The 268186-nt window shown below is 47.8% G+C and overlaps 7 protein-coding genes and 6 long non-coding RNA genes across 22 annotated transcripts in view; 4 read left to right on the forward strand and 9 right to left on the reverse strand.

Annotated features, from left to right (window-relative positions):
* LOC118177984 overlaps positions 1-543 on the reverse strand; it is a 2753-nt gene extending 2210 nt beyond the window's left edge. The window contains exon 1 of the long non-coding RNA XR_004756004.1: positions 507-543. This is a non-coding gene — a long non-coding RNA (uncharacterized LOC118177984). The remainder of the gene's footprint in view (positions 1-506) is intronic.
* Positions 544-16201: 15658 nt separating this feature from the next.
* On the forward strand, positions 16202-49465 carry JAM3 (junctional adhesion molecule 3). Its single transcript, XM_035346004.1, has 9 exons — positions 16202-16304; positions 41236-41301; positions 42218-42331; positions 42795-42947; positions 43175-43377; positions 43804-43903; positions 44833-44962; positions 46216-46270; positions 46893-49465. Exons 1-9 carry the CDS (start codon positions 16253-16255, stop codon positions 46926-46928), a joined length of 909 nt encoding a protein of 302 aa, XP_035201895.1. The 5' UTR covers positions 16202-16252; the 3' UTR covers positions 46929-49465.
* Positions 19078-21002, reverse strand: LOC118177928. Its single transcript, XR_004755976.1, has 3 exons — positions 20880-21002; positions 19608-19734; positions 19078-19247 (listed from the first exon to the last, which is right to left on the reverse strand). It is a non-coding gene; the product is annotated as an uncharacterized LOC118177928 (long non-coding RNA).
* Positions 26454-27947, reverse strand: LOC118177930. The gene is made up of 2 exons (XR_004755978.1): positions 27597-27947; positions 26454-26683 (listed from the first exon to the last, which is right to left on the reverse strand). It is a non-coding gene; the product is annotated as an uncharacterized LOC118177930 (long non-coding RNA).
* LOC118177929 lies at positions 29438-38860 on the reverse strand. Its single transcript, XR_004755977.1, has 4 exons — positions 38717-38860; positions 34521-34655; positions 30275-30400; positions 29438-29562 (listed from the first exon to the last, which is right to left on the reverse strand). It is a non-coding gene; the product is annotated as an uncharacterized LOC118177929 (long non-coding RNA).
* Positions 49466-50511: 1046 nt separating the features above from the next.
* NCAPD3 (non-SMC condensin II complex subunit D3) lies at positions 50512-79106 on the reverse strand. 2 transcript variants are annotated; one of them, XM_035346002.1, is made up of 35 exons: positions 78962-79106; positions 78034-78188; positions 77454-77616; positions 76973-77157; positions 75967-76140; positions 75486-75547; positions 75131-75218; positions 73642-73775; positions 72849-72921; positions 72131-72256; positions 71698-71950; positions 71113-71175; positions 70854-70937; positions 68029-68102; positions 67016-67150; positions 66015-66235; positions 64334-64525; positions 63898-63995; positions 63650-63765; positions 62115-62222; positions 61515-61620; positions 61313-61420; positions 60057-60295; positions 59208-59287; positions 57944-58081; positions 57474-57607; positions 57124-57323; positions 56443-56553; positions 55850-56005; positions 54960-55123; positions 54587-54726; positions 54400-54477; positions 51497-51571; positions 51337-51397; positions 50512-51246 (listed from the first exon to the last, which is right to left on the reverse strand). In XM_035346002.1, the coding sequence occupies exons 1-35, from the start codon at positions 79029-79031 to the stop codon at positions 51135-51137; spliced, it is 4476 nt and encodes a 1491-aa protein (XP_035201893.1). In that variant the 5' UTR covers positions 79032-79106; the 3' UTR covers positions 50512-51134. The 2 variants fall into 2 exon arrangements, with proteins under 2 accessions (XP_035201893.1, XP_035201894.1); XM_035346003.1 differs by lacking the exons at positions 76973-77157; positions 77454-77616; positions 78034-78188; positions 78962-79106 and adding an exon at positions 76896-76912.
* A 760-nt stretch (positions 79107-79866) lies between these two features.
* On the forward strand, positions 79867-90103 carry VPS26B (VPS26, retromer complex component B). Its single transcript, XM_035346363.1, has 6 exons — positions 79867-80165; positions 83522-83678; positions 84356-84520; positions 85281-85456; positions 86165-86307; positions 86895-90103. Exons 1-6 carry the CDS (start codon positions 79943-79945, stop codon positions 87039-87041), a joined length of 1011 nt encoding a protein of 336 aa, XP_035202254.1. The 5' UTR covers positions 79867-79942; the 3' UTR covers positions 87042-90103.
* A 441-nt stretch (positions 90104-90544) lies between these two features.
* THYN1 (thymocyte nuclear protein 1) lies at positions 90545-95794 on the reverse strand. Of its 2 annotated transcripts, none has more exons than XM_035346364.1 (8): positions 95663-95794; positions 94991-95077; positions 93792-94021; positions 93253-93321; positions 92464-92556; positions 91681-91776; positions 90884-91034; positions 90545-90769 (listed from the first exon to the last, which is right to left on the reverse strand). In XM_035346364.1, the coding sequence occupies exons 2-8, from the start codon at positions 95031-95033 to the stop codon at positions 90723-90725; spliced, it is 729 nt and encodes a 242-aa protein (XP_035202255.1). In that variant the 5' UTR covers positions 95034-95077; positions 95663-95794; the 3' UTR covers positions 90545-90722. The 2 variants fall into 2 exon arrangements, with proteins under 2 accessions (XP_035202255.1, XP_035202257.1); XM_035346366.1 differs by having other exon boundaries at positions 94991-95074; positions 95663-95786.
* Positions 95795-95862: 68 nt separating this feature from the next.
* Positions 95863-102976, forward strand: ACAD8 (acyl-CoA dehydrogenase family member 8). The gene is made up of 11 exons (XM_035346354.1): positions 95863-96014; positions 97023-97123; positions 97505-97674; positions 98481-98590; positions 98839-98915; positions 99174-99311; positions 99708-99843; positions 99946-100043; positions 100244-100396; positions 101361-101463; positions 102289-102976. Exons 1-11 carry the CDS (start codon positions 95933-95935, stop codon positions 102339-102341), a joined length of 1221 nt encoding a protein of 406 aa, XP_035202245.1. The 5' UTR covers positions 95863-95932; the 3' UTR covers positions 102342-102976.
* A 715-nt stretch (positions 102977-103691) lies between these two features.
* Positions 103692-131446, forward strand: LOC118178108 (beta-galactosidase-1-like protein 2). 2 transcript variants are annotated; one of them, XM_035346352.1, is made up of 19 exons: positions 103692-103850; positions 108146-108343; positions 109083-109151; positions 109460-109555; positions 111516-111624; positions 111934-112026; positions 114845-114926; positions 118110-118174; positions 121013-121097; positions 122152-122289; positions 122920-123000; positions 123497-123603; positions 124002-124148; positions 124520-124591; positions 125429-125507; positions 126662-126749; positions 129101-129215; positions 130146-130262; positions 130740-131446. In XM_035346352.1, the coding sequence occupies exons 1-19, from the start codon at positions 103768-103770 to the stop codon at positions 130824-130826; spliced, it is 1911 nt and encodes a 636-aa protein (XP_035202243.1). In that variant the 5' UTR covers positions 103692-103767; the 3' UTR covers positions 130827-131446. The 2 variants fall into 2 exon arrangements, with proteins under 2 accessions (XP_035202243.1, XP_035202244.1); XM_035346353.1 differs by lacking the exons at positions 122920-123000; positions 123497-123603; positions 124002-124148; ... (4 more) ...; positions 130146-130262; positions 130740-131446 and having other exon boundaries at positions 122047-122159.
* Positions 131447-131935: 489 nt separating this feature from the next.
* B3GAT1 (beta-1,3-glucuronyltransferase 1) lies at positions 131936-169680 on the reverse strand. 7 transcript variants are annotated; one of them, XM_035346358.1, is made up of 7 exons: positions 169139-169680; positions 149059-149177; positions 148757-148903; positions 145553-146025; positions 142443-142739; positions 135551-135668; positions 131936-134309 (listed from the first exon to the last, which is right to left on the reverse strand). In XM_035346358.1, exons 2-6 carry the CDS (start codon positions 149060-149062, stop codon positions 135582-135584), a joined length of 1008 nt encoding a protein of 335 aa, XP_035202249.1. In that variant the 5' UTR covers positions 149063-149177; positions 169139-169680; the 3' UTR covers positions 131936-134309; positions 135551-135581. The 7 variants fall into 7 exon arrangements, with proteins under 7 accessions (XP_035202249.1, XP_035202247.1, XP_035202250.1 ...); XM_035346356.1 differs by having other exon boundaries at positions 145553-146061; positions 169139-169677; XM_035346359.1 differs by having other exon boundaries at positions 145553-146061; positions 149042-149177; positions 169139-169676.
* A 19930-nt stretch (positions 169681-189610) lies between these two features.
* Positions 189611-190315, reverse strand: LOC118178061. Its single transcript, XR_004756042.1, has 2 exons — positions 190003-190315; positions 189611-189898 (listed from the first exon to the last, which is right to left on the reverse strand). It is a non-coding gene; the product is annotated as an uncharacterized LOC118178061 (long non-coding RNA).
* Positions 190316-238034: 47719 nt separating this feature from the next.
* Positions 238035-253630, reverse strand: LOC118177978. Its single transcript, XR_004756002.1, has 2 exons — positions 253058-253630; positions 238035-239195 (listed from the first exon to the last, which is right to left on the reverse strand). It is a non-coding gene; the product is annotated as an uncharacterized LOC118177978 (long non-coding RNA).
* Between the last annotated feature and the right edge of the window lie 14556 nt (positions 253631-268186).

Consider the following 268186-nt stretch of genomic DNA (forward strand, 5'->3'; position numbering starts at 1 on the left):
GAGGTTGGAGCCAATTTGCTTTGCTTCTGAAATCCTAACTGGCTTTCCACCGAATCTCCTACGGACACAGCTCTCTGCTCGGGCACCTTGTCTCAGGAGCAGCACGCGAGGGGATGGGATCAGCAGCACACAGGGATGCCAGCAGATCCTTAGAACAGCTGCTAGATAAATAGCAAGGTGATGCGGGTGACCCTCAGCCCCCGACAGCTCTCTCCCCATCACTGCAGCACTGAGAGCATGCTAATGGCTCCGACAGCTCCTGCGATGGATGCTGCAGGGAGCGACAGTCGCTCGGGCAACCACCCACAGGGTATCCAGCCTCCACATGGACGGGGGCTTCCCCCAGCCGGGTCTGGTGGGGACAAACGTGCTGAGAGCAGGAAAAGAAGGAGGGAGAAACAGATTTTCTGCATGCAGAGCAAAGGCAGCAAGTTTCCCAAAGCCGTGGCACTGTCCAAACCCAGCGAGCACCCCCTCATCGCACAGCCCCGCAGTGCCCCCGGTACCTGGCCAGGAGAGCCGGGGGTGGTGGAGGTGGTGCAGAGCAGCTGAGGGGCTGAGAGGGTCCCCGCTCCTCTATTTAGGGGCTCACCACCCGCAGCTGTGACCCCATGGGGTTTGTGACCTCCAGGTGCTCCTCATTGTGGCCATTCATCAATGCTGCATTCCAACCCATCCTGAGCCGTCCCCATCGTCCTGCCTCCCCATGCCCCCAAATTAAAGCAGAGGTGCTCTCCCCCGTGTAAGATCCCCTTCCCAGCCCACACCCACATTGATGATTGTGATTTTGCTCCGTTAAGAAGTGCACAGCTGCAAATCCACCGCTGGCTCATCCCTCGCCCGTGACTCAGCTCCGAGTGCCGTACTATCAGTGCCTCGATCCATGTGCTGAGGACACACATAGGGCTGTAGGGCCAGCAGGAGCTCATGAGAAGTCCCTAACCCTCCCCCCCAGCATTAAGCTGCCACCCCCGTGGCTGAGATTTACCCCACTTCCACAACCACCTTCCCCCCCGTAAGAACCACAGCACCAGTCTGTGCTCGGACCATTGCCCCAGCTGTCCCTGGAGGGGGGCAGTGACCCACGACCGTGTCCCCTGGCCTCAGCGCCCCACAGGCAGGGGGGAAGAGGGGCTGTCACCGCTTGGGGGGATCCATCACCCCCCCGGCGCCCTCCTCCTCCTCCTCGTCGCTCCCCCAGGTTGATGGGTGAAGAATAAACCCGTCTGATGGAGGGGCTGAGTAATGCACTGCGTGCTCCTCCCCGGCAGTGAGTAATAGGGCTTTTGTCTCCCTCCCCGGCACGCCGAGGGTTGTGTTATACGGGGACACGGTGCTGCCGGCCCCGCACCCCGGTGGTGCTCAGCCCCAGCAAGGTGGGACCCAGGGGACACCTCGGGGAAGGGACACGCAGGGGCTCGAAGCCATGCAGGTGCCACCCCAAATGGATCGCGGTGAGCAGTGCCCTGCCTGCATCTGGGGACATCTGGGGACATGTGGGTGGCAGCTGTGCCACCAAATGGGACCCGCAGGCTACGGGTACCCACGGTGCTGGTGGCAGGGGGGGCTCCGGGGCTGCTCTGAGTGATGGACCCCACGAAGCGGCAGGGCCGTGGATAACACCTCCCTGCTGGGTGCCATGGAAACGCGGCTCCTGCAAAAAATCCCCGCTTCCACCTGGATTTCCTCCTCCCCGAGGTAACACCGGAGGTGCGAGGGGTCCGACCCCAGCAGGATGCGTTCCCAGCCCTGGCTACGAGCGGGTACCCAGGGGCTTTTTTCCCCCTTTTTGGGTCCCTTCGTTGGGCTGGGGGCATTTCTCGGGGTGCGCGGGGCCGAGGAATCCCAGCGCATCCCTCCCGGTGCTGAGTCACTTGGCGCCGGCTGTACCCAGGCAGCGCGGGGCTGGCGTGCGGCTCCTGCTCCGGCACCCACGCGGCAGATGGCAAGCCTCTCGCCTTGTGATAGGATTTTTTTTTATTGTTGTTGTTGTTTTTGTTTAATTTCTTGGCTGTTATTTCGGTCCACGGCTCCCCTCTGCTGCCCTTCCCCCTGCCGTGTCCTCTTGCCACCTTCCCCTGGGAGGAGAGGAGCGGGCAGCCGCGGCGAGCACCGAGTTTTTGCAGAGATGAACACCAGCCCCATCAGCACGGCACCAAGCAACACTCTGGAAGGATAAAAAAAAAAAAATGAAAAAAAAAAATGAAAAAAGAAATAAGAGAAAACCCCAGCTGGGCCACGGCTCTCTGCAGGAGGGGGCTGAGAGCAGCCAGCTCTGCCCAAGCACCATCAGCGGCATGGGTGTGCAGGGCCACAGCCCATCCCTGGCCACCCACAAAGGGTGATCAGCGCTAACGAAGAGCACGGTAACGAGGCTCCCAGAAGCTCCTGCAGGGACCTGGTTTCTTCTCCGCGTCCTTTGCAATGGCTGCACGAAGCCGATGGAGAAACATCTCCGCGACGTTACGAGTTCAGCGGCTCAGCTGTGCTGGGGAGAGGAGAAGAAAAAAGCAGCAAGAGCAAGACAGACTATAAATAAAAGCTGGAGAAGTGGGAGGCAGCAGCCACAAGGGCTTTTTGAAGCTGCAAGAAAAGCAGGTGCATTTTGGCTATGGCACTCGGTGCCTTTGTGTTTCCTGAAGAGGCCCGGGTATCCCTAATAGCCGATCTCCGGGTGGAAGTGCTGTGCCGACGGGGCTTCCCTCCCTCGCTGCTGAAAAGTCAAATAAATCTGAAAGGCAAATAGTGTGCAGAGCAGGGGGAGCACTGCAGCGAACAAAGGGAGAGGAGGAAGAGGGAGAAAGAGAAAGAAAATGGGCTCGGAGGCTGCTGCAATGCTTCACACACCCGTCAGGCTGGAGAAAAGAGGAGGAACAGGGAGCCTCCGCATTCCCTGTGTGCAGCGGGATGAGGACACAAAACCCAGTGGGAGCAGATTTGCAGGAGCTGGCTTGGGGCTGCTGCCCTCCTGGGAAACCCTGAGTGGGGCCAGGAGGGATGGAGCGAGGCTGCAGGGGCTTGGGCAGGGGCTGCACGAGTGGATAAGGCTTTGCTGGCTGAAACTTGGGGGCTGTGGGGATGGAGAGGCTTGGGCTGGGTGAGAAAAGCCGCACGCCCGCCCGCATTCCACCTGCAGAGGGATGGGGCTTCTCCAGCTGAAGTGAGCCTGGATTAAATCACGGATGGGGGAACCACCAGGGCTCAGCACATCTCAGCCTTGGGGGCACGTCCAAAGCAGGAGCCCCCCAAAAGTTCCACGAGGAGCAGGCAGCCGTGTGGGAGCAGGGGGAGGAGGCGACATGACGGCTGGTCCTGGAGATGCTGGGGACGGGGACCCCGCGCTGCACCGGTGTGCGGCGAGACGGGGGAAGAACGGAAGAGAAGGAGACAGATGGGCAGCGATGGAAACATAAGTTAACTCGAAGGAAGCGGATAAACAGCAGGCATGGAGCAGATCTGAGCACATATGCTGCTCCGCACACAGCCAAGCGCGGGGAGGCTCCGGCGGTCCCCATCGCCCCGTCCCCATGGGGGGGGCCCAGCTGCGCCAGGAGGGCAGCGGTGGGAGCTCGGGAAAGGTGTTGTGGAAGGAAAAAGCCAACACTGGACCAAACGCTGCCCCTGGTGCTGGGGAACCAGCTGCAGGTGACTGCTGAGGACTCGAGCAGCAGATGGGAGAGGGAAGAAAGTCAATCCGAAGCCAAAGCAGGGAGGCTGAGACCCTCAGAAGTCCTTGAGCCCTGCAGCGCAGCGTGTGTCCTGATAACCAGCACCCACCCCGGTCCCACACCGGTGCTGTGGCTCCAGACACGTCCCTGCAGGGAACAGGGACCCTGCCCACCCTGTGCCGCCCCACTGCCTGCGGTCCATGGGGATGCTCCCACCGCCGCAGCCCCTGGCTGGCCCAGAATACCAAGCAGGCGGCGGCACGGAGCCACCCAGGGCATCTCCAGCGACGTTCGGTCTGGTGCTAATGAGCCCCGGGCTCTCCAGCCTCGCTGAAAGTCATGACCCGGATTAATTGCTAAAAAAAAAAAAACAACCCAAAGGCTGCAAATAAAAGAAAGAAAGAAAAAAAAAAAAAAAAAAAAAAAAAAAAAAAAGCAAAAAACAAAACAAGCCCCACAGTGCATCCCAGCAGCCCGGAAAGCCCAGCCTGTGGCAGGAATGCGTGCCGGGGCCGCGGGCCAGCGCGGTGCTGGGCGCACACAGCCACCCTTGTTCCCCGCTCCCAGCGGAGGGTCAGAGCCGCCGGCCAGCCTCGCCGCACAAGGGGCCGCCTGTTCGGAGGCAGCAGTGGGCTGCTAGCGCCTTCCCAGCCCTTGGCAGCACGAGAGCCCTTGCTGCACGGAGCAGGCAGCCCGGTGATGCTGAGGGACCCCCCCGGCACCCAGCCCCTCCCCAGGGTTGCACCTTTCCCTTTTTGCATGGGGAAACTGAGGCATGGGGAGGCCAAGGGCTTGCCTTGCGCTAAGGACAAGGCTTTGGAAGCTTTCGGGGAATGGGATGAGGCAGGGGCAGGGATGGGGCACCCAAGGGTTGAGCAGAAAGGTCCTGGCCAGCACTGAGGCCACCAAGGCTCCTTCTTCTCCACAGCCCTGAGGAAGAGGAGGGCCAGGAGGGTCTCCTTGCCCTGCCAGCCAAAGAGGGAGGAGGACGAGGAGAAAGGAGAAAGCAGATGGGAGACGTCCGCCCGCCAGGCTGCAGCTCGCCAGGCCCCATGACCTAGTTACCAGGCGGGGAGGTGAAGCACAGAGCTGAGCTGGGCAGGTCCAGAGAAGCAGAAATAAAAGGGATACGGACAGGGAGCTCCAGGAAAGCTTGACGGAAGCTTTGCCGTGGGGAGGTGGCAGCCATAGGTCCCCAAAGCAGCTGAGCCCAGCACCTCGAGGGATGCTGAGCAGAGCCGGGGGGCGGCACAGGCAGCGGGGGCTCGGAGCGAGGCTCTCCGTGCAGGGAACTCCTCGCTGCAGGACGCGTGGGCTCAGAAGCCGTCAGACACCGTGGCACATCCCCGACAGTGACACAGAGCCAGCAAAGAGCCCCAGCACGGCTCCAGAAGCCGGGAGAAAGCCCGAGGCTGAGCAGAAACCCCTGCTCGACAAGGGGGCTGAGGTGCCCCCACTGCTGCCCGCTGAGCCGCGGGGAAGGCAGCACAAGAAGCAATGGCTGTGGGAGGAAAGCAGGCAAGCCCAAATTAGAATTAATAAGGCACAAATTGTCAGCGGCGAAAGCGATTAGTGCTGGGAAGAGGCCACTCAGGGGCAGAGGGAGCGGCAGCCTGGGTTTCTGTGTAGCTCCGAGCAGCCAGAAGGGATCCACAGGATGAAGCCCCACAGCATCCCTGGCCACGCAGGGGCACAGCCGGGAGGTGCAGAGACAGGATTTGCACTAACCCTGTGTGTTCAGCAATGCCAGCAGCCGGATCCTGACCTGTCAGGGGAGCAGCACATCCACAGCAGCCCTGCAAAGCAGCACCAGCGCCTGGGGACCTGTCCCCAGAGGGCAGCAGCAACAGCCGTGAGCCCCTGCAGCCATCTGGGCACCCGGCATTACACGGGGCTCCAGCTCCCTCCTGCCTCGGGGATGCTCTGCAGCGCTGCGCACCCGAGCAGGCACAACCTGAGAAACCCCCCCACGCCTTCCCCAAAACCCCAGGGGCTGCTTTTGGGAAGCAGGAGGGGTCCCTGCAGCCGCAGCCTGTCCGGCAGCTCCGCGGCCGCCCTGCTCTGCTCGGCTGCGTGAGGCTGCGGCGGAGGAGGGAGCAGCGGTGACTCAGGAGATGATGAAGCGGAGCTGAAGGAGGAGAGGAGAGGCGAGGAGCAGGCATGGTGGGGAGGCAGCTGTGGCCTCCTGGTCCTCACCCACTGCCCCAGCTGCTCTGATTCACCCGGGGGCACGGCAGCACCGGGGCAGGGGGAGCAGTCAGAGCAGGGAGCATTTAAATCCTCCCATCCCCAGTGCATCCATCCCTCCTCCTGCCAGGGATGGGGCTGCCGGGACCCCCAGAAAAGGGGGGCTTGGGGCTGGCTGCCCATGCTGGCTCCTGGTGGTGCCTCTCAGCCCCCCAGGCTCCTGCTGCTGCCAGCATTTTGGGCTGTGCCCTGGGGGCAGAGCATCCCTTCGAGGAGGGGGCACAGGGCTGCCAATGATCAGTGGGACCTGTGCTGTGGACCTGGGGGTGGCCCCTCATGCTACATGAATGGCACCGAACGCTGTCATTGCCTCAGTTTCCCCCATGCTGGAATTAAGGCTTGGCCTCACCCCTGGCCATTTTGCCATGTTCAGGGCTAGGGGAACACCCAGGTTCCCCCCAAGCCCCCCTCCCCCCCCCCCATGGCACCCCACAGCTGCGTCCCCTCCGGCTCCCAGGGCGCACCATCTACCCACGCCACCTCCAAACCTTCCGCGGGAGCCAAGCCTTGGCAAAGGGAAGGAGCTGTTTATACCGAACAAATGGAATCAATCAAAACAAAAGGCACCGGGCCTGCTTCTATTTATTACCCATCCGAGGGTTTAAAACGCGTCCCTCTGTGCCCACAGCTCCATGGAGAAGGGGAACCCCCAGGGCAGGGACAGATGGACACGCTGCTGGTGCCCAAATCGAGCTTGGATGCGATGTCCCCGAGCATGGTGAGCTCTCCCCATTCTGATTCCTTTGCAGCTTCTCATCCCCCTGCATGTCCCTGGTGCCTGCTGGCACAGCTCAGGCACCGGCTGCCCGTGAAGGGCAGCGGCAGCGCTGCCTGCGAGCGGCCAGGCACGTGGAGAGGGGGAGAGGCGAGGAGCCGGGCGCCTGCTCGAAACAGCCACCACCTCCATGGCCATCACACTCGCTCAGGATGCAGGGTGGAGGATCCAGCAGCAGGATCCAGCCCACGCTGCCGAGCTAATTGAATCTCTGCCTGCTTTCCCAGGGCTGCTGCTCCTGCTCCAGCAAATTCCCTACGCTCCAGGGAGCGTCTCCCCTTCTTCCTCGGCCTCTCAGCCCGTGGCAGAGGTGAGCCCTTCCAGCTGGGGCAGCGCTGTCACTCTGCCATCGATGCAGAATTGGGCAGCAGCGAGGAAGGCCGGCGAGAGATGTTTTTTTAATGAGCTGATGAGACAGCAGCCAGGCATCAGCGTGCCAAGGCGAGTACACTGGACAGACGAGCTGGCTCCCTTCTCACCAGAGACCTGCAGGGGGGAGCCCTGGAGCCCCCCAGACCTCGCCCTGCTCACACAGCAAAGGGTGAGGGGTGCTCCTGGCCATCCTCTGGGCAAACCACCCCAGTGCCCAGCCCCAGCACCGCTGCCACGGCCGAGGTCTCCCCCTGGTGGCCCCAGCCACGCGTGGGTGCCACCTGCTGTCCTGCGTGGCCACCAGGCTGGGAACACGTGGGGCTGTGCTCCTGCCTTGGCAGATGGGGAAACTGAGGCACGGTGCAGCCTCATGCAGAGGTCTCCACCTGGCATCCCTGCCTGGCACCGTGCTGCTCGGGGCTTGGCCCCAACCCCAGTGCCATCACCTCGGGAGCATCCTTTGTGGGTCCCCAGCAGCTCCCACTGCTCTGCCCCACGCTGCCAGGCACTTCGGAGCATCTCTGCGCTCCCTCCTCCAGCCCCTTCCTCCTGCCCAGCCTTGATCCGCCAGAGACTCCACTTAAATTCATTCAAATTAGCTTTCAAAGAGCTGCTTAATTAAGGCTTTGCACTTCGGAGCTTCCCAGCTTTGAAGGCCACACCAGCGGGAGGGCGCTTTGCCCCGCCACAGGGACGCCGGGGAGTCTTGCTGTAGGATTCACCCTGAGCCCCCCAAGGCTGGCGTGGCCAGCCCCACCTTGCAGGCTGGAGAAGGGCCTGATCCTGGCTCCCCAAACCACTTGGTGCGGAGTTGTGCCAGGCAGGCACGCAGGAGGATACAAGGGGCTGCCGCCAGTATCACGATGGGCCGGCTGCAGGTCGCCATCCCTGCGGGCTGAACCGGCGTCGCCTTTCAGATGAAGAGTGGATGAGTCTGCTCGCTCCCTTTTTATTTTTTTTCCCATTTGATCTTATTAAAACTTCGTTCCAAAATAAAAACCCAGACATCTCATCGCAAATCCCGTGCGCATTTTGTGGCCCTGCAGATGGCAGAGCTGGAAAACGCCCATCCGAGAGATGTTAACACCAGCACCTGGCCCTCAAGCCAGTCCTCCCTGGGGAGGGCTGCAGTGGCTGACAGCCATGGAGCACCCCCAGCATCCCCACAGCTGAGCGCTGGAAGGGCTGCCCCTCTCCTGTCCCCCTCCTGTAACCCCTTTGCTGGCATCTCACTCATCCCACATAAAACTGCAGCACTCCCACATCAACAAATCCCTCCTGATGAGCCAGAACTGGGCTGAAAACTGGCAGAGGCATTGCCCCGTAGCAGACCAGACGAGTCAGGCACTGTCCAGCCATCACCCCCTGCCACATCCCACCCCCGTGCCTCAGTTTCCCCTCTCTCGAGCAAGAATTGCCCTGCTGCCCGGCAGGAGCAGCAGCGCTCTAGGCAGCATCAGGAAAAAACAAACAAACAAACAAACAAAAAAATCCTCTGCAGCCTCCCCGAAACCTCTCACAGGACCTGGCTGTGAGTGTGACCAACGGTGCTGGTGCCTCGGGTGTCTCCTGAGGACAGCAGCGATCCTCCCACTCCGCGGCACGGGGGGGGAGGCTGCCGCTCGGGCTCCGTGGGTGCGGTGACTAAACGGCACCCCCAGCACAGCCATTAGTAAGCACCCATCCTGCCCGGGTGCTGCTCGCCTCCGCGCCCGGCGAGGTGCTGATTCATCTCGGCTCGCGGGCAGCAGCTCCTTCGCCTCCAGCCTCCCTCTGCCAAAAGAGAGAGGCCTCGGCGAGGCTGCGGGGTGCTTGGTTTGTACCTAAATGGGGGGCCCGATCCATGCCACAGCTCGCCCTGCGCGAGGTGGGGGTGCCCCGGTCTCCGCGGAGCCCTGCGGGGTGCAGCCTCCGCTCGTGGCCGTGGGGATGGGGGTGCCCACCCCAACCCGGCTCCCCGGAGATCCCGCGGGCGCCTGGGGACAAGAGGGCACAAAAAAAAGGGTGCTGGGCTGTGGGGAGCATCCGCAGGGATGCCGAGGCTGGCATCCTGCGAGGCGGGAGGAGAGCGGGGGGAAGCGAGGAGAGGAAAAAACGGGCTGGGGAGCGAGGAGCCTCTTGCCACAAGGGGGAACCCCTGGGCTGGAGAAAAGCCGGCCTGGAGCCGCTTCGTGGCTTTGCCCCAGCCCCCGGGGCTTGGCCGGGAGAGGCTGCTGTCCCCACTCTCAGCCCGTGGGGCTCCGGACACGCGTGGGTGCCTCCCGCACCCAGCACCGTGCCCAAAATCCACCCGTGGGGACAGGGCAGCAGCAGCGGCGCCACCCAGCAGCACAACGGGGGGGGCTTCTCCTGCCCTACACCCCCTGAGAACGCCTCCATCGCCCCGAAAATCCCCCGGCCCTATTCCACCTGCCCCGGGCCAGGTCTTGGATGACTGGGCTGGCTGCCCGTGACCTGCTGTCACCAGGGGATCAGCCCCAGGGGACGAGGACACGCGGGGCGCGCGGCTGGTGCTCAGGAAGCGGAGGCGAGCTTAGCCCAGCACGGCACGGCGAGCTCTCCCGGGCTGGTGGCACGATGAGAAACAAATCCACATATTCTGGGTGGGTGGATCAATCAGGCAAACAGGGACAGCTGGGACACTCGTACCATCGCGGGGATGGAAAGCCAAGAGGATTTCCAGGAAAATGTAGCCGCCCTGGCTCCGGTTGCCATCCCGCGGCACCCACGCAGATGTACTGGGAACGGGCGCCGTGTCCTGGCACAGGATGGGTGTTCTCAGTCCTTGCAGCACCCAGGAAGGAGTACGGGGGTCTTTGGTGGGACAGAGGGGCTCCCAGAGCTGAGCACCAGCCCCCTGTCCTGCCGGTACCGTGCAGATTTGCACCCCCGAGGCTCCTAGAAGCCAGCTCAGGCTTTGTGGCAGGGATGTGCACAGGAGCTGAGATAACACAAGTCCCACACGGGTGGCTTCCAGGATCACAAACTTATCCCCTTATCCCCTTTCAAAGCACTGGTGAAGCTCCCGGCAGAAAGCAGCCCCTCAAAAGGTGTTTAGCTGGGCTACGTGGCTCTCCAAACAGGGCGGCTCCAGGCTCAGTCTCCCCATGGTGCTGTTAGAAAGAAGCCCACAGCAGTGTCTGTTTAGGCAAAGCATTGAATAAACTCCACGCAGGCACGCTCCGGTGCTGAGCACAGCTGACCAGAACCCCGTGGGACTGAACATCTCTGGTACCACCACTGCGGGATGCTGGCCAAGCTCCCCAGGGCTATCTCTGGGACCCTGGCAGGGTGTCACTGTCACAGTGATGATGTGGTGGCATCTCCATCCCTGGGTGCGTGCAAAAACTCTGAGCAGCCTGGTCTAAGCTGGCTCTCCCTTGAGTGGGGTTGGACCAGAGATGTCCCTGCAACCTCAGTTCCAACCTAAATTACCCCTTGTCCATCGCTGGAGGCTGAGCAGTGCCAAACCTGGGCCAGGGCTCGAGGGAGCCCCGGTATCACACAGCCCAGCGAGGTGAGGCTCAGCTCTCTCGAGCCAGCTCTCCTGAGCCCACGGGGCACCAGGGCACCGCACACACCTGAACGTGCCCCAGGACCTGCTTCAGCTCCTGGAGGGGCAGCACCGAGGGAGAAAAGCAGAGAAAGGGGAAGAAAGGTGCCAGGAGGAGGATGGAAAACCAGGAGCAGGGACCTGCAGGATTAGCAAAGAAAAACTTGCAGCTAAACTGGGCTTATGTCAGCATGTATTACCCACGAGTGGCAGGAATGATGGGCTTGTTCGTCTGCCATTTGTAAGTGGCAAATTCCCCCTCCATCCTGTTTGTTATGAATTAACTGGCATATGTCTAATCGCCTTTGCGACTCGACTGGCAGAGATTAGAGCCCTGCTCCTCCACCGCCCCGCGCTCAGCACTTGGCTGCAAGGCCGGAGGGGAGGCTGCGGGGCTCTGCCCCTGCCTGCCCACAGGCACCAGGGGAGGGAAGGCTGGAGCAGAGCTGCCCGTTCCTCGCAGGCTTCAAGAACCATAACACCCCAACGCAGTGGGGCCTTGTCCCAAGAAATCCCCACTGCTACCAGTCACCGAGGCGGTCTCGATGCTGGTGTAGCTCACACCATGAGATAAGCCTCTGGTTGCTTCGCATCTCGAGGCAGATGTCTGTCACCTGGCTGACTTGTCACCTAGCTGGGGACACAGAAACATCACCGGCAGCTACCCGAGAAGTCAAGAAGAGCTGAATTCCTGTCTCCTTTCAAGCGTCCTACCATACTTGAGCACAGCAGCTGAGCCAGACCCCTCCAGTCCTCACTGCCAGGGGATCAGGAGCCATAAAAACCAGCTTCATCCGGGGCACCCGGCGCTGCTGCTAGCCAGACACATGGAGGGGAGCCAGGATGGCGAAACCCAAAGGCACCCATTAAAAATAAAGTTGTGCTGCGGGCGTGTGCATGCGTGGGGGGGATTTGCATGGCTAAATACTCGCCCCAGGGCGTGTGTTTTTTGGCGAGCAAGGTGCTGCTTGGGTGGTGGGAGACCCTTGGCTGACATGCCGGCTGCTAGTCACGCATGTCAAAACAATCTCGGGGAGTTTGGAAAGCTCGGCTCGCAGAAGAAGCTGCTCCACCACATCAGCATGAGCACTGGGAGCCAGAGAAAACAGCAGCTCAGGAAGGGAAGGAGCACAGGTGATTACAGGGGGGAGGTTTGCTGGGAGGCAGCGGGAGGTGCTGCAAAAGCATGCTGTCCTCACTGGCGCGGTACGGTGACAAGGATTTGGGGACCTGAATGTTCCCCTGCCACGATGCTGGGGAATCAGAGCAGCTCCTTCAGCACCAGGCCATCAGCAGTAAGACTCTGCGAGCCCCACTCTCTGCAGGATATCCATAAGGGAATGTTTCCCCTCTTTATGCCTTGGCTTCGTTCAAGAACAGAAATAAAATCAAGCCAAGCTACTCAGTGCCGCAGGCTGCTGAGATGAAGCAGGGGATTGCAAGATCCTGCACGAGTCGCGGCCCATGAGCTCCAAAGGGAGTTTGCCCAGGAATTGCTTCAAGGCACCAGAAACCCCTTTACCTCTGAGAGCTTTCAGTGTGTTGGAGAACTGCTCCTGGGGCTGGGACAGAGAGCAAGCACCCCCATCCCTTAGACACAAAGGCTGCCTTGCTCCCACCCCACGCAGAGAAAAGCCTTGGACCGAAATCCTCCGCCCAGCCCTGGGGGTGATGCAGAGCCACTGCCAGCTTCACTCGGGGTCGCATTAAAACCTTTGCTGGGTCACCACCCCGAGCGCCCAGCCTGCTGCTCTGCACTGGTGCCACCTCCCCGGCTCGCCTTGGCAAGGGCCGGGCGCAGTGTAACGTGCTAATGACCAGCTGGCCTCGTAATCCGCAGCTCGGGCGTGCTGGGGGACGGGGAAGGAGAGAGAGGACTTGGCTGCGAACAGGAAAGCCATGGCACGATGCAGCCAGCCCGAGGGGTGCTCGCTGCCTGATGGCCCAGCCAGATGTTGCTCATGCGTCCAGGAGAGAAAAGGGCCGCGCACACCAAGAGCGAGCAACAGCTCCGTCACCTCGCTGCACTGCACCGGGGCTGCGGCTCAGGGGTGACGCTGAGAGCCAGGCGGCTAAAGCACAGTGCTGGGAAGCCAAGGAATGAGTTTTCTACCTGGGAAACATGATTCAAGCCCGTGCCTGATTAGTATTGCTCTTTTCTCCAAGCCCTGGACCAGCACAGGGTAAGCAAGCTCAACTCGGGGCATCCCCAGGGCCACAGGCTCCGAGTGCTCTCTGCACCGCTCGGAGCTCGGAGCAGCAACAGCGAGGGGGCTGCAGGAGTAGGATTCAGCCATGTCCTCCCCTCTGGGGGCTCGCTGGCTCCTCGATATAGCTGTTGTCCCACCGTGCTGCTGCAGACAGAGCCCGAGGAGCGCAGCCCTTCCCCATCCTGCCCTCTGTGCGGGCGCACCGCCGGGAGGAGAAGGGCAGCGTTTTTATTTAGCAGGAAAGTTTCCATGCAGGGCCAGTCCCCGGTGCTCACCGCCTGCTGACCACAGACGTGAGATCCCTTGTGTGCAAAATACCCGGAGAAAAGTACCTCTAATTAGAGGGTGGAGTTAAAAATATCTGCAGTCCAGAAACAGAGGGAGGCAGACGGGGAAAAGGCGCGTGCCAGTACGACTGACGCCCTGGGAGGGAGACGAGATTAGGAGCGCCTCAGCCTCACACATAGGAACGATTCAAAATAGACAAGCATATGCCTGAGAAAGGAACCGGGGAGAAATGGCGGGGCTGGTGTGGGAGTGGGGTCACGGTCCGTGGCACTGGGGAATCAACAACTTGTCTAGACTACGGCAGCCAAAAAAAGCGATGCTGTCTTCAACTTGGAGCGCTGCAGCACGAGAGCATCCATCGGGAGCTGTCCTGGTGAGCGAGGCAGCACAAGGCATGGGGGAACAGAGGCCCCGCACCTGCCTTTACTCCCAGAGCTGCTGGGAATGATGCTGGGTAAGTGCCATATATACCAAGTGCTTTGAGGGCCTCAAATCAAAAATGATGCACACCAATAAATCAGCGTTTCTCTTATCCGCAGCGCCTAACGTCGTGCTAGAAACTCTCCAGGACTTTGCTTCCAAACTACAGGGGGGCTGCAAGCAACCATGGGCCCCCCGACCCTCCTGCTGCTCAGAAAGAAATTTTCTTTGGCAGTGAACCAAGCTCATCTGCAGGTCTGCTGGGGCAGCACAACCAGCCTCCTGGAGCAGCCCAAAGGGCAGCAGCTCTGGCAGGGACCTAATGGCAGGGAAAGGTGCAGGCCTTGGGGGCTTGGATGGGCACCGGTCACGCTTACCTGAAGTGTCACAGCTCCTTGGCAGCCCTCAGTGCCTCTGCCTTCTTCCCAGCAGGGCTCAAACCTCAGTTTGGCCTCCAGGCACTACAAGCACGGCAAGGACACCCATTTTCTCCGAGCTGCCTTCAGCCACTTGCAGATCCCAGCACTGGGTACAACGTGTCCCCACAACCCTTATAAATCCCAAAGAGGTTCCTTTCCCAGTCCCTCGGTCACCTTCCAAATTCATACAAACACCCCAGGAACCAGCCCCACCGCTGTACCCCGCAGCCCTTCGCCACTGCCATGGCTCGCCCTGGGGCCGTTGGGTCGCACAGTGCTTTCTCCTCCATTTCTCCTCATTTCAAGCCTCTGCTGGAGCTCAGGAGGGCTCCTCGGCAGCCACGTGCTCCCTCCCTCCCATCCTGCAGATCCCTCTGATTCTTCTGAGCAGGGATGAGGAGCTCGCCAGATGATGATGGGATCATAGGAGGCAGCTTTATGCAGCCCCTTGTCACGCCTGACTGCGCCTCAGCACTACACAGGGCTGCTCTTAGCGCATATTTTATTCTAGTTTCTTGTTTCGGCATTAAGGAACGGAAGGGGAGCTCCGTCTGTGCGTGAAAATCCATGTTTTACATCACGGCACTTTGCCGTCCTGCTCTGACGGGCACTACGGTTCTTGTACAATATTTATTGTGGCTCCTTTTGCTTGCTGGGTTTCACATTTCCGATGGCTCCTTGGCAGTGACAGCAGAGAAAAAGGCAGACCCTTGCTGTGATAAAGCCATGGAGGCAGCACGAAGAGAAGCCCTGGCTCTAATTGTATCTGCCTGAGAGGGGCAATTGCTACACATAGCTTGGGGAGCCCGCACACCACATCCCTGCCTGGTCCCTCTTCCTCGGCTCTGCTGCTCCCCGAGCAGGCTGCTGCTGGAGGGAGGTTAAAGAGGGACCCAACAGCTCGGTGGCACTTCATCACCGATGACAGGCTGTGCTGCCGTATTTCACAGCTCCTGTCTTTGCAGTCCGAGTGTCGCATGTTAAAATGACTTCTTGCTCCACGGGGACCCAGCCCGAGGATTGGTGGCGTCAGGTTTTCAGTCTCGGTAGGGGATTCCATCCCCTCCATCCCCGGCGCAGTGTCCCAGCTGGCCATTAGGACTGATGAGCATCTCTCTTAATTTCGCCAGGCTCACATCAGCCCTTCGAGTCTCCTCATTAGCACCTTGAGGCAGATCTACCACATTATCGAGTTAAATACCATTTTACATCCCTTCATTCCTACCAGCTCTGCCAGGCCGGTTCATGGAGCAGGGGAGAGCTGGGCTTTCACTCCAGGTGCTGCATCGTCACCAGCATCTCGATTACATCCCACCAGAGCACTGACAGCGACGTGTGAGCCGGCCTCAGCCCAGGCTGACTGCTGAAATTCGGGGCCAAGTCCAGTGCTGGTAATTTTCTCCTGTTAACCAAAAAGAAAGGTTCTGGGATGCTCCTGAGGACCACGCGGTGGCTTGAGATGGTCCCAGGGCACGGGTCAGGCCCTTGGCCGGGTCAGAGCAGCCTCGGCACAGCCCCAGGAGCAGCACGCCTGCCTGGCTCCTGCAGACCCAAGCTATTTGTGCTGCTTGCCTGCTTTAAATTGGCCAAAAATGTCCAGCGCAGCACATTGTCCAACATGGGACAGCATTTTAGGGAAAATTCTCACACCGTGTGCTTCTTAGGGGGGGTTCTCATTAAGCACAACAAAACCCAACCGAGAGCAAAACTTGGGATACATCCAAACCCGAACTCTGCCCCTGAGCTCATTTCAGGACCCCCCCCCCCCAGCCTTCACGGCTCCTTGCTCAGGGCCAGTTTTCTGCTGCAGACCTTCCCCTGGCCGAGGGTTTCCCCCCCCGGGGGTCTCCCTCTCCCCCTGGGGGCTCCCTCCCTCCTGGGGGACTCCCTCCTCCCTGGGGGTCTCCATCCTCCCTGGGGATCTCCCTCTCCCTCCTGGGGGTCTCTCTCCCTCCTGGGGAGGCTTCTTCCTCCCTGGGGGACTCCCTCCCCCCTGGGGGGTCTCCATCCTCCCTGGGGGGGGGGGGGGGGCCCCCCTCCCCGGGGGGGGCCCCCCCCCCCGGGGGGGGCCCCCCCCCCCCCCCCGAGGGGCTCCCTTCCCTCCCACCCCCTCCCCGCGGTGCCAGGCTCCGGGCTGGGCGCCCCCCCTCCCGCATCCCCCAGCGGACGGATCTCGGCCCCGCCGTCCCCGTCCCAGTCCCGGGGCCGCCCCCGGTCCCCCCCCCCGCCCCGGTTCTCTCTCCCCCCCCCCGGGCCGCCCGGGCATTGCGCAGGCTCGGCCGGGCTCCGCACACCCCATCATGGCGCTGCGGCGGCCGGCGCTCGTCCTGCTCCTGCTCCTGCCGCTGCTCGGTGAGTCCCCGGGAACCGAAGCCTGGACCGGGGGTTGGCTTGTCCCTGTCCCCCCCCCCCCCTCCACCGACCCCCCGGTCCGGAGGGAGCCGGCCCCGGCTGCGGAGTTGGGGAAGGAGTTGGGGGATCCGGGGTGCGGGGCTCCCGGAGCGATCGCGGAACGGGGAAAGGGGATGCGGTGGTCCCCGGGGGGAGGATGGGGAGAAGGGGAAATGGTGGCCTGGTCCCTGGGGGAAGTGGGGATGGGGTGTGCTGGTCCTGGGGAAAAAGGGGGATGTGGTGTCTTGGTCCTGGGGAAAAAGGGGGATGCGGTGCCCCGGTGGCGATTCCGGGGAAAAGTGGGGGATGCGGTGCCCCGGTCCCGGGGAAAAAGGGGATGGGGTGTGCTGGTCCTGGGGAGAAGGGGGATGTGGTGCCCCCATCACAATTCCAGAGAGAAGGGCGGGATGTGGTACCCCGATCCTGGGGAGAAGGGGGGATGCTGTGCCCTGGTCCCTGGGAAAAAGGGAGATGCAGTGTCCCAGTCCCTGGGAGAAGGGGTGAATGCAGTGCCCCAGTCCTGGGGAGAAGAGGGATGCTGTGCCCCGATCCCTGGGAGAAGGGGGGATGCTGTGCCCCAGTTCCTGGGAGAAGGGAGGATGCAGAGCCTGATCCCTGGGAAAAAGGGGGATGTGGTGCCCTGGTCACGATTCTGGGGAGAAGGGGGGAATGTGGTGCCCAGTCCCTGGGAAAAAGGGGGGATGCAGTACCCCAGTTGTGATCCCAGGGAAAAGGGGCAGGGGAATGCGCTGCCCTGACCCTGTTCCCATTCCCGACCCCAAGAAGCTGTGGTGCTGGAGGCAGCGGGGCTGGGCGAGGGGCAGGAGGCTGCAGGAGCCCAGCTCAGCGAGGAGCGGGTCGAGGGCTGAGGGTGCCAGGAATGTGCAGCCTCGGCAGGCAGGCAGGGCGGACACTGGTCCCTATTCAAGCCCAGGCACAGGCGCCTATTGTTCTGGGGGCCCCGCATGAATGTTTGCAGTTTTAATTGCAAAAACATTTGCTAATTCCGCTCAGGAATGAATTCGGGCTCATTTGTTGTCTGGCTATTAATAGTGGGGGGCTGAGGACGGGGGACAGCAGCCGGTGGGCTCGCGTCGCCCTCCCCCCTTCCAGGCAGGCGGCAGAAGGCAAAAAGGGATGGAGCAGGGTTAGGGTGACAATCAGCAACTGATTTGGAAAGTTCAGCTACTGAAATACACCGGGCTGCGCACGGGTGTGCACAGACACACAAATAACCATGTTGGGTCAGCTCAAGCTTGAAGTGTGTTGAAATATTTCAAACGTCTTATCTAAGGGCAAACCAAAATGCTTCTTTAACTCCAAATGATTTGTAGAGCCTTCATTCAGAAGTGAGATTTGGGAACTATTACCTCCAAAATGAAAGAAGTGACTTAGACACTGGGGTGGAGTACCCCCGGGGGATGAGGAGCTGGTCCTGCTCTGCATCCAGGGTCTGTTCACTTGATTTGCTGCACTTTGTAGCTGAGCAGTTTCAGCTGGAGGAATCGTGAGTACCTGATCCTGGAGCATCACACTCTTCCAGGTCCTAACTTTGGATTCAGATGCTCCATTTGAATGCGAAAAATGTCAGACTTCACACAACTTTCCTTACGGTTGGCCTGCAAGGTAGAAAGGTGCTTCATTTCCTTCCTCCCCTACATGAGCAGCGCTGAAGTGTCCTGTTGAATCTGGCCTAAAAGGCAGCGAGACTGGAAATGAACTACAGATACTTGTGTTTCTTTTGTCAGTCCAAAGTTGCTAAATACAGCCACACACCACTAGCTTCAGGCCTCTGCCTGAGAACATCTAGCAGTCGAGTAGCAGGCTTGCTCCCAGTTTTAACACAGGGGTTCTGTCTGCCTTGGCGTGCCTCCCCCTGCGATGGTTTCCATCTGTTTTCAAATCTGGGGTCATAAGCCCTGAGGAGTAGAAGGAACCAAGGCTGAGAATAAAAATGCTCATTCCACTACACTTGAGCTTCATAGCGGGGGCATCCCACTAAGTTAAGGTGAGGCTGTCAGCAGTGTGTAAGATTAAACCTGTGCTGAAGCTGGTGCTGGATAGTCCCAGAGGAGTGAGAACGTAAGGATGCATTTGATGCCAACTGACTAGTTTTTTTTTTTTTAAAAAAAAAAAAAAGGCAGAAAAGGAAGCTGACAAGGCTAACAAGAGGCTGTGATCCCAAACTGCAAAACTGCTTGAGAAATGTAAGGTGTTTCTTAGACTGCAAGCATTGCAGAGTGGGGATTGCCTTCTCTTGATCGTGGCCTTAAAACTTTGCCATGAAACTGAAGCCAGCGAAGCATGGAGCAGTCAGCGCGTACCCTGCTCTAGGCACTAAAAGCATCTAAAGATTCTGCGCATCAGGGAAATGCCATGGTCATAATTATACCAGCGGAAGTTATTGGCGTCAGTGATGGAAAGCAGGGCTTATAGCTGACATCAGCGTTAAGTCCTACCTCGATGGCTCTGGTGCAAGCTTTCCCCTGGAAATCAACATTTGGTGTTTAAGGGTTTCACGTGTTGGACTGAGGGCAGAACCACGGAGCCCTTCCCAAAATTCTCAAGTATTTCCTGATAAAAATAAAACATGTTGATGATTTATAGTCCTTGATGGGCAGATAGGACCAGTCCCCGGCACAATTCGCTTTTAAAGTTCAGTGTATTCAAATCTTACTTTGATTTAATTCTGATTTTTGCAAGAGACTTTTCCAAACTTACAAAGTAGAAGTCCTTTTTTTAAAAAAAATATATATGAAGTCCATCTGTCCCAGCCCCCAACAACTGTTCCGAGTCAGCTGTCAGTGCCAAAAATCACTTGGTGGAAATGTTGTTAGCTTTCTTGCAGTTATGATAAGTTGCTTGTTGTCGTTTTCTGATGGGAAGTATTTGCAGTATTGCTTTCTTTTCAACAGGCAGTAAAAAAAAAAAAGAAAAAATCAGGACAAGCAGCTCTGAGAGCCATGCCAAAACGAGATGCTTAATAACCTCTTCAAAAAAATTCTTAGGAAGGGCTTGGTGTTCCTATTCAGGCAAGCAATATCTGGCATCGCCACCAAAGAGAACTTGGATCGCATCAACTTTACAGCTGTTGACCAAGAACGTGACACCAGCACATTCCCTCTTGCTCTGAATATTTCAGAGAATTACTTGGTTACTGAAGCAGAAGCAGATTCAAAGAATAAAATGTGGGGGTTTTGTGAGGAGAAAGAGCTGCGGACAGAGATGTTTGCCCTCGTCATGAACTTCAGTTTTTTCACTGACCTGTTTATTTTCCTTGTGTGAGATGTATCCTGGGTCTCCTGGCGCGTGTGCTGGGGCTGATTTTCAGTTCTCTGTCCGCACACTAAGGATTTGCACCAGGAACACAGGTCAAATTGCCAAAACACACCTAAACAAATAAATAAAGCGGAATGAGCTGCATTCAGCCCCACAAACAAGGACAAAAGCTGCTCTGCATAATGGCAGTGGGTGGGCCTGCTTCTGGATCTCCTGCCAGTTTGCCCCCATCTTTTGCCAGCTCCAAAGGCTTACCCCCCACTTGCTCATGCTTTCCCTGAAGCTCACTTGGATTATTATTTAAGTTTCGCTTGCAGATCGCGCTCGCTGCTTTATCGCTCCGTGCGCTGAGTGGCTGGGTGTTGAAGCAGAGCTGGCCTCCCAGTTGTATATTTAGAGCTCATGCTTCACAGTTGATTGCATCAAGCCCTGATGATCCGGAGAAGGTTCGTGAACTCCTGAAAGTGGTGGGAGGGAGTTAGCAAGGGGAAAATTTCCACAGCAACAACAAGTATTTTTCAGGATCCTAAGTCCTCAGGAGTTCTTTTTGGAAAAAACAAGAGCATGAGTTGCAAACGTGTCCCTCAGCAGGAAAAAACAACTACTCTGTGCATAAAAGCTGGTGGCCTGCTTTGAAACTGATGTTTATATATTAAAAAAAGATGAATTCCTGATATGAAATTAATTAGGATAATTACATTCTCAATCTGGCTTCTCCATCAACTGGAATATGATCTACAGTATCTTTTTCCAATTGATAAGGGATGTTTGCCCTCTCTCTGAACCCCCAGGGAGTATCACATTTTAATAAACACAGGACCAAAACCAAAATTCAACCACTAAGTGTCAGTTCCATGCAGCGGAGGGTGTGTACCATGCAACAAAACCCACTCCTTGCTGAGTCAGGACATGGTTTAAGAACCATTTAATGCGTTTAATTACACTAATGAATGTTCTGGATTTAGTCTTAATTTTCCACCCAAAGGGGTTGGATTACTGTGTGGGTACAGTGCAGTCAATAGCTGGGCTTGGGGCAGAGGAAATACCTGCTGGGTTTCAGTTCTTATACTGCAAGTGAGAGTTTTCAGTAGTTAGAAGCAGAAGAAAATTTAAAAAAATAAGAAAAACCTTGAGTTCTTTTTGGATGGAAAGCTCAGGCCTGTGTTTCCTTACTCCCCTTCAGAGTGCTAATCCCCTTGGTATTAACTTGTGATTAGAGGTACTGTCTGGAGAGGCTAATTCTTGCTAGAGGCATACCAGCAAACGGGTCTGTCCATGGGGAGCAGGACAGCAGCACTCCGAGGACTTTGAATATTGGCCTCTAGGATAACCAGCTCCTCGCAAACTTCTGCTCTCATTTCGGATAAGTGGAGGTCAAGCAGGCTTTCCCTGGGGACAGATGTGGAGGGAGGTGTATATTAAAGATGTCTCCTGCACAAGACTGGCCAGCTTGAGGTGGTGTTATCACTTCTAACTCAGCAGTAGCTACCTTTGATTGCCTTGCTGTGTTTCATGCTGTAAGAACCCTTTGTGTGACTCCCCTGATGAAGTTCAGCTGTCTAAAGCACAGCTTGGAGGTGCAAAGCCAGTAAGACAGCTGCATAATTGAGCTGGTGCCCAGTTCTTATTAGAGCAGCATCCTAAGCTAGGCCTTCAAAATGCTTAGAGAAAAAACACCGATACGTAGGGAGCGAGGTCTAGAGAGGGTGTTCCCCTGCAGTGCTAAAGAGTCTTGTGAAAGCTGCAATGAGTACTCAAAGAAATGGTGTTAGGTGTTGAGAAGCAGCTGGGCATGTTCCAAACTATGCAGTTGGTGGGGAAAAATGCAGCAGATGCAGATTTTTCTTTTTTTCTTTAATAAATGGAACTTGCAAAAATAAATACATTTTAAAAACCACCTCGGCAATTTCCCCTGCCCCTGAGAGCCCAGTCGAGGTAGGATCCCCACAAACCGACCTGCAAACTGGTGACAGCCATCAAATGGGAGTCCAGCCAACATGGGGTTGACATTAACTAATTAAAAGCAGCTATGTACATGCTGTAACTTGACAGCCCACAGGTACTTGAGATAAGCTCGACATATTAATGGGAATTGTTCTGCCGTACAAGAATCACTTGTCGGTAAAAATAATATAAGGTATTGGGTTATGTCGTGCCCCGCGTGTGGGGTGGAGCACAGGGCTTAACAGAGTCCGTTACAAGGGGAAATGAAGGTTTCAGTGCAATAATAGATGAAGTAGATGAAATTAAATTCTGTTCAGATAATGCTTTAGGTTTTGTGATTTTTTTTTTAAAGTCATAAATCCCAGGGATTTCAGAGTTAAAGCCAGAATACATCCCAACCTTCCCCCATCAGCGTACCTGATTAGTACACCACAAATGTAAGATCAGCAGGTTTCTAAGAGTCCTCTTAATTCATTTGGAAACAGCTGCCTCATTTGAAGACAGTAAAACTTTAGAGCTGTGCCAGGGACTTGCCGTATCTTTGGCATCTAGCTAAAAGGTACCAGCTGACAACGTTCAGCAGGATTTCAAGATTTTTGAGCACACTATTAAAAATATATTTGGGTGGCCTAGGTAAGATTTTCTGCTGAGCTGCAGAAATCCACTGGAGTCTGAGGGGATTTGTTCCCATTACTTGGCTGTGCTTTTAACACCCTTGGCCGAAAATCCCCACCTTAATAACCTTCGGGGCAATTCTTTGTGTAGTGGCCAGCATTTTACACGTGGGATGTAACTTGGGGCACTCTGTTGTAGAATCTGTTTAGGAGGGAGGAAGTACAATATTTCTAAAAATTCAGGTCCATTGAAAGCACCTGGATTTTCTGCTTGCTCTACCTGAGACACCCAATCCACTTACCATTTTTGACAGTCTTATCCATTACATCTCAAGATGTATAACTGGTATAAGTCCTTCAGTGGCTGCTGAAGTAGCCCACAGTATTATTCTACATATCCAAAGAAAGTCAGAATTTTTGTTTCGTTAGTAATAACAAATAAGACTTGCAAACAGTGCCATAGAAGGGAGTTTGGTGAAACGAGGCTTACCTGTTAATATAGCCAAGAAGTGCCCTGCATGGCGGTCCTGCTTTTTGCTCCCAGCAGAAAGGTTCCTGGCACGTTACATCTCTCCCGGGGGCTCTATGCTGGCTGGCTCAGGGCTGCTCAAGTGGAGGTGGCCACACAGCTGAGAACTTGATGGTTTTGTCTGGACATGGAGGTACAAGGCTCTGCTGGATGTACAAGGTGTACATAGATGTAAAAGGTATACATAGATGTACAAGGCTTTGGCTCTTTGGGCCCAGATCAGACTTGGAGACAAGGTTTATGTTTTGCCAGGATGCTATCCTTGCAAGACAAAAGCCTTAATAATATGCTACTGCTTTTACCTGCATTCCAGTAGCACGTAAGGCTTCTGTTCATGTATCAGTGTGTCTTCGCCATGTGCTGTACAGAAAAAAAAAACCTCACTGTACCAATTGGTGTCCTCATTCAGTGAAAGCTACCAAAGGATGAATTCATTGTGCTACTGGGCTGCCATAAAGCTTAAGAGAATTCCTCAGAGTATTGCATGAGAACGGCTGCACGAACAGCCCTTGAATCACAGCAGTGGACAGCACTGAGTGTCCACAGGGAAGGCAGCTCTGCCACGTACCCGGAGGATCCATTAAGGAGGCTGCTGCCTGCTAATGGACTTCCTCCTGGGGCGCTTTGGCTGCTAACACTCTCTTGAATGATTTCCGGGAGCTTACACAGTTAACGGCAGGGAAGGTGTTGCAAAGCCCTGCAGTTCTTGCTGCTTCTGCAAAACAGCTTTTATCCCGAAAAGGATCTTATCAACAGCTATTTTTAATGCGTGCTTAAACCTTCGCTTTAATCTTTTTCTTCTGCATCGATCTCCACAAAAGCTTGAAGATAAACATTTCTTCGTACCCACCATGCTGTTTGGAGCGAGTTATTTTTAGAGCCTGGAAAACATCCGTCCCGTCGGGGCGAGGTTGTCTGCATCAGTAACATACCTTAGGAGAGGAAGTCCCAGCTCCATGCACAACAATGCCTCGTACCTCTGCGGCAGCCCTGCTCCGTGGGAGTCACCCATCCTCAGAGGAGTGGGTTGGTTCTGTCGGGGTGTTTAGAGACCAACAACCAAGGTAAAAGGAAAAAATACAGCCCCTTATCAGCATGGCTGATCTGTGTTTTGCTGAGAGGAATGGACACACATGCCATGAAGGCTCCTTGTTGGTCTAGGAGCTCCCGCAGCAGAGGAGGTGCTGCTCCGTGTCCTCTGCTCTTAGCTACTCTGCTGAGATTGCAGGTAATGCAGTGGTGGGGTTGGTCTGGTCTCTCAGGGAGCAAGGAGGCAATGGCATATCTCCTTTCTCATGCACCAGCAAACAGCTATTAGCTGGCTACAATTCGGTCAGCGCTGATGGAGTTGCCTTTGAACTGGAGATGAAAGCAGGGTGCCTCGTAATCGCCTCCTGCATCTCCTGGGTCCTCCCTCAAGCAGCCCTGGCTACTGAGCTGCTGAACGTCCTTACGTCTCTGGTGCTTTCCCTTTGCTTTGGCCAGTTCTCAACATCCCATAAATAACAGGGCAATGTTAACAGGGCAATGTGGAGCTCTGCCTGCCAGATCTGCCTTGCGCGTGCTGGAGGGGAGGTTAACCCAGGTACGAACTGCTCTCTTCTTCCCTCAAAAATTCTCTGCTGGGCCTGGCCAAACAGCTGTCCTTGCCCACAGGCGCTGCACGCTCTCCCACACAGGGCAAGATCAGCCCTTTGAAGTCAGCATTTTGGCTGGCAACAGCTTCTGAGGCGCTCCAGTGCCCCCCTCTCCCCGTTACCAACTGCAACTTGGGTTCTCCGTCCCAACAGCTGAGCCACGATCAGGGCTGGTGAGTCTGCTGGGGCATTGCCAGAGGGAATTCGAGATCCCAGTTCATTTGTGGTGGTCCGTGAGCACGGCAGGGACAGGGAGCTCCCTCCCGAGGCTGCAGCGAGGCGTGCTCGTCGCCCACCAGCAGCCTGCTGCCAGTCCACAAGAGCGATTGTTCTCCTCACCAGGAGGATCGTGGTGTTCTGCTGCAGGCTCCCCAAGCCTCCTCTTTTCACAAATATTTGGAACAGATTCTGTTTGGCAGCTCTGACACTTTGACTCAGCTGCTAAGCATAGACAAAGGCACGGACCCAGCTTCAATGTGATAACAAGTAGTTCTGGGAAGAGAGGAGACGAGGGTCAGGTCCGGAGGTGAGGCAGCAGATTTACCCCTTTTCTGTCATTAAGGGAGAGGCACAGAGGATTTGTTGGAGTTGGAGCTGGTTGCGTGCAGCAGTTCTGCCCGCAGCATGTAAGGGGATCCCTAACCTTCTTGGCTGTAGCACTGCACAGTCCTGAAGAGTGTGTTTTTGGAGCTTCTTGCGGTCTAGTGACAAACATGACAAGTCTGGCTGCCTAAATACTTCCCAAGAGCCTTTCAGTTCCTGGCTCATGCTCGGTCACTTCTGAGACACACATGCTTTAAGTCTCACATCTGTCACTCAGCTTCACGATCTTGACATGAGGCAAAGTTTTCTTTGCTACAAAGACTTCCCTCTTCTCCTCCCTCCCTGGTTTCCTTTCTGTATCCCTCATTGAGAAGCAATATCTCCTTCAAAGAAATGCCAGGGAACCCATTTGCAGAATTTACAGCTGCTTCCCAAGGCTTGAGTATCCTCCTCTTTAGCAGCAAGCTGCTAAGCATGTTCTTAAGTGGGAAGATAAGTGGTGTTATGATCCTTTCATCTTCTAGCTCAGAGCAGGCTGGAGATAACTGATAAAGGGATGACAGCGAGGAAGATGCATAGGCACCTTTGGATTTAATTCCTACTTTGCAAGGCAGTCTTTAAAGCACACTGCTGGTGCGAACACAGGCTGGTAAAATAAAGCTGGTCCTTCCTTTCACAGCATATGTCTTTTCCTCATGGCTCTGAGCAGATCCTCTGTCTGTGCCAGCAGAGCCCGAGCAGATAAGGTGCAGAGGCAGCTAGGTCTCTTCAGCGTCCTGCTTCTGGTGGGCTTGGTTTGAGGCATCAGGCTGGGCTCTGGCACCAGCAGCTGGAAAACAGCGATAAAAAACAACACGACCTGGGATCTGCTAAAGGAATCTAGGGCCTAGATAGTCCAAAGCGACTGGTGATCTCCGAGGCACTGCCTGACATGTTTTGAAAGGGAGCTGACCCACAGGGCAGCCATCTGACGTCTTTTGAAATCACACTACTTGAGGCATTTCAGACTGGCTTTTCAGAAACGAAGGCTCCCCAGATCATTACTTACTTTAAGACTGTCTCTAGATGTTATTTCGGCTGGTGATTTTATTTCCACTTCTTTTTTTTTTTTCCGCAGCCATCCGTTGTGGATTTGAGCTGTACTTTAAACAGGGATGCATCTGCAGTAAGGGAGTAGCAGTCTTGCACGTGATGGGCAAAGATGCATTCCTGTGCTCTGAGTCTGTACGGGAGCATACATCAGCGACAGCTTCACGGTGGGTGGGAGTCTTCAGACCCCTCTTTAACAGACTGTGCATTCAGTTCCAGAATTCCTGGTTGAGTCCCTCGTCTGCTGGCTGAAACAGGTGGCTAGCACATGCCTGCAAGGGTCTTTACTGGGGATGGTCTTCGAGGTCAGCTGCATCTAGCCCACATTCCAGCTGAGTCCCTGTACCTCAGCTTCTGGCCTGGCTGGCTCCGGGCCACCCAGCCCAGAGGATGCTAACCACGGCACGCACGCTGCTTGTCGAAAGCAAACCACTTGAAAGCAGCACGTCTGTGGTCCTGGCTTGTGCCAGCCTGCTGCATTTTCCTCCAAGGAAATAAGGAAAAGCGGTTGGGGCAGAATGTGTCAAAAGCTTACCACCACCTTCAGGGCGCACGCACGGCCTGCTGGAGCGGCCGCTGCTCGTCCCACATCCGAGCCACAGGAGACCAGCAGGCAGCAGGAGATGCAGTTCCCCAGGTAGCACATACCACAGCTCTCCTGGTAGCACTGCAGGTGAAGTTTGTGAGCTGCTGGGCACACAACGCCTGGGAACGTAGGTAAAATTGAGTTAATTGAGTCAGGGTCTTGGCGGGGGTTTTGGCACAGTTTGTAGGGAAGAATGATCCAGTGGAGACAAGCACTGAGAAGACCACATCCAGGTGCTGCCACTGAGGGCCTCCAGAGGTGCCCTAGCTGGAGCCACACTCTTTCTAAGCACCTAATCCTGTCTCCTCTATTATGTTAAGCAGAGACGTCCACTCCCAACGCTGTGTGCTCTGCATGGTGGCAAGTCTTCTACAGACTGGGCTACAAACCTTCCCACAGCAAGTCCCTGCTTATCTGTGTGCCCAGCCTCCCCTCTGCTTCATCTGGGGAGCTGCTGCATAGCTGAGCAGCGCTGACTTTCCTGCCCTAGAGCTCTTGCGTCACAGCCCAAAGTGTGAACAGAGGCCACAGCCTCCCTCCCAAATCAGCCCCCAGTGCCTCTGCACCTCAGTGTTACTCAGCACTTTTTCACTGACAGGGAATTAAGTAGGATTTCTAGGTCATTGTGGGCCTGTCAGGAGGAATCGTCTCCTTTAGACCTCATTAGCAAGGCTTTCTGCAACACCAGGCTTCAGAACAATTGCAGCCTGGTTCCCTAAACACTGCCTAATGAGACAGAGCTGTTAGCAGCAGTTTGCTAAATAAAGGCTGTTTCTGCCTCAGACAGAATAAAGCCAGACTGGATTTTCTTAGCTGTCTCTCACACAGAAGGTGTTTCAAAAGACCCTTATTATAATAATGAGCTAGATATTGCTGTTGTGGAGGCTGCACAGGGCCAGGGCTTGATGCTAGTGCCAGGTGCTTCCCCAAACGCGCCTTCAAGTAATTTGTGCTCAAGCGACCTAAAAGCTTCTCCACCTCATTTACTGCTGTTGTTGGCCCCTTTGGGTTCGAGGCATCTTGAGCATTTACCTGAGCTCCTGTGTCTTCATCCCACTCAGTGACTTGCTGCCTCGTGGTGGACAAGCTGCTTGTAGCTCTTGGTGAGCTCAGTTTCCCTGGGTAGCATAGGATCTTTGATCTCTGGTTCGTGGCATAGTTAGCTCAGCGTTCTCACAGACAGCTCTGGGGAGGTAAGGGGTCCGTGGAGCCAGGTTCAGGTCCCTTCAGAACGTGTCTGTGCGGCACCTGATGCGCTGCAGACCTCAGACCTGCCTGGCTCTTAGAACTGCTGCAAAGCCGCCTGCTCGGGATGATGAGCAGCCCTCACGTTGCAATCCCGTTTTCAAGCAGAGAACTGTGTCTGAAACAATTGATGGCAGCACAGCCACTGGCTTGCCCTTTAGTGGATTTTTGCAGCGCAGCACTCTGTCTCGTCCAATTTCAGACGAATGCAGCATGCTGGCAAGCTGTACGCCACGTGCTGCACAGCAGTGGGAGAGACCCTGTGCATCGCTGCCTGCTCCAGCCCCAGCAAAGGTCTGCAGAGAAGATTGCTTTCCTTTACATGGTTGCTTTTCAAAGGGTGTTTGCAGATTGCTGATAGGTGGCAGGTGAGATTTCTGCTCGTACCTGGATGCTGAGCAGAAAGAACGTGGGTCCTCCTTGAGTAGCACGAGGCCAGGTGACTTCTGATGATGGTCCTGTAATGAGATTTTTGATCCTCTCTCTCTTCCTGTTCTCAGAAGAGCTCGGATTAAAGATGAACTCTGAAGCACGATGGGACGGATCTGCCTGCCTCTGGCTGCAGCAGACACAGGAGAGCTGGGGATTATTACTTGGCCAGTTTGTAGGTTTGTTTGAAGTGGTGCTTTGATGTGGCAATGGGAGTTGATGGAAGGTAAATGGTGTCTAGACAGGTTTTTCCTTGCTCTGTTGTTGTTTCTGAAGCAGCAGCAGCAGTGCCAAACAGGCTGAACAGCTCCGGGATGCAAGAAGCAGAGCTATTTCTAGAAAGACAGAACAATGGCTCTTTAGGAAGATCCAAACCAGTTCTCACTGAACCCCTGTCAAGCCCGCTGCTCCTCCATGCCCTGCACACCGCCTGGGTCAGTTAATTGCAGCAAGATGCTGGTGGGAGTGAGCGAGGGGAAGCCCAGCACGTCTCCAGGTGAGCCGGAGCGGTGGAGAGGTACAGGAAAGGTCGATTAACCAGTGCCCTGGCCAGCAAGGTTGGGAACTCAGGAGGTGAGCTGGTTTTGGCAGCATTTGGAAAGGGATCAGGCTGATTGTAGTAGCAGTGTGCTGGGACTCCCTCAGTGTGCTTGGTGGGATGCTGCCAGGATTTAGTGCCCAGCAGAGCTGGCCTGGCTGCCCAGTAACAACTGCAGCCAGTGGTTCAGCTACACTGGGAGGGGAAGAAGAGGCAGGCCATGATCTAGACAGACTTGTCGCTGGCTGGCAAGCTGTGCTTTCAGTGCTGTCTTGGCTCCAATGTGCCTTCTCCCCCAGGCTGTTAGGGAGGGGAAGTGGAGACTGCATTCAAATGCCTATTGTCTGTCCTTCAGCTGGGAGCAGAGCCAGAAGAGAGAGAGGCTCTGGCAGCATCTGATACAGGGGGCAGATGTTAGGGGAAACATACTCATCCATAAAACGCTGTCGCTGGGATTTTCAAGGGAGCCACAAAGGTTAAGTGCCCGTGTTTTGGAACGTGTACATGAAGGTCGCAGAGAAATCCTGGGCTCCTGGGATCCTTGCTAGGCTTGGAGAAGCTTTTTGAAGGTTTTTTTTGAAGGGATGAGCCCTCACACAGCATCTGTGGGCTGTCCCAGGTGAACGCCATTCTCAGGCCCATTTGTTTAAGCATAGCCAGGGAGAAGGGCAAAGGTGCACAGAGCCAGATTTAATCTCCTGTGGGGGCCTTCAGAGGTGTGTAGCTCTTTGAGTTCAGCCTGGCTTCCTTCTCTTGTAGCCAGCTGCCAACTTCTTCAAGCACGAGCTGAAAGTAGAGTATTTCCTGACCCTGCCTGTCCTCTCCCTTCACCCCTGCCAAAGCAGGGCTCGGCCACAGGTTTCAAGCAGAGCTGGAAACTTGGCGCCGAGGCAAGGAGCAGAAAAGAGCCCAGCTTGCTCTCCTCTGTCTGGGCTGGCTTCTGTACTGCTGTGGGGAGTACAAATATGTTCCCAATCTGTTTGCTTCACTGACATGACTCCAAGACACACACGCAACAGATACACTGACCAAGAAGGGGCCATTGTTAGAGGAACCTCCTTGACTGTGGCTCTGCTGTAAGCAACTGACTGCTGCTGCTCCACAGCACTGGAATGCAGCCTCCCTGTGTCTCATCCACACCACTGAGAGCTCCCGGTCCCCCAGGGACCCCCTGAATGTTAGCAGGGGTTCAGTCCTGCGTTACTCGATTTGCCCACCTACGTGCCCCGATCTGCCTTTTTGATTTAAATGCCCATCTCTGGCAGGCTGGTATTAAATCAAGCCCCACATTAAAGAAGTTGCAGTCGTTGCTTCCCTGTGAAGCGTCCCTTTATGTGAACTGATGCTTTGCTAATTGCACACAGGCAGACATCCAGAGCAGGCAGAGAGCTTGCTCTGTGCTGGAAGCTGAGGAGCCAAGGAACTGATGGACAGGTTAGCATTTTGGCTAAGGAGGAATAAGGGCCCCAAGAGAACCAGAGAAGAGGAAGGGAGTTACCTCATCGGCTTCCAGCAGCCAAGGCAGGGTTGTCCTCCAAGAGGTATTTCCTTAAGCTTTATCCAGTCCGAATTTAGTTGTAACTTTTATGAACAATAAAGGCATCCACTGTTTCCCTTGGAGGACCTGGAAGGAATCCAAATAGATTTTAGTGCTGAGAAGCAGATCCTGTTATTAATGTCAGCCTAATAATTTCTTTGCATCTCCTTCCCACCTTTCTTGCCATTCATACTCTTAAAAAGCCTACAGACAGTTATCAAGTCCAGTCCACCCTCTACTTTAGCTCCTTCTGAAATTACAGAGAGAATTGTAACCCCGCGTCTGGCTTTTGGGTCTGTGAGAGCATTTAGTGTGCCTATACCAGACTGGTGCGCCTCAGGAGAGGCTTGGCAGCTCCACATGTAAACCCCAAAGCCAGTGGAACAGTGAAATGGGGCTAAGCTGACCTGGGGAACAGCTCGTGGCCAGGAAGGTGCTTCCCTGCAGAGCAGCAACCCTTCTGCTGCTGGGCCTGTGGCTCTGGGAAAAGGGCTGTGACCAGGGCTCAACTGGGAGCAGTCGGCTGAGAAAATTCTCTGCTAAAAATAGCTGCAAGATATGTTTAAGGAGAAAAACAAGTCAGGGTCTGGGAGAAGTTCTCAGATATGTGGCTCACTCAACTCCCCCAGGACAAGGAATCTTTGAACCTCTCTGGCCGAGGCTCGTTTCTGCTCTTTTAAACAAGCTTGCTGTGGTCAGGAATCCAGGTTGGGACAAGGCAGAATGGCTTTCCTCCCCCCTCCTTGCTCTGACATTGCCTTACTTTCCCCCTGCTTCTCCTGCTAATTTATGCCAGCATCTTCCTAGCAGTGCTCTCTCTGCTGCTAGCGTCTCATCTTTGTCAGTGACTTCATCTGGGCTACCTTTAATTCCTGATGCGCTTCCCAAGGAAATATCTCTTGAACAGCACAACTCCCTCTGCAGGTCTGAAGCCTGTGCTCAGGCTGATGTTAATGAGGTAAGGCTTTTCGGATCTGTTAGCGTGATTCAGGGCAGCCCCTGGAAGGATATTCCCCCAACTCACGTCTTCAGGCCTGCACGTGGCCTGCGCAGCGTTCTGCTGAATGCAGTTTTCCCCTGTAAATCTGCATCCTTTGTTCTGACAGATTCACTGCAAAGCTTCAAAGCGGCCGTGGAGCAGACAGCCCCACCTCTCCCGCGTGGAATGACGGCAGTAGGTTCACAGGCTCTGGGTAGCAAGCTCATAGGCAGATGTGAACGCTCCCTTGGTGCCGGCAGTCACTTGCTGGCAACGTTCATTTGTACATGTTTTGTGCAACACATTAGCTACACAATTGTGTTTTATACCCCAGGCTAGAATTATACACATGAAAAAGAGGCAAAATGATACTGTAAAATCTGTAAGGAAAAAAAAAAAGCTCTTAAAAGGAGAGCTGTTTTCAGTCTTGTCATAAATGCTTTCTGTGTGTGTGCTTGCTCACGCCCTCTCCCGTTCCCTTCTCTAGCCTGCTATCAGCTCCTGGCCCTGATGACTGCTACTTCTCCCCAACTCCCATTTTCCACAGGAAGATGACATGGTTGGTCTCTGATAAGCAGAACTTCAAATTTGTGCTTTGTTGGTCAAGCTATAGGCTGGAGGAGACCTAAGGATCAAGAGATTAGAGTCACAGACAGAGGAATAGAGGATTATAGGCTAAAACCCTGTGAGGCTCTGTATTGATGGTTGGGACACAGCCAGACACTAAAGAGCATTGCAAAGCCTGGTGCTGATAGCATATCCGCTTATTTCCTGTCTTTGCATTTCAGGCAGCTTTTGATACGTGTGTCCTCATCAAAAGGCAGGGTCAGGCAGGTATCGAGCACCCTAGCTCCCGTGGAAGTCAAATACCTGCTGAGACCCAATCTGTGCATCGGCTGGCACTCAGCCTGGAAAACGTCACTTTGGCTTATGAGATTCTCAACAATCCTTGAGTCAAATTCCCACACAAGGGGAAAAAAGAAAAAAAAAAAAAAAAAAAAAAAAAAAAAAAAAAAAAAAAAAAAAAACTTGTCCCACTTGCCCCTTTCCCATTACAGATCATTCTGTCTCCTTGATCCTGTCCACAGGTCCTTGCCATGCATCACTGGCCTGACTCTACCCTGGAGACTTCCTTTAACATCTGTCTGCTGCCACGAGAGCCTGTCGGGAGGAAGGGAGAGGACAGGAGGAAGACCATTGCCTCTGGCTCTTATCACAGTTATCAGCTGGTTCCCTCCCACTTGGCACTAATTTGGTATCAGCATCTGCCACTTTCAGGAGGAAAGGGACTTGCTGAAGTGAAAAATAATGTAGGATGTGCCAATATGGCAATTCTTGGGGCTGGCTTGGAAAAGAATGGAAGGCAAGTGGGAATAGGCAGGAAGGGCTGGTTTCAAATTTGCCCTGTGCAAATATTCCCACTTCTCTTTAATGCTCACCGCTTTTGGCCTTTACTTTTGCTGTTGTAAGGTCACAGAATCGTACATCCACTGCAGGCTGCTGTGGTGCATTCCTTACTCTCCTGGAACTTCCCAATCCTCAGTTTCTTCCTCCAGTGAACTTTCAGGGGCTGTACATCCTTACTGAATTGGCAGGGACACAGAATTTGAGGAGACCAAAGCTTAGCTGATGAACGTAAAGCCCTCTAACAGATGAAAGTGCTCACAGGGAAACACTGCACAAGAGTCTCAGCAGACATCCAGGGGCCCAGCCAGCTCTGTTCCTTGGGTTTTCACATCCTAAAGCAGAGGTGGGGATGAGCTGACCTCTTGACGTCTGCTCCTGCCCTGTTTTCAGTGAATGCACTAATTTTCATGGTCAGGTATTGGCTGTGAGCCTGCCCAGAGTGAAGATGTAATTAAGCTGTTCATTTGTTAATGAAAATGGCACAAACAATGCTCAGTACAATGTGACCGTTTTAATACATTCCTAGCCAAGTCATCTGTAATTATTTCCTTGTTGCCTTATTTCTCTTCTGGGTTTTGCCAAAAACTTGGTGCCGACATAATTAGCAGCTCTTCTGCCTAATGGTCTTCCCTCAGAGCCACACGGCAAGGCCACCTGCCCCTGTTTTTTTCCTTCTGGAGGCAGTGTAACATTGCAAGCTCAAAGCATCTGTGCAAGGGGCTTGACCTCAGAGGTCAGTAGCAAGGCAAAATAAATGATCTGGGCAAGACTTAATCCCTTGGTTAGTGGTATCTGATGCAATGCAGGAGCTGTGTGCCGTGCTCCCTGATGCTTACCCAAGGAAAATGAGACTTTCAGTTCAGCCTCACATTTCTTGGGAAGGGAGAAGCAACTCAGGGCTGCAAGGGCGAGTAATGTCAGTGTCTTCTATGCACAGCTTTCCTATATGTTTCCTTCCTGTTTCCTCTGGATTACTCCTTGTTCCAGATTTTGAGAGGCAAAGTCAGACTTCTTCCATCTTTCCTTTGGGTTGGACTCTATGATCTGAGTAGGTCCCTTCCAGCTGAGGATGTTCTATGATTCTATCAAACTCTCTAGCCCTTTCTACTTCTGTCTCTAGATTTTAGTTATCCAGCCAAGTATTGCTTCATTCCTACCTTGCACTATCTTGTGCTGTCCTTTCCCAGAAAGTCCTTTCCCAGAAACTGGGGTGTGAGTTGGGGAAAACAGGAGAGCTAGGTCGTGCACAGATTAAGGTGTTGGGCAAGGCACGTACAGCCACATCTACCAAGTATTAAATGCCTATCTCCCTCGTGATGTCAACAGCATTTAAATACCATTGTGGAGCTGGCTCTTGGTCTCTTGAACGATGTCTGTTCTGATGGGTGAAGAGCTATTTCATTAAGATGGGGTAAGCAGGTTAGGCCCATCGACCTAGGAGCTTACTCACTGGATTCCCAGCTGCTGGTTCAACTGTACCTCTTTCCTAAAGCATCCCTCTTCTCTTAGGAAGAACAGGGCACAACAACCTGCCAGTGGACTAGGTCCGAGCTCAACATGTCCAGTAAGAGCTCAGGCTTGTGCTAAGACATTGAGTAAGCGTGAACTCTCCCTGTTCAGACAGCTCTGGAGCATGGCTCGTGATGCCTCCTGATAGCACAGGCCTCAGGATTTGCAAAGCAGGTGGTGTGCAGATCTCATCATGAGAGTAGGCTGTCTTGTTTTTGTGAAAGTGCAGATATGCAGGGCCTTAATACCTCACCCCTAAACATGCTGTGGTACTATGAGCAAAGCTGCAATCAAAGATTGTGAAATTTTTACCTCCAGATGGCCTTGTCAGATGGATACTTGAAGCAATGTGTCTGCAGCTGCAACCCAACAGGACAAAAACAAATCTTGGGAAAGCATCAAAAAGCACTGTGCAGTCTTCACCAGGCAACACCTATGTTTCCTTCCCTGCATGGAAGAGAGGAGGAATGTTTGTCTGCTGAAAGAAGCTGCTTTGCAGAGAGGCTTTTGTCTTAACAGGGCTCTGTATCTGCTTGCTAGCAACTTGTTTCACGACTAAGTGGGGGTGTGTAGGCTGGATGTATACCAATGGCTTTGCTGTCTGATTAGGAGGTAGAGCAGCAAATCCTCCTGTCCAAGGGGGAGAAGCAAAAATTAAAAAGAAAAAGAAAAGAAGAAGAAAAAAGGACTGTGTGCATGGTTTGGATGCTAATGGGCTTTGTCTGCAGCAAATACAGGCAGGTCTTTAAGATGCTGGTTTAAATTAAGAGCTTTAAACAGGTTAAGATTTTATTCCATGACTCCGTTTACAGACAGACATTCCCTTGCCTTCTCTAGTGGTGAGCAGGAAGAGCAAATTATGAGCAAATCCTGAAATGCTCACATCTTCAGGTGAATGCAAATATTCAATCATCTTCCACACAGCTTTGTACTGCGGGGTCCCGGTCCTGCTGAGACTACCAGAGACTCCCTTATTACGGGTATTTAAGAAGAAATGAGTGCCATCACCTAGCTACTTAGGAGAGGAGAAAAGCACAAGGCAGTAGTACCACACGGAGCACCGAACACCGCTCTGTAATACTGCATTTGCCTTCTGTAGGTTAATTATGCTCCCCGTTCCCTGCCCAGGCAGGCACATCTCTGTTTGTAGGTGTCTATCAGAGATTTGGCAACCCTTTAAGTGAGCACTACAAGCCATGCATCTAAAATAAGCCATGCTGTTTTATGATAGCTGGTAAAAATAAAGCCTTACTAGCGCAGGCAGTTATAACAGCACACAGGATTTACAACCAAGTGGGTTTTTTCCAGGGTGGGCTGGCCGCAGTCTGGTGATGGCCTTTTTATAACCGTTATCAGCCCCCACACAGCCCAGGTCCATCTGTTACTTAATTTGAACGGAGACACTCCTAAGCTTTTGTTCGCTAATCTCTCGCTGCACATCTACATTGTTCGCTCACGGGGGCAGCCCACCCGTGAGTCAGGCTTGGCTTGCTGGTCTCAGGGAGGCGCCACGGAAAACTGGAATAAAAGAAAGGCATGCAGCTCCGTCTGGTCACTTGAGCAGAGCACTGGCCTTGTTTGTGTCAGCTTGTAGCGGCTTTTAACGGGGATCTTGGATGCGAGAGCAAGCACACCACCAGCTCCTTCCTCCTGGACTGGAGGCAAGGTGGAAAGTTAAGACGGAGTGCTGTAAAACAAAGACCTTTTGCATTTACAGATATAGGCTGGGTTTTTCAAATAGGCCTAAATGAACTGTCACGTAGAAAGTTACGGTGAGACACCTAGAAGTGTAGATGAGGATCAATAGCCAGCCTAATTAGCACTGGAACTCAGTGAGAACTAGGTATGCCATTCGTTCCCTGACTGCACGCTTACGTGCCCTCTATAAATCCAGTCTTTATATATACCTCAAGTACATTTAAGTCCCTTAAGCTATTACAAAACCCCAGCCAAGGGACAGGCAGACAAAAAATAAACAAAAAATAAAACAACTCAAAACTTAGAAGGGCCAGAGCACAGCAGGCATGTTTTGGTATCTTATTCCTATTCCAGAGCGTATTGCCTATCCCATGCCACCTTGTCTACACTGGCACAAGTTGCATTGTGGAGACAGAGTGGGGTACGCTGGTGACAGAGAGGAGGAAAAAGAGCCTGAGAGAAAAGGGATGGATATTTCACAGTGCAGAAGGTTAGATGTTTCTGCAGTACAGGGCTTATGGTGATTTTCTCAAAGCGAGCTGCATGCAGAAAGCTGGCTTCCCTCTTCCTTGTCTTATCCAGTCCAGCAGACAGCACTGTGCGGCTTCCTTTGCTGTCCCTCCGGAGGTTTCTCACAAATTTAACAGTTCTCTTCCTTCCTACTGTACACCCACCACGCTTGTAAAGCAGGGGCAGAGCCGGGGTCAGCTGGGCTGCCCCTAACAACGAGGCTCGTCTCATGCCTGCTGCTCTCATCACTTCTGCTCTGCCAGCCCTGGCTGTTTCCTTCACGCCAGCTCACGGTGCTGGGGATGGGTGCTGCAGGGGGCACCTCCAACCTGGCAGTCAAAAAAAGAAATGACACGCAGAGCACTTGGCTAACGCGCTTCCAACACCTCGCCGCGGATCGCGCTCCGCAGCACTCCTACTGCACGAAGGAACCACCCGGGAAGCGAAGATGCTTAACGAGGCGTGTGGTTTACAGCAGCTTTGCTGCGTGGCTTCGATGCTTTTTGAATTGCAAATCGAGCAACAGCTTATTGATGACGGACGCCTCAAGAAAGGCATATTTTTGTTACTTTAGTGGGTAGGTGCTTAAATACAGCTGCGTGGTTTTTGTACTGCTTGTGCCTGACAGTGCATTAACTAAAATTACTGTATCAGATAACTGCAAGATTGGCAAGGATGGGTTGGACTATACTGCAACATAGACTGTTGGCAGCAACTTGCTTCAGTTTTTTCCTGGTCATCCTTTTTACATTGCTTACAACACTTAAAAAAATAGTTTACCTCCTCTTCAAAATTCTGCCTAGAATTTTTACAGAGATTTAAGAGATTTGGATGGAAGGAGACAAAAGGTCAGGCTTTACATTAAATCCCGTACAGAGATAGGAGACTTAACGCAGTCTAGATGGCTATAAAGCTGCTAGTTTATTTCTTCTGTAGGTTCAGTGCAACATTTTAAAGTGATTCAGATACCATGAGTCACAGTAACAAGTATGGGCTGGATCTCTTTAGCTAAAAGAAGTGCCATAAGAATATGCTATAGGCTTCAGTGCCTTGTCCTGGATTCTATTTCGGAGAACTGATGGCATTTGGGATTCAACCATATGTCTGGCTGAGTCTGTAGTACATACAGATCTGGTAGGTATTCAGAGATTTAGTACATACAGATCTGGTAGGTGCGTCTGTTGTGGCATGCATGCTGCTCTGGAAAGGAATGCGCGTCTATGCACAGCTCTTCTACACATCCTTGGTGCCGAGGCCTTGGAAGAGAAATTTACATAACACAAAACCTTCGCCGATTATTTGTGCTGGGCTGAAAAAGGCCTAAAGGAACAGCTTTGGAAGAGACTTTCTGAAGGTGATGGTTGCCACCGATAAGGACAATTTAGCATGCAAAACCAAGCAATGCACAAGCGCGGTGACCAAAGGGAACACTTGCCAACAGCAGGGAAATGTGACATAGCACAGATGCCCACCCTGCGCCACCAGGGGAGTGCTAACAGCTGGGAAGCACCAGCTTTGTGCAGATTCCTCCAGCCCTGGAGAGACTTTGTAAGAGGGAGAGCACAAAGTAACGCTAAGAAGAGCTGCAGAGGTGCTTTGCAACTTCTTTACAATCTATGTGGTCACTTGGGATGTCTGTTTTGCTCCCTGCACAGCTGTAGCCTTGTCGTTACTCAGAGCATGCTACTTGCAGCTCTCTTGTGCCACACGCAGAAGAATAAATCTGGCTTAGCAGTGATTTAAGCAGCCACATTGATCTCTGCCCACAGTCAATACTTGTAATAATGTGAGAACCTCTTGCACGGTCTCCAAGGACTCAGCTTCTGTCTAAAATCTGTCGTCCTGCTTTGTGCCTGAGGGATTGACCTAAATCTCTTGTGTTTAATGGGTGGGAAAGATCATGCTGTGAATAATTTCTGAGAAATGATACGGGGCCAGAGCATGATGGAGCCCTACTGTCTTGGAACAAATACTTGCAGAGTCATAACTCCTTGAGGATAACACATCATCGTGGTAACGTGTCTCTCACCTTCAACCTGTGCTGTGGCTGTAGGAGAACAGAACAGTTCAGTTGGAAGGGGCCTTCAAGGATCAGAAGTTCCTCAGTCAGTTACCATGCTGTCTACTTGATGGGACACTTTATTGGGAAGGGGGGAAAAGGATCTCTTGTAAACAAGAACATGCAACAGAAAAAGAAATTGGAGCACCAAGTTGCCTTTAAGGAACAAGGAGTCTTTGCCAAGTCCCTCTCCCTCCCCATCCTTCCTTGCCAAAAGGAACATTCATAAGATAGTACAGACCAGATAGATGGTGCGCAAGCCATCTTCTACAGGTCTTCAGGTGCATCACAGCTCTCCATAGCCACATGCTACACCAGGTCCCAGGAGAAAGCTATCATTTGCAGAACTGCTCCTGTAATGCAGTTTCCTGATGAAGCAGAGTGCTCTCCCTGAAGATGGCACCCCCTACAACTTACCTCCTTTTGAAAACTGGGCCAAACGCGTGACCAGGGCCACCTGCCCCAAGCAGGCAGCAAAGCAGGAGCTCCACAATTAGGCTGAGTGCTCAGGGCTGGGTCCTCAAGGCAAGACCTGTTGGTTCCCGAAGCAGAAATCTCACTGCAGAAGGAATCAAAAGACTTGTTTGTATGAAGGGCCCTACAGCTGAAAATGTGTCCAAAGATTTCAAAAGGACCTTCCCAAGTCTGGAAGCAGAAGGCCTGATAGAAGTGGGCTGAGTCACTTAGCAGACCTCAGCAAATTACTTGTGGTTGCTTAGACCACTTCTGATAGAAACGAACCCAAAGTGGAGCATCTGCTCTGAGCTGCGACGAGTCAGCTCTGGAAGTGGCGTTCTCCTGACTCACCTAGGTAAAGGAGCAGCAGACTGCAAGCAAAATGCTCACTGCACCGCCCTGTTACTCATTTCAGCTCTGATGCATAAGACTTTTCCCAGGCAGCCACATTATAGTCATGAGCACTGTCATCTTGTTCGATATTGGATTTCTCCCAAAGGCGGCGTGAACGTCTCCAAATGCAGAAGGGGGAAGGGTGGAGAGGTCCTGCTAAGAGCAGCGCTGCTGGGCCAGCTATTACTTTGCATCACCCAGTGGTTTTTATATGAATAACCATTATTTTGGACACAAAGGCAGCTTCTAAACCTTGCCAAACTCTTGCTCTCCCCAGTGGAATTTGGGGTATAAGAGCTGAGAACCAAGGCACTGAGAAAAGCATCAGCAGCTAACAAGCAGTGGATGATAGGAATTGACAGGGAACATTTCAGAAACGCTGAAAGGATTTCAGGTGTTCAAGGCCCTTGAGCATTCAGTCGGAGCAACTCTGCAGCTCTTGGGCATTTCTCGGAGTGCTGCCTTGCTCTGTTTTGTCTGATCCATTCCACCAGAGGAGTTTTGCCCCCGCGTTGTCAGATATTCTCTCTGTCGAAAAGCTTTCCACCCTGGAGGCCAGCACGCAGGAATTCCAGCTGTCTGTCATGATGCTGAAGATCTTTTCTCTTCCTCTGCATCTTCTTTCAGCTGCCTTTTCTGCTTTCGATTCAGGTTTGTTATGACTTTTTTACTCCGAGAGACAGTCCTAACCTTTAGATACATCTGTTTTCATGTCGTTGAGGCACTGGCTTCCGTCATCTTTACTTTGCTGGTTGATTGAATGCCCAGTGAAGTCGGTGCGTATCCTCTCCCAGATTTCAGCAATCTTCTGATTGGGTTTGTAATAGCAAAGCTGCATGTGGGGTCATGGCATACAGCTAGAGCTGATTATCCAGTCCTGATTATAGCGTGTATCCTCCCGCCTGTAAGACAGGGCTTTGGAGCAGCGAATGTTCTGCAGAGTCTGAGAGGTGATGGGCTTTGCAAGAATCAGGACACCCAGTTCCAAAATATCCTCTGGGATGAAGGCATGGCTCGCCTCTGCTCTCTGGTTCCCTTTCTTCCTCCTGTGCCATGCCAGAAACTGCCCACTTGTGTCCCTCTGCCTCAGGAGGTCTGTTGGTGAGTGTGGGTATCCCATGGTACAGGAACGTTGTTGGAACCTGCTCTGGTGAAATGCGCAGCAGAAGACATGGAAGGCAGATTTTTCAAAAGAAAATAATATGCAAAAGGGGAAAAATGACTGTATAAATTGGAAACATGTTGGAGTTCAAAGCAAGGACAGTAAAGGGAAATAGCTTGTGGTAAAAGGATGCAACGTTGCGTGACTGAGCGTTTTTTCCCAACGTGAGTCTGGCTGGGACTCTACCCAAAGCACCAAACTCTGTTTTCTTCTGAATTGCCGTCCCTGCATGATTTACTACCTTGAATTTACATTACCACATTGAGCCTTAAAATACTTGAACATACAATCAGCGTGTGCTAGAGACCTGGCACATTTCATCTTGAAGGAACTGACCAAAAACCATTAAGACTGCCCTACTTCTGTCTCTTCCTCGTTATCAAATTAATTTGCAGAATGACACGTTCACTCTTGCATTACCAGAATGAGAATAACTACTGTCGAAATAAGCATAGGGGAGAGGAGTTCAGGCTCAAAGAGATGTCTTATGCTGTGACACTGGTTTTGTGCCATTTTGGTTATCTTCTTCTTTAAGCGCTGCTTCTAACAATCATAGTTCCCTGTATTTACTCCACGACTCCTAAATAAACGTAGGCCTTCAGGACTGGCATTGGTAGCCAGGAATAGCTTTTATGTAGAGAAGTTAGTCCTCCTAGCTGCCTGAGAAGTTGTCTCAGCAGGCAGCGTGTTTCTAGCTGGGTGACTTATGAGCTGTGCTATTTCTTATTACCTTCTGTTTGTTTTTCCAGGCTGCAGACTCTTGGCCGTGGAACTGACATCCAGCAACACCAAGCCCGTGGTGCAGGAATTCCAGAGTGAGTGCCATGGGGGCCCGCTGGCTGCCTGACACGACTGCTGCACTGCCCTCTGCCTGGAGCTTTGTATCAGTCCAAACAATTGAGAAAAAACTGTGCTTGGTGCTTGTGGTTATCTGGGTTTCTTGGGCAAGGCAGAACTGCTGAGAGCTTGAGATTCAGCAAAGGGCTTAAGAATATTTCTGTATCCCTCTCTGTTTTCAAAACGCTTGATTGGAAGGGTTTGTTGAAGTCCCCTGAAAGCCATTGGCATTGCAAAGTATCTGCCTAAGTGCTTTTTTGAACTGGATCCCAAATGGAGGAAAGGCAGTCGCTTTGCAATTAATACACTGAAAAGGGCTTCGGGAAATGTCTATTTTACCCTGGCCCTAATACAGCCTGCAACATGATCCTGGGTGAGCCACCACCAACCCTGCTGTGGTGCCTTCTTGTGTAGAGATGGAGATGACGATGCCTCCCTCCAAAGGGACTGGATATGCAGGATTTATCCACAGGCACCGTGGTCCCCAGGTCACTCGGGAGGACAGCATGTTGTCGGTACATCTCCAGACACCACCCAAGGAGATTCTGCAGTCCTGACTCACGCTGTATGCTCTGATTAACAGCAAGACAGCGCCATGGACTCACCCTGTCATAAGGTCTTGTTTGCCATACATCAGAGCCTGAAGAGAACAGTGTGTTCATTTCTCTCCATAGCTGATATCTGTACAGCTATTATTTTTGCTGGCCAAAATCCATCTTCCCCAATAGCTCCTGGAACCCAGCGGTGTTCCTGTTTGTGAGGCAGATGAAAGAGAAGGCTTTTGCTTTGTGGGCAGCATCTCCTAATAAAACAGAGTGTGAGGCTGCTTAAAGCAGAGCAAAAATACAGCTGCTTCCTATTAATCTGTATTATTTCCTTTATTTCTCTTTCTAGGTGTTGAGCTGTCCTGCATCATTAAATCCACCGTAACGCCAGATCCCAGAATCGAGTGGAAGAAAATCCGAGATGGCGAAACCTCTTACGTATTTTTTGACAATAAAATGCAGGGTATGACGACGCATTGTTCTCTTAGACTTCCAAACCAGCCCCAGTACAACTGAGAACAAACAACTCAGGAAAAGGCTGGCTTGCTGCTTTCTTCTGGAACTAGAGTTCAGCAGTAGAAGTACAAGGTGGAGAGAGAGAGCAGGATGTTATTTGCCCTCTGGCAGGTCATTATTGACAGTTCTCAGCACTGAGCCAGAAAGCTGGAGTGAGATCCTAGGTAGGAAATGATTAAGAGAGCAAATGCTGCAGCTTCCCTTCTCCAGCACCTGGTGGTCCTGGTCCTTGCATGTTTTCCTTTGTGGTCACTGCAGAGAGGAAGGCTCTTAACTTTAGAGCATCAAGTTCCTTTCAAGTGGTTCTCTGGACTCCAAAAAGAGTCCGAGATCAACCACTTCACTCAGATGCCTAAAGTTAGTTTGTGTGACTGTCTTGATTTTTTTTCTCTCTCTTTCCTCTGTATCAGGAGACTTTGCAACTCGTGCAGAAATTCTGAGCCGGACATCGCTGGTGATTAAAAACACCACCCGGATGGACACGGCCACGTACCGCTGTGAAGTGGCAGCACCTTCTGATACTAAAACCATAGATGAAATAAATATCCAGCTCACAGTCCAAGGTATTGCTTCATGTCCAGATACCTTTGCAAGTGCTGCTAGCTTACAGAAGCTTTGGGTCTTTCCAGAGATGAAACAGTGGCCTTCAAGACTCTGGAACTTGTTGCTTAAAACTGCCTGGAAATAGCTGAAAGTTTAGATGCCTCTGTAGCACAGCCATCTTAGAAAGTATGGCAGAAATGATTGTTTTATTCAGCAGTAACATTCACATGGTTTGTCTTTCCCACAGTGAAGCCTGTGACTCCCAGATGCGTAGTGCCTAAAGCCGTACCCGTTGGTAAGACAGCCTCCCTTCACTGCCATGAGAACGAAGGTTACCCAAAGTCTACTTACAGCTGGTATCGCAACAGCGAACCTTTATCACCGGACACGAAATCAAACGCCAAATTCCAGAATTCGTCCTACAGCTTGAACCCTACCACAGGCACTCTGGTAATGCCCTGATGGATATGATTGAGACTTGTGTTGCCGGACAGGTTCTTTTTAGGGTTGTTTTTGAAAGAAAAAACATTGTGTGGCCTTTAAGGAGGGTACAATTTGGAGGTTAACTGTTCTAGAAAGTGGGTGATTTGGGAAAAGGAAGATTAATGTGACAGAAGATATTACCCTAGCTGTTTGGTTTTGGTCACTGCTGATACCACTTGCCATTTTACAAGAGGGAGGAAAATGTCTCATGGCCCACCACGAAGCCTGGCAAATGGAGAATTGTGCAGTCAGAACTGCTCCTTCGTGCTCCTGTCAGGTCTCAGAATTCCCTACAATTACCTTTTGCTAGTGAATCCCTGAAGCAATTACGGTCCTGCTTTCCAACGTGTTAAAATAACCCTCACAGTGCCTTTCCCCTTTCCTCCTCACCAGGTTTTCCATGCTGTGCACAAAGGCGACACAGGCCGTTACTCCTGCATAGCAACAAACGACGCGGGTTTTGCCAAATGTGAGGAGCAGGAGATGGAAGTCTGTGAGTGGCTCTGCATATTTCTTGGCAATGTCAATTAATATATCACCATGCATAAACCATCATCGCCATGGGGAAAGAAGAGGGACATCCTAGAGCATTATTTCACCTTTCTCGTAGCCCCTACACAGTTACATTTTCCAGGAAGGAATCAGGTCGAGGTTTCTGCAGTGTTTTCAAAGCTGAGCAGCATTAAAAGAGGAAACTAGAGAGTAATAATGCAAAATCTCAGAAGGCAACATCTCTAAAAGCTGCTTATACTGAGTCAACAAGCACCCTTGCTGTGCTTTACGTAGGCCACACTGCTGATAACCCACTCTGTACAACACAGAGAGGTTCCAAAAGTATTGTAATATCTAGGTAACGGGTACAAGGATATCCAAACTATCAAAGGAAGAACACAGACAATCTTTAAGGATACTAAATAATTGTATAGAGGGGATTTTTAGTTACTTTTCTAAATTTGTAGAAGAACAAAGTTGGCATTACTTGTGTTAGGAATTTCAGTTTCCTAACAATGGTCCAGTCAGTCCCTCTTGCTGAAGTATCCCTTTTAAATGACCAAGATGCATCCAGAGATGAGAGGAAGAAAGAAAAAATCTACAAATTCGGGGAAACATTAAAACATTGTTCAGATTCATGAACAATTTTAGGTTCAGACAAGCAAACAGTGAATGGCACGTGACTGGCCCTGGTACACACAAGACAAGAAAAGAAAGATTTGTTGGTTTTTACTTGGCCAGAAGAGAAGCTGTCTGTGCTGTGGATGGGCTCTAAGGCCTTCCTGATTGGAGATGCATTAGGGGCTCACTAGATCCTTAGGAACTGTTGCAGTTTGCTTAGGATATTCAAGAGATGTTATTTTAGTGTATGTAAAGCTAGAACATTGCTACCACCTTAAAAAAAATAAATCATGGTTTCTCTCTTTTTAGATGACCTCAATATTGGTGGGATAATTGGTGGAGTCCTGGTGGTCCTAGCAGTTTTGGTGCTCATCACTCTTGGTATCTGCTGTGCCTATAGAAGGGGCTACTTCGCAAACAGTAAAGAGGCTGGGGAAAGGTAAGCTGGGATTCTTAAGCAAGTCCCTGCACCCACAGCTAGTATGAATTGGTCTGAAGGGGGCTAGAAATTGGTGACTAAAATATATTTCAGTGCCTGGCCTGGATGTATTTCTTCCTAGTTCCCCACCAAAGAATACAGGCCAGCCCAGCTCTCCAAGTATCCAGTTCCCCACCATAAACACTGCACCGTGCTGAAGGTTTATTTGCCAAAGGGAGAATTTTTGGTATAGCTCCTCTTATGCTTGCTCCCAAGACCAGACAGAGGAGTTAGAGCTGTGCTCTGATGTCTTCATACCTTGCATGAGGAGGGGGGAGCAGCACAATTAAATGCCTACAGGTGTTTGTCCAATAGGTTATGTGCTGTCAGCATACAGAGGTCTACAGCTTAACGAGCAGAGCTCGCTGCACAATTAGTTTAAAGCATCAGGACATGCATAGAAAATATATGCAGAAGAGTAGGCTGCCTGCAGGAAATCTCACTAGTTGTGACTTGGAACCTAAATTTGGGATTAAAAACAAGCACTTCAGAATGCACATTAGAACGTTAAAAACAACAGCATTAGCATTTAAGGTGACAATTTCTTCGTGGATCAGAAGCAAGCCTTGATATTCTTACAGAACTTGTAGAAGAGATAATATATGGAAAACCAAGATTTTCATCAGATAGATTTATTCCATGTTAAATGCTACTTTTCAGTAGAAATCCTGTAGAAGACAAAAAAAATCCCCAGAAAAAGCTCCAAATACTCCATTTAACTGCAGCTGAGGGTTGGCTTACACCGGGCCTCACAGTCCTATGTAATTTCTGGATTCCTAGGGGATTGCAAACAAGTAGTGCTGCCTTATAACTAAGCAAAATGCTGAAGGCATCTGGCAGTGAAGGCTTAAAATTGACTTTGTAATTGCCCCAAGAAACAATACAGGATGCACACAGAAAGGCAGTGCACAGGGACTCCAGTAGGGGAGACCAGAAAAGTATCAGTTAATCTTTGCAGTTTTTGCAGATACAGCTTGGTATTGTGGAAACATACAGCAATCTTTTTACCTGGTGCTGACGGGGAATTTTGAGAAAATCCCAGTGATGATAAATGATGGAATATGTACAGACCTGGCATTTGAGCAATGAGCTAGGTTTCTGTGTTTTCTTTTCACTGGACAACTTTTCCTCATTTTCTTCTTTCTCACTCCCTCCTCTTCAAACTTCTGCAGGCTCCTTGTCCCAGAAATAAGATTTTCTTTCCTTTATTTCAGCTACAAGACTCCAGCAAAACCTGATGGTGTTAACTATATCCGGACAGATGATGAGGTAACCAATGATTTGCATTTAACATCTCTGTTTAGGAGAGGAAGAGGGTGGGCAGAGGACTACAAGCTTTTTTAGGGCCTGTAGACTTTCTTAGAGCGATCACCGCTGAGAAGCAAGAATGTAGAACAGAGAGAAAACAGAAGGGTAAAGGCTGAGTCATTTCCTTAGAAATGTTGAACAGTTTAAGTTGCCTTAAGTGACTGATGCCAAGAGCAATCAAATGCAGCTCTGCTCTGTCTGTTATCTTATGGCTTGACCCCCTTAGGATGAGTTTCATTGGATTTAGTAGGCAGGCCACGATGCTTTTGCAAGATAATTTGCATTTTGGGATTTGAATAGATCACTAAGCTTAAGATGAGAAAAAGCCTCTCCCTCTTCGCAGAGATACTGAAGAGGGAATGAGAAAGTGCCCTGCCATGACTTGGTATTGGAGGAGGAGAGCAGGAGAGGGGCCAGCCTGCTATGACTGCTTTCCCCTCTCCTTATCAGCTGGGCAGAATGCTCCAAGTTATACAGAGGGGATCTGCGTTTCGGATGCATGTCACAGCTGGGGGCAGCAGGAACAAAGGGGTGCCTAGAAAGCCACTAGATCCATCCTACAACCAGAACTGTTTCATTGCAGGGTGACTTCAGACACAAATCTTCATTTGTCATATAAGATGCCAAAAGAATACTGCAAACCAGCAAAAGCAAGTGTGAAAATACCTCCTCCAGGAACTCGAAGTGAGAGCAAAAGATGAATTAAGTGCGCTTGGAAGAGTTTGGAACACACAAGAACTTGATAGCTAGCTATCTGTATATCTTTTTTTTCTTTGCCAAAGTTTAAAGTAACTCCTCACTGCCCAACTCGTCTCCCCTGCCTCTGGAGATATCAACGAGATCACCTAAACCTGTCCTTGGAGTAAGGAAGAGTTTTAATACTTCCCAAGAAACTGTGCTGTGGAAGTTTGTGGAATTGCCTTCTCTTTGTGCTGCAGGGACACAGCCACAACATGCGAACCACCCAGGGGAGTAGTGTTACGTAAACATGTAGTAGACATTACTAGTGCAAATTACTAGTAGGAAAAAAAAGGTGCTGACATGGCAATAGAAGGACTTCAAAGAATAAGATTTACCCATGCAAGGGGGAATCTTCCTCTCGGTAGTTTGTTGCCCAGGCCTGGCTGGTGACTTTTACGCATTTGTGATTGTCTTGTGCTTTTGACTCCCGACTGCTCAGGTGCAGAATAGGGATCTGACTAGTCAACAGGAACAGACTGCGATACAGCAAACGCAACTAATGTTCCCAGTCCTAGTGTCAACTTACCGAGTTCTCCTTACTCCATTTAACAAGAAACAGGCAGCATCAGGCCAGAAGGACTGCTTCTGTTCACTGCTTCATAGAAAGCTCATTGCACGCAGGTAACCCCTAATTCTAATCTGCACAAAGCAGGCTTGCCTCTTGCGTCTTCTGGTGTTCTAAAGAGGCTTACAGTGGAGGCAGAGAACCTAGTGCTGAGACATCCCTTTCAGGAAAATTAAAGCCAAATACTTTCATGGGCCAAGATTCCCAGAAAAGGTACTGAGATGTCTTCAAGCTTTTTTACCTTCTGCGTTTATTTTGTAAAATCCCACATTCTAAATTTTTTGCAAAGATATATTTTGATTACTTCAGAAAAGGTAACGTTTCTATTTAAAGTGTAAATACATGATGCCAGCAGTGTTTAAGTAACGTAGCTATTTTTTTACTTTTTAAGCTACAGAGAGGAGCTCAAACGTTGCTATAGTATGGCACTGTCAGAGCATATCAGTATCACGGCAGCGCGTAATACAAAACTGCAGGTGGAACAGCATCTCTTTCCTCTTAAACTAGCCTCTGCAATTTCCTTGTCACATGAGGTCTTACAAGACACAGGACAGAGTCACTCAGGGATAGTTTTTGTAAATTTATGGCAGGACCTATCAACTTTTTTATATATTAAACTTACTTTTCTTGCCAGTGACCAACACTTTGCTTTTGTTGTTGCAAGAAATATCCAGGGATGGCTTTTTGGATCCAGTTCCAATAAGGTGACAGAGTGACTTTAACGCGTGCTACCCTTCTGCAAGATCCCTAAAGCACTAACACGGTGTGACAGCTACGGCAACTCTACAGGTTTAGATTGCATAGCCAAGGCAACTGTTTCTGGAGTTAGGAAAGCAAAAGGTCAATACAAAAGCACTTTTGTAATGTCAGTTGCAACTTGTCTCTAGAGGGTTAAAAAAAAAAAAAAGAAAAGAAAACAACAAATCTAGTTCTCTTGGCTTTAAAGAGAATACATGGAAACACGTGTTTCCAAGAAACATATATGTTGATAATGTTGAAAAGCATTGGGTAATGTAAAACTGCGAGATGTGGATGCAACACTAGAACTGTGCTGTGGTTTAAGATTTTTTTTTTAATGTAGCATAATTTAGTGTTCTTGTATTTCCAATATGAATTGAGTTGTCTTAACTTTTCATGTATACAGTATTTTGAATACTTGACGATTTGGACTGTCAGTGTTATTTTTTAGTGTTCTGCATTAATCTGCTTTGTTTCCTAGGGGCCTCGCTGGACATGCCATTGCTGCATTTGTTTTGCAACAAAGCGTTATCACTTTCCTTTGGCTAGCGAAAGTACAAATAAGGATGGGCAGCAATACCCATATGTTCTTTACTTAACTGGGACATTACCACTGCTACTTTGCTACTACATTTTGGTTACCTTCTTAAGACATGCTCGTCAACCAAGCCACACAGTACTGTTCACAGGCTGCATGCTGCCTCTAATCATTATGACAATAGTGAGTGTAGCATTCCTTTGCACCTTCTGTATATCCACTACTCCTTTTCTGTGCTGCTTTTAGGATACCTATAGTAAGGGAGAGAAAGAAAAGGTTTGAACCACGTTATCTCTGGGCCCTATGGGAGCACAATCTACAGCCTCACCATGAGCCAAAGGCAGCCTTCACGTGAAAAGCCTGCAAGCTAAGAATCAAGACTTATTTTTTTCAGTTCTAAAATGTGACAGTGGCATCTCTAACGAGAGAAGGGGAGATGATCCCCCAGTACAGCTCATGAGATCTGACTGATGGAACTCATTGTATCATTGTGAATAATATTCAGGTTTGTACTAATGTATTACGTTTAACTTTGCCAAGAATGTTTTACATAAATACCAAGCTATAAAGCATTCTTGTGGGGTTTTTTGATTTTTTTTTCTTAAACAGTCATAATGTTGCAGGCATCTGTTTTCAATTCATTGAATGAAGGGAAAGTGTTTTCTGTCAGAGCACTCACTTTTATGGGGCTGTAGGCTATAGGAAGTCCAATAGCAAGTCCTGGTAACAGTAACAGCATGTTACTGTTTATATTTATTCTTGGACATTCATCTCTCCTTGGTTCTTCTCTATAGAAGACAGATTAAAGCTTGTGTGGCTTATCTGAATGTTGCTTGAGGACAGAACAAAAGCTGGAGAGCACAAAGTACAAAATAAGCCTACTTGAACTCCAGTTTACCTTGAGAAGTGGTCAAGTAATATTTTAGGGCAGGAGCGAAGGAACAAAATAAATAGATGTGGCCAATAACCGACCATTGTTTAAGCCAAAGCCATTCCATATGTCTCCTGTTCCTAGGTTTTGACTTTGATTTTGAGAATAAAGTTTAACCTAATTTGAAGGTTTCTCTGTTCTTCAAAGCAGAATAGGGAAAGTGAGGACAAATACTGAGAATCCAGTGCAGAAGGTAAGTATCTCTGGAAGGGCTGTGGCAAGAATATACTCACCCTGTTTCCACCTGTGCCAGAAAAGCCTAGTCCAGTTGTGCGGTCTGTGCCTGAGTAAGACAGATCAGCATGAATAAAACAGATTCCATTTTCAAGTTACAATGAAACCCAGGGCGAGAGCTCTGTAGTAACAGTTAACAACTGGAAAACTTCAGTTAGGTTCACATGGTATCAGAGACACAGAAATGGTCAGACACAGCACGTTTATAATAAGTTCTCTAGGCACAGCACAAAGCTATGTATATGAACTTAGCAACCTTGATTTTACTAAGTTACTCCTATCCTGCTTTCAGTCAAGTAAGTGTCTATATTTAAAAGCTGCTGGGTCCAACGTTAATTGAACAGAGAACCTAAGATACCAGTGATGTAGTGGAAGAGACTTTGAGGCTGTAGAATTATATAGAAAAAAATCATTTCTTTGTCAGATCAAGAAGAGGGGAGAAGTTGTGGGTGGAATTAATTCTGTAACCATTTATTTTCATAAAATTTTAATAATTGGAAATAGTACAGTTCAAGAATGGAAATATTCCATATAAAAGAACATTAAGGCTGTTCATACACACAGGAGTTTGCACAACAAATAAGAGGTGATGTAGCGTGCAATTACCAGATTCAGGGGTGTGGCAGTAACAAGCTGTTCTACCTTTGTTCAAATTAAAGCAATTCTAGTATATCACCAAGAGGGACAATGAGGGATCAAGTGAATAAGCTGAGCCACTCACTTCCCTGCAAGCTGTGATAAACGCATTTATTGCAAAGCTCATGGCAACATTACGCTCTTACTTTTCCAAATGGACAAATTATACATCCTGTGAGTGAATAGCAAGCCTTCCTTTATATTGGAGCTTTCTAGTACTTCAGCGAGCTTTGTCGAAAGCAGCAGCAGCAGCTTATAATGCATGTGTTAGTGCCAGCTTTGCTGCATGTCCATACTCTAGAGAGATTCACGTAAAAAAAAATAATAAAAAAAATAGACAAGGAAGGCAGGACACCTGTCCACAATGATTTATAATTACAGAGGAGAGGGACAGATTTCAGACAACATGATGAGGATTCTGTACAAAACTTCATTGAAAGGATCAGTTGTCTGGTTTCAGAGGAGTTCTCCGCTGGGACCGTCTCAGAGGCACACGCTGACTGCTTTTTCTCCTTGCTGGAGACTCTACTTTCCACTCCCGTGGCAGGGACGGTCTGAAAGGAAGCACAGTGACCATTTATTTTCAAGCACTTGTAACAGTCTTTCTCATTCTGGTTGCTGTTTCAGACCTGGGTTGAACTTACGGTTTCTCTGGTGATGTCAAACAGATAATCTCTCTCGGCTGGTCCTCGGCCTCTTTCTTCTCTGCAAATAACGCATACATTTTCATATTTTAAAAATGCCACGGCTTTGATCATTTGGGTTTCTTACCTCGTTCAAGTGAGAATCACAAAGATAACTTGCCTGGAGCCGAACCGGGTGTGTGCGTCAAACTGATGTAACTGACCCCAGCACCAAAAGTCAAGTCATTAATGGTCTCTGAAAGAAAAAACACATTAGCCATCAGCTTGTGACACAGCCAGAGGCCGAGACATGCTGTAGGATAACACTCAAGTGTTACAGAATAAGTATACCCAATTAATTGCAAGCATATATGCATCTTTTTTCCAATCCAGCAGATCTCAGTCTCTCGTCCAACCTCAAATCTATGTGCTAAATCTGATGGGCCATCTGTGCACGCTCTAGAATTACACCCTTCCAAGTTCATGGAGGAAATTAATTTAAATATGGGACCCCAGTCATGCACCTCCTTGTCCTGCCTTAGGTCAGAGCCTCACCTCCCATTGAAGACTGGCCATTTTCCATAACTATAGCATCTCCTGATCTGTCCTTAAAACCAGAGTCAGACCAGTCACTTTGCCTGATGAAGGCAGCACACAGGGCCCTTGAAGGCTGACAAAGGATGTGAGCAGCCCTTCCATGAGGAACTATCTGCAGCCAGACAAGAGGAATCACTTGACAAGGTACAATTTAGCTTGCCTGAATAGGCCATACTTGTCAGCTGTCTCTTTCCTGTCATTTATCTCAGGAGAGATGTCACAATATTCAGATTTCTCTTTTCTCAACTCTCTGTTTTATGCTCTTGTTTCCCAGAAGCCTTCACAAGGAATTACAGTAGAAAGTGCTTTATTGGATAGGAAATGGAAACTCTGCTAAAAGGAACTTTCTCTTCAGACTAACAAGGTCTGCTCTTGAACTACCTCCCTGTCCTGGAAGGGAATCGTTGAGGCTCTCAGTGGAAACCAGACTTGGTTAATCTACCTTAGCTGCCCTCTGAAGACTGCACTGCAAACTCCCAATTTTGTGCAGTGTGTGTCTGAACAAGTTACCTTGGTTAATGAAAAATGTACGTGAAAGGTAAGAAGGAAAGAAAGAACTGCCATCAAGTAAGGTTCTTCAGCAATCAAAGGTATTATCTTCACAAGTGTTTATGTACCACAGTGAAGAAACCTTGCCCAGACACAATCATTCTCCAAGTAATAAGCAGGAGAGGTAAGGAGGAGGCCCACAGACAGCAGGGACAGAATGACAGAGCAGTTGAGAGAAGAGAAGCAGTCAAGAGACAGACAGTTGTGCTTAACTTCTCAAGTTAACTGCATCTCCAATAGTTTTAGAATGATACATCAGGCAAGGAAAAATGTTTTCTTCTGCCTGTCTGTCAGCCTGCAAGACCCAGCACCACCATGCAGATGGCTCAACACACAGCAACTTAAGTGCTGCTGCTGCTCTGTACGGTTTGTCTCCCCAGTGGAGGACACATGCTGCCTTGAAACGAAGTAGGAATTCAGCCTTAGTACCGCTGCAGATTAACATTCTTCCTCGTTGTTCACCATATGGTGCTTAAGAGAAACAGCCATGCGAGCTTCCAGAAAGATTTGGCACTTAAAAGATTTCTGCTCTCTAAAAACACACCCCTAGTTTTTTGTACAAAGATCATTACTTGCTGCAAGGCAGCGGGGAGAAACACTGGGGCAGACAAATCTAGCCAAACAGTGGAGCATGCAGGGAAGAGAAGGGTCAGATTTTCCAGTGGATGCACATCACTGCCACTGGTTGGCTCCTGCTTGCTCATGGATGTCAGGTATTTGCAGACTGCCATACAGCTCACTGCCTTACTGGCTACATGCCGTCGGCTCTCCTGCGTGCATACAGGTCAGGTGTTTGCACAGACACAGGCAAACAGGGCGCTCAGATGCATCTCTTTCCGGAACATCAGCCCTGCCCCATTAAAATTCACGACTGCCTAATGAGAGCTGACCAGTCAGACACTCACCCAGACTCCTGACTTAACTGGAGCTCTCTCCTGAGTGGGGAGGGAGCTCATCACACCGAGAAACCACACTACAATGGAGATGACCTAAAGGAGTTCAGCAGTGAACTGACAAAGGAAGGGAATCTACTGCTGAAGCTCAGCTCCATTCGTGAGACTGTAACTGTCTCTTGCAGAAAGCAACGCTGCAGAACGCTCTGAGGCTGTCAGAAAACATTCCAATAAAACGTGACTTTTGAAGATCAGGCGTTGTGAGACAGCAACTCAGCTGCAGTGGATATAAGCAGAGCAGACTCACAATTTGTGTATGAGAGATTCCTTGCTGTGTGTATTTTCTGTAACATCCACAGAGGAGTAGAAAAACAAATGCTCAGTTCTACTCTTTCTTCGGGTAGAACACACACACGCATTCAGAAATTGCTGTGCAGGTTATTAATCCTTCTTGAGCAGCTCTCTGTGCTATCTCACAATGGACACAGCTCACCACCTGCTCTAGTGACAGAAGCAGGTCATAGCTCACCTGGGATCTTTTGTTTGGACAACAGGAATCCCTTGTCTTAGAGCTGGAAAGGACCGGAGCGTATTTCCCGCTGCAGCAGGGTTCTGTAGCTCAGTCTGAAAGTGCTAAGCTATGCTTCCAGGGTTAAGGAGAGCGAGTGTCTCAATGCAACAGAATCCTGCACATCTCTCACAAGCTGCTAAGGAGCTCTGACAACATGCCTTCTCAGCACCCCGTGGTTGATGAAAGAAGAAAGGGCAGTGGATTTGTTGTTTCAGCAGCCCAAAATAAATGCTCTCCTGCACCAACTCAATACTGTAACACCCTATGACATGTAAATGGAAACCATACTGGAATGCCCTTTCCCATGTACACTACTCATTTGAGACCTTCAATTTCTGAATAGCTCTTATTTACCACAGCCATTTACAAAATAAGTAGCTAATATTGACTTTCTCTGCTCTTTAGGGGAGCCACCCCTCTCTCAGAGAATGAGGACTTAGTTCAATTTGGAAAGAGTTCTGTTGGGTTACTTACGTTCTGGTGTGCTGATTGCACGGCCCACCACAGGAACACTTGCTCCAGTAGACTGTTGATTCACACTTTGAAAAGATACTAGGAATAACAGGAAAATCATTAGGAACAGAAATGCTCAGAGAACTCAAAGGTCTAACGATCAACTAGTCTAGTCCAATGGTGAATCATTTTGTAGCAAGCTTCCTACCTTGCTTGCTGCCAGTTGTGCTCGATGGAAACAACAGAGCTGATAAATTTCCCCCGACACTCTTGCTGCGTTGCTTGTTTCTGTCCTCCACTGCTTTCCGGGCAGAGTTCAGGATGGCAAGCGTGCTCAAAGATGTTGGCCTACGGGGCAAAAAGGCATTAAAGTAACGGTGATTTCTTTCTGCAAGCCCAGATGAGATGCTTCTAATAAGGGGAAGTTCTGTCCCTCCCAGTCCTTAACGATCTCAGACCCCTTTATTAACAAGGTTATGCTGCACCATTGGTGACTTTCATAACACTAAGCAAGGAGCGGATAAACAAAGCAACAGCCCTGTAGAACACTGTAACCAGAAATATAAAGAGAAAAACCATACCTGCGACCAAGTAATGGTTGTTTCAGAACATCAGCTCTAGGTGTAGTAAACTCAGACACAGAGGTAGGACATGATTGAGGGGATGAGGGCTGTCTCCCAACAGGGGACTGGGCGTTATTATTCCAGCCACCAGAAGGAACAGCTGTCTCCACAGATGGAGGTTGCTACAGAAAAGGAGGAAGGATCACATGTAACGACAGACACAAATGCAGAAAACCCTAGGCATGAGACACCTAAGACCTACTCGCTGTGTGATCGAATCCTTTGTGGGATGGACGTAAAGGGGTGCTAGGGAGAAAGAATTCAGGGGATAAAGTTTTAACAAGAAACAAATAGTAAATTTTGATGGAATATATATGTCCTAGTTTAGAGGTCTATATATAGGTGCTCTTTAAAGACAGGTTGCCAGGGTAAAAGTCACCTCATCTTAAGGTGGGTATCTAAAATAATTCAGGACAAATGAAATAAGAATATACTTATTTTTTACCATTGACTTTAAATGAGGATCTGCATGACTAGCGCAGATGTAAGTTTCCATTCTGTTTAAATCTAAAATCAGCCAAAATTAATCCTTTTCTGTTTGACCTGTTTATCATTACCACTCTGGAAACAGAGAGCAACACAGCATATAAGGACGGACAGTGGGAAATTAGACTTGTCCTTCCCTTTAAATTGATTTTTATGTTAATTGTTGCTCCTCTTTAACTAGTGTGTGTTGTTTGTTGTTGTTCTAAGCTTATTAGATGACTGAAGCCAAAGCTTCTTGTCAGCAAATGCACAGGGGGATGAAAATACTACCATGTCCACAGACATACAGAGTCTGGGTTCTATTTGTATGCAAACTTTTTCAGAAGAGACAGCATGCATACGGACTTAATGGTCCCAACAACCTCTGCCTGCAATGACGAGCCATGCTCTTGGTCCAACTCCTTCTCCCTCTCCAGCTGCTCTTCGTATTTCTTCATATCGTACTCCAGCTCGGCTGCCAGCTGCTTGTCCACAGCAAAGAAGTCTTTGATTTCATTTCGGTAATCTTGCATCATTTCCTGGAGCAATAAGGAATGTTTAAACTCTTTCAGAAATCTCTCCTGACTACTGATTCACGTCTCCATTCAGATCACAGCTGCTTAAGTGCAAAAGGAAATACCAGTTGGTACAGCAGAGGTGTTTTTAACAGACTAAGAGTTGAAATTCCAATTTGTACTTCAGAACATGAAAAAGCTTTCCAGCATTCAAGCTTTCTGCCCACGTTCCATGAGGAGGCTCACACGTAACACACTGTGAGATCCTTATCTAAAGTCCCTCCACCTCCTACCTTATTTAACACAGTGGCAGTGTCACAACATCATATGCCTTCCAAATTTCCTTCTAAGAAGACTGTTCGTTCCATCACTGATTGCACATCTAACACATTAAATTAAGAGAGGGAAAAGAAAAAAAAAACATCAACAAACCACAATAACAAGAAAGCACTTCCTCTTACCCGCAGGTAGTTCATAAGGTCCCTAAGAGCTGGGATCTTCTTCTGCTCCATCAAAGACTTCAGTGACGTGATTATCGGGATGATGTTTTCTACGAAGTTCTTCTTTTGAACCTTTTTCAAACAAGGCATGACATAAACATAGTTACGAGATGCCATAAAGGAGAAGTCACTCTGGTGTTAGATGAATGGCCTAACCGAGAGGAATTACCACAATTAACTCTGCTTTTATGCTGCATGCACGTACATAGGCTTTCAAGATCCACCACCAAGTCAGTTTGCACACTGAGGGCAAATTGCCAAAAAGTGCACCAAAACCCCACGTTATGTTCAGATGTTCTCTCAATAAGAGATCTGTGGAAGAAATTTAACCTAGCATAGCTTCACTGATTTCAGAGGAAATGCACTTCTGTTCATTTCAGCTGACCCCTCAAGTACTAGCATCCATTGCAAATCACAAATCTAACCATAACATTTTGTTTTCACAACACATGTTGCTTATAGAGGTGCCATCAGATCAAATCTACAGACAGAGCCTGATTAACACCATGCATGTGCAATATGTCCCTGGCATTGTTATGTTACATGGATAATTTTTGCTTAAGTCTCTCCATCACAGAAAAGTAAAAGTCCTCCTGGGATGGTGGACAGCCCTCTTCCCGCACCAGAGTAAGTGCCATTTACCTGTGAAATGAGTTTTTTTTGTGCTGCTTGCATGACAGCATTGGCCATTGCCAATTCATCGTCTTCAGGCTGAATGTCCTCATCAGGTTTTGATCTCATAGTTGATAGCTTGATTTCTTTGCAGCTAAGGATTGCAAACGTATCTGAGAGCAGCTCACTGGCTTCCATGTCCAGTGGAAGATCCCTATCCACAAAGCATGCTGCAACAGGCAGGGAAGAAGTAAAAAATATATTTTACTGGGAAAAGCAGTGCCAGGAAAGTCAGGAAGTCAGTGCTGGACTCACGGCTTTTACAGACACCAGTTGTTTGCCAGATTTGTTGTCATATTTTCGTAAAGACAGACCCCTACCTAGGACACTGTGGCTGATCTTTGTTGTAATGTTGAACCTCTGCTCATCTGTAAAATGGTCCAGGAGGAACCTGTAGATATGCATCCTTTTTTCTTTGTTATCTTTTCCTTTCAGAGAGAAGAGATTCTTCGCCCTGTAGTAGAGCAAGATATTTTACATGGGTCACGTCACATTATGCAATCTCACAAAAATAATAAGGCTTTAAATCAAAAAGAAACATTTGAATGTCACTTTTGAGACCCATAAGCCTGTTAGGATACCACAGGTTCCCACAAATTACATGCAGGAGTCCTCCCAGAAGTGTCACAGTGTTAAATTAAGTGTTCTGCCTTCCCTGTCTCCCTGAGCTGTTTCCCCCTTTTTGCATAAGTAATTACAAAGCACCAGGAATGCTTTGCTGTAACCAAAGACTGCATGGCCATACAATCCATCATTTAGCAGGACGACGATACAAATGTGCTCAACTGACCTCTCGCTCTGGGGGAACCTGTTGTACTTCTCGTGTTTCTCATAGCTATTGAAATGGAAGATGCATTCAATTAAGTGTTGGGAGAACATTACTGGATTCCTCTTCAGTAAGAGATGCACCAAGCAGAACTCTCCAAACCTGGAAAGGAGGAAAAGAAAGAATTTTACCAGACAGCTTCTAAAAGCCACCCCTGAAACACGGTGTAGGGTCACAAGCAGTAAAACAAGAAGATGAGTCTCCCAAATCCCCCTGAATACCACATTTAATTCTTGCTCAGCTACATCAGGGTTTGAACAAGGATACCGCCTTATTGACTTTAAGCTCTTTTTCATCCAGAAAAACACACTTTTTCAGCATCCACGATACTACTTCGCTTCTTGCCATTAAAGCAGAGACAGAAATAAATTTCAGCTTGAATCCAGGCACAGCATTTTCATTATTTATATGACTTAAGTTCCATTGTGGCTGGGACACAGTACTTTGCAAAAAGTTAATCACCAGAAGTCCTCCAAGAGCTGAAAGTCAATCTCAGACTTGAAGAAAGTATTTTTGTCTGGATGCAGCCACTGAATGCAGATGCAAGGAAAAAGGTCCCTGCTGAAATAGCAGCACGTTTCACTGCTAAAGCTCTAGGAACGACATGTTGCAATGCCACCATCTACTGGAAAGCCATTTTTACATGTTAAAAACCCGCTGGAGAGAAAAGAAGATGTGAATATGCACTAGTAAGCAACAATAGAGTGGTGGCCCTGGAAAGACCAATCTGCAATTTGAGCTAAATGTACACTTAAGGTCAGCGTGCATAACAGTTCTAATATGTCAAAATATTACAAAACATGGTACAAAGCTTAAAAAGACAAGGTACACATAAGGAAAACGGAATTTCTAACCCTATTCCTAAAACAAAACCAGCACACAATACAGAGCTATTAGAAAACCACAAGGAAGATTTCATAAAGGCTTGTTTCAAAAATTCCCTTTTCCTGGATATTTGAGGGTCAAAAATAGAGCAGAGCTGCATGCTTTGAAGACAAATTGCTACACTGGGACCTTCAATTGACTTGTAAAAAGGCTCACCACTCCTTTGCTACCATTCCAGACCCTGAAGTGTTAACAACCGTAGAAGTGAAGAGGTTAATGAGAGAATCCTTTGCTCTCTCACTGGAATTTTACTTCACGTGGTGAAGGTGCAAAACCAAAACTTTTTTTTTGCATACATCTCTGATCTTCAACTCCTACAGTATTTTACAGATGAGTATTTTACCTGGCAATATCTGGATTTGGATCCACCAAGACGCTGACAAAACGGAAGAAGAGACAGTCTTTCCATTTCACGAACTCTTCCTATAAGGATGGGACAAACAGTAAGTTATCAGCCTGAACCAGGAAAAATTTGGGTGTGAATCTTTAGACCGCAGCCAGGGCAATATCTGATGGAGCCTTACAGAATGCGCGTCAGGCAAATAAGCAAGCTATAGAACTTCACACATATGTACACAAAATAAACCTAAAAAAGATAATGTTCTGGGGAATGCTTTAAGCAGAATAAATGCCACAGCAGCAGTCCTCTAGGTTTACCACAGATACCAATAAAAAAGCAGAATCAAGAAAAATCCGCTCTCCAATGCCAAAGACACAGATGCTATTCAACACTGTTCTCAGAGCCAAATGCACTCCAAATCTGCCTTGTTTGGCTTCAGCTAAACACTGGGAGGGCAAACATTGTCAACCACTCAACATTCACAACCTTAAAACAATAAGCAGAGACAGCAGGAGAAAAAGGTGCTGTGATGTTTTTTATATTCATTCCTATAGGAGTGAAATGCAAGGGAGTTCAAAGAAATATAAAGCAGATGAGAGAGGAGATAACCGTTGAATAAAAATAATCTCGTTATCCAACTGTGCTAAGTGTCATTGAGGAGAGTTTTACCAACCTCACAAAAAAGAGCAGTACCAAAATACGTGTTTAAAGTTATTTTAAATTAGGATAGATCGCAGCAATGCTCCAGAATCAATTTATAAGCAATACATCCGCTGGCCAGGTTGCCAGCATTTAGCACAACTGAGGTAACTGAAGCAGGCTGTCAGACACATGCTTAGGACCTCTGTTTACCTGAAGAAGGTTGGTAAGCAGGATCAGCGTCTGCTTACGGATGAAGGGGTGGGGGTCTTTCAGACACATGGAAATGCTGGGAATGTATCTGTCCACCATGGTGGTGTAGCGGATGCACAGATCACACATAACGATGATGACGTTATTGCGAACAGCCACATCATGCGACACCTCCAGTTCTCGAGCTAGAGCTGCAATGCATTTCTTTGCCAGATCTTCATGCTGCAAACACAATTTACCTGTGAAACGGGGATGAGACTGTCAGTGCTGTGAATATATTCTTCTTCCTAACCAACACAGCCCAGCTTTCTGCCTCTGAGACCAGTATGAGCCAAGAGGAATCAGGAAGCAAACAGGGGAATAAACAAGAAACAAAAGATGAAACTTGATGAGCAATCTGCACAACCTCTCGAAGAGATTATACTTCAAGGAGTTCTTCCAAACTCTTCTTAGACCTATAGAGTGGGTCTCAATGCCAAATTCCCTCCTTCACAGAGAACTATTCCTGTGTACAGGGTATTATTCAAAGCAGCTAAAAAGAACAGCCCCAGCTGTCATAGGCATAGCAGGGAGACACCCACCTCTAAGAGCATCTCCAAACCAACTTAAAATAAAATAGCCTGCATTCTAACATCACTTCTTCCTAATTGTTTCTAAGCTCTGTATAAAAAGTATTCTCGACTGCTTTGGGAAGTTTAAAAGAATTCTATTTTCCATCTGCAAGAGATGAGATGTGTTCATGACCACAGAGATACTACAAAACCAGTTTCACTAAGCACTCTTCATCATACTGCAGATGCAGATTTGACCAGGCTTCTATCACATGGTCATTCGTACTAAGGAGAACGAGTAACTATGTACAGTCATTCTGCTCTGAACAGTACCAGGTTTTCTTCATCCCCTGTTGAGCACCTTACTAAAGGTAAGAGGATCCCTCAGCCAGCATCCAATTCTGAGTACAAGGCCAGAACAAGTCTGCATTGCTAACCAATTATCCTTGCACACCTACCTAGGAAAAATGCATTAACGGACTTGAAAAATAGTTGCATGCATGGTAGTATTTTTATGGTTTGTGCAACTTGTTACCATGGATATCTGCATTGCTAAAAGCTATGAACTGAGGCAATACAAACACTGAGCACTGTGCTTATCTGTTATAATAGACATGGCTTTGGAACAGAACTTCAACCAGGGAACAGACAGAAACAGTGGGAATTGGATGAACAAGGGCAGTTCTGCTGCAGGACAGTGCTTACCTAGAGTAATGAATGCATGAGCTCTGATCACTGGAGGCATAGCTGATCCTCTAAATTGGGACAGTGGCTGGGAAGCTGGAATTTCCTCACCATCTAGAGAAGTTGACACTACAAAAGAACATGCCAGGAATGAAAACACGCTTTTCAGGTAACAATGTTGTTCATAAAAGCAAAATTAAAGGCAGTAAGTAGAGTGCCTCACATTGGTTAGAAGAAGCCAGAATGGACTGAATCAAAAGAAAGATGCGTTTCTCCACTTTGGCTGGACACAGCTGTGCAGCCTCACCCAAGGTGAAGAGGTGTCTCACCTACAAAGAAAAAAGCAACATTGGAGTCAAAAGGCAAGTCAGCAGGAGTCAGTACAGTTACTTCTCCAAAGATAATTTAAAATTCCCTCAGTCCTTTCAAGAAGACAGCACTGAAACAGAAATTGGGCGTGTGTTTAATATACTACAAAACCTCCCTATATACTAACAATATTTAAGTAAACCTCAAAGCATTCTACACATTTTACAGACTTACTTCCAAACAGCCGATCTTAAAAAGTATGACTGGAAAATCAAAGAAAAAAACCCTGTCACTTTATTAAAAATACAATGGGCATCATATCCTTAAAGCAATTTCTAAGGTATAAAACGTTGTATGCTCTCAGGCTCACAAATACGAGATCCCATTACCATATACACCAAGGGTGTACATCAGTACTTTCCCATGCAATTGTTACCGGCACGAACTCTGTAGAATACCCATTTTGAGAATACCTACGTCATTTGACCAGTCCACAAAGGGAAAGCAAACTTACAAAGAGATCTTCTTGCAATTGCTCCGCTCCATCTTCTTTGAGGACTATATTCGAAATATAACTTTCACAGATGGTTACTAAGTCTCCATATACCTGGTCGAGCAGCTCCTGTTCCATAACAAAACAGAATTTGGCACTTAATTAATTAAACAAAATGTAGACATGATACATCTCCACAGACAAATCCTTAATTTGAAAACCCTTCTATACTTTTAATAATCTAGGTCCTGTCAAAATCCATCAGACTCCGTCTGACAGCCTTTTTCCTGCGCAAAGTGCCAAAACAGCTTGAAGAACTTGGCTTTCAGTGATCCACAGGCCTAAGTTTACTCCATTACAGAAATCCCATAGGTTTAAACAAAAAGAATTTAGGTGACTTTTCCACTTATATCCAGTGCATTTGAGGTTGTCTGTATGAATTTTAAAATGTTGTTTCAAAACTGTGGTTCCATTCAAATGAAAATATTATGCAAATTCCAAGCGGGAGGGAGAACCAAAAAAGCCAGTCATCTGCCAGATTGTGAATGAGAATAAAGCATCATTTGTCTTTTTTCTACCATCTAAAAATTGTAGCATAAGAAACTAAATACATATATGTATGGCAGTTATGTTGTTAAAGCTGCTGAAGTACCCAATGTAGAGGTACACCTGCACTCAGTTGCAAGTTAACATATTGTAATGACTGTATCTAACAGGGAGGATTTTCAGATTGTCAATTTAAAAAACAAAACAATGCAAAAAAAAAAAAAAGAAAACAACAACCAAAAAAGCAACAAACCAAGCCATCAATCCATCCTGGCCTCTGAAGAATGGCACATGCAGTTTCGCACACTATTTACTAAAATTCATTGGGATGCCTATAATAAAATAGCTGTCATCGATGTTAAAAGAGAATCACAACACATACATCATTAGCAAGAGAGGCTTGCACTAGTTCTAGCTTCTCTGTGACTGTGCTCAGGCTGACTTCACTATTTTACCAGCAAAATGTAGCTCACCTCACTACTAAACAAAGCTATGCCATAAAGCAAATGGGGAACTTGGCAGAAAAAAAAGTACAAATGATGTGTTACTAACCCCATGTTTGGGCTCATGAAAGAGGCCTAGAAAATGTATGTATCTACAGAAGCTCTGGTATAGAATAGTCAGAGCTTACAGGATAAACCTATGGCTTCTAACTGGACCAAGCCCAAGAAATAGCTGCTACTGTAGTAGCAGAGCAATAGTTCTCCTTTAGGAATGCCATAAACTTGGACAGAAATGCAAAGCATTTCAGCTGTAACAGAAACCCAAAAATTCTGAGGAAAGATTTCTACAAGGCTAGAGGATGCTCTCCTTAGCTAGAGGATGCTCTCCAGCAAATCTGCAGTGTACCAAGTAAGATAGCTAAGCAGAACAGACTTGAGTTGCTGCAGAAAGATCATCTTTGTTTAGTGAGCTGATCAACCAACAGACTGGAGACAGAAGTTGCCTTCAAGAGACAGCCCTCCCAGGTGTGAGACAAACTATTTTAAAAGGTATATTTTAAGTCACACCTGAGTCTTCTCTGGTACATCTGCATATGCATGGCAGAGCTTCTGCAGAGTTTCTACAGCTGGGCTAATCACCTCCAGGGGACATTGAAACTCTCTCAGCCAGCAATTGATGTTATCTGAAAAGGAGACCACACACATAAAACAAGTGTTTTTTAAGCTAATCCAGTGCTCGTGGAGAAGAAATAACTGTTAAGCTATGAGACAAAATTGAACTCTGCCTTCCACTCTGCAGCTTCTCAGTCACTCACCAATCAGCCTCTCGCAGGTGCTCCTAGGGAGGTGCTTTGCGACATGACTGATGACACACAGTATATGTCCTATAGTGTCAGTGCTCGTGTTCTGCTGCCTGAAAAACAGCAGCGTGGACAAACCAAAATTAATGCTGCGGAACACCACCAAACCACAGTAGAAAAATCCTTTCACCTTGGCTCTGTATTATCAAGGCAGACTTGTCAAACCAAATGAAAACACCAAAAGCTTAATGTAAGACTTCATTACTGCACAAACCTGTGGGCCATTACACCTGCTTCCTAGCTGCACAGACCAGTTGTCTGAATAAAGAATGGTGATCTAAGCAGCACTTTGCCAGTCGTAGGACAGAAAGTGCTCCCCTGCATTCCTCCTTATCTTTACTCCTGCCTCTTTCCTGCAGAATGGAGGGAAGAGTTCAAAGCACATGTATACCTGCTGACACTGTCCCAGGATTCAATGACCTTGGAATAATCCAGCTTGGGTGAAGAACCTGCCACCTTAGCAAGCAACATCCAAGCTGGCACGGCATGCTCCGTTTCCACATGAGACATCACGTTATTGATGAATGTGGAAGAGAATTTTTTCTGCTGGGACCAAATATAAAAAGCTTTGTTCATGTAACGGCTACAAGGAAGAAAAAAAAGAAACAAAAGTTAAACGAGGAGTGAACAAAACACTTGCTCCTAGACACTGCCAGTAAAACCCAGCATCTCTGTCCAGGATACACAGGGAAACACAAGAAAGCTGCTGTCACTTCACATTCCTACCTCCCAGGATATGTCAAGATTTCCACTACATGTTTTACTAACAGGACTTTGGTCTCTCTTTCAGTTACCTGCTCTGATGGTTACAGTTCAGATCAGTTACCAGTCCTAATACATTGCAGAGCTGCCACACAAGCACAAACGTAGTGCAGCATGTCAGCGAGACAGGAGAACTGGTATCACAACGAATCAAGAAAACATTTCAGCAACCTGTACCAAAGATTTTCTAGCAGTTTTTATTTGAACACCCATAATGGAATAGAATGCTATGATGTTGAGGCACCACAAACTGCCCATATTTCTGTTTAGCCGTAGCCCACTTCATATTGACAGAGTTCTAAGATTTATCAAGAAGCAAGGTAGTCTAAGGTCATGAAGTAGAAGATGCCACAACTCTGTCAACTCTGCAAACTATGTCATGAAATAGCCCAAATTAGATCACTGACAGTGGTACAGATTGGCAAGGCAGCGCAACCAGTATCTCATTTTCTATTTTGGAGCTATTATGCCCTGTTGACTAATAAACATACAGCTGTCTTTGATCAATGTTGTGTCCTTGCCATACTGTGTTATCCCATTTCTTCTCCTTCATCCCACAGCATTCTGCAAAAGGCAGAATAATTCTGTTTGTCATAAGACAAGTAACATATTGTACATCAGAATTAATAAAAGGAGATCTTCTCCTTGCTTTATATATCCTCTCTTACTTCTGTCATCAGAACACCTCCATTTAACATTCATGCTGCTACCAACACACCAAGAATAGCAAGTGACATTCCCATATATGAACGCTAGAGTTCAGCGAGACTGCACAGGTAACAAGAGCAAATAAAATTACTTGACACAAAGCAAAACTGCACTCTTCTCACCAGCTGCCAATGTGTCTGTTTGGCAGTTCCCCTGCCCTAAGAGCAGGCAGAGCAGCACAAGCAGCTCATGATGTGATAGCTTCCATCTCTAGCAGCAGTATGCACTTAGATTGACTGCTTCAAGCTGAAAATTCAGACAGCTTAAAAAAAAAAATCCCGCCAATAAATTTAGTTTCTTGCCCTTGTGTAATAGCCAGCTCATGCATTTAAATAATATGTAAACTACGATACATAATGGTCTGTGGTCACACGAGGAATAGGAGAGCTGAGAGTGTAAGCTCATGCTCCTATCCTAGTCCTCTGGTCAACAGGCAATTTCCTACTGTAAAGAAAAAGCTGCACGTTCCAATACAATCAAAAATTTAAAAAATCTGGATTTTGTCCATGAATGCTAATGTACTAAAGGCAATAAAGACATCCATGGCACTAGACAAAGGGCTGTTATGGCAACGCCAGCAATGTAGGGAGAGAGACACTTACCTCAGCTCCTGGCTCTCTGAAGTCAGGAGGGTAAGGAGATCCCACGCTAGAGCTTGTTTTTCATCTTCGCTCTGGAATTTCTTGTAATGCTTTATATGCTGCAACAAGACCTGATCAAGGCAATCCAAGGCCTTTTCTTGAACAGAACTTTCAGTGTCCATCACAACAGGCACAACTCCGTGTAACCAGGCCTTCTGCACCAGGACGTTATCCTGCTGAGACTGAGATAAACGCACTTCGTATTAGAAACATTTCTTAGTTATTATATGGTCCTATATGCACAGGTAAGATCGGGGTCCTGGTAATATCAGCAAAGGCCTAGAAACCTTAAGAGTCATCTATCAACTTTTAAAATACATTTCAGTAAGCCAGCATAGTGCTCAACTAGCTCTGTGATGTGGCAGCATATGGGACAAGGGAACAAATTTCTTTGACACCACACAAGGTACTGATTGTAACTATGATCAAGCTACCTGGGGTAAAGTGCTGTAATGCTTTTTTGGTTTGTGTTGAAACCCTATAAATAATTGCAATAGTATCACAATAAAACTGTACAGCAGATGATTTAACACTAAAACCAAAGAGTTTTGATTAACATCATCCTTGTGCTCCAACACGAAGTTACTAAACCTTGAAGAATAAATAGAAGAGGAAAAATATCACAGTGCTATCATCTGCATATTACATCTCAGTGAAGTGATTCATATCCCCCCCCCCCCAATTTGAGAAGGCCAGCAACATAAGCATTTTCTCCAAGACATACAAATCAACAGTCAGGAATATAAATGTTTTCAACAGCTGGAAGCATCCTACATAAATCACAACTATGTGTAAGTTATGACTTCAAGTCAAAAGATAATAAAAAAATAAAATGTAGTCATAAAATGAAATTTGGTGAATGAACAACTGATGTGTACCAGATTTGCCTGTGTCCTCCTCATTTCAACCTACACTTCATCCACCTCAGGTCTGGATAAGAGTTCATGGTATTTTTTTCTCACCACAAGGAGCTCTGTTATAGACTGCAAGGCCTGCTTCCGCACAGAAACAGCAGGGTCCCGGCAACGGTCCTGAAGAGTGGATAAATCTTCTGTAGTGCAAGGGATCACTTTGTGTTTCAGGATATTCATAAAAACCTGGAAGTCAAATACCATCACAGTTTTGCTGGGAATACAGGCCAAGAGCACTGGGTAACAAATCAAAAATACATTCTACTCCCCACCAACTTCAACTAGAGATTCAAGTATCTCACTGAGAGCAAAGAATAATATTAATAATTTCCAAGTACTGGGCAGAACTTAGTACAGAAAGCAACCTTTCAGTCATTCAGATTTTAAAACAGAATTCTGTATAGAATTAATGTCACAATTTCCCCTTGAAACTGACATTTCTCTTGCCTGACTTATGTCTCTTACCCAGGGATAAAGGGGGGGGAACTGAAAAGCCTCTCAACAAAACAATTATAAGTCCTACACTTGAGAAGCTCAAAACTGCCTGGGAACTGAAGGGGAAGAACCAGGGGAAAGAAGACTAATATAAAGTCAGTCAACAGCAGATGCATATTTAATAAAATGATGAAATTTTCATTGAAGAATCTCTTTTAAAGCTCATGACTTAATTAAAAAGAATTAAGCAACAAGCAAAGCAATGCATTCCTCAAAAGGAGGGTAGATATAACCTAAGGTCTCTGTTAACAAGGTTGAAACAAAATTAAGCACTCATGCCTGAGTTTATAAGGAAGTCACTCAAGTTGAATGGCTATTGACACTTGAAAAGAGGCTCTCTAAGTGATGGAGTAAGTGAATGCCGGCAAGAAGAATACTAGAAAAAAAAATTCATCATCATGCTTGCATTGTTTACTTAAACAAGACCTTTTTAAGGCTTATACACATTCGGTAGGAATAGCAAAAAACTACAGATGGGCAAACTTGCATACAGTTGGTTATTGCCTGATTATTTTAACTTCATTCTGGGTAATCTCGCAGAACAAGAACGCACACAGAAAATACTGTACCTGGAGAGCAGATTTCCTCACGTTGGTTTTCTCATCCCCAGCTCTCAGTCTGAGCATGGCCATGATTTTCTTTCCTATCCAAAACCATGATAAAAAGAAATTATAATACCCACCTAGACAGACTTCCCCCCACCATTTTGCAGTGCTAACATGCAGTACGCTGTGCAGAAACAAGGAGGGACACAGCTCTGAACATGGCTGAGCAATAATTTGTTCCCCAAGGCTTTCAGAGGAAAGAGATTGGGATGGAACAAAGCACAACAAGAAAACAAAAATTGGAAATAATCTTGGGTTCTTTGCAGCTGCCATTCTGCCAGAAGAAAAAAAATCAAGTTCTTTAACTTTAAAAATAAATCCTAGGACTTATTACAAAAGAAAGCAACGTACCAAATCATTCGACACACACAGCAAAAAGAAATGATTTGTAATTTCCGACACACTTATTTTCCTGTATGAGAGATGTTAGGCTACCTTCAAAGTTTGAAAGAGAAATCACACCAAGTTCTAATCAAAGTCTACAGCACAGGTAACTCTGCCACATGTGGGAAAACCACACAGAATAGCCCATAAATGGATCCACTGCAGACCCAAGATAGATCGAGCAACTTGTATGCAAAGAGCTCAGAATGCCTACAACCTTTTCTGAGTTATGCCTCACAGCTCCACACAGCAAAAAGCACTAATATATGAATTACTCTGTTTTACAGGGGGAAACCACTCCATTTTGGATCTGACTCAATTCCCTGAGGTTGCAGAATGGCAGATGCAAAGAACCCAAGAGTTTGCAAGGAAACCAGAACACATCCCCCTCACTGAATGGAAAGTTAAACCTTAAGTTTTACTTTTCACAGCCATGTTTATACATATTTCTGCACATTCTCAGGAAAAATACATTTTACTTTATAAAAATGAAGTATTTTATTAACTGACACACTATTGAATACATAAAGCAACAACTATTTCTCAGCTTTTGAATAATTTAAGTGGACTACTGACAAACAATACTGATTTCAACCATTTTACTCTTGCTTTTAAGGCTTCTATTTATTAATACTTATTAGAATTCTAGCAAAAGATTTCCTAAAAATATGCCAAGTCTGGTAACCTGTTACTGTGAGAGATTCATCTGGAGGTCTACTGCATTGCCATTAAGAAACAGGATTAGTCACAGGGAAATAACCAACAGTAGCTTGAAAGCAGGTTTTTACCAAAGGAGGCAAAGGGGTTTTGATCTGCTTGATTAGTACTTTCTTAATTGGCAGGTAACTACAATTGCATCTTCCTCCTGAGAATAGCTTAATGGAAAAAGCACAGAACCTTTTCACTGCAAGACTTTGCCAAATTTTATATATACATACATACATACACACATATATATATATATATAAAATCAAGCTCCTGTGAAGGTGACTAAATCTGCTAAATTAGTCACACTTTGACAATTGTCATTGATTTTTACTCACAGTGACATAGGAAAAACAAACAAAAACACCGAGTCCTAAATGGCTGAGAACTAGCAAGGGAACACACTGTTTATGCACTGTCGGGCACTGAATATTCTGTAGAGCACACTTCACCCTGCAGATTATCCCTACCCTTCTTATCTTTGCCCTTGTGCATATAGCGAGTTCTGAATATCCTCAGCTAAGATTTATTTTGCTTCTAAAATATGAGCTGTTTGGTCTTCATAGAAATGCAAAATGAGCACAGGCATAAGCCAAACAAGTGTGTGCCAGACAGCTTTGCTAATGCACCTTGACTGACTCTGAGAGCACTGTTTCTCAGCTATCCTCTTGAGCCACAGACAGCCTTTTTTCATCCAATCCTTTTCTTAATTTGTTTTGCCAAGTGCCAAGTGTATGCTCAGCTGGGTATCGGATACAAAACCAGGCATCCTCTGCCACACAGAGCCTGCAACTAAACAGGGAATGCACAATACCTTAAGTGGCCCGGAGGACGTTTCTATCGGAGAAAGCAGATTAATGAAATTTATCAGCAAAATGTTTTAAAAGAAAGCTTTCAATAGAGAAGATAGGAGCCTGGCTCCTGGAGATAGGGAGAGAGATCCCACATGAAGAGCAGCGTGAGAAATATAACAAAGACACAAATGCAGGATGCGAACTAAGCAGTAAATTGAATTGTCAGCAGTTCAAGAGAGGTGAACAGCAAGAACCGAAGAGCAAAGATACCAGCAGAGGCCTAAAGGTGAGGAAGAAGAGATTTTACGTTGAAGAGATTCAAAGAAACATCATGGCCACAAAAGCCAACTTCTATGATGATTTCATGCCATCAAGAAATTAGAACCATCGGGTTGACATTCTGCATAAGTCCATTTAACCTCACGCTTTCCTTTCAACTCCAGCCAACAGCTGATGCGGCAGAGAATTAAATTCTTCCCTGCATCACAGAGCTAGACAAAGGTGCTGTGTTTTATGCAGCGAAAATATATTAGTTCTTTGTGCACTGGAGCAAGAGATTTAATTACCCTTAAATTTATGGAGTTACAAGTATTATATCCCACATCAATTACCATCCTTTTTGGAAAGGATAAATTACCTGCTTTTCAACAAGTGTTGCTACCACATTAGTACAAATGAACATCAGTATTTCACGATTAAATGTATTTTCCAGACTTAAGTGGAAATAGTATTTCTTTATCGCTGGCACTTCCACCCCCTTCATCACCCGTAAGTGGTTTTTAACAGCTCTACAGAAAGATCTCTCCGCTTTCCTTGAAAAACGGACAATGAACACACTTCAGAAAATCTTATTTCAATTAAAGTTTTGAAAAGCTATCTGAAAAGGCCAGTATAATTTTGATGTACCATCAAGCACAGCAGTATCGTTGCCGTCTGTCAGCTCAATAGTTTTGAAAGTCGGTAGGGTCTTCTGTGGATTGTTGGATGTAGCTGAAAGAAAAGTTCAAAGTTTAAGAATAAAAATGGCTTACGTTCAACTCAGCAACATGGCTCATTGTTAGACAGAGAGCTTCGTGCATGCCCTACGTTTTATAGGTACACATATTTTTAGAAAATGGCATGCCAAGAAAAGTCTGAGGCTTATCATAAGAGAATGACTCTATACCTTCTGCACCAATGATCAAACTTGCACTGTTTGTGTTTGCTTCCAAGACTGCATGGTCATAGGCTGCCAAAAAGAAATAAAAAAAGAAATTAAATGAATCGTTTTCATTCAGGATATTCTGTCATTCCAATTTTTTTCAGGCAAGTGATCTAACCATTGGATGCTATATGCACACTTCTGAGTTGTGCCATCTGGCCTTTACCAAACCTGAGGGAGTTCAGAATGCCAATCACGAAAAACCAAATTTAGCAGAGGTAAAAGGCAACTCAAGTCTTAATCAACTGATAGACAAGAATTAATCTCTTTCTAAATGTACAATTTCATTTTTTGGTAAATATCTGCCAAAGATATCTCATGCACGAATCTATTTAGAGCAGATATATGACAAGGAATGCCTTCCAAATATAAGGCTTCACAAGTAACAAGACTCATCTATTACTTCTCTTTATGACACAACACACAAGGGCACTCAGTGCAAATTTCAAAGAGCCTGGCAACTAGTTCTACTGCCTCCCAATAATTACTCCCCAGAAAACTCCAGAAATATTTTAACTATTTACCCATAATTTTAAGTATTTTACTTACAGCCTTGTAATAAATCCTGTATACTATCCAAGGTGGCAGCACCTTTCATTTCCAGACATTGGGCAAAACTGCTTAAAGCTTTGCTACGGACCATGGGTGCTTTGTCCGAACACCGGCCAAACACCATGACCTGTACTAAAAACTGATGCTTTAGAAACTTCTGCTGATCCAGCGACAAGGAGAGGCCTGAGTTTCTCTCTGGCACATCCAACAGAGCTAAAGCTACATCAAGAGCAAACACTCTGTAGGAAATCTGAAAGAAAAAAATGTACAAGGTGCTCTGTCAATGTAAGCAAAGACACAGGTTTTACTACTCAGTTTGTCAAAGTCTAGGTTATCAGCAACAACTATGCTAGTCAGTACTGCGATTGAACTTTTCATCTTCACAGTACTGCTGTGGCTGAACTCTGGAACAGTAAGGAGATGGACTTACTTTACTGTTTTGTGAGTATTTATAAAGCCAAGCAATGAAGTCAGCAAACTCTACACAAGGCAGTTTATTCAGCAAATTCACCAAGGCCTGTGCAGCATATGTGCGATAATCAGCCTTATCTGGGACCTGAAAAACAGGAACAAGTGCACATTACAGTATTTCATCGCTCTGCTCTAGAAGCCAGAATGGCATTTTACAGCATAAGAGAATTATTTGTTTATTTAATGAGGCAATATGGCCACATTCAGGAAGCACAGGGATAACAATCACAACTTCCTCGGTCACTTCAGCACTCACACACGCAAAGCAAATTCCCCAAAGCAGAGGTGGAGCTTAGATTAAATCAAGAGGCAGTGTTGCTACATGGCAATTTTTGGATTGTTAGCTATGAAAGAACTCTCACAATCCTCATTTTCCTCTACTAAAACAGTGTTAAATGCAACTGCAAATTTGGAAAGGCCAGAAGCAGGGTACAATCTATGGTAGATGAGGGGAGGAAGTGTCAGCATTCTCCTAGGAAGTGACAAGATTTTTACAACATCTGAAAATTCCAATAAAGATTAACACACAACACGACTGGGCTGTAAAGAAATTTGCAAGCAATGAAAATATTTTAATTCCGTATAAAACATGATGAAAAATGGATCTAACTGTTACAAATACTGCAATATATCCACACGCAAGTTCTTCAGCCCACGATACACAAAGAGTGGCATACCTTGGTGCAGATATGTTGCAGTAATATCCGAAGAACAGGAAAGGCAACTTCTTTCAGCTCCTCTACTACAGAACTGCATAGAAGAAAAAAACAGCACATTTTCATAAGGCTGTTTATGTAACAGAGAAAAAACAAGTATAGGACATTCCTTTTGCAATGCATTCTGAAAGTCAGGAGAGGTGCACATTCTGCAATCACTTGGGCTAGTGTAAATGATACTGTCAGAGAGCAGAGCAGACCTACCTACTTTATACATTAACCTGACTTTGCAGGCAGAAAACATTTCTTCCAGTACTTTCCTACAAGTAGAAGGGCAATATGAAAAGCTTCTTTATTCTTAATCTACTTATTAAATGTTGCCTGTGGATCTCTGCACAAACTATACATTTGAAAAACACAGATCCCCATGAATAATCAACAAAGGCAAAACATCTTTAAGCAAGAGAAAGCAAAGAAATAGAGAAATGACCTCCTTATTAATATTTTATCTTATTCACAATAATAAACTACAAAATAATAAGTTACGAAACCTGAAGAACTGAAGACACAAAGCAACAGACAGAAAGTACCTCCTTTCAATCATTGTCACTTTTCTGTCAAACAGCTCCTCATTTTCCCTTCAACAGCAAGTTCAGTAAATTCCCATTACACAAATTTTAATTAAGCCCCAATTTCACTAACTTCAAAGTCAGTCCCACTTTGTCTCATCCCTTTATCAACCAAAGAGTAAAGCAAAAGCAGAAAGAAGAGCAGACATACCCAGGAAGGGTAGTGCCAGAGCTCTGTACTTCACCTGATGAATTTTACAGCCTGATTCCTGGCACTGATCACAGCTGATGTGATTGCAAGAACCGGGCGTCTGGAACCTGCACCACCTTCCACCATCAGAATGACATTGAGGATCCGTTGGAAGACACGACGAAGAACCTGGAAGGGAAAGATTATCTTCAGGTTCATCTTCAGTAGCAACTGGAGCAGACAGTAGCATTCTTAACTAGGTTTATGAAATAATTCTCAACCAAACAAGCTTCAACCCAAGTCATAATACCTGACAAAACATGACCTCTGGCAGAATAATTCAGAGAGGACCCAATAATACACAAAACAACTTCCCTAGCTGTAACGTTCTCATACAAGTCCAGTAAGGCCCAAGAGCATCCTGACAACATCTACAGACTCCCTCCAAAGCAGTGGAGTTCAATTTGCCTGATTTGTTCCATTTGGAATGTGATTTTTTTTTTTTAAAAAAAAACAAACAGAAGACATCTGAAAATAAATGCATGTTTTTACTGCCACGTGCACTAGAACTTTTGGAGTTTCCTCCCCGCCGCACTTTTGGGACCACAGCATGCCTCGTCACCTTGAGGCTCACTGAGCAGTCTAACAGGAGAGACAAGGAAGATGAGACCAAAAGGGAATGACTAGATCTGATACTGCAAATGCAAACCATTGTGAAAAGCATGTGCTGCATGGAGAAACCAAAGAGGTTGAAACACACGGGTCTAAGGCTGCCAAAGCTAGGCAGCTACTCAGGTTCGTATTGAGTTAGCGTGTACAAAGCTCCAGGTTTCCCTGACTAGACGGCTGCCAATACCCTGGCTTGCTAGCTCAAAGCTAGCTCAGGTGGTTTATGCAAATTCACCAAGCACAGCAGCACAGTCACACCCAGAGTTCAAAAGCCCCATCTATAGGAGGAGCGCACACACAGGTAAGCAGGAGATGACACATCATGCTGGAGAGTTTAACAAAATAAAAATGTAAAGCTGTAGACAGATTTCTGGTAGAACTGGATGTTCCATGATGACACAGTGTTCTCTGAATTAGCCTCAGCCCTGCTTTCCATTATCTGGGCATAACGCTTCCCCTGATCCCATCATGCTTCTCTGCTGCACAACCGAATGCCACAGCACACTACAGAAATAGTGCTGGAGCTCCACCTAGCAGGGGACAAGAAAATCCAGGCACAGGCGGTAACCTGGAGTTCTCTTTTTAAAGATTCAAAGATCTAATGTCACTGCAGCTCTCCTCTGTTTTTAATTCATTTGTCCAAAGAGTCAGTGAAGCCCAGGACGTAACGCACATGAAATGCATCATCCTCCCAGTCAAGGGAAATACGCACTGGGGCAGAAAAAAAGCATCTTGCCTCTGACATGGCAAACACACCTGCACACATGTATATATAAGTAAAAATACGCAACAACATGATGTGAAGAGAACGAAGCAAACAACTACTACTTTTCAATAGAGCACTGAGAATTCTAAAGACTTTGTCCAGCTTTTACCTTATTTTCTGTACCATGCAGAGGGGAGCACAGTAGCCACAGCCCATAATAGGCCAGCTCGGGGATATACTTGGCTTGATTAATGTTCCTAAGCAAAAGAAGGCAAAGAGATGTCTTAATCTCTCATCAGAGAAACATTTACTACAACCGTTACAATTAACTGTGCTCATTGACTGGAAAACAAGCAATAGTCACTAAATGTTGTTTACTTTTAGCTAGGTGGAACACGTCCTAATTATCTCTTGTGAAAGAAATCAATGCTTTCATTTTGGTATAATCAGGATAATAACAACACAAGCACTGAGGGCTTTACTTCTCCAAGGCACTGTATAAACATTCAGAATTAATTGCTCACATTGTTGCTGAAAACTCGAACTCGTGTTCCACCGGCTCAAAGTTTGTCATTTCAACAAAGATCTGCAAAGAAAGAAAGCTAAGCTTAGCTGATTCACACGAGGACACGATATGCAGGCCTGCTTAGGTGCCAGAACAGAGAACGTGAGCTCGGTAGCTCTGAAACCATGGTCCCTCGCATGATGCGGAACATAAGCAGACCCCAAAGTCCCCAGGCTCAATATTGTGTGTCTTTCCCCTGGGTACAGTGAGGGTTGACGCCATAAAATGGAACATGAATGGCCCAGCTGGCACCAGCCAGCAAGCACTAAGCATAAGATACAGACACGGAGCAGGTACCCTGCCTTGAGATTTATAGAGAACACTCTCTTCAGGGGACCAGTCTGTGAAAGGCAGGACTGCCAACACTCCCGTGTTCATATAGTGTTCTGCACCGAGTTTGTGGTGGAGGGCATAAGGTCCTGTGAGTAGAATCTAATTACCTGCAGGCAGTTCTGCAAACACTGAGGTTTTTCTTTTAAGGAGAACCTACGTAGAAGTCTTAGGAAGTTTTTCAAAAGAAGAAAGATTGATTTGCGAACTTGAAGAAGATCATCAGTTGAAAAGTAAACCTTGTCAGGGTCCTCTTCCTCCTCCTCTTCAAGTATCTCTTCCACCTGTATTGGTAGAAAAAAGAAACAGAACTGTCTTGTCACACAGCAGTGACTCATCTCTTCTGCACATTTTAGTGCTTCAGAGTTTCCAGGCTAGGTCCTACGGTATTTCATATCCAAAATTCTAAGTCTTTTCATTCAGATTAGTTAAATTCATTTAATAATAGAAAAAAAAAAAGGCAGAAGGATGAAAGCTGCATAAAATGCAAGAAAGCTCCAGCAGAACTCATCCTCATTCTGAAGGTTTCAAATGAGAAAGTCCATCAGAACTGAAGACAATTATATGAATTCTAATGTGACAACTGAAAATTCATCTTCTTCCCTTGCTTGTCATGACCCCCTGGCATCAACAGTTCTCTCAGGATTTCTGATGTGTGATCCTTGGTTCCATTTAAAAATCACATAAGCATCAGAATTGGCTGCTGAGTACAGCTAACCACAGCATTCAGCCCTTAACTTCCCCCATCAGTAAGGAAACTTGAATGCTATTTGCAAGCTTGTCACATACTAACTTGCAGATGTCCTGAAGAAGATTATATAAATTAGCTTCTCCCTTTGCTACAGAGCTTTCTAACAGTATGTCACAGACAAATAAGCTTTACTTTTCTATTAGTCAGCAGCCAAGGAACTGAATTGAATCATCAGACCTCGAGAATTCCTAACAATAGACAGAGGATCAAAAGTACAGACCAACTGCTGAAGAAAAGGTTAAGCAAAAGGAAAAGAAAAGGCTGAAAAAGGAGAAATATCACACTGACCTAGAACTTAAATAGCTTGCCAACAATTTGCTCATTAATAGAGACTTTTATCGAAAGAGACTACACAAACATCTTACATTGGAGTTCCTATTCCTGCTTGGCTTTCCTTTCTTTCTATTTCTTCTTGCATTGGTCTGCGGGCTTTGAGCATGTGTCTTCTTTCTTTTCCTCATCAGGTTTGGTTCTTGAGGCCAGCTTTTTCTCAGGGTTTGAAGACATTTATCAAACATCACCACGTGGAACACCTGGCTAGCTATGCTACCTGCCCAGAAAAGAAAACATGAGCCACCTTCTGGACAAAATACATAAAAAGCAGCAAATCACCTGGCCATCTCTCCCTTTGCTTTTACATGAAGGAGATGGCAAGGACGGAAGCATTGTCCTCGGAACCTAAGAAAGATCAGTAGGAGAAGAAAAAGAATTGTTTGAACAAAACCTGTTGGTATCAGGTCCTACAATCAGCAATGACATTCTCCAGTGGTATCGCTACCCGACTGCCCCCTTCCAACAAGGAATCACGTTTTATCCAACAATAAGGAGGCACATCCCTTCACTCACCTGGGATTTCGAGCAATAAGAAGTACAACCCAGCTGCATGAAGAGCATAAACCCTCTGCTGCGCGTTAGCTCTTTTATCCAGGCCCGCTTGGACAAAGTGGTACAACACAGCCACAAGAGCGTTATGCGAGAGGTTGTTTTCAGCAAACAAGGCCCAGATACTCTAAGGCAAAATACAAGAACAGCAGTAAGAAAGCCAGCAATAAAAACCCACTCAAGAAAGACCTTAGATAAAATGGTTATCAAGAGCTGCAAAACTGACTGCAAGACAAACATTTATTCACTAAACAGATTACTTAAAAAAATGGTTGACAAAATAAAACTCCCTGAAATAACCGAACTGCTCAGAGATTTCTTTCCATGTCAGAACGTACACATAGAATACAAGAAATTCAGATAAATCATGCACAAAGTGCTTTCTCATGCCATGCTCTAAAAATTCTTGTGAGCTATACTGTGCCTAGACATTTCCTTCACAGTTACCCTTAACATGTTAACAGTTGCTACTGCAACCAAACACACATACACACGTGTATTTTTCTCTGCTGGGCAGTACGCAGCCCGGTGTGATCAGCCTTACCTGTCTGTTCTCATTGTCCACGACGGTGAATGGAGAGAGAGCCCGGTAAAGCCAGGTGAAAGCGTTCAACCCATCTCCTGTGATCTCCCTTTCTATCTTGGGGTCCAGAGGTTCGGTCTCTGTGAAATCTAGGTCCCAGACCGTGTTCACCCAGACTACAAGAAATGAAAAAATGAAAACAGATGTGAAGTTTCTTAAACAAACGCACTGCATTCTAAATAAGACTTCAAAATAAATGCGGAATCCAACAATTAGAGCAGGAAGTCCTCAGAGAGGATCACTGAGGGTTTAGGACATAAGGAGACTGAAGCAGGTGCGTTTGTGCCCCAACCACCCCGATGCCCATACCTAAGGTGAAGGGGGTTAAGACATTTTGGGTGCATTTAGGCAGATGTCAGGAAGCAACTCTTTAAATTATTCTGTGGATTTGCCTAAACAAGGGGTTGCGTGTAGCGGGAATGCACATTAAAACAGAGATGGGGCAGACCCAAAGTACCCCAGATATGCATACAGGGGGCACACACATGTGGATGTACGTTAAAATAGAGATGAGGAAGACACCAGCTCGCCCAGACACACTTGCAGGGGGCACACAAAGCAGTTCTTTACGTTACTTTGTGGATTTCTCCAAAAAGGGGGTGTGTGAATATACGTTAAAGTAGGGATGGGGCAGACCCAAAGCACCCCAGCCACCCACACCAGGAGCATACACACTGAAATAGCGCCGGGGCAGCCCCACCCCCCCCCCCCCCGACACGCACACAGGGGACACACGAACCAATTCTTTTATTTTTTTGCCCGAATTTCTCTCAAAACGGGTTTGCAGGAACGGACAAACATGCGTTAAAACACAACCGGGGCGACCCCGGCCCGACGCAGACACACCCGGGGCGACTGCAGCGCCCGACGCCCCGCTCTCCGCCCTCACCGCCGGGCAGCTCCCTCAGCCGCCACGCCGTCAGGGCTCGCGCCGCCTCCTCCTCGGCCGCCGCCGCCATTTTTGTTGCCGCCGCCCGGCGCCTTCGAAGCGCCCAATCGCAAGCGGCCCCAGGGCCCGCAGCCAATCGGCGGGCGGCATCCCGGAAGGGAAAGCGGGGAGGGGCGGGGCGGAGGCTGCGCGGCGAGGAGGGGCGGGGCCGGAGGGCGGAGCATCGCTGGGACGGGCCCCGGGGCTCGGGGGCGCATGCGCGGTGCGGGGACCGGCCCGGGACAGCGGCAGCGGCGGCGGCGGCGTGTGGGCAGGGGGAGGGCGGAGAGGGAGAGCGGGCGGCTCCGGTCCGCGTCTGGATCCCGGTCCTGATCCGGATCCTCATCCCGGTCCTGCTCCTGATCCCGGCCCGGTCCTGATCCGGATCCCGGTCCTGATCCGGATCCCGGTCCTGATCCCGGTCCCGGTCCCGACCCGGTCTCGATCCCGATCCGGATCCGGATCCCGGTCCTGAACCGGTCCTGGTCCTGATCCGGTCCCGATCCCGATCCCGGTCCCGATCCGGGTCCCCGTCCCCATCCCGGCCCTGCTCCCGGTCCCGATCCTGCTCCCGGTCCTGATCCCCCCCGGAACCCCATCCCGGTCCCGATCCCCGTCCCATTCCCCATCCCGGTCCCGATCCCTGTCCCCCTCCCGCTCCCCATCTCCCTCCCGATCCCGGTCCCCAGGCCCCTTCCCCATCCCCATTGCGACCCCAGTCCCGATCCCAATCCCATCCCGGTCCCGGTCCCCGTCCCCTGCCGCATTGCGGCCGCCCCCGTCCCGTCGGTGCCCCCCGTCTCTCTGCTGCCCCTTTTCCCCCCGCTGTCCCCGCCGAGCCCCCGCTGACCCCAACAGGGCCCTGCCCGCGGTGCCTCCCGGAGCAACGATCGCGGCCCGGCCGCTGCCCCGGGGCCGGCCGCCCCCGGCGGGACCAGGACCATGAGCTTCTTCGGGTTCGGGCAGAGCGCCGAGCTGGAGCTGGTGCTGAGCGATGGCGAGAGCCGGCGGCGAGTGGAGCACAAGACAGAGGAGGGCAAGAAGGAGAAATATTTCCTCTTCTACGATGGGGAGACCGTGGCCGGGAGGGTCATCCTCACCCTCAAGCACCCCAACAAGCGGCTGGAGCACCAGGGCATCAAGGTGGAGTTCATCGGGCAGATCGGTGAGCAGGGTTTGGTTTTTTTCCAGGTCATGCTTCTCTTGTCCTATTTTCTTGCCTCTGCTCAGGCACTGCCTTATCTCTAAAACACACGTACTCTGAGGCAGCAGAAAACTTGGGCTCCATCCTGCGGGTTCACGTCTTAGCCTGGAGATCCTAGCAACGGCAGCAGTGAGGCGGCATTCAGCGGGGTGCCTGAATTCGCAGCTCCTTATCAATGCACTACGAGATGTCTCTTTGCCTTTATGCTGGGGCTATTGATCTTGTTAGGCCTGCATTCAGTAGCAGCAGGCCGGAGGAAGGCAAATCGGGCGTTTTTTGCACGTAGATTTCACATCAGCCGCCACACGGTTGCCCACAACGCGCCTTACTCATGTCGATGAGCTTTCTTGAAGCCTACGGGCTCTGCTCCGCTGGTTCCATCTTCTGCTCTGATTTTCTTTGCATGGCTGACCACCCATCCTGGCACATTCAGGTGAAACGTGTGGTTATCTGTGTGTGTAATTGACACAGATCGAAGTGCTTCCTGCCCTCTTAGAGGAAAGGTAGCTGCCACACCCACCCTTTGAGCAGAGTGGAGATGTCAGCATTTCATGGATGTGTCCGAGACCCACAGGCCAAAATAAGTTAAGGTGTTGCTCATGATGTGGCTGTTCTCTGCTTACGTGTTAAATGAGCTGAGTGTGTGCGATACTCTCATCTGGGGCCCTCTGGACTACACAAGCTGTACGCATGCAGCCTTTGACTTGTAAATCATGCAGCATAGGAAAGGGCACTAGACATCTTTCCCACCTAGCTCTGATATTTGTTTCATTTTTTTCCTGGCCCCACTTTTGCATAACATTCCCCGTTTGGAGAGAAAGGAGAGGACAGCCCCAGAGAGCCTGTAAATAGCGGAGCACAAGTGAGCCTGTTGATCAGGAGCCGGCTTGTGGCTTCCTGTTTGATTGTGATCCTCAGTGGAAATTAAGCACAGACTCCCTGCTCCACCGAGTCTTCTCTGTGCTGCCTTGCCTGCTGCTGGTTACCCCTTTCAGAAGACTTTTGAGCCCTATATATTTTGAACAACTGCTTTAATTCTTACGTGCTGTCCTACAGTGTGCGTGAGGAGCTGCTGTGTCCTTTGTATTTACCCATCATGCTGCTTTGCCACAGCACGGAAGTTTGGGTTGCTGATGGCACTTCCTTAACGCTTTCCATTCTCAAACCAGCTTGCTTTATGTTCCAACTTCCCACTGCCACAAGGTCAGTATGTATAGAAGACAATTTAACAGGCAAAGAGACCGAGACATAAACAGGCAATGTGTCACAGCGAAAGCAGCTCTTTGCTTCTGGGTGCCAGAGTCCAGAGTGTGAATACAGAGCCTTGTGCGGCCTCCTGGGAGCACAGAAACCGCTTACAATTTCCCTTCACCTGCAGTTTCCATGTCCTGAGCATGCCACCCAAGTGTTGGCAGGGTGCTTTTTAAATCTGGAAACCTTACAGCTCCGAAAAGCTGAAATTACAGCTTCTACCTGTTTGAATTGTTAATGCCTTCTAAAAGGTGGGAAACACCAATCTTTTTCCTCAAAGCTGAGAAGTGCCAATCTCTGCCCTTCCAAGGTAGCAGAGAACTCAGCGCACTGACATTTGCCTCCCCTTGCTTTAAATTTGATGGTTGCCTTCTGCATTGTGTGGGAAGATGATATATTCCTGCTATTATGTGGCATGTGTTCTCCCTGTCACATCAACAAGCGCTCTCCTCCCAGTGGACACATTCGGTGCAGGGAGCGTTGGCTTCCTTATGTCACCTGGCTGCCCAGCCTAAAGGGCTCGGTGGCTCATGCTCTGTGTGAGAGGTGGTCTCGTGCCAGTATTTCCATTATAGAGATAAGATGAGCAAGGGGCTACAAGAACCAGACATTACTTAAAAGCAGAAATCTCATTGTGCACCTCAAGGAGCAGAGAAATGAGTCTCACTGCCGCTCCTGAACTCTCGTAGTACCTCTCAAAAGCCTCCCCTGCGTGGTTCAGTGCTGACAGTGAACTTGTGCTTTTACAATTGTCTGACGACTTAGGTTTTTGCTTTCTCATCTAAACGTATCAGATTGGCTAAGGCTTTACCTTTCTGAAGGACTGTGTGGGTGTCTTGTAGTCACATAGCTCACGCACAGGGCTGGGAAGGGCAGATTTCATTGATGGTTATGTGTAGCACAGAGCTCTGACTGCAAATTGCAGAGTTTAAGTTTGTGCTGCTTTGGCATACGAGAGAAAACTTTGTGGAAGCGCAGAGAGAATCGCTTGCATTAAATGTGGAGCCTGTAAGTCGGTTCCTGCAGACGTGGGAAGGTTGTGGGGAAAACTGAAGCAGTGTGACCACATTAGTCACTTGAGCTGGTTTGAACAGTGCTTCCACAGGTGAACCCTCCTCCCTCATCGATGTTTGCATGGCTGTTCACGTGTTATCTAGGGGCTGATGGATACACACACTTGGGTGTCAGGCACGGAGCACTGCTTAGTGCAGAGGCAGTGAGGATCTCCACTGTTATTTTCCTCAGTATGAGTCAAGGCCGCTCAAATTCTTTGTTGTCAAAGAATTAGCAGGACAGCTGGAAGCCTCTTAGCCCTGCATTTTTGCTCTGTCACTGTTGGCTGTTCTAAACATGCAGTAGTGTTTTTTTCTTTTTTCTTATTATAGTGCCAATGGCTTTGGTCTGGAATATACAGCCATGTAGAAAATGGCTAGAGGGGGTTGTATGGCTCCTCAAACAGTCTGGACATTATTAATATCGATTATAGATGACCCACATCACCCTAATGAAAGCTGATGTCCTGATTTATTGTAGTAGGTGAGGCCATGTAGACCTCTTCCCTCCTGTTTAAGGGATCTTTCATCATTTCTGGAGCTGGGGAAGGGTTAGGAATAGATCAAGAAAATACAGCCGGAGCCTGGGCTATTACAAAATAACCCCTTTCTTGTACCAGACTTTGACATCAGCTTATGAAGAACTGCAGTCAGTTCAGGCATCCATTAATATGTGTAACTGCTGACTGCTAGAGTGAGCAAATAACTATTTATCCTTAACCAGCAGCTTGCTTTTCCTGGCTCTCTACTGGCCTTGGACCTGCCACAGGCTTGCTGTCCCAGCCACTGTGATGGCACGTGCCCAAGTTCTGGCCCACATCTGGCTTAGATGAAGAGCAGTGAACACGTGTGGTATGTGGCAGCCACAGGCTCCCCTGGCAGGTTCTCTGAATGGTGGTAAAGGAATTACTGATTTGGACAGGAGAGTTGCTTGTAGCTGTGAAATCTCTTGCATTTCCTCCGTGTCACATGTGATTGAGCATCACTGCTTAACGTGGGCTTGCCTCTTCCTAGAACTCTACTATGACCGAGGAAACCACCATGAGTTTGTGTCTCTGGTGAAGGACCTGGCCCGTCCTGGTGAATTCACTCAATCGCAGACATTCGACTTTGAATTCACACATGTGGAAAAACCTTACGAGTCCTACACGGGGCAGAACGTGAAGTTACGGTGAGTCTCCTCTTTGCTGACCCCAGTTCCTGGTTCTGTGCAGTGTGCAGCTACTGATGCTTACCGTGAGGATACTGGAGTGCAGCCTCTCTCCCCAAACATATTTGCAAGTATGTAATGCAACTCAAATGAAATTTGGTGGGCTGAATTGTAAAAGACTGTGTTTGAGGGCTGTGCTTTTATAAGCTTGCATCAGGCTCTAAGGAACTTGTTTTCTTGTTTTGCCCCATTTAAGTAAGAAATCATCCCCTTCTGAATCTACCAAATGCTTTTCAATTTACTTGATAATTCAAAAAAACAAAAGAAATTGTTTGCTTTAGTCCCCAACAGGGACATTTTCACCGTCTTGCAATCAGTCTTGTTGACTTTAATTGTGCTTTATATGCAAACAGATGCCTAGCTTGTATCTTGTTCATATGTTGCAAGCTGTATTTCACATCTCGGCACTCCAGTTGACTTGACATCCCCCAAATGATGCTTAGGTAACACAGGCTTACAAATGCATGAATATTTAGAGAAGTCTTAGAAGAATCTGTTTTTCTGTTTGAAAATTCCCTTCTGTCTTTGCCAACATGGGGTGTTGGCTGCTCAGAAGCCGGCTTGAATAGCCCAGTGCAATCCATTCAGCCCTGTGACCCTCCCTGTGCACCACTAATAGAGGGAGACTTCCCTTGCAGGTATTTCCTCCGGGCGACCGTCAGCCGCAGACTGAACGATGTGGTGAAGGAGATGGACATAGTCGTGCACACTCTGAGCACCTACCCGGAGCTCAATTCCTCAATTAAGATGGAGGTGGGGATTGAGGACTGCCTGCACATCGAGTTCGAGTACAACAAGTCCAAGTAAGTGGCTCAAGAGCAGCCAGTGGCTGTGGGGAATCATCTCCAAAGGACAGCTTCCTTTGGTGGCCTGAAGCACGTGCCCTGCTTGTGCTCCTCAAATGATTTTCTTCTTGCCTTCCAGCAGGGCTGGCAGATCACTGAAGCGCAGTAACTGGTCCTAGTGGAGGGTCTCTGGGTTCCTCTCCTTGCCTGTAGATGTGCTCTCTGCACCAAGGAGTGGGACACGATGGCTGTGGCACAGTGCATAGCATGAGACCATTGCAGTAACTTCCCATTTTCTGTATCCTTAGTGAGATCAGTATTTTCAAGTGTCTTCAAAGTATAACATTGCTTTTTGCCAGACAGTACAGCTGCAGTGGGACCATAATTCAGGCACAGAAGCAGGAACTGACACTTTTAAACTACTTTTAATGCATCCTTCCCAGCTGATGCTGGCAAATCTCCCTGCAATTTAACATTTGGGTTAGTTTTAATTGACCTAAAAGATTGCTTTTGGGGGGTTTGCTATCACAGACTGAAATTCTGTTTTTAGTTATCTGATCATGCTGAATGTTCTTGCCAATTTCCAAGGGCTGGGAGGATGAAAGCTGAGGTGCTGCTTAGAGCAGCCTAGTGCAGGTGGTAGATCCATCACCTGAGATTTACAGCTGGGGCTGAGCATAAGAGCAAAGTGCCTGACAAGTGAGCTCCTGCTCTTTGGTCTGTATCCTGGTCTGCTGCGCAATGTTTGACTGCGGTGCTTTCTTCCTTCACCTGCCAGGTATCATTTAAAAGATGTGATTGTCGGCAAGATCTACTTCCTGCTAGTGCGGATCAAGATCAAACACATGGAGATAGATATCATCAAGAGAGAAACAACAGGGACTGGACCCAACGTGTATCATGAGAATGACACAATAGCTAAATATGAGATCATGGACGGGGCACCTGTGAGAGGTGAGATGGCAAATGAACCCGTCAAAATTCCTCTCCTGAAATCCAGTGGGGTGGGAATCTGAATCCTACAGTATCTTCAGTTGAATCTATGTGGTCATTGATAACATGCATCCTATTTCACTGGTGAGCTCATGGTAGTTTATGTAGGTGATTAAATATGACCCCCTTCCTTCTCTGGTATGATGGGGAAATAGAGGCATGATAAGTTGCAGAGATTTTACTTCCTCCTTTTGATGAAGGAGTGGCAGAACCAGGAATGGATGTAAATTCACTGTTGGCTTGGGCCATCAGTTGGCATTGCTTTAACTCGGAGCAGAAAGAGAATGTTCTAGCTCTGTGCCAGCCTCCTGTGCCACTTGTTTTCCAGTTCCACTGCCTAGCAGAGTTACCTGCCAGAGAAAATGTCACTTTGTTGTTTTCTTTTTTTTCCTGCAATGCAGGTCACAAATGAGTCTCATGCTGTTAAAGTGGAGATGGGATAGCTATCAGCAAGGGCAGGATCTGGCTATGGACCATACATGCTGATGGCTTTTTGAAGGGACTTAAGGTCTTTTACTTTGTCTTGTTTTACTTTGTTTTACTTAGTCCGCTTGTGGAAACTGTCACAAATACAGATGTGCCCTAGTAAAATTGTTTTGCTGATGCTCTCCTAGTTTGTATCTCCAGGTTCACATTCTGCCTGTGCTGATGCTTTTCTGCTCTTTGCAGGGGAGTCCATTCCCATCCGACTCTTTCTGGCTGGCTATGAGCTGACTCCAACGATGAGGGACATCAATAAGAAGTTCTCAGTGCGTTATTACCTCAACCTGGTGCTGATCGATGAGGAGGAGAGGCGCTACTTTAAACAGCAGGTGAGAAACCGAGCTGTCAGGTCTTGGGCCTGTAGGCTGCCACTTGGAATACTGCGTGATAAGGGCCTGCTGGATTCCCCTGGGGGAGAATCACATTCTTTAAATGAATATCCTTTAATTGATTATCTTTAATGGAATACCCTTACTAGGCCTCTTAGAGTGTGCAAAGAGGGTCTAGAAGAGATGGTGTGAGCAGGTCAGATGGGAATGGTGCTGGGAGTGGTGCATGGAGTGGTACTTTCCCACTCTGTTGCCCTGCGTTGGAGCTTCTGTGGTTCACCTTATTGATTCTGACGTGGTTGCAAACAGCAATAGAACAGCTGCTGCAGGTATCAAGTGGGTTTGCCTGTGTGCTCACATCCTGGGGAGGAGTGCTCTACCCAAACTGTCGGGAAGGCTGCCTTGCAAGGCCTCTCCTTACCACGGCGAGTAGCCTGGTGTGCAGCTGAGGGTGAAACATGCCAGTGTGGGCAAGTTCTCTCTGGGTGCAAGCTGTGCTCGGCAGCTTGGTTCAGCGTTTGGGGCCGGGTGGGGCCGGGAGCAGACCTCACAAGCCCTGACGAGCCCTGCTGGATGTGTTGCTGCAGGAGGTGGTGCTGTGGCGGAAAGGAGACATAGTGAGGAAGAGCATGTCCCATCAAGCTGCCATCGCCTCCCAGCGGTTTGAGGGGACGTCCTCCCACACGGAGGCCAAGACCCCCAGCCAGCCTGCAGAGAACAACGGCCGGCAGTGAGAGGCCACACAGAGGAAGGCTGCTGTGGAGCCAGTGGGGACAGCAGCGTGGAGGAAGAAGAAACACTTCAGAGACTTCATGAAAAAAAATATCCGTTTTTGACTTAATTCCTTTCTTCAGAGGACTAGTAGGGTGCGAAGGGGATGGGAGGGCAAGGCAAGCTGGAGCACTGGTGGTGTGGAGTTGAAGGTACCTCGGTGCTTCCCAGTCATCTACATTCCTCTGGGGTCGGCTGCTTTGAGAAATGTGTCTGGAGGCTGCGGAGCTGCCTGATCTCCTCTTGGCCCCGAGACCCTTTCAGTGCGGCAGCGGGGAGGGAGAGAGCAAGTGAAGGCCAAATCTGCTGCTTCTTCTCAGTGGTATGGAGGTTGCTTGGGGGCTGTGTGGGATGGATGTTTTTCTTGCCTTTCTGAAATCTTCACGAGGGAAAATGACACGATGTTTAGCTGGAAGGTAGAGGAGGGAGTCAGAGGATGAGGTGCGGCCTGCTTGAAGCTGCTTCACGTTATCGCCTTGCTGCCTCCCCTTCCTCTTCGTGCTGCTGGTGGATTCTTTGTCACAAGCAATTATATAACGGAGTCGAGTCAGCCCTGGGCTGCTCTGCTACACAGTCGCCTTGCTGGTGGAGCACAGGCAGCATGAGAGCTTTTGTGTCCTTGCTGCAGGAGCTCCTGACTGCCAGGCTGTGTCAAGGGGGAGCTGTGGTGGTTGGTAGGAGGGAGTGAGGCATGCAAAGGCAGTAGGATGTGGCACAGGCTGGGTGAGGGTCAGGAGGGAGCAAGGAGTGCTGCTGGGCAGTCAAAAGTGGGGGCAGGAAGGCTCTTGGCTGAGAGCAGTACCTTCCAAGTGCTGTCCCTGCTTGAGTGTCCCTGAGATTCAGTCTCTGGTTGCTGCAGTCTTCCAGGTCCCAGTTGCTGCTGCAGAGCAGGGGCAGACCAGCCTCGAGAGGTCTGGAGAGCGGCATTGGAATGTGAGAAGTGAATGGGGGCTCTGTGGGAGTGGGTTTGCACTGCACATACTGCCCTGCTCATGTCTTGTGTCCTTGTGATGGAGCAGGCTTTGTAGTACGACAGAGAACAGTATAGAAATGTGTGTATTTTTTTTTATTTGCTCCCTCATGCCTGTAGGATGAGGATTAGTAATGTCAGAAAGTGGTTGCAGTTGTTTAAGGAGCTCGTGGCTGGTGCATGCTGATAGATGAAGCCAGGCAGCAACTGGAAGGATGGTAAGAGTTTTTCACTTCCAGAGAAATGTTCTAGAGGCCTGAGCTGAAGTCACCAGTGAGGTCTGAGGGTATGCCATGAACTGAGAACCTGAACCCATTTTTTTTTTTTTTTTAAATTCTAAAATAAGCTGCTTTTAGTCTTCAGCTAAGTCGAATCATGAGAACATTCCCAGGAGGGACTCACTCCTCCCTTAAAAATTAGATGTGGCTTTGTAGATTTGATTGACTGAGTTTGGAGAATATCCATCCTGGTTAGATGCCCTTCAAAGAAGCAGGTGGTTAGACCTCCTACCAGATGGAGATACAAGGCTGCACTAAATGCTGGGATATGAGCTCCATCAAGTGGGAATTGTCTGAATTTCCCTGCGAGTTTGTGGCTCACTATGGTTTTGTCCAGCTTCCTTTTGACTCTGGAATGAACCTCCTCTGCCTCTGTCCTACAGCTGCAGCTAGAAGTTTTCTTGCAGCTGGGAAATGCAAGCATCTTCTGCTTTGTTCAGTGGAAGGGTGCTGGTGGAGGGAATGGGGTCTGGGTGGGAAGGGGAGCTTTTTATGTAATAAGACAGCTACTGTATTTCAGTGATAAATGTGTGTTTCTGCTTGCCAAAGTAAGTTATCTTTTACTCACCACGTGTAAGGTTGTGGTTTTTAGTAGAGCTGGGCAGTCCTGCTCTGTTGTAGAGGACACTAATGATCTCATCTCTGCTGAGTGCTCGTGTCACACCATGTTTCTGCTCTGTAATCATGAAGATTTGGCTTGCACCTTACATGAGAAGTCTGTACTGTGGGCTGGAGCCGTGTCTTCCTAAGACTGAAGCAAAAGCTTACTTTAGACAACTATGTTATTTTGTCAGGGCAAGGGGTGGTAACCCACTGCAGGTCTCACTTGAAAAAGGAATCTGGATATTGCTTTGACACTCATTTATTCTACTCCTCCTCTATGAAGAGGGAAATCACCTGTGCTGTGGCAATACACAATCTTTTAGAGACAAATGAAGCTCCCACTGGGAGCCCCTGGGGATAGCAGACCACCTTTCTATGGCTAAGCTGAGCACAGCAGCACCCTAACCACCCTCTGCTTTCCCTCAACTCACATCCCACCTAGAATTTTCTTTCCTTACATATTCCTTTTGATTGTAGGCCATGTGGTATTAAAGAAACCCCATGGATGATGTCTCTGCATTCCAGGAGTGGTTTGTTTACTGGCCAGACAGCATCAGTACAGGATATAAAATAATTGTCTGACAAGAAGATGCGCTGTAAGGAGATTTCTGTTAGATATCTGTTCATTGTTTTGGGACAGATTACTTGGAAAAGGTGCACAAGCCTACATGGTTGACTGTGGGTTTTTTTGGTTTGTTTTTTTTTCCCTACTTTGTGCCCCTCTCTCAGGTCCCTAGCTGCAGAATCAGAATGTAGAAACAGTCCCCACTTTTACTTAAACCAAATGGACCGTTCAACCTGTAACCCACTAGGCCCTCTGTTTGGGGTGCTGAGCATCTTGAGCGAGAAGTTGAAGCATAATGTCACTCCAGGACAAGGTACTATAGAAAAGCATTTCATTAGCATGGTAAGGGGCAGACACTACCTGAGCTGCTGTGTCCCCCCCCCGAGCTGGATGGTTCTGCTCATTACTTGGGTCATTCCCTCTCTCCTACGCAGAGTCAGGCAGGGGGGAGTGTGCAAGTACTAAACCAAGCAGTGCAACTTGTAATTAAGCCTCTGCTGTGTTTACATGTTTCTTAATTCGTTGTCTTTTCAATGGCTGTAATTTTAAAACTTGGGTTTTTTGTCTCTCCAATTAAAATAGCCAGCCTTGGCTGTCAAATGCTGTGCATGAGTTTGTCTGGTATGTTTTATATTGCCTGGCTTGGGCCTGTGGTTTTGTTTTTTTTTTTTTAAGGATATTAAGAATTTTGGCTTTATGGTCTTTCTTTAAAACATATCACTGTTGGAAGCTGTACTGGACCCATGTAGCCTGAAAATTAACAGGCTAGCTTTATTTTCTACTCTTTACCTGATGTCAATGCTCAAGTAGCATGGGAAGTTTTGTACCTGCAGGAAGTTGACTGTGAGCTGCTTTGCAGCAATCAGGTTGGATGTGTATACACGTCAAGAATTTCTTCTAGCCAGAAGCTTTTCTTTCTGCAGAAAAATGCCCCTCTGCAGTACATGGAACTGCACTAGGTCCTGTAGTAAACATTCTCAAGGAGGACGTACCTGTTTCTTTCAAGAGAGAAGTAGACTTTTTCCACTGATAAACATTGAGTAGCTGTGATTGATTCTAAAAGGCTTTATTTAAAAATAAGCAAAAATAACAGTGTCAGAATAAGGGCCATAAAGCTTCAAATCATGTGCAGACTTGTTGCTGTGATTGAGCAAGTAAACTTGAGAATTATGCTGGTTTAGGAGGAGGCATCAGCGGGCTGGGTAGAAGCTGTGCTGCTGGCAGTTTCTTAATGTGGCTTTTCCTCTTCCAGGCTCAAGACAAAATCAAATTCCTCTGCATTGGAAAGGTAAGGAAAACAAAGGTCATAAGAGGAACTTCCTAGTTCTTTGGTGAGGGCTGCCTCTCGGAAGGAATGGCACTGAGTCCAGAAAAGGAGAATGCTCTTACCTTGTGTCAGTGGTTGGATGGAAAGACGTTGTCTTGTGAAGAGCATCATGTTCTTCAGGGGCCCTCCATCTGCTTTATGTGCCAGGTGGTGACTCTTGATTTCAGAAAGCGGGATGAAACGTTTTGTCATCCGCACAAACTGGACATCCACCTGAGAGGTGATGGGCAGCAAAGGAGCATGATTGGAGAAGGATATAGCATCCAGGTGTCACATTAAAACTTTGGGGGAATAAGGATTTTAAACGGAAGCAAATAACTGATGTGTAGTATCTAATAATGGTAATGGAAGCTCTTCCTTGCTCAAAGCAAAAAGAACACTCAGATATTTCTGGCAGGCCAGTTGTTTACATGAATCTTAGCACCGTGCACTAGAAACATAGATGCATGTAGTCACAGACAACACAGAAGGAAGATGCGGGTTACAGCCAGCCTGTGAACACTCACTGCCCTAAAATCAAAGTGTGCCTGAAAACCATAGCTTTCTTCGCTGTAGACTGAGAGTGGTGCTTAGAGACTTTTCTTTCCTAACCCAGAATTCTGTAATAGTTGGAGAACTGACCTCCATACAAGTAAGATATGAAAATTTAGGGAGAAACACTTTGTCAACCTTTTGGAAGAGATAGGGGAAAAGGTAGAGAAAGCAATCAGTATTGGGTTTTCTCTTGAGGGAGAAAAAGGTAGGGAGGGAGGCCTCAACAGAAGCTTCAGAAGGTATGCAGTAGGATAATAAGGGACTCCTAATGGCACTGGGATTGCACACAGAGCTTGAAACAAATGTATTTAGTCTACTACATTACCATGGACCATTTAGGGTTCTCTTTTCTGCTGGAGGAATCATAGTGAGGATCCTTCTGATCAAACTGTGTGTGATCAGGGTATGCTTCCTTTACAATCTGAAGCAGAACAGGAGAAGAATGTGAAACAAGTTCTGGACAGTTAAATACTGTTGTCAGCAAAGGGTAAAAAATACCCTTGAGGAAGCTGTGATTAGACAGAAGAGGAATAATACTGGTGCAAAAATCAACCTTGCTTTCCCTGAATTCCATTCTAACAGTGGGATACATTTCATTTATTTACATTCCTTGGCTAGAAGCACTGCAGAAAAGCATGGATGTCAATGAAACATCATCACTTCTTTTCAGAGTAAAGTGGAAGGAGCACATGGAACAGAGGAAAACTGGGTATGTGGGAACAGTATTTGTGACAAATCCTCCTCTTAAAGTTCTGCACCCAAGTTTTATACTACTGCCTTGCAGGCTCAGCTCAGTAGAATTTAGTGAATCAAATATTAATCAGATTCCCTGAGTGTGGAGCAATGCTTTACTTATCTGGAATTGCTCTGAAATTACAGCAGGATAACAGCCGTTTGGTTCCATTTCTCTGGGAAAGGTGCCTTGCTGAGTCAGCTGTGCTGTGAAAAGTACATGGAGCCCAGATGCCCTAGGCTCATCTGCTGCTTTGATTATTTTTCTCTTTTACCCCTCTGGATGTGAAACGGAAATCGGACTAATGAGCTGTTTGATAACCCACTGATTACCTTTCCCCGTTGCTGAAATAGAGAAGGAGAATGAGGCGCTCACCTTGACAATGGCAACAATACCGGGCTCTTTGCAGTTACTGTGATAGAAGAAGGCCTGTTGCCCAAGTTTCATGGCTCTCAGGAAATTCCTTGCCTGTCAGATTTAAACAAGATATGCTGAGTGATTTGTCTGAAGCCCTCAGGTTTTCATTATAAACAGTGAGAAACAAGACCTAACACCAGGACAGAGGAATGTGCTCCAGTGCTATTCAGATAAGCTTTGCTGCATGGGTTGTATGGATGTTTTACACTGCAGTGAAATGAAGTACAAACAAGGCTAAAGAGTAAGATCCTGTTGGTTAGAAAGTATGAGGGAATGTAACAGCTCAGCCACCCTCATTTGGGAATAGCCAGAGACTTAAGTTAGCTGTCAGCAAACAGGCAGCAGAGCAGATCGTATTAGGCAGGGGAAGAGCGCATGGATTTCCTTTGCACACGAGTCCTGGAACAGACAGCTGTACGCTGACAAGGCACAGTATTTGGTTGAGTACTGACTTGCTCAAAGGTGTCAAGGGAAATAAAAGCTGATCATCTGTTGAACTTGTTAGAGACTAAGCTAAAGGAAAACTGGTTTATTTGAGAGAATATTACCCAGCCTGAATCTACTTTTGACACAGAGGGAATTAAGCAGTTTTGACTCCTGACAGAATACAGCTGTCAAAGCAGGCAGACTACATAAAAAAAAAATATTTCAGCACTTCTAGCAAAAAGGGAACAAGTTATCTGTGAGGAGAGAGGACTTTTTTCCAGTGATATTTCAGTGACTCCATCTTTGACATCTGCTCCTTACCTGGTAGTTTCTTACTCCATCCCAGAAGGTTGTCTGGTTGGGCTGAGCTTTCAAGTCTTCAATGCTGAACTGCAAAACGGAATGAAAATACAGGTTAAGTTCGGGAGGCAGTCTGATCTTGGTTGCCTTATGGTCTATATTTTGCCTAAACGTTTGTTCCTAGTAGTGCTTTCAATTATACTTCAGGCATCACAAAAGCTTTTTGGTTCCCACAGGTGTTAAAGGAGGAGCACTGCACTAGTGGAAAGGCAGAGCCTGAAATAAATGCTGTCCCCGCTACCAAACCCAAGCATTCTGCAACCTGCTTTCTTCTTCTATTACAATATCAAACCCCAAGATTGCCACCCTTGAAGAGCATAGACATGTCCTCCTATTTCCAGGAAGACAGAAGTTTTTGGAGAAGACCCAATGGTGCTGATAGTGTAAACAGTCTGAATTGTTTCATCCTAAGGCTCTAATGCTGTGTTTAGTAGTGAAACTGCTTCTATACTTTGTTGACTTTGCTAAATCAGAATACCAGAATGGGTGTCAGTGCTTACTTTCACATCCACTCCCTTCTCGAGCCTGCTCTCCGGCTCCGATTTCAGAAGCCAGTGGCAATACGTTATCTTGCTTTCCTCCCCACCAGAATCAGATTCTTTCGCCTTTTTCCAGTTCTTCCATCCTGACTTGGAACCCCCAGCTGAAGGTTTTGTGGGCTTTTCTTCCTCCTCCTTATCCTCAGTCTCCTCCTCAGTCTTGGCTATTTTAGCATCAGGCTCCTTTTTATCTTAAAAGAAACAAGAGAAAAAAGACCATTCTGGTAAAACACATTTTGTTTCTGATAAGGACTGGTGCTGAAATAATTCTAGTCACCCAAGCTGCATTTACATACTGGTATTTGACTACAACTGAACTTTGGTGTACCCCAGGTGTTTACATGTAAGACAGTTGCATTACTCAGAGGGTTTCTGAGTATTTCTAGTCTGCATTTGAAATAAGGATTTATTTTTTGTGTGGTGTGCACAAACATAGCCTAAGTATGAAGTGTAATTGGAATTTTTATTAATTGCTGAGGAATCAACTGCAGACAACAAAGTTGAATTAGGTGAGTCTGAGGAATAACAAGAAAATTAAACAGCAAAGCAAGCTGTTTCATTTACTGCAGAAGCCTTACATAAAGCCTTTGCTGTGCTACCTGCTCAGAGTGGAGTCCATATGCCGGTGTGTCCAGAACCCAAACAGCAAAAATGTAAGTGATTAAAAGGCAAGAAAGTGGTTATTTGCTGGAGTCTATTCAGCATATGAGGCACAGATAAGTCAACTCTCTAATTTTCTCATCTTATGCCTTAAACATCAGATAGTGCTGCCTCAAGTGGAAGGTGTTTTTTTTTATTATTATTATTTTTTATTTATTTGGTTTGGTTTGGTTTTGCAAATGGTACCACATCATCTTCCTGCCAATACACTGGGTATACACTTTGACCATCTCTAACATGTAGGATCTGAAAGCTCTTAATAAACGGATGAGTCACGTTTCTTTACTGTCTTGTGCTGAGAATACACCATTGCCCCTATTTTATGTCTAGCAGACTTGTCTCAGTCACACATGGATGCTCAGTCCGTTTTTACAGAGGAAATGCTGTATCAAAGACATGTGGCTTTGAGAGACAGGCGGTTAAAATGACTGTGTCTACTTTCACTGTAGCCTAGATCCTCACGTAAGAGACGCTAAATTAGTTAGGACATCAGCACAGACCTGCTACTGCTCCTTTGTCTCTCTTTCTGCTCGGCCAAGGCATCTCTGGTCTCTTTGAATTATCTCCTCTTCACCGAGAAGCACCTGCTGAACAAGAGAAGAAGAATACGGAATTAATGCTTATTCAGGCAAGCTGAAAAAAGTAGAGGGAGCCGAGGCAGAGAATGCAAAAGCTGTACAGTAAGTGGAGAGTAAATACATCTCCTTTCTTGAGCTCAGCCATTTCCTGTATCAGTGCAAATCCTGGCACTGGTTGAGCACCACACCCTTGGTGTGTTGGAGGCAGGCAGGCCGGCCATAGCAGCGCCCTGATGGACGTTAGCAGGAGGGCTGCTGTTCCTTCTCACAGCGGGGCAGCTGCTGGAGGAAAATCCTGAAGGCGCCTGGCCTCAGCACGGCCGTTTTCAGCCCTGTAAAAGGAGCTGTGCTGAGAAAAGCTCCACCAGGCTCCATCCAGCCTCTCCCCAAGGGAGTCTGGCTCGGCGTGCCGAGATTACTGCGCGCAGAAGGCCCGTGGAGAAAGGCAGCCACTTGGCCGCTCTCGCCCCTGCCGCCTCCTGTCAGAAGTTCCTTGGCTCTGAGCTGGCCTCCTCCAGCCGGAGCGGGCGGCAGCAACTTTTCCTCCTTCTGTGCCAAGCTTCTCCCAGCCCTCCCGGCCCGTCTCCCTCTCACCAGCTCTGCGGCAGCCCCTTCGCCTCGCAGCGGGGCAGAGGATGCTCTCGCCTCTCCCCAGCTTCAGCTCGGGTGGAGGAAACACGCCGTCCCCCGCCCGACGGCAGTCGGAAGTCAGTGACCGTTATGCAAAAATAAATAAATAAATAAATAAAAAAGGCATCGCCTCGGAGGCTCGCCTCCTTCCCGCAGCCAATGTGCGAGCCGGGCGGCGAGACTACAGCTCCCAGCCCGCTCCGCGGCTCCCAAGGGTGCTGAGCAGGGGCTGCCATGGCATGGCGAGCGGCCTCCCCCCGCCTCGGGGCCCACCTGCTGCTGAGCCGCCGCCGGGGGATCGCCTCCTGCATTGACCGTGAGGCTCCTCGGCGGAGGCCGGAGGCCGGGGAGCGGGACGGCCTTCGGCCTCCCCACCGTGTGTCTGCGGGCGGTGGGGCCGGGGGGACCCCGAGGGAGGGAGAAAAGAAGGGAGGGGGAGGGAGGGAGGCTGGGGTAGGGGTCAGGGGAGGTAAAGAGGGAGGGAGGCTGGAGGAGAGGCCGGGGGGAGGGAGGGACGGCAGCTGGAGAGGCTGCTACAGGAGCCTGATGGGGACGAAGGGGGGGGGGACGTGGCAAGGGGAGGCCGTGCTCGCCCCCACGGAAGCCCCTCCCAGAGGATTTTCGGAGGGAGGCAAAGAATATCTCTGAAAGAGCCGGCGAGCAACAGCGGGAGGCTTGCAGGGAGGGATGGCAGGGCTGTGATACCCGCTGCCCAGTCTTGGTGCCCTGTGACAGGGGCCTCATCTGGTCCCCGAGTGTGGTCTCTACTAACCCGAGTCACGGCTGTGACCGAGCCTGACACCTCCAAGAGGATCCCGGAGTGCTTCGTGGAGGAATCACATCGACATTTAAACATATGTTTGGGATAGAAGCAGCAGTATTGCTTAGGGGTTCCCTAAAATTCATAGGAGGAACTAACAAAGCAGCATTGGATCTCTGTGCAAACAAGGCAGGATGCTGTCACATCGGCAGATGCTGTGTCCAGAGGGTTTCCTTATTTTTTGCTTTCTTTGTAGCATCACTTCTTTGAAGTCCCAGGGCTGTTTTCTTGTATTTTTGCTGCCCTGCCCCAGTCTCAGAACATAGCACTGAGTCACCAGAGATATCTGGGGCTTTGGGTTTGTTCTGTTGTAAGAAAAGCCCATTGCCCTTGCCCAGCACAGATCCAAAGGCTCCAGGGAATGGATAATTTATCTCTGTAGCACAGACTGTGAACTGTTTGTGTTAGTTAAGGGCCACATTTAACTGTTTGGGGCACACAAGAGGTGGTAGCACTTGCTGCCCCTGTTACAGTCACCTACTGGATCTTTTCCTGGGTTTCTAGCATCCGCTGGTCTGACTGAGGAGCAGAAGGAGTTCCAAAAAGTTGCCCTTGATTTTGCTACCAAGGAGATGGCTCCTCACATGGCTGAGTGGGACGAAAAGGTATGACAGCCTCTGACGGGTTGCACTGCCGACTTTCTCCTCCCTTAGCACATTATTGCTCTTGGGTCTCACCAGAGGGGTTCCTGCAATAGCTCCTCAGTGCTGTAATTATATTTATAGGGACTTTTGGTTCAAGATGCTGCTGTAGCTGGGGTGGGAAACCATGAGAAATTCCTTGAAGCCTTCCTAGCCAGGCTAGTCAATCATCTGAAAAGTGATTTACTCCTGAAGATGGCATATATCTGTCTAGGTAACTGCCTGTCCTTTAACCCTCTCAATTAACTTAAATTCTGCAGAAGTTTGGGGCTGGACTTGGTAACCTAGATACAGCAGAAGCTGATCACAGATATCCACTTGTGATGCCTCTGCCTGTCCCAATAGGAAATATTCCCTGTGGAAACAATGCGGAAGGCAGCCCAGCTAGGATTTGGTGGAATCTACGTGAGACCGGACGTGGGTGGCTCTGGATTGTCACGACTTGATACCTCTGTAATCTTCGAAGCTTTATCAACGGGATGTACCAGCACCACTGCTTACATGAGCATCCACAAGTGAGTGTGTCTGCACAGTGGTGGACGGTGGCTGCCTGCCTGAAAAATGCAGTTGTTCTGTGCGCTCTAAATCCAGCGTGAGACAGCTTTCCTCGTGCTGCTTATTTATAGTTGGGAGACCAAGCAGGCACGTCACCGCGAGGATCCCTTGACGGCAGTAAACAAACAGGCTACAAAACCCGAGATGCCACCAAGAAGTAATTATAGCTTTGTGGCACGCAAGATGGGATTAAGTTCTGGATTTTGTTCCCCACTTAAGCTGTCTATAGATAGCAACCTGCCTGGAAAAAAGCTTTTTTGCCTCGGTTGTGTTGTGAGAGCCCAGAGGCACCAGCTGATGCTTGGGCCCTATTCTGCTTCTACAGACACGTTCAGTGACGGGCTCATTTTGTACACCAAGATGGAGTGATGTTGCTTCCTTGTTCCACGGGTGGTTTTACAACGAGACAGTAGAGCTTGGTGCTGAGGGGAACACTGAGCCTGTTAAGTAGGAACGTGCTGTTCTACAAGGCAGCAAGCCTGTGGTGAAAGGAGGGCGATCTCCTTCCTCCCAGCCTCTGCAGCGTGTAAATTTGTTCCCTTTCAGCGTGTGTGGGGGCAGCTGGAAGGAGGGCTGCCTCCCGGGCTGCTGCTGATTAACAGCAGCAGAGGTGGAGCAATAAGCTTTCAAGCCTCAGTGGTTTTGTGGAGCCAGGTGGAGCTTTGTTCTTCTGTTGAGTCAGGGATGTTCTTGTATCACCCACCCTCCTTCCAGGGCCGTGTTCACGTACACTTACCGTACTGCTGCTCCTTCTCTCCCACTCCAGCATGTGCGCTTGGATGATTGACTCCTTTGGCAATGAGGAACAGAGGCACAAGTTCTGCCCTTCGCTCTGTAGCATGGAAAAATTTGCTTCTTACTGCCTGACAGAGCCAGGTGAGCATCCCCAACCAAAATATCTTCACTGTTCCTTCACTCCTAATGTGGTTTTATCGGACCTGAACGTTGCGTGGAGCTGGGGGCGAAATGTTTGTTTTCACGTTCTTCTGTGCAATCACCACAAGTTCAGAAGGGGTTGGTGAATACAAACCTGAGTGGGTTGGGGTGTGATTCCCAGGAGAGTGTGCAGGCTCCAGCTGCAAAGGCCTCTTCCTACATTGCCTGCTCCCTTACCTCCCGAGCAGGAAGTGGAAGTGATGCAGCCTCCCTGCTGACCTCTGCCAAGAGGAAAGGGGACACCTACGTCCTGAATGGCTCCAAGGTACCTCTCTGCTCCTCTAAAAGCTGCTGCATGGCACTGCATGCACAAGGGGTCCTGGGTCTCACCATCCTTTCCATTTCCTACTGTCTCTTCATCTCTATTCCCCGAGCTCTGCAGGGCATTCAGCAGGGCTTAGTACGGCTGGGTCACTAATCACCTCCTGGCAGTGGGCTCTTTGCCCCTCTGTCTCTGTACCCCACTGCTGCTGCTAGGGCTAACATTTGATAGTGGCCCCTTTCCTCTTGTGCCCGTCTGCAGGCATTCATCAGTGGTGGAGGTGACACCGATGTCTACGTGGTGATGTGTCGCACCGGAGGCCCAGGCCCCAAGGGCATCTCCTGCATGGTGCTGGAGAAGGGGACACCGGGTCTCAGCTTTGGCAAGAAGGAGAAAAAGGTGAGAGGCTTGCTCTTTGCTTCCTTGGGGGGAATGCAGGACAGAGATGCGCTTGTCTGCCAAGCACTAGGCATCTCTTGTTGGATGGGAATAGCTTACCAGCCTGGCATGTTCTTTTCCAAGCCACATCCAATTTTGGTGACGTTGCACCATAACTTCCGCTCTAGTAAGCAAAGGACTTCAGTCGGAGGAACACCAAGGTTCATTGGATCTGGGCGTCTTCTCAAAGACACTCCAATTTCTAGCTCAGCACACTGACACCACACCGCACAGATCACAGGCTCAGAGGTGCTCTTGCAGCAGCTTGGACGTGAACTCAAGGGTTGGGAGCAGGCTGGGCAGCTCTCTGCTGGGAGCTGGATGTGTGCAGCTCCTCAGTGCTCCGTTTCTTCCCAGGTGGGCTGGAATTCCCAGCCAACTCGGGCTGTGATCTTTGAGGACTGCGTTGTTCCTGTTGAAAACCGCCTGGGAGCTGAAGGTCAGGGCTTCAGCATTGCCATGAAGGGGCTGAATGGAGGCAGGATAAACATTGGTAAGAAAGACAGCAGAGAGCCAAGGGAGAAGGGCAGGGTCATATTGTCACCTCTCTGTATTAGCTCCATGCTCACTCTGTATTCTTGGCTTCTCCCAACAGCTTCATGTTCATTAGGAGCTGCTCATGCTTCTGTTCTTCTGGCGCAGGAACATCTCACTGTCCGCAAGCAGTTTGGGGAACCCCTTGCAAACAATCAGGTAACCTCTCCACCAGCTCTGCACACCCTGAGCTATGCTTTGTCTGAAGCTCACATGCTTCAAGTCAGGATTGTGCTTTTCCGGAGTAACAAAGTGTATCAGGCCTGAGATCTGTCTGCAGGAAGTGGGGATGTGGTTCGGGGCACAGCCCCCTCTGAAGACAATGACCTAATTTTTCCTCTCGTGCTGTCTGCTGGCAGTACCTGCAGTTCAGGCTGGCAGAGATGGCAACGCGCCTGGTGGCAGCACGGCTGATGGTACGCAATGCCGCGCGGGCGCTGCAGGAGGGACGGGAGGATGCAGCTGTGCTGTGCTCCATGGCCAAGCTCTTTGCTACTGATGAATGCTTTGCGGTAGGTTACTCAAACCTCAGTTGGCATCATAACTGGAAGCTTGGAGACTGCTCTTGGTGCTCAGAATGTCAGAAAGAAGTTTCACTGTCAAGCCCCAGCCCCAAGCATGTTCATTGAGCCAGAAGCCTCTATGTTAGGACTAGGATGTTTTATGGGACAGAATTCTGCACCCTGCAGAGACAGCAGTACCAGTGTCTCCAGAGTTCAGGACTCCTGGCTCCTAGTGCTTTCTGTGTTACTTTGTAGGGGACCAAGCAGGGAGCCAGGACAGGGAGTAGAGCATTTTTATTTTCAAGGGTTAATATGCATACTTACCTTGTAGGTAGCAAGTGGTCCCTTGACCACTGAGAAATAAAACATTATCACAAAATGTGCCTGAAAACATTATCACAAAATGTGCCTGAAAAGAAAAAGCAAGAAAGAACAAAAAGGAAGGAAAGCAGAATCTGCACTGTGACACTTCCTAGATTAGTGTCATTTAGAAGCTATCATATTTTCTCAGCACTCTGCTTTTCGCCACGTATTTATGATGTTTTCTGTCCAAGCTGATAGATAATGATAGATAGTGATTCATGTTTCAAAAGAAATCAAAGAACTGAATGGATTCCTCAGCTGACTGGCCACTAGATGGTGATCTGTTGTTTTGTTCTTTGTATTAGTAGCACCATGGAAATGCAGCAAAAAATGCCTTTGTTAAGTAGAGCATTTCCTGGTCATTTATACGCTTATAATGTTGGTATAAATGATATAAATGCACCATTAATGTCCAACAGCACTTAGGGAACACGATAGCACTGAGGGCAGCGCTGATGGGGACTGAAAGCTCCTTGCTGTCACACCAGCCTGTGAAAAGATGAGGTTAGGTGACTAGGAAAAAAAAATGAGCCCAGGTTCCTGGGTTCTTACCGAGCTTCTGTGCTGACTTGTCCTCAACACCACGTGAGTCTCAATGCTGTCTTCTTAGATCTGCAACCAGGCTCTGCAGATGCACGGGGGCTACGGCTACCTGAAGGATTATGCTGTGCAGCAGTTTGTGCGAGACATCAGAGTCCACCAGATCCTGGAAGGTAAAACACTCTCACTTGCAGTGCCTTGGCCATGTACCAGGGGAGGACGGGCTCTCCAGGGGCCCCTGCCTCCCACATGACTGACTCTAGAGTTTCAGAATCCACTTTTGTTCTGAGCATGAAGTGTTCCTGGATGTTATGTGTGTGAGTCCCCTGGCCAAGAGGTTATGGTTTGTTCTCCAGCTATCTGGAGAAGTCACTGTGTAGTTTAAGAGGCTTACAGCAGGGGGAGATCTCTGGCTGTCATCGTTAGCGGTGCCTCTGTCCAATTTTAACCGATTACTCCTCCAGACACCTGCTGACAGTCCCCAGCCATTCCTTCCCCAGTATTCCTGTTTACCTTCCAGTCTTTGACGTTCTGTCTCTGGCAGTGTCTGGGCACAACTGTGTGTGCAGTGGCCATTCCTAATCTGAGTTCAGCTTCCTAACCATTCTGTTTTCTCTCCTTTGAAATCCCTTCACCTTGTGGTACCTTGTAGGGATACAATCTTTCCTATACTGAATGGGCCTACAGTCTTTTATGGATCACATAGTAAAGTGGAGAACTGAGCTGTTGACATAGCTCTGGTTCTGCTCAGTGCCTGGTGCCCCCATCCTCTCAGTGCCCAGATAAAAAGAAGCACCAGCAGTTGTCTCTTTGAACCCTGTCCTGAGCACTGTGCTGGCACTCACCAGGTGTATTTTGGCCCAACACCTCCAAAAAACACCTCAATTGCTCCACCTGGAAAGAGCTTTTCTGTGCTGTAGACTGAGGATCAAGGAAGGATTTATTTTGCCCTTGCTGGGGGCAGAAACAGATCGTCTCTAAACTGTCTTTTGCTGCAGGTACCAACGAGGTGATGCGGATGATTGTGGCCAGGAATCTGTTACACGTGTGAAGCCAAGGAGCTAACCTCCAGCCTTCGTGTCCTTCCTCCATGCCAGCAGGGTCCGTTTCCCTCCCCTGCTCTCTCCTTGGGAGCAGAGAGGGGGATCGCGGGGTGCCAGCGGTCTGTCTGCCTCGTACAGCGGTCTGTCTGGCACCACATTAGGACACTGCCCACAGGCTGCCACAGCACCCAGGGTAGCCTGGGGACACAAATCGCGGCTCTGAGTACGAGCCTCTGTCTGCAAATCTTGATTTTTGGAAGAGAAGCACCACCTGCTGCTCCTTTCTGCTGAGCCAGGACAGAAACAAGTCCAGCAAAATCTTTATTTGAAGGAACCCATTGCTCTGCTTAGAAGCCCGTCCTCCTGGACGCTAAACCTCCTCTGGGGACAAGTTCGCTGCAAGCACCGCACCTCAAACCACTGCAGAAAGGGATCACCTATTAACTGAGGAGCTTGTTAATTGAGCCCCGTGTTTATTTAGAGGCACTCCTCTTCCCCCAGCACCCCTCTCCCGAGGTACGGGCGCTAACCCGGCCCTGCAGCGGTGTGGAGCAGGGAGCGGGGTCCCAGGGGAACCTTGCGCTCTGAGCAGCTCCGAGCAGCTCTCTGCGGTGTCTGTGGGAGTAAAACGTTGGTAATCCCCGCTGCTGGTTTTCCTTTTTTTTCCTCACAGTGTTTATTTTGGTTTCCTTTTTCTGCATATTTTACTTTCCTTTTCTTCCTTATGCAGTTTATTTTATTTTCCTTTTTATTCCTCAAAGTTCTTACTTTCCTTTTTTTCTCACATTTTATTTTCCTTTTTTCTCACACTTTTTCCTTTTATTCCTCACTTTATTTTGTTTTCCTCTTTTTTCTCCCATTTCATTTTCCTTTTTTTCCTCACAATTTATTTTATTTTCATTTTTTCCTCCCATTTTATTTTCCTTTGTTTCCTCACAGTATTTATTTTCCTCTTTTTCCTCACACTTTTTTTTCCTCACACTTTATTTTCCTCCCTTTCCTCACCCTTTTTCTTTTTTGTCACACATTATTTTCCTTTTCCCCTCACCCTTTATTTATTTCCCTTTTTCCCTCACCCTTTATTTATTTTCCCTTTCCCCACACTTTATTTATTTCCCTTTCCCCTCTCTCTTTCCTCTTTCCCCTCGCCCCTCACACCACCCCTATGACCCCCCCCCCCCCCACCCCCCCCCCCCCACCCACGGGGGGGGGGGGGCCCCCACCCCCCCCCTCCCCCCCCCCCCCCAACGCGATTGGCACCGTCCCCCAGCTCCTCCCCCCTCCCCTCCCCTCCTGGCGGCGCCCAATGGCAGAGCCCGCTGAGGGGCAGAGGGGCGGGACGAGACCGAGGGCGGGCGGAGCGGCCCAAAGCCGCGCTGGGGGCGGGGGGCGCGGCGGCAGTGCCGGGCCCGGGGCCGGCTGCGAGCGGCCGCCATGTGGCCGTGCGGCGGGCGGCGGCAGCGCCGCCTTGGGGGCGCCGCGCTGCTCCTCGGCGTGCTCTGGCTGCTGGCCCGCAGGTGGGAGCCCGCCGCCGGGTTTGGAGGGCCGGGAGGGGACGGGCTGCCTCGGGGAGGGGGGTGCTGGGAAAAGCGGGGCTGCAGCCCGCGGCGAGCCGGGTGCTGTCAGTAAATGTCAGTAAATGCCGGGGGGGGGGGGGGGTTGTGAGGTACGGGAAGGGCGAGGGACCCTCGGGCTCCGGGGGAGGGTGGGGGGGTCGTTGCCCGGCGGGTTTCACACAGGGCTTCCCAGCGCCTTAAGGCAGGCAGTGCTGCCGGACCCAGCCTGGAGCCCCCAGGGGTGCTGCTGGCACCCCGCTCGGCTGCCAGCCCCTGCGCCTCCTCGCTCCGCCTGCCCCTCAGCCCCTTCTCGGCCTGGTGCTGCCCGCTCGGGGTCCCCTCAGCATCACCACAGCGCCCGCCGACACCTGCAGCCAGCCCTGCCCGCCTTCCCTTCTGCCTTTTTCTGCCCCCCTCTGAGCAAGGAGAAGCTGTTCGTGGAGCAGTTCAGGTCCTTCCGATGGCCACAGTCCTGCTGCCAGAGGCACCGTGTCCCCGAGGGAGCTGCTCCGTGCATCGCCGACAGCACGGCACTGGAGATAACAGCAAGGCTGGTGGCGACGCACTGATTTAGCAGCACCCGGATCCTTTTTACACCTGGCATGTGCTCTAATGGAGGCTTCAATTCACAGGAGCAAGTTACCCGATTTTCAAAGCTACGGAAAACCCCTGAGAAGTCTTTGTTTGATTAGGAGCAAAATTCTGCTGTAGCTGGGCTTGGATTTGTGCCACGTGTGTTCTTAGCAGAGGATTATTGAAAACCGATGCATGGTAAAAGCACAGAAGTCTGTCTTCTCTCAGAGTGGCTCTGCTAAACACCGTATTCATCGGCACCTAGTGTTTTTTCTTTGCCTCAGGTCACCTGAGAATGAAGTGTGCTATGAAGAGCATGGGTCCAAGCCGTGTTGAACGGAGTCAGGACCTTGGTTGCCAAAAGGCAACGAGTAGTGAGTGAGGGCAACTTAAAGCTTTCACTTTTCTGAAGGCAAAGGATGCCCAAAATAAGCAGCCAATTCCTCAGAGGCAGCTCTAAGTAGAGCTTATAGATTATCTGCAAAGTCCTTTGTCCTCTGAAGCACGTCCTTTAGTCTTGCCAAGGAAAGCTAATAGCTTTGATGTTCCCTACCACCACCCCATTTTGACTTTCTTTTCCGTTAGCTTTTTCTCCCAACTGTTCTGGGTACATGGCAGACCAATACCAAAGCTAAATCTTGTCCCTGATGCAGAGAGAATTCAGCTAGGCTTTTGCTTCACAGGCATAGATGCCGTAGTGTTAGCTGTCTGGCTTAGGAGTCAACTGATGACTTTCTTATTCCCCTTGGGTTGTTTTCTGCTTCAACTTGCATCTTATAAAGATGGACCATTAAGGACCGTATCTTGCCCAACCCTGTTTCAAAGATTCTGCTCTGGCAAACTTGGTCATCTAAAGCTAAGTATTTTTGCAGTGCAGTCTCACTTGCACTGCGGTCCTGGCTTCAGAGTTTGAGTCCCAGGCTGCTTCGTGCTTTGCAAAATAGCCAAGAATTCTTTTCCGTGACCTCCGTGAGATGGCTGGCTGGAGGTATTTCTGTCCAGAGGTGGTGGCAATGATAACCCTTCCAAGTTCAGTGACAGTGAAGGAGAATTAGTTACAGCATGTGCAGTTTTGGCGCTTCCCCACTGAGGTCTCTCTCACAAATCATAACTGAGTTGCTTTTTGGGACAGAGGCAGGCTGGAGATTAATTTAAAAAAAAAAAAAAAAAAAAAGGAAAGAAAAAGACTTCTTGAGTCAGGGAGGGAATGGCTACAGAGGGATAAAGTAGACCAGTAAGCTTTAGCAAAAGGACAGAAAAAAGATTCTTTGAAATGTTCTGTTGTTACAGAAGTGAGAAGCAATCTACTGGGAGCTATGTGTTGCTCTCGAGAGCTGGTACAGGGCCCAGGGGGGCTCAGCTATGGAAATCCAGCTCATGGTAACAGGATGAAACTCTGCTGAGTCAAGGAAGTTTTTTTCTGGAGAAGCAACTTGAACAGATTGTAGCGAGAGATGCGGATTTCAGGATATCCAGGATAATCCGTAAAAAATCTGGGGGACTTGGAGGCTTCCTACCAGTCCTCTTTGGTGAGAGAAGGCACTGGAGGCAGGGAGGTTTCAGGTTGGGAACTTGATGAAAACTTGCCAACTAAGTTCTGCCCAGGATTAAGAAGATGAGCTTAAGTGATTTGTTTATTTTTATCTGGCCACATATGCTTCCTGAGTGCTGCGCTCCCTCTGCCGCTGGTGGCCCAGTTAGCATCAGTGCTGTGTGCAGGTAAAACTTAGGGCTTTACCTGGCTCAGAAATGGATTTGAAACTTATTTATTTCCAACCTAAACTTCTGTAAATGGAGCTTTGCATCTCCTGACCCCTCTGAGCTTTCTGCCTGGGGCTCGCCACCAAGCACCACAAGCAGATAGGTACAGCTGCCGTTTCAGGATCCAACGTGGGGAGTTTCCACCTGAGCAAGACTGCAAGTTGGAGCAGAGAGGCAGCCAGTTCTGCCTGTGGATTGAGAGCCACCTTCCCTGCTGGTGAAATTCACAGTAATTCCCTAGGGGCAATGCTGCTGTTCCCTAGCCTTAAGTCATCATTCTCTGACTGTACACACTATCTTGTGTAGATAAGCATTTTTGATCTTGTTCCTTCACCCTTTGAATATAGCAGCTACGTGTTTTATGCTCGTTTCCCCCAGTTGCAGCTGCACTATCCTCATAAAACCCAGCTTTGCTGTTAGTGCACCACTTTCTGACTGGGATATGTTACACTTTCCTTGCTCAGCACTACTTTTTGTAAGCGGTTCAATAAATGCACGAGTGCTCATTGACCGAAGGCAGTGAATTTCTAATCTGTACTTGCTTTTCCAGGTATTACCCATGCCTGCTGCCTGTTGTTTCAGAGGCCTGTGAGAATGCTGTGCTGCAGAGGTACTCTGTGCTTGTCAGCCAGCCCTTGCAACCCAGTCAAAGTCTTAGCTTTAGTTGGCTTGTAGTGCCCTTGTCTTGTGCTGGAGGACAGGTAAATCGCTGCAGGCTCCTGGTTAGTAATCCCTGCAAGATGTGAATTCTGAAAAGTCCTCCCCCTCTGCTAACAGCCGCTCTACAGATAGAATAGAAAGCAGCCAGAGGCTTAGGTATTGCCCTCTCCCAGTGTGACATTTCTCTGAGATGTGTGGGTCCCTCTTTTCTCGAGACTGGAATTCATTTCTTGCATCTGGCTGTGATGATGTCTCCGAGGAACAAGCTGCTATTGTCCAACTCTTTTGTGTATTCAGAGTTGTGGAACTGGGGTGGTCTGATGGAGGCAGTGTAACTGCTTTGGTTCTGGACTGGTTGATAAAAATATCCTCTTGATTCAGCCAAAAAGGAGCAGGGAGCCAGGCAAGGCAGTAGGGATAGTTTCTTGCATGCAGGAACCAACCTGAACAGAGCTGTGATAGCACGAGTGTTCAAGCTGGTAAGTGCTTTGGAGCCCAGTGTCTCATTTGGTCCAGTTCTTTTGCCAGACAAGTTAAGGAATTAAAACAGGCAGACATAAGTTTGTGCTGACAGCAGACTTATCTTTGCTGACTGATGAATTTGATCCAGGGGTTTTCTTTAAATTGAGGAAAAGGTTTGTTGTTCCTAGCGGACAGGTGAGGGTTCTTTATTTCTTCCAGGCCTTGAGTTGGAAGGCATCAGAGTGGTGCTCATTATCACAAATACCATGTCACTCCAACTCTAACGTTACACACACTTCATAAAAACACCCATTTTTCATAAGCACAAGGCATTCAGGGTAGCAACACCGAAATGCCATTGCTGTTGGAGTGGGGATCAGAAAGTCAGGCAGTGTTTGTCATCCGACAGCAAAGCAGGAGGCTTTAAATGTCGTCAGTCATAAAAGTTTCTGCTGGTGTTGTGAGCGAGAATTTCCCCATCTTGTGTTTGCAGCAAGTTAGTTTCACGATCTCTGCCTGAGCGTGTTACATTTCAGTTGCAGAGCGTGGCAGAGTGGCTTGAGGCAGTCAGGATGGAAGCTGTTAGTGAAATGAGAATTAAATACGCATCTTGAGCAGCTCTTTAACCTGTTTTACAGTTTTTTGAAAATCCTTTTTGCTCTGTGTGACAAAAAGCATCATTTGCCAAGGTTGGAAGGTGAGAGCTGATCCTGCCAGCTGGACTGAAATGAGCAGTCTCTCTTAGGGGAGCCGATTTCTTTACCAGAGGCCTGATGCTCATCTCTCTCTTTCTCTTCTAGGTTTAACTGGAGTGAGCTGATCCCTATGAGGTTATGGGGGAGGACACTCGGCTTGCAGACAGAAAACTCTCAGTTCCTGCTGGAAGGCATGCCTTTTCGCATCTTCGGAGGCTCGATGCACTATTTCCGAGTCCCCAGGGAGTACTGGGAAGATCGCATGCTTAAGATGAAAGCCTGTGGTTTAAACACCCTCACAACGTAAGTGTCCCCGCTCTCTTGTCTCTGTGACATGCACCTCACAGCCAGTTCCCTGCTCCGTGAGAGCTGGTGGGGCCATAGCGATGTCTTTTGGTACTTAGTATTGGGAAAGAGTCATTCCTTGTTCTGCCACAACCTTTAGCATCTGTTCTCTGCGTTTCCCTACTAGCCTGTTAGGTGCTTCCCTGAACCAGTTTCTCCAGCTGGTGGATGTCGGCTCTGGGCTTAGGTGTTCCTTGGTTCCCTTTTTTCCCTGTTCCTTTGTGGTGTGCCAGCAGCTTTACCACGAAGCAGCCTGTGGATCTGCTGTAGTGCCTGATGAGTGGGATTCCCAGCCGGGATGTTTAGGAACAGCTGAGGAAAAGATCCATGTAGACAAGGCCTGAATTGTAAGGTGACTGTAGCCTGTGTCTTCAGAATGTGGTTTACATAACTGCAATGTCTTTTAAGTTAGATTTTTCACTTAAATGTAGGTAGTAATTGCCATTTCTCTTTGCTGATCTCACCACATTTGGCAGTCTCGAGAAACTCAGGTACTGCAGAGAACAGGAAAAGAGCCTTAACAAGGAAATGGCTTATCAAAAAATGAAAGGCACAGATAATATTTAAGCAGAGACATGGTGATATGTACACACTGTAATTGCTTAATCTGTTACTAATGAAGGGATTGCACAGTTTTTTTTTCAGCACTTCACAAACACAATGCCATTTTCAGCACTTAATTTTCACTGCGTTTCAGGTATGTGCCGTGGAACCTTCATGAACAAACAAGAGGGAAGTTTGACTTCAGTCAGGACCTGGATCTAGAGTATGTGGTACAGACAACTCTATTATTAACTCCTCCGGGTTTCAGGGGAGGGTGTGCATGTTGGTTCTGGATGAGGATGGCATTTCCAGCAAAGCCTGTACCTTGATCTGGCAGTGGAGACTCTCATTTCTTCCCCTGCTTTCTGGAGTCCTGGGAACTTAGAGGTTTAGCATCAATCCAGTATAGTTGCTTCATTAGGCAATTATATTCTGGTTCTGGTACCTAAATTTCATGGTGATTGGCACATTAGGAGTGCATGGAGAAGGGATTCTTTAGTCAGACAGTAATTACCTTGTCTGGATCTCTAGGGCCTTCCTTTCGCTGGCAGCTAAAAATGGACTGTGGGTGATTCTGCGTCCGGGACCTTACATCTGCTCTGAATGGGACCTGGGTGGTCTGCCCAGGTAAGCGCATAAGTAGTTCAATTGATGCCAGGCCTTCGGGACTTGGGACAAAAAGAAAACACACACAAAAATAATCTGATCATACAGCTGAGCCTCCTTCAAAGATTTAGAACGGATGTCTGTTACATGGGAACTACTTGCTGTGTCCCCAGAGCAGGTGAACACTCATAATGTTACTGAGCTCTCCTGTGGAGCACAGATAGGAAGCCTGGAGCCATAATCTTTTCTTTGAGCAGTTATTTTTTTTAATAATAACTGTGTTATGGCTTAATGGTCACAGCAAGAAAATGGAATTGAGGAAACCCATCTTCTATTGCTGTTGCAACTTGATTGTCTTCATACAAATAGTAATATTTGCAGCTTCACGTAAGAAGCTTCATCTCGGGTCCAGTTTAAGAGTCCTGCTAGAGCATATGCATGACATGGCTGGCACTAATAAACTCCTGTAACTTTTCCCACTTCCTACTGTATTTTCTCTTAAAAACACAGCTTCTTGGTGCGAGGCTTTGAGAGCTGTGTTGAATACGTCAGCACTGAGGCCTGCCTAGTTACTAGATCCCAGTGGAACCAGTGCCAGGTTACGTAGCGCTTGTTTTCTTTACCTCTGAAGAGCGTAAACCTCAGTGGAGATACTTGACAAAATTAGGGGATTATTTTTTGAATCTTTTCATTGCTGTTTCAGTATGCCCTGCCTCTGGCATCCTGCGTAGTTCAGGTGCAGAACTGTGCCTGTTTGTCAGGGACTTACTCATGATAGCATGGCTTCTTGTGACCAGAGGTAGTAGCAAGTTCTGTATTTCATTATGAGAAGTGCACGTGTAGTCAGTTGGTGCCAGGTCACTGATATGTTCCTTTATCAGGCAAATTAAAAGATTCTGATAAAGAGCAACTGTCCTAGTCTCATTTTACACACAAGGAAACATGAAGAGGCTGTAATTTTTGTGAGCCCGCTGAGCTGAATGTAGTGTGCAGGAGCTGAGTCTTTCAAACCTCTAGAAGCTGTATTAGTTAATGCATTTTGCCGAGGCAAGGAAGGTGCAAGCTTACTCTGCTTAAATAGTTATAGCAGTACTGCACTTAAACAAATTGCCCATTTCTGTGTTAGCCCCAAAACAGCTAACTACATCTTGTAAATCAGCAGTCGAAACCATGGGAATAATTACGGGAACCTTTGCTTTGAATGGTGATTGGAGTTTTATGAGAGAGCACTTGGTTGTAGAGCGCCCTTGGGGATGCAGGGAATTCCAAGCAACCTTTAGATGGTAAGCTTACCTTCAAGTCTTACTGGGAAAGTTAATGAAATGAGCTTGCATGTCAGTGCTCAGGCCCAAAATGCAGAACAAAAAGAAGGGTGACAGCTTGGCAGTTGCAGTCTGGACTCCTCATTTAACATTGACTGGTGCCCCAGTGGTAGCCCCAGTTAGTCAGATTAGTTTTAAAATGATTCTGTAAAAATGTCCCTAGATACAAAGTCTCTTTCCTACTTGTTCATGTTCTCTTCCATAATCTCCCCTGAAGCCATCACTTAAGCGAAGGCTTTCTCTTGCTGTTGCAAACAGCACATGAAAAGCAAGCAGGACTGTTTTACCTTCTGCATTATCTCCATATAAATGTCTGCTGCAGTAACTTTGTTTCCACAGTTATGTTTTTGCAGTGGAAAGTATCTGGCATAACATTCCACTTCTTTTAGTTTCTGCTGAAGAGGAAAAAACTTTTGACCTACAGTCTGAATACGTTTTGGTTGGGCAGAGGGTTTAAGAGGGAACTGAATAAACCACAAATGGTGTTGTTCACTGACTCAGTGTGTTGGCCGTACCTGCACTGTGAGCTTAGCCAAGTGATGCAAAAGGATTGATGATTCCTGCCCAAATGTGATTTAATGTCAATGAATGGTGTTACCTCTTGCAGTCTTGACTGGACATGAGACTTTAATAGATTCTGTTTGCTGCTTTTCTTGCAGTTGGCTCCTGCAAGACCCAGAGATGCAACTGAGGACAACGTACAAGGGCTTCACCGAGGCTGTGGATGCCTATTTTGATCATCTGATGCCTATTGTAGTCCCTCTTCAGGCAAGTACAATCCATTACCCTCTCTGACCACAAGTGGGGATTATCTACACAGATGAATACTGGGCTGTAACAGCAGCATGTTGAAGCAACAGCAAATCTTGCAGCTTCACTTTAGGAACTGCTGTCAGCTGTAGTTGCCAGTGTCTGCAGTTTGAGCCATTTGATTAAGTTCCCTAACCTTTGGCAGGAGGTGAGGGTGGAGCTGACTTCATCTGAGACTCGTGCATCTTTCCTGCAAGCCAGCACCACCATGATTTTGGTCCTTCTGATTAGAAACCACAGTGAACCTCTCCTTTTCTTTTCCAACAGTACAAGAAAGGAGGTCCCATCATTGCAGTGCAAGTGGAGAATGAGTATGGTTCCTATGCCAAAGACCCAAACTACATGGCCTATGTTAAAATGGTAATGTTGGAACGCTTACTTATTTCTGTGATCAATCTCACTCTTAAACCACCTTCCTTACAGCACTTTCTTCTGAGTAACTTTTGAGCATGACTTCAGGAAGCTTTGAAAGCATCAGTGCCTAATCCAGATGGATTTCCCTTGGTATTTCTTTTGGTAGGGGACAAGACCCTGTATGTACCTCTCACTGCTGACAAACCTGAGTGCTTATGGCTTCCAGAGAAGAGGGAAATAGGGAAATGGAGTATCCATAATACATAGCTGGCCTTGAAGAAGCTGTCTCCTGCTGATTCTGTTCTGCTTCTCTTGGACATCAAAGAAGAGTGTTTCTCCATTCTTGTGTAATCTGAGGCTCAGTGTCAGGCAGGTTCATTTGCCTAATGCCTCCCTTATTCTTGTCAATCGGAGACTGATGATTCCCTGCCTCCAGGCTGAAGATCAAGTGCTGGCCAGTACCCAAAGAGGCGAGGTTCTCCAGGCAGGTCTGACTGACCTGTTTGTTTTTCCCCGGTACAATAGCAAGGCAGAGTTACCAAGATCTGCAGTATGTCTCACAAGGCTTGTTTTCTTTTAAATTTCTTTTAATTGAATGCCTAAAGTGTTAGAGCACCTAAGAGAAGTTACCCATCCAGCAGTGTATGGGTATGTACTATGAACTGTCTGTACCCTGCTCCTCTGCTACAGCATTATCAGATCCTTCTGAAACTTTTAGGGTACTCAAGTGTTACCCCGAGCGCCCTGAAGGTAGTTCTAGATCAGATCATCTTATTGCTCAAAATGTACAGAGGCTCTTTAACCAAAGAAATCACATGGCAAGAGTCCTAATCTGCTTAGAGCAGTGCTTGTTTCTGCACTAACTCCATCTTGTGGAGCGTTTTAATACTGCTTAGAAAGTTAACTATGGAGTACACATACAAACAAGTTAATTGCCAGCCTGAGCTGATGCTGTCAAAATTGTCTGTTTTATCTACATAGATTCCCTCATGATGTCCTAGACCCAGTGATAAGCATGTAAGTAAATGGCTTTCAGGGCCCTAGATGAATGGGGCATAGGGACTGTTGTGTCTGAACAGTGTGCCAACCCAGTTCGTGCTTTTCCATATCTCAGTGACGAAAGAGCTTAAGATGCTTCACAGACTTGTCAGAACAGATAACGTTTCCTTGCCAGGCCTGTGGGTGTAATTCTGCAGTGCTGTTTTGTTAGATTCTGGTATTGTGGGCAACATATATCTGTGGTTAAAGAAGAAAATGTGGGAAAGCTGGATTTGCAGGGGGGTTGGAACTGGGTCTGTTGAGGTTTGGGCCCTGAGCTGTGGATGTGGCAAGCTGGTTACTTCACATCTGTACCTAGCATGTATTACCACGTTGTCATCTTCCTGGAATTAATATAACCCATTTAAAATGAGCAAAAAACCCATCAAAACCAACTCACAAAATCTGAAAGCCCCATCTTTATATCGCTCTCTCGGGTGCAATGTCTTCACCTTCCAAAATGTTTAGGCCATCAAAGGGTGTGCTGCCACCTCGTCCACACAGTGTGATCTGGGATTAGCTGAGCACACACCTGTGTCTGCCTCAGACGCTGCTGCTATTCCTGGTTTCTCTGCTACACCCTGAGATCCTGTAGTGCATTTCAATGTGTTTCAGCTCTCTGCTGTTTCTCTGGTTTGTACTTCATGAATAAAAAAAAAGGAGGGCAAGAAGAAACTTAGCACTAAATGCAGCGCTCAAAGAGTCATCTTAATAAAACTTGTTAGAAATTCCAGTGTCTTCAGTAGCTGATTTTTATCAGGTAATAGTAGCTGTTCAGGTATTCGTTTAGCGATGACACGTTGATAAACTAACCAGGTTGTCTTAACTCAGAATTGGGTTTGTCTTCCCTAATGCAGGTAGTGCGTAAGGCTCAAGTCTGCGCTGTCTATACAGCGTGTATGGGCATGTGCAACGTGCAAAGCTTTGTTTAAACATACAGCAGACATTGACTAGTTGGTGCATGTGTCATGGGTGACCCCTGTGTGAGCTGGTGTACCTTTATCACCATTTTACAGTTAGTAATTTATTATCAAGAGTTTGAAGTCTTGTTTTCAAAGCTCCTTGAAGCTGATGGAGTCATTTTCGATGCAGGTTCAATGGAAAGCGGGGTTAATTTGCAACTAGGAGTTCCTAACCCCTCTTTCGAACATCAACCGCTGTTCTGTAAAAGGGCAAGCGTGAGAGAACACTCCTAATCAGAAGAACCTTGGGTGTGCATGCGTTGTAAAAAAGCTCAGAGTGCTATTGCAGATAGCCCTGTGATATCGAAGAACCCATAAATTCATTCAGGGAGGATTATTCAAGGGCAAAGGTACCTGAGCTGACCTGTGATGGCAAACAAAGGTACCTGAGCTGACCTGTGATGGCAAAGCTGACGTGCACTGGCAAACCAACATTTTTCTCCTGTTAGCATCTGTTTTTGGACTGTAAAGAAGGGTGAGCTGGTTTTCTTCTCTTGCTTAAAGCTTTCTTTTGGTGGAATGCAATGAAATTATTAAACCAATCTCAGTAGATAAAATCCTGATGTGTCAGTGAGAAGCTGATCCAACTTTTAAAAACAAAACAGGATTTTTTAGTTTTTTTGAGCTGGAAAAAGTAGGCAGGGAAGCTTCAGGAGGAACGAGGGGTGTCACAGGAATAATATTTCTTACTGGACTATTACTGATTTCAAGTTCCTGTCTTGCTTTCCCTGGAGGAGGTCATGATGTAGTTTAATGCTTTAATATCCTGACAAATACAAAACGCAGGCTGTTAACACAAAGGTTTTTCCCTCTTTTTAATATAGGCTCTGTTAAGCAGGGGGATTGTGGAGCTGCTGATGACCTCAGACAACAAGAACGGGTTATCGTTTGGCTTAGTGGAAGGAGGTATGTGCTTGTAGGAGAACCAGGTAAGGCTGTGTTCTTTGTTGGGGCAGCAGATGGAATCACAGAATGTTAGGGATTGGAAGGGACCTTGAAAGATCAACTAGTCCAATCCACCAGCCTCTGAAAGGAGAAATGCAGCCCCTGAAGGAGAGCAGATCTGCCGAGCTGCACCCCTCACTGCATGTCCTTTTTGTGGTAGGAGCTCCAGCCGTAGAGGAGGGACCCCTTCAGCTGTGTGGTACACACGCCAAACAAAACCAGCCCCTTCTCAGAAAGACTCGTACTGTTTTCATTATAGAGTGTAACAGTGATTGCAGGATTGCTCCACAGGGAGGCAGCCTCTCTGCTTTCAAGGATTTCAAATATGTGCAGGCTACATGTCTTATACAGGGTGTCAGTTACTTCCCAGTGAGGTTAGTCAAAAGATGGCAGTGCCTAGCATTTCTTTGTGTTGTTTCCAGCAGATTAAAGGGCTGCTTTTGAAACACTACTGCTTATTGCTTCACTTGAATCTGTGTTAAATAAGTATCCCAGGAATTACTACTGTTAATAAATTATTCTTAAGATACCTGCTGTGCAGTTAAGAGAAGAAAAAGGAGTCCATCAGAGCCTAGCTTCTGCAATCTAACTTTCCAGAAGCCTAGCAGTAGTTTGAGGTAGCCTTGGGTTCTCGGGGAGCATGCTCTGTACAGTGCTGCCCTAGGACAGTATCAGATGTGCACAATGCAAAAGGATTTCCATTTCCTCTTTCCCTTAAAAAGTGTAAATCCATTAAGTGTATAAAACACTGCTTAGCACCTTTCCTGGTTTTTCACTGTGGAAAAATGGAGGTACAGTTGTTTGAGCCTCCCTGTGCTCTAAATCAGACTCCTTGGGGCATAGCATGATGCTGGCTTTCAGATTTCCAAATGCAGCTCAGCTGGGATTTACTTAGCTACTTGACCTGTGGTCTCTCCAGTGTTCCTGCCAATTGCCTGCCTGAGCTGCCGTTGTTTCCCCAAATTAAGTGTTTGCAAGGTACAGTCCTGAGTGCTCCTGTTGTCACTCGGTCATAAATACTGTTAAATTTCTAATCTCAGGCATGGAGATGATTAAAAGGAAAGATTTTTTCCCTCCTTGTTTTCCTCCTCTTATTCTTATATGAAAGTTTGAGAGGGACAAATTCAATAGCTCTGAAATCCACGGGCCTTCACCAGAAGTACAGTGACCCTCTTAATTTTTGGAGCAGAGCAGTTTCCAGCCTTGACCACATTGTGTCACCCTCATCCTGCCAGCGAGCTGACGTTCAGAAGGGCTGGTGTGGAAATACCCTGCGAGCCCTCACCATCCTCTGTGGGAATGTTTACTGCCTCAGAGCTCCTTCGTGCTTGGAGTTGTCTTTTCCAGCGTGTTGCATGCTGAGAGCTCTTTGATACCAATTTGCCTCTTAGATGTCATAACAATCTGCTCATTAGAGTCAACATGTCAAGTAATCAGATGCATGGGATAAGTAGGGCTCGGAGTGGTACAGCAGCAAGATGGTTATGAAAATGCAAAGGGGGAGAGAACAGAATCCATTGTAGGAATGCTGAAGAAAATAGAGGAGACTCCTTATAGAAGGTGAAATCTGTTGTGGTTCTGTGAGTTTGTTCTGTTCCTCAGTGGTGTACCAATTTATTTTCAAGAAGCATTTGCAGATTGTTGTTATTGGCAGGAACAGTTGGTTTGGTGCTCTTCAGAGAAAACTGTGTGTTATAGAAGGACCTGAGAGTACGAAGCACTTAATCAGTGGTTGTAGCAGTGTTCTGGGGAATGAGAAGGAAAGCTGTGGTTGTTGTGGTCTCTTTCATGCTCACAGGTACAGTGGGACATCCCATGCTGTTGGGGAAAAATTCTCGGTCTGGGTACCTGTGCAGCTCCTACAGTTCTTCTCTCTTCATGGCACAGGCAGTGACAAGAATCCCAAGCTGGGTGGCTCTAAGCTGGCCTGGAACAGCCCTCCTGGGAGCTGATGGGTGACAAAATAAAAACTCTGCATTCCCTCCAGACCATAGCTGCTGCACCATGATGGAAAGCAATGTGTAGTTCCTACTGTGGGAAGGATGGATAAGGGTTTGAGGACTGGTTCTCCACACCTTTACATCATTTTCAATCGTGTGCTGTTAATCTGTGTGCAGAGCAGAATTAGGCATGTTTGCCTTCAAGATTGCAGGCTAATGCCTTCCATCGATGATAAATCCACGTTTTGTTTTGATTTCCCACTGTGTTTGCCTGTGCTAAATTCTTCAGCTCAGCACACTATGTAGATGAGCCTATTAAAATCAAGGTATAAATAGTGTGAAGCTTTTGCTTCTGTAAGTATTCTGTTTGAAGTGCTCCGTCTGACACAACTGGGGCTGGGATTGACACCAGCTCTCTTGTAAGGAGTCAGTGTTTGAAACAGGATCGCATTGTTCCTGCAATTTCAAAGTTTTTTGGGAGAAACATCATCAGAGTGACTGAGGGCTAGAAAAGCCGAAAAAATGAATCTAACATCTCTTAGGGGCTGGGATGCGGGTACCATTACTGCCTTGCGATGCATCCACTGCTGCAGACCGGGCTTCCCACGCTGGTGCTTGAAGCTCTTGCACTGACTTTCACTATACATACAGCACCCACCAGCTAGATGCTGGTTCCCACGTGCTGCGCAGGGCAGAAGCACGGATAAGTCTTCTTACAACTTCTGTCTGGTTCGCTTGTGCTGTGGTTCCTCTTGCCCACCCCCAAGGCGTGACAAGCTGGAAGATAATTGCCTAGGTAGAGATTCCTGCGGCTAAAGCCTGGGAGATCAGTGTGGCATCCAGATATGACTTTCTAATAATAAGTTTGCCTTCATGTGGTGCCTCTTATCTGAGGATCTCCGAGTGCTTTACAGCCTCTAATTAAAGCTTCTGACAGCCGGTGAGGTGCTCTGATGCTCTCTCTTTCTAATATCTCTGAATGTCAGAGCTAAAAAAGCTGCCCTGCAAATATTCCACTGTGTGTTGTGGTCCACTTAAATTTTGCATACTGAGTGAAGGCTTTGATGGGAAATCTCTGAGGAGATTGTATTGGTGGTTCAGATATGTTCCTGTTCCCCCTGGGCTGGTGCCTGGAGAGGTGCTCCCCTAGGTGAGAACACTTTGTATGTGTCTAAATTAATAAAGGTTTTTCTTCCCTTGATAGCACTGGCCACTGTTAACTTTCAGAAACTGGAACCTGGTGTACTGAAATATCTGGACACAGTACAGGTAAGATGCAAACATATTTTGTTCATGCAGATTTTCCAGGTCAGCGTTGTGAATGGTATTTGGGAACTGCCGTTCTTGTTCAGTTTCTCCTGGGCCATTTCCACTTTTATGGTGACTACGAAGCTAATCCCAGAGCCTGTCATTTGGGCAATACAGTTTCAAAGGCCTGTGCATTTAGCTTTATCTCAACAGAAAATCGGTGCTCCCCAATTGGAATTTTTGCTACTCTTTGAGTGAAGGCAGCAAACCCCTTATTACTCAGGCTTTATAAGGACTGGGTCTGCAAAAGGTTCCTACGTAATGGAATTAAAACATTTTGGAGGGGCATTAGTCCAGCTACTGTGCTAGAGCATGGCACAACCACACCAACTGCTGTAAAAGAACAGGACATTGACATCTGGTGATAGATGTGCTTTGTCACAAAGCCACGAGCTACACAAAATTAAATTATTCCTCTTTCCTTGGTTGAATTTGCAGGTTTGCTTGTGTATGTCCTCTTTAATGCCTAACAGATTTGAGTGGCTGGTAATTCTTTTCTGAATATTCAGTGATTGATTAAGTAATTAAAATGAACATGTTTTGGCAGGAGAAGGCACTCTCCAGAAGGCTTTCTGGCAAACATATTTTCTGTAGTGATGGTCCAATGTGTACCAGTGGGGAGGACAAAGGAGAATACAAAGCACAAAGCTGGTGGAGCTGTCTGGATCACTGAGCACGCGTCCTGTTTGAAGGCCTTGATCTGACTTGCCTTCCAGGGGTTCTGTGATTCTGTTACGTATGCAGCTACCGATCCCCAAGAAAAAGCCACAACTGTCAAACAGGCAGCACGAAGTTCAGCTGTTTGGCTTTCTAGGTTCTAATTCCCACCTTCATTGCTACCTCCGTGTTGAAGCGCTGATACCCAGTGCATCCTACTTCGCAGCGGTCAGCCCTCTCTCTAGGTCAGTGGTCTTTCTCCCTTAGCTCTGGTACCCTGATGCTGAGGAGGCCCCCAAGAAGAGGCATCTGGACTGACAGTACTCTTCAAATGCTGGGGGCTGACCTCCTGCAGTTCTTTCAGGGTACACTGTGAGGGGTATTTCAGTCTTTAATGCCTCGAATTCAGTGTAGGTAAACAGAGTGGTATTAATGGCATGCTGCACAGAAGAGAGTATTGGTTCCCCCAGGCATTTTGTCCTGTTTCTGCTAGGACCTGCAGCAGAGCTGATCAGAGGAACACTTGGATTTCAGATCCGCTTCCCCAGTAACTTCACAGCAGCACCTTCCACGCAGTGCAGTCCCAGGCTCTTCCTGCCTGCTGAGCAGCCCAACCCACCTGGCGTTAACAGTGCTCACTGCAGAAAAACATTCAAATTTCGTGTGTCACTTGAGCACCTCTAAGTCCCCGTGCTGTCAGAGATGCGAATCAGCATGAAAGGGGTAGGGAATTGCCTAATGAACATCTGATGCAGAAAGTACCTTGGGTGATGCTGGAGTAGTGAGGCAGGAACAAGTTTTGTTTTCTAGTGACTGGTTCTCTCTCTCCTTGCATCCTTTGTCTTCTTTCCCTAATGCTCTGCGTGCTCCAAGTGTCAGTCTGGAAAGTTGTGAACAACTGACGTGCTCCTGGCCACGATCGATTCTTTTCTGATCTCTTCCCTTGGCTTTTGCCTAGACCATGAAATGAAATCTGCTGTTGGCATGCTGAAAGCTGAATCCTGCCACTAACTTTTTTTTTGTACAGGCAGAAGAGGTTCTGCTGCATGTGCTTTTGCTTTCTTTAAGTCTTATAAAACTCCCCAGCCCCTGCAGATGAACAGAAGGCACCTTCCCCACAAACTGAATATGCAAATGCAGCACAGCCCAGTAAAAGCAGCTCCTCCTTTGCCACACTTACTAATGACAAGATAGGAAGCCTGTCACTTATATCTGTAAGGATTATGAAGCTGTTACCTCCTGTTATGGTCTCTTATTCCAGAGGACAATAAAAGTTCTTTGACTTGTTTACTAGGGATGGATTGATTAAACATATTACCAAGAGCTGCTCTGAACCTGGAACAATTAGATTATTACAGGCACCTGCAGTTGTTTTCTCCTAATGAAACATGAGTTTCTTTAATGCCACTTACCTTGGCCATTTCATGTGACATCAGATAAAGCCCCTAGCAAATAAATGCCAAAACTGCCTTGACTTGAAATAAATACCAGGAGCAGAGAGCGCCAGCCAGGCCGAGCACGTTGTTCTGTCCGGTGTGATGGGGCCGTGTGGAATTCTACACGAGCTAAGGTAGCTGGCAAGCAGTGAAAAATAGGAAGCAATAGCTCTGTGTGCAGAGCCTTTTTAATGAATACCTAATTCCTGCAAAGGCTAATTCTTTCCTGCCAGCACCATATGCAGCATTAAAAAGGCATTAAGCCGCTAAGGTCTGCTGTTCCTACCTTGGCAGGCATTGGCCGCAGTGCACCTGCAAACTCTCAGCTGGCAGTGGTGTAGCTGATAAGTAGACATTTATAAATGTCTTTTTCTCGCAGAAGCTAAACAGTGACAGTTGGTTTGTCTTTTTGCTACAGCTCTACCAAACAACAATAGCCAGAACTGTGTGGTAGCACCTGATTGTGTGCAGCAGTGGTTGTTTCATGCCTACAAGAGTATTTTTCTGCCCTTCCTGCCTTTTCTGGACATTACTGGCCCACATTGTATTGTTCCTCATTTGTTCAGAGCTCTTTAGCTGCTTTTTTCTTCCAACTTGAGAAGAAACCATGTCCTTAAACTTCATTTGAACAATGTTTCCCTAGAAAACAGGGATGAGCGCAAGGCTCCCTACGTCCATTTAACTCTTTGTTTTTGTTTTGGTGCAGAGAGATCAGCCAAAGATGGTAATGGAGTATTGGACTGGCTGGTTTGATAACTGGGGAGGCCCTCACTACGTCTTCGATGCAGACGGTGAGCACCATACAGTACTGTAGAGGGAGGAATTATTGCTCTGCGAACACTGATTTGAAGAAGTTGAGAGTCATTTTTTCCATACTCCCTCCATCTTGTAACTTTTGCTTTGCGTGAGTCTTTGTAAATGAAGAATCTCTCAGGTCACATTGCTGTGCCTTGGATTTTCTTTAGAAGTGTTGGTTAACAGCAGCTTTTTTTTTTTTAATGTTTTCAAACCATTTTTCTTTTCATTGCTTGAAGAAAGACACTATGGGCTTGTGCAGAAAACCAAACATCTTAAGATGTTAGTGTCAATATGTCCCAAGGCTTCATGCTGTTCTGTGTTGACGTTAGAAATGCAACCCAGTGCTTTAAATCATCCCTTCCACCTCCTGAGCTCATGTAAACACTGTGAAGACTTTATTCATATTTTGTAAAAAGGCCATCTTTGCAGAAGGTTTCTGAAATCCCCGCCATAATGACATTACTTGCCTAGTAAATAAACGTTCCTTATGAGGACAGAATTATTTTACCTTTTGTGGGAATATGGCAAATGTGCGCCTCCTGCAACTACGGCAGCTTCTGAAAGTATCAATTTTTACTCCAGTTTAGAAGCTCATTATGAAGGAAAGCTAGTGCTAAAAAAAAAATAACCCCACAACCTCCAGGACACCTAACGTACAGTGAAAACAGACCTATGTAGGACTACTTCATGACTGGTTCATCTTCCTGCTGTTGTCTTTGGAATTGGGTCATTGCTGTGTTGAATTTAGGAGTACAGTTGAGTAGTTCTTACAGCTCTTCTGCTTAAAAGCAAAACTCCTGCTCATGTCCATGAGTTTTACTCTTTGTCACCTCTATGGGAAGTATATTTGCATTTATTAATCTGTCCCAGTATGTCAGTGGACATGCTGCCCGTAATGAGGGCAAAACATGAATCACAATACAAATCACTGTAATTACACAGGCATGACTGACTGACAAGGACCAGAATCTTTGCTTTGAATTGCTGGAAGAATGTTAGCCTAGCTTCTTGGTCTGTGGTCTTCCTGGCACTGCCCTTCCTTTACAGAAATGGTGAATACTGTAGCAAGCATCCTCAAATTAGGAGCATCCATCAATCTCTACATGTTTCATGGAGGCACCAACTTTGGCTTCATGAACGGTGCTTTGGAGACTGACGAATACAAGTCAGACGTCACCAGTTACGGTGAGTTTTCTTTCACTGCCTTGCCCACGCACCTACTGTGAGAGTGCAGCTCAGGCTCCTCTCTGGGCTAGAGTTGGAAGAAGCATGGAGAAATGATCAGTACATCTCTCCATGATCTCCTTCGTCATGGTGAGATGAATTGGAATGTGGCTCAGAAGCAAATGCCTGTCTAAAAAGGGGGGTTTACATTAGGGTTTCCTATTTCCAGGCCCATTCCAGGGTGCGGAGGATCCCCTTGTTCTGGACTGGGAACAGAAGTCACAGATGATTGTGGTGCTTCATGTTATGTCCAGGCTGGCTGCTCTTTCTAGTGAAAGCTGGTGATCTTGTTATGTCTTTTGTTTTACCAAGTCACATTGTATTGTACAGCTCTTTTCATCCCAGCAGCCCTTGGTTGAAAATTGATCCTGGGTGAAATTATGGACACCTGTGCAAGTTAGATCTCTCAAAGGATGTTGCTCCCCAGTTAAGTGGGCCTTCTCCAAATTAGGAGGATTTGTATGCTTGTCTAGCCACATTCACGCTGATAGAAGACTGAGTTTCCATAACATAATGCTAATTGTCTTGGGCTTTTACTTCTTAGATGACAGTGTGTGTGAAGGCCATCCCAGATGTGTGCTTCTTTTTCAGATTACGATGCTGTGCTGACAGAGGCTGGAGACTACACATCCAAATTTTTCAAGCTCCGACAACTCTTCAGTGCAATCATTGGTAATTATAAATCCAAGAGCCAAAATGCTGTTCTAGCCTACGGCACTAAATCAGAGACTCGTTCAAACTGGCCCTTCTGCTGGGGCCCTGTGGCTCTGGTTGGCTGCCTGGGAGCATTTTCCAAAGCATGGGAGGGAGGACCAGAGACATCGGGTATTTTGCCTGCTATCAGCAGACAGGTAGCATTTAGCAGCTCCTGTCTGTGCCAGGAAGTGTATGTTGGCTAATTGGAAGTGCAAATCTGAAGGGAACACCACTGATTATATTATATCTTACCATACCTCAGTGTTTTCTGTTCCAGATAGGTGACCATTGTTGCAGAATAACTATAGTTCTCACCCAATGCTTAGACTTCTTTAATTTTTTATTTTTTTTGCAGCAGATAATAGGGCTTTATAATGGAAAGACTGATCAAATGAAGTCTGGAGGGACTTAAATCTGTGTTGACCTTATGCATCTGAAATAGTTGTTCCATCTTTCTCTTTTTGCATCATAGGCCAGCCTCTTCCTCTCCCTCCCATGATTGAAAGCAAGGCATCGTACGGTGCAATCCTGTTGCATCAATACATCTCTCTCTGGGATGTGTTGCCATCTCTTATACAGGTAGTACAAGCAATTTTAATGCATCTCAGCACTAAAAGGCATCACCTCTTAGGTGGAAAAGACAGTGCACTGGCATGTTATCCTATGAAGATAAGGCTGGGGAATGTTTTGTCAAGGATATGCAAAGGAGACACATCTTTTTATCTTAGACTTTTACTGCTACTTGTGTTCTCCTGGGATTCCAGTTTTGCAAGTCCTTGACTCCCTTTCCTGCTGCCTTGTCTGCATTGCTGTAGCTTTTATGGGGTTGTAAGGTAATTCAGGTTGGGACAGACCTCCGGAGGCTTACAGGTTGGATGTAATCTGTGGCAGAGGGGAACACCTATCTCAATTGCCACTAAGTGGCCTGTTGATGTTCAGAGGCCACTTCAGACATTAAACTTGTTTCTCCTTTGCAGCCCATTAAATCAGAGTTTCCAGTTAACATGGAGAACCTCCATCTGAATGATAGCAGTGGGCAGTCCTATGGATATGTACTCTACGAGACTGTCATATTTGGTGGTGGACACCTGCATTCGAAGGACCACGTCCGTGACCGAGCACAGGTAAGGATGGGGCAACTGTGAGTAACTTCACACAGATGTCAACGTTTTGATCTCGGCAGCTGGGCAGAAAGTGGGCCAACTATGAAGTGAAATAAATGTGAGGTTTTAAATTAGAAGTGTGACTTGTTCTCTCAGTTAAGTCCCAACCCTTTCAGCTTGAGGTCTACTAAAAATTAGAATGTCTTTAAATAACAGAATATTGAATGCTCTGGTAAATGTTGTTTGTGAATCTTTTTTTCCACTTAGACTGGATCAGTAACAGAGTTGTGGAACAGTTTTCTCCCCAAATGCAGCTCCAATAACCAATGCAACACATAATTATGGTATAATTGATTAGATGTTGTTCTCCTCCCTTGTGCTTTGTTCTGCAGGTGTTTGTTAACACCATGTATGTTGGTGAGCTGGATTACAACACTGTGGAGCTCTCCCTTCCTGAAGGACAGGTAACTAATTGAAGATTGCTCGTGGCAGTAGTATGTGGGTAACATAACCAAGACCTCTGAAGAGATGTAGCTCTCAAGAAGGCACCTCCCACCTACCCCACTTAACTAGCTAGGATGGTACTCTGGCACAGAACGGCTGTTATACCCTAACTAGACACAATTTCACTACTGACGATTTCACTACCAAGCTATTCTTTGCAATTAAGATATATTTTTTGAATACTCTGCCATGGAGCAGATCCAAGTCAGTGCAGTCCCTGCTGTGTAAAATTTGCCAGCCTTCCCGCCACACCCACAAACTGTAGGCATCAAGTGGAGGCACTCTGTGCTGCGGAAGACGAACACGGCCTTGCACAAAGTAGGTGCATTGGGGGCTCTTGCACCTGTTGGGTCTCCAATGAAACAAGGGGGAATGTCTCCCTCTAGCTCTGACAGTAACCTGAAGCTGGCAATAAAAATATTATATTGATTGGATGCATGACAACAGAGCTGTGCATGGCCTCTAGGACTGGGTGAGTGGGTGTACGTGCTAGATGTTGTTCTTATGACTCATGGCAAATCTACATGCCTGCACTGTGTCAAACTCCATTTCTGACTCTGTGTGTGAAATCAAAATGGTACTTAAAATTACAGTGGAAAAGGAAAAAAAGAAATGTTTTTGGAAAGACTGAATTCCTCAGCAAATAGATGAATTGCAACTGCCAAAGGTACTGTTGCTACCTCATCTCCATAACACCTCTACTGACCTTTGTTTATCAAGCATTACGGCTGATGCAGCACATGCTGTGCTCTGGTCTAGCTGATGCTCTTCCATTTCTTTTTTTTTTTTTCTTTCAGGGATTCAGGCAGTTAAGACTCCTGGTAGAGAACCGTGGTCGTGTCAATTATGGCCTGGCATTGAATGAACAGAGGAAAGGTGAGTTAGGTTCTTTGTTCTTGGAGCTTCAAACTGTCCTAGATAGTTCTGAGTTCAAGCACTGTAAGATTGTCTTTCTTGAGCACTTTACACAGAATCAAACTGAAGACCCAGTGCAGCTATCCTAGTTATAGTCAGGGCATCAGGGGGGCAGTAAGGCAAAGGGAACTTGTAAACAAATAAACACCACTGAAACAAAAAAACACACAAACAAACAAAACCCACAAAGCCATCAGTGAATCTTAACTCTACTCCAGTTTTGCCTGGTGATGTTAGGGTACCCATTTCTCTTGCTCTGTAAGCGTGATACTTCAGACAGAAAAGACCTTTTCTAATCTATGCTTTCCCCTGGGGTTTGATATTGAAGGATCATGGCATTTTAAAACTCACACAATATTCAACACATTCAGGAGGAATGAATTGCATCCTGTTGAGCAGAATTTGCTAAAATGTTCAAGTCCATTACATGCAATTGTGGAGCTGGAAGAGGTTGAAACCCCAGGATTCTATTTTAGTGGGGAAATGTATGCAAAAAGTATACAAAATAGACTAATGGAGTTAGGCATGTGACTGTACTAATTTTATTTTACTGCAGAGGAGGTGTACAAAGCCTCTGCTGCTTAGGCAGTCTCAACTGCAGTCCTGTAATTAGGGGGCTTAGACTAGGACCCAAGATTTGACCGCTACATGGAGACTACCTAACAAGAGAGGGCTAAAGGTAAATTACTTGTTAAAGTGTCTTAAGATCCTTGGATGAAAAGCAGTGGATAAGCACTGGACATTAGTGCTTCCACCTGTTAAGTGTTGCTGTTCCTATTAGAGAAGTAACTGATCTACTGCTTTAAAAAATCTATACATGGGCAGCTAACTAAAAAACTGCAACAACAAAACCCCATCTGCTGTGCGTGCCAGCAATGTTTTCTGCTTGGAGGGTGTTTAACGGCTTAGTGAGTTAAAGCAAAGGAGGGAGTGGAGAGGCCAAAGTATAGTAATGTTCTCCACTCAGTCTGGATGAGCAATGGGACCATATGGACTCCTAATTCCATTGCAGAATGTGGCTGCTTTCCATCTCCTGCTGTTCCTCGCATTCAAATAGGAAAATCTATCAGCTTTAGCTGCTTTTCAACTCTTCATTACCCCCATTGCTCTTGCAGGCTTAATTGGTGACGTCTTCTTGAATAAAACCCCCTTGAGGAACTTCAAGATTTACAGTTTGGAGATGAAACCTGGCTTCATGAAAAGGTTTGTGGGATTTTAAAGATTTTTCTTGCTCATTTGAAACTGTTTAGCAGCAGTACAAAATCTAATAAGTAGCAGTTAAATGTGTATCAGAAAGGCAACGCTACGTGCAAGTAGGTTAGTGAATTTGTGCGCTTTTGCCCAAAATAGCGCAGACAGTTGTACCACTTTCTCCATACCGAGGGGCAAAATGTATTCCCACTGTGGAGGGTTTAGACTTCCTCACAGCCTGTATTGCAGGGTTAGATCGGGTTGGTGAAAGTGTGGCTTACCCAAAGGGGTGGGTCCCAGCACACCCACATGTTGGAGAAGGTGGTGCCTTGCTTCAAATTAGCAGCCTGGCTGATATATTTAGTAATTCAAACTCACAAGGGAAGGATTAATTCTAGGAAGCTACTAATAGTACATTAACGAGTCCAGATGGCTTCCTCCCTTCCATGCTTTTAAAGTTATTTTGCTTTAATTCAAGGAAGACTGAGTAAGTCTTGCGGGGTAAGTCAAGGAGCCTCCGTTAGGTTTCTCTTAGAAAATCTTAGCAAATGTTGAAGGCAACAGATGCCCTGTGGACTCCGGCCAATGTTCCAAAAAGACTATTTTCAGTTATGTTGTTAATACAAGACGACAACACATGTGCATCCCCTAAGATATCACAGCTCCCACATTTTGTGTAGGAAGGAGAGGGAGGCGATGTTAAACTGAAATGGCTTTTAGAAGAAGAAGAAGAAAAGAAAAACAAACACATTTTGAAATTTCTGAGGACAAACTTAACAGGTGCTGGGGTACCACCTGAAGGACTCTTATTGATGGGGTAACCTGCATAACCTTTGTCTGCAGAGTTGTTCTGGAAGAGTATTTCCAGTGAGGGACGAGTAACCTGCCATGCCCAAACAAAAAGCAAGATTAGTCAACGCTACAGTCAGTTACTGGCAATTGACCAGTAGCAATGAAACACAATCAGCTTACAGTCGCTGCGTAGGAGGATGGAGCATGTGGTGTTGTGAAAGGAATTGTCGTAGGCTTTTAGCTGAATAATTCAGTAGCAGTCAAGCTGCACTGGATCAATAAATTCCCTGAATCCAAGAGATGCAGCTCATAAGGGTTGGAAGGAACGTGTTCTGACACAAGCTCAAGGCTTCTGTGGGACTTCTATGCTCCTTATTTGCTGTTGTGTTTGTCCTCTGCTCCCAAATTGTTGCCACAGGTAAGAAATAATGTCAGATCGCCCCCAGTTACCACAGACGTGCACAGACGTGTTCGTGTTCCGTGATACGATTGGTTTCTTCTAATTGCATACAAAATTAAAATGCCGTGTCTAGATTGGCAGGCTAAGCTTCCTTTGCTTTAAACAGGATCAAGACCCAGTTACTGGCTGCATGACACAACTTCAGCATAATCCCAAACAACTGATCTCAAACACAGTCAGCTGTCATTAGTCCTAGAGCTTGTTAGTCCTAGAGTCCACAGCTAGAGCTTTAGCACAATTTTAGGGGACAGTAGATCTATGGGGAGCACGCAAGAAAAATGCCTGGGATTGTCTGTATTGAAGGATTGGTAATGATTCCAGCCAGGTATTCAGATATTCCTGACTAGATCATTGTTTGATCATCAGCTCTATGCAGCAACGTGAGTGCTGCCTTAACGCTTGCTGAACACATTGCTGTAATATGTAAATGCAAAGAGCAGTTCAAATTCCAGTCACCTGTAAAAAATGTGTCAGGTTTGCTGAACTGCATTGAGCCTAACTTCACAGTCTGTGCCTTAACAAGCCTCGGTTTTGTAGTTATTATAAAAAAACAAACTAGCTTGCTGTATTCTATCAGGGGCAGGAAGGTCTGTTTTGAATCACACTACTTCTGCAGGTTTTAGTTTACACTGTGCAGGCCACGTGCATTTCAAGCCTGCACCAAGGTACTGTCCTGTTTGAAGCAGGATGGGGCACCTCAGCAGGCAGCATGAAGCAGGGATGGTCACTGCTGTACACTGCTAGAGGCAGCGAGAGCTCCATATATCCTTTTCTTGGACTGAGGACATGCATTTCAGTATTGTGGCGAGGATAATGGAGACTGAGACGTGTACCACCAGTACATTTACCTGAGATGGCAACTAGGTGCTTGCCTTGAATGTTTATGGTAGCATAATGGCTTTGTGCTTTTGCACGAAAGAGCTTTTTCAGGCTCTACCAGTAGGAAACAACTGCCTGGCGTATCAGGCATGGAAGGAGATAGCAACCTTGTTGTAAAAAGCTCCTCCACGTTGTGAGCAGGGGTTTGAAATGATCCTGAGGCTTCTGTTGGATCTCCCAGTGTTGCCTCGTGCTTCCCTGCTGTTAGCTGTGTTTGGTTGTTCTCTTACAGCTTGCAGCATGTTGCTGGATGGAGTGCGGTCCCAGATTACTTTGTGGGTCCTGCTTTTTTTCGTGGAAGGCTGTGGATAGAGCATCAGCCACAGGATACTTTCTTGAAGCTACAGGCAAGTCTTTGTCTTTCCCTACCATTTTTTTCCTTCAAGGTTTTCAAAAAGCTGATGAGAGAGGGCTTTGTGTAGTAGCTCTGAATGAGTCAAGGCCACTGTCTTGTAGTCTTCCTCTGATCTCTGAGAAAGCAAATTATTTTGAGGGTGCAGAAGCCTTCTAAAGCTGGCAGGTAATTCTGTTCAGTCTGTGGTGGCCCTGATGAGAAAACATGGGCAACACTGACCCTGCAGAACTGCTGATGAATGGTTATCTTGTTCCTTGATACACAAGTGCTGTTTCTTGTTGCAGAATAGTAATGGCCACAAAAAATAAATGGGGTGCTAGTTTTATCCCTATCTCTTCATGTGGTGTGGGAAGAATTGCTTCTTTGTAGACACAGCATGAGAGTTAGCGTTCACGTCTTGCATCTGGGGGAAGATTCCTCCTCTTGCACGGAACACAAGATGAGATATTAACTATTATTAAATTTCCTCCTCTGATTTCACTCCCTTACAGCCACCCCCTATGGTTCAAGCTAATCATTATCGTACCATTCATTTTTCCTTTTATGCTTTGTTGTAATTTACACTAGTCAAGAGCAATACAGTAGCCCTGTCGCTTGGGAAATAGGTGAGGGAAAATTCTCTGTGCTTGGGAAGAAATAAAGATACGCCTGTTTGAATCAAGTTTTCTGTATGACCATGAATCACAAATTGCTTGTTTTTGAAAGCTTTATCTTTTTAATTAATACTATGAGCGTTAAGGATAACTCCTGCTCTACAGGGCTTGCCTAAATGTTCCTGGCTTCAGGGAGTTGTACAGGGAAAGCCAATGGAAAACCTGCACAAAGTGGCTTGAAAGAATGCCAGTGTGGAAGTAGGCTGGCTTTCCTGGGGGGATGCTAGATACAGCTTCATCCGCCATTCTGTGTGGTGTCCTGATTCCAGGGCTGGGAAAAAGGAGTTGTGTTTGTCAACGGTCACAACCTTGGCCGCTACTGGAAAATTGGACCTCAGGAAACGCTCTACCTTCCTGGCCCCTGGTTATGGAAAGGGAACAATGAGGTGAGAGCCTTTGGTGTTTTTTTGTTTTGTTTTTTTTTTTTTTGTATTAGTACAGATCCTGCTCTGGGTCACATTCCAAAAACGCACAAAGTGCATTAAGCAGCTATCTGCAGCTGAGAACCAGCACAACAACAAAGGAAGGAGACTTATCTCCTAAGATCCGTGAAAATTAAGGAAGGTGCTACTCAAAAGCTGAGAACGTGGCTCTGACAACCATTAAGACATGACGAGGATGCCAGCTGAACTTCAAAGTGCAGCATCAAGTTCAAAATCAAGACAAATCTGATTTGGTGCTAGTTCATTTTCTGCATCATGTAGTGCTGAAGAAGAATCAGTTACTGCTCAGACTAATATTGATTGGTCTCTTTAACTGATGCTTCCTTCCCCTGCTGTGATTGTATGCCCTTTACCTCTCCACGTTTTTTAAGTAACTCGGTCTTTGTATGAAGGTACATCACGTGTCCCTCTCTTCTGCAGATTGTCATTTTCGAAGAACGCACTGCAGGACGGATAATACAGTCTGTTGACATACCTTATTTAGGAAGGACCCAGTATGTGGACTGATGGGAGCTTCTTTGTGTTTGGTTCATCTTGAATATTCCTGGTTGCATGTCTGGGGACACGATGGCCCGGGCACTTGGGCATCTTAATTTCCACTAGACCCAGGTAAAGGATTTGCTTGTTGGCAGGAAGCTCAGAAGAGAGAGTGGGCTCCGAAGGAACCAGAGTCCATTGTTGTGTTGATGGATGCAGAAGCTCATCAGCCTGCACTACCACTACTGCTCGGATGACTGTGCATGATGTTATGGACAGTCTGGTGAATGTGGGGAGTAAAAAGGCGCTGGAGGCAGGAGAGAGAGAGAGAGAACTGAAGCCATCTGAACCGAAACCTGAGCCCAGCTCTCCAGTGACTTTAAAAATGTGTTATTACTGGCCTCTTTGTTTTTATGATTAGACGGAGAAAATAGTCGGTGAACACGTGAGTAACCAGGTGTGGAAAACCATGTTGTCGTGCTTCCAGGCAGAATTTAGCAACTCAGCCTGCAAAGAAGCCATGACTTGTTCGCTTGTTGGAAGCCAAGTTGGTTGTCAAATAAGTTAACTTCAAGCTTTTTTTCCACTAAGTTTTAATATGGAGGTTATCTCTCTCTCAGAAAAGAAAAAAAAAATGTTTTAAAAAGTCAGATGTGTTTTTTCCTCAATCAAAAATCTAATTCTGTTTCAGGTCAGGCAGGAGTGAGAGCTTCCAATCATTCTTCCACTCTGCCCTCTAAAGCACCTGAAGATGAAATTCCCCCTTATAAAGGAGCAGCGATCAGATTTTGGCTCCACGAGAAGTAAAGGGATTACACACACAGCTGTAAATGGGAGAGCACATTCATACTTTCTAGTTACACCTGCTGTGAGATCATAGATTGTTGTTGTTGTGTCTCTCTAAAGAGAAACATGGAATTTAGGAAAACGTGCTATTTTTTTTAACCCCTCAGCTCCACAGTCACTGAGGAGCTGCCACCTTTTTAGTGAGTGATCAAGTTGAAGCTGTGAAGCTGTTCAGAGTCTCTGAGAAGCTGCTCAGCCCCTGCTTTCTGTTCCAGTAACCAGAGGCTTAAGGCTATGAGAGAAACACCAAACATGCGCGCTGGCTCTGATAATGGAGTTGCAGGTATTCTGGCTCTTAAAAACCATACTTGATTTTATTTAACAAATGTAAATACAGTTTATTTAAAACTGAGAACAGACTGCAGCTGTAACGCACTCCATCCTGGCCAGAGCTGGTCTTACTGAACATAAATCTCTGCTGCCAAGAACCACGGTAGCCTCTGTGCAAGCTGGAAGGGCCCGCCCAGAGTCGTGGGACCAACTTTGAGGAGAGTGGAACATAAAAGCAGGGTTGTGTTCAGGACCTGATCCCTTTTGCATTTCTCTGGAAGTTATTTCCTTCCCAAGAGGGAAGGTTGCAACTCAGCAGGGACTGGAACTAACATTAGTGAACAAAACATGCAGCCAGGAGAGGACATCACGTGGAAGCTACTTGAATAGCATGAGAGCTTCGTATGCCTTTCAAAATGCCTCGTTCCACTCTAGGGTGTGCAGACTGAGCTGAGCTTGGGCTGCTAGTACAAGAACAATAAACCTGCCGGAATGCAAAGAGCTACCGCTTCAATGCACGGTAACAAGCCCGTTCCCACAGAGCAGCTAGTGGCCAGTAGGATCAGATGCTTTCTATCCAAGTAACACTTGAGCCAATGCATCTAAAGGAACACTTTTGTGAAGGCTACATAGCAGGGCTTCTGTGACTGGGAGCTCAGGAATGCAGCTTTTCCCCAGTCATTTTGAAATACAGTGGGAGAAAATAATTTGCAAAAAAAAATTAAAAATATATATATATTAGGAAATACACAGTCATTAGTTCAACGGGAGGCTCCTGCACTGTGAAGCTAACAAATCTAGAATGCTTTAATAATTCTATGTGTTGGGGCTAAAAATAACCAAGTCTCTTTTCAGGATTATATTTTCCCTCAACTCAAAAGTAAAATTGTGCTTCAGGCCCTTTTGGAAGAACTGGGGCACTGGGGGTTGATCACACATTTGACAACAACTATGGGGTGGATAAGGGTGATTTGCTGTTTTTTTTAAAGGGCTGGAGGGGGGGAGAAGGGTAAGTTGTACCTTCATTTCTTCCTCATCAAGTTTGTCACTCTCAAATAGAGTCAACCAAGGTAGTAGCACCCAGGTTCCTCTTCTGCATTGCTCAGTCATGTCTCTCTCACTGAGGAGCAAAATACAGTTTCATCAGAGAATAAATAACCTTTCATCAGTGCTATCCCAGATCCTGTCATGTTACAGAGCAGGGAAGAGGCAACTACTGTTCTACTTAGGTAGTTCTTCAACCTACCTCAAGCCAGGGGCTGAAGAAACAGAGCACTAAGCCCAGGATCCCCTTTACAAGTGTGCATCAGAAGTTAACTCCAACTGCTCCAGCGTGGCTTTTCACGCCAGTAGCTCTGCAGTAGGCTGGCATGGCCCTGAAAAAGGAGCTAGGGCTGAAGGATACATTCCACCTGGATGGTAAATGCACTCAAATCAGCGGTTATCATTCAATCCCTAGTATTAAGCAGTTAACTTTATTTTTTTAAGAGTAGAAATTCGGCTTTCTGTCGGAGCACCCTTCAGAGAATCCCACACCTAATGTTCACGTGAACCAAATGAGAGCTAAATAGAACAAAGATCTGAGTCCAGATTAAGTATTATGGTGTAGGGCCACAACAATCTCATTAAAACCCTCCCCCGGTTATTTTAGCATGGATGAACAGAGAACCATATGCTGTAAACATAACTCCATCCAGGAACACAGAGGTATGTCAGAGGGGCCTCCCAAACCACAAAACTGCTTCAGGGAAAGGAGGGGGGTACAAAGAAACAGAAATCGTAATGGGTTTGTTTAACCTGCCTTGCTTTTCACCCTCCCCCTAAACCTTCCTGTCTTGTGCAGCGTAATAAACATGGATTAAAGTAGGTTTAAAATTAAGGGCTAAGGTGCCATCTCAGAAGGCAGCTGTCCCCTCCACGAACAGAGAGCTGCTTAGGCTGTCGCACACATAGCCACCAGGTACGTGTGTCTCCAGAAAAAAAAAAAACAATCATCAGGGGCCAACACGCTCCTGGGGGCGTTCTCACCCTTGCTTTTTCAGGTCCTGTAAAACAGCCCCCTCAGTCCAGACTACCGTTCCAGCTGGGCCACGTCTTCAGTGCATCATGCCCTGCATGCGCTTCTCCCATACCGAGCATCTCACGAGGCAGCTGGTCTTGTACAGAAGTCGATGTCAGTCCTGTATTTTCTGTGCTTTTTCTTCCACCTCCAGAGCATCTGGTTCTGCTCAGAGTCCAGGAGGAAGGGCAGGGGAATCCGGGTAGTTTATGTATGCAGTGTTGCTTGTTTTCAGTACACTAAAACTCTTGGAAGTCAGCAGAGGTCCTGGCTACTGCATGTCTGGCTGGCTGTATGCTGCGGAGAGGAACCTTGTAGGCTGTGCATGAAGAAATCTTCTGCAACAGAGACACAAGCAGCATGTTTATTACCCTTCTGCCTCGCTGCAGTTAGCTGCCACCCCTTGGAACTAACCCAAAACCCATCTCGGATTGCAGATCTGACTGCTGCTGCTAGGCAACTGGTGTTGCTGAAAAGCAGTTGTGACAGCACCGAAGAGCTACGGCCTCTCTGCAAAGCCACTATATATAGCGCAGACAACACGCGGCGCAGGCTTTCCTCTGCTGTCCTGCCAACAGGCCGCAAACGCAGGCTCCTGCAGCACGCAGGGCTCCATCACCACAGCCCAGGGGAATGTGCTGTAAGAGAGCTCATTACGGTTAAAAATTCACCGCTGCTGAGAAAATCCGCCCCTTTCCCGTAGCCCTCGCTGCTCTTCTCTGTGTGAGAGGAGAAGAGAGCAAGCAGCAACCTCCTCACCCCTCCAGGCCTGGTTCGATACTCCAGTTACAGGGAGTTGTGTGTACATTTTTTTCCATACATTTTTTCCCCATAATAATGAAGAGCAGCAGTATGTCTTGGGGCAGGTATGAGCAAACAGCCCATCCTTCCCTCGAGCAAACCAGCTGCAGGGGGTGCCCTGGGGATGCAGAAGATTTAATGCACTGGGATGCGCAGGTAATTAAAGGTGAGAAGCCAGGGCATGAACAAACAATCGAGATGTCAGCCACCGGTGTGTGCTCCTGTGCTTTCCTCCTTTCCACTGAAAAAGATACTACACGCTCACCCTAGGTAAATAAATACGTGAAGCCTCATGTGGGATTTAATCCTCACTCTCCCTTGCTTGTCACTGACTTTGTGTGGCTTGTTTGTGGATCTAAATTAAATTCTTCCCTCCGTGAAAGCTTCTGCCTGACTTTAAAATGCTTTAACTGATACTGGCTTAGCTTCCCTCAGGCGTTTTCAGGTGGGTGAATCCACATCTTTCACCCTTGTGCTTTAGCTGCACAGTTAATAAGGAACCCATCTTGCTTAGACAAGTTCTTTAAATAACCTAACTTCTGCCCCAACTCTCGCTACCTGGATTTCACCAGGTATTTCCCCTTTGGCAGCTTATCTCAAAGATTTTAAAGAGAGAGATTCATTAATAATCTCTAAATTTTGCATTAAGGTAGGGTCAGATACGTGAAAAATTGCAATCAAGTCACGTATTAAAGAGTTCATCTTTTTCCTGTCATGGTCTAGGATTTTTCTTCTTTACTGCTGCTTCTCGTTACAGCTGAAGACGGTTAGCTCTTACCTGGTGTTGGTCTCTGCCCAGCCATGCACAGTCAGATTTCCACATTGGGATCTGTGAATCCTTTCTTCCCCTCGTTCACCAGCACAGGCTTTTCTGTCCTCGTATGCCAGACTAAAATCTGAAGAAACCAGCAGTCATTAGCTGCATCTCTTCACTGCACTAACAAATATTCTTGCACATTAAATCAATAGTGCAATTTAACCAGCTACCCTGGAGCCTAATGGTGCATTCACAGCTGAAAGGAGGTTTGCATAAAACTTCATTTAGGTAGGCCTGCTGATACCCAAAAAGCACAGTGCACAGAAATTACCTATTTTACAGTGTACTGTCTTGGGACATTAACCTGCTCCTTCCATGTAGTTATCGACCATCTTCTGCGAAAGGCTCATCAACCTTTCCACTGATGTAAGGCAGCTCCCTCAGAACGGGGAATCAGATGCCTATTTCCCACAGGCAGGTTCCTGGCTCTGGTTCTTGGTTATGTTACTACACAACACGGGATGGAGCCAGCCGAGAGGCTCCCAGTGGAAGAGCCATTTCTTGCCACGTCAGGTCACGTCGTGACTCTTGCAGTAGAGGGAAGAAGCAGTTAGAGAAGGGGAGTTCTAGCTGCTCGTCATCCCGTTCCTAAGCGTTGTGAGAAATAAACTGATTTTTCAGTGGGCCTCTCTAAGTCTGTTATTGGGTGGTAGCCATTAGGCTGGCCTCTAACCTCACTATTACTTTAAAGAGGTGTTGGAGTGACACTGGAGAAGTACCTCTGGTCCTCTGTTGCCACCTCTGCTGTCTCAGAGGCACAAGCTAGCTGCAGAATGCGACCTTCCTGCCTCATGCTCTGGGCTGTACACAGCTCCTTCGTGATCCAGCGTTAGTGCACCACACCACCTCCAAAGCCCCACGTGCCTGCCCTTTGAAATGCTGGCCCCGTGTTGCCCCCACTATTCTCTACCAGCTGTAACAGGCTGCAACTTGTTGAAGGCCCCTCTCCAGCTTCAGTCAGAGCTGAAGCACGTCAGGATCCTAATCTGTACTAAAAGCTTCCCTCAGACTTGGCAGCAAAGTTTAATGTAGATCAACAGCTGAAAGAGAGCTGGCAAAAATATAAACTGAAGAGGTTGCCTAACGTTTGGGGTGTGGGGAAGTGCTATAGGCCCATAGTTCCTACTAGCTGTGCTCCACTATGAGCCCAGACAGCTCTGGAAGCTGCTGAAAATGCTCTCCCCTCACCAGACTCAATTAAACTCATTGTTTTGCTCCTAAACCTGCGTTGCTGGGAGCAGTTCCATCCCTTCAGAGCTGGTTTCCTGCTTCCTTTCACCTGCTCACTGCTATTCCCTGCCTCGCGGGGGTCTCCCTCGTGTTGCTATGACAATACTCCGCGCCTTTAATCCAACTATCTGCAAGCCGTTTCATACCCAGTCCCTGCTTTCCTGAAAAATTAGGCCACATTCTGCTTCTGAAGGACGAACAAAGCCCTCCTCAAACCCGTGGAGTTAAACAGGAGCACCCGCACCTCCCCGAGAAGCTGTTTGACCAAATTTGTCTCTGATGTGAGCGCTCGCCTCCTGCGCAGGGCTCAAATCTCGCCGGCTAATACCAAGGCAGCGAGACCAACCGCTGCCTGGAGCGGGGCCAAACCCTGTTTCATCGCTCCCGTGCAGCCACTTCGGAGCCTTCTCATCGAAGTTCGCCGTTATTACCGCCCCGCTCACCCGCTGCAGCAGCGCTGCTGCAATTACCGGGTCGCTTTCTTCTCAAAAGGCAAAACCAAACAGGGCTCCACGAGCGGCTTCTGGTGCTGGGTAAGCGTTCGTTCCGGGCTCCTCATCCAACAAACGGACCACGCAAACCTTCATGCAGTCCAGGTGCTAGGAATAAGACCTTGTAGGCAGTTCCTTCCAGCGGGAGCAGGTAGGAGCTGTTTCCCCTTCTGCCACGCAAACGCTGAGCCCTGCTGCTGGCCAGGCACCGCGCTCTGCCGGCCGCACGGCTCGCCCTTGTGCAGCTCTCGCCACTGAGACGCGCTCCGTGAGCAGAAGACCACAAATACAGAAGAATAGCTTTTCTTTCAATTTGCATCGCGCTTCTATGTTGTTAAACCTGAGTGCCAAAAAGGCAGTTCCGTTAAATTAACTGACTAAAGTTGACTAATTTTCACAGTTTGCAGCTTGATACAGTGGCTTCTACCATTCCTCATGCAACGCTCTTTAACATGGGAGGGAGATGAGCATTTTGTACAGGAACACCTGCTTTTCCTCGCAGCCAATTGCTTGATTTTTTCCGCAAGCAGTGTGTTTATGTCTCAGGGAAGCCTTGGCTTGTGCAAAAAGCACAGCTTGCACAGGAGCAAGCAGGGCAGGGGACCAAGTGTGCATCACTGACTCACACGGGTCACCAGGAGAGTGAAATCTCTGCTGCTGCGACTCACTTCCAGCCTCCTCATCCAGAATCGCAGGACTCAGACCTAAGAGATTTCAAGGGTTCATCTCCATCACAGATTTTTTCGTTGTCTTCTAACAGGAAATTAAAAAGCAAACAGGCAAGAAGTCGACCTGCAGTTGGAGGGGGTCGCAGATTTCAAGCCTCCACGGAGGACACCAGTAATTGTTATTGGAAACGGAGGCTACGCAATGTGAAGGAAAAGAGGCAGCAAGCCGAAAGAAATGACAGATCTGCTTCCTCCCATCTTGTGCTTAATCAAATTCCTGCAGAGTCTCGTAGGCATTGTGGAGGCCCCGCCAAAGCCTGCCCCTTGGTACAACAACTACAGCGTGCTTCTCCCCGTGGCTCTGCTCTTCCCATCACGGCCACATGCTCTGCTGCTGGTAAATGAGCCAGAGCTCAAACAGGAATTTTCAGCTATGCCATTACACTGACCTGAAGATTTGTGCTTTGTGATAGGTCCTATGGGCAAAACTTACAAGATCTCCAGAAAAGGTTTCAGTGGTCTGACCTGAGCAGCACGGAGCTGAACGTCCACTGTGGAGCGGGGCAGGCAGACAGTGCTGCAAAACCCCAACTAATTGGGTGTAATTGTGGCTTTCAGCCATGATACAGGGGATGGCATTGGCACAGCAGTTCTGGGGACTAATCAGGATGTGACAAGGTGAAAAGAACCCTCTACGTTCTGCAGCTCTCATAAAAATCAACAACTCCAGCGCTGTTGTGGCGTGTGTGAAGCTTAACCAGCAAAGTGCTGTTGCATAGCAGCCAGGATCCTGACGGCTCACTGCATACCACCAGGCACAAACCTACAGGAATACAGCAGCCCCATTTCAGGAACGATCTAACCAAAACGAGGACAGATCTGCTCCATCCGTATCCTGCTGCTCAGCCCCTGAAAGAACACAAAGAGCTCGGGAAGCCAATTCCTCTGCCTTCTGTCTGTAGCACCACGGGATAAAATCAGAAGGAAGCAGGGTATTCCTTTGCAAGCTTTCTTGCCTTAGGCTGATGTTTTCCTTCCCTCCTGCCCATTCTGAGCCAGTCTGAGCAGTTTTAGACCTGTGATGTCACGAAGCAGCTGGTTCTGGTTCCTTTTGCTGTGTAATTTCCTGTGCAGGGCCCGCAGGGCTCCTCCATACACACGAGGATTTATTCCCTTCCCAGAGCTGGTTCCAAGACCCCCGGTGGCCACAATGTTGGTTTGTGGTTGAGGTACTGCCGGGCCAACTCTCTGCTCCCTGTTTTCCAGCCTGTGCCTGTGCCAGCAGGCAGTTATTCCCACGGTGGCATTCAGCAGTGCCCACACACTGCCTGCCTCCCAGCCTCTCCCTGCTGCCGGCCAATTCCGTCCGACAGCGTCCACCTAACCGCCAACTGCAGGCCCACAGACGGAACCTCGGACTCAGCCAGGAGGTAACGGGCGAGGAGGAATGCCTGCTTTTAGCACCAAGACCACCCGAGAGCACAAAGCTTGCCTCACCCGAAGAAACGCATCTGCTCCGATCTCCCCGGGGAAACGAGCGGGTCCAGGAGCAGCTGGAATGAGACGCATTATCTCCACTGACCTGGTATCTTGTGGTCTCTCCTCTCCTAGCAGTACCAGCTGAGGTTTTTGAAGAGCTGGGGCCACTGCTAAGGTCTCTCTTCTTTGAGCGCCCTCTGACAGCACACTGCAGCTCGCTTCCGCAGGCATTAATGGAAAATGGGGAGCAGAATATGTCCCATTTACATCAATCTTGTGGGAACACAAGACCTCTGAGACCTTGATCCTGTCAGGTTTGATGTATCAATGGATTGGAGAGAACTTTGCCTGCTCTGGTGGTGTGGAGGGGAAATACAGAAGCAGCAGGACACAGAAATACACGGCACGCTTGCACGGCCTCGTTCCCTTACAACTCCAGTGTAAACCAGTCCTTCCTGATGAAGAGGGTTAACTCCTTTCCACTGGGCAATTAATGCTGACTTCTTCATTTTCTCCCTCATTTTGAGCGGATCTCAAATCAAAGAAAATAACTAGGATGCATGACTTTGGCCAAAGCCCGAGCTTTTTGCAGGAGCGAGCGTTTAGGGGCTGAGGTCAGACGGGCACTACCAAGTGAATACCAGCACTATACCTGGGGAAGACAGCATTTCAGGAGAACAGATGTCTGTGCTTATCTTACATGGTTCTCTGATCCCTCCTTAATGACTGTACCTGAGCACATCACAATCTGTAATGTAAATCTCACCGCAAAGCAGGAGCGTGCTTGTGCTGAGCAGGGCAAAGCGTGCCAGCTGCCAGGAGCATGCTGACCCAGTGAGGAGCCTGTGCTTCGATCTTGGGGAAAGAGGACCCCGGACCCCAGCCTGCTTCTGTCCCTCTCTGCTGCTGCTCTGGACTCTCCTCCTCGTCAGGAGCGTGAACAAAACAACAACTGGAAAATGGAGGCTGCTGGCAACAGCTGAGAGCAGAAAGGCAAAGCTCCACCTGCAACGGCGCACGCGGGGTTTGCCGGGAGCAGCCAGCAGCCAGTGCACAACAAGGACCCTTCTCAGATCCCCGCAGCCCAGCCAAGAAAAGAAATGCAGCCTGCTTCAAATCCTGGCTGGCAGCTCTTGCTTCCTCATCAGCTCTGACCTGCAGCTCCCGCAGGACAGCCCTGACACAGCAACCTGTCTGACAGCGCCGGGCCTTACCTCCTGCCTGCAAATAACCTCTCCCTTCCTCTCCTTCGTCCACGTGTTCCCCCACAGCTGTCATTTCTTACTCGCAGCCTTTTAAACAAAGCCTCTTTCCCGTAGCTATTTTACAGCAGGGCTGATCTCCCAGAGATTGCATAACCACGGAGCGCAAGTCCAGCCTGGAAGCGACCTGGGCATCTCCCCCAGCTCGGCTGGCAGCACCCATCTCCAGCCAGTGCTTTCCTGTTAGCTCGTAGGGCATTAAGAGGGGAAAGAGGCAGGCCCGGATGTATCTATATCCTTCTCCACCAAACCAAACCAAGCAACAACAAAAAAGAGACCTCCAAATCATACTCGTGAGGTAAGCAACCCACTGCAGCCCCTGCTGGGCTGGCCTTTCGCAAGCCTGTTTGACACAGTGCCCAAGAGCACGGATCTAATTTTAACCCAGTCCCTTTTCCCACCCTTAGGAGACCATCTGTGCTATGCTGGACGTGCCTAACCACAGACACGCAGATTTAAAAAAGGAGGCACAGCAGGTAGCAGATAATAAATAAAGTCATCTCTCCTCTGCAGCGCCTCTTCCCTGTTCCTGGGCTCCTTGCATGAGCACTGCAGAACATCGAGATCCTTCTTGTACTGGGGTTGGGAGCCACGAAGCAGAGGCAAAAGTTATTACCCAAAGTAACCCGAAAAGGGATGGAGACCTGGGTCCAACACGGGGTGTGTCAGCAGTACCAGCTCATTGGTTAAAGAAAGGAAAATGCACCTGGGAGGATTACATGATAGAGTCCCTAAATCAGACTGCGTGGCCGTCTGCTACAGACAGGCCTGAGCACTGCACGGGGGTCTCTGATCCCAAATGGAGCCCCTCCGGTGCCGGCTGTGCTCTGGGCACCCACTCACAAAGCTTCAAAGCACATGGCAGCATCGCTGCTGCTGCTGTGCCATGATTGATGCCTGTCACACTAACCAGCACTGTCTCATTGTATCTCTGTCATCCCAGATAGATTTCCATCTGCTGTCTCTCATCTTAGCCTGGGAAGTCTTCAGGGCAAGAGCCATCAGCGTATCCTGTGTTTCTGTCTTAGCACAGAGGGGTTCTGCTCCATAACCTGGTGGCTCCTAGATGACGTGTAAAGTCAGATAATTAACAGTCATCTCCAGCCAAATCCCCCCAGAAGGAAGCTTCACGGAAGCCTCCCAGAGCTCAGAGCACTAGCCCAAGCATTAAAACATTTCTACATTATCTCTAGCACAGAAAGATATGCATTGTTGCAGTCAGAAGAGGCAACGGTGCAATAAGGCAGCTTTTATGTGCATGGTCTTTCCCCGCCGGCAGGAAACAACAAGGCATGGTACTGCTGGGGTACAGCTCAGACAAGCTCCAGAGAGCCAGATCTCGCATGACGCTGGTTTACTGAGGCGTACCAGCACCCCGAAGCCATCCTAAGGAGTTCACGGAAAGCAACCAACCTACATTTCACCCAGTTCCCTGCCCCGGGAGATTAGCAAGGTTAATCACAGACAAGCCCATCTTGAAAATACCAGGGATATTATCCAGGGATAATATAAGGAAAAGAAGACTCCGTATTTCGATGCCTACGGCCGCCAGTAGCAGCATGTAACAAAAAAAGGAACTTCCCACCACGCCTTTTTAAAGGCATTTACCCCGCTCCCTTGTGGTGGGGATGTGCTCTCTTCCAGACACAGAGGACAAGCGACTGAATGGCCTTTTGTCCCACCACCAGACCCTGGCATCCCGTAAATGACAAAGGGACCGTACCTTAGTGCAATTGGCAGCTTTCGGCTCAAGGTCATTCAAGGTGACCAGCTCCCGGAGCAGGCTGCTCTCCTGGTAGCCTCCCTTCACTCCTCGCAGTTTGAAGTAAGCCTGAGATCGCTGGAGGATCAGCCTGAGGTTCACAGCAAACCCCGCCATGTCTATAGCAAAGGGCCGGTGGGGGTCGAACACGGTTTTCCAGCCGTACACCTTCCCCGCAGCGTTCACTTTGGGCGACTCGTAGCGCAAGCCGCCGACGAAGGCTACTGGCCACACCGACACCTTCCTGGTGCTGCGCATCTGCAGGCAAGGAAAGAGAAGTGTCGGGTGGGGGCACGCAGAGGGACCGGCTGCATGCCGCCTCCAGGGCCCCAGCAGCACCCCAGCCGCGTGCCTTCACCTCGCTCGCTGCCCTGCAGGGGCCGGAGGGCGATAATGGTGCAGCAAAGAGCCTGGTCACGGCCCCAGACGCCCGCTGGGGCTTAGCAACAGGGCTCTGTGCTCTGCTCACCTCTACGAGGACGCGCATCCTGCGGCTGGGGAAGCAGAGTGCTTTGGGAAGTGCTTTGGGCCCATGTGTGAGTTCAGTGCTAGAAATAAAGCTGCTGGTAAGAAACCTAACTGAGATGTGGGTTTGGTCAAAAGGCCTTTGGAGCTTTGGTTCTTCAGAGCTTTTGGTTCTCCACGTGGACAGCTGGGGAAACCAGGATGCAGAGGAGGGAAGCACGCTGTCCGAGGGCACCTGGAGACCCAGGGATGGCTTATCTGGGAACAAAGGTGTTTCCTCTGAACGCTAAGGAGTCTGAGCTGCGATCCCAGCCTCTGAACCACATTAAGGCTAAAAGCATCCTTAGGGTGAGGCACCGCAACTGTACCCCAGAAGCTCAGGGACAGCTGGAAGCCTCTCCAGAAGCCCCCAGCACACAGGACAGTGCCCTGTAGCTGCTCCTGCTACTCAGAGGGATGTTGGAGGCTTCTGCTCCCCATGGAGTTAGCAGAAACAGAGAGGAGCCATCAGGGGACACCTCGGATGCCCGTGCTCACCAGTGCAGATGATCTGCGTGCCAGCCTGCCTGCCCACCCCCCGGCACCCTGCCCTGCTCTGCTGCCAGGCTCAGCCTCGTCTCCTGCTCTCAGCCCAGTCTCTTAGATCAGGGATCTCCCAGAGCTAATCTCATCACTGCTAATTACTGCAAACGAGACCAGAAGAGCTCTGGCACTTGCCCTTCTGCATTATACACATGCTAACGGCAGTGCCTGTCCGCGGGGAGCAATAATGCATGTCTTCTGCATTTCACAGCACATTTCATCAGCTCCATGCGACCTGAGCTGCAGCTACATCTCGGAGCGGAGAAGCCTCTGCGAGCAGAGCACCCAGGTGAAGCACCCGGGTGAACGAAGGAACCCTTTTGGCTTTATTAATGCACGGTGTCTGTCTGAGGATGCTGCCAGAGCCAGCCTCAAAGGATGATGTGGAAAAACTGCGTTCAGTTTGAATTTGCTCTCAGCTTTAGAAGCGTGCGTGTTCCCGTGGCTGTCTGAGCTCAAGGGAAAGCCATCAGGGAGAGAAAGGGGGGTGTGGAGTGAGTAAACAGGAGATCCCTGGAATGAAATCTGGCAACCATTAAGGAGGCAATCCTATGTCCTTGTCCCTTGCTGCAAGAGCTCAGCCTCAGCAGATGGGAACGGGGCATTTCTGAGCTGGGAGCAGGGGAGGTGCAGTACATGTGGTGCTGTAAGACCGCTGCTTACCTGTAGACAGGGAGAGGGGCAGGAGGTCATTTACAGCCCGCGCAAAAGTGGAACAGGCAGCTAAGGTGGGAAAACACAGGGGAGCCTTCCCCTGCTCGAACCTGACAAGATTGTCAGGATGTGCTGAAATTCTGCCTGCAATCACAGCTCCCTGAGCTGCAAACTTCAAGGCTGAGAGCTCAGCCCCAGCCCCTGCTTAAATCACCCTGAGCCCGTCGCTCCCCGGTGCTGCAGGAGGAAGAGCTGCAGAGGGGAGCGCTGCACACAGCTCCCCGCAGCACGAAGGGCTCCACTTTTCTGGGAGGTGAAGCAAGTGCTGACAAACACACGCTCCTCGTGTGTGCAGCAGCCCAGAGGCAATTTGCAGAGAGCATCTCTGAAGAAGACGTCCTGCGAGTGCTCTGCCTGCGCCGACGCCACTCAGGCGTAACTCTGAAGGTCTGCTCCTTCGGCTGGGAGCTGCGCAGAGCAGATGCCGGGCTCTCGACAGCTCCAGAGTTGAAGCACGGAACGCTCTGGGATGAGAGCAAACAAACGCAAACAGCAAGCAAGGAGGAGAAACCCCAGGGACTCCTCAAGCAAGAACAAACAGGGATTAACACAGCCGAGTGCAATGCATTGGTGGCAGAGAAGAAAAGTGGCTAACAGCCGATCAGGAACCAGCCTGAAATCTCCTCCAGCGTGGGACATGGGGTCAGGATGGCCAAGGGCTCTCCTGCTAGGTACACACGTGTGTCTGTGCAGGTATGAAGGAGAGCAGCTGATGCTCCAGCCCTAACAACAGCTCCCACAGGAGAAGGCAGCTCTTCATCAGCTTCCTTTGCAGAAAGTACTACCTGCACGTTTCTCTTGCTGGGATCTTAGCAGCCAGCTCCTGCCCCTAGATGACCGCTCTTCCTCATCATAAACGGCCTTTTGTGGACGTGTTTTAGCATGGCTTTCCACCACCCAGGGAAAAGCCTTGTGCTGCCACTCTGAGGGGAGCAGTGTAGCTGGGACCACCAACTGGCAGGGGCTGGGAGTGCAGAGCAAGGGCAACGAGATCCCTTCAAACGCTGCAAACAAGTTCAGGTGATGAGCACAGCCATACACCAGTATGCCTCCACCACGTGCCACAGGACAAATTGGGGTTCCCATCGCTCTGCATTACTTTTGACACTCAAGTGCACACTTTGAAGTGGTGTGGCCAAGCCCTGGAGGAAATTTCAGGGCACTGCAGCTGAACCACCACAGAGACAGAACTGACCTAGAGCTCAGGAGATGTGCACAGGATCTCCTCGGCTCAGTACATGATATCTTTTACAACTCGCACCCAAATCTGCTGTGTTCAGCTGGCTGGGGCTCCCCCAGCAGGCTCTTACCTCCTCGAAGAGCTCCAGGCTGTAGGTGTTATCATCGTCGGCGAAGTAAACGATGCCAGGCTGGCTGTTATTTTTGTTAAAGGTCTCTCTCAGCCATCTCAGGGCCAGGTTCCTCTGCATGGTCCCGCGGGGGATGCGGGGATCCCTCATGTCTCCCCGCAGCTTGTAGTTGCGAGGCGTCTCCACGTTGAGGTGGGTGTAGTTCAGCCCCGTGTCCCGCAGCAGCCGGGTGATGAGCGGCGTGCGCCGCTGCGAGTCCTCCACCAGGATCCAGTGCAGGTTGGGGACGTGCAGCAGGGTGTTGGCCAGGCGCGTCAGCTCTGCCTTCTGGACGGGCCGGCTGTAGGTGGGTGTAATGACGTGGATGGTGGGAAGGGTGTCTGACCACGGGGGTGGGCGGGTATAAACATATTCTGTCCTCACCACCTCCACAATGTCCCGGTCCGACAAGCAGTATTCCTTGGAGTCCAAGCCTGCAGCGAGATCACGCCGGGAGTCACCACCATCATCTGAGCAAGGGTACGAGAGAAGAAAAAGCCGCATGGACTCGGTCCTCCGACACCCACCCTCCCCGGGCCGAGCCCGCAGGCTGCTTGCTGAGAGGAGGAGGTCACCCCACAGCTCGGGAGGAAAGGAAGCAAGCAAAGTGGAGGCTTTAATAAGTACGTGGATGAATAAAGGAGTCAGGGACACACACCCGTGAGAACAGAAGCTCTTCCTGGAGGGAGAGCAGCACCAGTCGAGGCCTGAGAGCCCAGCCCGGTGGTGCTGCTCAGAGTAAGCAGCTTCCAACAGTACCCAGAAGAGACAGACAATTAGATCTAGGTAACAAAAATAGCATCACGGACTGGCGATCTGTCATTCCCAAAGAGTTCCAGGGCGAGAGGGAAGCTCCCCCAGCAGCATCTGGCCAGGATGCTGCAGTACCCCCTCTCCTGATCAGCCTGGGATGCTGCACGGAGAAGCAAGGGCACGACACACTCTAAGTCCAGAGACAGCAGAAACTGAAGCCTGCAGTTGCAGACTTTTTTCTGCAGAGGCTTTCACCTGCCTCTAACTTCTCCTCAACAAGACCCTACAGATTTCTGAGCTAACAGCCCATGCGGTATTAGGATGTGAACAGAACAGCACTGCACCAGCTAACAGCATCCAGGATCAACTGACCCTAACATCTGAACTCCTCGCAAAGGGAGACTGGGGCACAACTGGCTCAAGGTAAAAAATATTCCTGCGTTTGTCGCTTTTCCAGGGTGCAACTTCCACACGTTCACACCCCTGCAGGCGGGCAGGAATACCACAGTCTGCATTTAGGGACTGGCAGAGACAAAGGGGCATCGTTCTGCAGATATAAACCAGCTGGTGGGCACCTAAAACTTAGGGATTGCAAAGCCAGCACTGCCAGGAGCTTGAGATGAGAAAGAATGGGAACAGACATTAGAACTGACCAGGTAGGGCCTTACGTGTAATTGTTATGTGGTTGTTCATAGCGTGTTACCCTTCCAGCAGCATAGACACTGATACCAGCCCTGAACGAAGGCTTCATACGCCGTGCCCTTGAAGGAGGGAGGGTGTGTGTCTGGAGGGGTGGGGGGACAGGAGCAAAGTGTCCTGCACGTGTTGGGATCAGGCCCTACAAGGTACAGCACGTCTGCATCACGCAGCACAGCTCTGAAAGCACAGAGCACCGGAACCAGTTCAAAAATAAACCCACAAAATGCACAGGGCACAGACAGAAATGTAATTAGCCAGGCTGGAGCTTGAAGGAAACACCTGAGATAGTTTGCAAACCCCTCCAGGTCAGCCCCTCAGCCGTAAATCCTGGCACGTGTTTCGGCTGCCGCCACGTGCTTAGCAGCACACAGACACATTGCATTCAGTACCTGCTGCCCAAGGATCTCAGAAACCCCTCACAAGTACAAAAAGATTTATCCTAAGAGCTTCAGGCCGGTCTCCACCACCACTCATTTTCCACTGGGGGCTCACAGCAGCACAGGCAAAGGAAGCAGCTCACCGAGGTCACCAGCAAGTTTAGGAGCAGGGCAGAGCGGGGCAGTCTCTGTGCTGGAACCCCAGTGGCCATGGTCTCTCACCAAAAAGCAGCTCCTGGTTTTTAGGGCAGTGAATCAAACCACTATACAGACAGCATGTTCTTAGGAGACTTTCAAGCCCTATTTTGGACCCCTTGTCCTCTGACACCCTGTCCACCTTTCAGAGAGGCTCAGTTGTCGTTCCCTTATGAGCTGCCCGAAGCCTTGTGGGGTGCTGCCAGCCCAAAGGGCAAGGTGGTGGACTCGGGGTGGGCTCCGAACCTCCGACAGTTCACACTGAGCAAAAGCATAAGCAGCCATGGAGGATGGGTGTGAGCACTAGAATGAAAAGGGAGAGAATTTCCCAGAGAAAGGGCCTGGAGAGAGCAAACGAGTTGGCTTTCTTCCCCAGCAGCAGGGCAGAACCGAGAACAAAGGCTGAAGAAGGCAGTGTGGCTTTTTCCAGCCCCAGGAGCTCTCACTGCCCTCGGACACTGCTGCTATGAAAAGAATGGGATAAAAACCAGACCCTTCTGGCCAGGGAGGACCCCCAAGAACCTCCTGCATTCGTTTGATTTGAGCCAGAGCTTTACTTAATGCTTTGTGCGACAGGTAAGGTGGAATCTGGCTTCTCTCCAGCATTCTACCTTCACCAAACAGTCGGGGCAGATGCTGGCTCTCGCTACGTGCCTTCCCCTTCAAGCCCAAGAGGACCAGTTTGCTGCTTTCCTGGGGACACATAAAATCCTTTTTGCCTCATGTTTCCTAGACCAACTGTCTCCAGCAGCAACTTTGCTTCCTCTGCTCTCTTTTTTCGCAGTTTTCCTGCTGGACTCATCTCTGTGAGCATGCTGCAAACACCAGCAGAAAGGGACTCCTCTCTTCCAGATCACCAGGGAACAAAGAAAAGCATCTTCCTTCCGTGCTCTGTTCCCTGAATCTGGATCTAGGTCATGAAGAACTCCCCAAGTGCAGGGGCACGCCCATGGCTTGGAGCTTGATGTCTCCAAAGCAGCCCAGAAGGCGTTGGGCTGTTCCTACAGCACAAGTGGGGAGGCTTCTGCATGAGCATGGAGCTGAGATGAGCATGGCTGCCATGGAGAGATGAAATGAGAGAGGGGATGAGGACGAGGGAGGGATGCACAGACTTGGCATGGGCTGGTTTGATTTCTCTCACCCTTGTGCACTGCAAGCAGTGGAGCAATGGTGCTCTGGTGCCAGACGGTGATTAGTAGCGTCCAGGGCAGAACTATCAGCACGATAGCCAGGATGTCTCGTCTCTTCGGCATCTCCAAGACTGACTGGACCCACAGCTCCTCATTACCTGACAGTGAAAACCCCAGAGACAGAACAGCAGAGCACATGGAGAACAGAAATAAATGGGCAAGAAGGAACAAGGACAGAGAAAGAGAACGCGAGAGAGGGAGAGAGCAGCGAAGGCGACACGACTCGCAGGTCTTACCAGTGCTCACAACCCACCCATTGCAGAAGCAGGTTTGGAGGGGCCTCGGCTGCTGGGACCAGGAGCAGGAGACAACTTCTACAGGACGCTGCTGGGGCCTCCAGCAGGAACCTCAGGGACACATTTGGCAGGAGACCTGCAACACAAAGCACCGGTGAGCAGGCGGGGAAAAGGACGTGGAAGCACGTAACACTCACAAATCCTCCCCGAGAGCAGCAAATCAAACTGACCAAGAGGAACGTGTGCCACCCCTCCAGGAGATGCCTCCTGGGTGCCCAGGGCCTTGCTTCCCTGTGCATCCACTCGTCAAGCAACCTGAGCAGCTGCTCGGTGCCTGAGCCATCCCCCAGCAGCACAAGGCCCTAAAGCCACGGGGCAGCCGGGTCTCCCAGCACCCCGCGCTGAGCCCAAGCCCTAGGAGGACACAGACACCGCTCCGACCACATCAGCACAGCAGCAAGCACCCTGCCCTAGCGGACCTTCTCCCTCCACTGAGCAGAGCTCTCAGCAACCAGGAAGAAAACAGAGCCTGTGTTCTTGGGGACGTGGCTCCAGGGAAGCCAGCGACCCCACGTTTTGCTTGCCATCACCATCCCCTCGGCTCAGACCACCCCACCGGCACCTTCCACGCAGCTGGGTTTAACTCAGGCTTCCACCAGCCCCGTCAGGTTCATTTCTTCCATCTCGGAGGTGTTGTGGCTGGAGTGTATTAAACTGCCACCATGGCTTACTTGGATTCAATACAAGCGCATACAAGATTTAAGCAGACTGTATTTTATCAGAATATCTTGGCAAGCAAAATGCATCACTTAGCAGGGACACGCGCGGTGGACAGTTTGCAAACACGGGTAGCAGTTTAGTACCACGGCTCCCTTGTGGGGGAATGCATTAGCCTGCTGCTTCAAGGGCTGCACTGCAGACGAGGGAGAGCCCAGAGCGCACCGCAGGCACAGGCAGCAAGGTCTCGGTGCTGGGGAAAAGCAGCGATCCCCCACCCTCACCACCTGGTGTCTACTTTCTCTGCAGTGCCCTGGAAGCCATCAGATCCCCTCCTAATATCAGGGGGGAGCTCCTCAAGCCCAGCCTGTGATGCACACAGGTGCTGCTTCGTGGGTGTTTTCCCGATACCCTTGGAGCTTGCTTTGCCTTGGGGGCAGTGGACAGTCACGGAGAGATCCGGGCTCAAAGCCTTCGTTAGCCCAGTTCGGATCAGTCTGGATTGCCCTTGGCCATGCCCTGACCACTGGGCTGCACAGGCAGCCTCTGGCACCAAGCCCGGGGGCAGACTGGAAGTGAAACGGCTCCAAGACCCAATGGGCTGTCCCTCTGAAGTGCAGGCAAGGGACATGCAAGGCCCTGGGCAGGATCTGGCTCTGCCACGGAAGCACTTTAAGCACAGAGGTGTTCATTTGCCAAAACAAGGGGTAGGGAGAACAGAGACTGGCCTTTGTCCTTCCGGGCACACGGAAATCCTCAACAAATGTTTCAGGGAATCCTTTATTTCATCCTATACAAAACCCCATGGGACAGAAAATCCCCAGCCAACTCCAGCATGCTCCTAACGTGCAGAGACCCCTCCGGCACCACCCGCAGGGGCAGTGCCTCACCCACGAGCCCCTCGCCAGAGGACACAGCCCGCAGACACACCGGAAAACTGCATTTTGGAAGCGCAAGGGCGCGCAGTACTGAAGGAGGTCACGGTGAATCAGGGCAAGGTGCAGCCAGTAAGGGTGATAAAAGAGAACCAGTCTTCTGGAAGGGTCTCCAGACAAAACAACAAAGCCCCAAACCAGCCACCAAACACATCCTTTTTACTGAGAACAGGGTTTCCTGCAGCCCAGCTCAGGGAACCAGCACTAAAAAGCTTTTCACAGCCCAAGGAACTGCGCCGTGCAGCCGGACACCCTGCAGTCTTTCAAGTATCTCCTGGCAACATGGATTTGTCCTTATTTTTTTCAGAACTGGTGAAAGCAGCCTCGTCCACGCAAAATAAATCAGGGAGGAAGAGGAGGAATTATTCCAGCCTCCTCCTCCATCCGTGTACAGCTCCTAAAGCACGAGAGGTCCTGCTGGCCTCGCACTGCCAAGGCACGCAGCGCCCTCAGGGAAGAGCACCTGGCCTCATCCCGGCTGTCCCTGCAGCTGCTGTCAGTGCCTGAACGGGGGACCCCGAGTGCTGGCATCCCTTAAATCCCCTACTAAAGCCAGGACATGTTCTCTGAGCATCCCGGTAGGGCAGAGCCTGAAGGGGCAGCTCTGAAAGGACCCAACACCCCGCCTGTAAGGTGCCTCTGCTGCAAATGCCCCAGGTAAGGGACTGTGCCACTGGGGAGGGGTGGCAGGGGATGACATGCCAAAAGGGCCACTCGGGGTCGATTTGTAGCACTGGCAAGCTGCCACATCGGGCTGGCACGTATCAAACACCCTGTTTGTCAAGGGCAGCTTCCTCTGAAACCGGTCCTTTGGCCTCTTCCCTGGCTCAAATCCCCAGCATCCTCCCCCAGGACAGCCTGGCTCTGGGCTGGGCTGGGGTGCTTCTCCGCTCTCCACCCCTTCAGCACAGGGGAGAAGGAGCAGGCGCCCCTCATTTGCCCACTGCTCTCTGCAGCATCGATTCCTTTTAATTAGCCACGGAGCATTCAGCAGCTCCCTGGTCAATCAATCACGTGTCGCGTGATGCTCCAGCTGCCGAGGGCCAGCCCAGCCCACGCGTGCCCCAGCAGAGAGCCGAGGGCTGCGCTGTGCTGCTCGGGGTGGCAGCGGGGAGCTCGTGGGGACGGGATCAGCCACGGGCAAGCGTCCTCCCCATTCCTTTAACGCCGTCGGCAGTCGCGGGATGCAGCTGTGGATCATATACGTACCCTGGGCACAGCGACTGTAACGAACCCGCAGGGACACAGCCCCAGCCTGGATCTGAATTCAGACAGCAGCGGATGTCTGGGGGTGGCCGTGGAGCCCCCGACCATGCTCTGCACCCGCGCTGCCTGCTGGCACCGGGAACTCCGCTCGGCACCGAAGGCGTTTGCTGGCTGCTAAGTCATTGAGCACTGGGATTTTATGGGTGACCCTGAGAAGCCTGGCTGAAGGACACCGTAAGAATTCACCGCGGGCTGCTGCCTTTAACAGCGAGCCCAGCCGAGGGCCTCGGGGCAGGGCAGTGCTCCTTGCGCTGTAACAAAGCCACGCTCCCGCTCCGTCAGGTGCTGAGGCTGCAAAAGGTGAAATCCATTTTCTGCTACGAACAGCAGCAGCCAGGAGAGACGCGCTCGCCTATGATTTCACGCTGCTGGTGAGAAAAGTCACAGCTTCACAGCCCAGAACAGGGGGCTCGCCCTGCATCCAAAACCCCTCCCTGCCATAGCTGACAATAGCTGTTCATGGCACGGGTGAGGCTAGCCAAGCGTCAGGCCAGGGAAAATTGTGCCCCTCTGCAGGGCATTCCCTCTCCTCGTGCCCCACCGTAACACCGCTCTGTTTTCCCCACTGCAATGCTCAGAACAAAACCTGGCTTTTCCCAGGTTGCTTGGTTTCGGCTTCTGCCATCTCCACCTCCACCAGGAAAAGAAGGAGGGGGGACGAATTTAAAGATGAATTAATTAAGAGACATGCTCTGTTTTCCACTACAGAAAGCATTTTTGTCCAGGTTTGAAAATTGAAGCAAAATGCACAGATCGCCAGCTCAAATGTAAGCGATTTGGGAGTTAAAATATTTCTAAAACAGGGGTGTTTGCACAGTCCGGGGAGCCTTTCCTTGCCAGAAACACGTTTGCCATGCTGCAAGCCACACGGTGGCAGAGATTCCCCGTCCTCCGGCAGAGGGCAATGGTGTCAAGGCACGGCGATGGGAAAAGGGCACTCATCTAATAAAGCTTTAATAAATCCTGGAGCCATGTGTAAGCAACGCGCCGGATTATTAAACGCGGAAGGTTCTTTTTTTAAAAAAAAAATCACGTTAATTGGCGTCAGCTCTGACACTTACCGTAGGAAACGCCGATTGGATCTGTAATCTGCTTTACGGGCAGCTTTCCCTTCCTTCTCCCCCCGAGGCTGAGCAGCCCCAGGGCCGTCACTCCGTGGTTTTCCCACATTAGCAGAAGTGATTTGGGACGTGTTAAACCGAAGGGTTGTTTTCACCGAGCTCGTATGTGCACAGCAGTCACCCAAGGAAAAATATTGTCCAGACGTAAAAAAAAACAAACCAAACCAAAAAAACCACCCAAACACACCAAACATTTACTTGTGTTACAAAAGCAGCAAACAAACACTGCCAAATCCCACAACAAAAGCTTTCAGAGGCAAATAAACACCGATGCTGCAGGATGCAGCGTGTATTCGCACTGCTAGCTTCTCCCCCAGGGCAAAGCATCCCCTAAACCCAAACTCTGTGGTTTTTTTCACCTTTAAATAGCAACTGGTTCTGATCCCTGGGGGAAAACGAGAGCCCTACAAGGCTCCCTCTGCCCTCCAGGGGAGCAGGGGGGATTTGGGGCCACCGATCCCAGCCCGGCTCCGCTCCACGCCGCGGGCAGGGGACAGGCACAGAAGCCTCCTCTGCTGCCTGTGGTTTTGGTGTTTGGCAGAAAAGGCTTGTAAAGCACTGGCTAAAAACTAAAGGTAGTAATAAAAGCCTCTTGCTCGTTAATTACTCTTTAAGCCATAACTGCCTAAAAACCCCATAACTTTAATGGGGACTATTATAAGTATAGTACCAAAACTGTGAAGCTAATTACTGTTTAGTTATTAAGCAGAGCATCGCCAGAACTGAGTAATGAGCACGCAGAATTGCTCATTCTTCGTGGATTTAATCACAGGCGCTAAGTTCAGCCCCAGGTTTTCCCCGCATAGCAGCCCAGCACCCCCCGAGGGCTGCAGGACACCCTGGGGGAAGGCACCAGGCTGCACTAGAGCTGCTCTGCACGGCACAGAGCTCCAGCTGCAAAGCAAAAAGGGAGGAAAAATGAGCCAGAAATGTTTCAGATCACCTCTGCCACTCTGACGGTGAGAGGGGAAACGGATTCATCCACGGGGATCCAAGTGGTTACTCCAGTGGGTGTCGACCATTTTCCGGTCCCTGTTCAGCAAAATGCTTGCAAACTTCTTCAGAAAACCCCAAATCCACGCCCCAGACAGAGGTGCAGCAGCGTCACGGTGGGAAACCCGCACCAGAACAGCGTGGGGCTGCGGGAGGAGTTGATGTCTCCCAAAGCAGGGCAGGCAGGGTGGCGTTATGGGGTGTTTTGTGCAGGGACGGGGAGCTCAGGCGGGGAACGCCAGGACAGCACTGTCGGTCGGGGCGATTGAAGGAAAAGAGGTTAAATTCGCCCAGGGAGGCCTGAGGAATAATAAGCCCCACTGCTCCGGTTTTCAAATAGGATTAATTTTGTTCAATATTATTTGCTTTATGGGGAGGAAAAAAAAAAGAGAGAGAAGTAAAGAAAAACGGTGTGTTTCCTCTCCTCTCCCGGGGTTATTTAACCCTTCATCCAGAATTTTTCTCCTTTAAAAAATTAAAATAAGTCCTATGGCTAAAAATGCAGAAATACTAGGTGCTTGCTTGCTGGCTTCCTTCCTCCTTTCTCCCCTCCCTCCCTCTCTGCAAACCCAGACAATTCAGGTACGCTGGCAGAGCCTGGAAAGGAAGCCAGGTTTCAGGAGGCTGTTTTTCCACTCGGTTCTTTTGCCCAGCTCCTCCTGGGAACCCCAGGCCTGCCCGCACGCTCTCTGGCTGTGCACACAGGCACAGCTTGTGTTTCCCAAGCTGTTGCCGAAACGGGGGCACAGACTGCAGAATTTCCCCAGACTTGCACCCGTCGAGACAAAATTTGACCTGCTCTCCCCTCCCAGTCCTGAGTCCCTGATGGCTGTTGTAAGAAACGGGATGAAGAACGCAGCTTATCTCACAGAAAAATAAAAAACTTAACCGAGCCTCTCAGATCAACGCTCAGAATTTAAAGCAAGCGTGAGCAAAGTGGATCAAGGGAGCTCAACAGAAGCGCAATTAGTTTCTGTAACTTATTGCCACAGGACACTAAGAAGAACAAGAACTTAACAGGATTCACAAAAGGATTAGTTGTGTATGTGAATAAACTGCGTATCCAGAATTAGAATGAGCCACCCACCAGTTTGGAAAACACATAAACCCCTGAGTCTCAGAGCTTAAGCCAAATTTTAACAAGCATCAGGAACTTTCTCGTCTCCCATTAATCCCCCCCGTGCTGCTCTGCCTTTGCAGGTGCCGGCGGAGCTGGGGACAGGACAGGAGATGTGCCAGCACTGCCCACGTGCTGACGACACTGCCTCATCCCAAGATTTCGCTGCTTCCAACAGCAAAACGGATCTTCTGTTAAATCCTTAGAAGATTCAATGCATCGTCCTAAACGTGCTTGCTTTTCTGTGCAGACTCTCACAGCGCCGCATCCAAGCGCTTCCCAGGATTTCTTACTGCCCCTTGGCTGCAGCCGCTGCGCTTCCTTCCCTTGTTGCTCCAAGGATGTATAGAGGACTGCCTCCAAACGGGCAGGTATCCTTTTATTACCGTGCTTTTGAAGAGGATTGAACACGGGCTTTGCAATCTTCTTGCGATAAGCACGGCACAATCAAAAAATGTGTCATGCACTCGGCACCCGAGAGCGGTAGGGCTGATGAGGATCCTTAACGCCGGGGAGAGCCTCATCAGTCCTGCTGTGGCCACGCAGGAGCTCCTGCCTGTAGGAGACACGGCGCCGGGCTCGCTGCCCTCAGGATGCGCCGGTCCATCCGTCAGGATCGGCAGCGCTTGTTCCAGCCCCCCTCCCAAGCCAGGGAAGCTGTGGGTTGACTCAAGTCTTGGATGAGAAAGCTTTTACGGCGCCCAATGCTGCTTGATAAATGGATGCACTTCACACATGGTTTTTAAAAAGCATCTCTCTTTCTATCACGATGAAGAGCTGTTTGACTTACAGCCCGCTTCCAAAATAGCAAGGCAACTGGGAGCTGTTATCTCGGGGGAAATGCTGACGGCACCCAAGAAAACTTGTTCGGCTTTTCTAAGGTTGCTTGGGGGTGAATGCTGAGCCAACAACTCCAGCCATCAGCTCTCTTACGGCCTTCTCCAGGAAGTCTTCCTGAACTGGTGACACAGCAATACCTTGAAATATCCCCTCTGCTCAGCTCAGACCACACGGATATTGGCAGAGGCAGACGTGTTTCCGGACTCCATTTCCATCTCCGTGCATTACTCCGAATATTTTGTGCACCGCTGGCTTCCACAGATTTTTAAAAGTGACATTAACAAAGGCTGACCCAGTTTCAACACGACTGGTCTCAGTTCCACAGCTCCACAATAGGCTTTGCATACGCTTTGTCCAAAGGGTTTGAAGGCACACGCGTGGTGTGATCCCGCCTGCAACAGAGGTGTCAGGCTCCGAGAGCCGAGCCTCCCCTTTCTGAGCAGCAGCCCTGATTTCACGGGACCTGTAGGGCTGCATCACTGAGCCAGATCTGGCCGGGCAGCACCAGGCTCCCCGCGGGCTTGCCTTGCTCCCTGTGCCCAAGGGAAGCCTAACGAGTTAAACACGTACAACACGGCCGGGTGCTGGAGTAACTGGCACGGCTGTCAGAGCAAGGGCTGCAACACTCGCTAATGCTGTAGTAAGGACAACCTCACCGGCACCCTGCTCCCATCTTGTGTTGCTGGTGGCTGGGAGAAGCCCCAGACTTTTATACAGTGCTGAAATTCAGCGTGTGGGGCTCTGCCTGGGCATCTGAGAGCCCTGGGCTGCTGGGATACACTGGGAACTGCCTCCCATCAAACAGTGGAAGTTCACAAATATGACCGTCAAACATGAAGAGCCGTGCCCAGCAAGCCACGAGCCCTATTTTTTATTTTGTTATTTTATTTTTTGTCTCCTGGCCGGGCTATGTTCCCAGTTCCAGCCCTGGAGATGGCAATGCTCGCCTCCTGTGCACTGCTGCCACTTGGATCACTGGGGACACGAGGTGGGGGAACGCAGCGGGGTCCGGGCGCCTTCGGCATCAGCTGGGAGGCAGCTCACCGACTGCACCTGCGAGCTGCCTTCCGAGCCGCCAGCACTTCCTTTTAATTAGCGAGCGCTTCCCCCACCCTCGGAAAAAAACTAATCCTGTTCTATTGTAACAGAGTTATTAATAACCTGATTCCAGCACACAAAAAAAGGGGAGAAATGAAGCCTTGCAGAGCTAGCGAGCAACCTGGCCCTCTCCTGCTGCAGCGAGCCACCGCTGTGCCCCCTGAAACACGGTAACGGGGGGGGTTTGTTTCCCAAAGCATCATTTTGCTTCTTTTTCTGTAGCAAACAAGGATCTTAGACGTGGTTGTTTTTGAAGGCTGGGGAAAAAAGACATGCAAGCATCCCAATTCTTCCTCACTTCTGCAAACACCAGCTGTCCTAAGTACAAGCCCCTGAACACACCACTGAAGGAATAAAACTGCTTTGCAGGAGAGGTGCTCGGGACAGGCAGCAAGAAGCGTTGTCCCCTGCCACATGGTCACCGTCACTGCTTCGGGGAGGCGGCGTGCTCCTGAATTCACGTGCTTTGTCTCCTCCATGCTCCCACCCCACGGAGCCCCCTGCAGCATGTGCTGCTCACGAGGCAGCCGCGGAAGCCCGGAATATTTGCTTTGTATTGCAGGGGCTCTGCGAGCAGCCATGCAGGTAATTCCAGCCGAGGAGCGTCTGTGCTATAAATTCGCGTCTCAGCTCCTGCCTTATGCACGCTCCCTTCCCCTTGCAGACGAGCCTGCAACAAAGGGCCCGGCTTTCCAGGCTGGCTGCTGCGCCCTGCTCCTGCAGGCTGCTCGAGAGCCCTCGGCAGCTGCTGCCTGAGCAACAAAACCTGCCCCACGCCGTATTTATATCCTAGCAGCAGTGCTTTTGGAGGGACAGGGCCACTCGTTGCATCACAGGAGCCCTTCCTGCAGCTTTTCCCTCCTGTGGCCTTGAGGGCCGAATCCAGCAAAGATGCAGCGAGGCGCTCAGGGCTCGCTCAGCTCCCGGGTTAGCGGTCTGAAATCAGGAGCAACCTGCAGAGAAAATCCGCCGCTGCCATCCCCGTTAGGTGGCTTCTTTACATGGCACAGAGAGACTGCCAGCCCGTGACCTCTGCAAAAGTCACTAATGGTACCGAGGGATTAACATCGATTCTTTCAGGCTACAGTGGGGAAACAGAAAGGGGGGGGCACCCGGGATGATAAAGCGAGTGCCCAACGATAATACAGCAGCTTGCAACGCGATCAATCGCTGCTTGCAGCTCTGCAGTCCATTAGCACAGCCACAAAGCTACACAAACTTCTCCTTGGAAACAGGATGGTCATTTTGAAATGACCTCCCTTTGATTCCTGGTCACCACCGAGACGCGGCGGGGCCCCTGAACCCCACTTTGCCCACCTGCAGCAAGCACCCGGGGCTTCCCGCGGCTCTGCCCTCGTCCCCTTCCTCCACGGTGAACAACGAACTCCACGTGCCTGGGAGCCTGCAGGCTTTGCCGTGTCACGATAACGTGGCCCATCTGCCGTCTGAGAGGCATTTGGAAGGAAAGGATTTCTCTTCCCCTACCAGCAGAACCCATGTGCCGATAATCCCGTAACCCCCAGCCGTCCCAGCAGTGCCCAGGGAGGTGGATTTGGCTCCCCGTTTGACTCCCAGGCAAAGGCTGAACCTACCCGCTTGTCCCGCTTCCAATCCAAGCGCAGTTCTGCCTCCTGCCCCCCCTGTGGCTTAGTTATTTTGGCTCCCCTGCACCTTGGCTGGCTCTCAAGGGTGAGATGAGAACAGCTCCCTACTTCTGGGCAGGAATTAGAGGGCTCGAGTGGCTCATCGGCCAAACACGGCCGTGGCACAAAGCCACTGCCCGAGGTGCTGGCACGGCGCGCCTCTCACCAATCTGACGGCCTGCTGAGCGTGCCTGGGGAAGGTCGTTCCTGCTCATTTTAGACTCACTCAAGGGCCAAACCCATGAGAGTGAGAAATGAAGAAGCCAAGCGAGAGCCGGAGGCAGAATTAAGCCAAGAGGTTCTCAGCCCAAGTCAAAGAAGCGGTGACCGAGCAGCCCCCAGGAAGACAGACCCTGAGGGGGGTCTGCCTGCTGCCCAGCTCAGTGCCAGATCCAAGAGCATCCTCACCACCTGTAAATGCTCAACCCGCCCCCAGATCAGCTGGGACACAGGGAAATACTCCCCGTGAGCATCAGGGAGCTGCGGTGTGCAGGAAGCTGACAGCAGGCACGGCACAGAGGGACGCAGCCAGGGGTGGACAGACGGACACCCGCGGGGCTGTCCTTGCAAGGTGAGCCACGAGACAAGCCCTGGGGGAGCTCCGAGCAACTGGAGGGTTTTGTAATGGCTGCACTAAGATTATTGTAATCATGCTGTAATTATGGTGCAGCTCAAATCAACCAGGCAAATTGCATCGTTATTATTACGGCTGTCACCAGCCTCGCGTGACAGGGACGGAGGGGTAGGCCACCCCTTGCCCAAGGACGGAGCAGAGTTCGGAGAGTTTCAACAGGGTGTCACAGTCCCACCGCTGCGCTCCCTTCAGGCTGCCCAACCCAAGCCACGGCAGCCTGGTACCTTCTTCAAGCGACCCAGACCACACCTGCCCTTTCCTACGCTGGACCTCAATGCTAACACTTAATTCTCACGTTGACTTTTCTTTTGACAAAATTAAACAAATATCTTTAGCACAAGAGCACTCCTTGTCATCTGACTGGAACCGTCAGTCTCGCAAATGTCACTGCTACAGATGACTAATCTTTAAAAATAAGACAAACTTACTAAACTCCTTGACTCAGTTGAAAATGAGCCAGAGGGTAACACTGGTAGGCACGGAGAGGGAGGAACCGGCGCTGCCTGCCTGCAGGAGGGCTCGGTGGTGCTCGTGGCCCTGAATTCTTTTTGCAGCCCGAGGGACTGGGGCTCCTGATGAAAGCAGAATCCAGGCTATGAAATAGGGTGTGTGGCACGTTCGTGGGGACATCTCGGCACACTGACTCCTCCAGGTCACCGTCATGTTGTGCCAAGAGAAGAATTTCCTCCCTCGGTCCCTCTGGATGAGTTTTCTCAGTGCGGAGCAGAGACCTCGTTTCATCCCGCCTCCTCCGCAGGTTCCCTTTTGAACAGGTCCCCCCAGACCGCCTCACTTCCCATCTTCCCACGTCCAGTCAATGCCATGCTGCTTTGGGGAGCATCCCGAGATTTAAAAGAGGTTAAAGTGCTCCTGAGCAGCAGGGGGGTGCCTGTGCTGATCCCAACCTGATCCCAGCATCAGCCTAGTCCACACACAACCCCTTTCCCTCCCAGGCTAGGGGCTCAGCCCCAGCTTGCTGCCCCGATCCCCGCCGCCCTGTGCCACGGATGACTCAGGCTGTCGCATAAGTTATTAACTGCAGCAGCCAGAGTCTCTTCCCATTAGGGCGCTCGGGTACGAGATGCCTGGCTGAGACAAAAAGGACTGCCAGGCAGAGCACAGAGCGCACGAGACAGAGATGAGAAATAATGTTGGCAGCATTATTAAAAGATAAATTGGAGGAAGAAAGGAGGTGTGTGCGTGGGGTGAGAGCTTCAGAGGATTGTAACAAATCCTTTGCCACCAGGAGCTCCACAGCTGTCAAATTTCTGAGAGCCAGGGGACGGGGCAGTAGCTGGGAGACGGCTCGGGTCCTCTGCTCACCCCGTCCAACACACGTCCCGCCAGCACAAAGCCCCGGGAGCACTCAGCACCAGCAGGTTTGTGGCGTGCAATCCTTTCCTGACCACAGCACCTCTTCACACGGTGAGGTGACGGCAATCCCAGTGTCCTCACAGCCCCGAGGCCAGTTGTTCCTCCACAGAGGGCATTGAACTGGCGGCTCCCCCTCCTGCAGCCCTTTGGGCTTTATTTATAGACCGGCACCTTTTACTGCTGGTTCTGCTTCTTCCTGAGGCCGGTCTGCCAAGCTGAAGGCAGAGATAGCATCGACACCCCCAGGAGGCAGAGAGCTCCACCCGGGTGCCAAGGATCCATCCTGGAGCACTTTTGTTCGCGGTTCCGCCTGCCAGGCCCCTTCCCGGTCCGCTGGCTGCTTGCACCCGGAGAAATCCAGAGCTGAAGGAACTCAGAACTTCCAGTAAGCAAGGCAGACTTCAGACCCAGACACCCAAGGACAAGCAGAATTCTGGTCAGATTGCTTCCCCAACTCTTCCCCAGCCTCCTGAGTCTCAGTGCTCGGCCCCAGCTGGCACAGAGAGGCCCAGCAGCCTCCCTCCCCTGCCCCAACGCCCTACACCGCGCTCCCCCCAGCAGGTCGGCTGGTCCTGGCTCTCCGCACCCACCCTCACCACTCAGACCCCACTGCAGCTTTTCAGTGCTCCAAATTTCAGCATTTGCGGTTCTTTTCTGGTAAAACTCATGCCAGAAGTGATGCTCATCTACCTGAAGAAGAGAATTAAGTGTTTCCAAACCTCACAGAAGGCACTGCAGGAGCTGCACGCTCACTGGAAACGAACGTGTTAGAGCTGAGCCTGGTGGATGTGCTACAGGAAGGGTCACTGGGAGAATTATTCACCAGCAGTGACTTCTGTAGCTCCGTAACCAGCTGCCGTTCACCCAGGTGGATCTGAAAAAGGCTCTGTGTGTCCCTCCAGCCCCACATCACCCAGCCAAAGCCGGGCTCTCCTGGGGCACCGCATCCCTGCGGCTACTGCAGGAGCTGAGGATGGGAAGGGGGGACAGTTCTGGTATCTGCAGGCTGTGGGGAGCACACAGGCATGCAGTGCCACGAAGCGGCTGGCAGCCTCTCCAGGATGGCAGGCTTGTGCCAGATGAGACTTCTCTCTCCCAAATTAGAAGCAAAACGTGCCACTAGAAAGTCAGGTGGAAGCTGCCTCTCAGGGAAGTAAGAGGCTGCCTCTCAGCACCGCTGCGTGTAGCAGCATCTCAAAGCATCCTGCTGATCTGAGCACGGCGACTGCCTCCCAAAAAAACCCAAAGCTCCTGGGGTGCTGCCTTGCTGTGCGCTGCCCCAGACCTGCCTGCTTGCCCTGGCAGACACACATCGCAGGTTGCTGACCCCACCACAAACTCGGATTTCAGCCCAGCACCATTCCCCTCCCCTTCACAAGCCCCTCAGGAAGGCAGCTGAATTAAAGACTGTGCTGTGTTTCTGTATTTATTGCACACTACAACTATTTACCTGCCTCAGCCCCAGCACCTGGGCTGGGCAGTGGTATATACGGACCACGAGACACGAAGTAACACAGCAGGCACCCTCTCTGCCCAAGGCACGCAGGTTTTACCATCCCCACCTCACCCCTGCACAGCCCTGGGGGGCTCCCCGCAGGCAGTGAGCCCCAGCTCAGCACAGGACTGACCTCACCCCGTAAATCTTTGCTCCTCCTTCAGGGACCCAGCCCAGTCCTCTGTCTGCCTCTCAGCCAGCAGCGTGTGCATCTATTATTCAGGAGAAATATCAGCTTATTTGTCAGCCAAAAGAGGCTCCAGGTACCACACCCAGTCTCTAGCGGAATTCCTCCTGCAAAGCTGCTCTTTGCTCAGCGTGGACACAAGCAGGGAGGAGCGCGGTGCTGCTGGTGCTGCTCTCCTGCCTGCATCCCTCCGGAGGGTTTTACAGCTTTGTTAGGGTGAGGGACGGGAGTTAACAACCCTGTCAGGCCGCTCCCTCATCATCTGGTTAATGTACCTCGTTAATGGCCACGGCACAGCAGCGCTCACCTCCTGTACACTCCACAAACTCCAACCTTTCCCTTGGGCTTGCCGACACCGTGCCTGCGGGGCTGGAGAGATTGCAGAGCACGAGCCAGAAGCACTGCGGGGCCGCCGGCGTCTCAGCACAGCTCCAGATTTACTCTCCGTGCCACAGGCTACAGGATTCAGATGGAATAATCATAGATCACCAAGCCCAGTCCCATGTGGACGGAGCAATGCTGTTCCCCAGCACTTGCTGGTTTTTGCTCTCTCATTTCTAGAAACTGGACTCCCCCAAGGACTTGCCTCTGGCAAGTAGAGTCCTGGCCCCCACAGGGCCACCTGTGTTCGAAGAAACGCGTCGGTACACATTCCTTCCCTAGCTTCAGAAGCTGTAAAACAGATGGGCAAACAAAGCAAGAAATCCACGGAGTTCAGCCAGAACGCCTCAGCACCAAGCGGTATTTATAGAGCGGCCCAGGGGGAGGCAGCCCAGCTCCCACGGCACTGTCACTTTGTGTTTCTCCGCAAGAGGCCACGGTGCTCTGCTCCAGGGCAGCTCCACGCGTGCAGCTTGCTCAGCACCCTCTCCCACACGCATCTGCAGGCAGACCCACTTGTTCACAGCACCACACGGAAGCATCGTAGCCTTTGCTCTGTAGCACTGGGGGAGGCAGGAGCATGGGCTATTCAAAACGGCAGCTTCTCAGAAGTGGGATCCTTCTCCCACCGATGGTGATGGGAGTTAGGCTTTTTATTCACCGAGAGCTGGAGTGGGCCCCGAATCATGCTGGCATTATGTTATCATAATGCTGGAAGTATTATAAATGCTTAGCGTGCCAGACAAATCCCGGAGCAGGCTTCCAAATCCCCTCAAAATCCCCACTTGCCTCTCTGCATTCATCCATTCGTGAAATCCAGAGCAGAGCCTCGGCATCCATCCATTTGCTTTTGGTCCCCTTCCAGCTGACTGGAAGGTGAGGGGGAACGGGCAGAGTCAAGGTATTTCTTCTGGATTAGCCTTCTTTTTTCTCTAAGGTGCCAAATCTGAAGAAGAGATCGTGCGAGGGCGTTTAAGAACGGCAGCCAGCGGAGCAGCCGAGACGACTCACGTGCCCCCGTCTCCTGCCACAAAGCGAAGCGCATCTCATTCTCCGTGAGTGCTGCCCCCATAACCACAGCGAGCTGCAGCACTGGAGAGCCCGGGGTCCTGTTCCACCTCCACCATGCGAACGAGGCTGGAGGAGAGGAGTGAGAGCTCAGAGCTGGCTGGGCGGAGATCTTTGCGCTGCAGTCGTGGACGTCGAGCTCCAGATGAAGGTCAGATGAGGGCTGTGCTGGCCCTGCAGTGCCCAAGTGCAGGGCCATGGTGGGACACATCCATCCCTGTCTTCTGCTGCGCTGTAGATGTAGATCCCCAGAGCCGGGCTAGCTGCCTAGATTCCTTTTACACTCAAAGGGGAGAATTAATGTGGCTTATTTTAGGTGCATGCCTCCAGAGGAGGTGAGCTGCACCCTGGAAATGCCCACTTCTCTTCACTACCCAGCTGAACCTACGCGAGCAGACATCTGCATCTTCAATGCCCTTAAGCAAAGGGATTCCCACCTTTCTAGCAGAGAGGTAGGCTTTGTTCTCTGCGGCACAGCTTTCAATTCCCTGTCCACTGGGCTTTGACGGGGTTCCCAGATGGCTGACAGTGCAGAAGAGCAAATTTTTCTGACAACCCAGCCCACCAGTCTAGACTGCACGAGGCAGGAATGGAAGGAGAGAGGCCGAACTCTCCTCTCCACGCTGCACGAGCTGTGAAGCGGCTGTTGGTGTTTCAGGGAGGATTACCAGCCTCCAGCAGACAGCAAGAAAGAAACTTGGGGGATCAACTGAGATCTGTGTGCAGTGGGCTCTGCAGTGCGTGCACGTCTCTGCACCAGCCCAGAGCTGAATGGAGAGATTTCACCATCATGATGCGAAGCTGTAAATCCCCTCCCCAGAGGTCTCAGAGCTGGGGGGCTTTCAGGCATTTCTGAAGCTTGTCCCACTCTAATTGGCAGAATTTCTTCCCCGGATTGCCCTAGCTCTGCCAGCAGAGTCACTGCGTGATCACAGGGCGGCCACCTTTCCCATGTCAGCATTCGGCCACCCTTCAGACATTTCCTCTGCCCGTCCTGTACTTACATGCCGCGCTTCGGTGCGGACTGGATACACGCGGCACAGGGACCCTGGAGCACCACGGCACATCTCGGGAGCTAACAATAAATAGCACTGCGGGGCAGCGTGCCGCTGGAGCTGGGCCAGCAGTGACCAATGCATTAACATGCTGCTGCAGCATCGCCGCTTGCAGCAGCACGAGCAGCACAGGAAGCCTTGCACAGCAACGAAACTCTTGTCCCATCTTGAGGAAAATAGCTCTGATCCAGGCAGGAAGGAGATCTTGAGCGTTTCCTATTTATTCTGCTGTCGCTGCCAAGAATATCACGCTGTGCTCCCCATGGATCATCTGGGTAGCGGAGCTGGAGGGATTTCTGAGGTAGCGTTGCAGCTGGCGGATCGCTTGGAGGCTGCGTGGCACCAGGCAGGACAGGGCATTTCTCTGACAAACACGCAGCGTGTGCCTCTGCCCGCAGCTGTACGAGGGGAAGAACATACCCGTCCGTGCAAAGGCCAGGATGGAAAATGCAGGTGTGCAAAGCTGCACGGGTGAGTGGGCTCCAGGCCCCGCACAGCTACCCGTAAGGTATCATTTAGGGGTCATTTTATGAGCCTGTGAACAACACTCCTTGGCAAGAGCCACTTGCACAACTGAAGTGTCTACAGACAGACAGGATGGGGACTAACATGCCCACATTTGTGGGACGAAGCCATTAGCACTGCAGTCAGTGGCAGCTCACAGTTAATTCCTCAAGCTCCTGGTGCCTCAGGTCCCTGGAGGTGTGGAGTTCCCGTCAGAAAATGGAGGAGGATACAGTCAACAGTGAGTGATTACTTGGAGCCCTTGGGGGGTCCACGTGTCTAGACCAAGACGTTAAGATTAATTAGGGGGCACACCCTGTGATCCCACTCAGTGAAGCCCTTATTAGCTGAATCCAGCCCCGATGTCAGCTCGCCACTCCAAACGCAAACAGTTGGGGTTGACAGGAGAAAAAGGGAGACTCTGTCCAGTGACACCGCTTCCAGAGAATGCTTTGCCTCGGGGAGGAATGAAACCACAGCAAATTCACCCTCAGCCACAAACCCAAACAAAAACTACACTTGGAGTCTGCCTGACTTGTCAAAGCTGCTGCACAGCACTTTGCAATGGGGAGCTGTAAAGAAGTGCAGGGCAATAAAGCCCCTTAGAGGGCAACAGCCCCGGAGAAAGATGCTGGCCAAGGTCTGCTCCATGCCCACAAGTCAGAGACCTTGCTAGGAAGCCTGTACAAAAAGCAGCCTTGGAACCAAAGCAGCCTCTTGCACTGCTCGCCCCTGCAAGACAAAATGCATAGTGATACAACAAAGGCCAGGATCCTCCCCGTGGGTTCCGATCTGCCCGCTGGATTTCGTTTGAAGAGGAAAAAAATTCCCTTTGCACAACTTTCTTGAGCTGACAGAAGTGAAGCAAGGGCAGGAGAGAGCAAAGGCACTGCAAAAGGCAAGTCTCACACTAAAAAAAGAACTGCAACATTTGCCCTGATGTCCCTTAAAAGCCAGTTCTTTTCATTTCCCAAGGCTTCTGCTGTTTCAACATGAGGGTGCTGGGAAAGATTAAAAGGGCAGGCGCACGGCTTTCCTTTCAGAAAGCATTATTTTGACATTGAGCAGCCAGCTTTGCACGAGGGCAGTGTGTGCTCACACTTCGTCACTGAAGGTTTCTTGGTCAGCTAAGGCCAGATAACGGCGTTACAGCAGGTATTTGCTACAAGGAAGCACTTTGTGCGTGTGCTCATCCGCAAGGCCCCGCACAGCGGAGGCGCTCGCCGCTCCTCTCGCCTCTGAGGGCACCCCGAAAGGCACGGAGCAACGCTGCAGGTCAAGGGAGGAACGGGAGAAAATGCTCTGCAGCTGGCCAGGGCTCTGCCATCCGGCCTTGATGGGGACAAAGCCACGGGAGAGCAGGACAGCAGAGTGCGGAGGCTCTGTGTCACGCCTGAGACACGCAGGATGGCATTCAGCCCCCGCTCTGAGCCACCTCCATGGATCAGGAAACTTTGGGATGCCAACGAACACGAGTCAGAGTTCTCCCCTCTTCTCCGTGCCACCACGTGCATGCGGAGGGAGACCTTTATTTGGATGTCCTCTCCCTCTGCTGTCTTAGAGAAGTGACACCAGATTTGCATCCCGTTTTCTGCGCCCTCGAGGGGTGAGCCCGGCTCCGAGGAGCCAGCTCTCGTTAGGGCCGTTACTGCGCTGCTAACGACTCTGAGTTCAGAGGGCTTCTTTGCCAGAGAAGCTGCCAGTTTCAGTAGGAACGCCTTTGGAGGGAGGCAGGGAGGGATTTATAACTCAGCCGCATGAAGTGGGAAAGTACTCCCAGCCAACGGCACTGAGCTCGTTTCTTTCCTCTCTTTCATACACCCAGGCATATTCAGGCAGGAAAATACAATTATTGCCACCACCCCCATTACGAGCATCCACTGTCCTGCTGGCTTTGGCCATTTCCGAGGCCCGTATCACAGAAAGAACCCTTCTGGGAGAAATATCCTTCTTTTTCCCTATCTGATCGCCCAGTCCCTGCCCCAGCACTTCTTCCTTCTTCCTCAGTGCTTGGAAGTTGACACAGAGAAGAGTCTACACACAGAAAGAAGTTATTTTACCTTTTCTTCCCAGCACCTCCATTTTCTCACACCTTTTCCATCCCACTTTCAGGTCACCCAAGCGATCCCAACCACTGCAATCTTCAAGCCAACCCTCGGTCAATTCAGCCCCGTCGGAGACGTGTGTGCAGAGCAAGACTAACCACACAAATGAGATCCACTGCAGTGACTTAAGACACCTTCCTCACACAAGCAAGGGTTACTCACAAAACACAGGATGGCCGAGGCTCCGCCGCACGTTTGCAGAGCCCTTTTTCTGTATTTCGGTGCATGCACACACAGGCAGCCTCCCTCACTGACACATGTTGGTGGCACCTCACCGTAACATCCGGCAGGTCCGCACAGAGCTGTGCGATGGATGTCTCCTTGGGTCTGTTACAAACGCTGGGCCCCAAGCTCCTCGGATGTTTATACGAGCTCCTAAGTCGATTGACGGCACAGCAGAGCTCGTGACTTTCTGCCTGTGCACACAAGCACTCCTGTGACACGTCACTGCTGAAGCATCCAAGGCTAACGGCGCCGAGCCCCGTGCCACGCTGAAGACCCATCAAGAAGTCCTCAAAGGCAAGGGAGGGAGCGGGTACCCGAGGGACAGCACACGGCAAAGGGACGCTGCGGCAGCGAGACCCTGCCAGGGATAGCGAGGGGCTCCAACCGAGGCTTGGACTCGCTGGGATCGAGTGGCAATGGGCTCCACGGCTGTAAACATCAGGACCTCCTCTGCACGTTCCCAAACAACATCAGGGCTGAGCCACCGCCCGGGACTATCTGAAGTTATACCTTCTGGTCTGACTGAGAGAAATCAGGGCTTTCAGGGTCACAGACCCAGGGACTGTGTCAGAGAGAGGCCCAGCACGGAAAAGGAAAGCAGCATCTGTGGCCAGCTTCATTGATCACTATGGACTTTCTCCCCTCTAATCATTGTTTTTCATCCCCATCCACTCCCACAGCATAGCGTGACACCGAGACTGCTCCTCAGCTGGCAAAGCATCGCTCAGCCATCTCCTCTTCCTCCAGAAGACAGCACTCGCAAAGCTTTTCCCTTTAAGCAGCCTCAAAGTTGGCTCTCACCAATGCTGGCACGAATGAAAAGGATTTCGGTTCCCCCTCCTCCTAAATCCCTTCTCTTTCTGTTGCAAAGACAAGGCAGAGGAAGACCAAGGGAAGAGAAAAGCAACTCTCCCGGTCGCATCTCACCTCCCTCCCGTCATTCAGCACGGACACACGGGGGGCTGGGAGGGCACAGGACCACCACAGTCCCCAGGTGCAGGTCTGGGAGGGCACGGCTGGGAGCACAGAGCTCCTGGAGGCGAGACATGGGCGTATTTCCCCCCAACCCAGCCAGCCTTCCCCAGGCAAAGCGGCTTGGTGTCCTACGGCACAAAGCCTGAGAAAAGGGGGCAAAGTGATCTCCAGCACCGCAGCCCCCGAGAGCCGTTCTGCAGCCTTTGAACACGCCGGGAGGGGAAGGAAAATTGCTTTGAGTCGTTCCTGCTTTCTCCCACTCCCTGCCCGCTGCAGCCACGCACACGCACACCCAGCCCTGTGCATAAAGGATCTCTGTCCTGCTCTGCTCAGCCATGCAATGTCTGCAAGAGGCGAGAGTTACCTTATTCCCACAGCCTGAACCGCCTTCTCTCTCCATCGTGGCCGGGAAGCTGCTCCCATTCATGCTTTAATCCCTGGGAACAGAGGCACGATTCAAAGCAGCTGTTCGCCCACTGGAGTGGGCTCCCCCCAGCAACCTCCTCCTCCTTCTCTCCTCCCTTTTTCCTCGTTTGTTGGGTCCGGATTTTTTTTTTTTTTTTATGTATTCTTTCTTAATCCAGGCAGTGACCGAGACACTCCTTCATCGCATCTCTGCCTCCCCGTTTCACTCTCAAAGAAACAGCAGGGCACAGCTCCTTCCTCCTCCGCTGCCTCCACGGACCTCCAGTTCCCAGGTCTGCCTTTCTGCAGCGTGGCGTTAGGGGAGAGAAAGAGAGTGAAAGAGGGAGGGAGGGCGAGCGGGAGGGAGGGAGGGAGCGTGCAAACAGGGAGGAGGAGGAGGAGGAGGAGGAGGCCAACGGGGTGCGGGAGGAAGGAGCCAGAGCGTGGCTGACTGCTTTGTATCCAGAGCAGTGCCGCCAGCCCCTTCCCTCCCCCCCCAGCAGCGGAGGACCTGCGCTGCTCATGGTCTGTACCAATTTATTCCACTTAGGCAGGGGCACTTCTCCCTGCGACAGGAGGAAAAGCCAGGGAAGGCTCTGAGATGGCCCCTTAAGGAATTGGTTCCTGCTCTCCTCACTCCGCGGCATCACCCACTGGGTTCGCAGCCACGGGCGAGGGGAGATGCTCGCCCGGCTCAGCAGGAGAAAGCAAAGTGTGAGGCTCAGAAGGGCTGGGTGGGAGGGCTGGGTCTCGCCGGGGAGGAGGCCCAGCACCTCTCCGAGGGAAAGTGGTGACCTTAGGCAAGGTGCAAGGCCAGGTTCACCTCCAGCCCCTCGGGAAGGCAGGCTGAGCCCTGCTCCCCTTTGTGCAGCACCCTCCACGCCTTGTAGAACATCTCCAGTTGACACCTCCTGGGCTCTGCAACTGGTGGGCAATGCTCACTAGATCTCACGTAGCTCCCCTTCTAATCAGCACCTCAGCTTTCCATGGCCCCCCTCAGCCATCCCTACGTGAGCAGCAAGGCAGCTCCAGACCCACCTCGGCACTGACCACGGGTCCCAGCACAGCGAGAAGAGCAGGAACGTGCTCTGCCAGCGGGAAGGCGGCTCTGGGCTTCATTAGGGCTGCCCCTCGTCTGGGAACAAATACCCCGAGCCCAGTGGGAAGGCAGAACACTTCTGTGACCTCTGCTAAAGCAGCAGGACCTTAGGGATATTCCTTTCCTCCACAGGGCTCACTTGGGGAGGCAGGGCTCAAAGGGGTTGGGGAGCAGAGCAAAGATCTTATCTCTTGCTGCTGCCCTTTAATAGTTAACCCGGGGAGGGCTGACTCATGCTCAGCAGCAGATTTCTCCGAGATGGCTGAACACCACAGTACATATGGCTCAGAACGCCACACTCGCAGCTAGGCCGTTTATCCCGAGCCAAAATTCAGCCTCGAGGCTGGGGGTAAGTTACCTGTCACCTGTCCTGCCACCGCCTCCTTCTCACCTGCTGCCAGCTGGGTCACTGCGCACAGCGCCATAAATTCCCGGCTGCGCGTCCCGGAGTGGACAAGCACAGATCCAGAGCTGCAGCTACTCCTTGCTGCTCCCTCTGCCAGATCTGGTGAGGTTACAGTGCCATGGTAACATGGAGGTACAGAGAGATTTCCTTAACGCTTTACCAAAAAAAAAGAACAAAGAAAAAAATCCCTTGCAGTTCCTGCAAAAAGCATCGCTGCTCCAGGAGCTGAGTTCCAGGAGCTGAGTTCCATTCCGTGGAGCAAGCTGGGTGATTCTCACTGGCGGTTCCCACCGTTTTCACCAGGCTTTTTGGTTTGCATCCAGAGCGCTCAGACCCCAGCTTGGGCATGCCAAGGGGTGCCAGGGAGCAGAGATGTTTGCCATGGACTTCAAAGTCAAATCATCAGCCACAAACTAACGAGCAGCAAGACTCACCGACAAACCCTAACTGCATCGCAGGACCTCCAGAGCCAAACTCCTTCCCGCTGAAGTGAGGCAAGCTGGAGGGCTCCGTGCGTGGCCCCAGGCCTCTGCCTTGGGTGGACGTGAGCTTTGCTGAGACCAGCAAGGCTTGCGCCAGAAAACCAGGGAGATGCCGGCTCCAGGTCGGTGCTGTCCGTGGAGGGAGATGCTTACAAGGCAGCTGCCTTGCCTCTCCCCTCGTGCTGGGGATAAATAAGGAACAAGTCTGGGATTGCCATTCCCCAATCCTTCACCACGCTGGGCTCTCTCTGAACAGACCGCACAGAGCAGCTGGGCTGGCTTCGGCTCTGCCACTTCCTCGGCAAAACGATCCTCGTGAAATCTAAGGGAACACGGCCTCTTTCTGTCCTTGGGCTCGTTTTCTGCAGGGTACCTAGGGAGAGATCAGCTCCAAAGACTATTTGCCTGGGAATTTTGTGCCAATTCAGCTAGTACTAAGGGTTTCACCGAGCTCTGTGTCTATTAAAAATGCATGATGTCCACTTATATCAAAAGGGTGGATTCAGACCCAGCGTTTTCCAGCAGCTCCCAGGCTACCTGCTGCTACGGCACGCAGGAGGTGGATGGGGGGGAGCCGTCCCTTGAGGCCTGTGTCAGGAGACAAGAAAGGGCATCGCCACTGACTATTTCAGAGCGGGGTAAACAAGGGAGAAGAGAGATAAAAGCGCTTCTGTCACAAAACATAAACACATAAAAACTCGGAGAGGAGGGAAGGAGATGCGTTACACCTGAGATTTATAAAAATTATGGGTGAGCAGGAACATTTCAGGTTCCGCCCTGCACCAAAGACTCACAAAGGTGAAAGGCACCGGGAAAAGTGCCGCAGAAGCTCAGGAGGGACACAGACACACACAGAGAGACCCTCCCCTGGCCCTCAGGCTGCAAATTACAGCCTGGTGCACTCAGAGCTCCTTTTGTGATCGGAGCAGCAGAACAATGGTGCACAGAGACTGCTCTGACATTTTCCAAGGTTGTCCCTTTGAACTTTAGCATATCGATTTGCTTGCGTGCTGGGTACGGAGCATGCCACATTCACCTGAGCCAAATTCCCGCGAGGAGAGGCTCGGGCAATCCTCCCAAAGCATCTTGGGGTTCAGGGAGAAGGGTGCTTGCCTGGAATCTGGAGTGCTTCACCGAGGATGTGGAGCTCAACATTCAGCACCGCTGTTGACAGCAGCGTATATAAACAGAGCAGCATTTTCCCCGCTCCCTCCCCCTTCTTATTATAGCACAAAATACCCCGAGTAAAATACATACACACAACAATCCGCTACAAAAGCAAAACAAAGCCCCAAGTGTGCGCACGCACGCACACGCACACACACAGATATTATTCTGGAGAACGCGGCGTATATTCAATACCTTAAATGTCATTTCTTAAATATTAATGCTGTGCTTCTGGCGAGGTTTATGTAAGGTTTATTACTGCTGGATTGGAGGCACAACAAAACCCCAGCTCGGTGCACGCAGCCTGATGTTCTCTGCCTGCCCAAGCCGTCCAGGGGCCCAGCTCCATCACGGTGCCCCCTTTCTCCTGCACATCCCGAGCCCCCCGGCCGTGGAGCTGGGGCAGACCCACTCCTGCCAGGCTGTTTCCCTGGGAGGGGGCAGAGCTGCAGCTCCCTTTTCCCCGTCCCTGTGCTTGCAGCTCGCCATCTGGCACTGTCAGGAGCATCCCTGCTCGGAACTGCGCTGCAGCCAGGCGCAAGCATGAGCGGATGCCTCTCTCCGGCGGCACCATAACCTCATTAGCCGAGGCAGCGCAGGGCGAAAGGAAGAGCGCGAGGGCAAACGCTCAGCAAACAGCCGGGTACGGTTCAGCTGTGTATGCACAAGCACGGCGCTGGGCTGCTGGAAGGAGCCGTGCAGCAGGCAGGGTAACCCGAAGGACGGTGCGGGCCATGGTCCAGGCTGGCAGCCTCCTCTGCGACCCCAGGCACGGCTCCACATGCCCCGGTCTTGTTCAGGCAGCCTGAACATGAGAACTAACTCTGGCCCTTGGCTGGACTCCAGACTGCCACTGCCCTGTGGTGACCGATTTGAGAACTGGCCATCCATGGCCGAGCTGGGCCAACCCACTGCAAAGGCACTGGGATGGGAGGACCTCAGCTGGAAGTCCCACTCAAAGGGTTTTGTCACGCAGATTAGAGGGACCCTAGGCTCTGGGAGGAGAGAACTCCCAAAGTTTGGCCTCTTTGCCCCTGCATACTGGGCAAAAAGATCCTCCAGCAAGTGCCTGTTATTCTCCAGGGGCCAAACAGCGGCCAACGGATTTTGAAGCAGAGGACAAGCTTCTTAGGGAGCGCAGCCACACGTCGTGCTATTTGCACAGACCGCTTCCAGCACTCGCTGCTTCTGCCCACGTTGTAGCTGCTATGGAGAGCAAATTCAGCCTTTCAGACTGCTGGGCTGCAGTGGGGGGAAACGGGCAGGTAATTCCGTGCCATACCTACTCTTCTTTTTCTTCTAGTAAAAGTTCAGCAAGCACCAACAACAGCATTCCTCCCATCCCCAATCTCCCTGCTTTCCACCCCAAAAGTCTGCCTCACGGACTTCACCTGCACAAGCTCCCGGCGATGCTGCTCAGCATCCAGCCCAGCTCGTGCTGCCCCTTGGAGCGGCACAGGCTGGGCTCCCCGCTCTGCCAGCCCAGCGGTGCCCTCAGACACAAGGAGCCAAAGACCTGCAAAAGCCTTTGGAAGATGGGCAGCAGCACCGACCCCCTGATAGAGCGAACAGCCAAAAGGGCTGTTGGAAAACAGCCCTGAGCGTAAAAGGGCCTCGGGTTCACCCCATGGGCCATCTCTGCCTTTGTGCTAGGACAGGGAGAAGCTCTTTTCCCTGGCAGCACCACCTGTCAGGAGCTGTTTGCCCCCACCAAGTTTCTGTACATGCTGGAGGGCGTTTGCACACCCTGACCTATTGATTCAGGGATGCTTCACTGACACACGACAAACACAGCCAGGAGTGGGGCAGAGCAAGGGTGGGGAAATGGAGAGCAAAGCCACGCTGACGCATCAGCAGGTGGTGCTCTCCCCTTCAAATCGTCAGACAAGTTAAGCCCTAGCCTGGCATTTTACCACTGGGATTTCCTCCAGGAAAGAAAGCTCAGCCTAACACACGACCCCTCTTCTCTGCGCTGCTGAGAGACAGAGGCTGCATCGGTTCAGAGCCCTGGAAAGGAGAGCCACACGCCACACGGAGCTCCCCTTGGGCACTGGTGCTTCTTTACAGCTTGGAAGAAACTCTTCACAGTCTAAAGACCCATAGTAGGTAAACCTAACTCTGGGGAACATCAAAGAGGAAACGGTTTAGCACGTCGCCGGGAGTTGGCAGGAGTGATTCAATAACCCCTGGACTCCTTGTCCAGCCACAGCCTCGCTCTGATCATTAACTTGGCCAGAATCCAAGGCAGAGATTGTTCGGAGACCAGTGCATCCCAGACGGTGCTAAATCACACACATCCAAACTGTCCTCCGAGGGATTTTTAATTCATTGGGAAGCACCCCCTTAGCAAACAAACACGAGCAGCGATCCAGCTCTCGCCACATTGCCGTCATTAATCTCTGCTTCCAAAACCTCCACCCAAGCCTCGGCGCGCCGATCGCACCGGTCACAAACGCTGCTCTTTGCTCTGGATACCACAGCTTGAGACCAGAAGAGAGAAGAGAAAGCAAGAAAACGAGCACAGTGCTGGAGTCACTGCTGCTGTGTTGTGAGACAGCCCCAAGGGGGGGCTTTCAGATGCCCTAAGGCACGGGCTCTTCTTGTTTTTAGGGCTCAGGAGACTTCGAAGCAAGTCTAAGCAAACGTCCTGCGTTTCTCTCTACCTGAATACTTTGACTGTGCTGCTGCAACATGCATTTCTGCTCCATTTCCTGCTCTGTTGCTCCCACTTTCTCCACCACTGATTTGCCAGGTTAGGATCTTATTAAGAGGAAACTTCCTTCAGGAGCAGCTCGTGACGCTCTGGGATCGCAACACAATGAACTGATAAAGCGAGACATCGAAGCACATAAATAATCATAGTATCGCACACGTCCCAAGATCACACAAGCAATTTCAACTCTTTTTTTCATGCCCTGTTTATAAATATTCATTTCAGGGCTGTTTTAAACCAGCGGAGCCTCCTACAGAACTGCTCCAAGAGCTCGAGCAGCCTGCCGTTCCCATGCAGCATGCGGACAGCCTGCAACAATTTGCAGTCCCTCCTCATCCTGCCTCTTCCCCACAAATGCTCCCAGACCACGACTGCCCAGCACGAAAGCAAAAGCAGGAAATATCTCAGCATCTCTGCCCGCTCCCGTGGCAGCCGTGTCCGTGCCATACGCCCACTCCCTGCTCTTAACCTCCATCTCGTAACATCCGTGTGACGGCCACTTCACCTGGTCTGGGTTCACTAAGCAAAATCACTTGGAGCCACAAAAAAGCTGTCGTGCTCATTTCTGGAAAAGAAAAATTAATATGCAAACAGCGATAAATTCTCTGACGTGCACATTTATGTTTTTATCATGTAGTTAATCAGGAAGGAGTTGGTTCAGTTTAGATACAGCTCCACACTTTGCCTCTATAATCCGAATCCCAGAAGGGCCTTATAAAACCATAATCTGCAATGCAAAATTGCAAAGCATATGGGAGTGTCTATAGATTTTCCAAATCACCTGTGCCCTAATTTAATATGAATAACAATTAGTTTACTCTTATCAGTTAATTGTGCCCCTTGTGGATTCAGCAACACTGCGTCTCGTCACCAAACGCCTTTGTCTGAGCAAACTTTAATTACACTTCCTCGCTCAGCCCAGCCCCACTCGCTGCTTTGGCAACAAAGATGAAATTGCTGCTAAACAAAAAACCCACCACCAACAAAAAGGGAGCGGCTGCGTTCGGATGGAATCAGAGAAGTGCACAAAAGCTGCTGGGGTTAATAGCAGGGAGTGTTCCTGCGGTCCCTTCAGCCCAGCCGACGTGCCCACAGCATCCTCCGTGAGCTGCACGAGGAGTTTCTTCAGCCCCAGCCAGCCCCGACAGCCCTCTGTCTGATCCTGTCTCTGCTCCTGCTGCTCCGAGGGGGAGGAGATGCCTCCCAGCCTGGGCACTAGCAGCAGAAGCTGGGAGAAGGCTTTCATTTCACCTCCAGTGCTGTGATTAGCAGAGGGTTGTGAGCCAAGGCACCGGCTCCTATTTCCAGCTCAGCCGCTGTCTCCAAACGATCCCATGCAAGTCACTTAACTCTGAGCCTGCTCCCTCACCCATTTAAACAGCGACAATATTGTCATTGATAAAGCTGACGGGATATGAATACACATTCACTCGATGCTTTGACATCAATCCTGCAATTAAAATACCGTTAATGCAACAGCAAGCGCTGCAACTTTATCTACTGGCACTGGGTACGCATTTTCTTTTCAAGGCCCACAAGTCCCCTTGTGAATCATACAAAAAACAGACTGAGGATGACTGTGTTTCTACTTCCATTTCAAACACGGCAGGGTTTTGCACACACACAGACCTTAAATCTCAGTTACACCATCCCCTTGGCAGCAAAATGTTGCCTTTGCGTAGCAGAGGATGCAGGCTACAAACCCTTTGGCAGAGGCGAAGGAACAAGCCTGCAGCGAGGCAGATAAAGCCTCGGGTGTTAGGAATGTTCCCAGCCCGCCGGATTCAGCCCAGGAATGCAGAGCTCATCCTGCCCAAGTCAGGGAATCCATCTCCCACCGCATCAAATATGCTCATCACCTCTCGACTGCGTGACCTCTGCTCCTCTCCGAATGGGATTTCTCCACTCTTTCAAAGGAATAAGTTGCCGTGCATACTTAATTGCTTTCATTACTCTCCAGTAATCGTTAGCATGACCTTTCCATGCACTATTTTGGTGTGTCTCTCACCAGGTCATTACTTCCGAACCACAGGCTCTGGTGGAACAGAAACATTAATCTCCTGCAGACAGCAGAAGCAAAGCTCACGGTGTTTGATCTCTCCTGGTAAAAAAATGATGCAACGAACTGGACCAGGTTGAGCTCTGTCTCTGGCATCCTGGCAATGCCATGCAAGACCTCTGACTTTTCTCAGTGGGTCCTCGTGCCTCTCTCTTCAATCACCTTGTTAGCTCAGCAAGCAGAGCAGAAAAAGCAACTACGATTACGAATTTTAAGTAAGGCCGAGTGTCACTCGAGTAACTGGAACAATGTGAGGGGGGCTCCAAGCTGCAGTGGCCGGGATAATCCTGCAAGCAGCATTAGCTATTTGGACAGCACAGCTAATTCCCAGCTACAGAGAAATCAGGCAGTGATTCTCCGTGGAGGTTCAGGCAGCAACACCTTTGCAGTAGCCACTTCTGCTCCATCTCACGGAGCACTCTGCCAGACACGTGCAGCATCAGTCGGGACGAGCTGGCAGGCAAGAGCAGGGCTCATCCCATCACCTTCGAATGCTTCTCTGAACAAAGCTTGTGGCTCGAGCAGGGCACTTTGCTGAAGGACAGAGCAAGGAAGATAAACCAAACAAAAGCTTACTCTGCAGACCTGCCAGGTTTGGCAGCGTTCACACAGGTCTGACAGCTTCACCCTGTAAATGAATTGTTTCTTGTGAAAGCACAGGAGAGATCTCATCCGTCTCGGATGCTGCAAATCCATGTATGGCGCAGAATTGAACCGGCCTTTCTGAGGGAATGTATTTTATTGAGTGCTGTTTAAATGACTGCCATCAAAAAGCCTTTTCATAAACAGAAATCTAACATTTCCTCATTATTCACTCTCCTGCCCCCTTCCCTCCCTCATCTCCCAGCTCGTTCCCATCTAGAAAGAGACAAACCTAAAGCACACCAGTCAAAAGCGAGCTGAACTCTTGCTCCACCTGGGAGCAGACTGGACTCCATGTGAGGGGCTGCCCAAACCTTTTCAGGGCAAAAACAGCAGATTGAAACCTAGAAGTTCTTACAGGCACACAGCCGTGCCCTCCACCTGCAGAAGGAGAGCTCCAAGCCTTGCGAGCCGGGCTGCCTCCAGCACGTGGGGCGTTTGTGCCCGCAGTGCCCGGGGCTGTGCGGGCTGTGTGTGGCATTCCCAGCCCGCAGCATCCTGTGCCATCGTTTCAAAGGGATGCAGCACTACAAAAACAACAAACATCTCCCTTCTAAATAACCACTCTGTTCCCGAGTCTCAAAGCCCTTCTGCGCAGCTGCTGCAGTGCTTCTCTCACCCAGACAGGACAGCAGGGACAGGAACGGGGCCTGGGCTCTTCCTTGGGCCACCAGCCTCTGCTTGCATGGAGGGCATTTCCAAACTCACCCAAAGAACAACAAAAACTTGGGGCTGCAAGTTTTGTTTTTTTTTTTCCTCCTTGAAGAGAGATGCATAAAACCCTCTACATGATCTAGTCTCTGACTCCAAGGCATGCCCCACGCCCTTTTGCTCACCAGCTCCTCTTTCAGACGGGAAGCATCCCGGGACGCTGGCTGTCCTTACTTTCTGATCCCACCAACGACGCCCATCACGTAACAGAACAGCAGATTTTCCAAGCCCCGGTGAACAAAGAACAACTTGGCCATTTATTTAACCGCATACTTTGAAGAGCTCCCTCTCCCCACTGCTCTTGATACTCCATTAAATGAACAGAAGGGAAACGGGAAAGATTTTGGCAAAGTCTACAAACTCTGTGGTGGTGTCCAAGCTTCCTATCCTCTGATTAAAGTCACTCCCATGTTGCCAGCTGCTTCAATAGCAAAAGCAGCACTTCACAAGAACGTTAAATGAGGAGGGAACCTCAGGCAGAGAGTCCTTTCCTCCTCCTAACGCCTCTCTCCTTTAGAATACTGACTTTGAGATTTCATGTTTTCCTTAGAAGTGACAGCAGCCAGGACTTGATGTAATTAGCAGCCTGGTAAGACACTGTGTTTTTGTTCTGGTGGTAATTAAGTCAGTTTCTTGTCATGGGCTAACGAAGGGAAATGTTCAGCTGAGAGAAATTGATGGTAAAAATGGATCTCGATACAAGGGCCCGCTTACGGAAACTGGTTGCTACAGGGCAAATTCGAGGATCCTTAGCTCTCCCAGGACTCACTATCCCACCTTCCACATTGACATTGCTTTCTAAAACAGCGGGCTGCTAGACCGTGCCCTAAATAAAACAATAAAGCAATGAATTTCCCAATTCCAGTGCACAAACTGGAAGAAACTGGCTTGCGAGGACCGAAGGAGTTCCATGGGTCATATTAGTGTCACGTCAGTTGAGGGAAATTAATAATTTTCCTGATTAATTCTGATGCACGTGAGCATTCCCCACCAGCAGCTGAGAAACAGACAGGACAAGAAAACCATTTTTCCCTTGCAATGAAAGCAACAACTGCGGTGCTCCGCTGGGAAACGGGCCTGCAAAGACGATCGCTTCTAATCTGTGTGATGCACAATGCTGCTCCCAGCGGGGACACAACCGCCAGAAACACATTTGGATTAACGGGAGGGGGATCTGCCCACGGCAGCACCTGGGAAGGCAGCTCCTCAGTCCCTGTCCTTCCTGCCACCAGCCTCTGGAGCTACCCACAGAGCTGCACACACAAACCAGAGGGGACCAGGGTGCTGCCCAAACCTTCGCCCACCCCGATACCGTGGCCTCAGGTGGGAACACGCTGGATTCCCACAGGTACTGGCTGAAACCATCCGGCTGAGGAGCTGGTGCCTGCACTCAGCTCCTCCCTGCGGTCCCGCTCTAACAAACACTCCGAACTTTCCCTCTGGAGGGCGTCTGCCCTCGGGCGATACCGACGGGTTCCATGTTCTAAATGGTGTGAGTATGTTTGAGTGTGAGGTGGCTGGATGCAGAGCTTTAAGAGGTGGGACTGCTTTTAGGCGACCTACTCACTTGAAGGACTCCACGGAAAATCAGGGAGGGAAAGAAAAGAGGCCTGGGAGAGAGCGTGCTGCTTCTCTTGCCTCCTCTCCTGGCTGGTACCTTCCTCTGGGGTACCGTCCAAACACTGAGTGGTTTGCAAAACCTGTATTTCCTTGCCCAGACCTACCTCCATGAAGCGATGTGACGAGTGTAAGCTTTAGATGGGCAATGTGCTCAAGTTCCCAGAATGGGTTAGTAACAAAAGCCAAGGCTCCTGGATACCAGGCATTGCCCATACCTGCTCATCACAGACTTGTGCCGCTCCAGCCAAAGAACACACATATTTCTGTCCTGCAGCCCCAAAGCAGCCTCACCATGCTCCAGCTCCAGAGCAAGAGGGGTAATCTCATCCCTCCCCCAAGCAACATCCAAGAGGAGAAGGTGGGTTTCTGAGATAGCAAGTCCATACGTGGAGCAAGACATCTCATACATGAATAATGGAGAAGTCAGCAGCTCCATGTGTAGGTTCACCCAGACATTTCACTTAGAGCCAACTAAAATCCCTCTGTTTCACACTTCTCTGATCGAATCCAGCATCCCAGCTCAGTACAGTGACTCCGAGGGCAGAGAAACGTCCCATGCAACGGAAGTAAAATATTAAGTGACATCTGTAGATGATTTCTTTTTAAAATATCTATGAATGACTGCTGCGTTGTCCTGCATCTTTTGGCTCTCCCCTAGCTAAAATGTCACGGTATCACATACTACCTCAGCTCAGGCTGCATCTGAAGAAGCAGAAGGCAGTATGAAAGAAGTTTTTTCCCCTATTGCTTCCCCATCTCATCAGCAGACATGGAAAGGAGGACCAAGCTCTATGCTGCGTGCTCCTAATTGCCACTATTTGCCCCAAGGCAGCCCTCTCAAACTCCCTAATGTCCACTTGCTATTTCATGTGGATCTTTCTTCTCTTGTCTGCTGGCTTCCAGTTCAGGGCATCTCTGTTTCCAGGACCTGGGCTGTACCCTGGTGTCAGAGCTGTCAGTCGCTTGCAGCAGCTGACAGGCAGCCGTTTCGTTCGGCACAGTTGGGTGAGCAGCCCCCTTCCAGCACATTTTGTTATTCACATGCTCCGCCTGCTAATTGCTTTCTGAAATGGGGAAGAAACAGATGACGAGCAGAATGCAGCTCCTGACAAATTCCCCAGCACTGTAAATACGACTCACCTTGCTGTAAACAAGGAAATGCTAAGTGGTGGTGCAGGTTTGTGTGTAAATTGGGGGAAAAAAAGAAAGAAAGAAGGAAAGAAAGGAAAACATAAACACGCAGTAAGCAAAAAAATCTCAAACTCCCGCGTCCCTGAATACCCTGCATAGGGGTGAGAACCCCAACCTGCTTTGTGTGTTTCACTCTGAAGACAGGTGTGATCCCCTCGGTGCTGATACCTGCACAACCACAAACCGTTTGGCCAGCACTTATTAGTGCTGAGCAACCTCTTCGTCTTGCTGAAGATACCCAGAACCTAGCACTCACAGGCAGGCTCTTTATCCTCAGAACTACTTTACCAATGAGCAAGAGCAAAGAAGGGCTTAAAAAGAAGAAAACAATTTCATTTCTTTCGGACTCTAGGCAACTCGCTATCAGTTATGTTAGGCAAGCAGAGGCCTCTGCATTTTACAGTGCACAGACCAAGGATCTGCCAGCTCTGCAGGTATTATGACTCTTCTACTTTAAAGGGAAATATAATTTGCTCTTAAAATAATGAGATTTAAAATTAATAAGCTCGGGGCTTTCAGCTTGCTGGACTGTGAATCTGTAGGCTACACTTCTAACACATTTTTAGATCCTTCTCCATAGCCACAAGGCCTGGAAGCTTATTTAAAAACAAAAACTGAAGATTCCCATGTTTCCAGGAAGAGAGGCTCTACAGAGAAACATCAAATACCATTAGATTCACAATCACATTGCAAAAATCGACAACACAAGTATATAAGCACACGGTATTACTACTCACTTCCAGATCTAAACTATTGTGCAGTGGTATGGTTCAACAGCATGAGTCATTCCACCCCAGAGGCGACTGCATTTCAATGCTAGATGTAGAAGCAATACAAAAACCAGGTGCACACTCACAGCTCTCTTTGGAGAGAGAAGGTGCTGGAAGCACTGAGATTATACAGGGCTAAAAAAAATAGAAAACTCCAAGTGCAAGAGATAAGCAAATGCTTTCCACAGACACCTTGCTACTCCTTATAGAGAGACACAGCTAGAAGAAAACTTCAGAGTGTAGGAAGCGAACTGTGTTACTGTTTGGGGCACAAGGACATCAGCTCTGATAGAAGATATCGAACAAAGTCAAGGAGATTAGGGAAAATGACCACGGAAATTTTAATTCACGGGATCCTTTTTCCGCAGACAGATGGTCATTTCAGCCTTTCTGTTCTCTAATCCCTCATTCTGCAAAGCAAACATCCTAAATCCCAGATAATGTAGGTTTTACCATCTCATACATTTCCCACAGCATTAAGGTTGGTCCCAGCGATAGGATACATATGCTTAACCAGCTGTATGCCTGAGTAACTCACAGCCACAAGAAGCTCCTACCTTGATCCAGCACAGAGGTGATCTCTGCATCCTGGCCTCCAGGCCCAGAGGCCAGCAGGGGCCCCCACTAAAGCACGCACCTTTTCCAGGAGACATCAGAGGGATTAAAGTCTGTTGATGTGGTACCAACCGCTCCGTGTTTGCTTTTCAGTGAGATCCTCCTTGCCAGAAACACACCCACTGCTCAGCACAGTTCCGTTTTCTCCATCAGGCTAGATACCAGGACAGAAAAACCGTAGCGAAACCAGGTTTTCAGAGTCATCCGCCCACAGCACTTGCTGGGCAATGGTCTTTCTTGTCAAGGGAAGCTGTTTCTGGGAACAGCCTTGCTCTGGCACAGCCAAGGCTCCCCAGCCATGTCTCTGAAGAGGAAGAAGACTGAGCACGTTTTACACACTGCCATGTTACCACCACTGAGGTAAAAATATCGCAGCCAGCAGCATGGCAGGAAATTTGCATCGTAGCTGCCTGGGACTTCTGGGAAACAGCGAGACCTCCCATCTGTTTTGATTTTTTCCCCATCATTTGACTTAAAGAAGAACCAAGCTGTCAAGCTGCCCTTTTGGAACCAACAGCAAGTAGCCCAGGTTGTGAGCAGCTCAGTAAAACATGATCTGAATGAGGTTTTACATGACCTAGACCTCCCCTAACTCTGGAGGTACAGAAATTGTGGGGAAGTATCAGACAAAAAGGGGCTGAAGAAGGCTCAGAGTTAAGAAATTCACGATCAGTTTCTCAGCTTCCTTGTTTGTTCACTCAAATGCTTCACAAGGAGCAGTAAGTATCTCCTAGCCTCACAGAGAGCGCTCACAATTAAACAGACATTGAAATGAATTTCATGAAATATGCATATTGTTTGCTTCCTAAAAAGCTGTTTAGATCAGACCATGAAAAGATGAGAAACTAGTGATTAGACCAACAGTCACTCCCCACTTACCCTTAATGAGCCCTGCATGGATGTGGAACAAAGGAAGAGGCTGAGAGCCCTAAAAGAGGCAGAAGCACCGGACCCACTCTCTGCTGATGTAAGACACCACATTGACAAATGACCCCCAGCTCTCTGAAGCAGCTGATCCAGCCTGTCTTCCACGTAGGGAAATCTTAAGGAATGGATTACTGCGACTAAGAACCCACAGCCTCACTATCAGTAATGCTGACAGCCGCAAAGTCCCAAGCAGGACTTCAGAAGGTGTTGCACCATAGCACTCTATGCAGGCTCCAGAGGCAGAGTCTTTGGGGACCACAGAAACCCCAGAGAAGCCCAAGGATGGTTAACAAGGCCACGTTTCAAGGGCAGAGCTCACTGGTAGAAGACCACCTCCATGTCCGAGGCCCTGCAACACCAAACCCAGCATCAGATTCTCTTCCCCTGCTGAGGCAGCAAGACGGAGAGCTTTCCCTTTTCCCTCCTCCCGCATCATCTGGGACAGGGCAGGAGGCTTCCATCCCCTGACCAGGAGGCGTCCCCCCTCCTCACACACTAAAGCCACAATGCTACAAACCCACAGCCTCTGCCCGTGGCAGATTCGCTGCACTCCAACCTGCGGCACAGACCTGGGCACACCCTCGCTGCTGTTCAAATGCAGCACATCGCATCTCGGGATTTTTGTTTCTGACAGGCTCTCTCCTCTCGCATGGCTAATAGCTTGCTGTTTGTGTTCATGCACGAGGAGTAAATTCTTCATTATTGGAGAGATCTGACATGTACAAACAATTGGAGTAAATTGATTGTATTTTCCAAATCATCACACAGACTCTAATTCTATCTGCAAGGCGCACTAATTTGCACTGGAATTACCTCCTAAATTAGGAATTAGAGCTTTTAACAGAAGAGCAATGACTGTCCTTGTGTCGCAAGGCTGGGGGCAAAGGGTGTCGATCCCTTCCCATTTGCACCACCGGAGAGCTTTAGGCTACCCTCAGAACCTACGGAAATGTGGTGAAGGAGACACCAGTCACATGAGGTTCATGAAGTTTTCAAGGAGGTATCTCACTGGTTTGGATGCACGTTTAAAAAGAACCAAGCATTTTAACTTAATAGTTTTATACTCAGAGTCTGCCTTTTTCTCACGCAGGAATTCTCCTGGTCCCTTGCAAATTGGAGATATAAAGCCCAGCAGTTTACTTATTGATTTCTTTATTTATTTTTGAATGACGATGAGCACCGCCGAAAATCAGATCTGCAAACACTCAGAAAGTGCCTTTGTTCCTGCCGGAAGCAGACGAACAGGGCGCACTGTGCTCCTCCAGACATGAGGTCATCCGTGCTGCTCCCGGAGGGTGTGCTGGACCGGCTCATTTCAATGTGAAAGAAGTTAAATCATTAAGTTAACTTGAATCATGCACTCGCGGAGCACCTCTGTCTCCAGAAAGAGAAGGGATCAGAGCGTTCAGCACTTTCCAGAACGCCAGACACAAGGTGTGTTTCTGTGACATTGCCTTCTCCCTCTGACACACAGCAGAATTTATAGCACTTCCAGCCCCCAGATGCTCCTTTCTCACAACTAATAAGGGTGACCTTACAGCATCCCCCCGGAGTGGGACTGTCCGAGTATTTTCTCTGGCCACCTCTGATTACAGAGCCTATAGAAATACCGGATTCTGCCAGTCCCTTTGGGTAATACAAATAACCCTCCCTGAATTCTCCTTGAGACTGACACACTCTAGAGAAATTTGTTTGAAATTTGCAAATGGTTCAAAAGCGATCAGAGGGCCAAAGACAGCAGGATCTCATAGGCCCTGTCTTGTTTGCAAATCCAATGGAAATCATCTCCGGGGAATAAATATAATTATCACTGCAGCCCAGAGAACGCTCACAACTTAAGCTGGACCTGACACAAAGAAATAGACAAATAATGGAAAGGGGAGGAAGAAGGCAACATCGCCTCTCTTAGATATGCAAAAATATCCTGCTAAACCCCAGGGAGTCACAAAACTGACTTTGTAAAGGCATGATTAAAGACAAAACAAACGCTGGGAGTTCTTTTTCTTTGCCTTTCAACTTCAGCAATTATAGAAACTTAACCTGAAGCACACTCCATCTGCAACCAGTTGAGCTACATAACTGTTTATATTCTTAATTTGAGCGGAAAGCCAAGATATTCGTACACTTGAGCAGTTCTAGAAACTGAGATTTCGTGGAGGGAAAATAAGATTCTTCATGACTTACACGTTTGATAAAACAGTAGGACACTGCGATGGGGAGAAGTACCAGAGATACAAGCGCAGCAACAACTTGCAGCTGTTTAGGTCAGGAGAGGGCTTGTTTATTGCACAGCTATTTCCTTGGGTGCCTGCGTGTCCTTCCCCTCCCGCACCCCTTGCCGGGGAATTGCCAGTTTTCTGGAGGGTTCACTTCCAGCCGATTACACGCTGTAGATACATGGATGGCGGTTAGGGGACGTGCATAACACTGCCCTGGCAGATGCTGCTGTGCTCATCCCAGGCCCCTTGCACAAACTGACAGCAGCGCTGGCTGCCGGAAACCTCTTCTGGAGATCTGAGGAACTCCTCAGAGCGAGATGGAGACTGTGCTGCTACAGTTGGATGAGGACACGACAAGAGCACGGTTGTTTCTGCCTCTGCTCGGTAACACAAATTTCCTGGGGTGAAAAACAGAACCATGGAGGTAACACCCGCGGTCACTCCTACCTGGGAGAGCGTTACCTCTCCAGCCACGTCTGCCTGCAACATACAAACAACCCCAAATGCCGTCCCAAACACAACAGACCAAATCACTGTCCCACTCCAAGATGAGTCAAGGCAGTACTTTAAGAAAGCGAATTTTGCCCCTGCAAACAAAGGTTAAATCTGCCTTTGGTCCTGTGCCACCCACCGTCAGTTTCCCCAGTCAGCCTGAGTAAGCGGGGATCTGCGTCACGGCTCTGTACCACAGCTACACGGTTATTTCTACACTCACAACTTCGTGTAACAAAAGGCACTTAATTTTGTTTTTCCTAGCATTTTTTCCTCTTTGGAGCGTGCATTCCAGGATCTTTCGCTGTGCCCACAGCCATGAAAACGTGACACTTACCATGGGGGATGAGGAATGAGGGAGGGAAAGAAGTATACCGAGATCCTGAGAAAACAATGGGATTCCAGGAATGAGAGATTTTAAGGAGAGAGCAAACTGCACAGGTGATGCAGATGAGAAGCAGGTACTATGATTCACACAGTTCAGCATGCTGGGCTCAAACGGCAGAGATGTGGCTGGGAACAGTGGAGTGATTTCAGGCAATGGGAGCCAGGAGGGAAGCAGTATGCCTTCCCCTAGCATTTGTTCAAACGGTTTCATCCCCGCCACTCAAAAGAGTGCACAAAGGCCTTATATTCAACCCAAAATATACCCGTAAGCAGTGCACTTGTAGAAGTAGAAAGGTAACTGATTAGGTGCTTTATGGGATGAGCACGTTAGTGCCCTGGCTTTATTGCCTGTTAGTAGTTCAGCTCGGTTAGGATCCTGCATTCTTCTGATTATGCAGATACAATCTATCACATTGTTCTGGAAACTTGGTTAGAGCGGTGCTCGGAGAGACGGCTGCAGCTGCAGCAGGCTGGGAGAGACACACATCATTGCTCTCTTTTATGAGAAGGAAAATTGGCTGTTGCTGCTCCTGCAAAAAGCAGCTGTTATTTGTTGTTTTCGGGGTGGTTGTTGGTTTTGGGTTTCTTATTTTGAACTATTATGATGAGTTTGCCTCCTCTTCCCACTTAACCAAATTACAGAGTGTTTATGTTTCCATCCTCTCACGGAGATGTACGAAGCTGGCATGCCTGCTGAAGGCCAAGCAGAGGTGCTGCTTGCCTCTCCTCGGGCAGAGGCACACCTTTGGCAGGACGGAGGAGCCTGCAGAGGAGAGGGGGAGCCCTGGCCACCTGCCTGAACTGCACCAGCCACCTGCTGTCAGCTTTGTCCTTCTGTGCCACAGCAAGAACAGCACATTTCTGGGCCTGGATTCAGAGGACTCAACCTAATGGCTCTTGCAGGAGGACTGCGGTGGTGGCTTCGTCACCAGTTACGTATCAGAGCTGGCATCCACCAGGTCCTTTGCCACCAGACCCACCATGATCCTACAAGTGGTGATGGGGAGCAGCCCCTGGAGAGACTCACAGCAGGAGAACAGGAAGAGTTTACCGGTACCCTACCAGCCTTTCCTTAAGCACAGTTTTCCGCAGAGGTCAGCATACATTTGGGCCAAAGAAACACATGACCTCAGTGAAGAGCTACTGCCAAAGCCTTCACATTAAGGTGCAGGTGCTCCATGTGTGCAGGCAGAACCTGGACCCCTTCCATAGAAAACCCAAATGACTGGAGCCCAGCCCCTGCTTTTCTAAAAAAAGGGAATGGGGGGAAATGTCGATTTGCCTTACACTCCAGGACAGAAATACAGGCACGGTTTTTCCTCCCAAAAGGTCTTTTTTAATAAAACCACCTCATCCATTTCATAAAAGGAACTCATTTTAAAATAGCACTACTTTTGCATTAAAATGTTTCCCCTTCATAAAACACCACTGCTACAGTTTTAATATAATAGCAGTTCAGACTCTCTGGAAATATGTTGTAGCTTATATTTAAAGGGATCTTTAAAATGTTTCCAAGACACAGCTGTTATTCAGAGGTAACAAAAGATGCCTTCCTTCTAAATTACAACTGTTAGCCCCTTTTCAGGCAGGATTATACAAACCATCTGTGCCCAAACTACAGAAGATGGACGTGTGGTGTGCAAGCTATAGAAAGTTTGATTTCCTCTCTGGGTGTTCCCAGATCAATTCCTGGCATGCCCACCCAGGTTACTGAAGGTAATCACACCACGACTTTCACACCTCTTTGTAACAGCCCAACAAGGAGCCCCGAAATTCAAATTCCAGATCACACACAGGCTAGACAAGTGAAGAGTTTCAGGTCCTGATCCCGCAGTCAGCTTCCTGTGCCCAGATCCACGCACAAACTTTAATGGAGTATTATGCTGACAGGCACTGGCAAACACATACACATTTGGCTGGAAATCACGGCCTATTCTTTTCTTTCCTAAGAAGCACGACGTTTCATTAACTAAAAGCAAGTCATTAAGAGAAAAAAAAAAAAAAGAAATGGGAAATCCAAATATAATTTTATTCATTTTCAAATAGTGCTGCAATCACTCAGATGCACTGCAAAACACTGGCACAAAATAAATGTTAAAATAAGAGACTTACCCTCTGCTGCCAGCTGGCTGCCAACCTCGTCTGCTGACAGCAGTATCAGAAGCTGGTTGTATCTTTGCACTTGCTGATGGTCAACCCACGTGTCCAAGACAATTCTAGCTATTGTCACGGAACTGCTGTTCCCTATGAGCCTTAGGCTGCTTAATATAATATTTCTCACTCACATATTTGGTGTTTCAACTCCTCCAGCCTTCTAAGCAATAGCCCCTTTGCATTCACCTTGGTTGTATGTACTTTTTTCTTATGAAACCTTCTTCCTCTGGAACTAAATCCCCTGTTATTGTCCCCAGCCCACAGACCTCTACAGGCATTCTTGGCTTTGACTCACATTTCTGCACAACTTGCACCACACTCCCTTTCTGTTAACGCCATTTTAGCCCTCCCCTGACCTTCTAGCTCACATTTTTCCTGTGCATTTCCCTTCTAGATCCCATGCTGTCCCACATTCTTTCTTCCTTCAGGCTTTGTGTTGGGAAGGTGTGGGGGGAATGCTCAGCTTATATGGCATAGCTACTGTGCAGGATGAAAGGTGGGAAGCCCTTAAGGCAGTTAAGGTTCTAAGAGTTTTGGCACATTCAGTACCTTTGTGACAAAACCTAAAAGAACAATAAAAATGAAAGCCTGCAGGTCTATGGTGTAAGCTGTAAAGATGCAGTCTCCACAAACACAGCCTGCAAATTGGGCTGTGAAGGCAGTGAGAACACAGCAGTGTCACTCACGAGACACTTCATCGAGCCAGCAAGGCTGCCAGAATGGCTTTCCTTGTTGGCAGAGTCCAAAGGAGCATGAAAACATTAATCAGAGTCAAAATAAATCAGGCTACTTTTAAATTAAAACCCCGCCATGCTGGACTCCTGTTCATCTTTGGCAACACACAGGCTTCAGGAACATCTTAGTTCATCCAAACCATGGAATACTTTTTCTGAAGCCACTGCAGAACCATGTGCTCATGGCCCAAAGGGTGGTTGATGTCTGCACAGCGATCCTTTCCAGAAGGAAAGAGAAGCAATGCGTTACTGGCAGAGCCAATTTGCTGCGTGTCTGTAGAAGGAACTGTCATAAACACGCTGTAGCACAGTAAATCTAGCCAATTTGCACCTGTAGCTGTAGCAAAACATACCACAGTTAAAAAAAAAGCACTGTCAGCAAGCTGACACCTCTTCCCAACGTTTATCTGTCCCCTTGCTCAAAAGTTCACTGACCTTGCTCACATCCCTCCTCTTCTCTGGGGAGTTTGCACAAGCGCTGTCCAGCCTCATGGCTCACCTGCTGGGGAGGGGCTCTGCAAAAAGAAGGAATCAACAGTCAGCCCTTCCCTCATCCTGCCAGGGACAAGAGGGCAGATCGAACCTTAGAACACAACTAAATGCATGGATGCTTCTTTCCAGATCGTTCCTTCTTACCAGTTTATAAAAGGAGCAGGGCAAAGCTGGATATTCTAATAGCTATTTGTTTTCCCCATGGGCACAACACGAGGCATGCAGAGGTGATTTGCCTAAGGCAGCAGAGCAAGTCAGCAGCCACGTGAGCGTGTATCCGCGACAGCCAGATGAGAAGCCCACCTGAGTATGCCACCTCTTGCTCCAGCTGCAGCACATTTACATCCCAGCATCATTAGTTTGTTGTTTTTACACAGCAGTGAAAAAGAAAGGAAGATGTGTAGAGAAAGGGACATGACATTTGCTACCTGGGGATTCTGTATTAACCAGGCAGGGATACGGCAGTTAGCAGATGCAGATAAGCAGTCGAGGAACGAGGGGAGAAGCATTCATTAGCTGGTGATCTGTGTTTCCATGCAGCAGATTTTTTTTCCTTCTGATCAGCAAATCACACCTTTTGCAGCAGGACTAGTTGATGGCTTTAATGATAATATAAGAAGATTTTATTTCCCTTTTTCTCTTCACAATTCAAAGCTCTTAAACACAGAGAAGCAGCTTCCTTGCAATATCACTACGGAATTACCACTCTCCTCACATAAACAGCCAGAGTGGAGCAGGGGTATTTGCCTTGAACGTATTCGCACAACAGCTCAGCAAGAGAAAATAGCAGCCGCAGATGAACCCTTCAGATCGCATCACTGCCGAGGGCCTGTCAATTGCCATTTGTCCTGATCCACTGACAGTGCTCAGGAGATTAACTGATGCTCTTGGCTTCCTGGTGGAGACCTGAGATACGACTGCATCCAAACACGGAGCCACACGGCCCCTTTGGATGCTTCGAGGCCATCTGAGCTGCAGCCAAAGCTGAGGGAACGGCATTGGTCATGGGAACTGGCACGCAGGGGAAAATATTCCGCATTTCTCGTGTGAAAGGGTTTTCAGCTTTAAGCACTGGCATCCAGGGGATGTTTATAGTAGAAGATGCAAATGAAGGCACATGTCTCTAAGACAGAAAACTCTAATTAGCAGATAGTCCATCCAGGCCCAGTTAACCATTTAGATTGCCTGGCAGCACCGAGCAGGTCTTGGAAGCAGCCGCGGCGTTGTTTGATGGCAGGAGGCCTGGCCTTTCAAAGCTTAGACATAGCGAGGTTGAAAGCAAGCCAACGGGTGGGAAGAAGAAACCAAAGGTGCATACAGAATAAAAATGCATAACAGGAAAACGTAAGAGTAAAAATAAAAAGCTTTCCATGAATTAAATGATTCAGCTCAGTAACTGCAGTCCTGTTAAACTTCTCCCAGGCTCTAATCCTGTTACTCGGGAACAGGGAAGCATTGCTTTTTGATTAGTTTGGCCATCCACCGTTAGGGATTCCTAATCCGTCCCCAATTTATCACTGACCTTGCCAGGGAAAGGCAGGGTGGCACAAAGAGCGAGTGCTCTCTTCATGTAGGCATTGTTAATGAAAACCTTTCCTGAGCAGCACAGTGCTGATAGGAGAAAGCTGTCACCGAACTTTCCTTAGGAAAAGCCTCAAAGGCAAAGTGGTGGTGGGACCGTCTATAGCTCCTGAAGCATCCAACCCTTTCCATCACTCAGTAATAAGAGCATTAAAAAATCCAAGAAGTCAGGTGAGTATGGGAAACGTAACAGAGAGACAAAGACTGTTTTTTTCTCTGTATTTTGAACCTACTTTTCGAATCCCTTATAAGAGACATTGTTCTTTATTAAAGCCTAGGGGGTGATTTGCAGGTACAGAAAGGACCTAATCTCTACAGAACGACCTTGTTTTTAGAGTTACTTCTGAAGAACCCTTTTTAATTCTAAAGAATTCTTTTGGTTTCATCCTTGTGAAGTTCCACAGGCCTCTCTCAGGCCATCGGTATAGATTTGTAAGGCTGACAAACAGCATTTAGAAAAACAACAGCACAGTAGGACAGAAACAGAGCTGAGTACTGGCACCGTCAGTGTGGCTGCTTCCCTGCTGAGCAACAGTGATGCTGTTTGCTGCACTGCACGCCAGCCCCCGAGCCTCGGAGAGACCAAGAGGCAGCACTGCTGCTTTTGTATCTGTACAACTCCAGAATTTAGAGAAATTCACTGAAGGAACCTGAGGGAAGGTCTTCCTGGGTAGAGAGTACACAGACACCTGTAAAACAAAACGGCGGCTGAGCGTGGTTTGATGTTTACCATTTGCATACTGCTCACAGTGTCCGAAGTGCTTTGCAGATGTGCACAAAGACAGTGCTGCAGTCCTAAAAGACTATGGCAAATCGGGATGTAAAGGAACAAAGAAATATGTTTCCTCTTTCCTGCACGCCTGCATCAGTCTGAGGGCTTTGATTTCGCTGTCTGTCTGGACACTGGGATTTCAGAGCTGTGACTATTTACTCTGACAAATTATAAGACACCGATCAGCCTCCGAGTTTTCTTGGAGCTACAGGTAAAAAAATAATTGTTTCTACCAGAGCATCTGGAATAAACCCAAGCTCAACAAAGAAATATCATTTCTGGGAAGCCAGACTGGTTTATTTGTCTTCATATCATCCATCTTCCTTGTTGCTGTACCTCCACCCGTGTGTTTCTGCTGCTCCCTGAGCCAGTGGAATGAATAAAAATCCCAGGCTGAGCCTTTATTAGCATGTGTAATGCAAGTCAAGCTGCTTTGAATGTCCTCTTGTTGGGTATTAATGCAGCATGCCATTTGTTACCCAAGTATTTTGCTGTGGCAGACAGAAAGTGACATTTATGGGACTATCATGAGAATGAATTTCACCATCCATTAAAATGATGTACAGGTAAACACTCCATTCATTCTAAATCTATGAGCTTTGGTTCTTTCTCTGCTCTGGTAGATGGGTCCATCAATACAGCTACTATTAGCCAAACTATTTGCTGGGAAGTGAGAACTGCTGAAAAATGTTACAGGCCTGTAATTAAAGGGATTGTAGCTTGAAGGGAGAGCACAAGAATTAAAGTTATTAGTGAACTCTCCTCTTATAGATCTGCATGTGTGCAGCAGCTGGGATGCATCGGCAGAGCTGTGCTGCTGGAAAAGCCTTGCCTTGTTCAGACACAAGGAAACGCAGCTCCTGGCTCCGTCATCTACGAGCACCGCATGCAGGACCAGCAGGTCTTCAAGATAAAAAGGAGGACAACGTCTGGAAAAGCTATAAATCTGATTTATATATGACTGTGGGGTACAGCCACTAAAACAGAGAGGTCAGTGTAAACTACTGACAGAGGTTCCTCGGCTACTGGTTGGAGCTGTGGCACACTAGGGCACATTGGGGTTAATCAGTCACCGGGTCCCACCCAGGATGTGGCCACAGCTGAAGGTCAAGATCTTAAAACAACATGGGAGGAAGTTTCAGAATCCCCTGCTAGGGAGGATGTTATATAAATGTACATTTTGCTCTGAGAAATGTACAAGGTAGAGAGAAAACATGCCATAAATGTGAGCCACATCATTTGGAAAATGAAGTACACTTGTTTATCCACTGTAATTGTAGAAATTAAGGTAATAACAATTACAATTAAGTGACTCATATGTACTACTGTGCAATTAATTTAGGCTTAGAGGGAATGTTATTGTGTATTAAATAAAAGCCAAATGATGATATATCAAGTTGTCTCTGTGATTCAGCTGATGCATTGCTCATCTGGACCCAGCACCAGGCCATCTGCAGCGCAACGTGACGTTGGAGGAAGCCGTAGGTATGGAAGAGGCCACGCTCCCTGCCACAGAACATTAAGCCACGTCTCTGGCGACCTTCAATGCTTTTTGTAAAGTGAAGTTGTTCACCCACCTTTCTTAGGCAAATGCCAGACTAGAAGAGTTGTATTTGATCTGTTTGAGCTTCAGTCATATTCATTTACCATTTCTGTTCTTTCTGAGCATGTTCCTAATCTCCTTTTTAATAGTTTCAAGCAAAATGTTGGTGCTATGTCAGATTTCCTATGTACAAGTCAAATCTGGAGGTGCTTTGTTGTGTATATTACATGGCATTATTTAGGCAGACTCCTTAGGTCTGAATTATACAAGGATCTCACGTACTGGTCCAGCATGAGCAATGTCACTAATTCAGCACAACATGAAGCCAGGAGCCCTCTGGAAGATCAGAGTCATGCAAAGGCTCCCCCTGCACCCACAGACAGGCAGAAATTATGCAGAAGCTTCAAAAGAAGAGCTAGTTATCTTGGTTGTTTATTGACAGTGAAACATCACAGTGACAATCACAGGAGCTATGTTCTTAAGATAAATTGCCTGAGTTCCACACACACTTGTTGCATTTATGTGAGTGCTTTTCCTGCAGGGAAGCCACAAAGAGGTTTTGCGAATGTTTTGAGTCACTGCATCTCTAATCCCCTTCGTCAGCTTTTAACTATTAACTTGGTGACACTCACAATAAAAATATGGTTGTGCTCACAGCAAAATGTGTGTCTAGCCCACACAAATCAAAGCAGAGAAAAACCATTCATATCTCCTTCTGAATTGAAATTCCTACATTTCCACTGTCTAAACATCGCTAGCTTGAGTTTTACTTACCACCTGTGGTCTCCTACTCATCCAGTAAGAAGTAGGGAATTCAGAAGTTATGGCATGAAAACTTTTAAGAAGCATCTTTCTTTTCAAGATAGTATTGTTAAACTAAGTGAAAAAAAGAGTATGGAAAAATCAGTGCAAAAATTATTTCCAAGTAGGATATTGTATAAAATTATTCAGGAGACATCAGCAAGTCTCATATCCCTATAAATATGTTTCCCTGTAATCAGCTAGTATGTAATTAACACCCATTAACCACCTGACAGAATCTATATGGATTCTTTAAGACACTTCATTTAGAAAGTGGGGCTGAAATGTATTGGAAGTGGTTCTTCTGGCCTGGCTATCCAGTAGCTATTCTTCTGCAGAAGCAGAAGCTTTATCTCACGGGCAGCGTGTCTGAGTTTGGTAAACTTGAAAAGCTACAATTCACCTTAAAAGTGGATCTATTTAATTCATTCTCCTCTTTCTTTCAATTACAATCACTTCCCTGAGGAAAGGAAACCGAAGAGAACCCGTTAGCTGCAGCTGCAACAAGGAATCAGAAAGCAAGTAGGTAAAAAGGAGTATTTCCTTAAAACTGCATTAGGAATAATTACTAAAACTGCACAGTTCTTGTTATATCAAGCATAAGAATAATTTCAGAGTAGTCTTCACTCTCTTTGCTGGTTTCTGTTCCTATTCAGTTTGATATGTATGTCTTCAACGGCTTTTGTATCAGCTAAGCTTTTTCTTTGATCTCTTTATTAGCAGGAGTCCTTGGAAAAGCATTTTTATTAAAAATCCCTACCTTGCCAAAGATTCTGTCTCTCAGAGTGGGTCAAACCAAATACGAAGGGAAAAGTGTAGCCAGAGGGCAAGCATACCTCTCCCCAGCACAATCCCACAGCCTCCAGAGATGATCAGTTAAGGATTTCTTGGTTCACAGGTGGCATCTTTGTCTTTCACAAGTCACAAAGGATATTTTTTTCCATTAAATTGTGCAGGTGTACCTGTCTATTCTGTTGTTTTCAAATAGGTACAACTGACCTAGAAAAATTTTGCATTCCTTCTTGAATTCTCACTGCATCTTCTCGGTTTTGACTTGCACAAGACACTTCAGATAACTCAGACCCTTCTCCAGTACTTCGTGATGTCGCCTGCTGCAGCAAGCCCTCATTTCAGGTGGGTAGGGATGGCAGAAGGCAGTAGCTGTTGTAGAAATGATGAACTCCAGAGGAACACGGCTCCAGTTTTCATGCAGAGGGTCCCTGCAGCACAGCTAGCAAAGGGAAAAGAAATGCCAGTTGATGTGAATGCAGCAGTGTCCCTAAAGAGAAGGCTTTTCAGAGCTCCCCTTAGCCTGGCACAGCTCTTTAGTAAAAGGAAATGCAAAAATGTTGGTGAACCGAGGAGTCCCTGCACTCAGGAGAGTGGGGTGGGGCTCCCTGACACACTAAAGAGGTGCAGCTGGACTTATCCTGCCCAGAGCAGTGTGTTTACACCAGCAAAAGGCTGATGAAGGCTGGAACAGAATCAGGGCCAGCCTCTTCCAAGCTCCATTTGTCCCCAGTGTTAGCACGCGTTCCTGGCACTAGAAATAAAACTGCTCTTGTGGGCATTTCAAATTCTGGGGGCTTTTCATGTTGAGACTTTGGCTGTTTTCCCATCTCGTCTTAGAAAGGCTGCATGTATTTCATTGCATGCAACCTCTGTATTAAAGGGCTTCCACAGCTCCAAAACAGAGGAGCTACCAAGATCTCGTAAACCAGAATAATGCGGTCTAAACCGATCTGCAGAACACATTTAACTCATTGCTAAAGGTCCAGAGTAGCTCCTAGAGGTGCCTGGGCTTTTAGGCACGGTTTCCACTGAGAGGGAATTCTCCTCACATAAAGCTGTCCGGATGCCCTGCCACGGTACCTTCACAGATGTCGTCTCAGAAAAGCATCGCCGAGGCTGCAGCTGTTCCCTGGTGGCCGAGTTGTCTGCAGGCAGCTGTGCTCAGCCCATTGTCTCAGTTGCAGACAAGGGATGTTTGCAAATGCACTTGTATTTCCCCAGCCACAGTAGATAGATCTGTGCTAGATTTCTAACTGATTGTAACGGACACAAGGTAATTTACACATTATAAAGGTTGGTCCACAATGAAGAATGATTTTTCGTAGGCTTCAGAGCAAGGCTTTAAGGAACAGCCATTTCTTTTTTGTGACACTCAGGCATTCAAACCCATTCCCAAAAAGGCTACGAGTAAGAAGAAGCCAGCGTCAACTGAAACAACTACCTCAGGGAACCCCATGGTGGCCATGTGTGCTCTTCCTCCACCTCTGTCAGCAGGACATGGGACACATCTCTCCAGTCCACTTCCACAGCAGCCTGGCATCACTGGAGTAGGCAGGGATATTACAGAAAACACATCCTCGCCGTGGTCTAGCCATTCTCTTGAAGAAGACATTTCTGGTCAGCAGAAGAGCCCAGACAATGGCTCAGAAAGGGTCCCTAGAAAGATTCTGCAAGCTGTGGGTCAGCACAAACAAGCTGAGATCAGAACAAAGCGTGGCCGTGCCCATGAGAGGCTCAGAGAGCTCCTGCGTGCCCAGTACCTGCCAGGGATGGGTCCAGAAACCCAGGCTGAAGGACAGACAAGAAGCTGCTGGCCCAATGGAGCCAAGATTGCACTTAGGTGACAGAAAATGCAACTTCACCATTAATTAATTCCATTCTACAGAGCTCTCCAAGATTCTTACATAAAAGGTACCAAAAAAATCCAAAGCGTTATTACTAACAGGATGCTCAGTCCTTTTACAAATTAATTAATTTGTGATTATTTCCTTAATGAGAAATATTATCTCATGAAGCTAACACACTACATCAAACAGACGCATACTGCTCGACAGCTAATCCAGTAAGAGAGAGTGATAGGAAAATGTCTTTAGGGTCTACCAGGGGAATAACAAACAAACAGGCAACCACATATGTTTCGTTTCATTTAATATCTGGGATCTGTCTGTGAATAAACACTTCATATCGCACCTTTTGATGGCTGCCACAACACTGGTTCAAACAGATAGCTCCTTCTTCACAAGGAAGTTGCTCTTCTGTGAGGAGAGATGAAAGACAGCTTTGCCGTGCGGTTCCAGCACAGCCCCAGACCTTTTGAACCATTAGGATTTATATGTCATTAAATAATTAACTCAATGATGCATGAGAGAAAGTAATGCGGCTCTCTGTAAAAGACCTCAATTAATTGCTTTCATTTCGGCAGACACTGAGTCTTCGTGATGAGATATAAGTGAGGTGAACTTTATTTCAGAGATTGTCTGATAAATGCAGTCATAAAAAGGGTGAAAAATGACTTGTTCAGATAAGACTTTTGTTTGCTGGAATGTTTTTTTTGTGTTGCGGTGTCTGTGGCTTAAATTAACTGACATATCAGATGCCAAAAAAATGCTAAGAGCTTTGCCCTTGTGCTACTCCATTTGCTTTGTACTGCTTTCTCTCCTCATGAATTCCAGGGACAGTCAGAGGCATTTCAAGGCACGTCTGAAGCATGGATTTTTAATTAATTTATCTGCTGCCTTTTATCTTTCAGTATTCATCAGCCAGCGTACGCAAGTTGGTTTAAACTGTTTGCTGCTCTCTGCCACCTCTTTTGGGATTATCCTGTAGCCTAATAGGATGTAATCTCTGATACCGCAGCCCCCTCTGTGCTTTACTTCATCTCACTAGTTTTGTTTTGACTTTACCACATCGCCCTTAAGCCCCCTTCCCATTTTGGTGCCCACTGCCTTTCTTCCTACTGGGGGTAGGAACTGGAAGGGTCAGGTCTTAGACTCAGTCCCCAGGGCATCCCCCTACACTAAATTAAGTCCTCGGACAAGCCCGTGAGTGGCAGCTTCACAGCCCACAACCTAGTCTCCGTCCTGACCTCTTACAAGCCCAGGGCCGACTCCGAGGTCAGGCTGACGTGATGCTCAGCTAAATTTAGAGGAAAGTTCATACTTGTTCTGCCAGCCTGTTGCAGTTTGGTGGCTGGGGAGAGAACTTCTTATGGTAAAAAAAAGGCAGCAGTGGTGGAATATCCACTCATTTAGGCCTCTGGTCAAAGGTCTTCAGCTAGAAAGGGCCATTTCTATTCCCAGATTTAACACGGGTGGAAATTATGTCACTTAACAGAATCCATTTCCAGCCATACAATTCGTGTGCCAGTGACCGTGGTCTTACCTCCACCCATGCTAAGAGAACCTGCGCTTCACGCTGAGGAACGTCAGCATTATGTGATCCAGATGCGGCTACTTTAGCCAGGTTGTGGTTTCATTATTTGAAAAGTTACCAAAAAGAAAAAAGAAAAAAAAAAGAAAAGAAAAGGACTAATCTGGTGCCATCTGTTCAGGATGAGGTGCTAAGAATTCTGCCAGCATCTTATGTTCACCCCTGCCCACTGGGTTCACACGGGCATCCATTCCCACCTAATTACGGGCTGTCACATTTACTGCTGCTGCATTCGAGCTGGCACCTGAAGGCTGGGGGTGGCTGGGGAGAGATGCTCTTCTCTCTTCAGCAGATGGCACGGCCTCCACAGCAGGAGACAAGTTGTGGTGAGGGCTGAACGGACACTCTCTGCCCTGTTGTCAGTAGTTCCCTGCTGGGAGGAGCAGGCACTGCCGGCTGGCTGGGAAACTGGAGCTCTCACCACTGGGAAGACTGGGCTCCACTACAGCCTCAGAGCAGAATCCTGATTTCAGAGCTGGATGTCACCGTGTGGAAAGTTGTTCACCTGATGTGGAAGGTTACACGCAGAGCAAAGATGAATGCCGTTTCTTCTTCAGAGGTCAGATATTTCAGCTGTCCCCAGTTCTGCAAAAGGAGGCAGGTCCTGACGTGCTGGGAAGCACGCACTGCCAAGTTTCATAGTTTCTTCTTCCACCTCGGCCACATTACAGTCTGCTACTGGGCAGCACTTTCAGGTCAGGGATAACAAAGCCATACTGTGACTACCGCATAGTCACTGCTGACTTTTCACAGTCTGCTTCTGTGGCAAACCTGGGTGCCTGCAAAGACAACAATCACCTCGATCGTGACAGCTAAAGAAAAGGGTGCATCTCCTGGGCTCTTAATTGGGTGGGCTTCACAAGCAGTTGAGGTTCTCCTTGCTGGAGGCTTCGGAAGCCAAAAGGATCAGACTCTCCATGCAGCCGCTGACATCAACTGCGGTCTTCATGTGGGCTGCCTGGAATGAGCTTCATTAATGTTTTCCTTGGTATAATCCATCATCCCTTCAACAATGCATTTCTGACAGTTAATTAGACTCCACACAGTGGAATAAGTAGTGTCGTGTTTGGAATTAGAATCCGTTACTGAACAACAGATCGTATGAGGCGTATCACCAGCCAGAGCTGTTGGACATCTTAAGTAGTTTTTATTTGAAAAGCCTGGTAAACTGTGTTTAGTAAACAATTCTGCAGCATATTTGCAAATGGCTTCATTAAAAAGAGGAGTCAGGAATCAAAGGCCACCTGTTCATTAGCAAAACCCCAAATAAACAAACAAATACACACATAATTCAGATCCTCTGAATGAAGACAGAACCCAAGTGTCATTAACTGCCCTGGATCACTCAGTACATTAGAGACGAAATCCTTGTCCAGCTGATGCCTGTGGCAAAGTTCCTGCTGATTTCAGTGGTGCCAGGACTTGACATGAGAAATCTGTTACACCAACCAGACCGCAAGAAAGGCACAAAATGCTGCAGTGATGACCTGCTTTATCTGAATTACCTGGGGCATCTGTGTTTTGGAAAGGCACCGTTATTTACTGGGTAAGCAGAACAAAACCAGGAATTTGGGAGTGACACCTAAGCACAACTGTGGTAAAAGACTGCAAATCACTCATAATAAAGACACCAATTAATAATATTAGTGACTTGGCTAGAGTCTGAAGTGCCAAGCCAGGAGAATTCCTGTGGATGCACAGCAAGAGAAGCAGCGTTAAAAGGGAGGACAGAACTGGTCCTGTGATGAATGATACGAGGCAGGAGAGATGTTCTCTGTAATGTACTACGTCTGCTAGTGCTCAGGTGTCCGCTTGCTTCAGACATGCAACAGTGCTGCTACCTTGAGGCCCCTGAGCACAAGCACACTGCTTTTACAGCCTACAATAAGATGAAGTGTGACAGGCAGAATATCAAGTCTAAACAGACCTAGGCCACCGCTTTTCACACCTTGCATCATTTACTCTGTCTTTCCATTCTTAACTGCTTTTTAATTTACTGCTTATCTAGGCAGCATTTGAAGGATGTCCCAGCCCCCTGGATGCAAACAATCAGTTGAACATGACCGTGAATCTTCTGTCTGGAAAGCTCCCGTGGCTATCTGGAAGTATCCTCATCTCCAGATGTTTAAAGGAGTTGTCAAGCTGTCAAGGACACAGAGCTCCCACTTCCAGTGTTGCCTTTAAGTTGTGAGTCCTTAGCAAGTCACTCAGAATCCCTCAGGCTCCCAAAGGCCAGTTGCATGAGGACCAGATGCAGTGATCCCTGGCTCTTTTTGCAGGCCAAGCCTAAAACGATTTTAAACTGTGGTCGTTTCCTTCAAAGACATCCCTTCCCTGAAGCAGAGATGATCCCCCTATGAACGCAGGCCATATACCACGGAATGTCAATTTCCTGGGCCAAAAGCCTGCTTCTGAGGTCCCTCTTCCTAAAGGGTCCCTCAGGTGCCAGGGCAAATGAACTGTCGTGGCAAAGCACAGTCTCCTCTCCTGCTGCATAAGGAGCATGTGCTTGGTTAGAGAAGCAAGCAGAAGCAACCACCCCCACCAGCTTTTTTGCAAAGTCCACTTGGAATCCAAACAGGGAGCGAGATGAAGGCTTGTTGACTGCACATGGCTAGTGGAGCTGATCTGCACACGCAGAGAGCATCTGGCACTGCTGGGATGCATCAAATCTTCCCTGTGTGCCTACCTCGTGCATATTGCTTATGCAGCTTTGGAGGACTCTGGAGCACCGTCGTCTCCTGCTGGTACAAGACAATCTGAGAGCTGACCAGCCAGTTGCCCACTGAGCAATCCACCGAGAAACTGTGGAGTGCTGGCAGATGGCTAAAACCCACAGCTTGTCAAAGGCAAATGAACAAAACCAAAAAAGGGCACTTGTTAATATTATAATTTGTTTGTTGCTACAGATCCAGGGGCACATTCTCATTTCTCCTTATCTGAATTCTTATCACCAGATAAGAGGCGGGGTTCTCTATTTATATTCATTTTAGTTTTTATGCAATAAAAAATCCTCACAAAATATTTTTTTAATAAAGGCATAGGCCACCAATTTAACACCAGCACTGCATACACTGAGCTATTCTGGAAACCTTAAATGAGAGTGCACCTTTAACTTTGAATTTAATATGTTTTTTATTTTATTATGCTCAGCTTCTAGACATCGTTATAAAAATTCAAGCTGAATTGCAAGCAGTAGAGAAAAATGTGATCAGAATTGGAGCAGAGGATTAGATACACAGACCTTAGTGCTCCTGATGGTTACTCATTGATTATTTTGGGCATAAATTGTATTGATTATGGTAATGAGAAAGCCCATTGACAGGCTGCAGAGAAACAGGCAGGCTTCCCGGGCCAGTATCTGTACGGCTGAATACTATTTGCAAAGCACTGCTGGAATTCACACAATTATGAGCAGATACGGTTTCCACCCCTGAATATCCCGGTACATCTGGACCACTGATGAGAGTGCTTCATCAGACAGAGCTCTGCATTTCACACATGGAAAAACTGAGGCAGAGGAAGACCCGCATTGTCCAAGAGTATGCACTAAGGAAGTCTCTGGCAGAGCCCAAACTGATCTGAGATTTTACAAGATTTTACAAACTGAACTCAGATTTTACAACTCCCTAGCCTAGGCCTGTTACAAAAGAGCATCTTTTGTCAATACTGAATGCCTCCGATCACATTGTTTTTGTGCTGGGGGAAACCAATTTTTCAGTGTAACCTTTGTCAACAGTGAATTTATGAGAGGCTGATACTGAAAAAGTTATGAACTTCTTTTGCCAATCTCTATTGTGACTCCTGGGAAAATAGGTCAGCAATTTTTCATAGGGATGTTCTGAGGACAGATACATGAAAGATTATAAGATACTCAGATAGAACTGTATAAGAGAGCAAATGAAAGCCAAAGTGTAATTGGGATTCCACAGCAAATGTTACCCAGCATTGTAGTTGTTGTGTACTTCGCTGCTGCGACCAAACTGATATTTCTCTTGACATCCTAGCTCTTGCAGTCATGTCATTAAGTGTGAATTTTCACTTTCAATTTCTAATCATCGCAGAAGAAAGGAAGTTTTTTTTTAGCATCTGCTATCATATTTTAGCACAAGAGAAGAAAGACCTGTAGCTTTGGCTTTATAATGCTAGTAAATAGTTTGTGCCTGCTTTACTTAGCAGAAGGTTACACAACATTAGTGCAGAATGAAAATGTCATGCCAGGCAGAGAGACAACTGTGGCTTCAGTACAAATTCTTTTCAGACTATAAATATAGATCTTTCCCCATAATTGCAATACAATCTCGATCTGCCTGTGGTGATAAAGGGAAAAAAAAAAAAGCTGTTTAATTTAATTAGAGTCCATTTGAAAACCTAGTAGCATGAAATAATTTGATACACAGAAATAATGCTCACCAGTTACAGATACCATTTTGTTGCGTCTTATCTTGGGATAACAGTAACTGTTATATTTCAGACCTTAAACTGTATAAACAGTGTGACTAGAGATAGCCCCAAGAACATTTACAATGACGTCAGAATATTACCACTTACTCAGTGCCTATTCTCTGTCAGGCAAAGATGCTAAAAATGCTGCCACAGTAACATTCACCCTTGAGGGAACTTATGGCTAATTCACATCCATCCACTCAGTGCCGTTGTGTTCCCTCCTAATGTAAGCATCTCCCACTGAAGACTCCTCTTCTTGTGGGTAGAGCACTGCTGGCAATAACGGGGGCAATGCTATATGAAAAATGCCCTCAATTTAGTTGTAAGGTATAAGATTTAGGAAACTTCTGATTCATTCTACAGCAGGTCATGACTAGAGGTAGAAAAATAAGTAGGACTGAATCAAAAGTCTACAGACAAGCTGGCAAAAAAAAATAAAAATAAAATAAAAATCTTTTTTTTTGACAGAAATCTTGCAGGGGAAATTCTTCACCCCAGATTTCCTAAGAATACTTTTTTTCTCCTTTTTGCGTACTGCTCTGCTTATTTTTGTCTGAGGAAAACAGAAAATCCTGAAGAGAACAAAGTTGCAGCAAACCAAAATATAACCTGTTATTCAAAAATGATCTTTTCTTTGTTTTTACTAACATATTTGGCTTCCACTACCTTTTTCAAGTTTTGAAAAGCAGAGAAACAAATGCACCATACACTCTTCTACTGCTTTGGCATTTTCTCTTGCAGAAGTAAACAGTACAAAAGAAAACACAGCCTTTCTCTGAAGATAAGAGGGAGCCAGCTGATTATCTAGGATGATCTCTTGTATATCACAAGCATTATATTTACCATGATATCTCTCTACTGAGTCCAGTAATTTCAGCTAAATTAAAGCATTTCAAGCTCTTATGGCTAAACTGTGGTTTGCCACAGAAAGGAGATTTGCAGATTTTTTATTTTACTACTCGTAATGTGAAGATAGGCAACCCCCTCCCACACTTCTTACCTTTGAAAAGAAGCAAAATCTGCTTCTGTGTGACACCAGAACTAAAGATACAGAAATTTGCTTTCATGTATGAGTATGTGAGAGACTATATATGTACACAGGAGCTAAAGCTACAGGAGCTTTCCCAGCTATGAGGCAGATATACACAGAAACTAAATCTATAAAAACAGCTTCTGTGTGCATTTCTGTATATGGATACGTGCCAGAAAGATACAGAACCTAAACCTATAAAACACTGCGAGACTGTGTGAGGAAAAGACAGGGGATCAGGGCTAAATCTATTAAAAATACCTTACATAAGAGACAGGGACAGAGCGATTCAGAAGATAAAAATGTAGAACTCTTCTTTATGTCATGTGAGAGACTTGTCATATTAGTGGCCTCTGCGAGTGGCGAATTGTCCCCCGTTCTTACTTCCCATTCCCTCATTTTAGTGTGTAGATCACTTCAGTCAAATCTAAGATTAGAAATTCACTGAATTCCAAACATGGTCTAATCTGCAGTGATGTGAAGAGTAAGCAATTTAGAGCCCGACGTGGCAGACATACCTTGATGAGCACACCGGCAAGGGGCTGAGATTCTCCTTCCACAAAGATTACTTGTAACTCTTAGGATCTAAGGTCCCTTCTCACACTTACCCATAACAGTCTTTTTAAATGTGCTCTGAACAGAGCCATGCATTGCTCTATCAATAGGGAAAAACCTTTCCAGCACAAGGAACTCCCTTTCCCCAAGCAGCCAGACTCGCCATGTATTAGCCAACAGTGAATAAAAAGGGGCACAAACATGGCTGAACTGAACATCTGTACCGAGTCTGAACAAAAGCTTGCAAATGTTGTTTATGAAATACTGAACCATCTCCTGCTACTGCCTGCCAATGTGGATGGCACTGAGCAAAGGAGAGTTTCAGATCATTACTCAGACATTATTATTAATTATTAGTATTTACACTGTGCTCAGCATCTGACGGTCTCAGCCAGGGAACAGAGATTCCACTTTGTCATCTCCAGCTACGGGTGTTTTTGTATCACTCACAACATACCTGGGACAAGGCTGTGAAGTGTTGAAGTGGATCCAGTGTTGCAGGATATTGCTGATTCCTAGGTTAAAAAAAAAAAAAAAGGCATCAGATTGATACACTTGGGGAAAAACAAACAGAAATTGTATTAACATCTGCAGACCAGACTGAGGCGGACACGACTGGGTGATCATGCAGTTCTTTTTCCACTCTCAGTTTCCAGTGATTCAAACCCTGTCCCAAGGAGATGGTTCAGAAACGGTTCGGGACAGTACAGAGGTGCGGGTGCAGCGCAGACCACAAGGCTGCTATTTATCATTGCAGTTTTGAAAGCTCCCGGAGGCCTCGGTCAGCACCAACACAGGGAGCTCACTGCCTGGGGGAGCAAACCTGCTTAGGCAGCACTGGTGTGGCTCAGCTGGGATGAGGTGTGCCACTAGGGCTGAAACTGGACAGCAGGTCCAGAGAACTGGCACTGCTTCTCCCTCTGTCCCCTCTCCTCTCCCAGTCTTCCCAGCCAGCTTCCCAAGCCCTTTGGACCAGAGGCTTCAGCGCAATTGCAATGCCTCCACACAGTCTGCAAACGTGCCTCATCCCTCCCCACCTCCTGCCAAGTTGGATCTACATAAACCTGTATTTGTCTCCGACGATAGCTCAGTTTTCTCTCTTTATTTATCTACCTGTCGACTCATTTTACAATCTCTCTCTGGACAGCCACAGAGCAAGAGACAGAACCAGCTGCTATGGCATGCACTGAATGCCAACTAGCTTGGTGGAGGGTGCGAGCGTCCTCATGCAGTGGAAAGGTCCTTTTGTAAACATGCCTTGTGATCAAAGGGCTGATGCTTGCTCATATTTTCAATATTAATAATCTCCCAGCTGCCTCACTCCATTCTGTCTACCTGTTTACCTATCCTTCATAGTTCACACTGAGGCAGACCTTAAAACAATAAGCCAGCTGAAGGAAAGGAAGTTTTTTTAAAACAGTCATTCATACGAAGAATAAACCATATTCAGGCAGAAATGCATCAAATATGCATAAAATGGCTGTATTGTCGTATACTGCATCTGGCACAGAGCAAGAGTCATCTAAAGACATGCACACGCATACATACAAAAATAATGCATATTTACACCCACCGCCCTACCAAATCCACGCACCGCATACATGTTCACGTGCCTTGTGTATTCACACCTCCTTCCCCAGCCATTATGCAGATATATAGGGAAGCTGAGAATCGCGAGAAGAGCGCATCTCATCAATAAAGCTGACAAATAACCACCCAAAATAAATGCACTTGCAAGCTGCTCCCAGAAGACAAGCAGGTGGCTACTTTTTGTGATGATTTGTATGTTTGCAAAAGGGTAGCAAGGCTAAAGAAAGCCACGAGAGAAGCTAAGCAGAGACAGAAATAGCACCAGCAGCAAGAAAGACAGTGAAGGGAGAGTATTTGAGCCAAGTGCTGGCTCAGAGAGACCTGAAGATGCAAGGGAAAATTATTTTCTGTTGCTTGACTCCTGCTGAGCTCTCTGAAGCAGGACGTGGTACTTCTTAGTCAATCACCAGGATGGCACCAGAGCCCCCTGATTCCCCTGCCAGTCTCTCCTCCTAACACGTGTCCTTTTGCTCAAGGAGAAAGCTTTAATAAAAGCTGGTTCTAAGCTATGCATACACCAGGAAAATGTCATCTGTCACTGAAATGCAGCCAGTACCGGCAGGATGAGCAGTAGACCTTAGAGCACACTGCCAGACAACCGAGCAGTTGAGCAGAGGCTGTAAAACGTACCACATCTGCCTGAAACTGCGGGGCTGGTTTACACCGAGTGGTAGGGATCCAAGCAGACCACATCTCACGGAGGTGAGCACCTCTCAACGCAGAGACTGCTGGACCCTGCTGCCTACGAGCAGCAGCAAAGCCAGTTCAGTCACTCCCATGAAGAAGGGCGCTTCCAGCAAGTGCATTTCTATAAATTTTTGTATCATTTTCTTACATTGTGGAGACAAAATCTGACCTACTGCGAAGGTATCTGACCAGGAGTCCGAGTTGTTGGAAACAAGCTCCCGTTTTCATCCATTAAAGCCTGACAATGCCACAAAAATAGGACTGCACTGACTTGCCAGCAAGGGTGAAAATTTATCACTGTAAATGTTTTGCTTTCTTTCTTTTTGGTATTTAAGGGCTTTCTAAACTCAAAGGTCACAGAAAACTGCTGAGAGGAATCTCAAGCAGAGAAAATGTTTCCAAAGGGAAGAATCTTTCTGTAAGAAACACATGCCTAGACTGACAAGAAATCACACCCGTGGCTTTACATCGTCCCAGGATTGTGCGATGTGCTGGCTGGAAAAATGAACTCCATTTTCAGATCCCACTTTAGTGGCTGCATTTCCTGGTGTAATCCACTGAGAGTTTCAGGCCATCTAAACGCTGGCTTTATCATCACATCTCTAATATATGCAAAGCACGGTGATTTTATCCCTTGCCAGGGCTGTATTTGCTAGACTTGCACTTTTGAAGCCTCCTTAGATAGGTTAGGATTTCACATCTTCCTTCCTTCCTTCCTTTTTTCTGGCTGAGCACTAAGAAGCCTCTCTGCACTTAATGGCGAAACGTCTTCTTCCAGGGCCGGCAGATGGGGAGGGAAGAGAGGGGCAGTGTGAAGTGCAAACATCTGCTCGCTGCTCAGCTTTACCTGTGCTGTGCTCCCAAGGCAGACCCCGTGGAGGGAGGCGAGGAGAGGATGCTATCGCTAGCAGTTTACTCCAAGGCGGTTAAAGTGCAGAGCAGCAGGGCAGCTTGCTTGGGAATGCAGTGGGATTTTTTTCTTCAGGTGAGTTTAGTCCTGGTGAAAGGCCTCTGACTAGCAGCCCAGGGACCGAAATTTGATAAATCTGCTGAATTGTTCAGAGAAGGCAGAGCTGGCAATCCCTGGCCCCCACAAAGCTCCCTCTGCAGGTGAAAGAGGAGCCAAGCTCTTTCTGTATTGCTTTTCTAATACATAGAAAATGTTGCATAAATCCCCACTGCCCAAGTACATGTTTACTGGGAGAAAAAACAGAGGCTGCAGCCCTGTGCTTATTCATCTTCCACCATGGCAGGTGGAAGATGAATCTTCCATCTTCACCGCGCTGCACACGGCAGCAGGCACCAACGGAACCCTCCTAACACACCCACCTTGCCACTGCTTCGTGCTGCGAAGATGTGTGAACCTGTGAATACATAAAATAACGTCGTGGGGGAAGGGAGCAAGGGAAGAGCATCACATCTATGATGAATACAGGTTAATTATTACTTTTTTTTTCCAAATGCATAATTAAGCTGTGGAATTCGCTACCAGATAAAACAGAGACCGAGAGGATTTTAAGAAGAACTAATATAAATACTGAGCTTGGCCACAGCTGCTAGAAAAGATAAAGAAAAGCGTTAGAGGAAAGATCCCTCTCTGTGGTCAGGCGCCTGCCAGCCACTTAGACAGGACAGAGGATTAGCTAGACCCTGCGACTGGACTCGTGCAGCACTCCTTATGCTCCTGTTTGCTTCTCTGCCCGCTCCGTCCCCAGCGCTCTCGCCGGGTGATGCTAATAAGGAACCCGATTAGCATTCAAGGACCACTTGTGCCAATTAGGCCCTGGCACACAGCGGGGCTGGGTCCAAGCGCTCACGCTGCTCCTCCGGCTGCCAAGCGCCCCGTGGCCACGCTACGGAGCACAGAGGGAGCAGAGGACGTGCTCCCACAGCCAGCCAGGGCAGCAGGCGGGCGCAGAAGGGCCAGGGGACCCAGCTCTGAGCCATCTGAGAAAGGCTGGATCCCTGCAGGCTGCAGGGGCTCGACCCACACATCACCACAAGGCACCACGTGCAGCCTCGAAGAAGGAGGGAGGTGCTGGTGCGGGTGTCCGTGCTGTTCTGGGGGCCTGCAGGGCACTGCTGGGTACTGGCACGTCCTGCTCGCTCTCTGAGAGCCCAGCCCTGCAGGAAGATGAAATCTCTTTGCAGTTCACAGAGCAGGAACGGAGCAGGAGTTACAAAGGCAGCCTGGTAACCGTATTTTCGGCCAGACTGCTTGTGGCAGAGGCGTGGAGGACTTCTGACAATGAGGCAGCCACCGTCTGCTTCGGACCTGGACAGAGCCGCGCTGCTCACAGCCAACGAGAGCTGAAAGTCTTCCTGGCTCGCCAGACAGTGCTGGCAGGAGGAGGGCATGATAGGAGGAGGGACGGAAGACAGGAGTTCTCCCAAGCAGCTATAAATCATAGCAGACAAATCTTCGGTGCTGTGGAACAGAATTTATCATTTCTGAAGGAAAAAAAAAAAAAAAAAGGAGGCCCCATCCCTCCTGAACAACTGAAGGATGGGCACTGAGGATGTGTGGCTGCTGGCAGGGAGATGCTTTTCTTCTCAGCCTTGGTGCTCTGCAGTCACAGGAATGTGTCAGGGAGTGGAGACGGAGCAGAAGCTTAGCCTTCAAGGGGCAAGAGAGGATCTCTTTACATGCAAATGTATCAGGAGATGATGCTGGATGGAAACACAGCTATTTCCTCACTCCTGAATGTCAAATGGAATGAGTATCAGGAATAGAGGTCATGCTATGAAACAACAGAGGTCTGTGACAGAGCACAGAAGCAGAACAAACAACACGTACCCTTCCTTGATAGGTCATTCCGACTGCAGAAAACAAGTCGAAAAATGTGCAGTGTGATCAGCAGATTATTTTTCTTTTGAAATCTTTCAGGCAGCAAGCAAACAATTCAGACTTTGCAGAGAACTAGTATCAGAAAATGACACATCCCTGTCCTGCTTGGGTGAATAAAATATGTTCTGAAATAGTTCCAGTCTCATAGCAATGGCTCATAGCTATCACGAATGCCAGTCAGGGTTAAATCTCTTCCTCTTCAATTATTTTTTCATAAATTAAAACCCAAATGACAATAAATCATGCTATAAAAATTAAAATGTCATTTGCTTTTATCCAAACTAAAATTAAGCCATACACGCGCTGAAAGCATAACAAAGAGGAGGGAAAGAGAAAGACAAGGATGATAACCAGCTTTTCCTACGTCCTGGTACAGCCGAGATGAGTCACAAGGTCTGCAGCTGGAACTAGGTCACAGGACTGTCTGACTTGATGCTCTGCTCTGGGCAATTAAAAGCAAGACCAAACTGAGATTCTTAGCTGACTCTGAGCAGTTCTCAAGCCCTCCTCTGAAGCACCGTAGCACCCTCAAAGAAAGGCACTCCAAAGCTGCCTCTACAGTTTCCAGTTCTCCTGGAAGGCTCTGGGAATGTCACACGTGTTTTTTGAGAATCTGCTTGCATTTAGGTACGTGATAAAATTTATTGCAACAATAAAAACTGAATTAAGAAGCCTGAACATGTTACATCTTGGGTGTGTGCAATGCTGACAACCAAACTACTTATCTTCTTCTACATAAAACTTACCTGAATCAGACCATGAACTTCTGTGCTCAGCCCAGGACCAGGCTGTACTTACGGCTCTGTCACCAAATCTACCAGAAAGCCTGGGGCTTAGTTCAGGGTTACAGCATTACAACAGCAGCAAGCTCAACGTGGCAGATTCTCTCCTCGCAGTGTAAATACCCAATGATGCTCCCTCCTAAGAACAGGAAGGACCTCAATGCCAAACAATGTTAGGCAAGCTTTCAGACTGGTCAGTGCTCTCCTTCGGCTGCTTTATTCAATAATCTTTCCTCCTCCCACATGCTGAAGACCATAGGAAGAAGAGCTATTTCAAGTTTAAAGAGAGCAGGAAATGGTATTTCCACTCGCACTAGTCATTAGCCTTGAGTGATGGGACAGCTCGCTGCTGAAAGGAGGTGGCTTATTCCGTGAGTGGAAGAGAAAACAAATTGCATCTGCTTGTTCAAAGGCCAAAAGTGGCCAGAGATACGGCTGTTCATTAACTCCAGCACGAGCTGAAGCATCGATACAGACCTGAGCTGCTTGAATTCTCTGCCTGGCTCTCCTTTATACTGTAACAATGGGAGAAAGAATTTGTGCAAACATAACGGGGAAGCAATGAAATACGACCGAAGTCTTGTAGTGATGAGATATAATGACTCGTAATGAAGGAGAGGCAGAAGCCAAAAAAAAAGAGAGAGAGAGAGAGAGAGAGAGAAATCTATTCTCATGAAACAAAAATAGGAGAGAAGAAGAGTAGAGATGATGGGGGGACTGAGGGAGAAGACAAAGGAAGCAGCAGCTGGAAATGACTCTTAACTTTTCTACTTAGCGTTTTAAAGCCAAAAAGCAATTACTGCCAGGCTGGCATTGCCTTTCTGCACATTAATTCCCTATTATGAATAAAATTAATGAGTTTAACAAACTCCTTGTCCTCGTAAAGTTGTGCTCTTCATTATTTGTGCTAATAATCCATGAGGGACCCTGACTCCAAAGCTCAGTACCATGCCCTGATTTTTTTGAAGTTTAAAAAAAGAAGAAAGAGATAAGATGGGGAAGAAGAGCTCAAGAAGGGAAAATAATGGGACTTTAAGCCCTTTCCCTCTGGTTTTGACCCAGGCTGATGTGCTGCAGAGTGAAAGTCATTCTCCAAAGGATGTGCTCAGTGGCTGGTAGGTAAAACGGCAGGCTGACCCAGGGAGGAGGATACTTCTCATTTTCCCAGAGGGAACCACGCAAAACCCAAGCCCAAACGACTCCAAATGATACATGGCAGATTTATAGAGCTTGAAAATTCGGCAGCCTAGTAACATCTTGCAGTCTCATCTCTGCCTTTTATTTGGAAACAAAGATATCACGGAGGGGATGCGTACGTAATTTAAATGGCATACAGGTGGCAGTGGAGGAAATCTCCAGCTACAGAAAAGCCTACGAGGCTTTGCACGCTGGCAGATGGTGCCAATTGCTCTCTATTGCCATGTGGGATCTCTGCCTTGCAATAAGAGATTCAGAGCTGCTGGATCTATAGCCTGAGACCCAAAGCTCACCAGGGAGAGTGCGGCATCCTGTGTCCCAGCAGGGGGATGGAGAGAAGCTGCAGAGGGGAAGCCTGCTGGGGACTGAGGAAGCTGACCGAGGGCTGCATCACTGTAAAGCAGTGGGATTTATCCCTAACGTGCCAGAGGGCTGGAATATGGAAATGTCTGCAGTCAGCATAGCTGGGCTTTTCAAGGCTGTGTAAACAGAAGAAGCAGGAGAAAGAGAAGACGGGAAAATGAGATGAAGTGCAGGAGTCTCAAAAAGTGTCAGGGAAACGATCTAGCATAGCACACAAAGCATGCTGTGGCCTACCTAGATACTGCCTGTAGGATACTGATTTTTTTGGGGGAATTTAAACTGCAGAGCCTGAGAACAGAATTATTCTGCTGACATAATGGTGGGAGAGCTGATGAACAACGGGTATTAACAGCCCTCTGTTGGAGTGAGCAAGATGCAATTCCTTGCCTCATTTTTATCTTGCCACTGCTGGAAAAATCCTGAGTCAAAACTGAAAGCATGAGGACAAGGAGGAGCGAGGAGGAGCAGCTACGGCTGACGTGGAACCACTGCTGAGGCAGCCCGCAGCCTGCTTGTTTAGCAGCATGAAGTGACATTACACAACAGGCAACAGCAAGGGAAAAAGATTCACCCATCCACCCAAACGCACTGGGGAAACCTGGCTGAGAGGCAGCAATCCACACAATAAAGTCTACAAAAGCTGCCATGGGATTTATGCTGACACCATACAGGGATGGCCCCGCATGTGCTGAGGAAACTCAGCTCACCGGTGCCAGAATGCCTTTTCCAAAAGATGGCCCTTCTGTGAGCCAGCTGGAGAAGTTTAAGACGCTGTCTCCCTGCCTCGCAGCACCGCTACTGCCCTTCTGTCAAGGTTTCCATCCCTGTAGCTCTGCAGACAGATTGCTTCTCGAGAGCGTTCTTTGATCCACTTCAATCATAATCGGTCAGCTTAGCTCACATGGCATAAATGCTATGTTTGCACTAACCTGGCTGAGCCTGATGGCAGCAGATTACAGAGCACTCATGTGAAACATTCCTCCCACCGACAGGCAGACGGTAATCTTGGGTAGAGATACGGGTTACATACGGCTGGGGCTGAGATGCAGCAGTTACATCCACAGAGCTCTGCAGAATAAAGACGCCCGGTGGGCAGCACGAGGCCCTCTGCACCGGCCAGCCAGGGAACACCGCCCAGCTCCAGGGCCACCTGGATGGCAAGCGGCAGCTCCTGCGGCAGGTCTGAGCAGCCTGAGCTGGTGGAGGAGCTGTGTACAGTGAACATGGACTGTTTTATTTTCCAGCAATCCACAGCCAAATGGACAAGTGTTTTAAGCCAGTTCTAATGCTAACAGCACGGCGCTGCCCTTACATTTTCTGTCCTCACCAGATGGGTGTTTACTTCTGGGAAGTGAGCAAATGCAGCACGGATCCTTCACGGATCAGAGCACAGGAGCACATCTTGTCCCCTGCTACCGACTTCAGAGCCTTCTGGGCAGAGGGCTCCCCGTATACCATGAAGTATTTGCTGCACAAAGCCAGAGTTCACTGGGCAGTGGCAGGTTTAAGTCACCTACTTTGTCCTCTGCACACATTAGAATTTAAAACCTACAATAAAAAGGCTGAAAGGGGAACTGCTAAGCTTTAATAAAAACAATTTTTAAATCTGCTTGAGACTTCAATTGATACAGCTTCCTGCACAGCAGCTAATGTTTATACTGCACTTTGTGCTCAGATTTAAGTACCATCGATGCCCTCAAACACTTTTTTTTCTTTTAGACAAATTGTTTTCTTTCCTCAGCTGTTACTTCCTAATGGTATGAAAATTTCACATCCACTTTCTCTTACTGAATAACCAGGGTAGGATTCAGACCTCCTGAAACGTATGGACTTTGCCAGAGGGAGAATGTAAAAAAAAAAAAAAAAAAAAGAAGAATTAAATCTGGATGCCAGACTCCCAACCGTCACCTGCTCGAAGCCAGAGACAGCATAAATCTCAATCCAGTATAAATCCAGACTGGCACTGGCTGGTGGCTGCGGGGTGGTGGCATCGCACACCCCAGTGTGAACAGCCAGGTCTCTGGACCAAAAAACACCGCTTCAAGGGGCACCGCCTCCGCGCCAGCAGAGCCCTTGCTCAGCTGCAGATGGGGAGGCCTGAGGCATCGCGATGGCACGAGGTGTGACATGAGAATCTGCTCATTCTGGTCCCCTCCTGCAGAGGATCCCAACTGCTACAAAGCTGCAGCAGCACCTTGCACCAGCTCTGATCTATTCAGGGAGGCGTTTAAGGCACACAAAGACTGAATTTCCATTCAATGCAAGGCTCTAATTAGAAAACACCACTCAAAGATCAGACATATATGACTCACAAATTAAGAGCAAACGGTTCAGAACAAAACTGGGATGTCAAAATCTATTCTGAATGTAACTTGTGAGGCTACGTAAGGTAAGCTAGGGCACAACAGGAACCAGGGGAAGCAAGAAAAGAGCACATGATAGCTTGGTATTTGTGATATCAAGGCAAAAGGAGTCACGTGTCAGCTGTTGCGAGGAGGGGGGGGGGACGGGACCGATGCCAGTGGTTACAGCCCCCTGTTGAATTGCTTGTTCTCATTTATAGTCCCTCTCCACAGGTAACTAAGAGACTGCAAGTATTATTGATCAAGCTGCACCAGGCACCAAAGTATCCATTTAGAGGTTTGGTAGCACAGGAGAGGAAACATAAATGTGGTCTGGAGAGTAATCCCACAAGCAAAGCACGCAGGTAAGGAAGCCTCAGGTAAGAAGTGTGCTCTTCTTTATTCCCATTTCCAGAAGTCGAATGCTGCTTTTACTCCTGAGAAAGCCACAGACAACCAGCCACAGGATGCAACGCTACTTCAGTAAACCCAGACAGGATACGGCACTGGGCTTTGTCTGCTACACAGAAACCACCAGTACTAAAATCAAAAGAACCAGATTGAGAGAGGGGGAAAAAAAACAACCTTAAATACTACATTCAATGGTCAAGTTCCAAGTTCCAAGCTTGCAAAAGCCAGACAACTTCAGAACTAAGCTTCCCCAGCCACGTTTAGTTCAGCTTAGTCCACGTTTGGTTCTCTGCAGCTGCATAGTGATCAGTTTGCCACCAGCGTGTCCTGGCACATCCCACCTCTGTGACCCCATCCTCACCCAAAGCTGACTCTGCTCTGCCCAATACACATGGTGCCCTGCAAATGAGCAGCTGCTCAGCGTTTTGTTTTACCTTCAGAGCTCGTTGTGTGGCCCTAAGCCTTGTTTGCAGGTTGCTTTCCTGGTCCTGCTGTGCGTGCAGAACCGTTCACTTCCTCCCAATCCTTTCTGAAGGGTTTATCCTTCAGAATATGCACAGCCATGGGTACGTTTCTGCGTGTCACCCTGAGATGGAGGCCCACGTGGAAGGTTGCTCTCCCTGTTTCACACCGTGTTCAGCGAGGGAGGGCAAAGTTGAAACAAAAGTGAGGTAACATCTACATTCTCCTTTAATTTTGTGGTCTGCTTTGAGATGCTCAGCACTTTGTCATATGCAGCAAAGGCTTGCTGCATAATTGAGGGCCTGCTGTGCTTGTTCCCTGCGATTCTGAAATGAATCCAAGGGAAATACAAAATTCAGTGAAATTTGCTTGTTTGTCTTCCTTAGGTTCAATTCAAAATCTCTAATGATGATAAATAAATACGTAAGATTCTGCTGTGCTCATCAGGAGGATCATGAAACATTGCAAAGCAAAGCAAAACATAAGTGTCCCTTGAAATCCCTTCCATCTGGAGGAGTTCTTGTTTCACCCCATCTAAGACAGTGCAAGTTCAGAACAGAAAACTCCTGTATTCCTGAGAAGAGCCCGAGTTCGGACACCAATGGGGGATGTTGTAGCTGCCAGCACCTGGCGCTGTGCAGCACCCAGGGAGCTGGGTGCAGCAGGACAGGCCCCTGCAAAGCATTGACCCTTGCAGCAGAAGTGGTTCGGGTGCCTTCCATCACGCTGCTGCCAGCCAAACAGCTCCTTTGGAGTTGGATGGCAAAGCACGCTGTGATGCCTGCATCTTTCACTGACTTGATTTCACACTTGCTGTAAAAAAAATGGATTCTGCATAGCTTTCTGACTCTGAAATTTCTCAGAAGACCTGATTTTATTTTGCCCTGTAGCTTCTTTATGCTTAAGGGGGCTGAGATTTGGTCTAGCTGTAATTTACTGCAATTTTAAACCCTATTACCCCCTCAGCATGGTGCTCTATAAATGCAGTGCAGGGCCTTTAATTTTCTAGACAAAGGTATTATTTGAGTTCCTTTCATAGTCTAATTATTACTTAGCAAATATCATGTTGTGGTGAGTATTTATGGATAATTCTCAGATAATACCTAATTATATGGCTAATTCTTATAATGATGGGAAAGCCTCAAAGATTCAGAGTCCAGATTCTTTAGACTATCTCAGAGCTGCAGATTATTTCCCTGCACTTACAAACTGAGCTACAATTTATGATTTTTTTTTCTGTTTCTAGAATATAAACCAGCCATTGCTACAGTATCTCAGACTCCTCAATGGAATTTGGATTCACACACAGGTATGGACTGCTTTGAACCGAGTGACCTGACACAGCTCGAAACCTGATTAACTCATCAGCCTGAGTAAGTGAACAATTTATGCAATGAAGAGGCAGACCTTTCAGGGAATACACTCTTAGGGGAAAGTGGTCTGTGCTAAACGGAGACAAAGGTTTGACTCTATCAAAATTTCTAATTTTCAAAAACAGGCGATGGGACAGACAGAGCATGAAGAAGAGAAAGGGGAGAAGTTAGAGCTGCTTTTCTTAACCCTCGTGACTTCGTAACTGTTCCTCGCTGGAACTGCTTCCCTGAAACGCTGGGAACTGCAGCAGGCCGAATGGCTGCACACCGAGGAAGACCAATCAGACAGACAAACTGTGTTTCCTGTGCGGTGGCACAGAGCTGAGCTCCAACCTTCATAGTTCACGAAGTTAGTTCATTAAACCCCTCTTGACATCTTGGGCAGCTCCAAACGAAGTTTAGTCTTATCAGGTAACTAACAAGTTCTTGGCCTCCTGGACTTGTATCTGTGAGTCAATACCTCTCCCAGCTGAGGCTGTGGACATAATGATTAATTCACTGCTGGCTGCCTGCGTAAGTGGCTACATAAATACAGAAGGAATGGTGCCAGACAATCAGACACTGCAACCTGGAGACACATCGAAATGCAGAGATACTTGGAGAAAGGCAGGCAGGCAGGCAGAGGGCTGTAAGAACTCTTTTGAATGGGTCAGAGCCTCCTGCATCGCAGCCTTGACAAAGAGCAGTAACAAATGCTTAAGGAAGAACAGAATATGTTTAGAGCAACTCCCTATCTCTCTTCGAATCATGGCAATCACAAGCAGACTGCATGTGGACCATTGTATTTTATCGCTACCAGCGGACCTGTCTCCTGTGAACCTTCTCATCATGAAGAAATGGATGAGGTGAAACCTCAGTGACTCTGTAAGTGTCGGGGGGATGCCACATCCAGCCGCGGCACTGCAGTGAAGGTGAGCATTGGAGAACCTCACCTCTGGAGCGGCTGCAGCACAGTTTGCAGCCGGGCAGTCTGGGTTCCACTGTCAGCATCACCATAGACTCAAGCAAGGCACTTTGTATCTCTTAGCCTTGATTTACCCCTGTAAAATGAGTTTAACAGACTACTTCATGAAGTAGTCTCAATTAATTAGCATTTGTAAAACTGCTCTGAGATCCCCAGATGAAAGGCTGGCCTGGAATGGCAAATTGCTAACGATAATTAATAGTTATTCGTGATCACTTTACAGAATTCCAAATTATTTTCTGGGGGAAAGAAAGTAGGGATAGAGGCTCTCAAGACAGAGATCACTAAAAAAAACTCACAACAGCAATACCTCCCTGCCTGCCCTGCCTCCTTGCCCAGCAGTAATCGGAGGAGCTGACACCTCTCACAAGCGGAGGAAATGAGATGTCACGGAGGCCCCAGGTGCTCCTGTATTCACCGCACGTTCCTCCTCTGGCACTCAACGTAGCCGGGGAAGGGTAGGAAGGGGGAGTGAGACAGCAGGAGTGGATGAACAGGGGTGTTACACTTCTCTCTCAAATTGATGCAAAGGCAACCCTAATTAAACAGATGTTCTTAATAATACTCTGACAACTGTCCTTGCTTTAATTTGCTGCAGAGTAAAGATTAATATAACAGTGCAACAATACTTTACAAGGGGAGAAAAGGGAGCTGAGCTAATAAAAGGCAGTAGCTTACATGGTATATTATTGCTTTTCTTTCTGCTTGTCTAGCGAATATTTACCTCCTCTGGGAGCAGTTTTCATATTTATTTGATCACTCCTCCAAGCTAGAGCTGACTTTGTGGTACATTGCAGAAGGATTAATGCCAAGGCCAAGAGGTGTGCTGGGTACACAGTCACATCAGGGTCTCCATGGTGATTCTCCAGCAGGAGGAAAGATCCTGGTGGCACTGAATTTAGCAGCGCTATTAACCACAAGCCATGGCTAGCAGAGAGCGAATTTCAGGTTCGTGTAACAGAAACTTCTGAAGCAGGGGCAGGTGGGATGCAGAAGAGAGGAGACCTATGTGGTCCGAGGTTTGGAGTAACCAAATCTCCAACGTCACGCCACATCTTAGCCTTAGTACACACAGTGAGACTGAAATCCTGGAGCACAGTATTTGAACTAGCAGTTGGGTTCACTTTGATTATAACACTGGGTAGTCTTGTTAAATAATAAAACAATCCTTGTTGTTATATTGACTTGTGCCTGGTTTGAATTCACAAGAATTTAGCAGCAAGAAACAAACTAAGCTCTGTGAAGCAGGAGAGCTGTCTGTAGTCACTGCAGATGAGTCTGAGGCTTTTTTGGTTCAGGTCATTCAAAAAGGGACCAGCCCACAAGCAGGAACAGGCTGCAAGTCCTTCATTTTTTAAAATAAATTCACTGCCAGAATACGATGCTTCACACCTAACAACACAGCATCTTCTAATGCTGTGCGTAGGCCACCAGACCAGCCCTGTGAAAGGAGAGAGCACCCCTGGCTGAACTGTCATCCATTCCAGGCGCTCCTCAGCCTGAAAGGTTATTACGAGGGAGCGTGGTTTCGCTACCCTGCGCCTGAACTGAAATCGCCTGCAGAAATGATTTGGCACCTCTGCAAATAATGTCTGTCACCGCTGTGTGTGCTCTTCGGTGTCAGCTGCTTCCTCAAGCTGCTTTCCTCTGTCTGCAAGGCGCCCTGCTTGCGTATCTCCTCCTGGTAGCTTTCTGCTGGGCACAGCCTAAGCTTGCCTTTACCTGGGACCCAGGGCTACGGCTCCGCATCCCCCAGCTCCTACGTGAGCAAACGCACGTGCAAGTCTGCGTGTGCCACCGAGCCCGACCCTGACACTCTGTCCCTCAGTTTGCCAGGTGGAGGTACAAATTATCTCGTTCCAGCAAGAAACAAACACAAATGGGAAACAGCTGGCTTATGGATCACCTCATTAAATTTTCCACCCCAAATCTCTTCCTTCCCAACAGCGAGGAGAGGAACTGTGGTGAGCACTGGAGGCGTTAGGAAGACGTGTATTGGCTGGCACAGCGAGAAGCCAAGGGAGGAGAGAGGCAGCGGGGCAGAAGCAGAGAGCAAGGAAGAAGACATTGAGGGAACGGAGACAAGGTGACAGATAGAAAAGGAGGGATCTATGGCAATGGAAAGAAGGAAGGAAGAAAAGGACCCTCTCTCTCGAGGAATATGGGTTACCGTTCAACTATTCTTTAAATATTTTAAAGCTCTCTTTGTTATGCAATTTGTGAAGCTGTTTACGATAATGAAGTCCTTAGACAATAAGGGGGAAAGCCGAAGAAAAGAGCAGAAGCTGGCAGCTAAGTACGTTGCCCTTTGCTGGAATTAATGAGGCTTGTTTACTTTCTGGCTTTTTACAGCTTTCTGAAATGTCAGGTGTCACCCTGACTATCTTGACAAAAGCACGCTGTCAGCCTCCTTCCCACCCTCCACCCTGTTCCTATACCTCAGTGTCCTCATCCTTCTCCTGACTTTTCCCTCCCAAACCCTATCCACTGACGGACCTTTGAAATTTTCACACTGGGGACAGCAATTTCCATGAACGGACTCATTTTTAGGGGTAACGTATTACAGCTGTAGCATTCCTGGCGCCGTTACACTTAAATGGAGTTAGCAGCACGCAAACAATCACCGTAGCTGGAGTGACTGTGTACAGGAGAAAGCTCTTCAGGCTTCTGCAGCTCCGAGGTTCCCTTGATCTCTGCTCCCAAGCAGGGACAAAGTTGTGCACGTCTGCTGGAATTACCGTGGCTAAATTGATGGCTGCTCCAGGCTTGGACTGACCCGGTCTTGTCCTTGGCAATTATCTTGCATGGCTCCAGGCTCCTTGTTCATTCGAGAACTATTCTTGGATCATCTGCAGACCCTGCAAGAATTATGCTGACTAAAAAGTTGCTTGGACTTCTTTAGTTCTCCCACACGACCCTCGCAGCTGGACAAGTCTTCCAGAGCTTTTGACTACGGGACAGAGGGAACAGAGCTGCAGGGCCCTGCGCTTTGAAGTAACGCAATGCCAACTACGCAGTCTTTATTCAGAAGGCGAATGTGACGTTTAACTTATGGCAACACCAGCTGGCCCTGATTTAAAGCATTCTGTGGTTCTTCCTTTGCCAGAAGAAAAATCTAAGACACAGGTGGTCAATAGCCAAAAAGATAAAAGGAAGGATGAAGCATAAGGTAACTGTAGAATCATTCAGGCTGGAAAAGGTCTCTAGGATCATCTAGTCCAACCTTTAACCCTGTCTGAGGTCCACCACTAAACCATGCTACTCAGTTCTACATTTACATGTTTCTTGAAGACCCCCAGGGATGGTGACCCAACCCCTTCCCTGGACAGCCTGAAGGCAAAATGTAGACAGGAAAAAGGAAAGTTTTAGGAGGAGGTATTTTAGGCAGCATTACCTATGCTAACAAGAAGGCAGTAAATCCCACCCCCAGCCTCCATTCTTACCAACCCCACACTCTCAATGTGCTCTCCAAACGAAGATTTATCACTTAAATATCAAAACTAGTCAGACAAGCACAGCTGCCCTGATGCAGACACGCTTAGAGTTACCCCTTTCTTTTATACCCTCCTGTCTGGTCCCGGCTCCAGCGTCCCAGGCCCAGTGAGGAAGAGGAGCGTGCCAAGCAGGTGCTCTCAGCCCGTAACTGTTCCCCAGGCACATCTCAGCCCTGGTGATAGAGGAAGAATTAATACAAGTGTTGCAGGGGCAGGCTGAATTATTTAGTTGCCCAATAAATCAGTTGGCTGGAATGCTCTTTGCACAGTAACATCACTGGCCACTGGTCATTATTCTTCTCCTTGCTAGGGCTGCCAAAGAGGGTCTCAAAGGTTAATGACAGCAAGACAACACCCCTTCCATTCAGGGAAACTGTCCGTTCTCCTTCCGATCACCCCTCTCTATTGCTGTATCTAGGCTGATCCAAAGCTCCCAGACACGCAGGCCCTGGGGTGCGTGGGGTGCCCAGTGTGCCCCCCACAGCCTTGCCCAGCCTTGCAGCCATGTGCTCGTGGTGACCCAGCTCCTCACCTCTTTTTGACAATCATTTGGACGTTCTCCCTCCAATGGCTGACAGTTCTCTATGTGGGCTGACTCATTTAATGCCGCTCCTTCTGCTTGTGTCCTCTCAGAGTTATGCTGGCCCTCAGCACAAATACACTGCTCCATGGGGACCCAGCCCTCTGCTGTCCCCGTCACTGCAGCACGTTACTTGTGAAAAGAGTTTCATGCTAACAACCTGGGTGAGTATTCTGGCTGAGCAAAAAGCATGCACAAACCTGCGCCGTGGTCCTCCCTTTTCAGAGTACAGATCAGCCCCAGAAATTAATGGACCGCCCTAAAAATACAGCCATGGTGCTCTGACTCTGCTGGATATGGCAGATCTGCCCCTGAATATAACTGTAACAGGTAAGGTATAGCTGTGTCTCCAGGTAATTCAAGGTCCTCAAAGGGTTTTATGGGGATAAATAAATCCAGCTGTTTTAATTCCAGAAAGATCTCCCCATGCTGCACCAGGCCACTTCTCTCCTATTGTCTGCACAGTCTGTATGCAAGTCCCTTTCAGCATCTCCAGGTGTGGGATCTGAGCGGAGAATGTGAAATTCACTCAACATCTTTAAATTACACGGAGTTACTGCAGGGTCTAACCGAGTTCTGCAAAGCACCGATTCTAACTCAACATTATTCAATTAGTCCATTTTGCTGATTACCATCTGGGTCACTGTTGTCAGGGTTACAGCTGGCTCAGTATTCACCCATAGATCATATCTGAAAATACACCTGGGGAAATGGGGATATTAAAAAATAACAGACCTTGAATGTAACATCATTTCCAAACATTCCCACAGCTGCTTTACCGATCCTAGAGCGAAGTTCAGTTCATTAATTTTGTCCATCTTAAGTAAAGTAAAAATAAAAACATGCATTCCTGCACGCTCTGTGCTGACAGTGGCTGTGTGATGCAGGGGAGCGTGGCGTGGACAACTTTCTCTCTGATAGAGTGCATCGTGAAGCGGTGTGAACACAGACCCAGTGATTTCAAGGGATGGTGTCTGCCTGTGCAAAGCCGACCAGGTCTGAGGGACTGTGAGACTGACTGTGGAAGTATGAGATCCAGCGTCCACACAGCTGAAAGTGACCATGCTTGTGATTCAAAGAACAAATGCTGGAACTGTGTGCACAAATGCACAAGGAAGAAAAAACAATAAATATTTTGGAGTATCACTGCTTGTGAATTTGAGATCGTGTGCCTGGCTGCGTGTACAAGCAAGAAAGCACATGCCCACGCCAGCCTGTGTGTTGAGGAGATTAAGCTGCACAATTCTGTTTGTTAGATGGTAAAAATGCATGGAAGAGCATTGGGAGAGAGCAGTGGGAGAGAGAATGGAGTGGCATATATGATTCGGGGATGTGTGGCTGCATACCCATGTCTCGTGGTTGTGCACGTGGCTGTGCATTTGCTAAGTAGCAGCTAAAAGAGGTCATTCTGGGATAAGCCAATTGCAAAAAATATGATCATCAAGAGGCTGGAGCTCCAGGTGACAAGAACACTGGAATCGCTGCACTTCCAGCCCAAATAAGACCATGTCACAGAAGCACAAAGAGCTTGCAGCTGAGCCCAGGCTTGCATTACCCTCCAGCCTGTGGTCACAGGGAGTACGTGCAGCAGTCGTGTGAGCACTGATTGCATTATACCCCAGAGAGAGTGAACTTCCACACAAGTCGTTTGTTTTCTAAAAAGGCTAAATCCTTATTTCCTCTGAGAGGTACCACTGGCCTGAAGTTCCCAAGGTCTAAGCAAAGCCATCAGTCACAGTCAACTGGGCCTGGACTGCAGGAAAGTGGCAGTCGTATCTTTCAGAGACAAGTAGGTACAGAGGGACAGGCTGTTGACCTGGTAGAAGGCAACTGCTCTAAACAAATGCATAGTGGAAAGGTGTAAACTGGCCTCTATTTCACTTTCAAGGAGAGGATAAGCCAGCTGTTTATTGCCTTAGGAGGGAACCTTCTTCACTGGCTGTAGATGCAAGAGCCAAGGACCATAACGGAAGGCACAGCAGGAGCAGTACATGCAAATTAGGTGATTTTCAGGGCTGCTTGACTGTGTTTTGGACCTGATTTACAACAGAGCTGGACAACACTGAGCACATACGAGGTATTCCATCAATTAACTGCTCTTGTATGTTGTTTCCCTGGCTGTTCAGGGAAGCTTGTACCCTAGGTGAAATTGGTCCTACAAGGTCAAGATGAAAATCGGACATGAAAGTCCAACCTTTGCATTGTGACTGGAGCCACTGGGAACCAGCCCAGGGCATAAAGGAGAACGACCAGAAGCACTGCAGTAGCCAGGAACACCTCAAGAAGGAACGTTGTGGATGTGCCTCTGCAGGGCCAGGGATGGGGTGATACAGACAGCTGTGCCAGCTGTGCCTGGCTCTGGGAAACTGTGTGCACATGGATAATCCAGTGTCCCTGAAGTGCTTAAGTTGCTAGATCACGGCCCAGAGTTCAGCTCAGTTTCCATGTGATATCCCTCCTGTGTGAAGCCTGAAATCACTACCCACCACTGAAACGCAGCAAATTCCACCCTGGGTGGAATGTGACAGCTGTTTAAGGATGATGCTACACAGCCTGAAATAGGAAGTGAAAGGAGCTCTAACTTGTGCAAATCCAGGGAGAATAAAGATAGGCAGAATATTAGCCTGCAGGTAGGAAGGCATCCCAGTTCACAGGTACTCAGACATTCAGGTTTACATCTAATCCACCCAGCAGTGACTGATGCCACCCTCTGTGACCACAGGACCCCATCGGAGGTACCTAATACACCGCTGTTCTTGTTGAAAACCCTTCCTAGCAGTACAGTAACATTTTTTTGCAGAAGTCCCACCCTCAGCACTGATCAAACCCAACCTGCTTAGCTTGACAACAGCAGCACCATTCAGAAGTGTCTCCTGCACTGATTCTGCCCTTCACAAACCTCCGCCACGAGCTCATCAGTAAACAGCTAAGCAGAAACTTGATTATAAATGTGAAAGAAGATTTTCCCCTCTGGAGGAAGATTTAATGCAGAGTAGTTTTAAGCTCCTTCTCACAGTAGGTTTTCACAACTTGCTGTTTGAAATCACTCACAGAGAAGTCTGTCAATCTAAACCCCAGTTTTGCTGCCCTGTCCAGTGCCTGTTCCTCCCACCAACACATCAACTTATCTCAGCATTTCAGCATCTTTTCGGTGGTTTTAATACCTGGCACAGATTTATGCAGAGGATGGTCAAATATCAGACAGGCAATGTTTCAAAGGGATTCTCAGAGGAGGCAGAGATCTCAGTTTATGTCATGAGTGTTTGATTACCACCCTCTCAACACAGTCCCTTCAAACCAAAGGGCAACTACTGCATGTAGCACTGAAAGCAGAACAGCTCGAGAGTGGCTGGAATCAGCAGAGATCTATTGGTCACGAAAATCTGTACTAACACAGAGTTAGAGCTAACCCCTTTCTCTGTGTGCACAACCAACCTCTGACGAGGGCACCTAATGAATTTTTTTTTTTTTTTTTTTTTTTCACTACAGCTGCCAAAGCCTCTCCATTCAATTGCTGTTCTGACTATGTAAGACTAACGTACAGCATCTGTGGGAGCCTTCAGGAATCTTCTTATCGCATACCAAGCATGCTCTATCTTACAACTGAATTTAATGAAACTTAGTGGAATGCAATAGTTTTCCGAGCTGCATTCTAAGGGTTGACATTGTCTTGAAAATGATAAAAGAAATAATGTACCTATTGGGTTTTCTCTTCTCCTTTGAAATGTAATCCTGGGGCTGTGTGTAAAGGAGTAATTGTATTTGAAAAAGAGAAGCCGGACCATGTAAAGTCAAGCTTGGAGAAGCTCTCAGCAGAGGCAGAGAAGATTTGAACTGGGGTCTGAGATACAGGAAAGGATTGATAGTGAGAGACATCAAAAGGTGAACTGGAGAAGGAGTTGCGTAAGTCACTGAAACAGCATTGTAGACGGAGGGATGAAGGGACAGAATGAGAAAACCATATTACAGAGATGAATGCATTCATCTACACACAGATATTTCTACTTATTTACCTACTAACGCTTCGTCTTGTTTTCATATGCCTATGACAAAACCGCTTCCCTATTCTTTCTCTTCCACTCTCCTCCTCTCCTAGCTTCTTTCTCCCTCCACCTCCTTCTGTTTCTAAACTCGCTCTTCCAATACATCTCTGCTTCCACTGAAAAATGTTGCTCTCTCCTCTCATCCACTGAATCCATCACAAGGCACACTTACAGCTATCTGGACACAATAAAATTCCAGCTCCCTGGTACAAGAACAATCACTTCTTTTCATGTAATCTCAGGATTATTAATTTCAAAGGTGAGGGAAACTAAATTTAAGGAGTTTTTATAAATGCTGAGATTAAAAAAATAAATGACCAGGGTGCAACAGGACTTTATTAAAATACAAAGAGATTAGCAAGGTCTCAATCCCTTCAATTATTAACAATGTACTTGTTCTCCAGGAAAGTACCCATGAAAATTTAAAACAGATGAAAATGGTTGTTCGCTTAAAACTGCTCAGTTAATCTGTGAGAAATGTTTTATTCAAAGGCATTAAATGACTACTGCAAGGTTTGATATGCAATAATCCATCATTCATGTGGCACAAACATGGAGATCGATAAAATGTGTCAAAAGGAAAGGTGAACATGGTATCTTTGGAGGATTTCTGCACAGGAGGCTTGTTTCAATTCATGGGATCTCCAAAATCAATATTAAGTCATAGATTTTAGAAACTGGAAGCTTTTTTATTTATTTATTTATTTTCTTTTATAACTCTTTTAAGTCTTGGCTCAGAGTTGGAGGCTGCAGTAGCATGAGTTAAAAGGGGAAACTGTCTCAAAAGCTTTGGTATAAATTTTCACCACGGGCAAGGAGATAGCTCTCGGCAATGAGATCAGGAATAGCTGTATGATGGGGGTTTGGAATATGTGCTAAAAAGCCAGCCAAGAAGGAAATCTGGACCTGGCTTACAGGCCGTATTGGATCTCTCTCCAAAACCAACTTCAAAGTAACATTAAAAGGTCTGGTTTAGACCACAGTGAGAATGGAAACCCATTAGGGAACGTGTCTGGATCTGTCTGCTGCAGCCCAGTGCAGGGTCTGGGGCAGGAGTTCCCTTCCAAGCCACGCGTACTATTAGCAGGACTGCACCTGCCTGACCCTACTCGGTTTACAGCTTGAACTCCAACATGACCAACCTTGTTTTCATTGCTTTGATTGTTTGCAGAAGAATAGGGTCAAAAGACAGCCATCTGACACCAAGGCCATCTGAGCACAGGGATGCTGCTTTTGTTCTAAGAAAAAACAAAACAGGGAAAATAGAGGAAATCTAGCATAAAAGGAAAATGTTTTGTACATGGTGCCCATTGTACCAGTTAAGCTTTGAGCACAAGGAGTTCTTTTACCCAGTGTTCTTTTACCATTATTCTTGTGGCCAGGCATAAGGTTTATTTCTGCTTTTATTTGAACAAAAGAATTTTTGTAAAAGACCGTTTCCTTACAATACACAGTGTAAATGCATGATTCTCAGATAAGATGTGGCTAGGAAGCAGTGCAAGCCCACAGGCTCAGAGGGGAGAATTAGAAAGAGGCATTCACCGGGGTTCTCACCCCCTTACTCTTTACATCCTTTCTACGTTTCTGCAATTACTGTGCTTCCCAAGGTGAGATTAGGCAAGAACAAGGCTGCCAATCTAAGCACGCAGATTAGTTTTATCTCTGAAGGATAAGGCTACTCAGCTGATGATGGTCTGTTATCTGTATTCGTAATGAGCAGAGATGTGATGGAGAATCAGCAGACGGCAGTGAGTAGCCAAAGCGAATTGTAAGCAGTGTCTGTGTCCCTTTGTTTAGCTTGCTCTGTGGTCTGATAATACCAGACTGGGCAAAGAGATGCCAAGTAGCTGCCCTTACAGCAAGGACACGCAGCCAAGCCACTCGGCTGAACCACTGCAGCCGGGGGCAGCTGCAGTTACAAGAACGAGATGGTGAGGAGACAGTCGTTTGTTAGTGAACTAACGAGACTGGTAACAAAGGGTATTGAAATACAGCACAGCTACCGTGAGGTAAAATGCAAGCAAAGGCTCTATCTGTTCATATCTTTATGAGGCTAATGACAGAAACAATAACTGTTATGTCAAAGTGGCTCAGGGGCAGAGAGAACCAAGAAAGATGACAATAAATATCCCTTTGGTTCTTCCTGGGTTAGCCTGAACAGGCACGCATGGTAGTGGTTTGCTGGGTGAAAAGCAGATCTGAGGGAGGTAATCAGTCCTTCCACGTCCTGCTTAGGCACTGCACAGCTGTTTGTACCTCAGTTAGTGGAGTAATTCCTTCCTGGTGCATAACAGCCCAGGCACATGGCAGAACTGCAAAAGCTACGGAAAAAAATGAGGGGAAGAAGATGATTCTTTTCTGGTTTCTCTGGTATTGGAACTGCTACCATGGCTCAAAATTGCTCTGCGCTGGTGTGTAGAGACTGTGAACTGCCTAATCTGCTGCAAATCGGGGCAGAGAAGTAATATGGAGAAAGGAGCAGAAGTACACAGGGCTTTTAAGTGTCTGTAACAGCATCTTTGGTTGATTAAAGAAGTGTTCACATTAATCATATCTTGTGCTTAATGAACTAACACAAATTGCATCAAGCAGTGACTCTTTTATGTAATCTGCTTAGCTGCGATACAAACCTCTGCAAGAAAAATAAAGTGAACCACCCAACTGAGGCATTCCCCTCCTTCACTCAAATGACAGCTCTTGGAAGGCTGCAAGTAACGGTGGCTCAAAGGTACCACTGAAACAGGGCTACAGGGTGCTGCTAGACACCTTCTGATGAGCAGCAAGACACAAACATAGACGGGGAAATGAAAGACAAGTGCAGGCAAGAACTGTGCAGGCAATGTAAGAGCACCCATTGTATCAGCTGTTCTTTGTGCACACAGCAAATCCTGGCTCTAGTCAGTGGAAAGAGGCAGCTTCATCTAACTAGTGAGTCCTTGGTTTAGACCTGACCTTTCATCATTTCTGGTATGTTCAATGCCAGTCTATTTCTGGCTCTGTTTCTGACTCACAGCATGAATTTGGATACATTTATTTCATTTCTCCATGCCTCAGCTTCCATTTCGGTGACATTTAACAAGCTGAAATCACTGATATGTGTGGAGCTCTTTCAAATTCCTGGATAAAAGTAAGGCACTGGCTTCTGTTAAAAAGATGACCGAATTTGTGAATGAATAAACCCAGGGTCAGATAACGTATTGGAAACATATCCGTAAGAGATAATGGAGCATTTATTCATAGAGCCATCAGAAGGCCTGACATGGTCTTGTTGTAAATGGAAGCAACAGTCCATTTCTTTGGGCTTTGGGCCAGTTTATATAAAGGGTGACATATTACTAGAACCAGAAAAGATCTCCTTTCCATTTTGCGAGGCAGGCTTTTTCATTGCCATATGCTTCTGCTTTTCTATCTAGCTTTTCTCCAATGATTTGAGACAGGTCTGTAATTTATTACTGTGTTTTCCAGCTAAAGAATCTGATCCTAAAAGGATCAGGGAGAATTCACAGAGTTTCTTGTTTCCTTTACACAGGTTTTTCTTGTCAATCTTCACCCTAGCATCTTGGACACTGGTGCCACCCATTTTTTTTCTCCCATTTTGCCCGTGGCAAGGAACTACGTCATTTTCTGAGGCCTGAATAGCTGTTCCCCTTTTAATGCCAGTTGGGTGGAACATTAGGAACGGTGACCTGTGAGGTCTGAGCAGTCCTCTTCCTCATCTTACATGGACTAAAATGCAGGGAGCATGTTTAGTGTTAGATTAGAGTAGCTAAGAAACCTTTTTTCTCAACGTGCTGCTGTCAATGTGCCTAAAAGCAATTACCTAAAGGCATTCTGGCTCTTAAGTTTGCCTCAGGATCAAAACTGGGCAAGGATTATCAACAAACAACACGCTCTGGTGCTCTGTCAGACCCCGCTTCATCAGCTTTGAGCACTGTTTTGATGAAACTGCATTGGTTAAGTAGTAATAAATCCATTAGATAAACACAATACTCCATGATCCTCTCTATCTTCTTTGCCTGGGGGCGTAAGAAGGAGCAGGATATTACAGGATTTTGCTGTTTCCCCTAGGCTAAATTACTAGCCTTTGGGAAGCGACTTCACGAGTTGGAGGGAGAAGGGGGAGTGCGCTGGCTTGCAGAGCCTCTTCCTTGCAGATCACACCGCTTTGCTCAGCTTTGCCTAGTGAGGGAACTCCTCCTCTAATTCATGGGTGTCCCTGGGCATCGCCTTGGTGACACTGGTGACACCAAAATGCATACTCAAAAAGCCCCATCAAGGACCTTTCCTAACTGAGAATCTAAGCATGCAGCCTCACAGTCACAGTACCTCAATTTCCAAGTGACTGTCTCAATTCCCCCTGGACAAAGGGAAGACCAGTGATCCCATCCTGCATGGATGCAGTATGGAGCTGAAAGCACATTCAGGGCTGAGCTACAATGTAAGGTGCAGGAATCCTTTTGGTTGTGAATGGAGCAGGCACCCACAAGCTCCTAGAGCTTTTGCAATTCTGCTGAACTCCTCGTGGTTTTTCCAGGCATTTCTGCTGCAGTGCAGCTATTTAAGCCTGGTCAATGGCTGAAGAACAGCTTGATGGCAACATATTGAGGTCCCTTTGTTTGTTTCAGGGAGCATTTTTTCCTCGTTATATTCTTACTGGAAAGAATGATACTGCACAATATTCCTCGATTTAGGGAATCTCTCTGCCAATTCAGCTCGGCCTGAGCCAATCCCATCTACCCATCCATATGCAGAGATATTCAGGAACTCATCTGAGAGCTGCGAAGTGAGAAAGTAGTAATTTTCTAACCTGCAAAGATGTCACTGTGAACAAGGTTAGGTGAAAGGATTCATCTTCACTGAGCAATGTTTTACTCATGGGATTTTCAAGGTTGGGCACTGGGCTGCCTGGACACTGCATCATTTTTATCACAGCACTTCATTTTTCATTTTACTGTGAGCACTTGCCTCTTTCCCCTCCTTTTCTTTCCATTTTCAACCTTTTTGTAAATGACCCTGATTTATTTGGTCTCTCCACACCTTTCTCCCTCCCCTCCTCTCCATTTAACTCTCCATAGGAAGAATGAATTTGAAGCTGTGGAAATGCCTCCAGCCTGGACAGGAGGGCTGAGCAGTTAAAATTGGCTGGTGATTCGGAAGAGCTCAGATGCTATGGCAACAGGCCACAGAGGTGTTCAGACAGATATGATAACTGTCATTTCCTTTTCACTCCCTGCTCCATACACCTCCTTTGGCAAGGGATGTCTTTGAATTTTGGTTTCAGGAAACACCAATTTTAAATGCAAATGTTTTCACATTAAGCTGGGGGGGAGGCACTAAGTGGGACTGAGAGGTTTTTGTTATTACAAGCTCGTATGTCCAAATTATCAAGCATTGCAAATACCATAAAGTTTAATTTGCTTCTAAATAAGCAGAACTGATAATTTGATCAATTTCAGGGATTTCCCTATAAACTGACATTCTTCAAAATTTAAACTAATGGGTAAATTCCACCTACCCTGCGATTCCACTGGGAGCCCACTGCACAGCTCCTGCATGCACGAACACCTTTCATCCTGTATAAAACACTCAGACCTTTAATATTTTTACTGCTTTTTATGTGAGCAGGTAGATTATAAGAATGACCACAAAGAAACTAAAACTCAGCTGAAAAAGGAGAGTAGATCATACATCAAACTATTTGTTCTGAACCTCTGGCTGATTAGAAAGTTTGAACATTTAACCTCTTAGAGTTTCATTACTTCCTTACCCAATGAAACCATGTGGTGGGGGATGTAGTGACTCGCAGTATTGCCAATACTATGTTCTATTCCTAGTCCGTATCCTTGAAGTGTTGGCTGTCTTACTGCTCTGAGGACACAAGCAGTTTGTCGAGCTATCCAGTAACAAATGCAGTTTATAAAGTTCAATTAGAAAATCAAAGAGTTTTTTGTTGTTTGTTTTAAGTAACTAACCTTGAATTTCCCAACAAAGAAATTAATCTGCCCACTCTTAAAACCTTCTGGGGACCTTTCTTCAGTGTCCCTCAGCCTTTTCTTTTGTCAGTCCTTTCCTACCAGCTTTGACAAGTTCTCATCCTGGCTGTCACCTGGATCCATCTCAAAGTTGGACAGGTTTAGATCCTCAATTCCAAGTGAGCTGAAGTCAAATCCCAGCCTCAAATTCTCTCCACTCTCTGCAACCAAGCTTTGCACAAATCCCCAGCACCCTGTGCTAAGCAAGTTTCCATATATTTTGGACAAGAGTGAGTTAAAAAAAAACAGAGCTGAAATTCCAGTCTTGCATGTCTGCCATTGGAGCAGATTCACTGCTTGGGATAATTCCTCTGAATTGAACAGCGCTAACCCAGGGATGAACCTAGCCTACAAGCCATACGATGCTATGCACTGTAAATCCCCCTTCTCATTTCTTGCTCTGGCTCTACAATATTTATGGTCTGGCCTAGTGAAGCAAGGAGCAGTGTCACACGCTCACGACACAAATATGCTGTCAGGAAGTCTTATGGCCTGGTAGACTAAAATGGAGGCTCAAACATTAGCAGCTTTTATCTAAAAGGGTAGGGAAAGCTCCATTTCCAAAACAGAAGACAAAATATTGAAATGATCCATCACAGCTGATGTACCCAGATGGCTTTATGAAAGAGAGAGACAGAAAATGGATCGCCCAGTTCACCACATTTAAAGCAACAAAGCTGGGTAGGAGATACACCATGCTTGTGCTGCTCTGAAACAGAGGTGAACTACAAGTCAAAATTAAGGGTTGTACAAAGACTTCCCCATATTAGTCACAGTACAATACACTGCCAATGAACAAGACAAAGTCCATGTAAATAGATGGGCAAGAAAGAAAGAGTTAATTTTGATGCCTGAACTAAAACAAAAACTTCCATCCACTCAGCCGTGGGTTTCCTTAATAATATCTGCAAAGAAATAGTACCTATATGATGTTAATATCTGAGATACGGTGAGCCATCTTTTGGAGGACCTCCCTTACTCTGATTGCCCTTTTAACTTTTGTAGGGATTTTACTTAGTAAGAATGTTTGGTTGGAACAAGAAATTTCCCAAAGCTATTCTGATTTTCTCTATACTGTGGAACCCAAAGCAAATTCAGCTTATTTGCAGTACTCAGATACCGACTGATACAGATATGTACATGTTGAAAAATCCATTAAATATTATCTTTTCATCTGCCAGCTGTGTTTCTAAGGTGCTGTTCACCTTGGTATCTAAAAACCATTTAATGAGCCTGAGTCAATTACTACACCAGCCGGTCCCTGTTACTGAGCTCAGCAGAGGGCAAGCACTGGTCCAGCATACTGGTACCTAGAAGGGAGTTATATTTTAACACATCCCCATTTTCATAAAGTCAATCTAGACAGCTGGTAGAATGATTTGGAGTCCCTCTGGATGAAAGTGGCTATGGAATCTTGGAACAATTGTCATTACTGCCTTGTGGTGCTTTGTGTGTTTTTAAGGTAATTAAAATTAATTAATATGATATTATACAAAATTAAACTGAGAACCACTGCAAGGTCACCCTAACTAATATATTTACTTCTTCACATTAAAATTCCTCCTCTGCCATGTTTGTTGATTGGTTTATCTGTTTAATTAGTTACAATGGGTGTCTGAGTTGAGACTCTGTTGCCTGTCAGCATAACAAACAAGCATATCCATAAAGGAAATGACAACCTCTCATCTTTTAGGACACCCAGCACATTATAAATGGTAAGTGACAGACCCCATAATTGCAAGGCAATTGCTGTCTCCCTACTCCAGGGTTCCAGCTCTACATCCTTCTGTCTTGAGCCACGTCATTTTTATTTCTGATTTGGATCTACTCTGCCTGTTACAACCACAGAACATTTTCAACTTCCTATCAGACTTCGTTAAAGTCCAGCGTGCCGTGGGTTATGACCAGGTTATGAACGTGGGCATTGCCATACTAACTGGAGCACGCTTGTCTACCTCAAATCTCCTCGTGGGCAATGACCAGCGTTCAGAACCAAACGCAAGATGATAATAACAGGAAATTACAAAACAATCTGGCTACAGGATAAGCAGCTTCCCGAGCACTGCCATTTGGATGCTGGCTGATAACCCGAGGCACAATAGTGATACGGTGACAATAAACTCTGAAATAAGTCCTGTTCTCTCCACGGGGAGCAGTGAGCTAACTGTCTGCCAGGACTCTGGTGTGATGAGCCTGGAACTGTAGGCGATGTCGATAATATCGGAAAATCGCTATTGGCTAACTCTCAGAAAGAGATGATCTTTAGCGTAACTGGGAATTGTTAAGCTTGGTATTATTGTCATCATTTATCTAGCAAGGGAAAAGAATCACTTGTGTGAAGGAGGCCTCCCACAGCGTTCCCTTCTGGCTCTAAATCACACGTTTAACAGCTGTCCATCGGGTTTGGCACCTCGTGGTTCAGGCTTCCGATGATTAAGTCAGAAATTGTAAGGTTAACAGAACCATGCTTCACCTCTCTTTATCTCTGCGTAAAAATAAGAGCATTATTCTGGTTGAAGAAGTTCTTTTATTTAGCTAAACAATGAGGACTAGGCCTGTTTCTCTCAGAGCGCAGTTCCACAGGCAGGTAAGTTCCAGGTTTTTGTCAGCTGAGAACATAAGCACTCCGGGACAAAACCTCTCGCAGTAGCTGTGTAAGGTCAGTGGAGGCAGGATGCTGACGGTGTGGCCCCGTTCAGCTCAGTTGCTGAGCAGTCCGAGGGCTCTCTGTGTACTGCCCGCAAACTGCCCTGATGTGTATGTGCTGACGTCCTGCACAAAGCACTTGTTCCCCCCGCATTTGCCTCCAGTGCCCCACTATTTTTGCTCACTTGGCATGCCTTCCTTGGCTGGCTGCTTCCTGAGCCTTTTCTACTTCACCACAGAGCAAGTGTTAAAGGAAAGAAAGATATTTGCAAATCTTCAGCGCTTTCCGAGTTGCCTGATTTCCCCCAGCACTAAGGTGCATGTGTGCAGATGCCGATGTTTCCCCAGCGCTCCCTTCAATGACTACGCTCAGCACTTTGCTAGCACAGAGCCAAGGATTATTCTAGTGGAATTACAAGAGATGAGGCAACTCTGTCTTTGCAGAGAAAACAATTTCACAGAAGACTAAACTAAGTTAGGACGAGAAGCAGGGACACAAAGGCAGTGAAAAAGAAGCTGAGCTCTCTTTGCCTTGCCAGAATGAAGAGCCAATTAGGGCAAACTGGCATCCAGAGTATTTTTTTAAAGGACAGAAAGGCATGGAAGCGTGAGGTGATTTGATTCCACATAACTTTCTTTGCCAGCTTAGTTACCATTGTACCTCCATCCATCCCCTTCCTGAGCCCTTTATTCTTTATGTTGCCTTTCAATGGTCCCACAGCAAGCCCATTCTATGTGATGAAGGAACGGGACGTGATTCAGAGAGCATGGCACATGGGTACCCGAGGAAGCAGGAATGGGGAAGCCTGTGCACCTCAGCTACTAATTCCCCACCTGATTTTGGCCAAAATATACATACTTTGTACTTAATAAGCCTAGTGATGGAAGTGATGAGCTTTGCTGTGGTTTTGCAGAATTGAGATCAACAGAAAACCAGACCAGCCAAGGTGGGAAACAGGTAAGAGGTGCCAAATATATGCCCAGTGCAAAAAGCCAGCCTGATGAGGTACCTTGCTTCTGTATTGCACAAAGGACTGCTCAGAGCAGAGCTTTGAAAAAAAATCCACTTGCTGCTGCATTTCCAGCTCAATATAGTACATAACTTAAATAGAGAAATAGGTATGCAAACCACTGACTTTGGCCCAACATAGCATCTATGAGTCACAGGGATGGGCAGAAACATACCATACCAGTCGTCATCCAAAGCCTACACTCCAGCTCTGAGTTCTTCATCATTCGTATTGCCATGCTGTGGTCTGACTGCAGTAATGCTGACAACATCGTAATGGTAATGCTGAGGATGGTAAACGTTTGCTTTACAATTCTCAGCCTGCTTAAACCCAACAAGGAGCCATGTTTCAACGTGTTTCAAGGAGCCATGCGCAGCCTTAGCCTGGTTTCTTCAAGTAGTTAGTGCAGGCAACTAGAATCACCCAGAGATCATATCTCAGTAACTAAGAATGGCTTAAAGAAACCTCAAGTGAATAAACTCCCTCAGTGCTTGGTAGGGGTATCAACAGTGTTATGGGACATAAGACAGAAACATCTTGTTTTCTGTCTTCCTTGCAGATATTATAGGCTTGATTTGCAGAGATGTCAAGAAACTTGAGCTCTTTTCTCCCCTCTGTCTGGGGCCTGCTTACCTTCTGCAAGCCAAACCTTTCTCTGTTTCTCCACTTAGAAAACAAAGATAATGATCCTGACTTTTATAAAGGTGTTTAGGAGGACAGAATGTGCAATCTAAGAGGTCGGTAGTACCTCTATAATACAAATAATGGTAGTAACAACTAGACATTTGTTTTCCTCCCTTCCTGACCTTCCTCCCACACGCACCATTCATGCCAGACTCCCTCTGTGCTCTCAGCTCCTGCAGCTTATCAGTTTATAGCCAGAGACACTAACAACAAATATAAAACATTTTAACACATGTGATCTCTCTCTCCTCTCCTCCCACCATCCTTCCTCTGCGGGAGAGAATGATGGATATTTGAAATGTGCATCTCCACCTCTCTCCCTGAGCTGTGACGCTTGCTAGCAAAGAAAAGGCTGTGATGAGGCTCTAGCGCCATTGCTTACACATTTGATTGATGATGACTGTGCTGGAGACTGGGAGAAGATTGGTTTCTGGGGCTGATTGATAAAGTCTATCATGCGGCATGAAACAGTTGGAAAGAAAAATAATGGGCCATCTGATTCTTTCTAACAGGAAATATTTAGTGAGAAAAGATTACTGAGGATTTTTCCTGATTAATTTGTAATTATAGAAACTTGCTTTTACATATGAATTTCACTGGGTCTTCCTTTTGTTAAGCAAGATTGTCTGACCAGTTAATTAAGGCAAAGGTACACTTACGGGATAATATAGGAAGCCACAAATATTCCATTCAGCTGGAGTGATGAGCAGGACTGCTCAGGCAGTATTGCTTAGCAAAGGGAAGACCCAGGAAAGATCCCATTTAAGGGCTTTGCTTTACCTGGTAGCAAAAAAAAAACACAAAAACCAAACAAACAACAAACAAACAAACAAACAAAACAGATAATGTTGGGATTGAGTTTTTGTGAGGTTTCACGAATAGATCTGTTTAAAGCACTTTGAATATTCTTTTTAATCCTTTTTTCTATATTTTCTTAAGTGCTAGTTGCAGTTCTGACTTTAACTTGTAGTCTGGAGCAGGTGAGCTGTTCTTCTACAGCTAACGAAGTTGCACTGCAGAGCTGATGATCTTTAGGCATTCTGTAAATCTGGGACAGTGCACATGAGGTTCTTTGATCTGACTGTGGAGTAACCTCCACTGCTTGCTGAAAGAGAACGCCTGCTTTATGCAGACAAGAAGTACACACCAGCACAGAGGAAAGCTGCACATGTTGTTCTCTCTCTTAAATTTACTTTCACAATGTAAAATCCTATAGAAAGATCCTAACTGTACGCACAAACATGCAATTAATATTCCACAGGTAGTGTACAAGTGATTGCCCACCTAACATTGTCACCCAAAAGGCCTTCAATTGTTTTAACAACATCCAGTCTGTTGGAGCTGCTTACAACTCATGCATGAGCTTGGCAATTATAAATGGCAATGAAAATTTCATTTTGCCCCTGAATAGGGTGAACTCTAAGCAAACAGGAACCCAGTAGCTGTGCTGCACTCACAGCCTCAGAGATGCAAAAGCAGGAGGAATTACCAAAACCAACAAAAAACTAATCTCTTTAATCCTGGGAATTTTTTAAACTAGTTTTAATAATTGATACAGTGTCACAAGCAGCCTGAATCCGTGGAGAGGAGATTAATATTAAATGAGAATGCTTCTCCCTCTCTGTATGGGAAAGGAAAAGTCATTAAACAAGTCCTTTGCACACCAGACTTGGCATAATCTAGGTAAAATGCTGGTAAAATTACTGTGGTTGCTTCCTTGCTCCAGATTCATACACGATCTGACCGATGGTGTGGTAAGGAGAGAGGAGACCTGACAGCTCTGCCAATTTTGCTCTTACAGGAGATAGGAACTAGGAAATATTGGAAACAAAAGGAAAGGAAGATGGAAACTATCTGAAAATCTGTATTAATAGTCTCCCTTTGTGACCCTGAGCCTTACAGGCATTAAGGCTTGGCAGCAGCCTGTTTGCCCTCTCTCCTGCACCACCCTGCTTCCAGCTGGCAATTTTTGGCTTCCCTGCTCTGTTCAGCCTTTTGCCATGTGCTGGGCTGAGAAGTAACTGAGGCACCCGCCACGCTGGCATCCCTGCATTGCAAATCTATTGACCGTGGCTCCTGGCCAACCACTGAGAGACAATCAAAGCCGATGGCTCCAGATTGCCGCACGATAGCTTCCCAGCGATGATCCTTCAACGAGATACGGTGCAGCTCTCTGCAGCTGGGCAGATCAGAGGAACTGCAATTCATTAACCTTGCCTGGGGCAAGGCTGGTAACACATGCAACCCGTAATACAAAATGGCAGGTACAGTGGAAAGTGGAGACACAACCTCAAACAGAGCATGTTCCACTGTGCTAACGTTTCACTTTTCCAGTCATGTTAACTCCTATCAAATAAGGCATTTACGTCCCTATCTACAAAGGTATTTAGACAATCCAGTGCTGCCGAATTCAGTATCAGTTTGTCACCCTTGTGAACCTGCATCTTAAGCCTTATTTCTATAACATCATGCAGTATGCTTAATGCTGAGAAGGTCAGTGTTCGTATCAAAGTTACTACATTGCTCTCTCTCCTACCAGTTACGGCACAGCTCTGTCTTCATATATGGTCCTCTTTGCTGTAGTATCTGAAGCTTTTCATGCGAGTTAAAAGCCAGCAGCTCTGTCTTTGTCTCTCTCTTATCTCCCATTCAGAAGCAGGATTGTTATCTTCAATATACCTATAAAAATAAGTATTGTGAGATTACTCAGAAAAAAAAAAGCACCCTCTCTCTATGATAGGTAGTAATGCCAGATCAGACTAGCAGTTACAAAATACAGCAGAAGAAAAGGAAAGAAAACATATATCACTGCACAACTCCAGCCTGACGCTCGGGAGACATGCTGGAACGCTGCCTCGGAGCCCTGTGCCAAATGGATAGGTTTTGCTAGGGTAGTGTGTGGCATGGTATTAAAGATAACACTTCCTTTAGTATTTAATGTAAACAGACAGGGGTTTATTAACCTGCCCCCTGAGGTACCTAATAAGGATAATGTCAGAGAAGAGAAGCAATAAGGAAATGAGTAACAACTTACTGTATTATATATGCATGATGATAATCAATACTACTTTGCACTAAAATAGTAGTTGGCATCCAAAGATCCCCCAAAATTGCAGTAAGGACTCATTCATCAATGAGCTAGTCTTTAAAGGCACTTCAGTATTATTGCATGCTTTGTTCAGCGGTGAGTGAGGGGAGGGGGGCACAGAGAAAAGACAATGCTTGCCCAAGGACACATTGCTCACAATTGACAGGGCTCTGAAAAATAGCCCAAGTTCCTGTGTTCAAAGTCTCACGGTGATTAATGCCTGGTGGAGGCCATTATGCTCATACCACTTTAACAAATGCCATCAGCTTTTAGTCTGATTCCTAGAGCAAATCCAGTAATTGCGCTTTCTTTAGTGCTGGTCTCTTGGAAAACTAAAGATGAATTAGATGGCAGAACAAGCTGTGTGTTAGGTCTAACGGTTGTGACCGATCACTCTGGAAAGTGTCCCTCAAAATGCGTTTTCTCTCGGGTGGGGAGGCAGTATCCTCCTTTGCCTTGGTATCCACAAGAGGCACGCAGCACAGGCAACGCAGTAATGGCAGCAGGGAGCGAGGCTGTTAGCGAGCGAGCTGGCAAACTGTAATTGCTACCCAGTGGCAATTTACAAGCACAGGCAGCCACTCTGGTAGATTTGATTTAAAATAACACTGATGCTGCTGGCCGCTGATTGACAGCCTCCTCCATCACGCTTGGCAATTGCTGGGAGACTCTGCAACCGCTTGGTTCTCGCTGATCACCATCCATCTCTGCCACAGGAGGCTCACGGTCCGTGCACGAGGTCCCGTTGTGCCAACAGAGAAATCAGCTCCTAGTCCAGACAGGAAACAAAGCAGAACTTGCTGCAGGTAACAGAGACTGACGTCACTGGGAAAGTCACCAAACCGGCGCTGAAAAATTGGAAGGAGGCTGAAATTCTCCAGCAACAGCTGAGCAAGTGTGCTTTCGGTGCAGCTCTGCCTTCCCCGAGGGTTCCTAGGAGAACATCCTGCACACATCCATTAAGCGCGCTGTTATTACAGATGGCAGGGAGATGGAGGGTACTTGGCCCTGGGTTGCGAACGTTATTATTTCCTGATCATTAATACGGTGAGTGGCTTCTTACAAGCTGAAATATTGCAGAAAAATGTGAAATGCATAAGGAGCAGGGCACAAGTTCACTGCAAAAAATTTTTCACCCAGGGACTGATTCCAGGCCATGTGGTTTATGGGATGCCTTAAAGATACAAGGGCCTCTTCCATAGGCACGCGGCGTCTGCTCCGCTCCCTCTCCGACACAGCCACCAGTGCACACTCAGTACTAGAGATCAGCTTAAGTGCTCAGATAGCTCCTTGGGGATTTACTTCCTGACTACAGAGTTTCCAGTGCTTACAGATGTACTGTCTCTGGCAATATTTGGTCCTTTAGCTAAAAAGCCTGAGCTTCCGGAGTCATTTGATCACCTAAAATGTTCAGCTTGCAGGCAGAACACCCTACAGACATCAACGCTGAAGACTGAAACCTCAGCAGGTAAATATGGAAGCCCTGGCTGCTGCTTTTTTTAATTTTTAGGATTAGAGGCATGAGATAAAGCCTGACTCATGATTTTTTAGTACTTCAGGTTAGCAGTTCCAGTCACCTGCAAAGGTCCTTCCCACGTGGGCTGACATGCTTGTTAAATGCATCAGTTAATTCTAGCTCCTGGGTATCACGCAGGGAAAGACAAAGGCTTTGAAGCAACTATGGCTGAACAACTACGGCTCTCTCTCCATTTTCAGCCAAAAAAAATGCCTGGTTGTCCTGAAGTAGCACTGAAGTCATACCCACTGAAAATCCTGCGACTCTGATAGAAGGATAATTGCCTGCTCTCTCAGTATTAATACATTTTTGGTTTCTGGTTGGCTGCATTTGCATCTGGCTTTGCAGACTGCCTTCGCCTGAAGCATCTTTATCGGATTTGCTCGGCCTCAAGACTTAGTGTGTTTTTTAAACTAAGTTCTAAACAACTAAAAAAAGCCCCGGGATGGCTCAGTTTGCTGGAGCAAGGTACAGTCTGGGGTAGAAGCAGGCAGCCCAGGTGAGACTGGGAGAATGTGGGATACAGTCCAGGCTGAGAGGAAAGGGTTCGAGCTGCTCTTCCCTCCTTGCAGACCAGTGACAATCCTTGAGCACGAGCACGGCCCACGGCACAAACACTATAAATAACATTAATGGGGCACTGCTGGCGACATCAGAGCAGAAATTAGCGAGACTGGCAACTGCAAAGCAGCAGCAAACTGAAATATTTTCAGTGCGAGTGCTTTCCATCTCAGGCCAAGTCAGACAAGTAGGGGGCAGAAGATTTGCCTCCACCCAGCCTCGTGGTGAGGAACAGGTGCAGCAGTCTTACTGCAGGCCAGGAGGAATATCTGGGAGCCAGAGAGTACAGCAGTTCTTCTTTTAGGACAATGTGCACTTACAGATGGCACAGAAAAATTGGCTTCTGCGGGTATTTTTCCCTGCACTGTGATTCACACCGTGGGGTGCGTGGGAAGGGAATGAATGGTATCAGGTCTTTAAAAAGTGCAATGTCACCACACTCCCTGCAGTGACTTCTGCTCAACAAGGTAAGCATGGCAATGCTGCCCCCAGAGTCCCATCTCTTCATTTCCCACAGCATCTCCCGGGAAAGGACTAGCCTCATTGCTGCCTTGTGCTGCTCCAAAATTAGGACATCCTGTCCCACATCTTCTCAATTCTGAAGGAGCTGCAGTAGCCTGTTCGGGACTTCTTTCCTTTTCTCAGCAGACACCTCCAACAAAAATCTTAGCAGCAAAACTGTTTGGCTGCCAAGGTGTCATTCTGCTGGGATTAAAATTGCTCCCAGCTTTTGGATGGGTCCTCCTGAATAATAAAGCCTATCTAATAAAACAGTCTGTTAATTTTCGAGCTAGAGCAGAAGCATGAATTGTGTAAGAAAGCTCTTGGAAGCAAACCAGACTTCTCTGAAGTGGCCGTGAGTGCCTTCAGCACAGCCACAAAACAGCCAGGAAGCAAAGAAAGTGCAGACTGGGCAGGGATTGCCCCAGCAGGCTTGTGCTGACTTTCCTGATGGCACTTTTCATTTTCTGGTGCCCGAGCTCTCTAGCATAAAGATAGCTCGAGTACATCCAGATGTGCTGCATGCATGGGCCCCACATGCAGTATCAGCACAGCTTTTAATAGCCCTCTGTGGAAGACAAAGTGCTGACATCTACCTCCCTCCATCATCTGAGCTCCTCTAGGTGAGGGTGACTTGCACGTCCTGAGCCTGATACCAGTTCCTACATCAGGCTACCGATACAGCCCAAACAGTGCTGCCCCATCGAGGCAAACTAGGGTCAGCCATGCACAGACACACAGCTTTACACCAGTACGGTGACAGCAGGCAGTGAAATTTCTTATGTAGAGTCCTACACTGGGTGGCTGAAAGGACAGAGTGCCTGCCCTGAGGACATGGCAGCCGGGATGCCAAGAGGGCAGTAGCCGCATTCACACCCTGTGTTTGCCTTTCATGAAGGCTGGACACTGTTCCAGTCTGTTATCTTCTTTGCTGGGCACACTGACACTACATACGGTGTTTGTTCCCAGCTCTTCTCTCTCCTGGTCCTTTCTCCTGCAGCTTACATTGCTTGGCCGAAGCCTGGCAGTGCAATAGGGGAAACATTTAGCAGTGGCAGAGGGGAGCTGGCTCTGCCCCTTCCTCTCTGCTTTTTACGACATCTGCTGAGCTCTTTGTTGAAGCCCCTGACAAGCCGCTTTGCCCTTTTTCTGCGGTCTGAAATTGGGTCATCAAGGCTGAAGCTCCCATCTGTGGATGAAATACTGTTAGATGGTGCTCAGAAACGGAAGGTGACAGCACATGGTGCAACAGACAGCATCGGCAGAGTCTGACACACACCAGTGAAGGGCTGTGAGGTGTCAGGGGATGCCTGATGGTAAAAAAAACCAAAGGTTCAAGACTTGCTATCACTGGGTCATCACAAAAGCTGACAAGCAGGGAGAGCGGTGGGGTTGGCGTGTTAGCAGCAGCAACCAGGAAACACAAGCAATCCGTTATCAACTTGCCACTCTGTGCTTTTAGTATATACCACATGGTATGTTTGGACTCATACTTAGGACTTGGACTGCTTGGGAAGTCGCTACATTTGTAAGTGTAATCCTGACTCGGAGAAAATCACATTGCAAACAGCTAGGTAGGTAATGTTGGAAAAGGAAAAAGAAGCACGGGAAAGCAAATGACTTTCTATTAGGTCAAGACTAGAATCCTGCTTGCCCATCTCCTACATCACTACTGCCTTGATGCTGCTTTGGTGTGTGACACTGGGCCCCGAGAAGAACAAAGGCTCACTCCTGTTTCAGATGGATTCTATTTTTTCCCATTTAGACTAGAGATAGAACATGGATAAATTCTCAATTCTTGGCAAGCTGAGACAGATTTGGACCCAAATGTTACTTTCCAAATTTGCTGTGTTCCAATGCACTTGTTTTTGCATTTCTCAGGTTAGATGCCCCAGGTTGTGCAGCAAGCACAAGCTCTGTTCACAAGTCAAACAGACTTGCTTTATTTTTTTCATAGTCTTATCCGCCTGCTGTTGTCCTTAATGCAGGATTAATGGATGCATTGCTTTGTGGTCGGTTTATTTAAATTACTGGCAGCAAACAACAGTCATAATACACTTTGTTGCAATGAAATGCAGTTTGTAGTGAAATCTATTATAGTTCAAATATAAATTAATTATAATCCCTTCTGCTGTAGTGAACCTTCATGTATAATTAACATTTACTGTAGGGGGAATAGAAAAGGAAAAATCCCCATCTGAATGTTTCAGTGTCAGTAATAATTTCCACATCCCTAATGTCTCTCAGAGGAAGCTATATTATAGCTTACCTGTCCCCCTGCACAGCACAAGTCACAGCTGTCTTCAGCTGCAGCCAAAATACGCTGCTGCAGCATGAAGAAAACATGAGTGATTTCACATCATGCTGAGCTCTGGTCTCCAGGAAATACGGACAGCAGCTTTTGCACTGCATCCAGCTCAGGACTTCGGAGATAAGAGTGGTAAGAGAAGGCAGCCTGGCGGGTATTAGCAACTACACCACTTCTGGTAAAGATGTGAGACTCGGGAATAGTTTCCAGACCCAAGCTGCTTGAGGCCCCGTGGCACGTAAAGGCTGAACTCGCGTGAAAGGCAACAAGGAACCTAAAGTGCTGGGCTGGCCCTGGAAATAGCCTATGTCCTGCAGATCTTTGTGGCCCAACTTGTTGGCCCAGCAAGGAGCTCTGCGTCTCCTGAACAAAATATTTCTACTGGAGCTGAGTATTGCTCAAGATGGCAAAATGCACTGCTCAAACACTGTTATAGCAGCTCTGCAATCTGCAGGCACTTCACTCAGCCTGGATCATGCGCTTCTGCCAGAAGTGGTTACTTACTGCTTCAGGACTTCAGGTTACTTACTGCTTCAGCCAGGCTGGAGGAAGGTGAGAAGAGCTCTTGTGGGAATAGACAAGGCTCAGTGTCCACATTTGCTTAGGGCAAGGGTCAGCATAAGCACTGAAAAACTGAGGCTGGTAAATGAAAATTTGGAGCATCCTTCCTCCTCATGATGAAGCCTCCTGTTCCCAATCCCTAATGAGAGCCAATTGCTGCTGATAAATTTTACATAATAGCTTTTTGCTTGTTCTGCAAATTAAGCAGAAAAATTGCCTATTAAAGGGAAAACTGGGGCATTTCTTAAAACTTAGTGTAACCTATTTAGTTGGTTAGGTCAGATGCAGGGTGGAATCCAAAGTCTCCTTATTAATTTTCTGCAGGGAGCAGCAGTTTGTACTGCTGCAACGTCTTGCTTCAGAGACCCAGCAAGAGCTGATTTCAGATCCACATCAAAGCTGGCTGGTACCAGAGGGGCTGTGTTAGCTCCTTGGCTGACATGCAGGTAACTGTCCTTCGGTGCAGCACACAGCTTTCTTCTTCTGCTGGTTGACTGGTTACCCACACAAGCTTCTGCTACACATAAACCACCAAAGAGGGAAAATGCCAAGCTTGAGCCTTAAAGTCTGTTTTCAGCCAGGACCTGTCACAGCAGCTCTCTGCTTCCCAGTTCTGGGCTGACCCAGTCCTGCCTTTCAGTGGTCAGCTCTGTAGTGACACAGAGTGCATCAGGCTTATTTAACCCTGGAGATAAAAACCACAATGCCTAGTAGAACTAATCTTTTTGGGGATGTGAGCACCAACTCCTGACTCATTTCTCTTTGGGGCATAGGATGGCACCACATTTACTTAATGCCAGGCTTGGCTGCAATCTGAAAGTGAAAGAATCCAGGCTCAGCCTCAAAACACAGTTAGATATTCATGCCTTGTTAAAATATCCCCCCAAACCTTCCTTGCAAATCACAGTTGTATGTTCCCATTCCATATCATTCTCTCCCTGAATGTGTCTTTATTCATTCTATGCTAACCCTGTACAACTCCCCAGCTGTGTTTGCCTCCTTGTGTTCATCCCCATCCTCTCACTCCCACATAATGCGTGTTCTTCCTTCCCCACATCCCTTCCTGCTCTGCATAGGCTCCACTCTAATTCCTTGCTCTTCCTCTTCCCCTGCAGTCCTTGCAAAGCAGGGTCACAGCTCACTGGAGACCAGCCTGGTGGACCCTGAATTCCATGCCAGGACCCATACCCATTTCCTTCTTCCCATTATTCTACCTTTGTCATTGCATGTTTTTTTTTTTTTGTTTTTTTTTTTTTTTAAATTGGCTCTGGACTGCTGACATTTATTTGCAATAACACTCAGAGCTACCAGGAAACAGCAAGAAGCAATAGAAGTTTGTTGGTCAAGCTTGGCTGAAGAGAATCTGGTTGGAGGTTAGGAATAACTAAGAAGCTGGTGGCCACTCTTATCCTCTCCATCTACAGCTATTAAAGCTGACACCTTCTTGTGGTCTTCCTTTTAAACCACCTGCTTCATTCATCCTCTCCCCTCCTCTTAGACAAGGTAGTGGTAAACTTACAGCCAAGCCTGCAATTTGGAGTTTCTGTAAGTCCTTGTTACTTTCTCCTAACTGGCCTATTTGTCTTTCTCCACGCAGAGCATCACAAGGCATCCTCAGCTCCCCACACGTTTAAGAGGCCATAAAATGCTCGCATGCCCCAGCAATGCAGCAATCGCCTTGAACTCAAGAAGCTGTGACCAACAAACAGTCAGCATTACCCACCAGAAAGGTCAACAGCTGATTGCTCCTTATTCTTCCTCTGCTGGTTTTGCCAATAACTAGAACTTACAGACATCCTGTCTATCTGCTGGACCTCATGCAGAGCACTGCCAGATGCAATCATGAACACACCGTGCTCCACCGCATTCCTGTATTGGCAACCATCCTGCCTGCAGGCTGCCTTCACCTCCCCATGCCCCTGTCTCATCCATATGGACGAGCAAACACACAGCGATGCAGCTGAACTTACTGCAGCTGATTCTGCCTGCTCTCCTCTTACTGACTGCAGGGCTTCACAGCTCATTTATCTGCTTCTGATACAGGTCCCGTGAGCCTCGTTCGTTGCACAGGATCCCCACTTAAACCCAGGGCATGCTTTTCTTCTTGCTCTCTCTGTCTGATCTGCTGAAACAATTCCGACTGTCTTAGCTAACCAATGGCATCACCCAGCCAATCTCACGCTCCTGGCATGTGTGGGCCCCTTGTTTGTTCTTCACCAGCTGGGAAAGAATCACCCTGAGATTTGCTCACCCACGATGTGCCTCCAACACACATGCAATGAAAAAAACATAAAGTGGGGAGGGTCACAGAAGGGAAAAAAAAAACAGGAAAAATATCAGCAAAGGTCACCAGATCTAACCTTGGTCTGCTTCAAAGAGCTGCGTGTCTTTCATAAGCAGCATCCAGAAAACACAAAAAGTAACTGGTAAATGCAATATGGACCTGCATAAAAACACAACAGAGTCCCTTTGCATCAGTAAAGATACAGCCACTGGCAGCTCTGGCAGCTTGCAGGTCTCCCGGGGATAAACGCAGTAGGGACAGATACTGTTTATTTCTTGCAATTTTGGCTGAGCCTGCGCCAGTGCTCTGAAACCTCAGAGCCTCTTCACTTTGCATGCACACACCAATTAACTAAGTAACCTCTGCTGGCACTAAACAACCACTGCCCCTTGGAGGAAACATTTTTAATAGATAAGGGAAGGTGTTTTTAGTAAAAACTGTATTGACAGAGTTATGCAGAGGGACTAACACATGTGACACAACTTCATACATTCTTTCAACCAAAGAAAAACAAATTAGAAAAACTGAAACATGTTCTGGGCATTTTTCTCTTTTAAACCAATCCTTTCCTTTGTTTCCATCACTGAGATCTTTTGTTTTAAAAATACGTCAAGTAGTAATCAAATGGATCGCTTCCCCCTCTTCCATCAAAACAAATCAATGTTTCATTCAACCCAAACCACAAATTTCCCGCTTCCTCACCTGCTGCCCACCCCTTTCCTCCCTGCCCTGGGAATGTAAAAAACGCTCCTGTTTCCCCAGAAGTGTTTTTTTCTCCTTTTTGACACATTGCTAAACAGCAACACCAATGATTTACACAGCTCTACTTCTTTTTTCTTTTATTTTTCCTAGGGAAGCCAACACACAGCAGTGCAAACCTGTTGCACAGACAGAGCAAAGGCGCACAGCGTGGACCCCACTCCACTACCAGCTCTCTGCCCACCCCGCCAGCTCCTGCTTGGACCTCTGCCCTGCACCCTAAACCCACTTGCCACAAACAGCACTCTGGTTTTGAAGCCTGTTTCTGAGGCTCTGCTCATTCGCGGAGCTCCAGGAGCATAAATAGAAAATGCTCAGTGTTCTCAGACACAGGGTAGATAAGGTGAGCTTTCACAATTTAAAAGCAGTAGCTATGGTTTGACAGGGTTAGAGCTAAAAGCAGAGTATTTCACTCTGATATTTCCACCTCTGGCTAAGCAGAGGAGGAAGACTCACTTATTGTCATTTCCTCTTGTCCCACTCCCCAGTCCTTCTGCCCTCGGAGCTATACGACTGATTTATACCCTCCTGAATCCGTGCCAGAGATCTATCAAGGCATTTCTAATGCTACCTGAGCGCCTACCTGTACAATCATAACAACTCACGTTATATTAACGATGACCCTACACATTAGCACTCATTAGTGAGAGCAGCAGCCTAACCCCTGGCAGCCAGTTCTGCGGTAACACACTGTAACCACAAGTAGCCTCATATTTGTGTCACCCTAAGAATTAAAGTTTATCCGCATCATATCCACAAACACAAAACATGGACATAAAGCAGGAACCAGAGCTTTGGAGCCATCTACAAAAATGAGATAACTACTTCACCCTGAGTTTTAATTAAAATGGGCTTAGCCACTTTGTTTTTTTCTGACAGCTCTCTTCCATTTTCTTTTTAAATACAATCTGCTCTCATTTTTCAGTGCCATCATAGGGTTGGTGACCAAAGTACAGAAATAAAAATCACATGACTGAATTACTGCATTTTCCAAACACTTAGGATTTTATTGCTGGTAGCTAACTGCACGCACAGAACATCTGCTTTCAGTTCGCGGTGCAATCTCTATCTCAAACTGCAGCTATAACTGCTCCGAAGGAGCCCAGAGACAAGCCATAGCATTAAAGTCTGACCTACTTCCATCAAAGAATTGTTATCACCTCCTTTTCCTTTTCTCTCCTTCCATTCGCTTTGCCACTTGCCACCTTCCCTTTCCGGACCAGCTTCTGTTTGCAGAAATAGCTAACATCTACATTTACTTGGGACTGGGAAAGCAGGATGGAGTGGAAGTTGAAGGGAATGACAGGCTTGCAATAACTTCCCACCTTGAAGACACAAGTTCAAATCCACGCACACATAATCGAGCCCTTCTCTCTTCTGAACTTGCTGTACTGAGTGCTGTGAGGCACAGACACTTGAAATCCTCATGGATTTCAGTGGGAGGAAAAAAGGAGGTCAACACATCCTCAGTGTCTTTAGCCAGAACTGCCCTGTCATCATTTTCTGAACTTTCTGGATGTCTGTATGATGAAAGCAGAATATCCCTCAATGCTGGAAGAGCATTCCAGCTGTTCTCTTTATTTATTTATTTTTCACTCTCCATTATGAACTAGAACATTAATTAGCAGCTGCCAGCCACCTTCACAGAGAGCAGCAAAGCCTTTTCTTTATTTAAAGGTTGTGAATGCAGAAAACAGAGCGGTGCATGCAGAAAATAGAACGGCATCTCTATAAGATTCCTGACATAAAGAGAGAACTGGCAGTAAATAAAAGACAAGATGAGAATCAATAGCATGTGAAAGAGAGAAAAGAACATAAAAGGAAGTGCAAGAACCTGGAGAGGAAAAAGGTAAAAAAAAAAAAACACAACACGATGACATTGTTTTCTTACAGAAACTAAATTTGTAGGGTTTGGGGCTTAATCCAAGGCTGGCAGAAATCTATAGCATAGCTGGCACTGATTTCACCACCCTTTGGGTCAGGTCCTCTGGTTTTTCTTTAAATTTAAATTCCTGCCCATCCTGGTGAAAAAAGACGTGATACCTTTGGAAAGGTACAACAGTAAATCCCCACTGGCCTCCCAAGATAACAGTAAAGCCAAAGCAGGCTGAACAGGCTGAGCCATGCCACTGAGCCAATCCCTGCAGCAGCAGTTCACGTCTCGGCTCTGGGTTCTCTCCCCATACTGACAACCTGTAGCACGACACAGGGTCCCGTCTTTGCAGTTCACTGGGAATTGCAATTAAATGGAAGGTTTGCAATGAAGGCAAACATGGTAATGGAGTTAATTTTAGCAAATCACTAATGAGCAATACACCAGCCTCCTTTTTTACCCTTATGGCCAACCTCCTAATGTGCCTTCTCTTGCTTTATTGAAATCATTAACAACTAACCCGCTGTCCTCCTTTTGGAAAACACATTTCTTCCAGATTCTGCTCCACGGGGATCTGAAAGAGCTTTTCCAATCAACAATTCATTGAATGAAGTCTCCAGAAGTCTGCTGTTGTCCTTTCCATCCCATGCTTGACCTTGAGCTATTTAAACCTAGATGGATTTCAACTCTGTAGTCCCACCAGCCTGCAGATTCTCCCCCCCACCCTCCACCTGGGATAAGAGAGGCTTTTCAGAATGTGTTAGAGGAGGTCTGCTAAATGATGCATTGAAAAGAGCTGGAGGGAAAAACAACTTTATCATCATCCTGTGGTTCAAGCAGAAGGGGATAGGGTTCCTCAGTGCTTTAAAAGATAATGAAAAATAAAAAATCTGAGCAGAGAGCAATGTAAAAAAAGGAAATTTAATACTTTTTGATCAACAAATGAAAACGGGTTCAAGGCAGCAAGGTCCCAGGAGAGTCCTAGGCATGGTGTGTTCAGATGAACGCAGGCTCCATTTTAGTACAACTTTTCCTTGGAAGATTAAAGGGTAAAGGGGATCAGGAGAAAAGTTCTGTCCAGCTGCAGAGGATATGCTATGAAGGAGCGTGGGATTGAGACACGGGAGAAGTTAATGTTCAGAATTTAGATGCAGCAAGTTAAACTGCTGAAGCACCACTAGATAGCCAGGGGTGCAGTTTAGCACTTCTGATATGGATTCTGCTGCAGATGTTTGTACTAGATGCAAGACGGATGCAATAGCTCCTGAGTGCTGTATATCCTCACAGCTGCTCAGTCTCCAAGCAGCTGCAGGAATTTCAGTGGTCGTACAGGTATGCTGGCAGAGCCCAAGGGAAGGGGCTATGTATGTTTTCATCATTTGGTCTGAACCAGTGAGTGGCTTTCACAAGCATTATCGCATTCCTCCAAAACCACCGTTTCTGCCAAAACCCTGCTAGAAGAGCAATTTGTCCACAAACTATCAACATCAGAAAATTTGCTAATTGCCCCGCACAAGGTCACACTACCAACTGGACTCTATTAATGTGAGACAACAGGTCACAGAAAGCAGAAGCCAGAAAAGCTGTTCAATTTGCTTGCATTAACGATCATGATTTGCCTAACCCTGTGTGATGGATAGGAGGAGAGGGAGAGGAGAAACAAGAAAAACCTTCCCAGCAGCAGCATCTTCCCCTGCTGAGCAGTTGTCCCCTCTAACCTTGGAAGCACGGAAACACATTATTTAACAGAGCCAGATCTGGTTTTCTCAGGGGAGCAAGACCCCTTAGTTCAGAGATCTCCCAAGCATTCATTTATTGAGATCTTTACCCATTTGGAATGAAAATTAGCAGAAGAACAGATTCTGCTCCCGTAGCACCCTGCATCTGGAGCTATTCCATTGCTTTAGAAATCACCAGAATTACATTCAAGTATTCAGGGAAATCGCATGATAAAGTGCTACCCTACCTCCAGTCCTCCTTCAGGAGATGCTGGGTTCCATTGTTTGTGTACACTTCTGTATTTGATGACTAATTAAATGTAAAAGGTAATAGCTGTACAAGAAATTATTAAAGTACAGTGCTGGAAATATTAAGTCAAGCAAGCAATGCCATCACACACCCACCTTCTTATTCCCTTCCTAAAAACCTAATTATTTTAAACTATACTTAGTTGGGCTGAAAATTGATGGAACTAATTTCTAGAGCTAGCACAGGCAGAAGCATCCTGTCATACAACTGAACACAACTACAGTTCAGCAGTATGACAGGTTACAAATCCCTATACAGCTGTGCCCGTGCCTCTGAATCACATCCTGCCACACAAAGTTTTGCCCACGTACTACAGTTTTTGTCTGCAAGTGGCTTGCTGGCTCCTAAGTCCTTTCACAGCTCTGCCCACACCTTCCCATCAGCATAATATTTGGCTCTTGGTCGTTGCCATATTTCCTGATATGTTGCTAATTAAGTTCCTCTCCACGCATGTTTCCTGGCTTGCTCACGTTTCTTGGGTGCCAACCCTGTTCTAGCACGAGGCATCAGAACAGCCAGGCAGCTCCAAAAAGTATTTTCTTGGTTTCCCAATGTTTTCTTGTGCTGCGTGTTTATGTACGTTCATCAGGCTTTTCATCTATCCCCCAGTCTTTAAAAACCATATACTGCCAATCTTTGCATCAGTTCACCTTGTGCAAGAGCTGTTTTCTGATCAGCCACGCAGACAAGCCTCCTCCACGCAGGCAGCTCTCCTGGCACCAGGTATTTATTCACAAAACCAAGGGCTCAGAGGTGTTGACTTTGTTTAATAAGTGAGAAACACACCTTGCTCGATCACATTGCTGCAGGCACCCAAAAAAGCAGATTTCTGCCTCAAACGCTTCTGATCAGAGGCTCATATGTATTTGTATGTATCCACCAGCACCACTGGACAATCTTTGTTAACAATAACATTACAGATCATAATATTTCCTGAAAAAGGCCTCCATGTCTCCTCATGCTGTGCAGGAACCACCAAAGGGACACGCCAGGCTCGGTGCATGCACCCCTCAGACCACTTCCACCCACAGATCCCTAGCCCCCAAAGCCCAGAGCTCTTACCAAGGTCTCCTGAACTCCTCCTGCTGCATCTCCATGCTGCCACCCCATGGAAAAGCCACCCTCTGCCTTCCTCGGGGGCGGCGACTTCTGAGAGAAAAAGAAGGCCTGGGCGTCGCCGCGTGGAAAAAAACCACCCCAAAACTCAGGGAGGTGTTATTATCATCATACTTTTTTCCCCAAAAAGTCATCACTTTGTCCTTCCAAGGATGGCAAGGAACTGTTGCCTTGCAGGGAGCCAGGCAGGGGCGGTTCTTCACACTGTCTCCCCCTCATCGCCGCCTTCACCACACATTTCCCTCCTCCTCCTTCACTCACGCGCCCCCCTCGTTTAAGGCTTAAAATGGCGGCCGCGGAGGGCCTGAGGCCCGTGGGTGCAGGAGAGAGAAAAAAGCAGGGGCCAGTGGTTGAAAGAGCAGCTGTGTCCTCTTGGGAAGGTGCTGGTGAGTGCAGGGGCTTCGCTCAGCTCTGTGTTCCCCTTGCCCTCATGGTCCCTTGGCCTCTATGTGCTCCTCCCTGAGGTGTGGTCGCCTCTCCCCTGCGGGGCTGCCCCCGCGGGGTGGGAAGCACTGGGGAAATAAGGGTGCTGTGAGAGAAATAAGGGTGCTGTGGGGATGCCCGACAGAGGTGGCATGCCAGAAGCAGAGGTGGCTAGAGCTATCAATCACACTCCTGTTTCTAATCAGCAGCACCCCGGCTGGTGAACAAATAGCAACTCATTTGCAAAGCTTTTGCTCTGTTCTCTCATTAGCATAAGTATTGTTTTCCATTATCCATGGTGATTCACATTAAACTAATGCAAATTCATCTGTCATCTGAGCATATCTGAGTAAAGGGCAACTGTGAATTCAATTAGTGACTATTTGCCCCTATCCTACTAGGAAACTGAAGGTGTACGGTGCTGTGTGGGAGCTGCCTGATGCGTGGCTTGGATCCTGTGTGACCTTACTGTAGTAGAAGCAGACTTGCATTTGTTTGCTACGTCAGATTTGAACTTGTAGATATTGATAGCATCAGTAATTCTGGCTTCAAAGGTAAACTTAAGCTTTTACTGCAGTTCCTCACCACATGATAAATGGTAGTTTTTAATCCTTCCTCCACCATTTTATGAAGTGACAGTTTGCCCAATAGTTTGAAATCCATTGCTGTTTGTTGTTACCTTGGATGATTAGAAGTGAGGCTAATATACCTGGGTATTTTCCTGAATTTAATGTAGTCAAAGGAGAGAAGTAGCCATAAGCCAAGCTCTTTTTCATGTGCTTCACGGACATCCAGTTTCATGTAATATTTCTGCAACTGTAGAAATCCTGTCCTGGAAAAAAAAAATCGGCATTGTGGGTAATGCTCTTGCACAATATTTGTTCTATACTGTAATTCTTTATGTTTCATCCAGGATTGTTGCATTTGCTGGCAAGTTTTTCCTATGGTCCTTTCAGTAGTGTTTGCCTGCCTGTGTTGTAGAGTACACCTATTTTTCCTCTAGAAAGAGGAATTCAAAATCCAGATTGTAGTTCATTGAGTTCTGAGAGATCCTCCCAGAAAAGTGCTGCTGAAATACATTGCCAGTTCATATTACGCCATGGGGAGAAGGTGATGGCAGGGGAATTTCCTGATGCTTCTCCTTCTGGATGCTCTGAATCAGATGGGATGGGAGCTGTACGAATAAACAAAAAGTCCACAAAGTACTTGCCCGCACCACAATCACCCAGGCTATAATTCTCTGGGTGCATACACTATAAATTCCTTTCACTGCTGGCATGTTAATGGCACTTGGGGAGATGTCACTTCAAAACCAAAATGAGCAATGACACACCAAGCAGCAGAAGGTAAATGGCTTTTAACTGGATAACATGTCAGTTAAAGGCTAAATTATTTCCCTGCTGTCACTTCCCTTTACTATGTCGGCTGGTGTTATTGGCCATTACTGACAACGGTCGAGAGAAATGATGCCCTTGGCCCTGGGGCATGCTGATTACCTTTGTTGGTATCTGTTTGTGGTAAAATAATAGGCAGACGGAGTTGAAACAAACTTGTTTTCTCTAAGATACATAGAAGTGACTTGTACGACGAGATATCACCACTTAGATGACAGTATTTCACTAGTGACGAGATGCTTGTGGTGTTTTCCAAACAGACTTGCCATGAAAGAAAGCTTTCCCCAGTGTGGTGAATGTTTCTGGTCAACAGTCATTGTTTGGGCCTTCTAGCTCATGAAGAAAACTTAAGGTCTAAATATAGGTCTGTATTGGTCTATGACTCCTACAGGAGTTGGGCTCTGGGGACTAGATGTATCCTCAGGCATTCCTGTAACAAGACATTAGAATGGGAGAGGGAGCCTGAAACTTGGTATTTTTTGTAGCCTTTATGGGCTTCTAGATGATGGTAATCAGAATCCATTTTTCTAGATGCTGTGCTATGTCTAATGCCAAGGTAAACACTGCTGCTTCAGAATCCTACTGAAAGGTTGAGGGGTTTGTGTGCACGTCTCAATTATGTGGGTGAGTCATTGCATGAAGGTAAGTGGTAAAAGCAGCAGTAGGTGCTACGAAACTCAACAAAATCAGAACGTTAAAGAAATTCTGAAAATTAATGTATTATTTATACAGTGGTTTTAGTATTGAAAAAGCTACTTAGTATTGAAAAAGCCATAATTTTTAAGGCTTTCTCAGCAGACTAATTGTTGTTAAGTGGCAGCAGAGCAGAGGAATTGATCTCTGGATTGCAAAGCAGCGAAGCCAGAACTTTCTGCTTCTATTGTCTAGGTATATTTTGAAAGCTGCCCCTGCAGAAATGACCCTGTGGTTTTGTTTACAGCAGTGATGCCAGATGGTTATAGTTTGTAGGAGGTGACTTTCTCATTTCCAGATGTTTTGAGATCCACAAGTCAAACTAGGCCTTCTCTGTATCATCATCGTCAGTAAAAAAGGTTCTGCAGGACAAATAAGGGCTTTATCTACACACCTGTACAGCCAAACTGCTTTTGTATTGACTGATGTGAACTGGTCTAGGCTACTTAAAAAAATTAGCTGAGATTTAGTAGGTTCCCAACTGCTCTCCTATTTTGGGGTAAACTCTGGCAGTAAGTTAAAGGTACTAAAAAGGTACTAAAATATTTTTTTTCTTTTCCTTCAAGCTTTAGCTGTTCAGAATTAGTCTAGATAATGATGACCCTGTCCTTACCCCGTTTAGGGCTTCAGCCATTCATTTAAATGCCTTAATGGGAGGTGGGTGAGTAAAAGCCTAGGCAAGAGTGGTGTTACGTAGTGAAGCTACTCATCATGCTTTGAGTGTGTTCCTTGTGCCCCTTGAGTTCCAGAGATACCTGAGTATCAGAGTCCAGCTTCAGAACCTGAATCAAACAGGTGTTCAGACTTCCTTAAAGCACTTAAAATGTGGCAGGAATCTTTTAATTTCACTAGCAAACAGTTTGAAAACCAGATGGTTTCTTTGCAACAGAACCCTGAACATAACAGGAAAATAGAAGATACTCTCCTCCCTCTCTTAGCTGGGGAAAAAAAATCTTAAAAATGCCTTGCATGTGCTAAATAAATAAATTTTAAAATGAACCTTCTGGCCAATCACAGTTTAGCTACCCTGCAATTAAACAAATCCACAAACTGGCAACACATTTACATCTCATTAAGGGGAGGCAAATGCAGCAACTGCATGAAAATTTAGAAATTAGACACAATTACCATGTTGGCTGGAGGCAGGAGCAGAGAGCATTGTTGAGGGAAGCTTTTAAGAGAAGTTTGATGGTTCCTTAATTGGCTGCTGCCTCCCCGGTCCCACCCAGCTCTGCTGTTTAAATGAATTAAAAAAAAACAAAACCCAACAAAGTCATTGATGCTCTGCCTATCTCTGCAGTGCAGCAGCCCTGAGGAGTTAATGAAGCAAGACCCACAGAGGTCTGCCAGAGAGCTGCAAACCTCGAGGGTGCTCCCCTGACATGACGCTGGGCAGCCTTCCCAGTCACTGAGGGACAAGCCTCTGCTGGCCTTTTTATGGGGTTTGCAGAGACACGGCTCACACACCGCCCCTTTTGCTCTTGCTGTGTTCTGCAGCTGCGTCCAGTCACATAATGAGTTGTTTTGAAGGGCGAATATACCTGGGATTGCAATGCAGCACTCACCAGTTTGTGGGTGCCTTTGCATCGAATTTAAGGCTCGGAGAGTTTGTCTGATGTCAGTAGTCCTGGCTGGTAGTACAGAGATGTTTTTTGCGCTTGCACAGCATCCTTCTTCTTCCCTCGTCTCCAGCAGCTGCCTCATTCCTCTGCATGTTTCTTAAGAGGTGACAGGTTTGTGTTGGTTTTGTCCTCCATTAGTGGTGGTCTGGCACAAAGCAAGAACCCCAGAACCAAGCTCTGCCAGCATGCCCTATAAAAAAAGGCCTAAAAAATAATAGTTCAGTGTTAACAAATTAGGGATGTTGTGGTGATTGCCCATTTGTGTGCAGGGACCTTTTGTCTCGAAGCAGAATATTCACAGTAAGTACTACTTAGGTGTTCCTTTGTATTTTTGGGAGATTTGGGACCTACACCTTTACTTTCTGAAACGCACAGCCCCTTAGCACAGCTGTCTGCATGGCTTCGGCAGCAGAGTCCAACTTGGCACAACTGAAACAAGTTAATAGGGGAATGAATAGAAGTCCTACAGGCCGACGTGTACCTTGCATACCAATTGATACAGGCTGGCTGGTGCAGGGGAAGGCAAAGAAAGAAGAGAGTTTTTTCACATGTCCTCAACTGATCCCTTGAAAAAATGGAAGCAGTGCAAATTTAGAAATAATTAAAAAAAAAGAAACAAACTTTCATAACTGTTTAAACTACATTTTTTTTAGATGTTGGCATATTGACCACATGCCTGGACCTTCCTCATCTGTGAGGTTCAACTGACTTTAAGCAGTTTTATCAGCGTTTATATGCCACCTGCACTGTGCTTGTTTTTCTTAGTATTTCTTTTGATGTCTTGTTTTTCTTCCCTTGAAGGTAGTTTTGAAATTGGCAGGTTTCCTGATTGCTCAGGTATCTCTGATCCATTGGATTAGTCATTTTGCTGGGCTCTCCGTGACCCTGAGGAGAAGCTTTATCATTCATATAAGAATTGATGAACAGTGTTGACTTGTGAATTGATAAGCAATTAAGGACATTGTGTCAAGGAACTGATGAAAGCTGTAAGGGTCCGTAAGGGATTTATATGCGCTGCTGTAGATGAGAAACTGTGTTGTCAGTAATTGAGGGGACTGTATGTGCAGCAGCGAACAAGTTCAGAGCTGTAAACGGTTCCCGTGGCATTAATCGTCAGCCTGTCATTGAGTTCAGGAGTATTTTGCCCCTGCCGTGTGTGGAGCCTTGATATGAATAGCTTATGTAGGAGAGGTGCATGGTTAACGCTATGCTTTGGCTGAAATGTAGGTTTCTGTCTGGGGGGCTGCAGAACCTCTGTGAAGCTTCCTTTTTGCTCTCCTTGCAGTGTTGCTCTATTCCTCTCTTCCACGCGGTGCGCAGGAATATCACGCGTAGCAGAGGAGAGGCACACAACTGGCCAGAAAACTGCTCTGGCCTGATGCCACTGCAGTCTGCATCCTAGGCAGCTGCCCTAGTGACTTTCTGCTTTCTGTGTAAAAACCAAAAAAACCAGCACATAGCTTGTTCATAAGGTAGCTGCCTAGGAAGGGTTAATACAGATGGTATTCGGTGTGTGGCTTCTGCTTTTGGCTGATGTTGGAGTTGGTTTCATTTTAATTTTATTATGAAGATATCTTGCTTAGGAAATCAGAAGAGGGCTCTAGCTGCTCTCATCTTGCCAATTCATCGCTTCTTCCCTGAATGTGCATCACAAGGATCTCGGGAGTAATTCATACAAATGTATCCGAGCTTAGCCAACAGAAGCAATTTCAGCTGGAACCGAACATAATCCATTTCACCCCGGCATCAAATAAAGGGAAGGGGCCCTTTTATTACTTTGACTCTTTGTTTTTTTGCAAATACTCAGATGCTACAATGACATATTGAAAGATAAAATCTAGAGATAGATAGGAAGGGTAGAAATCAAAAACCAGCGTATAGTTGCTTGCAGGCTCCATGGAAACTGGGCTTGTCGTCATCAGCTGGAGTTGCATATACATGAATTTGGGCATCTGTAAGAATGAAATAAGTTTTAATCTTTTGTTTCAAATGTCACAGTGCAACTGGATTATAAACCCTGAGCTCTTGGCTTTGGCAGGAGCAGCTATTGATGAAGATGTCACATATTTAAGCATGTTGGAACGTTTTCTTGGTCTTTTCTGAGTGCTCCAGTGCCTCGCTCTTAGGAAGAAAGCAGCAGTTGTCTCCTTGCGACCTTATTCTTTGTGTAGTGAAACAAATAATATTAAACGGATCCAAGTAGGTGTAATTCTCCTGAGGATCCCATCTTTTACTTATCTGCATTAATTGCCTCAATATGCCAGCAACAGATCTGGAAAGCCCTGGTTAAGATAAACTCCTGCTGTGCTGGGTGCAGTTTTATGAAGAGTGGAGGAGGAATTGAGAACAACAAATTAAAACTAATCTCATCTCCTAAAATATTTGATTACACAAACTCAATTTATTACACAGAGCTGCCCTTTTAAACATGTACAAGCTGGTAAGACAAACAGGGCTGGGAGAGGAGGGGGGAATTAACCCCAAATTTGTCCTACAAGAAAGCCTTCTGTAATCTACTGTAGTAATGGCTTGAAAGGCTGCCCTAACCTCGCTGTAAATTAGCATGTTTAGCACACTGCGTGGAAAGGATTGCCTTATAAATCAGGGTCTTTGCAGAGTGTGCTCTGTGGCATCTTGGGACCTGGGAATCTGAAGTTACCTCTTTAACAAACCTCAGACTGAGCGGCAAGCTGCCAAAGCATTTGGACTGGAGTTTAGACACCCTCTGTGTCAAGTAACCTGGAGCCCGTGGAACTGGAGTGGATGGCTTTCTCTTTTCCTTGTTTTTGGAAATTCCTTCTGTTAGAAATAACAGATGATTTGTGCACAACGTGTTTATCTGCTGCTTGTTCAACCATTCCCCTGATGTGTGTTTTTCAGGCTATTTTGAAGCATTTTCCTTGTAAAACGTCATTGCCTTCTCATTTTAATTGATCTTGAAGCATGTTTTTGGGTAACCCAGGAGTAAAGATTCACTGTGATCCCTCTCCATCCCAATCGCTGCTTTATTCTTTGAGGAAGCAAGGATTCTCCGAAGGCGGTCTAAACTGAGCAGAGGTTGTTTATGCTTCCTTTCATCGCCCTCCCAGCTGGAGCAGAGGTGAGAGGCGCTGCTTGGTAAGCTGCCTGGGAGCTGCCTTCGAACAACAGGGAAATAAATTCCATGCTGGAATTCAGCAGCCCCTCCAATCAACGTACTTTCCAATTAATTTCTTTGTATAAGGAGGACTTCTGAAAACAGTGTGCTGCTGTTAGCTCTGGCTTTAATTTATTTTGAAAAATGCGTAATTATCAAGCTGTGAGCAAATTGCCATGCCTTTCACCTGGCTCCTTTCTGAACTCATTCGCATTCAGAGGAGCCATTGATTAATGAACAGAACAGCAGAGGACAAGGATGATCCAATGCAGCTACGAGCTGCATAGCGCAGAAGTAATGCCGCAGGAGAACATCTATTAGGGCCTCTGTTGGAAACCACTGGCTGAGGCAATGCTGCCCCTTATTGCAGACAAAGACAAAAAATGAGTCCTGTGAGATTAACTTTGCCCATTCCCTCACTTGAGCTGTGAACGAGCAGAAGCGAGGCCTGTTTCTCAGCTCCTTCCCATGCTGTGTTTGTGTCAGCTCTCCCAGCACATGGACAAGTGCAGATACCAAGCCCACGTTAAATTCAATTTTTCTTATGGGAGAAAAACATAAAAATCAACAGTTCTTGTGGAGTACTGGCATCCTGTGCTGAGTGTAATGAATGGGACAGTGCTTGTTTCTCCTGCATTCATGAGGACCAAAGGATTCTTCCTCAGGTATGCTTCTGAGCCCTTTTTAATGTCTGCTTTTTCCTTTGCTGTGCCTTTTCCACACGTGTGGGATGAAGAGGAGCTGGCTGTAGCCTTCTGTGTTGCTCTATATAATGATGCTCTGTGCTTTTCCAGGGGACATGCCTGTGAGGCTCATGGCCTGTTTCCCCCTTCTGATCTTGGAACCATTAGGTTGGAAAAGACTTCAAGATCAAGTCCAACCATCAGCCTGACCTACTGAGCCCCATTCTTCCATGACAGCTGGATTTTGTTTACAAATGATGATGTAGTTCCTAATTAGCACTGGGAAACTGAACTTACTGTTGCTTAACCATTGCTTGTTGAAGAGGCCAGAGATGAGAAACTTCTATGTATGTAGCCATCGATCTCATGGAGTTAAATTCAGAGCCAGCTGTGTAAGCTGGTGCATTTTGTTGCTCTTCAATACGGAAATTACACACTTTTCACTTCCTCTATGTTCTTGGTGACTGTTTTCCCCCTCAACCTCTGTCCTTGTTAGAATGACAGTCAGTCTGTTACTGGGTGTCAGCTGCACATCAGCTAGCAGGTGTGAGTTCGCAGGAGATGAGATAAAGTAATTTCTTCTGGAGTGCAGGTGACTTAAACATTGATCAAGGTGCTGACTGCGTCCGAGCAGCAGCAATGTTACATCCATTACGACTTGTCATCTTCACCCTTGCTCATCTCAGGTGTCACTGTAGGTTTGCACAGACCCTTTTCTAGCAAATAGAAGTTCGGATCTGTGACTTTTGTTGTGTCCTCCAAAAAGGAGCCGCAGCCCTGGTGCTTTCACGTGGTGTGAGAACACCTAACTGCTGGAAGACAGGCAGTGCTTCAAATATGCCTCTTACAGCCCACTGAGCAGCTGTCTTTTACTGCTGACTTCAGAGCATTATAACGCCAGGCTAAACTAAACAGGTTTAACATGCAGGGAAAAAAAAAACTATATGCATCTTTCTCTACTCTTTTATGGCACATTTTCCTTTTGTTTTGGAGTCCTTGGGGTGGCTATGTCTTTGTGTGGGGGGAGAGCGAGTGTGGTTTATTTTGTTTCTTTAACTTCTTTGGGCTAAAGTGCAGAAGTGCTGATAATCCAAAGCTTTTAGGAAGACTTTGCCAGAATTTGGGTCTGGCAGTGAGACCTGCCAGAATTCGGGGCTTTGCAGGATCGGACTGCGATCCCTCTGATTTGTTGGGCTCTTTGTGGCTCCCTGTTTCTGCAGGAGTTAAGAACTGTGTGTTAACATAATCTGGTTCTAACATAATAACCCCTCTAGGCTGTGTGAGCTTTAAGCCGATACCATGAGAAGTAGGATATCAGCTCCAAAAAGGGGGGGAATACTTTATTCTATTGAATTTGCACTGAAGGAATTAAAAAAAGCCTAGCATCTGAGACCAACAGTTTCTCAGAACCCTGCTACAATCCATTTAACAAATTGTTTCTACTCTATCTTCACCCTGGTTGTTCTTATTATGCCTGTTATCTGATGGTTATTTAATCTATATTTTGTAATTACTTCCCTTCTGTCTTCCACTTCAACATACATTCATTTTCTTGTTGCGCTAATGCAGTGACCTACATTATCCAAGCTGTAAAAGTCAATTACGCTGCCTGTGATTTTTCAAGTGGTGTTTAGCAAATGGGTTTGTGTATTATCTACCTGTTACCTGGTTCAAGCCAGGACCCAGTTTTTCCCAGGCACTTCTTAACAGCATCTGTGGAAATGCGACTGTTCGTCCAGATTTGGATACCACTTGTACTGTGACAGTGCTGAGAAGGAATGCAGGACGTATAGATGACAACGAACGTGCATTATACTTTGCAAATGAAGCATTGCATCAGTTGTCTACTTCTCACTGAAGTGGGAATACATTGCTCCAACCTACTCTGTGCAGGTCTCGCTGTACTTTTGAGTGTAGATTTTGCATCTCTGATGTTAAATCTCAGGCTTTAACTCCAAGCTGTGCTTGTACTGCCTGATAGGTAAGAGAGGTATCGTCGTTACCAAATGGATTACAAAATCATCTGTACCCAGCAAACGGTTCCCAAGGGGCAGGTGGGTGGGGAGGGTTGTTTGTTTTTTAATCAAGCCTCATTCATTAATGCTTGAAGCTTCCCTGCATACAGATCGTCACCCTTCGTGCCTTTCCCCGGCTTCCTGTTACAATATTGAGATGTGAGCACATTACAGATGAAGTTAAGAGCCCATGTTAATAAGCTCTCTAGACCCATGCTAATTTTGTAGTAGAAGAAAAGGATGTATCAGAGGGAATTTATTAGATAGAGGTGCAATCATTCTAAAAACTCCTGGCTCTTCCTTCATACGAAGGCTGATTGCTTCATTACTTGACACCACAAGACACCTTACAGCAGCACTCTTGTAGCATCACTTTTAGAAAGACTCACCAGCCCTTTGACACTGCCACGTGCACACACTTTGATGTATGTGGGGAATGTGTATGCCTGTAACATGCATGGATGTGCATGTGTTCTTACAGGGACATGCTTTCGCAGCAGACAGATGTGCAAAGGTAGGCATTTAAATGTGTCCTCTGCATTAAAATGAATCATGTCAGAGGCATTGGTGTATATTTATCGACTGACGTACTCAAGACTTGCACTGTACTTCCAGCATTTGCTGATGCTTGGCATGCACACGTACAGCTGAGGATGTCTGCTAAGCACGTGGACATGCTTTGAAGCAGAGGAGCACGGGCCAAAGGCTCACATCCTGTCACGGGGTCTGTAGTTACCTGAACAAAACTAACATTTAGTGATCGGTTCTGAGGCTAAGGGTGGGCAAAGATTGTTTATCACTGCCCTGTGATGCTGGTGTTTTGTCTCCTCAGATCATGACAGTTGGATTGCCATGGGATGAAGCTCCTCCAGAAAACAGGGTTGTCTGTCTGAGGTCACTCTTTAGTAGTCTACACTGTGCCATTTTCAACTTCTCTATGCTTGCTGTATTTGCCATGACACCTTCACCATGAGCTATATACACACCTAGTTTACTCTGCTCCTCAACATTAGCTTCAGGCTGTAGAAATCATGCTCAGAGTGTTCTTCTGAGGCATCCTTTCTATAGTTAAATGTGTAACATTTCTTGGGAGAACTTGTCCTTTCCCACTTGTTTTTTTCTTTTATCCCAAGTGCTATCTGTATATGGCCTATATAATTTTTTTTTTTAAATCAAAGGCAAGCTTCCCTGCAAGCCAGAGCTTCTGTGCTGCTTGACAGGTGCTCTTTGGGAAGCGTTTGAAGCGTTACAGTTTTGAATGAGGGAAGCGTGTGGCACTTTTAGGCATTTAGGTATGGAGCTAGTTGTCAGTGCACCACTGTGTTCTCCATCAGTACCATATTTGAGTACAGCCTAAATACCATCTGATTTAGCTTCCTTTTTTTTCCCCCCTTAGAATTCCTTCTGTTAAAAGCAGCTGGTATTCCTTCATTTAAGAAAGAGAATTAAGGCAGAGAAAAATGAAATTACTTGCCCGAGGTCACTAGAACTAGGAACAGAGTGGGGGTCTTGCAAATTGAAGCTCAGTGCTTTAATCACGAGCTCAGATTTGAAGGCAAATGTCTGAGGGTTTTCCTTTTTTTTGTGGGGGGGGGTACATATCTAAGGTTTTTAAGGGAGCATTCCATATGGTATGTTATAAGCTAGTTCGAATCTAATTATGTGTTGATACCTGGCTTTCTCATCATAACAGCTTCTAGGGTGGCTTGAAAGCATAATTATTATAGGAAGTTGCAAATAAACTATGAGAATAACAGAAGGCCCCCATGAAATCACAAATATAGCCGGAGAGTAAAAACTAAGTAGCTCTTAGCATCGTTTTTGAGCTTGTGTTACTTGTAACCCTGTCAGCGCATGAACCTGTGCCTGGGGCTGGCTAGCTGTAGACAACATGGGGGGAGTTGAATAGCCCTGCTCTAAATATGTTTTGTCACTGGATTTCCGGAGATTGGTTTGGATGATGGTAAATGTCTGGTTTCTAATATATGCTCATTGGGAGGCATTTAGCAATCAGGATCCTCAGTGCAGGAAGCCCAGCTGGGAAGACAGACCTGTACAGGAGCTAATGCTACAGAAAAAAAAGGTCGTTATTTCAAGAACCTTAACAGCAAATTTGATTTCCACCAGCCTAGTGTTTATAGACTGGTATTCTCTCCTCTACAGGAAGCCAATCTGAGCTTTCACAGGGCTCCTGCTGGAAAAAATCAAATAGAAATTCATGCAAGGTTTGCAGTAGCAAAAGGGCAGGTGAGGATGTAACTGGTTGTATTAGTGGGAGGTGAGGGAAATAAGAAATGTGGGAGAATGGCTCAGTAGGGGAGGAGGAAGAAGTTGCTGTCGGCCTCGTTGCACTTTGAACAGCTCATGGAAAATGCTTCAGTCTGCTCTGAGTCACCTTATCTAAGCCAGGTTCTCTTTGGAGGGTGAGCTCTTTGTCCACTAGGGACAAAAGGGAAGAGATTTAGTCCACTAGGGACAAAATGGGAAGACAGTACCAGAGTGTTTGAAGACGTTGCATTCCTCAGATGGTGATTTCTGCATTCCCCTGTGATTCTAATTGCACCCGAAGGGAAAGTTCTTACCAAAATAGTTTCATGCATGTATTTATTTTTACTAACTTGAGAATGAACAAGGAAAGACATCAGTGAAAAATATGTAGGCTTCATCTTGCTGTGGTGAGGCTGACAGTGTGCCCTGAAGTCTGGGACCCCATGAGCATCCCTGGCCACGTTTGGACTGCAGAACTGGTGTAGGCAACGTGCCTCGTGTTCCTTTTCCCCTTGCACGTTCACTGGAGTTTGCTGCCAAAGGAAACCAGGCTGTGCAGAAGGATGACAGGCAGCCAAGCCTTATCGCAGCAGTGGCAGCCGGGTTGCTTTCAGAGTGCTCTGGAAAAGCAGAATGTATGTCCATTATCCCTGCTGCAGACAGAGCATATATCCCCACTCCTTTGTGGATTCCCAGCAAGGCAAGCCGTTGCTGTTATCTAGAACAAAATCCTTTGATGCCCTTTACAAGATGCAGGGATTCTTAACAGAACCTGAGCGTGGCCAGAGGGATGTGTTCAATTATGAATCTTTTTGCAGATTCTGCAGGCTGATTTTGGAATACCAGAATACCAGTTAAATGGAAGTTTTCAAAAGAAACCTGAGGGAAGCATACTTATCACAAGATACTCACTACATTAAACTAAGCCTCTTTTTTATGTAAAATAAATTTTTCAGGGCAGAGGTGCCCACTGGTCCAAAAGAATAATTATTTCCTCAGAATGACCCCCTGTAAAAGGAGAGGAAAAAGGTATGTCATACCAAAAAAAATGCATGCTTCCAGCAGATGAAAGTTGTATGTCACAGAAAATTGCTTTTTGACAGTATATTTCTGTGAAAAAATGAAGGTTATGACTGCATATCTCTTGTGCTTTTTATTCTGAAACTGCAGCCTTTATTTTTTTTTTAAATAAATACAGTAACCTGGACCTGCTTATTGGGTAAAATACATTCAATGAAGGGGGAAAAAAAGAAAAATATTAAGTACTTTGGTGATAGGGGAGTGTGAAAGGGTGAATGTAGTGCTGTTGCTCTTTGAGTTACTGAATAAACAAGTCATTGAGTACTACAATTTCCTCAGAACTACCATGGCCTTTACTAGTATGTCTTGGTCCAAGCAGTTTGGCTTGGTTCGAAGTTACTTGCCTCCAGAGTGTCCGAGCACTAGGGGTTTTCACTGTAGTCTTGCTGGATAGGCATGTATTTATATTTCCATTCATGTTAGCAATAATATTGCCATAATTCTTAGTAGCTTAGTGCTGTACCCTGTGACAGATGTGGGACGGAGGCCCAGGAAGCTGAAACACAATGCATCTTTTTACACTGCTACTTGCAAAATGTCAAGTTTTCCCCATCTGTCTGGAATCTGGGACAGATGCTTAACTGCAAGACCACATCCTTTATGTAATCTAATGTTAATACTCTGTCATTTTTGCATTTTACAGCTTGCCAAAGAAATATATGAACGTTACGCTGGCCATCTACCATCCACTCAGTCTCATGTTACCTGGGGTTTTGTCACATAGGATCTTAATCAACATGAAAAGCAGCATCACATCCTCACCTGACACCTGTGGTACTGAAAGGTTTGTAGCTCTTGCGTTGTGGAATGTAGTTCTAACAAAGTTGAAAAGAAAGCTCATGGTACACTGGTGATACCCCTTCTTTGCTCAAAGGGTGTTTATTCTTGCATAGGCTGTAATAAAACAACAGCCGCTCTTGTGATTATTGAGATTCTACTTGGCAAGAAGCAGTGTGTTTATACAAAAGCTGCCATCAAGACATTGTGTTACCATTCCAAATCAATACAATTTGGAGCTTGATTTTTGGTAATAATAAAGAAAGAATAATTATGTGGGCCTTTTTAAAAATAAAACTTCTACTACAAAAGCTAAATGAGATAAATAACCCCAGAAAGAGCAAGAAAGCAACCTCACTAAATTGAATCCAGTCAATTTTAACATTCAGAGCGCTAGAGGCAATTTTAGACAGAGTGTAAACGTAATGGGAAAAAAAAAACAAACACATATTCCTGAAGCTGACTTACAGAACTTACGATTTGAGCCCTTAATGATGATAAATCAATGATCTAGAAAATAAAATCCCTTTCCTATTAACCAGATGGGCACGCAAATTCTTCTCAGACTGGGATGTAAGCACCCAAAATTTTCAATTAGTTTCACATACCACTACCTTATAATTATAAGTAATTAGGCTGGAACATAGTGCAGACACACATATATAAACTGTCTTTCTCTTGCTTTCTCTCTCTATAAAATGTCTATCTCCTGATTTGATACAATTCCTTTAATTCAGTTGAAAGATTCTTTGCTAACATCATAAGAGATGCACTGAAGCAGAACTCTGAAATTGAATTACAACCTTTGTATTGAGCCAGAAAGGAAAGTTGCGATTATGAGGTCCTGCCTCTGCTGTTTCTTCCTTCTGTGCTCAACTTTCTGTGCCCTGATGATGCTTCTTATCTCCAGTACCATGAAGTGCAAGTGTCCTGTTATCTGCCCAGCATGCTCTGCCTTTACCTGCTCATGTGGTTGCAGGTGAT

The sequence above is a fragment of the Oxyura jamaicensis genome, chromosome 24 (assembly GCF_011077185.1).
Source record: "Oxyura jamaicensis isolate SHBP4307 breed ruddy duck chromosome 24, BPBGC_Ojam_1.0, whole genome shotgun sequence".
In the NCBI taxonomy this organism is placed as follows: Eukaryota; Metazoa; Chordata; class Aves; order Anseriformes; family Anatidae; genus Oxyura; species Oxyura jamaicensis.

Coding starts and splice junctions, on each gene's coding strand:
- THYN1 (XM_035346364.1), bottom strand. CDS start 95,033: ATGCCTTGGCCGAGCAGAAAGAGAGACAAAGGAGCAGTAGCAG. Junction 94,022..94,990: donor AGACAAAGGAGCAGTAGCAG/GTCTGTGCTGAT, acceptor GTTTCTTTTAAG/ATAAAAAGGAGCCTGATGCT. Junction 91,777..92,463: donor GTATTGTTGCCATTGTCAAG/GTGAGCGCCTCA, acceptor GTTCTGCTTCAG/ATTGTAAAGGAAGCATACCC.
- ACAD8 (XM_035346354.1), top strand. CDS start 95,933: ATGGCATGGCGAGCGGCCTCCCCCCGCCTCGGGGCCCACCTGCTGCTG. Junction 99,312..99,707: donor TTGGCAAGAAGGAGAAAAAG/GTGAGAGGCTTG, acceptor GTTTCTTCCCAG/GTGGGCTGGAATTCCCAGCC. Junction 101,464..102,288: donor AGTCCACCAGATCCTGGAAG/GTAAAACACTCT, acceptor CTTTTGCTGCAG/GTACCAACGAGGTGATGCGG.
- NCAPD3 (XM_035346002.1), bottom strand. CDS start 79,031: ATGGCGGCGGCGGCCGAGGAGGAGGCGGCGCGAGCCCTGACGGCGTGG. Junction 77,158..77,453: donor CTTATTGCTCGAAATCCCAG/GTGAGTGAAGGG, acceptor TTTTCTGGGCAG/GTAGCATAGCTAGCCAGGTG. Junction 71,176..71,697: donor ACAGGATTTATTACAAGGCT/GTAAGTAAAATA, acceptor TCTTTTTGGCAG/CCTATGACCATGCAGTCTTG.
- VPS26B (XM_035346363.1), top strand. CDS start 79,943: ATGAGCTTCTTCGGGTTCGGGCAGAGCGCCGAGCTGGAGCTGGTGCTG. Junction 80,166..83,521: donor GGAGTTCATCGGGCAGATCG/GTGAGCAGGGTT, acceptor GCCTCTTCCTAG/AACTCTACTATGACCGAGGA. Junction 84,521..85,280: donor TTCGAGTACAACAAGTCCAA/GTAAGTGGCTCA, acceptor TTCACCTGCCAG/GTATCATTTAAAAGATGTGA.
- LOC118178108 (XM_035346352.1), top strand. CDS start 103,768: ATGTGGCCGTGCGGCGGGCGGCGGCAGCGCCGCCTTGGGGGCGCCGCG. Junction 125,508..126,661: donor ATTGAATGAACAGAGGAAAG/GTGAGTTAGGTT, acceptor TTGCTCTTGCAG/GCTTAATTGGTGACGTCTTC. Junction 129,216..130,145: donor ATACTTTCTTGAAGCTACAG/GCAAGTCTTTGT, acceptor TCCTGATTCCAG/GGCTGGGAAAAAGGAGTTGT.
- JAM3 (XM_035346004.1), top strand. CDS start 16,253: ATGGCGCTGCGGCGGCCGGCGCTCGTCCTGCTCCTGCTCCTGCCGCTG. Junction 16,305..41,235: donor CCTGCTCCTGCCGCTGCTCG/GTGAGTCCCCGG, acceptor TTGTTTTTCCAG/GCTGCAGACTCTTGGCCGTG. Junction 42,948..43,174: donor TATCCAGCTCACAGTCCAAG/GTATTGCTTCAT, acceptor TCTTTCCCACAG/TGAAGCCTGTGACTCCCAGA.
- B3GAT1 (XM_035346356.1), bottom strand. Junction 146,062..148,756: donor ACTGCTTGCAGTGCACAAGG/GTGAGAGAAATC, acceptor ACCCTTGCTCAG/ATGATGGTGGTGACTCCCGG. Junction 142,740..145,552: donor GCCTGGAGCTCTTCGAGGAG/GTAAGAGCCTGC, acceptor CCTTGCCTGCAG/ATGCGCAGCACCAGGAAGGT.